At 41.8% G+C, this 247,754-nt stretch overlaps 1 protein-coding gene and 1 long non-coding RNA gene across 8 annotated transcripts; one reads left to right on the top strand and one right to left on the bottom strand.

The window, feature by feature from the left end:
- Positions 1–48,825: 48,825 nt before the first annotated feature.
- LOC124719952 lies at positions 48,826–76,853 on the bottom strand. Its single transcript, XR_007006027.1, has 3 exons — positions 76,617–76,853; positions 65,859–65,929; positions 48,826–48,855 (listed from the first exon to the last, which is right to left on the bottom strand). It is a non-coding gene; the product is annotated as an uncharacterized LOC124719952 (long non-coding RNA).
- On the top strand, positions 76,634–192,562 carry LOC124719951 (zinc finger protein 708-like). 7 transcript variants are annotated; one of them, XM_047245162.1, is made up of 7 exons: positions 76,634–76,796; positions 78,399–78,463; positions 95,871–95,959; positions 114,774–114,836; positions 136,003–136,095; positions 181,477–181,514; positions 190,704–192,562. In XM_047245162.1, exons 3-7 carry the CDS (start codon positions 95,888–95,890, stop codon positions 192,178–192,180), a joined length of 1,743 nt encoding a protein of 580 aa, XP_047101118.1. In that variant the 5' UTR covers positions 76,634–76,796; positions 78,399–78,463; positions 95,871–95,887; the 3' UTR covers positions 192,181–192,562. The 7 variants fall into 7 exon arrangements, with proteins under 7 accessions (XP_047101118.1, XP_047101117.1, XP_047101113.1 ...); XM_047245161.1 differs by having other exon boundaries at positions 78,399–78,487; XM_047245157.1 differs by lacking the exon at positions 76,634–76,796 and adding an exon at positions 95,266–95,344 and having other exon boundaries at positions 78,440–78,487.
- The last annotated feature ends 55,192 nt before the right edge of the window (positions 192,563–247,754 follow it).

The raw sequence follows: 247,754 nt of genomic DNA, 5'->3' as shown, positions 1-247,754 counted from the left end.
AACGGCATTCCATCATTTTACCGTTTTAAGCACATTCATTTTATCAGAGATTAAGTATGTAACTCCTGAGAATGCGGTCAGCACCTTTGTCCCGTCACGTCTGGCATGTATAACGGTGTTGGATGACAAAACCTTGCTCAATCAGCACTGCTCAAGTTATATAAGTTGCAGATACGTCACTGAATGACTTACAAACGTAATGACATTGTTTTGAATTCCAGCACATTTAACTGAACTAGCAGATCGCAGTAACGAAGAAGACGAATTTATTTTTGCGTGAATTCTCCTTGCCCTGCAGCCCACAGAGCTTTGTCGCTGCCTCAAGCGACTGACTGTTGCTGCTAGCGCTCCGGAATGTCGGCAGTTTAACTTCCTCGCGATCAATGGCCGTTTTATGAAGTAAATGAAAATAGGAAAAAATGATGATAAAGATACAAACAGCATTGAGACTTTACATACAGCATGGTAATAAGCAAGTAAACTTGTAAACGATAAATTACGTCTGTGGGGCACACAAAATTGTGATTAGGCTGCGTAAGGTCACATTTAGAGGTATGGCTCCACAGACAAATTCGCAAAAGTTATCTTTCTTCCCAAATGAGGTTACGTATTGTATACTTTACTGTAAAACGACACTGACTTCCACTAACCACTTGTGGCGTCATGTTTGCATAACACTTCCACCTCCCTACAGCAAACAGTTGTGTGCTCTATTACGCAATCTGTCGGCATATAAAAACAGTTCATTAATTTCGCAGTAGTCGTGGACGGGATATAAAAATTTGTCATCTCCTGGCTTCTTAATTATCACGTCAGCATTCAAACGTGTTATTTGAGCGTCGAACAGCGGTTTGTTCACATGCCGTGATAATGATTTATTATTGTGAAACAGCGGCTAGAGCTCGTATGCAGACGTGGAAAGCGTATCGCAAAAGTCGTCGTTCATTCCAGCAGAAACTACCTGCCTTATTCGTCACTAGAAAATTATACTTACTGATGTAAGCGACAATAATTTTTTCTCTCTGCAAAGTTAAATGTTTCCTCAGCTCTTCATTACAATTACATGTTTCCTCAGTTCAAGAGTTTTCAGTTCTTTACCAGTGCATAAACGAACAATTAATAAGACGTGCAATTTATAAAACGCCGTGAAAACAGCAGTGCGCCACAAAATTCCGTTAAACTGCAAAAGGAATATTTCGCAGTGACATTCTTGTGACGCACGCTTTCGGCGTTCTTGCCGCGTTAAACGTGAACAACGAATCAAGATCCGGACGAAACTCTCAGCCGTCTCTTTCTGGACCAGCTGGCTGCAGCCGTGCTGCCAAAGAGGGTGTCGACGTCAGCGACACTGCTTCCACCATGCTTGAAATGTAAACAAGTCTTGGAAATGACCGTAGACTGTTAACGCTAAGACAATAGCCGTCAAACCAACATCGGAGGCGAATTTGCTTACGTAGAAAGCTACTTATGAAAGTGTACATATATTTCAGAACCGACAGAGCTTGGTCTGTTATTGACCTCACTAAGAAAATACATTTAGCACTCGAAAAGTTTCCTCGTTTTAGGAAGTTAAGTAATTTCAAGGGCGCACTTTTTGTTTGGCTCTAGCATTAACACACTATAACAAAACCTCAGTGGTGTATATATAACCGTTTGCAACTCTGCGGCTTACGTACAATTTTTGTCGCCTTATTTGTGTTTTACAAGCTGACTGCTTGGCGTGTTTTCCATATTACGGCTTCTTCCATTGCCAAGTGGTTCTGTCGCCCTTTACATATTCCGTCCACATATTAATAGGCTGTTATAATTGTCGTGCTGATAATGGAAATGAAAAAGTTATTTTATCTCGTATTATGAAGGGCTGAGGGAACATTTCTGCAGTTTCTTTGCGACAGTGCCTGATTAACTAAAGATCACGGCAGGCGTCTCTTGCTGCTACACTATGATTACGTCGTAACATCGACACTCGCATCTCATTCATTGCGAACGGCTCTGCACTGCCGCAAATGCTACCCCTGTAATCGAGAAAGCCTGGCCTTACATTCTTCTTATTAAATAGAATATGTTGTTGTTGTGGTCTTCAGTCCTGAGACTGGTTTGATGCAGCTCTCCATGCCACTCTATCCTGTGCAAGCTTTTTCATCTCCCAGTACCTACTGCAACCTACATCCTTCTGAATCTGCTTAGTGTATTCATCTCTTGGTCTCCCTCTACGATTTTTACCCACCACGCTGCCCTCCAATACTAAATTGGTGATCCCTTGATGCCTCAGAACATGTCCCACCAACCGATCCCTTCTTCTGGTCAAGTTGTGCCACAAACTTCTCTTCTCCCCAATCCTATTCAATACTTCCTCATTAGTTATGTGATCTACCCATCTAATCTTCAGCATTCTTCTGTAGCACCACATTTCGAAAGCTTCTATTCTCTTCTTGTCCAAACTATTTATCGTCCATGTTTCACTTCCATACATGGCTACACTCCATACGAATACTTTCAGAAATGACTTCCTGACACTTAAATCAATACTGGATGTTAACAAATTTCTCTTCTTCAGAAACGCTTTCCTTGCCATTGCCAGCCTACATTTTATATCCTCTCTACTTCGACCATCATTAGTTATTTTGCTCCCCAAATAGCAAAACTCCTTTACTACTTTAAGTGCCTCATTTCCTAATCTAATTCCCTCAGCATCACCCGACTTAATTAGACTACATTCCATTATCCTTGTTTTGCTTTTGTTGATGTTCATCCTCCTTTCAAGACACTGTCCATTCCATTCAACTGCTCTTCCAAGTCCTTTGCTGTCTCTGACAGAATTACAATGTCATCGGCGAACCTCAAAGTTTTTATTTCTTCTCCATAGATTTTAATACCTACTCCAAATTGTTCTTTTGTTTCTTTTACTGCTTGCTCAATATACAGATTGAATAACATCAGGGAGAGGCTACAACCCTGTCTCACTCCCTTCCCAACCACTGCTTCCCTTTCATGTCCCTTGACTCTTATAACTGCCATCTGGTTTCTGTACAAATTGTAAAAAGCTTATCGCTCCCTGTATTTTACCCCTGCCACCTTCAGAATTTGAAAGAGGGTATTCCAGCCAACATTGTCAAACGCTTTCTCTAAGTCTACAAATGCTAGAAACGTAGGTTTGCCTTTCCTTAATCTTTCTTCTAAGATAAGTCGTAAGGTCAGTATTGCCTCATGTGTTCCAGTGTTTTTACGGAATCCAAACTGATCTTCCCCGAGGTTGGCTTCTACTAGTTTTTCCATTCGTCTGTAAAGAATTCGTGTTAGTATTTTGCAGCTGTGACTTATTAAGCTGATAGTTCGGTAATTTTCACATCTGTCAACACCTGCTTTCTTTGGGATTGGAATTATTATATTCTTCTTGAAGTCTGAGGGTATTTCGCCTGTTTCATACATCTTGCTCACCAGATGGTAGAGTTTTGTCAGGACTGGCTCTCCCACGGCCGTCAGTAGTTCCAATGGAATATTGTCTACTCCGGGGGCCTTGTTTCGACTCAGGTCTTTCAGTGCTCTGTCAAACTCTTCACGCAGTATCATATCTCCCATTTCATCTTCATCTACATACTGTTCCAGTTCCATAATATTGTCCTCAAATACATCGCCCTTGTATAGACCCTCTATATACTCCTTCCACCTTTCTGCTTTCCCTTCTTTGCTTAGAACTGGGTTTCCATCTGAGCTCTTGATATTCATACAAGTCGTTCTCTTATCTCCAAAGGTCTCTTTAATTTTCCTGTAGGCGGTATCTATCTTACCCCTAGTGAGATAGGCCTCTACATCCTTACATTTGTCCTCTAGCCATCCCTGCTTAGCCATTTTGCACTTCCTGTCGATCTCATTTTTGAGACGTTTGTATTCCTTTTTGCCTGTTTCACTTACTGCATTTTTATATTTTCTCCTTTCATCAATTAAATTCAATATTTCTTCTGTTACCCAAGGATTTCTACTAGCCCTCGTCTTTTTACCTACTTGATCCTCTGCTGCCTTCACTATTTCATCCCTCAAAGCTACCCATTCTTCTTCTACTGTATTTATTTCCCCCATTCCTGTCAATTGCTCCCTTATACTCTCCCTGAATCTCTGTACAACCTCTGGTTCTTTTAGTTTATCCAGGTCCCCTCTCCTTAAATTCCTACCTTTTTGCAGTTTCTTCAGTTTTAATCTACAGGTCATAACCAATAGATTGTGGTCAGAGTCCACATCTGCCCCTGGAAATGTCTTACAATTTAAAACCTGGTTCCTAAATCTCTGTCTTACCATTATATAATCTATCTGATACCTTTTAGTATCTCCAGGGTTCTTCCATGTATACAACCTTCTTTCATGATTCTTAAACCAAGTGTTAGTTATGATTATGTTGTGCTCTGTGCAAAATTCTACCAGGCGGCTTCCTCTTTCATTTCTGTCCCCCAATCCATATTCACCTACTATGTTTCCTTCTCTCCCTTTTCCTACACTCGAATTCCAGTCACCCATGACTATTAAATTTTCGTCTCCCTTCACAATCTGAATAATTTCTTTTATTTCATCATACATTTCTTCAATTTCTTCGTCATCTGCAGAGCTAGTTGGCATATAAACTTGTACTACTGTAGTAGGCGTAGGCTTCGTATCTATCTTGGCCACAATAATGCGTTCACTATGCTGTTTGTAGTAGCTTACCCGCATTCCTATTTTCCTATTCATTATTAAACCTACTCCTGCATTACCCCTATTTGATTTTGTATTTATAACCCTGTAGTCACCTGACCAGAAGTCTTGTTCCTCCTGCCACCGAACTTCACTAATTCCCACTATATCTAACTTCAACCTATCCATTTCCCTTTTTAAATTTTCTAACCTACCTGCCCGATTAAGGGATCTGACATTCCACGCTCCGATCCGTAGAACGCCAGTTTTCTTCCTCCTGATAACGACATCCTCTTGAGTAGTCCCCGCCCGGAGATCCGAATGGGGGACTATTTTACCTCCGGAATATTTTACCCAAGAGGACGCCATCATCATTTAATCATACAGTAAAGCTGCATGCCCTCGGGAAAAATTACGGCTGTAGTTTCCCCTTGCTTTCAGCCGTTCGCAGTACCAGCACAGCAAGGCCGTTTTGGTTATTGTTACAAGGCCAGATCAGTCAATCATCCAGACTGTTGCCCTTGCAACTACTGAAAAGGCTGCTGCCCCTCTTCAGGAACCACACGTTTGTCTGGCCTCTCAACAGATACCCCTCCGTTGTGGTTGCACCTACGGTACGGCTATCTGTATCGCTGAGGCACGCAAGCCTCCCCACCAACGGCAAGGTCCATGGTTCATGGGGGGGAAATAGAATATAAGTACCCTAAAAAGATCCGTGCTTCTCTGAAGAGAAGAATTTTTTTCCATTTAATACGTCTTATTTTTTCGAGTATAGTTATTCATCCACTTCGAAAGCGTGTAAATGGCCGATATCTGTCCGATCGTGTGTAGCTCACCGGGCATCAGACGAGAAACTTGGAATTTTTATAGCTTTGTTTTCTCCTCGATAAAGGGATCACGTGTCCTCTTTTGACAACATGCTAATAATATTTCTGTAGCGTATTCCATCTCGAAATTCTACAGTAGTGTCTTTCACATTCTTGCTATATAATAAAACAGTCCCGTAATTTGTTTGATGAACACCAAAAACGATAGCAACCATTTTTATTTCATCTTATAAAGTGTGCTATACTTCGCAAAGTTGTTCCACAATTCGGCGCGATAAATGTGTCTACATACTGTTTCGAAACCATTTCTCAGTATGAGTGAAAGACATGTGCGAGAGATCTGCGAGACATTTGCTATGATACAATTGTTCTCTAGTATTCGAATTTTCGATTACAGTGATATACGTACGTAGGGAAGCGTATCTGGTCCTCAGTCAGTTTCTGTGAAGGTTAAGTAGTGGGACTACAGGGGGCAGTCTCTGCAAACCGATCTGCCAGTGGCAATTCTGCACTCAGGTGGGAATGTGTCTTTACTCGATGAGAAGTTTGGTCGCCACCACTAAACGCCTTAAGTTTTTCTGTGAAATATGCTTCCAGCACGTCTTTCCACAACCAGCGTAATCTCGGTCGCTTAATAAAGCGGCTATGAACGCCCAAAGGTCGTGCGCGAGACCTTTGAACGTCCCTCTGCGGCCAGCCTCCTCCCCACACTCCCCCAACTCACGATTTCTCTGGCGTCCGTAAGGAATACGTGCTCTGCAATATCTGTCTGTGTCTCCTCTCCGTGTTACATAAAGACTGGCGAGTTCAGTTCGTCAAGCACAGCTGCACTGCAGAGACTATGCGTGTAAAAATCATGAAGATCGGGACGTCTGTTGACCCTAGTGGAATCGACTAATGTAACAAGGTCACTTAGAGAAAAACGGTTTCCGGAATTTGCGTCACTATTTCATTACAGACAAAAGGTAAATAAGTGGACTATGGTTTGGTTCCGGTCAAGAGAAGAAATGAGGGTTACTTGGTTCCATAGGTTACTGTGTCGTAGGTATATGACGAGATACAAAGAGCAGCTAATATCAGCCTAGCCGTCAGTCTCTCAGACATCACTTCCACATCGCAGACGCTATAAAATTATTTCACATTTACTCCCGATTATAGGGGCGATGTGATCAACCCAATTAAAGTTCCGCTTCATTTTCACTGCTTAGACAGTTGACCAAAGGTGCGCAGTCTTTCCTCTCATTAACACCGATGCTGTAGGCTCTCGGATGTCGCCGCATCGTAGCGGGACCTTCACCCTTGTCACAGCACTCACTTCTTTACTAGAGGACTTTTTGTAACCAAGAAACGTATTTTACATCTTACTTCGTGGCGGCTTGGTTAAATATATCGCATTTCCTTTTACATCGTTACCGTCTACTGAACTTTAACGTTATAAATCTCTACCAACACATTCTGTCATTTTGCTGTTTTCGACACTTTCTACCATAGACGAAGTGTATTACACCTCTGAGAATTCGACAATTAGTCTGTCGTGTCACGTCTGGTAGATACAGGGCGAGGAAAAAGAACTCGACCAAAAGCGCAGGGCAGAAAGAGAGCATCAAGTGAAGGGGTTTCGGCATTGCGAGTCGACGTGGAAGCTGAATATTTACGGCGCTATGCCAACATGAAAACGGTGGTCATACCGAACATTTGCTACGCATACTTATGTTAATTAAGTGTTGGCTCGTTCTTCACTCATTTTGACCTTTCAAAGACATGTTCAAACATGAAACGTGGACATTTGATTCTCCTCGTCTCTAAAGAAGTGCTGGATGTTATGTCAGCTTAGTACGATACACGTGTAAATAATGCCGTAAGTTAATATTGTTGTCATCGTGACGGTTGGTCAGTCCAAACAGCCTGTTTACGCACACATTTTCTGTAAATTACCAATCATTTAGAGCAAAGACGTCCGTGTGTGAGATTTGAAATACGTCCCCGTAGCGCCGAAAATACGCAGTTGCGACCCCACAGTTGCCGTACTCAAATTCCGATGTTTCACGCTGCCTTTTCACGCTACACTTTTGGTCAAATTGCTTTTCCGCAACCTGTATAACGAAGCTGGATTGCAAACCTCGCTCAACTAGCGGTGCTTAAATTACTCATTTTTTACGTACGCTACACAGACAGGGTGAGTCAGGAGGAAAGGTTCATGCTTTGAGGTGTGACGGTATTAGTGATTCTGAATTCTCTCTATTCCGAATGGTTTCCGAGATAGAGCACGTTCAATATCACTTTTGTACGTTTTTCCTGAATAACTCGAAACCCGCACCCTCCAGCGAAAACGTGTAGCAGTACAAAAGTAAGCTATATTGAATTTCCTAAAAAACACGTCCTACTGATTTTTTTGTCTAGAACTAATGGTTTGTGCGAAGAGAGCGCCAGAACGTTGGAAAACTCGCTCGACGCGCATGCGCTGTAGTTTATGTAGTTTTTGTAGACGAATTTGAGGGCGTTTCCCGACTTGATAGGCCACAAGTGTCCCGTACCAAACGGTTCGTCTCAGCTTGCTCCACACTACTGTGGTACATTGTGAACAGTGACAACGTATGGTACTACAGAAAATAAATAACAGTGTGTTCTACCTCGGAAACCATTCGGAGTAGTATTCAGTATCACTGATACTGTCACCCCTCAAAGCAGGTACCTTTGCTCCTGACTCATCCTGTATGTCAGTGAATGGCTCCCAACCCGGTCGGCCGACTATATTCTGCCACGTCACAGGAACGCCAGCACGCGACACTCAGAATCACGAAACCGGCGTCATACTCGCGTAATTGCACTGTACTAATTCTGAGGACATTTAGACGTTGACCACATTTGCACATAGTTGTAGAAGCTGAATTCCTTTCAGTTAATTCTCCTTCTCCTGCAGCCCACAGAGCTTTGTTGCTGCTGTACCCCATCATAAGAATAAACCTGATGTAAACAAACACAAACGGGATGACTGGTCAGAAGCCGTAGCACGCATACACTGGTGTTAAGCTCTTGGAAGTAGCTCCTACTTATCTATCAGGTATCTTATTACCAAGTTACGTTAAATCAAACTTTCAAGATATTCAGATGTATTAACCGGCCATCAGCGTGTTTGTTACTCACGCTTTAGCTGCGTAGTTTTTACTCCACAAGCCGTGTACAGTCACTGCCTCTGTACTGGGGAGCCCTGGTTGCCGCGCTGTTAGTGGCCGAGGCTGCTTTCTGTTCCAATGGTGAAACACGCGTGTGGGACACAGTTAAAAAGTGCCGAGAAATAGGCTGTTCTCAATGATCTTCATAAATTTACAGAAACAATCGGCTTCCAAGTTTTCCAAGGGACTCTGTTAGGCACATACAGTTCAGTTTCAAAGTCACACTCCTTGTCCACGTAGCTCAGTGTGTTGCCAGCACGGTAACTCTGCATGTTCGGTCAAAGGGTTTGCTGCCCCCTGTATTAAAAAAAACTGAGTGAATGGATCACGACGAACTTGAACAAGCGCCGTGGAACGTCCGTCACGAAAAAACATAACAAACAAAATGAGATAAAAAATATCGGTAAGCTAGAAGATTCATAATTCTCTGTATATCATGGTCCACGTGTTCAAGCCTCGTCCAAGCCACTTTTTTTCTTTTTTGCTAGTTCAAGTTGAAATACCTACATCCGGTAATCGTAAAATTCATCGTCATTATTTTATGAATAATGCACGCCTGCTTCTATCTAATGACGTATTACACACGAAATTCCTGTTTTCATTTCAAATACAAATTAATAATTATCGATATTCTATGAAAGACTGTTTGTAAAAGTTGCTTAAAATAAGAAAATATAACAATTTAATTTTTAAGGCAAAAATGGAAAACCGAATACTCTCTATTTGGACTATCTGCATTGTTTTATACCAGAGATGTAGATACGTACCGTAGGAACACGGAAAACAATCACTTTCATAGCATCGAGAACACCATACAGATGTTGCCTTTTAACATTTTCCACTGTACCATTACAGTATGAACCCAACAGAGCTGATCTGGAGCCAAGTTAAGGGATCTGTCCTGAGAAATAACAAAACACTGTTAATCTGCCAGACGTACTGGAACTAACAAACGCAGCTTTTTCACATGTCAGTGCCGAACGCTGGAGGGATCCAGGATGGCAGAAAAGAAGAGGAGAAGTGCGGCGCCTGGTTGGCTTCGTGGATTCTGTTGTTGATCGACTCGTCGTCAGAGTAGTGAATTTCTCGGATACGGGTGGGGAAGGAGCCAAGAGTCTACCTGACGACGGACTGCAATCAACACCTTCATTAGCTTCAGTATTCAACATCACGGTGAAATTGCTGCAGTGCGCTTTTGCATCACACATAGGTGGCTCAGAAAAATTACCCTGTGTTTACGTTATAAGTTGGGAATTTTCATCACACTAGTTTGTAATCGGAATCCTATGTAAGGTAAGAACGAGAGCATTTTATGCTTTGCGTCTCGCCGCCTAAGAAGCGCGCGGCAGTGCCGGACTTTTGCCAAATATTATTTCATTCGTTTTAAAAATTAAGTGACATTTGAAGTTAAATTGTTTCTTTGCCCGTCTCTTTCTGCGTCAGAACTGCATCTGGTCTCAGGATTGCAGGTTAGTTGGACCGCTAGCTGGCCACTGCTGTCAGAGTTAAATGCGCCGGTGAAGCTGTTGTACCGCGTCATAGCTCAGTCTGTATGTATGTGCAACACAGCATAAAACGTACCCTTGTGATCGCACTTGACTGTACTGGACACAGCTTGGCTTCCGCTCCACGTGAAACGAAATCCAATGAGATTCGAGCAAACGCGGAAGAATAGATGGCGCAATGTTTACATCAGGTTTATTCTTATGACGAACAGAGTATAGCGCCGCGGAACGTTGGCAGTTTGAAGTCTCCCGCGAGTCGTGGCGGTTTTCTGAGGTGAATGAAATTTACATCCCAGTGTTCATCATCGCAATGAGAGTGAATTCCCACTTGACGCGACGGCTTAATTTTTAAAATCCACCCACAGCAGAAGGCCGCGTGTCCCGCGAGATGCCAGCCGCGTGTCCCCCCCACGTGTGGATCACACTCCCAGCCGCTGTCCAGTTCCGCCATTTTAATGCATCGGGACAGAGCTGTTCTGCACTCGGCACGTCCCTGCACGGCCTTCTGCCACACAAGCCTCCAGCAGGCGTCACCCTGCACTCCTGAGAAGGGGAGGCCGTGGGAGAAAATCTTCCGGAAAACACGTCAAAACATACGGTCAAAACGTTCAGTCCAAGCCAGTTAACGCAGAGATTCTGTGTAGTTATGTTTACCTGGATGACACGCGTAATGCGTAATATGCGTAGTGGTAAGGCGTGGAATGCATTTACACTCCGTGGCTTTGAAGACGTATAATGGCTAGAAAAATTCCTCTCGACTCAAGGCGATATCTTGATCAAGTACATTGAATGACCACATGTGCTGACACCACCCACCGATTGTTAAAATGTAACAAAAAAGCTGACTGCATCGTGTGTTTTGCGTCGACACGGAGTATCATCGCAGGGTGAGAAACTGTTTTACTTCGTGGCAGTGTGTGCAGCTGTTGTCCTTCGGCTCCTACGGATGGCATTCCTACCTGGTAGCGGATAAGGAAAAACATGTGTCGGTGGCCTTCAGACACTGCACACGTCAGGGGGAGGACCGCATTCAGCTAACAACTAATTTGCTGAAAAGGCGTTAAGAGCAAAAAAAAAAATGCGTCAGTCACTTGCATCTTAAGCAGCGCCGACAATTCACCTCCGTCAACCCAGCCTGGAAACAGGTATCAAGATGTAGACGCGTACTTTTGTAAATTTACGCATATTCCGTACCCATAGCGTCAGGACTCGATCCGACACACACGACCGTGTCATCGCAACATGGAGACCCTCGCCCTGTTTATTACGACCGACTCTGCAGCGCCACACATGCAATGCAGCCCCTACCATCGACACAGCTTGGACTTACTGTCTTCTTACTAAGACGATGCGTTTAGTATTGCAAAAGAGTTCTTCTGTTATAAAGCTTTAGCATTCAAGTGGTGCACTTTTTGTTCTGCTACGCTTTTATGTACTCTCAAAACATATAAAGAGCGTACATTTAATCGACCGTTACGAACACGGCGGGTAACATTTGAGAAACACACAAATTTCCATTGCTTTGTTTTCTGCATCGACAATCGAATCGAGGAACCTTTGTTGTCAAAGAGTTTTCGTTGTAGTTTGCGTCCTCCTCTGCGAAGTAGTGCTGTGATTTCTTACACGTTCAAGCGGCGTATCAAATCAGTATGAAAGTTGCCTTGATGACAACAGAGAAGAAATTTATCATTAGTAGATGCTCGTACGAAGTTTGATGTCCACTCTGCGACTTGTCTGAAAAGTCCATACCAGAAAACTGCTTTATTTGGGAAGTGAGTCGGTAGTTAGTGACGGTAGCAAACTTTTTCCCACAGCTGAATCTCCGTTTCCAAACCAGAGACGCCATGAAATGAGGTCACCATTACTAGTGAGTGATTTGACCGACGCGGGGTAAATCTCCTGTTTTTTACTTTGATTGCTTAGGAGAATAGACTGAAACTGCATGGTGTTTAGTTTTTATAATGTTCATAGAACTGAATATTCTTTCCACTTCTGCATCTGAATGCGGCAGGCATAGAACAGTCATTGCTAGCTGTGAAATCAAAGAAAAAGGATTCTCCCCTGCGGCATTTTTATACTGCAAAACCTCACTCCAAAATCGAACAGTGCTAGTAGTGTTATTCCACCTAATGAAGTTGGTATTATGCCTTTCTTGCAGCATACCGTCTATGAAATCGCCACTAAAACCCAACTCTTTGTCAACATCCGCTACAGTATTGTTTTTATTCACTTTTAGTGTTTCTTCAACATTCAGCATTGACATTTTTTTCAGGATCGTAACGTTATTTGGCAGTCTTTGTTCAATTTCTTTTGAGTTTCAGACTAAACTGAATGCATCTCTTCTTCAAATAAACTTTATTTTCTTTAGACACACTTGACTCAGACAATTTCTGTTTAAACATAAAGCCAAGCTTCGGATTTGAGTACATACATTCGCTTGGAACTGGTGTTGTCAACAAATCAACAGTTGGAAAAACTATGTTTTGTCCGAGTGACTGCATGAGAAATACAAGTGTATCTAGTAACTTAGTGGGGTTTATTGTATCCTTCTTCAAAAGCTTTTATTGCTATTTGTACGTCTTGTAAAGCATGTTTAAGGTAAAACATGTGAAGATGATTTGAGTCGTCACAATACATCTTGTACATAATATCGGCAGTGTAAAAATTGTCTTGAATCATGGCAAGTGAAAAATGTAGCTGTAGTTCTTCCCACTGCTCCAGAATTCTTCGTATTGCTGCTTCAATTGAAAGCCAACTTGTTGCACAGACCTTCAAAATTTTTGGTGGCTGTTTTCCACAATTTATTGTCTCATAAACCTTTTTATATTCCTCTTGCCTTTTGCGTCAAATGGAGAACCAATTGTAGGTTTCCCGTACAAGAAACTCTATGTTTCTAGGTATGGTATTTGCTGAGGCGTGCGAAACTGCAAGCTGATGAGAGTGACAAATGCAACGTGTTATATCCTAGCCAGTAATGCCAACCGAGCCCGCTGCCAAAAGGTTGGCAGCATCAAAGTCCGGACGCCGTCCGCATAAGCAGCGCCAGCGAGACAGCAAATCGCCGCAAGTCTGCGCGCGCCACCGCTGGCTTCTGGCTTCTTAAGCGCTGGAGTCGCGAGCGCTAGGAGATTCGAGGGTTGGATTCCCTCATTTCCTCATCGAGGACTCGCACTGCCTGGGCTACTCTCAGGGTGCATCTTCGACGTGGAAGAACCCCAACCGTGCTTGTCGCGTTGTTGCCCGTCTGCGCGCCGTCACTGCTGTCTGCCGCCGCCGTCGTCTGTTCGCCGCCGCCCGGTGCTTGCCGCCGCCGCCGCCGCCGCCGCCGCCTGGTCGCCATCTGTCGGTGCTCGCCGCTTCCTCTTCTGCCGCCGTCTCTCGGTGCTCGCCGCTGCCGCCGTCTCTCGGTGTTCGCTGCCGCCTGCGATCATGGACGCCCCAACTACCACCATCATCTACACCTCTCCTTCACCTGCCCCCACTGTCACGTCATGGAGTGCTTCCTCTGGGATTCACCCGTCTCATGCACCTCCCCTACTCACAGTCTCCTCCCCATCTATCTCCTCTCCATCGATGTATCCCCACCTGTATGTCACTCCTGCTCCTACCCCTGCTACTGCCCCTGCTGCTTCTCCCGCTCCTGCCTCTGTCCCTGCTCCCAACCCCCCTCCTGCTCCTGTCGCCCGCCGAGACGACTTTCCCCCTCTCCCCCCTGCAACTACTGCTGCTTCCCCTGCCAGAGTCTCCGCCCGCCGCGCCACAGTCGCCGCCACAGAGCGCCCTACCCTCTCATCCGGTGCTACTGCCTCACAGGAGGGCCCTGCCTCCCACCATCTCCCCATCCATCCAGTCCGTCATCCCTCCTCCCAGGCAACACCCGCCAAAAAATCTTCCAAACGGCCCAGTGGCGACCTCTCCTCTACTCCTTCCTCCAAAAAGCCACTGCCCACCCCCCCTCCCACTGACCCCGCTATGGATACCACCCCACCTCCCTCCTCTCCAGCCCCCTCCCTGTATACCTTTGTCCTAGCCGACCCTGATCCGAAATTCCTGGATGCCCGCACCCTCACCCTTGAAATCCGGAAGTACATCCCCAGTGCACCCATCACCCAACTTATCCCTCGCAGAGACTCTGTCCTCATCAAGTCTCCCTCTCCGTCCTTCCATACTGATCTCCTCCGGCGCCTTCCCCGCATCACCTTTGGGCCCCATGCATCCCTCACCCCATTCCTTACATCCTCCTCTCCTCGTCAACCCCAACCGCCTCGTCGTCCGCCGACCCTCACTGCCGTCATCACAAAACTCAGCCCTGTGATCACGGAGGCTGAAGTGTTGGCGGAACTGAATGCCCACCCCTCCCTGGAAGTCCGCTCTGCCCGCCGTATTTACAACTCCTCTGGCCCTACTTTCCTCATGCGTATCTTTACAGAGTCCGCCTCCTCCATCGACCACCTCCTCACGCAGGGAGCCCTGATTTTCAACCGCCGCCACCCTGTTGACCCATCCCGTTCCCCTCCTCAATCCTACCGCTGCCAGCGTTGTCTTCTGTACAATGACCACCTCACCCAAAACTGCAAGAACCCACCCACCTGCCCCCATTGTAAAGCCTCCCACTTCCTCAAACAGTGTCCCAACCTCGCCTCCCCCCCATCCTGCAACACCTGCAATGAACCTCACCCCACCTATTCCTCCAAATGCAAAGCCAAGCCCCCTCCCACCAACCCTGAACTCACTGTCCCCGTTCGCCCCATTGACCCACCTATCCACCCTAACAATTCCCTCCGCCCTCCCCCTACAGCAGAAGACATCATCCGGTTCCTCACCGTCGTCCTGCAGAACATCCACCCCTTCCAGCGCCCCCACACACTCCAGCAGATTTCCCTCGCTGCCCGCTCTATTTTCCACTTAAACACCTACGCCACGTACTCCCACAACCAGGCCCACTTTACCTTCACCCACCTAGACACCCTCGTTTAAGCCCCTCTCTCCCCTTCCCACGCCCTTCCCACACCCAACCCCATGGCTCGTCAACAGTATCGTCTCCTCTACCTCAACATTCGCTCCCTCTCTGCAAACAAATACCTCTTCATGCATACCCTCTCCCAGCACCAGGTTCACTCCTTCATCCTTAATGAAACCTTCCTCCAACCCCACCATGTGGTCCGCATCTCCCCTTATCTCCTTCACCGCACCGACAATCCCCTTCCCCTAGCTCGAGGCGGGGTCGCTATCGGCCACCTCCGGCATCTCCCTGTCCGGCCACAACCTCTCCTCAATGACCCAACCGAACACCTTCTCCTCAGCCTCTTTCTTCCCTCCCTCACCGTCACCTGTGCCACTATCTATATTCGCCCCGCAGCTCCTCTCCCCTTTGACTTCATTTCCCATGTTGACCGTACCTTCTCCACCTATGTGATCGCCGCTGACCTCAACATCCACAGCCGTGACCCTGCCACCCTTCGGCGGTGGCATCAGTTCCTTGCCACCCTCCATGGTGACCTTGTTCCTCTCCCACAGCACACCCGTCTTGAAAGTAACTCTACCCCTGATGTTATCCTCGCTTCCCCCAACCTCCTTGGTCGCATTGCCGTTGATGTCCTCGATCCTGTCGGTAGTGATCATCTCCCTGTCCTTCTCACCATCTCCTCTACCCGTCCTGCCACTGCAGCCACCCGCCCACCTGCCCCTCCAAAATCTGTCCATGACTACCACCGTGCCAATTGGGATGCCTACCGGGAATCCATTGCCTTACAGGTTGAAAGCCACCCCCTCACTTTCCACCACCCTGATGACATCACCCATGCCTCTTCCTTCCTTCAGAAGACCATCACTGACGCTGTGGAGGCTCATGTCCCTACTAAACTCATCCACCCTCACCGCCCTACGCTTCCTCCACAGGCCGTCCTTCTTCTGCGTGAATCCCGCAGGCTCTACCGCTCCTTCCTCCACACTCGTGACCGGGATACTCTCACCCGCCACCGGCAATTACAGCGACATATCCGGAACCTCCTCACAGCAAAGAAACGCCGGGACTGGTGACAGACATGCACACGCCTCAACTCCACCCTCCCTGTCACCTCCTCCAAGTACTGGTCAGCCTTCCACCGCCTTACTGGTAGCCATCCCACCCCACATTACCCCATCCTCCATGACGATCGACCCTTTCCTGACAACCTCAGTAAGGCTAACCATTTTGCTTCCCACCTGTCCGAGGTCTTCTCCATTCCTGACGATCCCCATTTTGATTACTCCCTCTTCCCCACTGTCCTTGACCGCACTGACACCTCTGTACCCCCGCTCGCCCCTAGCTTCCAGTACTTGGATCGGCTACCCCCCTCCGACATCAACACTCCCACCACCATGCAAGACATCACACTCGTCCTCCGCTCCAAACGAAACACCGCCCCTGGTCATGACGGCGTCACCTACCGTCACCTCAAGGAATCCCCTCCATCCTTCCTGTCTATCCTTGCTACGCTGTACAATGTCCTCCTCTCCACTGGATTTTACCCTGACCTGTGGAAGACTTCCCGTGTCCTGCTGTTCCCTAAGCCTAACAAACCCCCCTCTGCTACCTCTTCCTATCATCCCATCTGCCTCACCTCCGTGTTCAGTAAGGTCTTTGAGGCCATCCTCTCTCGCCGTATCCACCGCCACCTTAACCAGCACCGCCTCCTTCCTCTTACCCAATGTGGCTTCCGGCCTTCCTTCTCTGCTGACGACCAGCTCCTTAACCTTACCCATCTTCTTTCCCTCCAACTTAACTCCCGTCGCTCTGCTATCTTTGTTTCCCTTGATCTTCAGAACGCCTATGACCGTGTCTGGCATCCCGGGCTCCTTTTCAAACTCCAGACCTATGCTCTCCCTATCAACTTCGTCCGTCTCGTTGCTTCCTTCCTCTCCCATCGTCCCTCCTATGTGACTATCCACAATTCCAACTCCCGTACTTTCTACCCCTCTGCCGGCGTGCCCCAAGGTTCTGTCCTTTCCACTCTCCTCTATCTCCTGTACACTGCTGATATGCCCAAACCTCCCCCTCCTGTTCATCTTCTCCAGTTCGCTGATGACACCGCCTTCCTAGCCCTTTATCCTACCCTTCAACGGTCCCAACGTACCCTCCAAACCCACCTTGACCAATTCACCGCTTGGTGCAACCAGTGGTTCCCCCGTGTTAATCCCTCCAAGACCCAGGCGATCATCATAGGCCGCACCACCCGCTCCTTCCGCCTCCATGATTTCTACCTCACCATTTACGGCCGTCCTATCCACCTCACTCCTACCCTCAAATATCTTGGCCTCACACTCGACCGCCACCTCACCTGGACTCCCCATCTCCTTACCATCCAAAACAAAGCTCACAACCGCCTCCGCCTCCTGAAACTCCTGTCCGGCCGGACGTGGGGTCTGCATCCTTCCACCATCCTTCACCCCTACAAATCCATGATCCGCCCCATCCTTTGTTATGCCAGCATCGCTTGGATTTCCGCCCCTCCCCGGTTCTATAAAGCCCTCCAAATCCTCGAACGCCATGCACTCCGCCTCGCCTTCCGCATCCGCCTTCCGTCCCCCACGCGTATCCTCTATGACCTCATCCCCTTCCCCCACCTTCTCCTTTTCCTTGAACACATCCGCACACTATATGTTGTCCGCCGCCTTGATCCCCCTCACCCCCTGGTGTCACCCTTCCTCTCCACTCCCAACCAGTTGCCGCGCCTTTACCGTTGTGTCCCTCCCTCTCTCCATCTCCACACCCTCCATCTCCTTTCCCAACACAACTTCCACCGTCTACCGCTCCCGGATGATGAGCTTCGCCCTGCCATCTACCCTTCCTACCAACTCTAACCCCCTCTTCCTGCCTCCTCCTCAGGGCTCCCTCTCCTCCCCCTCCCTCCTTCTGAGCGGATTTCTCCTCCTACTCCCCGTCCATCTCTTGTGCCTTCTTTCAGTGTCTCTGCGCTCCCTCCTGCGCTGTCTTCCCTTTCCCTCTCCCGCCCCATGTGTCTCCTGCCTCTTCGTGCCCCCCCGGTTGCCCCTCCTCTCTTCCTCCCGCCGCTTCCCCAGCTGCCCCATGCTCTCCCCTCCTTTTCCATCCTCTCTGCCCTTTCCCTCGGCAGGCCCCGCCTGGTAGTTTTACTCTTCGTCGTGTGTGCTCCAAGTGGGTTTTAAGTGTGTTGTTTTCGGAGTGTTTTTCATACTGTGGCCAACTTTTAAACTGTGCATGCGCATCCAGTGTCTTCTCTGTGTTTTACGACCGCACACTGTGTTTTTTAAACTTTCTGGTGACTATTTTAACTGTCCCCAATGAACTTCTACATGTCAGTGATTTTTACCTCCATTTTCTCCCCTTACTCTGTTTTATGTTCCCCTTTTTTACCTCCTTATGTATGTATTATTTTATTCTTGTTTTAGTTGTCATGCCACTCGGCTGAAGAGCGGCGGATTGTGCTGCTGACAGCCCTCCCCTGCCCATATGGGGCAGGGGCATGAAACCACAATAAAGAAAAAAAAAAAAAAGAGCGCTAGGACAGTTCTGTAATCGCCGCTCAGTTGTATACTCGCCACCGAATTGTGTACTTGCTAGTCAGTTGTGTATTCATCGCAGTAGAGTTGTTGTTTGTCGTCAGCCGACGCCGACCTAGCCGCTCCGACTCGAACTAGACAGATCTCTGTAGACACGGGTTCACTACTGTGTTTCTGTATCTTCGTTAATAAAGATAAGTACCGACTTTTATTTAATCAGAGTGTTTGGGTTTTCATCTTTCTGTTCACTGTTCCAGCGGACCGGTCGGCCCGCTATTAAAAGTGTGGCGGTGACTTCGTAAGCCGTTTCTACAGCGAATTGTTTGTCGCTACGAACGCCGCCACAAAACTGGCGACGAGGTCTTCCGAACTCGTGTGCAGGGCTGGTTCAACTTGTTCTTGTTATACTAATTATAGAGATAAAATTTTGGGGGCTGGTTTAATTTGTGTTCACTATGTCTGCCGAATTACAACAGTTGATCTTGTTACAGAGTCAGCAAATACAAAGTCTGGTGGACGCAATCGCCAAACAAGCGGCTAATCCTCCAACACAAAAGGAACAAGCACAGGCAGCACCACCTTTCCGTGCTTTTGATGCATCAAGAGAAGAATGGCGAGAATATTTCGCGCAGTTGCAGGCGCACATGACAGTCTACAAAATCACGGGTACTGAGCGGCAGCTTTATTTAATTTCCACTGCAGGCGTGGAAGTCTATCGACTACTTTGTAAGTTGTTCCCGCAATGCCAGCCAGAAGCTTTAGACTATGACGTTGTTGTTCACAAGCTTGCTGAGTATTTCGAGTCGCGAGTTCGTGTGGCAGCAGCCAGATTCAAGTTCTTCAGATTAAAGAAACTGCCACATCAATCTAATAAACAGTGGTTAACAGATTTACGGGGCCTCACCCGTCAGTGCCTATTTAATTGCGTGTGTGGAGCTTCCTACAGTGATGTCATGTTACGAGACGCTATTACTCAAAACATTGCAGATTCTCGTATTCGTGCTGCTATCTTAAAGTTGCCTGACCCGTCATTAGAGACTGTGATGAACATCATTGAAGCCCAAGATACTTTTGACTATGCTGAGTGTGAGTTAGATCAGCCATGTATTTCTCAAATTGCCTGTGCTAAGCAAGTTCTGTCACGCCCGCGGCCCCACCGACAGAGTCAGACTGTAAACACTAGCCGGCCGCGTCATGTTAAACACATTCGTCAGCCGCGTGTGCAAAATGCAAGAGTTAAGTCTTGCCCTAAGTGTGTTCTTGCTCATCCTCGTGAACGTTGCCCGTTAAGAAACGCGGTTTGTCACTTTTGTCAAAGGAAAGGACACATCCAGATTGTTTGTTTGCGTAAACGCAAGAACAATTCTAGTGCTGCCCAGCCCATGGATATTCATGTTCTTCAAAGCCAGCCCGCCCAGAAGGTCGCGTTTAAAGGCTCTTCCACGGTTCGTGTGGGTAATAAACTTGTTCGCAATAAGCCACCCACCCAGCCCTCTGCTATGCTACCCAAGCGTAATTCAAACGCTGTAAAAAGTAATGTACAGACTGCGAGTGAAGCGGGAGTTGTTGTTCCACCCGCCCAACCCACGAGTTGTCGTAAGCAGCGAACATGCGCTAAAAGCGCTGATTTTGTGTCTTCCGCCTCCACTGCACCGATCCAGAGACAGTGTAATAAACTATTTGTGAAGCTACGCATCCAGGATAAGACCTTCAATTTTCAATTAGACACTGGTGCGTCTGTGACTCTCATAAATAGTGCTACGTATGCGGCTATCGGCCGCCCTAAACTTTCAGCGGCAAAACATTCTTTGGCTACTTATAGTGGAGAACAAATTCCTGTGTTAGGTGTATGTAGCGTGCCAGCCACATTCCGTGGCAATACAAAAACAGTTTCATTCACAGTGCTCCGCGCTACAGACAGTGTAAACATTTTCGGATTAGACTGTTTTGACTTGTTTGGCCTGTCTATCCAAGACAATGTGTTGCAAATTAATTCTGTTGTTGTTCCTCAAGACAGCATAACCGCTTTGTGTAAACAATACAGTGACATATTTAAAGACGAACTAGGTTGTGCGGCGAACTTTGCCGCTCATATTACGTTAAAAGATAATGCTCAGCCTCGATTTTTTTCGTGCTCGTCCAGTGCCTCACGCCCTCCGGGCACCGGTAGCAGATGAACTTCGTCGTTGGCAAAACAACGGGGTTATTCAACCCGTTTCAGCGAGCCAGTGGGCTTCTCCCTTAGTTATTATAAAGAAACCGTCTGGCAAGTTACGTTTGTGTGCTGATTTTAAGTCGACAGTTAATCCTCAGACTGTCATTGATTCTTTTCCTTTGCCCAGACCGGACGAGCTGATGGATAAGTTAGGGGAAGCTCGTTTCCTTTCCAAAATTGTTCTCCGTGAAGCATATTTGCAATTGCCCCTCGACGAGCAATCACAACAGTATTTTGTCATAAACACTATAAAATAAATAAAATAAATAAAAAAAATGTTATTTTAAATGTGTTAATTATTCTATCTGTATGATGGTGATTGTGATTGCAATTGTAATTAATATTTTGCTTATCTGGAACGTGGACGTTTAATTATTCGTTATCAGACGCTTGACAATGGCTTTTTCGTAAAGGCAAGGTTACTCGTAGTTGACCGTGAAATAAAACTGAATAATCGGACTTCGTAATTAAATCGTTTCCAAAGACTGCTGCGGTAGGTGCGGACTCATAATCTAAATCTCAATATTACAATAATTTGCCAGTCATGCCAATACGTCGTACAGAGGTGATTGTCTACTAAACATAAAAAAGTTACACAGTTAGTTAAATCAGATATATTCAATGAATAAGCCTACAGTTCATAATCCTACTTACTTTTATAAATATAAATTCTTTACAGAATCGAGTGCCTAGTGTGGTTGCAACTCGCAGTATTCTTCTATAACATGAAATATGGCGGTGTGCCAGACAATAAAAAAAATACGTGCTTCTCGCACCACTTCTACCAGAGCTCTCTCTTTCTTAATCTTACATAAGAGTAACGTAATTGTGCTTTTGTTTTATCAGCGACACAGCGCTGCAGTTGTGTGCCATAGGCTTTATTTATTTGTCACTGATTATTTATTTAATTAATATTTCGCGTTTCCGAGGAAACTCACGCTCGGCATGCAAATGTGCCTTTATAACACGTCGTTGGGGTTGTTCCGTTTTCTGCGTTTGCCTTTTGGTTGTGCGTCAGCTCCAGCTGTTTTTCAGCGTTTTTTGTCACAACTTCTGGCTAATGTGCCATCGTGTTGCAACTATTTAGACGATATTGTTGTGTCCGGTCGGACGCCTGCTGAACATTTCCGTAATTTGGAGTGTTTGTTTACAGTGTTGTCTCAGGCAGGCCTACGTTGCAACATCGATAAATGTTCATTTTTCCTTACGGAGCTGGAGTATCTGGGACATGTTATTAATGCTCAAGGCATTCATCCCTCCCAGTCACATGTAGCAGCTATTCGTGATTTGCCCGCCCCTCGCAATCTGCAGGAACTGCAAGCAGTTCTTGGCAAATTGACATATTATATTAGGTTTATACCTAATGCATCACAGATTGCTGCACCGTTGCATCGTCTCCGCCGTAAGAATGTTCCGTTTGTGTGGTCAGCTGATTGCCAATCAGCCTTTCAGCAGCTTAAAGAGGCTTTATTGAATGATCGTTGTCTGGTCCATTACGACCCTAACAAGCCTCTGGTGTTAGCTTGTGATGCCTCTTCTTTTGGCCTCGGTGCTGTGTTGTCTCACCGAGTCGGTAACACCGAACGTCCTATTGCGTTCGCATCTAAATTGCTAAACAAAGCTCAGTGTAATTATAGCCAATTGGACAAGGAAGCGTTGGCTATTGTGTTCGGTGTCACAAAATTCCATCACTACCTCTATGGTAGACCATTCTATTTAGTAACAGATCACAAGCCCCTGACGTCACTGTTTCATCCGTCTAAACCAGTTCCTCAGCGGACAGCTCAGAGACTACAACGTTGGGCTCTTTTGTTATCACAATACCAGTATGAGATACTGTATCGCCCTACAGCTCAGCATGCAAACGCTGACGCGCTTTCTAGATTGCCGATTGCTGCGGATGATGTCTTCGATTCCTCTGACGACTCTTGCCATCAGATTGACGCCGATGAGCATCAATCCCTCCGGGATTTTCCGATTGATTATCGTCAGGTGGCACGTGAGACAGCTACGGATCCTCATCTGAGTTTACTATTACGTTTTGTTCAACGTGGTTGGCCGTCCAAGGCAAAGGACATATCGGATCCTGTGGTTCATCGCTATTATCCGCAACGTCATCTGTTGTCTGTTTCGCACGGAGTTTTGCTGTTACGCACCGAGAATGACCAGCTTTGTGTAGTGGTTCCCCAAGTGCTCCAATCCAAGGTCCTCGACTTGTTGCATCAAGGTCATTGGGGAGTGGTCCGCACCAAGCAGCTTGCCCGCCGTCATTGTACATGGATCGGCATTGATAAGCAGATTACGCAGATGTCTACGGATTGTTCGACGTGTGCCGAACACCAAGCTGCTCCGCCTCAACGCTATTTTCAGTGGGCACGCCCTGCCGGTCCCTGGCAGCGAGTACATATTGATTTCGCTGGTCCATGTTGGAATTCTCATTGGCTCATCGTGATAGATGCATTTAGTAATTTTCCGTTTGTTGTGCCCATGCAGTCTACAACGTCTGCACAAACTATACAGGCGTTGACTTCAATTTTTTGTATTGAGGGTCTTCCAGAAGTTTTAGTGTCTGATAATGGTCCACAATTTACCTCTGCTGAATTTGAAAGTTTTTGTTCTGCCAATGGCATTCGCCATGTTCTTACTCCGCCGTTCCACCCTCAATCGAATGGTGCAGCGGAACGTTTTGTACGCACATTCAAGGATCACATGGACCGCCTTCGTGCTACGTACTTTCGTCAGCAGGCCCTCATCACGTTCCTGTCGTCGTACCGGACCACGCCACGCGACGGCCCTTCGCCTGCGGAGCTTCTCCACGGCCGTCGTCATCGCACCCTACTACGGTTGTTGCAACCCCCAGATCGACCCGCACGCGTTTTCAGCGCAACGACGCCGTTTTTTTCAGAGTTTATCATGGTCGCCGTCGTTGGGAACGTGGTACCGTGATAAGTGTCCAGGTTCGCGGTTTTTATACTGTTCAAGGTGCTACTGGGGTGCACAGGAGGCAGCAGAACCAGTTGCGCCGCGCTGGCCGCCCGGATTCTGCCGCTCGTTCTTTGTCCACAGATTTGGTCCGCGGCGGGTTCCAGCCGCGCCTTCCGACTTCGCTGCCGCCCCCAGGGCGGCAGCAGCAGCAGCAGCCGTCGCCGCTACCACGCCGACAGCCCGTCCCGTTGATGCCTCCCGCGCAGCTTCATCCGGGAGCTGCCCCAGGTGGTCGCTCCGGCGCCTACGGTCCCTCTTCAGTCGCCACCGCCTTCGGAGCTGATTGACGTCGACCCCTCAGCCGGGCCGCCCTCCCAAGCGGTGGCTGTGCAGCCTGTCCTGCAGCCGCTTTCCTTGGGCACCCCCAAGGAGTCTGACACCCCAGCGCCTTGTCCGGCGCCCACTCAGCAGCCGTCAACGCAGCGTCAGGAGACGCTGCCTCTCTTCGTGGGTCCCGACGCCCCGTCGCGTCCAGTACCAGAAGCTGCGCCCGTGGTCACAGGCATGCACCCTGACCTCGGTTTTCAGTCGGTGTTTCCCGAGGCCCCGCGCAGCCAATGCTGGGGTGCGGACCGGGGACTGCCACCAACAACAGTCTCCACCCCGGTCTCTTCTGCTACGCCTGCGGCCAGACCCCTCCCCCGCCATCGACGCTCGCCACGTCATTATTCAACGACGGTGCGGCGATTTGGGGGGGAGGACTGTTATATCCTAGCCAGTAATGCCACCCGAGCCCGCTGCCAAAAGGTTGGCAGCATCAAAGTCCGGACGCCGTCCGCATAAGCAGCGCCAGCGAGACAGGAAATCGCCGCAAGTCTGCGCGCGCCACTGCTGGCTTCTGGGTTCCTAAGCGCTGGAGTCGCGAGCGCTAGGACAGTTCTGTATTCGCCACTCAGTTGTATACTCGCCACCGAATTGTGTACTTGCTAGTCAGTTGTGTGTTCATCGCAGCAGAGTTGTTGTTTGTCGTCAGCCGACGCTGACCTAGCCGCTCCGACTCGAACTAGACAGATTTCTGTAGACAGCGAGTTCACTATTGTGTTGCTGTATCTTCGTTAATAAAGATAAGTACCGACTTTTATTTAATCAGAGTGTTTGGGTTTTCATCTTTCTGTTCACTGTTCCAGCGGACCGGTCGGCCCGCTATTAAAAGTGTGGCGGTGACTTCGTAAGCCGTTTCTACAGCGAATTGTTTGTCGCTACGAACACCGCCACAAAACTTTATATATATGCCTCAGAATTGTATGAAAAAAACAATATAGCAGATTTTGAAATGGGGGGAAAACATGCACCACCATAATACCAGAGGCAAACCAAAATTAGACATACCTAGGCACAGGCTGACAAGAACAGGGAATTCCCATCGAATCAATAGCCTAAAAATATTTAATAAACTTCCATTTTCTTCTCGGTCAGATCACATAAGTAGCTTCAAGAGCAAGCTACTAAATTGGCTACTAATCAATCCTTTTTACAATGTAACAGAATTTATGAATATAAAATCAATCAACATTAATTTTTAAGGATTTCATTATGTGATGTCACTGAATGTATTTATCTTATGTTATGGTGTATGTTATGATCTATGGGCACTATTTGCAAAGCTCATTTCGCTTTAAGGTACTATTCAAGGAAAATGTTATACGATATCCATTTAAATTGCCTATTCCACCTCAGGTGGTCAATGGTGAACAAAGAATCTGAATCTGTACTGCTAAGGTAAATGTTTTTTGCGTCTTGTCACGTCAAAAAATGTATGGGCCATTCTTCTTTGCCAAGAGCACTGTCACTGGAAATTCCTACTTGCACATGTTGCAGCAATGGCTGATGCCTCAAATGAGATTGGACTCTCTGTTCATCTTTCAGCAGGATGAGGCTCCACCCCATTTTCATCGTGAAGTTCGTGGGTACCTGAACACAGAGCTGTCACATCGATGGCTCGGCCATGCTACAAAAGGGTAAATCTGTTTCATGAGATGGCCCTCCCGATCACCAGATCTCACTCTGTGTGACTCTTTTGTGTATCTACTACCTCTACCATATGATGTAGCAGAGCTCCGGGAGTGAATACGGGAAGTGACTGCCACAGTCGACGATGCCATGCTGGGATGGGTATGGCAGGAATTCGATTACTGTATTGTCATCTACCTGATCACTCATGGTTCGCATATCAAATGTTTGTAGAAAAAAATAAACTTTCAAAAAGTTTCTCTTTGAAATGCAGTACGTATGGCATCTGTACAACGTTTAGTTCTTGTGCAATAAATAATTGAAAGTTCCTCGATTTTATGTACACCCTGTACTACAACATACACTGTATGGCAGCACATTCAAGATAAGAGAATTAGGTGTAAATAATGGTATACAACTGTGAAGAACACAATCTCAAAGAAATAAGTATTATGTTGTGGAAATAATGTCTGTCTGTCTGTCTAACAAACAGTAAGCAGAGACAGGAAAAATCCATTTTATTTTATGGCCAATTTCAGAGTTTTTTTGCCTATTGTTGCTGTTTTCTGTCAACTCTGGTATTACTTTCTGCCAGTTTTGATGGTATTTTTTGAGGAGTTTGGTATTACTTTTCAATAGCTTATTTTTGAAGTATCAAATGGCTTATATCACTGTTCCAGCACTATGAAAACGAAAATATACCTCTTAACTACATTACATATGGCATCACAGAAGAAAAAGGAAATCATTTATATGAAACCCATTAAATGTAATCAATTAAAGAAATCATACACTGTCAAAAGGTTTTCAAATTAAAGCACTATTATAGCTTCAATGGTTTCTTTGAAATCTTTTACCACCAATTGATCAGTACTTCACAACAATGCAAAAATAGCAGCCTAAAGTGTAAATTTTTAACATGGGCAAGGAGAAGGCCACAAATGCAGTTAACCAATTCAGCTCATATTTGGCAGCCTGCTTCTATACAACATAAAATGAAGATCAGTTTTGAGAACACCATCCCTACAGTTCATGATGTGAATTTGATTCAAAACTGACCAGGTCAATATACAATTGAAAATGGAACACTTTTAATCATCGTAGGTGGTGTCCAGAAGCAAACTTTTTTCCTAGGGATTTGCAAAAGAATCTATTACAACTGCCACTTATGTACCCGTAAAGTAAATGCTATTCAATGAAAGTCTGGCTGATGCAATAATCAAGGCATCTGGCTGGGGAGCAGAGAACCTGTGTTCAATTCTGAAATGCATTCTGCTGGATTTTTTTGTCATCTTTCTTTTCCTTGTTGAAATTAGTAACAATAGGAGGGTTAATATGGCAGTTATTAAGGAATAATAACAAGGAGGTAAATAAATTTCTCAAACAACTTGGATTGGTGAAAAATTAAAATTTGAAGCCTCATATGAAAACAAATGTCACGAGGGAGCACAGACAGCTGAATATGCTATGCTAGTTTACAATGAGCTGTGATACAGAACTTTATTTGGAGGTTTCAAAACTGCAATGTACATCTGGAAATCCAGCAGGAATTTCACAACTATCCACATTCCACAACAATTCATGGCGTAGTTCATGATCAATTTTCAGCACCAACTTTTTAGGTGATGTTGCATGCGTGGTGTGCACTAGAATTACACTGGAGAGCCAAAGAAACTGGTACACCTGCCTAATATCATGTAGGGGCCCACAAGCACGCAGAAGTACTGCAACATGACATGGCATGGACTTGACTGATGTCTGAAATAGTGCTAGAGGGAACTGACACCATGAATCCTGCAGGGCTGTCCATAAATCAGTAAGAACACAAGGGTGTGGAGACATCATCTGAACAGCACATTGCAAGGCATCCCAGATACACTCAATAATGTTCATGTCTGGTGAGTTTGGTGACCAGTGAAGTGTTTAAACTCAGAAGAGTGTTTCTGGAGCCACTCTGTAGCAATTCTGGATGTGTGGGGTGTCACATTGTCCTGCTGGAATTGCCCAAGTTCTTCAGAATGCACAATGGCCGTGAATGGATACAGGTAATCTAGAAAGGATGGTTACGTAAGTGTTACCTATCAGAGTCGTATATAGACATATCATGGGTCCTGTATCAGTCCAACTGCACACATCCCACACCATTACAGAGCCTCCACCAGCTTGAACAAGTCCCCTGCTGACAAGCAGTGTCCATGGACTCATGAGGTCAGTTCCATACCCATACACATCTATACACTTGATACAATTTGAAATGAGACTCATCTGACCAGGCAACATGTTTTCAGTCATCAACAGTCCAATGTCGGTGTTGACGGATCCAGATGAGGCATAAAGCTTTGTGTCATGCAGTCATCAAGGGTACACGAGTGGGCCTCAGCTCCAAAAGTCCATATTGATGATGTATCGTTGAGTGATTTGCATGCTGATACTTGTTGATAGCCCAGTACTGAAATATATGGCAATCTGAGGAAAGGTTGCACTTCTGTCACATTGAACAATTCTCTTCAGTCGTCACTGGTCATTTTCTTGCAGAATCTTTTTCCAGCCACAGCAGTGTCAGAGATCTGATGTTTTACCAGATTCCTGATATTCAAGGTACACTTGTGGAATGGTCAAATGGAAAAACCTCGCTTCATCACTACCTCAGAGATACTGTGTCCCATCGCTCATGCACCGACTATAGCAACACGTTCCAACTCATTTAAATCTTGATAATCTGCCGTTGCAGCAGTAGTAACCAAGCTAACAACTGCGGCAGACACTTGTTATCTTATACAGGCATTGATAACCGCAGCGCCATATTCTGTCTGTTTACATCTCTCTGTATTTTAATACACATGCCTATACCAGTTTCCTTGGCACTTCAGTGTAATTCTCAAAAACGAAATATTTTTAAATGTAAGCCAAGCCAGTTTTCTGCCAAATCTTCAGAATGAATGATGTAGTTGTGCAAAGGCTGCTTTCATTACATGTTCTTGGTGCCACAAGCATATTTGCTTCAAATGTTTATACGACAAGTACCACCCATGTAGGTGTTCAAAGGTAAGTGAAGGCATGTAACAGTGAGTGAAAGAGCCTTTGTAGGGCAACCAGGATTAAAATTATAATTCTTTCTAATTCAAGTCATTAAAGAAATTTATTTCCCTACCTTGTTATTATTTTTCACTGATTACCTTTTGACTTTCCTATTCCTACTAGATTCAATACAGCAAAAATACTAATGAAAAAACTGCAGAATGCATTTGGAAATTAAACATATGTTCTCTTCTCCTCAGCCACATGCCTTGATCGCTACATCAGTGGCAGTTCTTTTCAACAGTGTTCACCATAGGCATAATCAGTTTCTTTCTTCGATTTTACGAAATGGGCATATGCAGCATCCCCCCCCCCCCCCATGATGAAAACACCCAATTTTCAATTTCCTATTGATTTCGTCAAATTTGAATCAATCGCATATCATGAACTTTAGGAGTGGTTTCCTCAAATATAAGGATGGGGGAGCTTCTTGAGCCAAAATATCTCAGTCCTGTCTTTTAGGTTTATACAAGCACCCTGCCAAATATGACTCAAATTGGTTGGCCATTCCGAGACCTTCCCCTTGTGAGGACCAAATGTCTTCAGCACAACACCAGACATCCGACAATGTCCACATATCCTGCTTGCATGGGAAGTTGCTTCTCATCAAATTATAAAGGTATTGCTACCCCTTCGGAATATTTCACAATTGAGACCTGCCATCCTATGCACACACAAGCTATTTGCTGTGTCAGCACGGACATAATTCATCATCATCACACTACAAATAAGAGCCCAGGACTGTGAATAAGACTAAATATACAGACCTCTCACCATAAGAGTTGTTAGCCTAATATGAAGGTGCAACATAGTGCCTTTCTCGGTTTTCTTCACCTCGCCTTGAAGCATTCGTTCCTTTCATGTTTAACAAAAGCTGGCTGGCTTTAGCATCAAAAATTTGTATTTCTCATAATAATGAAGCAGTCTTCAATTGTAACTTGGAATATAGGTACTGTTTCATCCACTGACATCAGAGTTCTCAATATTTTTGCGTAACAAACTGTACCAACAATGAGACAGTTTGGTGAGATCTGTAAAGTGGAGCATCAGTTAAATTGGATTTTTTTGCAGGACACAAACACAACATGAAATATAGCACATAGCACTTTAGCTAGCACGTAAGTCAAAATTGCAGCCAATTGGTCAGGTTCTCGCCACCGTACACAGCAGCGAACAGAGGGTGTCATGCTAACTGAAAGTACGAAGACTGCCCGGAAAATAATGTACCACATTTTTTCTCAATCAGCAAAAATTGTATGAATGTGACTGTTAAGATATAAATTATTTGAAGTTTCCAAATTGCACACACAAATTTCCCATTTATTCGGAAAGGTAGCATACCTGTAGCAATGTTTTGAAATGGTGTCTCTATATGATGTAAGCTACAAGCAGCGTGTCATCATTGAACTTCTCACAGAAAAGAATAGAACCTTTGAGAATATTCCCAATTGTTTGCATCCTGTTTATGGAGCGTCTGCAATAGACAGAAGTTCTGTTAGTCACTGGGCAAAGAGAGTGAGGCCATTACGAGACATTGGTTCGGCAGAGCTCCAAGATTTGCTTCATTCAGGGAGGCCATTTGTGGCTTTCAAACTTGACCAGGCACAGCTTGCTGATGTGCTCATTCATGAAGACCAATGCAGAACAACTTGGCACTTGGCAATGAAGCTGTCACTCAGGAAGGAAAGTGTGGATGCAATTGTCCATAATCTTAATTACTCAGAAGTTTGTGCACAATGGGTTACACACTATCTCATGAGGAAACTAAATCTTCTCACTCTTTGATGTGATGCCAAGACACAGTACCAATATTTCTGAAGCAGGTGTGAACAGATTAACCAAACCCAAAAAGGACTTCCAATGATTTTGTCACCATAATAACCCAGGTGATTGACTGATTCTATATGATAACGCTCGGCCTCACACAAGCTTGGGGACTTCAGAACCATCATTAAGCAGGGTTGGACAGTATTATCTCATCCATCCTACAGCCCTGACGTAGCGCTCCTCCAACTTCCATTTGCTTGTCTCATTAAAGCATCACATCTGTAGAAGACATTTTGAGGATGACAAAGATGTGATTCTTACAGTGGAGAAATGGCTTCAGTACCAGAACAAGGAGGGGCACTGACAGGGTACACACACCCTTGTGTCTCGATGGAGGAAGGCCATAGAACAAGGCAGCAATTGTGTGGAAGTATAGGGAATGTCGAATAAACAACATTCTTTCTTTTGTGTATTTATCGTTGTGTTCAATAAATAATTACTGAAGGAAAAAAAATGTAGTGCCTCACTTTTTGGGTAACCCTCACATTTATTTTAATAGTTATTCCATATTATTTTTACTACTTTGTGAATGAAGCTTGTGGTCAAAGCACGAATTGTTGGTAGTGAAATTTAACAGTGAAAAAGAGAGGGATGGCTGTACTGAGCTGAGATGACACATTACATTTCAATGATCTGTCACCCTGATGCTACTCATAAACATTTACCTCAAGTCAGTTACCTTCTTGTAGTTTCTCCATGTTAAGGACCTGCTATGCACTGCCACCATGTCTTGTCATGTGACTTTGTTTCCATTTGCAGAGGATTGAGGGCTGTAAGACAGCTCTCTAGTCTTCAAGCCACAAAATAACATAACTGCCTTTTAAGCAACTCTTTTGTATTTTGTTACTCTTATGTGACATTCATATACATTGAGTAAACAGATCTCATTAACGAGAACAACATTTTCAAATTGAATCTCATAACACCACAGAAGAGAGTGACATTGCTCCTCAGCCTTGTTAAGCTTATTCTGGGTGTTGATATTGCAGACAGTGCCTCTTCCTCTCTGCCTTCCAAAACACTGCCAAGCCACAACCCTAATAAGTAAATAACCCCTTCGTAGCAGGAGAAGATGTTCCATATCTGTCACACTTTGATGATGTCCTAAGCCGACAATTCTTTTGTCATTTCAGCAAATATTACACCACAAAGTACACACAGTGGGGAGTTCTTTATATACTAATTAGCTAAATAATATTTTTAAATTAACATCTTTATCTGATCACGAGGAAGAGATCGGACATATTTTTATGGACAAATAACATGTATCGCCTAACTAGGCTGCGATCTACGTTATGTTAAAAGACACCGGATGCCATGTAAATTTACATATTCGCAAAACTTAAGTGTCACATTCAGTGTTTTTCATATTTATACTTTTGTAATTTGAAAATATATAGTTTAAATGATGCACCATATTAAAGTCTCACAAACACCCATTTTTACACAATAGTTGTGTAAAAGGCTCAGGAAATGTCACATCCATGGCTAAAACTGTTATTGGAAAGTAGTTTGTTTGCAAGGTGCTACTCCAGTCTCCGTAAGCAAGTAATTACTTTTACTTCATTTTACAAATGGGCTCCCATTCAGTATGTCGCCTTGCTGCTGATACAACAATGGGCCAGTTCATGATGGACTAAGATAAATCATCACTGTAAAGACCTACCTATCAACCAAATCACGCCACAGGATCACTTGACTTTAGACACTGACTGCTATCAGAGCTGAAGAGCATCTCTCTCTTATGTTCCAAACCGCCACCTATAGCAAACACTAAATGGCTCAGTTTCTTTACCTTGGCATTTTCCCTTCTGCTCCAAGATCATTCTGGAACTACCTTCTGCTGTCCTCCTGACATTCTCACAATGTAATCCCTATGAGCAAATAAACTGGTATGGTTTCCTTTTCCCAACATGAGTACGTATATTAATTACAAGTCCACATCACTATCCAATCCTGACTAAACCCCCAAGTGGGTGTAAGAACTGCCATCTGAAGTGAGATGCCAAATTTGACCCACTTTCAGCTTTGAGGTGCCCCATACAAATTACTAAGCCGTGAACAGATGTAAGAAACCATCGGACAGGACAGTCCGGCTCCATGCTGCGGTGCAACAGACAAGTGCTTAGCACAGTCAGCCCAAGCTGCCCACCACAGTCTACCTAGGCCTAATGCCACGTTGCCATCACTGCCATTAGGTAAGGAAATTCAACCTCGTCTGCCTCCTCTATCGTGGTCGCACGAGGCCACATCATGATTATGATGTCCCGATGCCACCTCGACACCGGGCATCGCCACTGCATTGCTGCCCAATCTATTGTCAATGAGCAATTTAATTGTAACAATCAAAATAATCGATTTCTGACAATATACTGTTATTGTATAGCTAAAAAATCCATTCACCAAGCAATGGTTGGCGTCTTTGCTTACCATCCCATCTGTTAAGTCTCCCCTGACCTTGCATTCTGGGTGACTTTTCAGAACCCCACCCCTTTCCCTAGAAGTCTCAAGTTCCCTTCCCTTCGCCTCTCTCCCTACCTGTTCAATCTTTATGCTGGAAGGAGGGGCCACTGGCTTCAAAAGCTTGCATAAGTAAAACCTTTCTCCTGCCATCACTTGGTGACTGGATTTTTTTTATCTATCCAATTACTACATATTAAATGTGCAAGCTTCACTTGTAGGGGGAAATGCCTCTGGACCAATGCTGCCACTGACATCATCAAGGTCTGTGATCAAATTTTGTGTGTGTGTGTGTGTGTGTGTGTGTGTGTGTGTGTGTGTCTAGTTTAAAGCAATTCCATCAACTAGAGATGGATCCAACATATTGCAAACACGGGTGGAGCAACTCCGTGTGAAAAATGATGATCTGCAAAGCCACCTTAGTGAGGCATTAGTAAAAGTGATGCTGCGAAACAGCACTGTGCCTGGAGCTAGCCTAACTTCCCTATTTCTGTGTTCCCATAGGCGATTCTAAACCAGGTGTAAACGTTGACACAGTAGTACAAAATGTAATGGATACAGGGAAACCGTCCCCATCGACTGACGAAAAGTTCATAGGAGTACCAGCACGAAGTTGCAAGGAGTGGTTCACACTTATGTAGATTCAAGGAAGGGCTGAGAAATACCAAGGCATCTGACATCCTTTCAGAATGCGTTGAGGATATGTACAGAGATAAATACCGTCAGCTACTATAAGGACAACCTTTCCATCAAATATCAAAATTCTGGAGAGGGTTTCGAGTGATTTTCTGACCGAATACGAGTTGTGTCTTGTCGTACATATGTGCTAACAGAAAGTAATGAAAGGAATGAGATACCACTGAGGAAATCAGAAACTTGCTGTGCAGATTCTCTCATTCGCAGGATTGACCCCACAGGTATGTGAGAAGGTGAAGTACACCGAGTACACTAAGATAGGCTATACAACTCACAAAGGAGGTGCAACAATTCGTCTAATCATCCGCCGGGATAAAGCCCACTTGATGTGCATTCGTTGCCGAAGTGTGTTGCACTCGCAAATAACAAAAAGTTACACGGCTCCTTAGTGTTTGGCACCAGCATGTGCTTGTTTTAGAAAAATCAGACACGAGAGAGAAAACTGTCCATCTCTACAGCACTGGTCAGCTAACCAAGTAGGTCAACGAGGTGCTCGAAGGAATGTGAATACTCGAAATGTGAATGGGAGGAGTTCTGCCACTGCTCCTTGCTCCCCTTCTGCAAAGCCAATCTGGTAAGAGAGATAGGAATTGCTCAAGTGGTAAATGTAAGTTTGCAAGATAAATGAACAGCAGAACTTCTACCTTCCTCATCAATACAGGCATACAAATAAATGTTTTGTTTGTTAGATATACGCACTGTCAACTGTACCCCATTCTAGCTGACTTTGCAACTTCATCTGAAGAAAAGAAACAACTTCTGTCAAACTTCTTTATGTACCACAAGATTCCTACATATGATACCAAGCCAATAGCCTGGAAACCATATTGCATATCCTATCACTTGCAGCCTGCAGTAGACAAAAATGCCTCAGATTTACTAAAAGCTGGAGTAATTAAACCTTCTTTCAGTTCCTGGTTGTCACATACAGGGTGTACATAAAGTCTGGGAATACTTTCAATTATTATTTATTGCAAAAGAACTAAACATTGTACAGGTGTCATACATATTGCACTTTGAAGAGAGACTGTGAAAGTTTTAGTTTTTTACAAAGATTTGATATGTGAACCATGAGAGGCCCAGCACATGTCAGTATGGTAATTGATACCTAGCCATACCCATCCTAGCATGGCATCGTCGACTGTGGCAGTCACTTCCCGTATTCTCTCCCGGACCTCTGCTGTATCACATGGTAGAGGTGGTACATACACCAGATCTTTAATGTGTTCCCACAGAAAAGACTCACATGGAGTGAGGTCTGGTGATCAGGAAGGCCATTTCATGAAACAGCTGTCCCCTTTTGTAGCACAGCCAATCCACCAATGCAGCAGCTTTGTGTTCAGGTACCCACAAACTTCAAGATGGAAATGGGGTGGATCCCCATTCTGCTGAAACATGTCCAAGTAGGAATACCCAGTGACAGTGCTTTTGACAAAGAAGAATGGCCTGTACAGTTTTCGACGTGATAAGGCACAAAAAATATTTACCTTTGGGGAATCACGCTCAAATTCAATGCATTTGTGTGGATGCTTTGTATCCCATATTCGACATTTATGCCTGTTCACTTTCCCATTTGTCAAACTACAACATACCTCAACTCACCATGCTTGTGACTAGCACCGACTATTGGCAAATTACCAAAATACGCTGTGGCAGTTGTAATGCTATTGTAAATATAATACTGCCATTAATCTGTATATTTTAAATTTTTAGTTCCGTAATAATTTTGAAAAATTAAGCAAATACTATAACGAGAGTAAGCTTTTGTTAAGTGTAGTTTATCTGTTAAAAATAACCTCTTTGATGTATGTGGAATAAATGTATTAAAACATATTTTGTAAATAATTATGTAATATTTCAAGTACAACTGTAATTAATTATGTCAATTTTGTATGTATGTGCTGTCATGCAATTGTAGATGGTTCATACTTAGGGTTTTTGTAAGCAGAAGTGTAAAATGAAAATGTGTAGGGATCATAGGTAGAATGGAACTCCGTTCTGTGGTGGAATGGGAAAGGTGGTGGGGCGCGCGAGTGAGAATTGGCGCGCAAGTGACACACACAGCCGGTAGCTGCCCTGAAAGTGGTGAACACGCTCAGACGTGGTCTACATGATTGGCGCAGTACGGCAATAAATTAATAGCTCAGAAATTTGCAATTTTATCGTCGCCACCTAGAGGAACATAGAGCAATGTACACCAAGAGCCGTACCTGTGCAATGTTATTATGCAGCACTGCCTCATGCCACCTTCGACATCAGTAACAGGCAAAGTACTTTATTTAGAAGTGTATCGCAGTATGAACCATCCTTCTTCAATCAGTGGAATATAAGCGTCAAATGTACCTTTGTGTTTAACCATAATTTTCCAATTTCATTTACCTCAGTAGGGTCCTTACCTAAACAAATTTATTCCGAGTATTCTGATGTTTATTGAAGCTTGAATAATAGTAAATTACTGACAATAGTATTGTTTTGGTAGTAAATTCTGAAAATCATTATTAAATATTAAAGTTTGCACATATTGGTTTTGAACCACTGCTTTGCGTGACCATGAGGGTAAGTTTTCAATAGCATTTTTGAAAGTAAGGTAACATAATTGTTTAACTGCAACAATCTTAACAGTATTTGTTCATGTCGCTTCTCCATGTCAAAGAAAGCTAGACAAATATTGGTGTTAGTTAAACGTTAACAAATAAAAGCCCTAAAGAAATGAAATCTAGTCGTGTTAAATAATAGTTTTGGTCATATGAATAATAGCTATAAGTTTAATATTTTTTTGTATTCTTGTTGAAACGTATGTGTGTCTTCTTTAAATAATTACTGAAGTATAGTGATAAATTCCATAAGTAACAGAAAGTGGGATTAATAGTACTTACTGCCAAGTGACCCAAGTAAATGGAAATTAAGTGGTTGTGTTTCAGTTACATAGTAAGTGAAAGTAGTTATTTATTCAGTGTCGAAAATTGACTTCATCTTTTTGTGTGGACACTGTGCCCGATTTGGGCTGGCGGCCGTTTTATTAAGCAAAACAGTTTATTGTTATAACAGGCTTTGTCTGATAAAAGGTTTCCAAAAGTAATTATTCTCACTGCTTTTCCCACAAACTGTATGATTCGGAGAGAAATAATTCGATAATTTACCATTAGGTTGAACACGGTTAAAATCAATCTCCGAGAGTTGATGGTTTGGAGTGTGCCTGTCACTACTTACTACACAGTTCTGACATTCCGAATCGTGGATCTTCCATCTTTACAGTGGTAGAACTTATACGTTCTGGTACCGTATTGACGAGAACGTGAAAGAACCGTTGCACGGTACACATGAAAAAAGAACTTTCAGGGTTTCTCTTCAAAACGACATACATATGATATCTGTACAATGTTTTGTCCTTGTGCAATAAATAATTGAAAGTGTTCCTGGACTTTTATCAGGGTGTATACGCGGACAAGGAAAAAAAATTCCCGGATTTTTCACGGATAAAAATACACTTTCTCCCAGGTGAAAACAAGCTTTCTCCATGTTAAGTGACAGTGTATTTTCCCTTATCAGTTCTTTGAATGGTTATGGTTTTATACATGGGCATAGAATTTCCTGGCACTATAGAAAACGAAACTCAGGGAAAAAGACAAGATTTGGAAATATCTTTCATGTGCAGCAACATGCATGCTGCGTATTTTCGTATTACAAAAGTATACATTAGAATTCCACCAAACACCACATGTTACTTTCCAAATCATTGAAATCAAGATTGCGATGCGCTTTTGTAAGCCAGTCATAGCTCATGTCACGTGATCTCGCCAGCCGATATTCAGAGCATAGGATACGTGATGTAGTCAGCCAGCAGCAACATCACTGTTAAGTAGCACGAACACACAAACAGGGAAAGTTAATAGTTTAAATTAATATATATGGTGTTGCTACAAGAAAAGCAAAGCTGTCACATATAATATTGGTCTCTAAGGTTAATATGCTGCAAGAGAAGCTAAGCTTTCACATATAATGTTGACCTTTTTTGTGTGTGTGTTGCACTTTGAGATACATCACACAAATGTGCCAGTAAAATTTACAATAATGAGATAAATGTCTGATCTTCAGGGTTCAAAATTCTTCTAAATGACTCATCATCAAAGAGCTGATTTTTAAATGAGTCAAACGCTCTTTAATTTAATAAATTCATGGCACATTCTTGCACGTAGTTCAACTTACGTAGAAGGATATTTACTTTGAAAGTAATGCTTTTCAAACCACTAGTTGCAATATTTTCCCGCGACCTGTCAGAAATAGGTTTGTTTCAGCAGTTGCCAGACAGCGCAAATTACAGGCGACACAGCTATCATAACATAGGAAGCCCGTATGCGCATATGTGTTAAACACTGAAAGATCATACATTATGTCATAAAAGAAACAAGACATTAGAAGATACTCCATGAGCATCGGAATTTCGTGAACCATATTAAAATGAGTACATTTAAAGTGCACACTCGTATGTCCAGATTTCCAATGACATAGACCTGAACTTGATATTAAGCTTTTCAGTGTGGTTTTCGCGATGTAAATTTTATTGGAGCACCAGTATTGTATTATATCATGTTTGGTTCTTAATTATGGCATAATGCCATATGTGCTAGGGGGGGGGGGGGGGGGAACCATGCACGTGAAATGCAGCGAACAGTTGAAACTAGCCAGCACTGTGGAATTAAATATTTTGTTTCAAATACATTGACTGCCACTGCAGAAAAGGTTAATAAAAGCCAAATTTCTTTAGCAAACAGACAAAAATAACTTCGTTGTTCCACAAGGCGATTAATGCTTGACTGTCAGAAAGGTAGAAATAAAATAAAATCTGAAACTAATGCCATATTTTAGCCTTCCATAATTATGTGAATGTATTTTAATTCACTTGATACCTCCCGGCCACAGACATCCGTTTTGTTTTGATTTGACGTGAGAGTACATGAAGGGTAAACAGCAAAATCACTAAATGTAGACACGGATCACGTGGAGACTACTCGCTACAACTCTACTCTGACTGCTCTGCGCATCAGCCCCAGATCTACGATATTTGCAGAACAGATCAATACTAAAAAAATCGAATTTTCAAAAATATGTTCATCTTGTAGCGCACATCTTTCTGAAAAGTCTGAAACATAAAACATGTGTGTTCGAGGAAATGTAAGACATATTATTTGGTCTTAAGTACGCCAAAGTGCAGTGCCACGCCTCTTGATAAATCATTCTTCTAACGCATATCACTGTATTTCGCTCCATGGAATTGAAACGTGTATATTTTGTAATGGATGCCATCAAACTATATTTAGGACAGTGGAAATTGAAATGTCCTGTGGGGCCTCGCCTGTTCCCAGTCAACAAGTTTGACAGCCTGCCCCTTTTCAAAAAACAAAATCTCACAATTAATAGCGGATGGGATTTTTTGTAATCAGGAGACCAAGAACTCTTCAGGAAATCTGAACTCTTTATTGCCTATTGGCTAATAACTTGCTGTTTTGTGTGACATAAAATTAAATATAGGATACATAAAACCAATAAAGACAAGAGATAATCAAGAAATTATGCATTTCTTCAATCCTTAGCTCCTAGCATTTTTTTCTCTCTAATCTCACTACAGCTTTACATGGTGTGCTTTCCTTTCTGGTAAAGGATCTATGGTATTACCTCATCAAAGTTCGTGAAATGTTTTTCTACATGAAAAATCAAAATATCATTATCTAATACTGAAAAAGCTGTTAACAGAAATAATACGCAAGACTGGCGTGGTTTCTCGATCTGATTACATCTATTTTGTCGCTGTCTGCTAGATAAAACAAAATAGGCCTTTATAATATGTCAGCAGTTTTGTAACACACACCAAATAAACAAGACTGTTTTGGCACCAATGGCCATTTTTATAACACTACAGAATATAATTCACGATGTACCAATATCAAATGCCTATTAGGCCTACTACAAACAAAAAAACTTAATGTTAGGAAATAGTTTCACTTTCATTCATATGCACCAGTTTCTCAAGCATGAGATCGAAAAGTTGTATTACGAAATTTTTATATAAATTTGGGATCGTCTTATTCTCCCATAATTTGTCCCCGTTTCTTCTCCTTCCTCGTTCCACAAACAATCTTGTCACCACCAATTCTGTAGCTATTCGTGCCATTGTCAAAATTTGTTCGCTGATTAACTTCACTAACCCTGCCAGAATCACAGGTTAGGTTATCCCGCAATTATTTTCCAGTTAGGCGTTTTACGTTTTTGTGCAACACTTTTTCCATGTTACTTCCAGAATAGAACTTAAGTGGCTGCTAGATGAGAACTGTACTACTGGTCCTTACTAGTGTAGCGATATGGCCAAAAATTTTCTGTCAAAATTTCATTTCCTTGGATACACAGAGAAGATAATACATAATCTTTCTCACCTGTTATTCCTGACAGTCGTTTATTTCCGCTCTGGTAGTCTGAATCTATGGATTTCGCTAGTAATTATAACAACACTGATCATTCACAAACCCAATCAACCACATAATCAGACAGCAATTGGCATTCATCCGTTTGGCTTTAGTCCGCTCAGCTCGTATAGCCCTGTCCCATCTACGGGAAGTTTATTTCTAGATGCGATGAGACATCACATACACTATGCATGCATTGAAAAATCAACTTATGATTCAGTCAGAAATCAACTTAAAATGTGTTCAAAAATGTTCAAAATCCAATAGGGATGCGTTTCAAAATCATACGAATAATCAATAGACAAACATGCGCTTCATGCTAGGCACTTTGTGATACAAGTTTTTTTCCTCAAGAATATGAATTTGGCGCCCCCTTTTCCCGGTAGCATCTAGCTGCTTGATGCGACTGCTTGCACAGCCAACATCCACATTCCTGTAGCCAGAATCAGGAGAATCTACTACTCAAAAGCAACTCAACTGCATATGCGCATGAGCCCGCTCGTAACTGCTAAAACGAATCTAATGTAAACAGTTGTGACTTCATGCTCATCGGAGGCAATTTGTTGTTATGAAGCATTGCATAGTCTTCCTAAAGCCTTTGACACATTTTGCATTTGGCAGACACTTGCACGAGCACTGTGTGTCGTCATTGTATATGGCGCATTTCCTTTGCAATTTAAGTAATTTTTGTTCTTTTTCTCTCGTTTATCTTTTATTGTTGAAGTATTATTCTGTAGTAGTGGGGTACAGTAATATCCTTTGTTAGAGTATCGGTTCTTACCAGTCAAAATTACAAAAAATTAACTGAAAACAATGAAAAATACCTGGAATTCTAAAAAAAAAAAAAAAACGGTTGTCCCGGGTCGTATACACATTGTTTATGTACGCTCGTTACAGTGGTAGTCCCCAACAAAACCAGTTACAGAGGAAAAGCTTGCAGCATTTTTTGCAAGGATTGATGATATTTTCAATCATCTTGTCAAATGCAAATTCTTCACCATGCTCCAGCTACTATCAGATTCATGTAGCTATTAAATATGGAGAAAAAGACAGCTTTTGTTGTACCCTGTGGGCATTATGAACATCAAAGAAAGCCCTTCCCCCCCCCCCCCCCCAAACACCTGCCTCTTCCCCTCCACAACATTTTAACATTTTGCTGATTTACTTTTAGGAGGTTTAAAGCCAACCATGTGGCTAGTATACCTGGATAACACAGTTGCCTTTTCAAATTCAGTGAGAGAACATGCAAAGTAGCTAAGAAACGTACTAACCCATTTTAGTGATGCTAATCTAAATTTGAAATTCAAAAACTGCGATTTTGCACTATCCAGGCCATATAATTTTAGCAGATGGTTAAGACCGGAACCACAATTAAAAAATGCAGTGAATGATTTTCCAGCATCGAGGAACATTAAACAATTGCAACTGATTTCTCAGGTTAATAAATTACTATCGCCGTTTCGTGGAGAACTATCCGGTCACCACAAAATGGCTTGCAAAATTACTAACGAAGGTAGTTGCTCCTATCTGGACAATGGATAGCAGGAGGGCCATGTTAAAACTGAAAGACATTCTTAACAAGTGCACCTGTCTTGGGTTATCGGCATTTTGCTCTACCTTTAATCTTGTTGTGTGATGCTAGCAATGTCTCAGCTGGTTGTATTTTGAGTCAGATACAAAATGGTGAAGAAAAACCAATTGGTTATGCTTCACGTCAGCTGTAGCAGCTGTGCAAAATTACACCACCACACAAAATGAACTTCTGATTCTTGTTTTTGGCACCCATTACTGTCAGTGTTACCTATAGGCATGACAGTTCACAGTAATTGCAGATCGTGTTGCTTTACAGTGCCTTTTGAGTTTAAAGGATCCCAGCAGCAGACTTGTTAGATTGGCCTTAAAACTCTGTGAATATGACTACATAACCAGACTTAAGCCTGGAAAGTTAAATCAGAATCCAGGTGCCTTGAGTACAAAAATTAAGATCCTGCAAGTAGCTGATGTGCTTACTGAGGAATTAAAGAAGGCACAAGAATCCCGAGACTACTGGCAAGTATATACTGCAACAAAGTCATGAGTGTATACAGACACATCGTAATGGGGAAAGTGCCATGCAGGCACACAGGGCAGGCCATTATTGGTGGTCAAAATAAAACGAAAATAAATAAATAAATAAATAAATAAATAAATAAATTAGGATATTATGTTCAAAATTGTCTTTTTGCAGAGAGTGCAAGAACAAAAACCAAATGTACCTCTTCAAACTATATCTGAGGTAGTTGGACCTTTCAAAGTCTTAGCACTCTATATTGCAGGACCATTTGCCTTAACAGTAAAAAGTAACATCCATTTTATCTGTCGCTGACCGTTTCTCTCATCATCTTATTGTGTGACCCACTGCAGACATGGCCGCTGAGATGGTTGTGAGAGCACTGGTAACTTATTTTGCACTACAATCTAGAAGTCCAGAGGCCATTATAGCAGACGAGGGACAAACGTTATGGCCAATCTTATCATACAGTTATCTTGACTGTTTAAAATAAAGAAGTTCAGAGCTACGTCATTTCATTCTAAGAGTAATGGCAGGGTTGAACACATTCATAAAACAGTACCTAGAATCTTATCTTATAACATGATTAGCTTCCCCTCAGACTGGGATTGTCTATTACCATATGTGATTTCATCATACAACACCAGAATACATGAAACCACAGTGTCGATTCCCTTTGAGGCTGTTTATCACCACAAAATCCATTCCTGTTTCAAGACTTATAAGCTGTCACCTGAAATGAATTCCAGCAAAGTGAAGTACCTGGCTAAAAGATTAACATTTATTTTGAAGAGAATTCAGAAGAACAATGCAGCTGAACATGGAGACAGCTCCATAGTTGAAAGGATGCTGATATACCCATTAGGAGATCATGGGATGTTATGACAAACTGCCATGAAATTGGGCAGAACTAAGAAATTTACATGACCCTGCACTAGACCATTACAGATTGTTCAGCAGAACAATGCAGCTGAACATTGACACAGCTCCATAGTTGAAAGGATGCTAGGATGCTGTTATACCCTTTAGGAGATCATGGGATGTTACGACAAACTGCCATGAAATTGGGCAGAACTAAGAAATTTACATGACCCTGCACTAGACCATTACAGATACTGAGCTCAGTCTGATCGCTTGACCAAGTATAAAGATATATAGCATCTACTGTAGTGGATCCAGCAAATCTCAGAAATATTTAGAACAGATTTTGGTATAAGTTACATTCTGTTACCCCATCAGTTTACAGTCTAGGGATTAAAAACAATTTTTATCTTACGTGGGAGATGAAACTATCCATTTCAATTAACTGGTGATTCTGCTCTGTGTTTTCACCTCGTGGCCTCTTCAGCCCCGTTTCACTCTTATTTATTCCTCTATATTTCATTACCTGCATCTACAACTAAATGGTTTTGTCACATGTTTGCATTATTTCACTACGTAGAGACACTGTCACTACATAATTGTCTAGGATGTCTGGTGTGGCGAAGTTACATTAAAATTTATGAAATTTGAAAATCTGCATTACCACACAAGTGCAGATTGTAAAAGCCAGTATCATGGATAAGACTAATGTGTTGTTAGGAAAGGTCTGCAGAAATAAGATCCCACTCTCCGTGAACCAAAACACCTATTGTTAAACCACCGCCCAAGAAGCACAATCCAGCACTGCTCCACACACCTGGCCTCCAAGTAGACATTGATGATACAGTGTAGTATCTTTACTTACACTTGAGTGGCACAATTCAGCACCTTATGTAGATTCCATTTCTTCTTGGAACATACTGAAGACAGTTTGTCTCTTATACAACAAACTTGAATGGTCCCAGATTGATAGTTGAATTAACCAAACGTTGGTTTCACTTCATAAGTATCAACTAGATATATGCCAACCCCTATGTCGTTCTGGTTTCACTTGTGTTTTCTAATCGGAATTTCACTCTCCACAAGTACCAGGTAACACTGAATAGTAGTAGACTTCTATTCAAAGCATCCTGTTGCAATACTCTGGGACATGAATTTCTGCTTTCAGCACAAATGAAAGAAATTTGAAATGTCGCTATCGAACCATTCCTGTCATCCATTCCAAAGATTAGCTTATCTCTCAGTACACATCCTGTCTCATCACTTTTTCCAGATACTAGCAACAATGAACTGTTCTAGTCCTTACAATAGTTGATGACACAGGAGCAGCAACAAGTCACTAGATAGAGCTGCCACATGTATTATGGATTCCACCAACCCAATATTTTATTTAACATAACAGGCCCAGTAGTGACTTCCACCCTGCTTGCTATTGTGATACTCAGCATGACTCTATACTGCTGTTTCACACCCGAAGTTATGTAGCAGAACACACACAGCCACTCCAGCTTATCATGTTTCATGGCAAGTTCCAACACATTGTGTGAGGTGGAGTGGAAAAGTTGAGATATAACACATCATTTTAGGGAAAATGGTGAGTTACACTCTCTGTCCTAATGTATGAAATATGATTGAGATATTTCATTAAAAAAATACTTAAGTTTCAGACAGCGAATTGTGGGAGAAATAGTTTATTAATATTTGCAGGTAATACGGGGTATATGGGCGCAGCATATCTGCAAGATGGGATGACAAGTTCAGTGTCTCCACCTGGTGTGGGCCATTACTTCTTGGAAGTCAAACTTTGAGATGTGTTGCGACCATTAAAGAATGGTGCTCACAATTACCATAGAGACAATATACGAGCAAAAACAAATGTGTGTTTAAACTGTCATTCTGATATTATTTCTCAATCTGACATTTTGCTTTGTCAAAATGTATTTTTGTTGTGCAGTCTAATGAGACAAGACACCTATAACTCAAACAAGTGTAATATGATTGTGTTAAACATATCTTAGGGGAGCTATCTTCAATGTATAAAGGAGCTTCAATTTTCTTGGTCACAGATTCCATCTCTCTCTCACCTTCTAGCACTTAAGACACTGCAAAGGAAATGAAGTCCACTAAGAAGGACAGAAGCACATTTATTTGGATCTGATCAGCAGGTCCAAATCATTATTACTTCACATCATAGGCGACCACAAAAACAATAATATCTACCATTTACTGATCAATTCAATAGATGGATACACAATACCTCAAAGCTAATAAGATTTATTTTTCTGCTGCCACAAACTGTCATCTTGTAATTTCAAAATTGCTCTGAGCACTATGGGATTTAACTTCTGAGGTCATCAGTCCCCTAGAATTTAGAACTACTTAAACCTAACTAACCTAGAGGCAGGATTCGAACCTGCGACCATAGCGGTCGCGCGGTTCCAGACTATAGCGCCTAGAACCGCTCGACCAGCCATCTTGTAATTTCACCTAGGATTGTCTTTAATTAAGCTACATGGTGTACACAAAGTCCAGGAACACTTTCAATTATTTATAGCATTAGAACCAAACATTGTACAGATATCATACACGTGTTACTTTGAAGAGAAACCCCGATTTCTTTTTTCTTTTTCTTTTTTTTCATGTATACGGCCACAGCATAGTTTGGTAATTTTGCTGATAGTCAGTGCTAGTCGCAAACATGGCCAGTTCAGGTGCAGAGCGAGCTTTCTGTCTGTCGGAGTTCGATGAAAACAGGTGGGCTACCGCTGTTCAAAGATCTTTAGAACCAAGTACAGTAAGAAGCTACCAATAAGGAAGGCTATTTACCACTGGCACAATAAATTCCACCCCATTTTCATCGTGAAGTTCGTGGGTACCTGAGCACGGAGCTGCCGCATCAATGGATCGGCTGTGCTACAGAAGAGGACAGCAATTTTATGAAATGGCCTCCCCAATCACCAGATCTCGCTCCGTGTGACATTTTCCTGTGGGGACACATCTGGTTTATGTACCACCTCTACCATGTGATGTAGCAAAGCACCGGGAGAGAATACGAGAAGCGACTGCCACAGTCGAAGATGTCATGCTGGGACAGGTATGGCAAGAATTTGATTACCATATTGACTTCTGCCGAGTCACTTATGGTTCGCATATCAAATGTTTGTAAAAAGAAAACTTTCATAATTGAAAGTGTTCCCATACTTTATGTACACCTTGTACTATTATTTGGTATTTGTCTTGTAAAGTGTTTATTTGTGTTACTTTTTCAAACAACAGTCTCTTATTATTGTGCTTATTTGTTCATTTGATATTGTTTTAAGGTATTTTCACAATTTGTTCATTAAATTTAACTGAACTTGATTACCTTGCTGTTGTCGTCATACAATCAAAGGGATCACCCTTTGTTGTTTATTGTAAATGATTTATTATTTGTTCATTAGGTCACAGAAGCATCAGGTTTCCCAGTTGTCTTTTTATACTTATGTTACTTAAGTCATTTTGCATTATGTTACTAAAAAATCAAAGATTTCATGTTATGTTTTTGTTTCATTGTTGACACGCAATTTTCCTGTCTCTATCAATACATAATTTTTCAAACATTTATCAAACAATGGAAAATCCAGGATGGAATGTAACAATATTATGAAAAGGAATGTTGTTACTCGCCATATGTTGAGTCGTGGATGGGCACAACAGAAAGACTGTCACAAATAAGCTTATGGCCAAAAACACACACACACACACACACACACACACACACACACACACACACACACACACACACACACACACACACACACACACACACACACACACACACACACACACACACACACACACACACACACACACACACACACAAAAACTGCAGTCTCTGGCAACTGATTTTGAAAATTTTAGATTGTTTAATAAGTACTTTATTTTAAGATAATTTGCAATGAGTTTTTTCTAGTTAAATAATGTTATTGTTGAATCTGAAATTTCACTCTGAAGAGGCATGTAACAAGAATGAGGAACCACTACACATATTTTGTATTTTTGTTTTTTTATTATTCATTACATTTCACAAATATTTTGCTTCAAAGTACAACAAAATGACAAATTTTACGATTACACACGAGAAGAACTCTTTGTGCTTGCCAGCACCACTATGTTTTTATCCCCTAGGTACACAAAGACATTAAGTTTTAAATGTTCATACTTTTCACTAGAACGTGTTGCTCATTTCACAGTGTGTTTACTACTAAGTAAGTGATTACTGACCATCCTTGTAAAAGCTAGCATCCAGTCATATAAATTGTTTTACGGATGAGATAGATGACTCCACGTCTATGTATGACGTTAATCCAAATCTTGATTAAGAATGATGTATAAATTGGAATGGACAGTTACAGAAAGTAGTCAGCTCACAACCTGTGACTACCATGTATTTTTATAGTCCATAATAGCACTTATACAACCTCTAAATTAAGTAAAAATTGGTGCATGACTTTACACCACACCCATTAACAATGTGATAAACCTGCAATACGATGCACAAGGCAAATAAAAATCATGGATTAAGAAGATCCTTATATTTTCCTTTTACTGGGTTCAGTGGTCCATGAGCAAAGAGGCCAACATACACAATTTATGTTAAACTCTAATAAAATGTTAGAGTACTTGCTAATGACCTAAGCAGATAGTCTAGAAACAGCATTTGATGCTAAGTGTATACTGATACAAATATTTGCTACAAGTTACTAAAGAGTGCAGACCTGAACCAGAATCACATTTTGTAAACAGTGCATTTCCAATTCAGGCATTTGTTGGAAATGAATGGATAGGTCTTTGTAGTAAGCTGACATTTTGAATCAATCCTAAGGCCCTACTTATACGGTACAATTGGAGAAGATCTGTCCATACCAGAGAGGTACCTGGAATGAACTCATAGTCCAGACCAATGTTTTCACTTGTTTGAGAAAAGTTTCATGTTACCCTTTTAATTATAAACTGCACACCTAAATCAGATCTTGCAATGTAGTTCACTATGCACCAAGGACAAATAATACCGCCAAACTTTACAAGGATTAACAACTACATCATTGTTCAATACCATATGCATAAATGTCCTAGCAGTACTTGTAGAATGTTGAAAATAATTCACAAATAAAGAAGGTGTAGTAGCAAAATATGTAACAACCTTCTCTTCTGAGCAATGCTAGTGACATTAATGCCTGGCCACTATGCAGAAATACAGAAATTATTTTTTCTAAATCACAAAATAAAGCTATATACAAAAGCACTTACCTCAATGGCAGTATTTAAATACTCAAGCCATATAGTTTCACCAAACTTCTTTACAGAACTGTGTAATTCAGAGCTCTTGAGTCATTGTATAAAATACCGTTACTTATAACACTTTTGTATAAACTTGCAGCATAGCTACAGTTACTGCATTTAGACTGTTGTGAACAAAGTGATGTTGATGGGGAAGCAGATGCTACAGAAGACTTGAGTCTTGCATTGTAGTGTGTATCTTGTGGGCTAATCTTAGTGGAAACCATTATGGCTTTTTCAAGGTGGCAATCGTTCATCAGGAGCAGGTACTGAAATGAATGAATAAGCATACAGTGCATTGTGTGATACAAGATTTACTTCTAATTACACAGGCAGCATTAAATAAATTGTAATAAATTACATACCAGCATTCCTTTCTAATGCTGAAAATATAATTAATCACAAAACAATGCCCTGAGCAAGAGTGAAGTTTACACGTTTTACTGGCTCATTTTCATTAATGTTTTACACGGGATCCCGGGTTTGATTCCCGGTGGGGTTGGGGATTTTTCTCTTCCCGGGGACTGGGTGTTTGTGGTATCGGTATCATCATCATCATCATCATCATCATCATTTGTGACGGTGGCTACAATGGATTGTGTAAAAAACTGGACTGTGTAAAAATTGGGACTTTGTACGGGCACTGATGACCGCGCAGTTGAACGCCCAACAAACCAAACATCATCATCATTAATCTTTTACAGAATCAAAGTAGTACCAATTTGTTAACATGCATTCTCCTGCAGTGCACAATTCTCAGAACATCAGAGCAGAATTTATCACAAAAGAAAAAACCACAAAAAAGTGAAAATTTCAATAAAGGTTTTAAGAATTGTCTACTAGAAAAATGCGGATAATTCAAAACAACTGATATGATTAATAAACTAATTTTATGGATACATAGGAAATGTACTAAACAAGATTTGGTACCTTAAGAATCACTACTTAATTAAAGAACTGTTGCACACAAATCATGTGCAATCATTGCAGCCCCAAGAGAGTCACATGTGCTTGCATTTTCTACCACCATTTATGTACGCTACTATACACAAATGATTACAATCACAGCACTGAATATTATCTCTGGCTTTGAGGATTGTGAAGACCCTACACACTGAAATCAGAAAATACAAGTGCTGCGGAACACATTCAAGGAGACACTGGACATGTTATGGGGACTCTCTCTCCATACAGTTTCCATGAGAGTCTACAAATAGTTTACAGTGTTCAATCAAGTATCCATGACAAACAAGTTGCTAACCAAAACATATCCAGGACACATTTTCCAGTTAACATGTCATGTGAAAGTGCAGTCAAGTACCCTGTGTATATGACATTATTCGAAGAGGTTTTCTGCATTCCTTGTCACACGTGGCTGCGCATAATCCTACTGAAGTACGCTGGGTGGTGTTGTCAGTAGGAAAATATGTACGTCGGACTCAAAACTATATTGATGCAGGAGTTGCTGTTCACATTTTCAAAACATTTACAATATAAGTCAATATGTCATGTTGTATTGAAGGACCGTCAAATCATTGAACTCTGTGTTAGTCTGCTACATCACTCCACAACAAAATCAGCTGGACATGGATGGTTCAGTATGAAAGATGATAAGATTTCTCAGAGATGTATAAATAACCCACGCAAATTCAATTCCACATCTAGATAGACGGGATGTTCAAATCTATTAAATGTTACTCGTAGATGAAGGTAAATGTGCCACGGCACTCTGACATTCAGTGTCAAGACAGAAGCATAGACAGGCACATGGGCAGCAACTGAAGTCTGAAGTAAACGAACACTTTTATGTTTAACACTAACATTCCCAGCTACAATTTGTAGTGTATCAGAATGTTTTAGCAAGTATCCTGGTCGACTATGAAGAATCAGCCGAGCAAAAGATGATCACAATAGATGAAATAGGCACAAATAATGTGTAATGCGAAATTACAGACTCTCTGCACTGCTCTGTTTTGGCACAGTCATTGGCAGTGAACACACAGCACCTATCAGCTGGGCGCACATGTTATGATGCCTCCAGTTGAAGTTGTCACAGACTACCTGGAACACACACCTTACCGAAAACACAAGTTTCATCATTATGCCAAATGAATTAGTTTTTACTGTACCACTGATTGTCTGTACAGCCTTTTTAAGTCTGAAGTGTTCTAATGACTGATGTCTGTTACCACATATCCTATTTCAGTGGCTGTTAATAAGAAGTAATGCACTTTAAACTATAGAAGAGTTGAAATGAGAGTTCATTTTAAGTCATTTTGTGGCTCAGAGCAGAGATTGCTATCTTCCACTTAGTGTTCCCTGCAAGATGGAACAAAGTCTAAAAGAATTGGATGTTTGAGCATGGCCATGGCCTGAAGGATCCAGACCACTAGAATGAATTAGCAAGACAATAATTCATCAAGAAGAGACGTATGAGGTAACAGACAACAATCTAAAATGGTGTTCAAGGAATACTCAAGCTATGTAATGCATACCCACAGCTTTTACCACAGCCATTTCTCAGATTTTACACTTTACTTGATAACAATGAGGGGAGATGAAACTGTTATGCTGGAAATATTCCAAGTTTCGCAAGAAAGTATACCAATTTTCAAGAAATATTGAGAAGATAACATTTGTTGCCTGTGGCAACTGAGAATTAACAAAGTTACATTACTTGACGCATTACACTGGCTAAATATTTTGACAATTAATGAAGGATACTGAGAAATGATTATTGAAAAGTTCACAATAACATCATTCGTGAACAAAATACTTCAATAGAGGGTAGAAAACTGGCAGCCACGAATAACAACAGGACGGATGCATTACAGATATGCAACACAGATATAACACAACTATGATTTAGAAGAAAATTTGGTGAGTGTGACAGAGAAGACAGCCTGACTTATTTACTGCTGATGGACAAAACATCTACCATCTCAGCACATCCGTCGACTATGAGACTACATGTCGAACATGCCTAGCACAATATTCATTGCACCGGTAGCCACCGAGCTGATGTTGGCACTGTGGTTGCTAGTTATCGGCAACACATCCGACACAACATAACTTCTCGCCTTAATCCTGTGAGAAGTGACCAATTACTTCTCCTATTTGTTGTGTTGCACATGATTACACATCTGTGACTGAGATCACAGGAGGACTGTCATAAATTACAGGAGTAATAATAAAAAAGATTAAGTACAAAATTTCAAAAAGTTACTAGCTGATAACAGTGAAGTATCAAAAGACAAGACCCTTAAAAACTGGGAGACAAAATTAAATCTGACTTTGTGTCTAAATTGTCGAAACAAAATAACAGAATGATTACTTAGAATATAAAGTTAACATACTAGAGGAGAACTTACCATCATGGGTGCACAATATTTCTTGTAATGAGTTTTGTCATTATTTCACAATGGAAATACACGTTTTCATACAGTACAAACTGATATTTCAAATATGAAAGAGCACGTAGAGTCTTGCAACATGAAACAGTCGAGTCCTCAGTCTACGTTAACCGGCTTAGAGGAAAGATTGCAAATGTTTGTTGAATGTGAGGTGTAATCCACTAGAGCAAAACCACTTTTGTGGAAAGCAGTACTGATCACAAAAATGAATCTGAAAAGATTTGGGATGTGTTAGAGGAAACTAAATGAGCTCTAGAAATTAGAAAATTTCATCAAAGTCTGGCAGTACTGAAAGAATTATTTGAAGATTTACAGCTAGGAAATAATATGAATTTGTGAAAACATATTTCCCAAATTTAAACCGCAAACTGGGGGTGATGGTCGGAGGAGGGGGGTTTGTTCAACTAATGTATTTCTTATGTGTATTCTGATGTTCACTACCTAATAAGGGGGATGACTTGAAAAAGGTAGACTTCACACTAGATTACTTAGTGGGAAATTCAGCAGAAGGGGTAACACCCATTCAGAGGACTAAGTCATGGAATGATTTTCAGGAGAGTATTAAATCTAAGTACTGGTCTCCAAGCACTCAAGAGAAATTGATACTAAAATTATTAGACCCAAAACAACACAACAATTCTTGGGGCATGAACAAAAAGGTTTACTGAATGGCACCTTACAGGGTCATTCCATACCAAGCGGTCTAGGAAAAAAATAATTGGTTGCTCGACCATCTCAAAAATTTGATATTTACTGTGTGAGTTCCCTAATGTTCAGTCGGCTCAAAAAAAATTTAATTTCTTTTTATTTTTTATCAATTGGAAACTGTGGCCATTTTTGTTTCACTCTGTAAGTGGCTTTTTGCATTAACATGCCTTATAGGGTTTTTTTAAATTATTTTGTAATGAGTTGCCCCAGACCTTTCAAACAAGAAGCATTTAATTCAGCACACACTGGACTATAAATTAAAACTGTGATCACCTAGCATAATGTATTCCTTAATTTTTAATATCTCAAAGCTACTGGGCACAAATGAAAAACCTCAATTTCTGTAACAGTATTCCTCTAAAGGAGGAATTTCTCAGCCTTAATATTTTTTTTGCTATTACATTACACATTACTGTTACTTTTTATAGAGTATCAATGGTGAGAAGCTTACACATAAAACATACACTATTTAAAAAGAAAAAGGATTTTGAATTTTTTCATTCTTTGGCCAGTAATATCTTTGTTACGGGACCAGATAAAAATCTGTAAATTACACACTTGATAGATCTTCATGATATCAAACTTCAGTACAAATTTCAACTTTGATTGAATGGAAACTTACGGAATGGGGAAAAAAATTGAACATGAAGAGTCAATAATATGTTTCTTAAGATCTGCAATATCAGAACTAATGGAATAAAATAGATCAATTAAATAATTCACACACAAGAATAACACATAAAATTAAAATAAATGATTACTTGTTGAATCAATCCTCTGAAGACAGTTTCACCCAATCCTCTGCAGACAGTTCCACCAGGCTAGGTGACAGCATCTGAAAGTCTGTACAAGCTCACAGATGAGCCTGTACAAGTCTGTGCATTGTCTTCCCCTTCGACCATCATCTGTTTACTCAACTTAGTTAGCAATGAGCTCTTGAAGTGTGGCATTTACCAGTGGAGTCTCAGTGTTCTATTGGTGTTCTTATTAATGAAGCTTGGCATAAAGGTGTGTATGGATTGTTTCCTAAAGACATTGCATTAATTGAAGATTATAGTGATGAAGAAAAAGTGTTGCTTTACTTACGAATTGGCTCAGAGGTTAATTCAACCTGCAAGTAGCATGAAATCACCTTTTTGACCACTCTTGCTTGGACCCTTTTAAGAATCATAACAAAAGGTCTAGAGAAATAACATCTGATAATCATTTTTTTTTTTAATCTGTTTTATCAATATAATACCAGGGAAGTCGTTACGTCCAACATGTTATTCTAAGATATTTGTTATTAACAAAGAAAGGGATGGTGATGGTCTAGATAAAGAATTTTGTGATTTATCAGAGACTACAAAAAAGGATCGAGATTGTGAAATCCTATATGTATTGCTTACTAGTAAAATTAGAAAAAAGACCTTTCGTTTTGAATGTAAAACTGAGAATGTGGCAATTACTGTCACAAAGAATTTGGAAGTTTGATTTCAAAAGAAAAGTTGCATTAAATCGGATTGAAGTTCTAAGAATTCTCTGATCAAATATGATGATTTGACAGAAAAGCTAAAAACTAAGAATTGTATTTCAGACAAAGAGGATAAAGTTAAGATTATCAGTTCACTGCAAAATTCTTGGAGTCGAGCAAAAGTTAGTAATGAATTTAATGTGTCAAAATAATTGGTTAAATTAACACGGCAGTTAATAAAAGAACACAGAATTTTACCAGCATTACAAAATAAAAATGCATCTAATTTCATAGATGAAAACACGACTGAAAACGCTATTACATTTTATGAATGAAGCAACAACAACTGTTTGATGGATGGCAAAAAAGGTTGTTTCTGTGAAAGAAAATGGTACTAAGGTTCAGATATAAAAAAAAGGTTGATATTGTGTAATTTAAATTAACTATTCACTGAACTCAAAAAAGAACATCCTGACATTAAAATTGGAAGATCGAAATATTGAGTTGAGATCAAAATGGTGTATTGTTGGAGGGGCATCTGGCACCCATTGTTGGGAACATTCATAATTTACTCTTTGATGTGTTATATGTATGGTAGTTTATGTTTTCTCCTTTATCTTAGTTATGTACAATGTTGAATAAATGGTCTCTAAAAATGTGTGTTCCTGGCAATATGGTGTTTCACGTATTTGATTAAAAGGTCAACTTTATAATCTCACAGAGGACTAATTAGAGTCAATATCTAATAGGTTATGGGCCCAGGAGAGATTAGTGAACTTTTCATACCAAAGGAATAAACTGATAAATCAAGGTTGCTATCGTATTTTTTTGCTTAGAAACTTTCAAGATTTATTTGTTTAACTATCTCAATGTATTCAAGATGGCTTTGGGTGGACAATCACTGTTTAATTTTGAGAAGTTGACCAGTACGACAAACTACAACGACTGGAAATTCACATTGGACATATACCTGAAACATGAGGGACTATGGGAAACAATTGCTGGCACTGAGGAAGATGAGAAGAATGTACAGAAAGTATTATCAAAATTATGTTTATCTGTAAATTCATCTGTGTATCCAAAACTTCGTGGAGCAACGACTGCTAAAGAAGCATGGTAAAATTTACAATTTGCATTTGAAAATAGGAGTTTATCTAGTTATATTGGGCTATTACAATGCTCAATGAATGTACGATTAGGTTCTGAGAAAAATATGGAGGCGTATTTGTCGAAAATTATGTCACTTTCTCAACAAATTCGAAGCATTGATATTTGGTAAGAAAATGGACGATGATTTCGTAGCTGCAATTACGCTAAGTGGACTCCCAGCAGATTTCCAACCCTTGATTACGGCCATTGAGAATTCGGGTGACAAGATTACTAGTGATTAGTAAGTCAGCGATTAATTCAAGAATCGACGAAACGTCAAATTGCATCCACAAATGAGACCACAGATTCGGTGCTGGTAGCTAGTAAGCAGAATAGTAAACACCAGAAGACGAATATCGAACGTGATGTTCGAAATATCAAGCCTTTTAAGTGTGCTTGTCAGAAACCTGGCCACAAGGCGAATGGGTGTAGAACAAAGAATAAACCAAATAAATTTTCAAATTCTGCGAATGCAGTGAGTACTGAAAACGAAACTGTGTTAATGGCTCTAACTGCATCTTCGTATCATAGTGATGACTAGTATGTGGATTCGGGTATTCACGACACATGACGAATCAAACAAACTCGTTCAACACTTTCCAATGGACCACAGCTGCTGAAGTGACAGTAGCAAATAATAGCAATCTTCAGGCTATTGAAGAAGGCGATGTTCATTTTCGAGTTACTTGTGACGACAAGAATAAACAGATAACTGTTAATGATGTTGCGTATGTTCCAAGCCTTGCATACAACCTACTGTCGGTTAGTCAGATGACAAGACGTGTATTGTGTGTATTGTTTGACAATGCGCAGTGCGGTGTATACAATATAAGTGATGTAATTGTTTCTGGAACACCAGTAGCCACAGCAACTCAAATAAATGGTATGAAGTGCACCATTACGCAAATGTTGTAGAAATTGACAGTTATGAATTGTGGCATGGAAGATTGGGACTTTTCAATCGTGTAAGCATGCATTTATTAAAAAAAAAAAAAAAAATGGCTGATGGACTGAACTGGTCTAACGTCAATTTAGATCCGTATATTCCCTGCATAAAAGGTAACAACCTTTTCCTAAGACATCAGGTAGAAGAGTAAAAGATCTACTTGACATTGTGCACTCTGATGTTTGTGAACCAATGGGCATGGCATAGTGGGGAGGATCACGGTATCTTCTCACTTTTACGGATGATCTGTCAAGAAAATCTTTTGGTTATATGTTAAAATCAACAACAGTGACACATTCATCGAATTCAAAGCACGAGTAGAAAATGAAACTGGTCGAAAAATCAAAATACTTCGAACAGACAATGAAAAAGAGTTTGTCAATCGGCGTATGAAGTTATTTTTAAAGACGAATGGAATTCAACATGAAACAGCAACTCCTTTCACGCCAGAACAGAATGGTGTTGCAGAACGCTTAAATCGGACAATCATTGAAAAAGCAAGATCAATGTTAACAGATGCAGGTCTAAGTAGACAATTTTGGGCTGAACCTGTAAACATAGTAATTTATTTGAAGAATCGATCTCCAACAAAAGCTGTTAAGAACGTCACTCCTGAGGAATTATGGAGTGGTGTCGTCGGATAAATTTGAGTCATTTACGAATCTTTGGACGTCGAGCATTTGTACATATACTAAAAGAAAAAAAGGACGAAATTAGAAGACAAATCTAAGGAACTTATCTCTGTTGGATATTGCAAAGATTCTAAAGCATATCGTCTGACTGATCCAAATTCACCAAAGACAATTGTGAAAGACTGTGATGTGCAATTCATCGAAAACTCAAAGTGCACTTGTAGAAACAGTAATCCAAACAGTAACCCAATTGACGATAATCGTATAGACAGTCATCAACTAGTGCCAGCAACTAACATCACTGAAGGGGCAACTGAACTGACACAAATCTGCTGGAGTTGACAGAAATGCAGTTTATCTTGAATTAACACAAAGTGACACTGAGAAAACAGTAAATAGCAACGTACATAGTCGCACGGAAGTTGCATTACCAGAAATTAGAAAATCATCATGTGAAAGAAAACCCAATACTAAATATTTTAATGATGATTTTGCTTGTCTTCCCTGTATTTCTGAACCAAATTCGTATGAAGAAGCAATGAATTGTGGTGACTGTGGAAAATGGAAGGAAGCCTTAGATAATGAATATAAATCTTTACTTGAAAATGAAACATGGACTTTGACTGATTTACCACCAGGCAGGAAGGAAATTAATTCGAAATGGGTGTTCAAGGTGAAAGAAACGTCAAATGGTGAAATTGAACGATATAAGGCTCGTTTTGTAGCGAAAGGTTATTCCCAAATACAAGGAATAGACTTTGATGAAACGTTCACGCCTGTTGTTCGTCATTCTTCACTTCGCATCCTGTTAGCTTTATCAGCTGAATTTGATCTTGACGTTGAACATATGGATGTTCAAACTGCGTTCCTATATGGTGATCTCGATGAACAAGTTCACATTCGTCAACCTGAAGGCTACGTGAAGAACGGGGAGGAGATGAAGGTTTGCAAGCTGATGAAGGCAATTTATGGTCTAAAACAGGCGTCACGTGTTTGGAATATGAAATTAGATGTGACATTACATAAAATGAACCTAAAGAAGTCAGAATACGATTCTTGCATTTACTTCAGAATTGAGAAACAAAATATACTCATTATAGCTGTTTATGTGAACGACTTGATCATTTTCTCCAATAGAAATAATAGGTGGAAGAAAGACTTGAAGAAAGGACTAATGAATCAGTTTAAGATGAGAGATCTTGGTAAACTTAGTTGGTGTCTTGGCATGAGAATAAAATGTAACAGGAAACACGGGACGATTAGTATTGATCAAAGCAAATACGCAGCAAACATACTCAAGAAATTTGGTATGGAACATTGTAATCCGGTTGCATATCCATTTGAACCTGGCTCAAAGCTGCAAAAATGTGAAACTAAATTGACAGATGAGGAAAACCTTGTGTTACATCGCATTCTTTATCAGCAAGCCGTAGTATCACTACTGTATTTAGATCAAAGCACAAGACTGGACATTGCATATGCTGTGCAGGTTCTAAGTAGATTCAATTCTAATTATTGGAAAATCCACTGGGAAGCGGTCAAACGAATTATGCAATATATTAAAGGCACAGTCAATGTAGGAATAACTTTCCGAAAAAGTGGAACAACTGAAACTGAAGGTTTGTGTGATGCGACAGCAGTTTCCTGGACTTCAAACCGACAACAAACCGTCGCTCTATCACCTACAGAAGCTGAGTATATGGCTCTATCAGCAGCAGCGAAAGAATCGGTATAACTTCAAGGATTGCTTCGTGAATTGTGTGTTTCGCATAGTGAAAAACCAGTTACGTGTATGCTGTGACAATAGAGGTGCCATTGCACTGAGTCACAATGGTGTGCATCACGCTCGAACAAAACACATTGATGTGAGGCACCACTATACTCGTCATTTAATTAAAACAGGAAAATTCAGTTGAAACCTGTAAGTACCGATAACAGAAAGCTGATTTTTTGACAAAGGCACTGCCTAAAGGTAAACTTTCAGAGTTTACAAATTGACATCTCGAGAACTTGTGGGGGTGTTGGGAACATTCATATTTTACTCTTTCATGTGTTATATGTATGGTAGTTTATGTTTTCTCCTTGATCTTTGTTATGTACACCGTTGAATCAATGGTCTCTAAAAATGTGTGTTCCTGGCAATATGGTGTATTGCGTATTTGATTAAAAGGTCAACTTTATAATTCACAGAGGACTAATTAGAGTCAATATCTAATAACCATAATGTTTGAATTTGTTTGTATCATCAGAATGCAAATTTCATGATAGATGGCGCTAATCTTAAATAGTTGACCATAAAGACTTTTTGGAAGTTCTCATTTGCAATATTAACTGTTACAATTGTATGATCATGGGAAAATGTCAAGACTGTCCAGGCAAACAAGCTTTCCTTGACGTGTGTGAAGCATCAGAAGATGATTTGATGCCTGAAAATATACAATACAAACAATGGGTGGTAAAGACAGAATGGAAATGGTGACAATTACAAAACCACACAAAGAGTTTTTTGGAGTGTTAACCAGCAAACCTTGAAAACCTGAATTACACCATTTTATTGCCAAAGTTCAGGACAAATTTCTGAAAGACAAAAAGCAAACCTTGGCAACTGAGTGCTTAGTTCTTGCCGACTTTTCAGAAAACAATTCCTTTATTGGTCAAGATGAAGTACAAGAGTACAACTGGATAAACAAAGAACCCACAATTCATCCATTTGTGTTCTATTATAAAGGTCAAAATAAAATCACAGTTTTTGTGTCATAAGTGACTACACTGAGCACAATGCTACAGCAGTGCATGCTTTTCAACTGCAACTAACAAACTAGATAAAACAGGACAGAACTTCCATAAACAAATTGATCTACTTCTCTGACTGTGCTGCAAGTCAATATAAAAACAAAACAAAAGAATTATTAACATCTCCTTTGCAGGAGAAGGACATGGATTTGATGCAGAATGGCACATTTTTGCATTATGCTTCAGGAAAAATGCATGTGATTGAGTCGGGGGTGCAACAAAACAAGCTGTCACAAAATCTAGTCTTCCGTAGACCTAAGAGAACCAAATCTTGACACCTCAAGAAATGTTTAAATTATGTAAAGCAGAGGCAAAAGATTTACCAATGTTTTTAAAATGTGAGGAAATACAAGAACTCTACACCAATATCTTGGAGGAAAGATTCAAAACTTGTCAGAAGATTAAAGGCACCTGATCGTTTCATTGTTTCATATTTCAGTCAAACAACTTGCTGAAGTGTAAGATCACATCAACATTCCCTGATAGTGAACTTCCCCAGTGTGGAAAAGATGTAATACTGACACTTAAAAATAAGGACATAGTGGCATGGTTTTATGGTGAAAAATGATGGATTGGTGAAGTTGTTAATACTGATTGTAAAAACCAGTATGTGCATGTTTCATTTTACACCTACCAGGACAAAGGATCGTGTTTAATAAAGTTGAAAAGGATCTTGCCTGGACACCTGTTAAAAATGTACTGAAGAACATGTCTCCCTTGGAATTTACGACTGCGACTGGCCGAACTTTTAACCTAATGCCAAAACTGAGTGAGGAAACTTATCTGTTATTCAATGAACAATGTAGTAAAAACAAATAAGGTGAGAACAAGATCAATGTAATTAGCTGGCTCATTTATTTAAAAAAAAGTGATCATAGATATGCTTAAATTATGTAACTGATATACTTTATCTATTAGTCCAGATACTGCCGACAATAAGAAAAGTCTTTCCAAATCATACGGGTAATTTTTTTTAGTAGCTTCCCATTGAGTCCCAAGGTTGAAATTTATACTGAAGTTCTACATCATAAAGGTCTATTAAGTGTGTAATTTTCAGATTTTTAAATGGTCCCCCAATGAAGATACTGCTGGCCAGAGAATGAACAAATTCAATTTTTTTTTTTTTTTTTAGATAGTGAACTTTTTTAAGTGTAAGCTTCTCACAATTGACACTCCATTAAAAGTAACTACACTATGTAGTATAGCACCAAAAATATTAAGACCAACAAATTACTCCTTCTTTGGAGAAATACTGTTCAAAAATTTAGCTTTTTTTAATTTGCAACCAATAAATCTGACCCATTAAAAATATATTAAGAAATACATTTAGTTAGATGACCATGGTTTTAATTTATAATCCAGTGTATGTTGAATTACATGCTTATTTGAAAGGTCTGGGGCAACTGCTTACTGTATAATTTTTTAAAAAACATGATGCTTCTAAATGCAAAAGAATGGTTGCAGCCCGAAACAAAATGAATGCTCTTTCTACATGAAAACAAATTTTTAAAAATTTGTTGTTGTTGTGGTCTTCAGACCTGAGACTGGTTTGATGCAGCTCTCATTGCTACTCTATCCTGTGCAAGCTTCTTCATCTCCCAGTACTTACTGCAACCTACATTCTTCTGAATCTGCTTAGTGTATTCATCTCTTGGTCTCCCTCTATGATTTTTACCCTCCACGCTGCCCTCCAATGCTAAATTTGTGATTCCTTGATGCCTCAAAACATGCCCTACCAACCGATCCCTTCTTCTAGTCAAGTTGTGCCACAAACTTCTCTTCTCCCCAATCCTATTCAATACCTCCTCATTAGTTACGTGATCTACCCACCTTATCTTCAGCATTCTTCTGTAGCACCACATTTCGAAAGCTTCTATTCTCTTCTTGTCCAAACTAGTTATCGTCCATGTTTCACTTCCATACATGGCTACACTCCATACAAATACTTTCAGAAACGACTTCCTGACACTTAAATCTATACTCGATGTTAACAAATTTTTCTTCTTCAGAAACGATTTCCTTGCCATTGCCAGTCTATATTTTATATCCTCTCTACTTCGACCATCATCAGTTATTTTACTCCCTAAATAGCAAAACTCCTTTACTACTTTAAGTGTCTCATTTCCTAATCTAATTCCCTCAGCATCACCCGATTTAATTTGACTACATTCCATTATCCTCGTTTTGCTTTTGTTGATGTTCATCTTGTATCCTCCTTTCAAGACACTGTCCATTCCGTTCAACAGATCTTCCAAGTCCTTTGCTGTCTCTGACAGAATTACAATGTCATTGGCGAACCTCAAAGTTTTTATTTCTTCTCCATGAATTTTAATACCTACCCCGAATTTTTCTTTTGTTTCCTTTACTGCTTGCTCAATACACAGATTGAATAACATCGGGGAGAGGCTACAACCCTGTCTCACTCCTTTCCCAACCACTGCTTCCCTTTCATGCCCCTCGACTCTTATAGCTGCCATCTGGTTTCTGTACAAATTGTAAATAGCCTTTCGCTCCCTGTATTTTACCCCTGCCACCTTCAGAATTTGAAAGAGAGTATTCCAGTTAACATTGTCAAAAGCTTTTTCTAAGTCTACAAATGCTAGAAACGTAGGTTTGCCTTTTCTTAATCTTTCTTCTAAGATAAGTCGTAAGGTTAGTATTGTCTCACGTGTTCCAACATTTCTACGGAATCCAAACTGATCTTCCCCGAGGTCCGCTTCTACCAGTCTTTCCATTCGTCTGTAAAGAATTTGCATTAGTATTTTGCAGCTGTGACTTATTAAACTGATAGTTCTGTAATTTTCACATCTGTCAACACCTGCTTTCTTTGGGATTGGAATTATCATATTCTTCTTGAAGTCTGAGGGTATTTCGCCTGTCTCATACATCTTGCTCAGCAGATGGTAGAGTTTTGTCATGACTGGCTCTCCCAAGGCCATCAGTAGTTCTAATGGAATGTTGTCTACTCCCGGGGCCTTATTTCGACTCAGGTCTTTCAGTGCTCTGTCAAACTCTTCACACAGTATCTTATCTCCCATTTCGTCTTCATCTACATCCTCTTCCATTTCCATAGTATTGTCCTCAAGTACATTGCCCTTGTATAAACCCTCTATATACTCCTTCCACCTTTCTGCCTTCCCTTCTTTGCTTAGAACTGGGTTGCCATCTGAGCTCTTGATATTCATACAAGTGGTTCTCTTTTCTCCAAAGGTCTCTTTAATTTTCCTGTAGGCAGTATCTATCTTACCCCTAGTGAGACAAGCCTCTACATCCTTACATTTATCCTCTGGCCATCCCTGATTAGCCATTTTGCACTTCCTGTCGATCTCATTTTTGAGACGTTTGTATTCCTTTATGCCTGCTTCATTTACTGCATTTTTATATTTTCTCCTTTCATCAATTAAATTCAATATTTCTTCTGTTACCCAAGGATTTCTATTAGCCGTCGTCTTTTTACCTACTTGATCGTCTGCTGCCTTCACTACTTCATCCCTCAGAGCTACCCATTCTTCTTCTACTGTATTTCTTTCCCCCATTCCTGTCAATTGTTCCCTTATGCTCTCCCTGAAACTCTCTACAGTCAGTTTATCCAGGTCCCATCTCCTTAAATTCCCATCTTTTTGCAGTTTCTTCAGTTTCAATCTGCAGTTCATAACCAATAGATTGTGGTCAGAATCCACATCTGCTCCTGGAAATGTCTTACAATTTAAAACCTGGTTCCTAAATCTCTGTCTTACCATTATATAGTCTATCTGATACCTTTTAGTATCTCCAGGATTCTTCCAGGTATACAACCTTCTTTTATGATTCTTGAACCAAGTGTTAGTTATGATTAAGTTATGTTCTGTGCAAAATTCTGCAAGGCGGCTTCCTATTTCATTCCTTCCCCCCAATTCATATTCACCTACTATGTTTCCTTCTCTCCCTTTTCCTACTGACGAATTCCAGTCACCCATGACTATTAAATTTTCGTCTCCCTTCACTACCTGGATAATTTCTTTTATCTCGTCATACATTTCACCTATTTCTTCATCATCTGCAGAGCTAGTTGGCATATAAACTTGTACTACTGTAGTGGTCGTGGGCTTCGTGTCTATCTTGGCCACAATAATGCGTTCACTATGTTGTTTGTAGTAGCTAACCCGGACTCCTATCTTTTTATTCATTATTAAACCTACTCCTGCATTACCCCTATTTGATTTTGTATTTATAACCCTGTATTCACCTGACCAAAAGTCTTGTTCCTCCTGCCACCGAACTTCACTAATTCCCACTATATCTAACTTTAACCTATCCATTTCCCTTTTTAAATTTTGTAACCTACCTGCCCGATTAAGGGATCTGACATTCCACGCTCCGATCCGTAGAACGCCAGTTTTCTTTCTCTGGATAAAAAATTTAGAGTCCACCAAACATGACGGAATTCACCAACTGAATATCAGTTTCTTCTGAGATGGTCAAGCTACCAATGCTGGACCACTTGATATGGATTGACCCAAGAATTAATATCTTTAAGCACAGAGAAAGATTTTTTCCCAATACTACCATTAACTGGAGTATATATTATCAGACTGAAAGGTATAAAGAGTAAATTAATTAAAAGGGAAACAAGAGCAACTACAAAATTGGACCATTTACATTTCCATGAATTTTATTAGTGGACTTAATATAAATATTCAGGTGTTATATGGAGCAGATTGATTGAAGAAGTACGAAGCGATTTTAGATTTCCATGGATCATCAATGAAGTGCAATGTGGACAATCACCATGACAGAATACAATTTACATCACCACCTTAGCAAGTACTAAATATGTGAGGCTAAATCACATCCGTTTAGTAAATAATACAAAAGTAGTGGAGAAAGAAAATGTTAATCAGCTACAATAAACGTCACTTACATTCATAAAAATTGTATACGAGTCTGATTTATTAACTAATATGTAAAAGGAAGCATTGTACCATGTTTTACGTACCCATGAGAAAATGTTTCCAACAAACTAGGGGTCATAGGCAATCATACATGTAATTTTAAATTTAAGAATAAAGGACTATTTTTCTGCAAATCCTAACCGGTACTGATACATTTAAAACTTTAAGCACAAGAAGGTATTAATAAGATGACAGATAATGATATAGAATGTAGCATAAGTGCCTTCAACAATCCTTTACTGATAGTACGAAAGGTTACAGACAGGGTTCACCTCATGCTACATGCATGTACTTTCCATAGACATATAGAGAGTAAGGGAGGTATATCAGTGTATACCAATGAAATATTAGTACATTTTGAAGAAGCGAAGTACTTTAGTTTGATGGATTTGGCAATTGGCAGATGAGATTAAATGACAATTCAAAACCATACTCAGCATTTTTATATGATGGAATAAACTTTCAGTTTAAAGTATTACCATTTGGGCTAAATATATTTGTTTCAGTATTTATACAATCCTTAGGTCAAGCTCTTAGCAGTCAGTTACTGGAAGAACTTTCAATCTACGTTGATCTTTCAGCCGGTCGGTGATGACATAATCGAGGCACATGCCCTGCAATTTTTTAAAATGATTTTACAGCTTGCAGCTTTATATGTCAGGTTCATTATGAGGTGCCCAACATTTCATTACTGGTCATAATTGTTATGATATTTACGTGGAAGTAAGACACAGCACGAAATTCGAAAAAGTTTGCAATGAAAAATTGGTGTCGCTATGACTTTGTGATCGGTGCAGGTTACATAATATGTTGCTGTGCATTGAAATTTAGCTAACATATTGAATTTTTCTTCAAACTTGGTGGAGGTCTGTAATTGTCACCAATCTCGAGAAAATTGATCTGATGTAGCATACTCATTTGTGGTCACACAGTGCCAGCAATAAAGCTAAGGTGATATATCCAGAACATTCCTCATATTTCATAAATGGTTTGAGATATCAAAATGAGAGTTTGACAAAGAAAAAGTACACAAACAGGAGAGTATTTTGCCATACGGTTATTATGTAATTCTTCATTATCTACCATATTGTTACACTAACTACAGACATTTCCAGTGAAGGAATGTTATTTTTAAGAGCCATCAACAGCTGGTGAAGCAAGAAATCGTATGGGCTTTGGAACAACATAAATGAACTCATTACATGTTTATTTCATACTGTGGATGTGCTTTTTCATAAAATGCTCACCTTAGTTTTCACCAGTTCCTCTCTTGATAAATTTAATGAACCACTGTGTAAGGATTCTCTCACAACTGCGTCTGCACAACACGTTAGTGAGGTTAGACTGTGTAAACTCTTTGGCAAAAGAAGCCTATTTTAACATGGCAACAAGAGAAATGTGTAGGTTTTCCTCAAAATTCCCCATTCATGACACTTCTCTGAAAGTTACAAATGGTTAACAAACAAGGAGAAAATTAATCATTGTATTTTCGGTGGAATTCTTTTTGGATACTAACCACAGAAGAGGTGACAAATCTTTTTGAACAGGCACCATGCAAATGTGGGCATGAGGGGCCTCTCTTAATATTTACAAAACATGTGAGTGTAGGCTTCAGTTTAGAATAGCACTTGCCCTCCAGCACTCAGTATTTACCCTACAGTGCCTGCCCAGAGGCCCACCACCACGGATCTCCCCACACTTGCCCCATTGTCTGCGCATCTACCAGCTATGGTACTCTGCCTGCACCAGCCAAAACACAGTTCTTGGGTCACAACTGGCAGAATTTCAATAGTCCTATCTTCAGTCCTGGGTTTTCATCTTTGAATGCCTGATACAGTTAATGCAGGTTTCCCAACACTAGTCATTTTTGTGTATGATCCCTGAAACCATGCTCATTAACAGAAGCAAAATCCTTCTTCCCAGGCAAATAGTGGCTTATTATGTCTGTTGTAGAATATGACACCATTCACAATTGTTCACTTAAGACACATGTAGGTCTTGGCTTGGAATTCTCTAAGATACCACATTTGTTTTGCTTTTCTCACTAAATAGTTAGAGGATCCAAATTCATTTTCAATCCTTCGAAATCTCCAACTTTTCAGAAGATGTGTCAGCATCTGCATCTTCTCACTGTCTGCGGTGCTGGTACTGAATTTCTCTTTCAATTGCTTTACCATTTCCGATTCAACATTTGTTTCATAATCTGCATTTTTTCCACACTAGGTATGTATTTACTTTGCAATAACTCAGAACTTGCTCAATGTTTTTATGCACATATGTTTTCTTTTCCAGTCTGTTCTTTTTCACTGGGGACTTGCCAAGAGATAACAAACTATCATTTAATGCATCTAAAGCAACTTTTGGGGCTACAGATGTGTGATTCATCTGAGGAGCAATACAGGTTTGTGGGTTCCACGTGTTTCAATGTAGCTGGGTCGGCCACCCACCCTTGTCCCTGAGTTAATTTTTTTCTACATTTACCACATATTTTGTAATCTGTCATTATGCCACTAATCATCCGCATTTGCACTTTACATAGATTTTTCTTACATCTGCTGTGTCCATCTTTTCTGAATGGGTTACAGCAATACATGATGATCTCAAACTTCATCTCCAGGTGGATTTGTGTAATTTCAACACACAAGACCTATTGCAGCAACTATCTGTGTACACGTTGCAGGCACACTACCATCCAACATTTGTTAGGTTGTTAATGGCCCGCCTACAATGTTACCTTCCAGTGCATTGTTAGACCACCACCTTTTTAACAATAAACATGTTTTTCAATGCTTTGTGTCATATTGTCAGACTCTGAACACAATTTATTTTGCATGAACAACACATTCCTGTATGTATTAATTAATACCTCATAAACCCATTATCACCCCAACTTGACTTTTTACTGTTGTACAGTGTAACATGAAGAAGAAAATATATTATTTCATCAGTTTCATAGGTGGCATGTTTTTCAATGTTCAAGGTCAAAGGTCAAGGTCACTGATGTTAATTGTGTACATTCTTCAACTATGGCAATCTCACATATCATTGAAAAGCTTGTTTCAAGACCTTTCCAAAATTACCTGGTTCACTCTTGCGTCTTTATTAGAATGGAAATTTCAGCTGTTTTTGTCAGCAGTACTTGTCGAATTATCAGCACATTTTTAGAGCTTCAAGTGGCCATTACTCCTGTCTTACTTGTGCTAAAATTCTGTAATTTGTTATTTTTCATTCTCTTGTCATAAGCAATGAACACACCAAATTTCATGAATATTGAAATAGGTCAGGTTGAAAATTGTACTTTTCTGTGTTTATCTGACATGGAATGACTCGTTTTTATCTTTTCCCCTTTTAATCCTTTCCTTTTCACCTTTTGTATGAAGCAGAAAACTATCACCATAGTGATGATACTAAGGCGTTATAATAGGAGAGCAGGTTATACAGGGTGTTACAAAAAGGTACGGCCAAACTTTCAGGTAACATTCCTCACACACATAAAGAAAAGATGTTACGTGGACATGAGTCCGGAAGCGCTTAATTTCCATGTTTGAGCTCATTTTAGTTTCATCAGTATGTACTGTACTTCCTCAATTCACCGCCATGATTTCATACGGGGTACTCTACCTGTGCTGCTAGAACATGTGCCTTTACAAGTACGACACAACATGTGGTTCATGCACGCTGGAGCTCCTGCACATTTCAGTCGAAGTGGTCGTACGCTTCTTAACAACAGATTCGGTGACCGATGCATTGGTAGAGGCGGACCAATTCCATGGCCTCCACGCTCTCCTGACCTCAACCCTCTTGACTTTCATTTATGGGGGCATTTGACAGCTCTTGTCTACGCAACCCCGGTACCAAATGTAGAGACTCTTTGTGCTCGCATTGTGGATGGCTGTGATAGAATACGCCATTCTCCAGGGCTGCATCAGCGCATCAGGGATTCCATGCGACGGAGGATGGATGCATGTATCCTCGCTAATGGAGGACATTTTGAACATTTCCTGTAACAAAGTGTTTGAAGTCATGCTGGTACGTTCTGCTGCTGTTTGTTTCCATTCCATGATTAATGTGATTTGAAAAGAAGTAATAAAATGAGCTCTAACATGGAAATTAAGCGTTTCCGGACACATGTCCACATAACATATTTTCTTCCTTTGTGTGTGAGGAATATTTCCTGAAAGTTTGACCGTACCTTTTTGTAACACCCTGTATAATAACCATTTTGATTTTTCCAGCATAATTATTCATAGTTTTCTTATCAGGTTGCCTACTAGACTGAAAAACCATCATGACAATGTATCTAATTGACTGCCATTTCATATGAGATGCTATTTCTCAATAATGACATGCCTCGCTACTTCATTTTCATCACTGGCACCATAGAATGCACACAATGCATTAGGGGCAGCATTGATGTGCCTGGTACATATGTCACTCCATATTTTGATCTACATAATATTGCTATCTCCAAAAACAGTATCAATCAATACCTCACAGAGTAAATTTTATACATGAGATATTTCATCTACCTTTTTTCAATTACTGTAGAAGTAACATGGGGTCAAATTTCTGACACTACTCTGTTTGTTTTAGTGTAACTCAAACCATGTACACAAAATATGAATCATTCTGTACAGAAAGTGAACATTTCAGGAGTAATTTTCTGTTAATCAATAATGTAACGAAACAAATCTGTAAGCATGTAAGACTCTGAAACCCTTAACATGGGATTATAAAAGAAAGAAGTTATTTTGAAATAACAAATGAATGGAGAGGTGAAACAATTAGTAATAGGATAAAAGGAACTACTACTATCAATAAGTAAGATATTATGTAACAGACTACTGCACACAATGAAGCAGAGGAGTATATATGTAAAATAAGTTACAAATGTAAGACAGGACACAAGATAAGATAAAAAATACAACATTATAACAAGGTTTATGGTACATTAATAAATAATCTAGAGAAAATTTATAACTGGTAGAAAATAAACTTTTTCTCGCTTGCATTGAAATTTCAATACAAAACTTTCCAAGAAGAGACTTAACTCTGTCAAAATTTTAGGTCTGGTACTAATTTTATATTAACCACAACAGAGCAGAAAGTAAAAAAGAAGTCCATAAATGGAAAAAAAGTCGTTAAGATTTGAGCGAGATGCTATGTCATCACTAAAAGCATGCACAGTATAAGTGCTATCTTACGTCAATTTCGCCTCAACTTTCCAAAGTATCTAAAGAATCAAGAGTTATACTCTTATACAGAATGGCTAATGCTGAATATATAAAATTGTACTTAGGAAACTCGGGCAATAGCCTCAGACCACAGGGTACATACAGCTACTTCTGCATTTGATCACTTGGGCCTTAGAAACACAAATGTCTCTACAACTTCTTAAACAGTGACAATAAACTGCAGAACTCTGGGATCACGATCTAGGTTAGTGGAGTTGCAAGAGGAGTTAATTAAGACCAAATAATACGTAGAAAGGTTATCAGAAGCGTTGAAAAAATCCAGACCAAATGGAATTAAAATCATGCCGTATGTTTTATTACAGATACAAGTGTAGCCTTTGTAGCAAATAAGAAAATTAAAAATACTACAGGTATTAAAGGAAACTCAAATATTATATTAAAACTGGTTTTAAAAATAAAAAAAGAGATATACTGTGGCAATCAGTTGAACCTATGGACCAACACTCAGATGCTGTTGAGGTATAACACCTCTACAAATATTTACAGTTATTTCAAGCAGAATGACCTCCTCCAAACCAACAAGCACGAATTCTGAAAACCTCCATCACACAACACCCCCCTACACTTTTTCTGTATTTATTTATTTGTTTTACTCCACATACCATCCTCAAAGACAAAGATTGAGGGAATAAGGTAGATAGAATATTTCCTGATTTATAAAAACAATTCGACTTAATACTGCACCAATGTTTATTATCAAAAGTATGGTGATATGGGTATCAGACAACATATGTGACTGGGTTGATGTTTTCTATGTAAACAGGGTACAGCACGTTTTATCTTAGATTGAGACTCTTCAACAGAAGTACTTTCTGGTGCACACAACACAACAGCAACACCAGAAATCCTGGAGCAGGTACATAAATACCTCAGCCAACTGTTCTCCTATAGATCTTGCACATCATTCTGACGGACAAAGACAAATTGAACCTGGAAAGAAGTATGGAAAAAGATGATGTCCATACCACCGTTAAATCCAGCACAGCTGGAAAATTGTCAGGATACATGGGATTCCCATTTAATTCTACCATATGTACTGGGATATCGTCAGGGACATCTTCACCAGTCATAAATGATGTGATTGGTGGTCAGAAAATACCAGAAGATTTCAAAAAGTAACACACTATCTTAATGCTGAAGAAAGCAGCATTGTGAAAAATAGAGGATTACAGACATATCACACTGACTACAATATAGCAGCACAATGCACGGCAGACAACTTAAAAGTGCTGATGAAGGAAATGATACACCCTCACCAGACATGCACCGTGCCCAGAAGGGCCACCTATGAGGCTTTAGCCGAATATAGAGAAGTCATAGGCATTGCAGCAGTAAACAAATTCGACGCTGCGATTGTGCCGGTGGACTTTGATAAGGCCTTCACTAGAGTGAACCACGGCTATCTTTACAAGATTCTAGAAAAACTATGCCTGGATACTCTTTCATCTGAATAATAACGAATATACTTAAGAGCACCACCTCCAGGCCATAAATAAACGGCCGTGACACAAAACTGATGGAAGTTCAGAGGTTGGTGAGACAAGGCTGCCCACTCTCAGTGGCATTATTTGCAATGGACCTGGATCCCCTGCAGCGGAAAACCAACACCATTACTGGAATCAAGTTGCCCGGCACTACAGTGAAATGTAAAGCTTACACTGACAACATAGGATCCTTCATAAAGACAAGACAGACTTTCCAAGAATACAAGAGCCCTCCAAAATGTTGAAAAAGTGGCAAGGCCCAAAATAAATCTACACAAAACTCCACTCGTATTTATTGGAAACCACAAACTTAACAAAGGGAGCACATGGTACTTGAGACACACAAATGCCAGTGAAAATGGCAGCCAAAAACTGGCAATCAGCTCTACACAAAATAAGAGAAATTGCAAGATCAAACGGAAACAGACTGATGAACTTATTCCAGAATACAAGTCTCATCAGCGAACAACTACTCTCAAAAGTGTGGTTTCTGGCTACCTACTGGCACTTCCAAGATCAGCGAAACTGTAATGTCCTTCTTCTATGCCGAGGCAGAATTCTTCACTACGTGAAAGTGAGGCGACACAGAACTGTCTGATATTGCAGTCAATATTTGTTGATAATGTCCGCTCTTGGCACTTATGTGAGTCTATATTTGGGGTTACAAAATCAAGTCTCTTTAGCAAGCAAGCTTAGATTCAAATTATTACTATCAGCTAGCTGCACTGTTCAGTGGTTGCCACCAAAGTTACTCATTAACAGATACTAGGTGGTCAATTCACATTTCAAAATGAATTGATATCATTGATTGGCATAGCACATGTACAATGAATTAATTAATTCCTTCGAATGACAAAGGCTTCAGTTAATGCAGCATGATGTTTTGTCTGTTGAAAATTATTTCCTTTAATATTAATGTGGAATACTACATCATCATCATCATCTTTATTGTTATTCTTATTGTCCAGGGATAAGCCATACTTGGTTCACTTCTTGTGATGCTCGGTTCGAAAACGTAGGACACTACAGTTTTTCCTTAACTTGGTTTTTATTAACACAGTTTTTTTTTTAATATGATTCACTACTATGAATGGACACATTTGTTTTTGGACATGACACAGTATGAAACTGACCAACTGAGCTACATACAAAATGACAATTTCAGGGCCTACCCTCCAAATATATTTCTTGGCCAGCCACTGTCTCATCTGTCCTTAGTCCTTTAACTGTTGTTGTTGAGTGCTGTCTTCATGTTCTGCCGGTCACCAGGTGCTTTTGATGAGTTTAAGCACAGCTTGTGGGTTTTCCTTGAACGTTATTGATGAGTTAACTTAAGCCATCCTGCTGCCCCCTGACCACTATTGACAAGTACAAATGTGCAACTTCGCAGGCAGCTGTGTACTGTTCATGTATTTAAGTGCACAATAGAGCTTCTTTGAACCTATTTTTTAGCAGTTTCTCACAGTTCTGGCTACTAAGTTGGTAGTAGTACTGTGTCTACTACGATATTATTTCACTGCATTCAATTTTACTTCATCTTACTGTTCATCAAAATTAGAATAAAAATGTTTGGGATTACGGAAATGTCCGATTCCACCCGTATGCTTTGACCAATGACGTCACCAATATGGCGTACACGACTATTCACAATGTCTCCAATATGGCGCCTATGAGGTCATTATGTAAACACGATTACAAAATCCATAAATATAATCAAACTAACGGGACCAGCACGGGAAATTGGGGTTTTTTGGGTGGGGACAAACTAACACACACACACACACACACACACACACACACACACACACACACACACACACACACGACAACATAAAACCAATAAAAATTTCCCCAATTCCACTACATGCACAATATTCACAGGAATCTGCCACTTCCCTTCATCTACATAGCTCAACCACAATTGCCGATACCACAAAAGAACAATTGACATCTAGAAAAATTGCAACACTGCGACTACACATACCATCAAAAATGGGAATCGGACACTTCACTTGACCTATATAGGTCAACAGCAGCTCACAATACCAAAACACGTAGCTACGACGAGTCATTGGAATCGGACACTTCCCTTGACCTATATAACTCAAATACAACTGACGATACCAAAAAAATTGAAATAAAGTACTTCCCCTAAGATACATAAATCAACCACAAGTGCTGATAACAAAACACCAACCACCAACACATGCAGTAAATAACACTGACCCAACAACACACAAATACCCCACCAATCATCATAACATGCAAACAATAGATCCAAAAAAATGGCTACTTACCACAAAAAAGTTCCAGCGCTACATACTAGGTCAGCAACCACAATCCCCCCACCTCCGGCAAACAAACAAACAAAAACACATCCAAAACAAACCAGCCCCCCCTCTCCCTCAACCTTAACCCAATTAAACTTAGAAGACATATCCATACCAAACAAAAGAAGCCACAAATTAAATTAAATGAATTACCACTCGACAAACAGCAAATGACACCACAATAACATAAACACAACACAAACTTAATTCTTAACTCACTGAAACCAAGTTCTGTTCTTCTATAACAGTCATGACCGATAAATGCACACTTCAAGCAGTGATAACCAAATGAACCCAATACACCACATAATACGCGGACCATACACACGCCACTTGAGGACACCTCCAACTGCAACAAGATGACAGCTACAAACACAACACACTCATAAACTAAACTCCACACCGTCATGACGTCACACATCACAACATCCTCACGTCACGGATCAAAGCCGATGGGTGGGATCGGACGCCTCTGTTGATCCAAATGTTTTTATCTTCAGCCCTTCTATTGAATATGTTGTTGTTGTTGTTGTTCCATTCTATTGAGGAAGAAATTATGAAGATATGAAGCATGACAGTGGGGATGAATTATTCGATGTTGATACAAGTGGTAGCTCCTCCACAGATTCTGACCATGACAGTCTTGAAGTCATGTACCTCAACAAGTGTAACATGTAGTCTTGTGTCTACAAGATGTAATTGATAGTTTGTTCGAGGAAGAAAGGGTGGTGACAAATTTGACTAGAAAAAAAAATCATTTTAGTCCACTTAATCATGCATTTGAAGACTTGTCCTGAGGACACAGCAATCAGCCAGGGAATGATCCAAGCTCTCTGTCATTCTTCATGTTATTTTTCAGAGAAGATACTGTACTGACTAATACACAAACAGGAGGTTTGGAGTCCCTTGATGTCTGTTTTACACGTGTGAAGTGCACAGGAGTGAAAGTACCGCATACACTGCATCAGACAGACAAAAATTATAAATGATCCTCTGTTTATGGTATTGAAATATTCATAAATCAATAAAGATGTTTCATACACTTGGATTTACATTTCTTTGAAGATTTTATTGCACAATTGGGCATAAAACAGATCATTTTCTTTCATTTCGTGAACTGATGGTTTTAAAGTTTCCTTGAGGTGTATGGGTCTCAGCTTTATCTTTAATAATGATAGAAGATGAAGAAATTAATTAAAATTTGTATCACAGCCATGACTTGAACCTTTTTTCAACTTTATTCAACTGACTGTATACATACAAATAGAGCACATTAATAAGAAATGACACATTGTATTTAGTTTCAGATTTTCTTTTTAAAAATTTCTCCTTTATTACATTTTTGTTGACTATCTTTTCAGTGTTGGGAGTTCATTTTGGTTTTACATTTAGGATATTTTTCCATGTGTGTGTTTTTGTAATGCTTTCAGCTATTTTTATTAAGTTTTTGAGTTAGCTTTGTTGACTTCTTTCCTCATTGATGATTAATGGCAGCAAATAAACAGTTTTATGTTACTAGTGTAGGTCGGCTCAGTGACAGAGAGCTGTGACATCTCTCCCCCGCCCCCCCCTCCCCGCACATCTAGTACAGCAAAGGCTGCCCCAGGCACCCTATCCCCACCACACCTCAAGGTGGCACTCTGGAGCCAGTTGACTGTCGCCAACAAAGCTTCCAGCTGCATTTGGACTGTGGCTAACTCCTCCTGCATCCGCACACAACAGACACAGTCCCTATCCATCTAGCTAATATGTGATTTACTATAAGAAACTTAAGGAAACCTACTGCCACACAAGGTTAACAACTACACTCTAGGTGGCAGAAAGGACACTCAACAATGAAAAACAATAAAAATTTATGGTAGAAGCTAGATCTGGTGCTTATTTTGCTGCTAGGGGCTATCAAGTGGATACTACAGGAAAAAACAGTGACCTACAGTATACTGCTAGGGGCTATCTAGTGAATGTTACTTATAAATGTTAAACAGTAACCAGCGGTAAACTGCACCTACTGGTTATCCCTCGCATTTACAGTGTAAACAAACGTTTACGTACACGCGAAAATGACCTAATAAAACTATAAAAACGGCTACATTCAATGTATTGAGTCGAAATGACACAAATAAACGTAAATTCTGAGTATTGTACACTGACAGATGCAGGTACAAAACAAAACCTTTAGATAACAATAAGAGTTCAGAATGAAAAGCACAAATACGAGCTCTTCTTTATAGGAACCCATAGGCTCACAGTACACGATCACTAATGCCCACAACAAACTAAGGAAAATAAGCAGACGGCGAGGAGAGTATTAGCTTTCTGCTGACTAAACCGTATGTAAGAAGGGCTCAGAAGTTTTACTGTAACATTGATTTACTCAGACAGTTTAGTGTAACACTAATTTACCACGTATTTTACGTCTACTTAACCGTTAACGCTCGCAGATTGCGCTAGTCAAACGTATGCAAGTGGCGTTAGAGTTCACCGTCAGTATCACTTCTCCTAATAAAACGTATAAAAACTGCTACCTTCAATGTAACGAGCCTAAATGACACTAATAAGCGTGAATACTGAGCATCCAACACTAACTTAAACTGATTAACCCTCGTATTTATAATTTAACAAACGTTCACGTACACGCGAAAAATGACCTAATAAAATGTATAAAAACTGCTATCTTCAATGTATCGAGTCTAAATGACACTAATAAACGTAAATACTGAGTATTGTGCACTACTTAATTGATGATCCCTCGCATTTAACAATGTAATTTAAATGTAAACAAACGTTTGCGTACACGCGAAGCTGTCCGCTTTTCCTATTCAGACGCAAATAAAAACTGAAACCTTCAATTTATCAAGTCTATTTCACACTAATGCACGCAAATACTATAGAAAATACAGAAAAAAACTATTAATTACATATCTCGTAACACTCACTGAAAAAGACGTAAAATTCTGCTGTTGGCCACACGAGCGACAAGATTCACGCTGGTTTTGAATGCATCTACTGGTTCTGCGATACTGTCACCCTTCGTGTACCTTGTAGTCAGCAGCAACTTCGTGGTGTTGTGGAAATTTGTGTGTGATATTCTCCAGGTTTATAAACTGCAAACAAGAGTAAGTGAAGAAATGTGTTTCGGAAGTAAATTAACATGGTACTTAATTTCTATCACAGTAACAGTTGAGTTTGATGAGCGTAATAGTTCGCGAATATCTTGTGATGACTCTGCTGTTTGAGGCTGCTGTCTTTTTTATGTTTTAATTTTTAATGGGTACATAAGGATGAGATTTTATTCTGTATTTAATTGTGATCACATCACCTATAGTGTGCTTGGTGACGGTGTGTGAATGTTGTAATTTTTCAGGTTATGTTCATAACAACTAAATACCTGAGTTGTTTGTGCTTGTTTTTGGCCTGACCGGTAAAATCGCTACGTGTATCTTCGTAAAAGAAACGGCTGAGTGTGTGACGTGCTGTCAGGAGCAGTTTGTCTACGAAGTAATCTCGTCATATACTTCGTGGCTAACGAGAAAAGGCGGACAGTGAAATTCAAAGGTTGTCAATGTTAGTACGGTTATTTTGACATACTTAGCAGTAATAAAATTGTGATGATAATTTTCTGTGATGTGATGTAGACATTCAGCGGCTCCAGATTTTAGGGCTAACGTAAGCATTTTTTCAAGTGCCCACAGTTACTACATCATTTCATGGTTTGAGTATGTTCGCATGAAAGGAAATGCTGCAATTCTGTTGCATTTTGTTAGTTTTCACTGTGCTTTGATTATTCGTGTCGTTAGTATTCGTGTAATCATATGTAAATACCAGTTTGTCGTAGTGTGTGGGTTTTAATGGAGTTCTGTATAAGAGTACTGTAACATCAATTACGAACTGGCGGAATACAAGGTACAGATTAACTATAATCTGTCTAACATAAAGCATTACATGTCATCAGAACTCAATAGATCATTCATCATATTCACAGTTAGTATGATGTCGTTTCAGTAAATCAGTTTTGTTAGAAAATGCTAACCAATGTTTAATCTTGATGGTAATCAAAAATGAGAACCTCCGCATTGCAATGTGCAGTCTACAGTGCAGGTATTGGTTTCCTTTAATAGCAGGTAAAGATTCTAAAATGATGACGCTTCCTGTAAACTGAGCATACATCCGTGAATGAATACAGATGAAGTAAGTTTCAAGGTAATGCCTATGTTGAAAATGCATATTCACTGATAAACAATCCGTATGTCCGGATTTTCTTCATGTCCCTATCACACTGAAATTAACACAATGAACCAAGTATAGAATGAAATATTTGATGTTATTAAGTAATATCGCTGCAATCAATTGACTGCTGTGATTGTTTGAAATGCTGAAGTTAATGCATGCACAAAAAATTACACATCTTCCATAATTGTCACAACAGGATGGTATCCATGAGCCAGTGTTACAAAGAAGCAGTAGCAACTTTAAATGCTCAGTTTCCATTGCATGTTATTTTATGATTGTTCTCACTCTTCATGACCTGCAAAATGTGAATGAGTTTATATCAGTGAACACACTTTTCCTCAGCCACTTTGAATCTGTTTCCTGTGTAATCACCCGTTTACTGCACGCAATATATGAGTGAAAATACTGCCTTTGAGCTATACCTCATCGTAAAAACGGAAACTGAGTGGGCCAAAAACTTTTCTTATCTGATTGCTTTTTCTTTTCAGACTGTAGAACTGAAGCGATGGACCAGGAGCCAACTAAGTGGATAAAAAAAGATGAAACTGATGAAGTACAAACTGAGTTACACTTCATAGTAAGTAGCTTACTTGTATTTCTTAACAGGGTTTCATTAATTTCTGTGTGCAGTGTGATGTGTGAATACATACAATTGATGTCATACAGCTGGAAACATGAATAATTCGGTTTACTAAAATGATGAACTTACTGTGTTAAATATGACATTTTGCACAGTGCATTGAAATAAGCGTTGTATTAAACCTCACATAGAATTGAGCAAGAGTTTCAATTTAATGTTTAGTAAACATGGAAAACTTTTTTTAATGCACAACCCAATTATACTGATAAACTGGTTGCCATAAAGTGGGTATATTCTGCTCTGATACACTTCTTTTGAATGACAAAATTTTGAAGTGACATTCGGATGGTCACTGATCTGAGAAGTACATTTTGTTTACTTTGAATATGTGAAACATTTGTAAGTAGAACTCTCAGCAGTAAAGTTAAATTTCAGACAAATATCACATGGAAGCATAAATTGTTACACAGCAGAATGAATTTGTATGTTGGCAGCAAAGTTTTGATGAAGCCATGGGGCTACACATCAAATATTGACAGGTTTGTTCATAACCACTTTCTGCATTTGCTGCACATTGTTACGCATATTGTTTGTGAAACTGTCACAATGTTACAGTTACTGGTGTAAATAATCTTACATATACATGTCACTTGAAATTTGAAGTAGTGCAACCGGTTGTAGGGTATTCACCTATCAGCAGCAAACAAATTCACTTGGTGCCACTAGTATTTTTATCCTGCAAATGAGAATTGAGCACACTGATACAATCACGCAAACTACTTGTGAACTATCTGTGCTGAAAAAATCTGTTTCAACATCCATCTTGAGTGCAACTGCAGAAGTACTGGGATAGCATTAATGCAGCATTTGCATTTGAATATATGTGAGTACTTCATTATAGATTATACAAACTATGTGAACAGCTTGCAATTCATTTGACAAGCATTATCACAACAGTAATCCTAAACAATCACTGTGAGGAAATGATAGGAAAATAAATATACTAAATTTTATTAAATACAGTAAAAGAGTGGTTAGACCCAACACAGTTCAGGCTTTGGCTTTGACCCCTGATGTAATGATGGTTTGGCATTCAGGATGATATGTATGCACAACACACATCATGTAAATGAAAAGCAGTTTGAAGATCCATTGACTTTGGACCTAAACTGGAGAACTATTCAAAGGCTACAAGGTTAAAATGTGGTTCTAGACCCACTCCCCCCTTGTAACATTAGTTGTAGAGGGAGTCTGATTCATAGTGCATCTCAAGGCTTAGCCTATGTTCAAAAGTGGCAGTGTGGCTGTGAGCTGACAAAGTCTAGAAATGTGAAAGCCAAGTAAAGGATATGGTAACAAATTGATCAGTATCACAGCCTAATGTTAACCAAAACATCCAAATGGTGCCCATAACGTAACTTTTTACCTACAAGAAGTCTTCTCATACTCTGTGTGCTGTGTTAGTTGATGAACTGAACTTCCCTATGACCTTAACATTGTATCAGTTGAAAGCCACCTTCTTTGCCAAATTAATTAAATGTTAATTTTTAATTGGTGTATATTTTGGGCATGAGCACATGCTGGAAAGTAATGACACAAAATTTCTATTCGGAAATTATTGAAGCATTTTAATTAAAACAAACTTAATATTTAACATATTTATTCTTCGTGTTTGTATATTTATTCTTCGTGTTTGTATATTTATTTCAAACATAGTCACCGTGGCACTGAACACCTTTCTCCCAGTGAGACACCAGGTTGTCGGTGTCGTCACTGTAGAATGCTTGATTTCGTTGGCAGACCCACAGCCTCACCTACGCTCACACTAATTCATCACTATCAAAGTTGAGTCCCTAAAGGTGTTCTTTAAGTTCTGCAAACAGTTACACACACACACACACACACACACACACACACACACACACACACACGTTACACCCTGCAGTTCAGAACTGTTCATCAGGAGGGTGCTGCATACTTTGTCAGCAAAGTGGTAACATCAACAGTGTCATATGCATGACAACTGATATTAAGAACAGAATCAAAATTTTAGAGGCATTATTTTCTGGCACACCCTTGTAATAAATTGATGCATTTTACAATTGCCTCAAATGTTGCAGAATGGTTCCGTTGGCATTGCCCAGAATCCACTTGGAAGTCATAATACTAAATCCATATACACAGCAGCCAAAACATTATGATCACTGATCTACTATCAGTACAAACTCATCCAAGCAATAGCATCTCACCTTGCCTTCTCGTCAGACGCACACACATTGCATGGAGTATCAGTGAGCATCTTGTCTTGTTGTAAAATAGGAAATGCGCACAATCTGAGTTTCACCTAGAGCAGATTTTGATGGCCTGAAGGCTTGGTATGAGCGTTTTGGAAGCTGCACAGCTTGCCGGGTGTTGAAGTAGTACTATGGCAGTTGTCTTCAACACATGGCAAAACAAAGGTGAGACCATGGCCAGACGTTATGGGGTTGGGCAAGTACTCCTCATCACAGACGGTAGACATCATAGGCTGGGCAGACTGGTAAAACAAGACAGGCAACAAACTGTGGTGTAACTAACATCAGACATTAATGCTGGGCAGAGTACAATTGTGTCTGAATGCACAATGCTCCAAACACTTCTAATGATAAGTCTGTGCCGCTGATGACCCACGCCATGACATCGACAACAACTGAAATAGGTATATAACTATTGGCGCTGGATGTTGGCACAATGGCCGAGCACTGCGTGGTCTGATGAATCCTGATACCTTCATCGTGCCTTTGTTGTTGTGGTCTTCAGTCCTGAGACTGGTTTGATGCAGCTCTCCATGCTACTCTATCCTGTGCAAGCTTCTTCATCTCCCAGTACCTACTGCAACCTACATCCTTCTGAATCAGCTTAGTGTATTCATCTCTTGGTCTCCCTCTACGATTTTTACCCTCCACGCTGCCCTCCAATGCTAAATTTGTGATCCCTTGATGCCTCAAAACATGTCCTACCAACCAATCCCTTCTTCTAGTCAAGTTGTGCCACAAACTTCTCTTCTCCCCAATCCTATTCAGTACCTCCTCATTAGTTACGAGATCTACCCACCTTATCTTCAGCATTCTTCTGTAGCACCACATTTCGAAAGCTTCTATTCTCTTCTTGTCCAAACTAGTTATCGTCCATGTTTCACTTCCATACATGGCTACACTCCATACAAATACTTTCAGAAACGACTTCCTGAAACTTAAATCTATACTTGATGTTAACAAATTTCTCTTCTTGAGAAACGCTTTCCTTGCCATTGCCAGTCTACATTTTATATCCTCTCTACTTCGACCATCATCGGTTATTTTACTCCCTAAATAGCAAAACTCCTTTACTACTTTAAGTGTCTCATTTCCTAACCTAATTCCCTCAGCATCACCTGACTTAATTTGACTACTTTTCTTTATCCTCATTTTGCTTTTGTTGATGTTCATCTTATATCCTCCTTTCAAGACACTGTCCATTCCGTTCAACAGATCTTCCAAGTCCTTTGCTGTCTCTGACAGAATTACAATGTCATCGGCGAACCTCAAAGTTTTTATTTCTTCTCCATGGATTTTAATGCCTACTCCGAATTTTTCTTTTGTTTCCTTTACTGCTTGCTTAATATACAGATTGAATAACATCGGGGAGAGGCTACAACCCTATCTTACTCCCTTCCCAACCACTGCTTCCCTTTCATGCCCCTCGACTCTTATAACTGCCATCTGGTTTCTGTACAAATTGTAAATAGCCTTTCGCTCCCTGTATTTTACCCCTGCCACCTTCAGAATTTGAAAGAGAGTATTCCAGTTAACATTGTCAAAAGCTTTTTCTAAGTCTACAAATGCTAGAAACGTAGGTTTGCCTTTTCTTAATCTTTCCTCTAAGATAAGTCGTAAGGTTAGTATTGCCTCACGTGTTCCAACATTTCTACGGAATCCAAACTGATCTTCCCCGAGGTCGGCTTCTACCAGTTTTTCCATTCGTCTGTAAAGAATTCGCGTTAGTATTTTGCAGCTGTGACTTATTAAACAGATAGTTCGGTTATTTTCAGATCTGTCAACACCTGGTTTCTTTGGGATTGGAATTATTATATTCTTCTTGAAGTCTGAGGGTATTTCGCCTGTCTCATACATCGTGCTCACCAGATGGTAGAGTTTTTGTCATGACTGGCTCTCCCGAGGCCATCAGTAGTTCTAATGGAATGTTGTCTACTCCCGGGGCCTTGTTTCGACTCAGGTCTTTCAGTGCTCTGTCAAACTCTTCACGCAGTATCTTATCTCCCATTTCGTCTTCATCTACATCCTCTTCTATTTCCATAATATTGTCCTCAAGTACATCGCCCTTGTATAAACCCTCTATATACTCCTTCCACCTTTCTGCCTTCCCTTCTTTGCTTAGAACTGGGTTGCCATCTGAGCTCTTGATATTCATACAAGTGGTTCTCTTTTCTCCAAAGGTCTCTTTAATTTTCCTGTAGGCAGTATCTATCTTACCCCTAGTGAGACAAGCCTCTACATCCTTACATTTGCCCTCTAGCCATCCCTGCTTAGCCATTTTGCACTTCCTGTCGATATCATTTTTGAGACGTTTGTATTCCTTTTTGCCTGCTTCATTTACTGCATTTTTATATTTTCTCCTTTCATCAATTAAATTCAATATTTCTTCTGTTACCCAGGGATTTCTATTAGCCGTCGTCTTTTTACCTACTTGATCGTCTGCTGCCTTCACTACTTCATCCCTCAGAGCTACCCATTCTTCTTCTACTGTATTTCTTTCCCCCATTCCTGTCAATTGTTCTCTTATGCTCTCCCTGAAACTCTCTACAGTCAGTTTATCCAGGTCCCATCTCCTTAAATTCCCACCTTTTTGCAGTTTCTTCAGTTTCAATCTGCAGTTCATAACCAATAGATTGTGGTCAGAATCCACATCTGCCCCAGGAAATGTCTTACAATTTAAAACCTGGTTCCTAAATCTCTGTCTTACCATTATATAATCTATCTGATACCTTTTAGTATCTCCAGGATTCTTCCAGGTATACAACCTTCTTTTATGATTCTTGAACCAAGTGTTAGCTATGATTAAGTTATGTTCTGTGCAAAATTCTACAAGGCGGCTTCCTCTTTCATTCCTTCCCCCCAATCCATATTCACCTACTATGTTTCCTTCTCTCCCTTTTCCTACTGACGAATTCCAGTCACCCATGACTATTGAATTTTCGTCTCCCTTCACTACCTGAATAATTTCTTTTATCTCGTCATACATTTCACCTATTTCTTCATCATCTGCAGAGCTAGTTGGCATATAAACCTGTACTACCGTAGTAGGCATGGGATTTGTGTCTATCTTGGCCACAATAATGCGTTCACTATGCTGTTTGTAGTAGCTTACCCGCACGCCTATTTTTTTTTATTCATTATTAAACCTACTCCTGCATTACACCTATTTGATTTTGTATTAAAACCCTGTATTCACCTGACCAGAAGTCTTGTTCCTCCTGCCACCGAACTTCACTAATTCCCACTATAGCTAACTTTAACCTATCCATTTCCAATTTTAAATTTTGTAACCTACCTGCCCGATTAAGAGATCTGACATTCCACGCTCCGATCCGTAGAACGCCAGTTTTCTTTCTCCTGATAATGACGTCCTCCTGAGTAGCCCCCACCCGGAGATCTGAATGGGGGACTATTTTACCTCCGGAATATTTTACCGAAGAGGACGCCATCATCATTTAATCATACAGTAGAGCTGCATGTCCTCGGGATAAATTACGGCTGTAGTTTCCCCTTGCTTTCAGCCGTTCGCAGTACCAGCACAGCAAAGCTGTTTTGGTTAATGTTACAAGGCCAGATCAGTCAATCATCCAGACTGTTGCCCCTGCAACTACTGAAAAGGCTGCTGCCCCTCTTCAGGAACCACATGTTTGTCTGGCCTCTCAACAGATACCCCTCCGTTGTGGTTGCACCTACGGTACAGCCATCTGTATCGCTGAGGCACGTTAGCCTCCCCACCAACGGCAAGGTCCATGGTTCATGGGGGGGATCGTGCCTTTGGGAGGGTTCATTTCCGTCACCCACAAAGGGAACAGCCTCTTGACTCCTGTACTGTTGGGGCCTCCATTATACTCTGGGAAACAAACACGTGGGCACCCATGGGTCCAATGGAGCTCGTGTGAGGCACTGTGTCACAAAAGAAGTATTGTAAACTGGTTGCAAAGCACATCCACCCCTTCTGTTGTTGTTGTGCTCTTCAGTGGCAAGACTGGATTGATGCAGCTCTCCATGCTACTCTATCCTGTGCAAGCTTCTTCATCCCCGAGTAACTACTGCAACCCACATCCTCCTGAATCTGTTTAGTGTATTCATGTCTTGGTCTCCCTCTGATTTTCACCCTCCACCCTTCCCTCCAATACTAAATCGATGATCCCTTGATGGCTCAGAACCTGTCCTACCAACCAGTCCCTTCTTCTATAGGGTGGCGCACAAAATGTGTTACCATTTTGTTTTTGAATATAAACTTTATTGTCGATACAATCTGAAAGGAACATACACTATAATGAAGAGCCGTCCATGGAGATTTGTTCGAACTCAGTACATGCTCAATATGCCCACCATTTCGTTTCCTAACTTTCTTCAAAGGAACGCTGAAGTTAGTGAGTAACCTACAGCACATGTCTTCCTTAATTTCACTGAAAGCTTAAAGAATAAGTCTTCTGAGCTCCATTAAATCACGTGGACATTTCAGGAAATTTTTTTCCTTTAGGTACCCCCAAAGAAAAGAGTCACATGGATTGAAGTCTGGACTATTGAGGGGCCAATTTTGTCCATCATTAAAGCAACCTGGAAACCTGAGTGAAATGATCCGCATGTCGAAATGCTCGTGTAAAAACTCCAACACAGTGTTTGCAGTATGTGGCCTTGCTCCATCTTACATGAATCACTGTGTGTTGTTCAGCAAGGCAGTAGCAAGAAACTGTGGAATGAATCTATTGCGAAGCATGCTCAAATAACGTTCACTGTTTAGTTTCTTCAAAGTAAAAGGGTCCAGTAAGTCCGTGACTGGAAATTGCTGCCCACGCTGTAATCCTCAGAGCATAATGTCGTTCATGAACCACTTGTGGGTTTTCAGTGGCCCAAAAGTGTTTGTTAACCACACCATCTAAATGAAAATGCGCCTCATCTGGAAACCAAACGTTGTTGAGAGTTTCTTCCCTATCCTCCACCCACTGAGCAAACAGTAGTCTCTCCGCCCAGGGGGTCCACAACTCTTTTGTGGACACGTGCATAGCGAGCACAGGACCCCGAGCTAATGTGGCCCTCCTTCCTTTCCGGGCTGCATACCTTCCCTTTCCGCATCCTTCCCCGTCCCCCATCTTGCCCCCCCCCCCCCCCCCCCCCCGCTCACCTCTGGCTCTTTCCTTCCCTTTCTCCCCCTCTGGGAGTATGGTTTGTGCCTACGTCCGGAGACGGACGCTCGAAACTGTTACAGATTCCTTGCTTTCTACACTTGCAAGTCTTCGTCTTTCCTCTGTCCTTCTCTTTTACTTCCCTCTTCTCTTTGCCCTTTTCTCCGCTGCGGCGTTTGAGACCCCTCTTCCTTTCCCTTTCCCTTTTTTCCTCCCTGTGCGTGTCTGAAGGCCGACCCACGCACTTCCATGCGTAGCCGGTGATGGGGTAACGCGTAATTCCCCGCCCCGGGTAGACAGGTAGGACACGTACGTACCTCCTGGTAACGGCCAGGCCCAGGGAGGGGTGATTACCCGAGCTGATACCATCCGAAAGTGCCGATTGGTCCCTCCGTCCGTTTGTTGGGAGGTGTGACCTGAGGTGTGAACAAACACCTAAGGCGGGCGTGCCCTCAGTGAGGGCCCCCACAAGGGAGGAGCGCGCCATCGGAGACGCCGGTAATCATGGGGGATTCTTCCGCAATGGTTTCCCCACCTTCCACTCTGTCTGCTCACATACGTAAGTTCACTGAGTCTCAGCAACAGACAGTTCTTCCATCGTTGCCACAGTTCCTTGTTGTTTCTCGGTCTGACGAAGGTCACGACTTCTCCACGGTCAACCCTTTCATTATTCAGAAAGGTGTCGACGCAATTGCAGGTCCTGTAAAGTCTTGTTCCAGATTACGGAATGGCACCCTGTTGTTAGAAACAGTCAGTGCCCTCCAGGCACAAAAATTGCTGCGTACTTCTCTGCTCCACACCTTCCCTGTCCGGGTGGAACCGCACCGTACCTTAAATTCCTCGCGTGGAGTCGTTTATACACGCTCCCTCGATGGATTGTCTGACGAAGAAATTCAGCACTACCTGTCTGACCAGGGCGTAACAGCTGTTCATAGAGTTATGAAAAGGGTTGACACGAACATCATTCCAACCCACACTGTCTTCTTGCCATTTGACAAAGTTCAACTCCCATCGAAAATCAAAGCAGGCTATGAGATAATTTCCGTTCGCCCTTACGTCTCAAACCCTACGCGTTGCTATCGGTGTCAGCGGTTCAATCACACCAGCCAGTCCTGTTCCAATCCGGCCAAATGTGTTACGTGTGGCAAGGATGCCCATGAGGGTGCTTGTCCACCTCCATCCCCTCGCTGCATCAACTGTATGGGTGACCACGCTGCTTCCTCTCGAGATTGCCCCGTTTTTAAGGACGAAAAGCTCACCCAGGAAATAAGAGTGAAGGAAAAGGTGTTGACCTTTGCTGCTCAAAAATTATTCGCCAGTCGACAGCCCACCATGCCTCAGACAGGAAAATACAGCACTGTCCTTGCTTCTCCTCGGCCAATAACGGAGGCTGCCACGCAGACTTGCGACCTCACTTTTAGTGCCACGGTCGTCAGATCGGCCAGCGCAAAGATCGCCCGTTCAACCTCACCACTTTTGCCTGCCCACTCTATGGCTCACCCTTCGTCGGGTTCTGCTAAATCTCGAGCCCAAAAGACAGACACCACGACTTCAAAAAAAGAGCATACTCGTGAAGAGTTTTTACGTACCGCAACTTCCCAACCATCGGTTCCTCCTTCATCTAAACATCATACTTCCAAGAAGGCTACAAAGAAAGCCAGTTCCTCTCCTTCTCCGCCAAGGCATGTCCCATCTACAGCACCACCTGGCAGAAATCGCCCTCGGCCGTCTTCTGTGTCGCCGAGGCACACTGCTGGTGGCCGGTCAACCGGCCGATCGCTGGTGGCAGGAGCTGCTCCTGACCAACCTATGGATCAGGATCTTCTGCCTTCGGCTGAATGCCATTCCATGCTGTCGGTCGCAAGCTCTGAGCAGTCGTTGAGTTGACAGCACCCTTGGTCACATTCTTCCATTTTCGGTTCACCCTATGTCCATTATCCACTGGAATATCCGCGCCATTCGTGCCAACCGGGATGAATTGTCGATCCTCTTACGATCCTACTCGCCGGTCATCTTCTGTCTTCAGGAAACAAAGCTGCGTCCCCATGACCGCTTTGTTCTTCCTCATTTTCAGTCCGTCCGATATGATCTCCCCTCTGTTGAAGGCACTCCAGCACATGGAGGACTCATGATTCTTCTCCATGAAACTCTCCATTATTACCCAATCCATTTAAACACTTCCTTCCAAGCTGTCGCCGTCCGTCTTTCCCTTTCCGGATACACGTTCTCTCTTTGTACTGTATACATTCCATCGTCCACACCAATGGCACGAGCTGATCTCCTTCATCTTCTTGGTCAGCTTCCACCCCCCCTATTTGCTGGTTGGGGACTTCAATGCCCACCACCCGCTTTGGGGATCTCCACATCCTTGTCCACGTGGCTCACTATTGCTAGACGTCTTCCACCAAGCGGGTCTAGTTTGCCTCAACACTGGGGTCCCTACATTTTTATCTGCCTCCACGACAAATTTATCTCATTTGGACCTTGCGGTCGGTACTGTTCCGCTAGCTCGGCGCTTCGAATGGTTCGCCCTTGATGATACATACCCCACGAGACAGATTTTTAAATTCAGTTGTGCACTGGAACTGATATTGTCAGCAAAGAAAACTGCTGCTTGGTTACAGTTAAACTTTCTATATTTAACATGTTATAACATGGAAATAAATGGTCCTTATTAGAGCCACCTTTAACTATCATATCTATAAATATTGAAGGCATATCATCAGCCAAAGAACATCTGTTATCCAACCTATGCCATGACAAAAAATGCAACGTCCTGTGTATACAAGAGACGCATAGAGATGAGCGACAGAGACGACCAAAAATACCGGGCATGAAACTAGCTGCAGAAACACCGCACTCTCAGTATGGAAGTGTTATATTTGTTAAGACCAGGGCTTTAGATAATCAGTGCTCACTGCACCGTAGAAAATAACATCGAAGTCATTTCAGTGGAGCTGAGTAACTGCGTGGCTACCTCTGTGTATAAGCCCCCTTCGGCTGCATTTTCCTTCACACCACCCAGGAACTTCCATAACAGCAAGACGTCTGTAGTATTCGGTGACTTTAACAGCCATAGTCATTTGTGGGGATACTCTGAAGATGACGAAAATGGGGAGGCAGTCCTCTCCTGGGCTGAATCCTGCCAGTTGTCTCTTATACATGACAGCAAGCTACCCCCCTTCCTTCAACAGTGGCAGGTGGCAACGTGGATTTAACCCTGACCACCTCTTTGTGAGTGAAGACATCACACAGCTTTGCTCCAAATCAGTGTGCTCGCCCATACCAAAGACGCAACACAGGCCACTACTGTGTCAAGTTCTTCCAGCAATAAGGCCACAGGAGGTGAATTTCAAACGGAGATACAATTTCAAGAGAGCTGATTGGAAAAAATTTGCTAAGATGCTGGACAAGGAGATTAAGTCTGTGCGGCCTATTCCTGAAGAATATGACAGCTTTGTTCAAACTGTCAAACATTGCTCCCGGGCATCAATTCCAAGAGGGTGTAGGACAATGTATCGGCAGGGTGTGACACCTGAAACAGCTTCTCTGCTGTACGGATACTATCGACTATATGAAGAAAACCCTTATAGCGAGGAGACTTATCTGGCTGCGCAAAATACTCTCTCCTCAATCTCTGAGGTGAAGAGAGAACAGTGGATTAAACTGATGACAGAATGTGAGATGAGTAGAAGTAGTCAAAAGGCCTGGAGATTGTTACGACACCTTAACAATGATCCCTCCCAACCCAATACGCATACAAATGTGAAGGCAGACCAGATCGCATACCAGCTTTTGAAAAATGGTAAACCTGATCATACCAGTAAAATCGGGAGATGAACCCTGGAAAGGGAGCCCGAACAAGAGGGAAACACTCTGTCTCGACCATTCAGTTTGAATGAGCTCGACTCAGCTCTAAATAAGTCCAAAGTCGGAAAAGCAGCAGGGGTAGATGACATAAGAAGTGAACAGATCAAGAACTTTGGTCCAGGCGCAAAGTGCTGGCTACTTGAGCTAATGAATAATTGTGTCAAGAGTGGCAAGATACCAAAATCTTGGCGGAAAGCAAAAATTATAGCTATACATAAACCAGGGAAAGACCGGGATGACCCCGAAAGCTATAGGCCAATCTCCCTCCTATGCCACTTGTATAAGGTATTGGAAAGGTTGATCCTCCAAAGAATTACAGGTATGATAGAACCATTACTGATCCCTCAACAGGCAGGATTCAGACAAGGAAAGAGCTGTACAGCACAGGTGTTGAATTTGACACAGCATATAGAGGACGGCTTCCAAAGGTGGCAGATAACAGGAGCGGTGTTTATAGATCTTTCAGCCGCCTAGGACACTGTCAACCACAGACTCTTGTTGTTGAAGCTATACAACCTCACCGAGGACTATAAACTAACCTGTCTAATTAGAAATCTTCTGCAGAACCGAAGATATTTTGTGGAATATCAAGGACAAAGAAGCAGATGGAGGCAGCAGAAAAATGGGTTTCCACAGGGCAGTGCACTGGCACCCACCCTCTTCAATATATACACTAATGACCAGCTGTTACCAGAAGGAACACAAAGCTTCATATATGCAGATGACCGAGCAATCACAGCACAAGGTCACAGCTTTGAGAGGGTGGAGCGGAAGCTAACTGATGCTCTGAAAGAATTAACTACCTATTACAGGGACAATCAATTGAAACCAAATCCTTCTAAGACCCAGACCTGTGCTTTCCACCACCGAAACAGACAGGCTAGTAGAACCTTGCAGATAGATTGGGAAGGAACCTCTTTAGAACACTGCAAGACTCCAAAATATCTCGGAGTCACTCTGGACTGTGCTCTTACATATAAGGAACACTGCTTAAAAACAAAGCAAAAAGTGGCTGCCAGGAACAATGTGGTTAGGAAGCTGACTGGAACAACATAGGGAGCACAGCCAGACACAGTGCGCACATCCGCATTAGCCCTCTGCTACTCTGCAGCTGAGTACGCTTGCCCAGTATGGTGCAGATCTACACATACAAAGAAAGTTGATGTTGCTCTGAATGAGACATGTCGTATCACTACTGGTTGTCTAAGAGCCACACCTTATCCGGCATAGCCCCCCCGGACATCCGAAGAGATACAGCAGCACGGAGTGAAATGAAGAAGGCATTAACATCCGAAGCCCATCCACTACATGGGCACCAACTGGCACAGCAAAGACTTGTGTCTAGAAAGAGCTTCCTTCACAGTACAGAACCACTCGCTGACACTCCACATCAACACCGGGAGAAGAGATGGCAGGTCAGATGCCAGCATCTGGAGAAGTGGCTGATCCCGCAAGAAGTATTTCCCCCAGGCCACACAGAGAAATGGTCCACTTGGAAATCACTCAACCGCCTGCGTTCTTCTGTCACAAGATCCAAGAGTAATCTGGAGGGGTGGGGCTTCCAGGTGGACTCTCTCCAGCGTGACTGCGGAGCTGCCATGCAGACATCAACACATCTACTACAATGCACATTACCTCCAACTGTGTGCACCATGGAGGACCTCGTAAACGCTACACAAAGTGCACTGGATGTTGCAAATTTTTGGGCATCCACTGTATAGATTAAAATTACCTTACGTTTGACAACACAATCTGTGTCTAATATTTATTTCATTCTTGACTAGTTTAATTTATAAACCATAATGTATGTATGTATGTATGTAGTAATGTATCTAATATTTTTTTTTTTTTTTAGTTTGCTTCTGACACGATAAATAAGTAAAATAACATGGAAACTAATTACCGTACAAGAACATAACTTGGTAGCATTAATGTCAAGGACATGGGGAAGAGAGATAATGCAGAATCAATTCAATTGAAACACTTTTAATGTGCTGCTACAGTACACCATACCATTACATACCAGTACCATTACTGGTGACGGTGATGGAGGCTGTTATGAAAAGCTTGCGATATTATTCGAATCTAATATGGCAAGTTAATAGAACTTTTGATCCATGTCAGTAAAATTATTGTGTAAAATCGATAGTGCAGCTTCTTACAGAAGTCTCTTCAGGGCCTTTGGAGTCTTTCACTTACATGTCAACATATTTACTCCCTAATAGTATTTGTTGTCCATAATAGGGGTAATTTTACTCTGTTCAGTGAAATGAACTTGCAAAATACTGGAAGGAAATGGAATTTCACATTCTGATTGAAAGTCTTTAAGAGGTTGCTGCAAGACATCAGGCAGCAAACTGAAAATCTTAAGATATTAATAAAATACAGAGTAAAAAAATTATTTTATTAGCCTCTCCTTCTATAATTATAATTAAATGTAATGTTCTTACTCAAGGATGCATATGATAGTTAACACTAAGGTTCAAATTAACAGGGTTTTAATGTTACCGTTATATGTAGGGCTGCCAGTACTCATTGTAAAATTCTGAAATGCTTGGTACAAAGTATGAGAGAAACAGCACTTGAATAAAAAAACCATTTCTAGCTTTCAGGGTCATTACTTCCTTCCTTTGGGAAGATGAATATGTTTTGTGACTGGAAATGAGGGGAAGATCACTTAGACCACCCGTATCGAACACTTACGTGACACATTCATGAGTACTGCTCCAAAGTTTGAGATCCATGTCCGATTTAAGCAACACACTGAAGCAACTCAGAGGCTGGATGGTAGATAGGTTACCAGTAGTTTCAAACTATGTGCGAGTATTATTTTGTATAACACTATTGAGAAAATTTAGAAGGCATGAGAAATCAGGGCTCGGATGATAGACAGCCTTTCTTCCCTCTCTCTATTTTCGAGTGGAACGGTACCATTTGGTTGGTTGCTTGTGTAGTATGTATATACATAAAAATATGGAAGAAAATTGTGACTGCCTACTACATTAAGAAGTAATAGTTGAACTAACCTAAAGCTTCAAATGTTTTGTCCCACTGACACACTCTGACAATCAGTGACTTCCATCTATAGCAGTCTTACAATTTGGAGATGTCAGTATTGCTTCGATCTATTAATATTCCCTCACTGAGCTCTTTTTATTTTAAGATCACATAAACTGGATTTTTGAGAAACTACATACAAGAAGATGTGATTGGCATATAGCTGTTTATTTACAGAAAAACAACGACCAAAATTTAAGCATATCGGTAACGCACACAGGGCAAGAGCACATATCTGGGCAAGAGCACTATACTGGATTTCGCCCACTTTTCCCTAGAAACCTTGACTGGAGTAATAACTTTATTTGTAGCATAGTCTGAGGTCTACATTAGGTTGAAAAGCGATAATTTCGTTGACAGTTGTGGAACACAGCGAATGAGAAATAAAGGTTGTGGTAACAGACAGACGTGTGTCTTTGCCTAATATTTGTTTGTGGCATATTTAAATGCACTTTCCCACATTTAACGCATTTCTCATAATACAAAAAAATAAAACTACTAGGTCATCCCCAAAAAACATATATTAGAAAATGAACAAGCATCCGACGTGTTTTGATGCATATTACGTACAGATATCGTACACAAACTGGAAAAATGCAATGGGCGTTCCACTACGCATCCTTTACCATATTTGATTCGTTTTTCCGCATTTGCTACTGCTGGTATGGGTTCAAAGACAAATTCGAGCTGCAAACGTCTCAGTGGTAGTTAGCCTACATTAGTAAGCAGCACTTAATGCGTTAAAAACATTTAGACACATTGTTCGCAATGCGTAATATGTGTTATGCTATAAATCACTCTGCCTTTCGACCAATAATTTGTAATGAGTTGGTTTCAATCAATCACGTACGGCTCTAATGTGTAACCTTGACTACACTGCGGATTTATCATGTCACCATAATACAGATTATTCGCATTTAAACCTTCTTTCTACATTTTATTCTGTTAATGGAAGCTTCATTCAAACAATCTGGATTGATTTGACATTCCAAAACAACAGCTGAAGGCAAGTCTGTATAAACATTGTAGCCAACGTGTGACGTCACTTACGTCAACAGAGTTGTTTACAGGTCTAGTCACCAGGCAGCGCTGTCAAGCTTTCAGCCTTGTTGATGACGTCATGAAGCGATTCCTCGGGGCCTGCGAGACGCACTTTATAGCTTTTGCACAGCATGGCCAGTCTACTAGTATCTATGGTCGAAGTATCCTGTCTAATTTAATTTTCGCGTTTTATCTTTCCGGTTTTTCCGTACTGGTTATCTCACAGCCCACGGCAGAGTGCTTTGTCTTGCTATAAGATCTTTGGTTTAGGTGGTTTCTTTGATTCTTTCAGTGTGTGTGTGTGTGTAGGCAGGTGCAACGTCATAGTTTAGCGGAATTTTCTGTGTGACATTCTCCAGGTAAATTTTAAGCGTTTATAAACTGCAAGCAAGAGTAAGTGAAGAAAACTGTTTCGTAAGTAAGTTAGTGCGCTACTTCATTTTTATCACAATAACAGTTGAGTTTGACGAGTGTAATAGTTCGCGAATATCTTGTGATGACGCTGTGGTAGCTATGTTTGAGGCTGTTGTGTTTTAATTTTTAATGGGTACATAAGGATGAGATTTTATTCTGTATTTATGATCACATCACCTATAGTGTGTTTGGTGAAGGTGTAAGAGTGTTATAAATTTTCAGGTTATGTTCATAACAACTAAATACCAGAGTTATTAGAGCTTGTTTTTGGCCTGTCCGGTAAAATCGCTACGTGTATCTTAGTAAAAGAAATGGCTTAGATTGTGATGTGTTGTCAGGAGCAGTTTGCCCATGCAATGATCTCCGCCATGTACTTCGTGACTGATGAGAAAAGGCGGACAGTGAAATTCAACACATTTGCTATGTTAGTACGGTTATGTTGACTTACCTAGATATAATAATGATTGTGATGTTAATTTGCTGTGATGTAGACATATAGCGGCTCCAGATTTTAGAGCTAACGTAAGCATGTTTACAAGTTCCCACAGTTACATCATTTCATGCTTTGAGTATGTTCGCATGAAAGGAAATGCTGTAATTCTGTTGCATTTTGCTAGTTTTCCCTGTGCTTTGATTACTCATGTCGTTAGTATTCATCTAATCATGTGTAAATACCAGTTTGTTGTAGTGTGTGGGTTTTAATGGAGTTCTGTATAAGAATACTGTAATTTAGGAGCTGGCGAAATACAAAATACAAATTAACTGTAATTCGTCTAACATAAAGCATTACATGCCATCAGAACTTAATAGATCATTCATCATAGTTACAGTTAGTAGGAAGTCGTTTTATTAAATCAGTTTTTTAAGAAAAAACGAACCACTGTTTAATCTTGATGGTAATGAAGAATGAGAACTTTCGCACTGCGGTGAGCAATCTATGGTACATGTATATGGTTTTCTTTAATTGCAGGTAGAGATTCCAAAATGATGATGCTTACTATAAACTGAATACACATCCATGAATGAATACAGATGAAGGAAGTTTCAAGGTAATACCTATGTTGAAAATGCATATTAACTGATAAACAAACAATCTGTACTTCTAGATTCTCATCATGTCCCTATCAGACTGAAATTAACGCAATGAACAAAGTGTAGAATGAAATATTTGATGTTATTCAGAAATTTCGCTGCAATCTCTTGCCCACTTTGATTGTTTGTAATGCTGAAGTTAGTGCATGCACAAAAAATACACATCTTCCATAATTGTCACAATAGAAAAGTATCCATGAGCCAGTGTTAAAAACGAGCAGTTGCATCTGTATATACTCAGTTTCCAGTGCATGTTACTTTATGAGTGTTCTCACTCTTCATGACCTGAGAAATGTAAATGAGTTTGTATCACTGAACCTACTTTTCCTCATCCTTTCTGATTCTGTTTCCTGTGTAATCACCCATTTGCTGCACCCATTAGATGAGTGAAAATACTGCCTTTGAGCTATACCTCATGGTAACAACGGAAACTGAGTACCACTGTTCTTATCTGATTGCTTTTTTTTTTTTTTTTTTTTTCAGACTGTAGTACTAAAGCAATGGACCAGGAGCCAGCTATGTGGATAAAAAAAGAGGGAACGGCCGAAGTGAAAACAGAGTTATACTTCATGGTAAGTGGCTTACTTGTATTTCTTAACAGTGTTTCATTAATGTGTACAGTATGGTGTGTGAATACGTAAAATTAATGTCATACTGCTGGAAACATGGGTAATTCTGTTTACTAAACAACTGATGAACTTTCACTCTTAAATGACATTTTGCACAGTGCATTGAAATAAGCTTGTTATTAAACCTCACATAGAATTCAGCAAGAGTTTCAATTTAATGTTCAGTAAACAACGAAAACTTTTTAATGCACAATTCAATTATACTGATAACGTGGTTGCCATAAAGTGGGTATATGCTGCTCTGATACGCTTCTTTTAAATGACAACCTTAATGTGCAACTTAAGAATGACTATGACCATAGTGAGTCTTAGCAGTGCCATTAAATTTATAAATGGTATGGCTGCAGTTAATGCATTATTGCAGTGTATCGTGGTATTGAATAAGAAATGTAATTTATGGATGATGTTGAAGTGACATTTTCACGTCACTAATCCGAGAAGTAAATTTTGTAGTGCTATTAACATTAGGTGTTGACCTTGAATATGTGAACAAAGTGTAAGAAGAACTGTCAGCAGAGTCATTCCATGTCAAGTGGCCTAAGGATCCTCACTCGACCATCTCCAATTTCCATGAAATTTTTAGAGGTTGTACATAGACCTTACGTGAAACACTACCAAATTAAAGCTTCATAAATAGTATGGTGGGGCTACTAGCCACCTTTTCATAAAGGCTCAATTTTTGACATTGCGATTGACTAGAATAAATTATCAACTTTGTTTTACCATTGTTCAGGATCTGAGAGACCTGTCGTTCTGGAACTTTGTGATTCTGTTCAACTTTTTGGGTACAATTTCGTAGCTGTAAAAGAAAAGGTCAAACTATAGTAAATTCATCATAGTGTGCTATCAATGTGGCTCATAAATCTTTTCAAGCCAAATTTTGACTGTACTTCATTGCCTTGTATCTACTGAAAGAATAACTTTCTGAAGCTGGTACTTTAGTTATCTGCAGCCTGTCAGCATGTCATAAAGCACTGCCAGTGGCATCCAGATTGCTCAAATAATAACTGAGTTATCTGAGCTCACCTTGTCTGATCAGAAAAGTTTTTATTTTAGAGACAGACCAGTTTAGTGTCAACAGTTGAGTTTAATAACATGCTTCAACAATCAGTCTGAACCACATTGTTATGTAGCGAAGAGTGTTCAGATGTTGTGTGTGCCTTTTTAAATGATGTAAAGTGTGTTGCCATCACTGAATAAACATCGTTTATTGGTAAGTAAAAATTATTTCAAGGTATGGGGTGACTTTTTAGAAGTGTTTCAGGTTGTTTAATTTTTCTGTTGTATTCTCAAGGAAGTTCCCATTACCTATGATTGTTTAATATTTTTCAGTTGGAAATATACACCACTTTTACTTTATCTAATAGTGAAACAAACAGCAATTAGAAGCATAAATTTAATTGTAGTGTAATGGATATCAATGAGGTTTCAGTACGGTGTGTCATTGGTCCTGCAGATAATTATGCATATCAGCTGAAAATATACACAATCAGTGAGACTCCATTCCAATCAAAGATTTTTAAGTAGTGATAGGAATTAATAAACCAAAGAAGTGAGGTATGTCTTACTGAAAATGCATAAATATGCTTTCATCACAAAGCAATACTTGTGGAAAAATATGACTTTCTACCATGATATTGTTGTAACCCTTTTGGTGCAAAGAACCATTCCGTTAATAAGGGTTTACAGATTGTCAATGTGGAAACAGCAAAACAATTGCAAGCAGTGACTAAGAGCAATGTGAAACCTGGTCGGAAGATATGTCCAGCTTGCAGAAACAATTTTTAGCAAAGAAAGCAGAAAAATCACAGTCAACTTCAAACCAGTCTGAAGATGAAGCATATTCAGAGGTATCAATTGATTCAATTCTAACTGCTTTTGGGGTCTCCCCACCAAAATTTCAGAGAATATCCAAAAGGGATGTGAAAGGTTACACAAAACAAAAAATAAGCGTAGCTCAACAGGCAATTGTGAATAACATTGCTGCTGCTGGAGGATTCCCCCCAAAAGATCTTCAAACACCTAGTACAAGCAAGACATGTCCAGATTGTGAAGATCATAAGCAGCTGATTAAGGAATTGAAAGAGAAGTTGCAATTGTCAAGGCAGCCTGAAAAATAGCAGATACTGACATTAGTACCACAAAGCTGTACTATAAAAGAGGCAATGCAAGAATTTGGTGTTTCAGAGAGGATGGTAAAAGCAGCTAGGAAGTTACAGGCAGAAAATGGTATACTAACTCTTCCAAAGAACAAGTGTGGCAAGAAGATTCCAGATGCTGTAAAAGAAAGAGTGGTAACATTTTTTCAGAATGAAGAATTAGTCGAATTTGTCCAGGTAAAAAGACTGTATCAATTAGAATAGAAAGAAAGATAGTTTTGATGCAAAAATACCTTCTCCTGAATAATTTGAAAGACATGTTTGCTGCATATCAACTTCGGCATGGGCCTGAAATTGGATTTGTCAAATTTTGTGAATTGAGGCCAAAATGGTGCATCGCTGTGGGTGCTGCAGAACCCACTCAGTTTCTGTCTGCACTTTACACCAAACTGTGAAACTGATGCTTGCAAGCACTCCAATTAAAGAAGATTATAAGATTCTGATTGCTAAAACAGTGTGTAATTTGGAATCCAGACTGCATGCTTCATCGCTGAAATCTGTCCGGGAAAAGAACTACTTGAAAGTTTTTAGAAAGTAGTTTATAAGACAGTGATCCAAATGATACCATTGAGTTCAAACAGTGGGTGCACACTGATAGATACATTAGAAACAAAGCAGATGACTGCTGAGGATTTTATTGAAGATCTGATTTCAAAAATTTACAAACTTTCCACTCATTCTGTTGCAAAGCACCAGAGCAAGCACCTAAAATTATAAAAGAAAACTGTAAGCCACCTGAAATGATCATATTAATGGACTTTGCTGAAAATTATTCCTTCATTGTGCAGGATGCAGTTAAAGGCTTTCACTGGAACAACAGCCAAGCAACTTTACACCCATTTGTTGTGTACTTCAGAAATAACTTGGACATCAGCAGCATCAGCTACTGTATAATAAGCGACAGCCTGAAACATGATGCAATTGCTGTAAATGCTTTTATAGTAAAATTAATAGACGATCTAAAGTGTCTCCTTGGAAAAATGACACACATTTACTACTTCAGTGATGGGTGAGCAGTGCAGTGTAAAAACTTCAAAAATTCTCTGAATCTCTGCCACCATCAAAATGACTGGAATCTCAGCTGAATGGAACTTTTCTGCTACAAGCCATGGAAAATCTCCATGTGATGGGATTGGAGGAACTTTAAAGTGCCTGGCAGCAAGAGCAAGCCTTCAAAGACCAACTGAGGACCAGATTTGACACCAACTGACTTGTTTAAATACCGTACAGAGAATAACAGAGGAATCCAATTCATTTTTTTTAGGAACAAATTGAAACATTAAAAACTGAGCAGGAAGCAAGGTTAAAAAATGGCTGCACAGTATCAGGAACAAGAGAATCGCCATTTTGTGCCATTAAATGAAGAGCAACTTAGAAGAGTATTCAATGATACAAACTTCTTTGTGGCAAATGTTCACCAACATCAAGCGTTTCATTCAGAAATATTAAAGCCTTACAACTGGGCCCATAAATTGCCTGTATATATGATCAGAAATGGTTGATTGGTACTGTGTCTGAAGTTTCAGAAGAAGAAAATGTTTCATTTTCATGCACCCCAATGGACATGCACATTCATTCTATTGGCCAGCTAGGCAGGATGCTTGTTGGATTCCAAACCAACACATTATTTCTGTCATTCCAGCTCCATCAGCAAGAAAGCTTGTTAGAATCAACTGTAATTTCTATTAATAACAAATTTTAGCAAATGAATTAATAAGAACTGAAATATTTGGCTTGGAAACCATAAAGAGTACATGTATTTTTTAATGTAATATAAATGTAAGTTTATTTGATATGACAAGATTTATGAACCACTTTGATAGCACACTATGATGAATTTACCGTAGTTTGACCTTTTGTACTAAAATGAAGCTATTGTACCCAAAAAGTTGAACAGGATCACAAAGTTTGAGCACAACAGGTATCTTAGATCCTGAACAGTGGTAAAACAAAGTTTATCATTTATTCATTTCAGTCGCAATGTCAAAAACGAGCCTTTATGGAGAGGTGGCTGGTGGCCCCACCATACTATTTATGAAGCTGTAATTTGGCAGTGCTTCATGTAAGGTATATATATATAATAGAGGGAAACATTCCACGTGGGAAAAATATATCTAAAAGAAAGATGATGAGACTTACCAAACAAAAGCGCTGGCAGGTCGATAGACACACAAACATACACACAAAATTCAAGCTTTCGCAAAAAACTGTTGCCTCGTCAGGAAAGAGGGAAGGAAAGGGAAAGACTAAAGGATGTGGGTTTTAAGTGAGAGGGTAAGGAGTCATTCCAATCCCGGGGGCGGAAAGACTTACCTTAGGGGGAAAAAAGGACAGGTATACACTCGCGCGCACACACACACACACACACACACACACACACACACACACACACACACACACACATATCCATCCACACATATACAGACACAAGTAGACATATTTAAAGACCTTAAATATGTCTGCTTGTGTCTGTATATATGTGTGTGTGTGTGTGTGCGCGAGTGTATACCTGTCCTTTTTTCCCCCTAAGGTAAGTCTTTCCGCCCCCGGGATTGGAATGACTCCTTACCCTCTCACTTAAAACCCACATCCTTTAGTCTTTCCCTTTCCTTCCCTCTTTCCTGATGAGGCAACAGTTTTTTGCGAAAGCTTGAATTTTGTGTGTATGTGTGTGTGTTTGTTTTTGTTTGTGTGTCTATCGACCTGCCAGCGCTTTCGTTCGGTAAGTCACGTCATCTTATATATATATATATATATATATATATATAATCTCCTGTAAAAATTTCATAAAATTGGAGATGGTCTAGTGGGGAACTTGTCTAAATTTCGGCCAACTTGACATGGAATGACCCAATAGTAATGTTAAATTTCTGACAAATACCATATGAAACATAAATTGTTACACAGCCCGTATCTGCAGAATGAATTTGTATGTTGGCAGCGTAGTTTTCATGAAGCAATGGTGTTACACATTAAATATTAACAGGTTTGTTCATAACCACTTTCTGTCTTTGCTGCACGTTGTTACACATACTTTTGTGAAACTGCCAGAATGTTAGTTACTGGTGTAAATAATCTTACATATACATGTCACTTGAAATCTGATGCAGTGCAGCCATTTGTAGGGTATTCAGCTATTAGCAGGAAAACAAATTCACTTGGTGCCACTAGTATTTTTATTCTGCCAACCAGAATTGAGGTTCCTGACACAATCACAACTACTTGTGTACTATCTGTGCTGAATAAGTCTGCTTCAACGCCTGTCTTGGGTGCAACTGCAGAAGTACTGTGATAGCATTAATGCAGCATTTGCATTTGAATATATGTGAGTACTTCATTATAGTTCGTATGAACTACGTGATCAGCTTGCAATTCATTTGACGAGCAGTATCACAACAGTAATCATAAACCATCACTGTGAGGAAATGATAGGAAAGTAAATATACATTTTATTAAATACAGTAAAAGAGTGGTTAGACCCAACATACTTAAAGCCTTTGCCTTCACCCTTGACGTAATGATGGTTTGACATACAGAATGATATGTATGCACAACACACATCATGTGAATCAAAAGCAATTTGAAGAGTCATTGACCTTGGACCTGAACCTGAGAACTATTCAAAGACTAGGTCAAAATGTTGTGCTAGACACCCCCCCCCCCCCCCCCACTCCCCTCCCTCCTTGAAATATATGTTGTGGCGAGAGACTGTTCCATAGTCCAGCTCAAGGCCTAGCCTATGTTGAAAGGTGGCAGTGTGATTGTGAGCTGACAAAGTCAAGAAATGTGAAAGCCAAGTAAAGGATGTGGTAACAAATTGACCAGTAGCACAGCCTAATGTCTACCAAAAAATCCAAATTGTGCCCAGAATGTAACTTCTACCTCTGACATTGTGTGCTGTGTTAGTGGGACTGAACTTCCCTATGACCTTAAGAGATGCATGTAGAGATTATATTAGTTGAAAGCCACCTTCTTTACCAAATTAATAAAGCTTAGTTTCTAAGTGGTGTATATTTTGGCATGAGCACATGCTGGAAAGTAATGGTACACAATTTTTATTTGAAAATTATCAAAGCATTTTAATTAAAACAAACTTGATTAACATTTTACATCTTTATTCTTAGTGTTTAAATATTTATTTCAAACGTAGTCACCATGGCACTGAACACCTTTCTCCCAATGAGACACCAGGTTGTTGGTGTCATCACTGTAGAATGTTTGACTTTGTTGGCAGACCCACAGCTTCACCTCTGCTCACACCAATTCACCACTATCAAACTGAAGTCGTTGAAGGTGTTCTTTAGGTTTTGGGAATAGTTGAAAATTGGGTCAAACTGGGACAGTATGGAGGATGATCAATAGCAATGAATCAAAGGTGTCAGCCTGTTGCAGGTGCAAAAAAAGTTGTGTGTGGTCTATCATTGTCATGCTGAAGGAGAGGGTGCTCCACATGTGGGTGAACTATTTGAATTTGTGTTCTGTTTTCTGAGGGTTTTCTGACGTGCTGACACTGTTAAATAACACACACACCTTACACACTGCAGTTCAGAACTCTCCAGCAGGAGGACGCTACATATTGTGTCAGCAAAGTTGTAACATCAACAGAGTAATATGTATGACAACTGACATGAAGAACAGAATCAAAGCTTAGGAGGCATTATTTACTGGTACACCCTTGTAGTAATTTGATGCAATTGACAATTGCCTCAAATGTTGCAGAATGGTTCCCTTGGCATTGCCCAGCATCCATTTGGAAGCCATAATACTATATCCATAACATCAGCCAAAACATTATAACCACTGATCTGCTGTCAGTATAAACTTATCCAGGGAATAGCACCTCACCTTGTCTTCTAGTCACACTCACACGGTGCATGGAGTATCAGTGAGCATGCTGTCTGGGTGTAAAATAGGGAATGCACACAATCTGAGTTTGACTGAGAGATTTTGATAGTCTGAAGGCTGCAAATGAGCATTTTGGAAGCTGCACAGCTTGATGAGCGTTTGAGGAGTGCTGTGGAAGTTTTCTTCAACACATGGCAAAACACAGGTGAAACCATGTCCAGACATTATGGGGGTTGGGCAAGTACCGCTCATGAGAGGTGGTACACATCATAGGCTAGGCAGACTGGTAAAAATAGACAGGCAGAAAATTGTGGCATAACTAACATGCAGCATTAATGCTGGGCAGAGTAAAAGTATGTCTGCATGCGCAATGCTCCAAGCACTCCTAATGATGAGTCTGTGCAGCTGATGACCCATGAATGTGCCAGTGTTAACGTCATGACATCGACAACTACAACTGAAATAGGCATGTAACTATTGGCGTTGGATGTTGGTGCAATGGGAGAGCACTGCATGGTCTGATGAATCCTGATACCTTCATCATGCCTTTGGGAGGATGTGTTTCTTGTTGCGATCTTCAGTCCTGAGAATGGATTGATGCAGCTCTCCATGCTACTCTATCCTGTGCAAGCTGCTTCATCTCTGAGTAACTACTGCAACCCACATCCTCCCGAATCTGTTTAGTGTATTCATGCCTTGGTATCCCTCTGATTTTTATGCTCCGCCCTTTCCTCCAGTACTAAATCAATGATCCCCTGATGACTCAGAATGTGTCCTGCCAACCGATTCCTTCTTCTAGTCAAGTTCTGCCACAAATACCTCTTCTCCCCAATTCTATTCAGTATCTCCTTATTAGTTATGTGATACACCCATCTAATCTTCAGCATTCTTCTATAGCACCACATTTCAAAAGCTTCTGTTCTCTTCTCATCTAAGTTATTTATCATCCACGTTTCACTTCCATACATGGGTACACTCCGTACCAATACTTTCAGAAAAGACTTCCTGACACTTAAATGTATACTTTAACAAATATCTCTTATTCAGGAATGCTTTCCTTGCCATTGCCAGTCTACATTTTATATCCTCTCTACTTTGACCATCATCAGTTGTTTTTCTACCCAAATAGCAAAACTCATCTACTACCTTAAGTGTCTTATTTCTTAATCTAATTCCATCATCATCACACGATTTAATTAGACTACATTCCAATATCCTCGTTTTGCTTTTCTTGATGCTCATCTTATATCCCCCTTTGAAGGCACTGTCCATTCTGTTGAACTGCTCTTCCAGGTCCTCTGCTGTCTCTGTCAGAATTACAATGTTGTCGGCAAACCTCAAAGTTTTTATTTGTTCTCTGTGGATTACAATGCCTTCTGAAAATTCTTCTTTTGTTTCATTTATTGCTTGCTCAATATACAGAGTGAACAACACTGGGGTTGGGCTAAAACCTTGTCTCACTCCGTTCCCAACCACTGCTTCCCTTCCATGCTCCTCGACTTTCATAACTGCCATCTGGTTTCTGTACAAATTGTAAATAGCCTTTTGCTCCTTGTATTTGATGACTGCCATCTTCAGAATTTGAAAGAGTATTCCAGTCAACATTGTCGAAAGCTTTCTCTAAGTCTACAAATGCTGGAAATGTAGGTTTGCCTTTCCTTAATCTATCTTCGAAGATAAGTCGTAGGGTCGGTATTGCCTCATGTATACCAGCATTTCTATGGAATCCAAACTAATCTTCCCTGATGTTGGCATCCACCAGCTTTTCCATTCATCTGTAAAGAATGAATGTTAGTATTCTGCAGCTGTGACGTATTAAACTGATAGTTCGGTAATTTTCACACTTTTTTTTTATTGCAATTATATTCTTCTTGAAGTCTGAGGGTATTTCACCTGTCTCATGCATCTTGCTCACCAGATGGCAGAGTTTTGTCAAGGCTGGGTCTACCAAGGCTGTCAGTAGTCTTATTGGATCTTTCTACTCCCAGGGCCCTGTTTCAACTTAGGTCTTTCAGTGCTCTGTCAAACGCAGTATCATATCTCCTATTTCATCCTCATCTACATCCTCTTACATTTCTGTAATATTGCCCACAAGTACATTGCCCTTGCATAGACACTCTGTATACTCCTTTCACCTATGCCTTCCCTTTGCTTGTAACTGGTTTCCCATCTGAGCTCTTGATATTATTACAGGTGGTCCTCTTTTCTCCAAAGGTCTCTTCAGAATGCCAATAGGCAGTATCTATCTTACACCTCGTCATATATGTCTCTACATCCTTAAATTTGTCCTATAGCCATCCCTGCTTAGCCATTATGCACTTCCTGTCGATTTCATTTTTGAGACGTTTGTGTTCCTTCTTGCCCGATTCACTTACTGCATTTTTATATTTTCTCCTTTCATCTATAAAATTCAATATCTCTCCATTATCCAAGGATTTCTACTACCTTCATTTTTTTACCTACTTGATCCTCTGCTGCCATCACTATTTCATGTCTCAAAGCTACCCTTTCATTTTCTACTGTGTCTCTTTCCCATGTTTTTGTCAATGGTTCCATAGTGCTCTCTGAAATTCTCTATAGCCTCTGATTCTTTCAGTTTATCCCGATCACATTCTTAAAATTCCTAAATTTTTGCAGTTCATTCAGGTCTGCATAGATGTCTGCCTATTACACATTAAAACCATCTTCAACTGTCAGTCGTATCTGTCAGTCAAGAGACTAGATTGGCCTGCATGTTTTTGTACTGCTTGTGTCCCTTCACATTTCCACTTCACTATCACATCGAAATCAGTGGACCTAGGGATGCTCAGGACTGAGGAAATCACATACAGATGCGACACAAGTGACACCCAATCACTGACAGCGTTTGATGTCAACGAATTCCGCAGAGCACCCAATTGTGCTCTCTTATGTTGTCTAATGGCTACTCAGGTTGCAGATATGGAGTGTCAGGCAGTATGTAGCAGCATATTGCACCTAATATGAAAAAGTGTGTTTCTGGCGGTAACCGGATACCTTTGAGCACATAGTGTATGATGAAAATATGCCCTGTCCAAAATTCTAACAGATGGCATCCTCTTACATTCCTTGTCCACATTCCATATCCGCCCACTAATTTTCCCCCTCTGCCTTGCCTCTTCCCCCTCTCTGCCTTGCCTCTTCCCCCTCTCTGCCTTGCCTCTTCCCCCTCTCTGCCTTGCCCCTTCCCCCCCTCTGCCTTGCCCCTTCCCCCCCTCTGCCTTGCCCCTTCCCCCCCTCTGCCTTGCCCCTTCCCCCCCTCTGCCTTGCCCCTTCCCCCCCTCTGCCTTGCCCCTTCCCCCCCTCTGCCTTGCCCCTTCCCCCCCTGTGCCTTGCCCCTTCCCCCCCTGTGCCTTGCCCCTTCCCCCCCTGTGCCTTGCCCCTTCCCCCCCTGTGCCTTGCCCCTTCCCCCCCTGTGCCTTGCCCCTTCCCCCCCTCTGCCTTGCCCCTTCCCCCCCTCTGCCTTGCCTCTTCCCCCCCCCCCCCTGTTTTGCCTCTCCCCCCCCCCTCTGTTTTGCCTCTTCCCCCCCCTCTGCCTTGCCTCTTCCCCCCCCCTCTGCCTTGCCTCTTCCCCCCCCCTCTGCCTTGCCTCTTCCCCCCCCCTCTGCCTTGCCTCTTCCCCCCCCCCCCCTCTGCCTTGCCTCTTCCCCCCCCTCTGTTTTGCCTCTTCCCCCCCCCTCTGCCTTGCCTCTTCCCCCCCCCCTCTGCCTTGCCTCTTCCCCCCCTTTTCCTTGCCTCTTCCCCCCCCCCTCTGCCTTGCCTCTTCCCCCCCCCCCCCTGCTGCCTTGCCCTTTACCTTCTCGGCCTTGGCCTGTAAAACTCAACTGAAAACCTGACGTAACACGGGGCACAATGCCTGAACAACAGCATTATTGGAGATAAAGTGTCAGCATGAATCATAAATTTGGTGATCCACAGGATGGATTTCACCTGTTTTTAAATTCTTAATTGAAAGTTCAATTATAGCTTGAAGCAGTAACATATTTGGTAAGGTAATTTCCCAAATGAATTCCCTTCTCATCTTTGAAGGTGTCCTATAGCATTACTACTAATTGCAGCAGTTATCTGTTAGTGGGAGGATCTTGTTCACCACCTATTGCTCCTAATTTGTCTAAATTAATGTGGGTGACCCCTCTTAGCAAGTAATGCGCCTGCCCCTGTAACTGCAGAGCTAATGTATCCTGCTCAGAATAGAGATTACATTGTGGAATATCCCACAAGTGATTATCCCATTGGATCAATTGTGCCTGGATTGTATGTATTTGCTTATGGTGGGGCTGACAACTTTCTAAACACTCTGTTCTGACACAAGGGTCTCATGATCGGAGCTCAGTCAGCTAGTACAACATATACCTCCTCGGTGCAGTTGGTTCTAATCACCAAGGGGTTGTCCACACCGGCATGCAGACAAGCCACAAGTTCGGCAACACTACCCTTACTACATGGAAGCTGACACACTTTCAATTCGTAGATTAACTGTTGCTTCTGCAATAAGTACAAACTGGGTGAGACATGGGACCCCATGTTCAGCAGTGGATACCTACACACACACACACACACACACACACACACACACACACACACACACACACACACAACCTCATGGTGAATTGAACAGTATGAGGATACCTCTCCTTTACTTGCAGGGAAGTAACCATCCTCTGTTACCAGCCAAACATCCAGCGGGAGAAAGGGAAATGAAGTGGAAGCACTGGATGGATTGGGGTTCACATGCGTCACCATTGTTTATTGAAATGTATTTATTTAGGAAAAATAACTAAAATCAGATACATTAGCAGGATTACAAATGACACTCTGAACTTTGATTTTATCCATACTGGATGAGAGGTCATGGTTGTGATTGTCAAAGTTAAAAAAATATATCAGCTCAACTACTTCTTTATAGTGTAAAACACTAAGATTGACAGCTGGAAATTGATACATAGCATGGATAATCAGAACACACTGAATGAACAGCTAACTGATGATACAAATAACTTTTTGAAACATTTCACTGGTTTCTTTTGGTAACTACATTTTTAGCAATTGGCAGGATACCATCATTCATGAGGTCCTTGGAACATGTATACATTATGTTTGTATAGACATCTGTGACTTCCTTGTTTACTTGTGCGTGAGCTCACTCGCATTTGTGTCGTGTTTGGCTACGTGGTGTGTGGTATCAATGAAGATGCATGGGCGATTTAAGACGATAGAGGAGACAGCCATGTGGTTAGATGTTGAACACCATAGGCGACACCATTTTAGAGTATTTTTTATATTTTGACAACTATGTGGAGATGCACCTCGGAAGACACGGCTGCAACTAGGGAAGTAGCCACGATGTTTTAATTTTATTATCAGTTTATTGTGCCTGGTGCATGTTCCATTTTAGCAAGTTTTAACATGTTCCTTTACTTTTTATTATTCTGATGATGGAAGCTTGACTTCCGAAACGCATCAATCTTAGTGTTTTACACTATAAACAAGTGGTTGAGCCGATATATTTTTTAAGATTGACACTCTGAACTTTTGAAATTTATGACGTTACCCACCCTAGTTTAGTGACAATGCAATTGAGGCAATAGTGAAAGAGAAAAGCTGTGTCTGACATCAGTCCTTAGATTTTACATTCAAAATATTCAGCTTCACAAACTGCAGCTCAGAAAATGCTTCAACAAATAAACAAATAATTGTTTGGAAAGAGATGGCTCTTTAAGATGACACAGAAGCATAATTCATCTCAAAGGTTAAAACTGAATAGCTATACTGGAAGACAGAGAAATTTATATCTGCCTCGAGACCACTAGAAAAAGGAAATTATTAAAATACACCTCAAAGTGCATCTAGATAGTTTAATAAAGTAAACAGGTGCACTGATTTCTAGAGCAGCGTTCAGCAGACAGGGCAAGTTGCTTTAAATCTTGCCCCAATGAGCAGTTAAGTAATTGAGAGTTAGTGTGCACAGATTGATATAACTGGCTTCAGACACGGTAAAAATTCTATGAAGTTATACTGTAGCAGATGCGCAAGTGCTTCAGTAAGTGAATGTGCATGCATAGGAGCTCAAGAATGCTATTTAAAAAGGAAAACAAGTAATTAGTACTCAGAACAGACTTTTAGCAGTACATAAATAAAAGATGAGGAAAGGTCACCCCATGACAACTTTAAAATAACAAACAGTTGGACAATTAAATTTCTTTCACTCTTCAATTCACAAATGGCCAGTGAACAAACACACAAAAAACGTTCAGAGCTCAATAAGACTTACAGTTCTACACACTTTTGCTTCTTCCAGCCCGTGAGCCTCTAATGTGCCAGTTACTTACCAACAGGCTATATTTTCACAAGTCTGGATGACATCTAAATATGACGTGAATGATTCACATAGAGCTGATCAGCATGTGGCCATTCTAACAGTGCGCAGTGGTATGTACAAGAAAAGCACTCATCCCATCAAACCCCCAAACATCAAAAGGTACAAAATTTTTGTACACATTTCAAATAGTAATTTACATAATTTGAGTGAAGGCTGCCCATTCGTAACTGGCAGTGGTGCATTCCATGAAGCTGATGTACAGAGGCAATGTTAACAGCCACAGTATGATGAGCACGCCCTAAGAGTCGAGGAGGGTGGTCTAGGGGTAGCGTCTTTGATTCATAATCAAATGTCTTGGGTCCCGTGTTCGATCCCCGCCACTGCCTAAATTTTGATAAATAATCAGCATTGGCGTCCGAAGACTTCCGGCATAATAAGTCAGCCTTATTCTGCCAACGGCCTTGTCAAAGAGGACGGAGGAGCGGATAGAGGTTCAGGGCACTCTCTTGTCCTAGGGGTGGGAAATTGCCCCTAAAGGCGGAAGGATCAGCAATGATCAACGACATGAGGATGCAGAAGGCAATGGAAACCACTGCATTAAAGACATGTAACGTGTATCCACAGGACAAGTGTCCTGTAATTGAAGAAGTGTCATGGTGATCTCTCCATTGGCAAAAGATTCCGGAATAGTCCCCCATTCGGAGATCTGAGAGGGGACTGCCAAGGGGGAGGTTACCATGAGAAAAAGATTGAATAATCAACGAAAGGATAATGTTCTAAGTGTCTGGGCATGGAATGTCAGAAGCTTGAACGTGGTAGGGAAACTAGAAAATCTGAAAAGGGAAATGCAAAGGCTCCATCAAGATACAGTAGGTGTCAGTGAAGTGAAGTGGAAGGAAGACAAGGATTCCTGGTCAGATGAGTATCGGGTAATAGCAACAGCAGCAGAAAATGGTATAACAGATGTAAGATTCATTATGAATAGGACGGCAGGGCAGAGGGTGTGTTACTGTGAACAGTTCAGTGACCGGGTTGTTCTAATCAGAATCGACAGCAGACCAACACCGACAACGATAGTTCAGGTATACATGCCGACGTCGCAAGCTGAAGATGAACAGATAGAGAAAGTGTATGAGAATATTGAAAGGGTAATGCAGTATGTAAAGGGGGACGAAAATCTAATAGTCATGGGCATCTGGAACGCAGTTGTAGGGGAAGGAGTAGAAGAAAAGGTTACAGGAGAATATGGGCTTGGGACAAGGAATGAAAGAGGAGAAAGACTAATTGAGTTCTGTAACAAGTTTCAGCAAGTAATAGCGAATACCCTGTTCAAGAATCACAAGAGGAGGAGGTATACTTGGAAAAGGCCGGGAGATACGGGAAGATTTCAATTAGATTACATCATGGTCAAACAGAGATTCCGAAATCAGATACTGGATTGTAAGGCGTACCCAGGAGCAGGTATAGACTCAGATCACAATATAGTAGTGATGAAGAGTAGGCTGAAGTTCAAAACATTAGTCAGGAAGAATCAATACGCAAAGAAGTGGGATACGGAAGTACTAAGGAATGACGAGATACGTTTGAAGTTCTCTAACGCTATAGATACAGCAATAAGGAATAGCGCAGTAGGCAGTACAGTTGAAGAGGAATGGACATCTCTAAAAAGGGCCATCACAGAAGTTGGGAAGGAAAACATAGGTACAAAGAAGGTAGCTGCAAAGAAACCATGGGTAACAGAAGAAATACTTCAGTTGATTGATGAAAGGAGGAAGTACAAACATGTTCCGGGAAAATCAGGAATACAGAAATACAAGTCGCTGAGGAATGAAATAAATAGGAAGTGCAGGAAAGCTAAGACGAAATGGCTGCAGGAAAAATGTGAAGACATCGAAAAAGATATGATTGTCGGAAGGACAGACTCAGCATACAGGAAAGACAAAACAACCTTTGGTGACATTAAAAGCAACGGTGGTAACATTAAGAGCGCAACAGGAATTCCACTGTTTAAATGCAGAGGAGAGAGCAGATAGGTGGAAAGAATACATTGAAAGCCTCTATGCGGTGAAGTTTTGTCTGATGTGATAGAAGAAGAAACAGGAGTCGATTTAGAAGAGATAGGGGATCCAGTATTAGAATCGGAATTTAAAAGAACTTTGGAGGACTTACGGTCAAATAAGGCAGAAGGGATAGATAACATTCCATAAGAATTTCTAAAATCATTGGGGGAAGTGGCAACAAAACGACTATTCACGTTGGTGTGTAGAATATATGAGTCTGGCGATATAGCATCTGACTATCGGAAAAGCACCATCCACACAATTCCGAAGATGACAAGAGCTGACAAGTGCGAAAATTATCGAAGCTGCTTACAAGAATAATATACAGAAGAATGGAAAAGAAAATTGAGAATGCACTAGGTGATGATCAGTTAGGCTTTTGGAAAAGTAAAGGGACGAGAGAGGCAATTCTGACATTATGGCTAATAATGGAAGCAAGGCTAAAGAAAAATCAAGACACTTTCATAGGATTTGTCGACATGGAAAAAGCGTTCGACAATATAAAATGGTGCAAGCTGTTCGAGATTCTGAAAAAGTAGGGGTAAGCTATAGGGAGAGACGGGTCATATACAATATGTACAACAACCATGAGGGAATAATGAGAGTGGACGATCAAGAACAAAGTGCTCGTATTAAGAAGGGTGTAAGACAAGGCTGTAGCCTTTCGCCCCTACTCTTCAATCTGTACATCGAGGAAGCAATGATGGAAATAAAAGAAAGGTTCTGGAGTGGAATTAAAATACAAGGTGAAAGGATATCAGTGATACGATTCGCTGATGACATTGCTATCCTGAGTGAAAGTGAAGAAGAATTAAATGATCTGCTGAACGGAATGAACAGTCTAATGAGTACACAGTATGGTTTGAGAGTAAATCGGAGAAAGACGAAGGTAATGAGAAGTAGTAGAAATGAGAACAGCGAGAAACTTAACATCAGGATTGATGGTCACGAAGTCAATGAAGTTAAGGAATTCTGCTACCTAGGCAGTAAAATAACCAATGACGGACAGAGCAAGGAGGACATCAAAAGCAGACTCGCTATGGCAAGAAAGGCATTTCTGGCTAAGAGAAGTCTACTAATATCCAATACCGGCCTTAATTTGAGGAAGAAATTTCTGAGGATGTACGTCTGGAGTACAGCATTGTATGGTAGTGAAACATGGACTGTGGGAAAACCGGAACAGAAGAGAATCGAAGCATTTGAGATGTGGTGCTATAGACGAATGTTGAAAATTAGGTGGACTGATCAGGTAAGGAATGAGGAGGTTCTACGCAGAATCGGAGAGGAAAGGAATATGTGGAAAACACTGATAAGGAGAAGGGACAGGATGATAGGACATCTGCTAAGACATGAGGGAATGACTTCCATGGTACTAGAGGGAGCTGTAGAGGGCAAAAACTGTAGAGGAAGACAGAGATTGGAATACGTCAAGCAAATAATTGAGAACGTAGGTTGCAAGTGCTACTCTGAGATGAAGAGGTTAGCACAGGAAAGGAATTCGTGGCGGGCCACTTCAAACCAGTCAGTAGACTGATGACCAAAAAAGAAAAAAAAAAAAAAGAGACGAGGTCCAAAACAGTGGGCCACAATAGTAGAAAACTGTAGCAGACAGGGAGCATCTAAATTCCACTGTCATTCTCACTTAATACAGCCACATGACCACAGTAGTTGTACAGATCAACGGACTTGTCAGATGATTCTCTTCAAAAACTTTGTCTAATGCTAAACATGGTCACTCTTAAAACAGTGTTCAGGTTTACCAAATCATTGAATCCACTGTTGAACATGGGAATTGAATAGCAATAAGAAGCTTGTCTGGTTGCTAGACATTACCCCAACCCCTTCCAAAGCAACGCCACGAAGTATTAAGTCATGCAGCACAATCCAAATCAGGCAGTTGTTTGGATGGGAAAGCTCCTTGCATAATGTGACTTCCACAGAGAAGAACCGACAGCAGATACAGACAGCCAAGACCACACCAATGTTCCGTCTTTTGTTAACAGTTCTGCCTGCAACTATTAAATTGACATAACTTTTAAAGGGCTACCAGTCTCTTCAATCTGTTCATTTCGGCTGAATTGCAAATACTGTTTACGTACCCTGTGCGGCTGTACCGTGCCCCATGGTGCCACAAGCTCCAAGGAAAAGAAATGACATACACCAGGTGTGGGGCATGAATTCAAAGAGGAAGCCTGCCATGGCTCAGATAGTAATAATAATAAAATCATTGTTATCATTATTTGTACTAGTATATTAGTATTACTGTAGGCAGTTAATTAATACAAAGATCAATTAATAACATAATGTTGCTGTATTCTTTCTATCTCCTGCCCAGCATCTCTCTTCAAGCCATCCTCTTTCTGTACACCATGTTGTTTCATTATTGTATTGATATGCTTTTTCTTAAAGTTAAATGGTCTACTATGTGTCAGTAAGGTGATTTCCAATCAAATTCTTTGGCTGCTAATTATCTAACATTCTCAACAGATGTCGATATCAGTTTAATGAATTTCATTCTATTCTATCACTGTTTCATTTGTTCTCATTCCAGCACTTACTTCAACATTACAAGTTTTTCAGTCTTGATATGCTGGTGCTGCTCCATTAATAATCTTTCTAGAATTTTGTCTTCTTTTGAGATCAGCAAGTAAAACCCATATATAAAATCCAAAGAATAGGACTGTTTCAGCCTGTAGCTCATACTCTTTTTGTACTGTTAGAAACATGCTTGCCCCACCAAAAGGCGCTAATGATGTTAGAAAAGTAGTAAGTAGTGTGCCAAGGTAGGGTGTGTGTTTTTTAAATAATTTTATCACAAATAAGCATTTACTGAAGTGAAAGGTTTTGATTTAACTGTTCTAGACATTTTATGATTCTGATCGTAATAGTAGTATGAGTGATGTGCCACTTGACAGTCCAGTTCCTCCTTCCCAACACAGTTGATGTACGCTGTATTGTGTCATTTGATATGAACAACATTGATTTCATTGTTTTAGGTAGTAGCTGTGTCATTTTATTTGATTACACTACCATTATATGCATATGAAGATAATGAAGTTAGAAAATATGACTGAAAACAATAGCATAGGGAGAAGGCTTAAGTTGAAGGTCATAATGGATTTTCAAAGGTGTCGTCATTAATTAGTCTTAAAATTTTTTCTGCCTCCCATTGAAATATACCATGGTGAACTTGTCACTCAGAATTTTGAACTCAAAAGAGAACACTTAACCAGAAATACTATTTAGTTATTAAAAAGTATGACAATTGGGCTTTATATATGTGATACATTTTATATAATATGGGAGGACTGTGACTGCTTAAGTGTATTTATTACAGTTTGTTATTTTTACCACAGGCCCAAGTTTACCCACACAACATGAATATAAAAGAAGAGTTGGAGGAGGGTGTGAATAAAGAGGTAATTATAGAATTTATATGACCACATGGAATTAATCATCGCTGAGTTGTTGTGAAAAAATGAGATGGTTATCAATTGTGTGTGTATTCACTTTAGCAGTCCTGTGTTTACTTTAAATTACAGTATTATAGCATGACACAGGTTGGAAACGAGGAAACAGGTAAAATAGAACATTTTGTTATAGTATACCCATATGGATTTAAACATTGCCTTTGAGCAGGTGTAGTAATTTAGCTTATGAGTTCATAGAATTGCTTCTTTACATTATAAGCACAAATAAGAATTACGTAAGATTGCATTGATGAAGTTATATTAAAATTCGTACCAAGTCCCAAGACTCAAGCTATGATTTCCTGTTGTAATGAGTAGTTCCCTTAATGGTTCCATGTATGTGAACGCCAGCATTGTATGTTTTTATTTGCCATGTGATACTGCTGTGACAATTACATTCAAGGAAAACCTACACAAAGTTGTGCAGAAAAAACAGGTGATCCTAACCTACTGAGTAGAGACACTGCAGGTGTTATGGACAGGCAGTCTTGTGAAGTACTATTGAGCAGTTTTCTGAAAAGTCACAGGAAATATGTGCAAGACTACAGACATATCTAGTTGGTGTAAAAATCTTCTTGAATGATTTTGTGACTCTGTATGATGGCTCTTGAAAAAAATAAATTCATCTGCAAGAATGGAAATGGATCCCAAAATTACTGGCCATGTGAAACATTTTAGTGTGCTTATTCACAGTGCTACTGTAATGTAGTCAGCCTGTAAAATGGGACCATAGTTCTGAAGTAGTATTTGGGGGGAAAGCTAGCTAAGTTGATGAGCCTTTCAATGACTCAGCACTTCTGCCGTGCAGTTAGTCGTTACCTTATGCCTTAAATTACATGCAAGCAGTAAGATACATTAGAACTGAATGGTACAAATGGATAGGTGTGATGTACCTGCCATTACCACATTGTAAACTATACAAGTACCTTTCCTCGTGATGGTGTCAGTCATAGCTAACACACACAACCTGTGGAATGAAAATGAATCTTCCCATAACTGCCTACCTATTTGTCGCAACAAGTATTTTAAGTATAGTTATATGTTGGCAATATAAAAATATTATTGAGTCGAAGAATCCTACTTTCACTACTGTTTGGGGGTTTCATTTATTGCACAAATTTCATCCATATTCATTCTTGCCCTTCGTCTCCCCTCCACTCTTCTGATGCTACCGTCCCAGAGGTGTATCATTTCTCTCTTCAGTCTACATTCCATGGCTTGCTAAATATTTCGAGGGTTTCTGCTCAAGGTTTCAGCCAGCTTTGGTCCAAGAGTATTTTGAACATGACAACTTTCTTGGAGGGCATTACATTCAGGAACTACAAATACATCAAGAATTTACTACTCAACAGTTTGATGGTAGTATGGTCTTTACATTTTATTCAGTCTGATTTCTGTTTCTCCGCAGTGACTCTCCACACAGCGTGCACATGTTATGTCCATTCCAGCACTACTATTCAAGAATTAACTATAAAACACACAGAGAAAGCAATATATCTAACTTGCTATTGTTATGATGTTTCACCAGTGGAGGCTAATGCATTACTGTGCTGTGTAGCTGTTCATTCAAAAGAATTAAGCTGTGTAACAGACCACATATACACTTTAAAGTTACTAAAATATGGGATTGCACCTTTTGACTAGAACAACATGGAAGGAATGTAATCAAGAAATAGAGAGGGGGAGGGGGAGGAGGAGAGCGAGAGGAGTGCTACATATGTAACTTGATTCTGAAAAAGCCCAATTAAATTACGGTATTCTTAGCAGTTGAATAAAATACAGGCTTAATCTTTGTTTCAAGTAACGGAAATGTAATGCGTACATGCTAATTGGTTTTGATTGCTATGGGTGTTGTTTCAGCCAGAATTTGGCTGCTCAATAATGCTACATTCGAGGAGCAGAGATTTTTGACTAAACAAGGTCATGAAAGTTAGCCCGAAGTAAAGTTACATATTTTTGGTTAAAGATAAATGGAAGGAGTAACTATCACTGCAAAATAAATTTTTATTCATATCTAATCTCTACATGTCAAATATGCTTGTGTTGTCCATTGTTTTGGACATGTCCAAGGGGACAGACAGTATTTTGATCCTGCAACCACAATGACTCAGGGGACAAAGTAGAGACATGGGTTATCTGTCGGCATCAATTTACATAAATGGGGAGTGTTGTTAGACACTGTAAAGGACAATACTACTACTTCAATAGCAGCAGGTGAGTTTCTCACACTTGTAACTTCGCAGCTGCGAGAGGCAGTTAGGTTGAGATGACGACTTCGACATGGTGCTACTTGCACGTTGATAGCTTTCTTTTTTATTGTAGTCATAGCTCCTTTCAATTCTGACATCTTAACTGAGCAACTGTCACAGCCTATACCCACACAGTTCTCCAGGGTCAGAGAAAGGCTTTCCATTCTCCTTAGAATTGTAGTACCTATACTTCACCAGTAATGCTACGCTCATCATCTTAACACACTTGAGGTTCATCTTCCACTACAATCCTTGTCTTTATTGATATCAATGAAACTCAAAGAATCTTTCGTGTAATTTGCCATCACCATCAACATATCTTGCAGCTAAATTCAGTTGGGCAGTGTGTGCTATGTCCATAGCCTCACCGAAGAGTATCCTGTTATAATGATAATCTTTGATTTCCTCCAGTAATCTCGATAACATCACTGTTTCACAGCATGAATTAAGTTCCTTACACATTGTTTTACATATGTAAGTGGCATTCGCTTAAGTGGTCTCAAGGTGATGGTTTAGTTGCAAGTCTCCAGTGTCAATTCTAAATCTTACAAGAGCTCTAAAGTTTCCCATGTTACTCACTATACTTTCACGATCATTATCGTTTTCTAATAGACTTCCATCATCTGTATGACCACGCAGGGGAATATTTTGATTTCCATGAAATATGATTGTTTTTATTATAGGTACAAGATGGTCTCTGTTTTCTCTAATTGATTTATGACATCAGGTTTGCATTCCTAGTGTAGTGGTTTAATTTTGCATCTGTTGGTGCTTTAATGTGGTACTTGAGCTGAGAGTGAGTCTCGAGGTCACCATATTTATCAGTAAGTTTGGCAAACTTTGTTTGTGGTTCAGTCACAATTTTCTTGGTGATAATGGATTTCTTTCCTCCAGCCATTTTATTATTCACAAAAAGTGAACAGTTAGTGCAGAGAAGTCCCTTTTTAACTTGTGAGAACACAAGCTGTGGATGGATACTGTTTAAAATAATTATCTTGCACTTGCTTACGTTCAACTCGCCCTTCATTGTTGTGCTCAGAAGTAGGAAAGACAACTTTTTCCAGGTTTCATTGGAGCTGTGAGAAGCTTGTGTTTTATATCATCAGTAATATACGGATTGTAATACATCCTATTAAATGCCAATATCTGTGTGTTTAAAGGAATCGGTTGATGAACTTCGTTGTGGAAGTTTCGACGAAATGCTGGTTTGTGCCTTTACATCTGGTGGTGTTTTTTGTGGCTGAATGGTGACCAGAATCATCAGATGTGTCTTTTTTTTTCTTTATTACATACCAATCCATTTTATTATATTGTTATGATGTAGGTAAATTACATGCAAATTATTCACGAATAAACACTTTATTCGCACTGAAAATTGCAACACTGGTACACTTAGCACTGAAACACACTCAGTCACGCTCCCCATATTTCTAATATCACTAAGCACAATACTGACTGAAGTCCATGGTAATAGCCAATATTGCAGTTGCTCACTTTTAATCACTTCGAAGTTATGGCGAAGATGGTAGCTTTCAAACTGACTACCTGCTTCTCATATGTGGCTCGGTTGTTTTGAGAACATTCACTGCCAGAATGTCAAATGTACTTTTGGCCACTTCTAAGTCACACTGGTGATGTTGCCCTCTGAGCTAGGTTTTCAACAGATGCTTGTCTGTCACATGGTAGTGGCAGCTACAGCAGGGTTAAGATTAATGAAATAATTAGTAAATGAGGGCAAGGCTCTCACATTACCACAAACAAGGAAAAGCTAAATGCAGATAGAGAAAAGCTTACAATATTGGTTTCCACACAGAAAGACAGAGTAAAAGGAAATTAACACAAATATATTTATGCACCTGCTAATATTGCTACTGCAGAAGTGCTGTATTTGTTCTGCACACATTGTACCACTCAGTTAGCTTTTTTCACACACGTGCCATGAGAACCTTTCAGTTGAGTGGCCCAAAAACAAAATTTCTTATGCCACTGCTTTTATAGGGATACATTTGAGATACTGGATATTGTGGATGCAGAGAAAGTCCACCCATCAGATAGGAGATTTCACAAAAATCATGGAAGAACAAATACGGATGTAACAAGAGGGAAATTGCTGTAAACTTCACTTTGGTGGCTTGCATGGATATTCACTGACAGCTGTAATAGTACCAAGAGTGTGACTGCATAATTACACCACTTGACTGAGAAAAGTGGTGGAGAGTAAACCAGCTGTGAATTTGTACTCTACTGCACATAAAACAAGTGGTCACTGCTTTTTACATCAAAGGCTATTCCTTGTGCCTGTTCATTATAGTGGAAAATTTATCATTAGTTTTGAGGTACTAGCACAAATACCATAGGTGTCCAAAGGGCATATATGTGAATTGTTCTCTGTGACTTCTGAAGGATTGTTAGTGGTGCAAGCCAAACGATTATATTCATTTTTATTTGTAAAAATTTAGGACAAATTCACAATTACATTCAATTGTAAGATAATTAAATTTGTAACTGACATAGCATCCATAATTCACATCACTACCGTGACTGTGACACTGGAGAGAAGCAGAAAGTTGTCATGATATATGTTTTATATTTTGTATAATAATATGGCATTGATTTTCAGAAGGAAAGAAGTTTTATTTAAATAAAATTAGTGGACTTCTTGGCTTCAGCTGGGTATGCATTTACTCCAGTTCTAACCTCCTCGACCGCCATTACATTTCACTCCATTCTCTGTCCATGTCCCACCCCTCCGCCCCGGGGGCCTTTTAGGGTGATTCATTGGCTGAAAAGGTCAAGGTGGTGGTACACTGATGTGATGTGAAATCGTAGATCTCTTCCCCCCCCCCCACCCCACCCCCACCCCCCCCACCCCCCCCACCCCCATCCCACCCCTCTCCCTGTGGTGCTTAGTGTCTGGAATTTGGGCACATGTTTGCATTGCAGCACTAACCTCATCTGTAGAGACTGTGGATGAGTGTCGCCTGCAAATGCTCAGTGTGCCTCTCTCCACATCTGTGTTGACTGTGGAGAGCACCACACTCCCTGCTCACCAGATTACACTGTTCTCTAGAGAGTGAAGAAGGTACAAGAGTACAAGACTCAGGACAAACCTACTGACAAAGAGGCCGAAAGGAAGTACAAGCATTTGCCCCCAGCATGTACACAATGTCATATGCTACAGCTACAAAGACATTTCCCCTTTGCTGATGGTACTCTGGCCTGTTACTCTTTCTGTAGTGGGCCCCTCAGGGCCACTGAACCATCCTTGCACCCCTGTTGGTTTGGGGGATCCCCTTTTGCTGCTTTTTCCACACCTGCTTTGGGATCGATAGCTTCCCATACACCAGGGACATTTGTCCCCACCTCCCAGCCTGAGATGAATAAGCTTCTTCTGGCTTCTCTTGCAAGTAAGAGGTCCTTGGGGTCATTTCCTTCGCTGGGTTGTACTGGTCTACAACTGGACACCAGCAAGTGCTAAAGGAACTACAAACTGTTGGTCACACAGCTTCATGATCATCATCTTTACCTGAAACTGATTCAGAGAAGTCCTTGGCATAATCAAAATCCTGTAAGGAGAGAAGACAAGAAAAATGTTTTAAGGAGGAGGATGACCTTCCAGTGGTCCCCCATACTAGCAGATCCACCTGTTCAACTCCTGTGGCCAAGGCAGAGATTCCAGCAACCCCTGAGGCCCTAGTTTGAACCACACAATGGTACCCAGAAAGGAGTTCACACATATGTTCTGGATACTCTGTATATCAAACTTTTGCCTCTTGATACAACTTTGGAGGCTGTGGTTGTTCAGGTAAGTGCATTCGGCATAGTACGATCTGCAGTGTTTACCTCCCTCCTGATGATAAAGTATCTCATGAGATATTGTTTGCATTGATTTCTCAGCCCCCCCCCCCCCCCCCCCGGCCCCCATATTCTCTAATCTTGGGCAATTTCAATACATATAACCCTTTGTGAGCTTTAACCATGATCACTGGCCATCATAAGGACCTCGGAGTCTGACTGGCACAACTTGATTTGCCTCTTAAATACTAATACCCCCTCACGTTTTTGGCATGGCACACCGAGTGTTCTTGGTCATTAACCTTTTCATATACAGCGCTTGGCTTCTCCCATCCATCCACTGGGGAGTTCATGACGACCTGTGTAGGTAGGGACCATTCCACAATCTTCCTGTCCCTCCCCCAGCATAACTGCCCTGGATGCATGACCAGATGGGGTCTCAACATTGCTGACTTAAGTGCTTTTGCCTTTGCTGTCGGCCTTGACTCCCCGCCGCATGGAGGCATCAACAAGGCAGCCCAGAATATAATTACAGCCATTCATTTGGCAAGTGATTTAGCAATCCTCTGTTCTTTGGGCCTGCTCTGACGAGAGATTACCTTGGCGGTCATCAGAGAGTGCAGAGGCCATTAGTGATAGTAGGCAGGCTCTCCAGTACCATAAGTGGCACCAATTGGTGGAGCATCTTATTTACTTTAAGTGGCTTCATGCCCAGTTCTGCCACCTGATGAAATAATAAAAAGAAGAATGCTGGGAGCAGCATGTTTCAACCATCAGACCACGTACCTCCTCTCTTCATGTTATCAAGCAGTGGGTAGAGCAAAAGCAATTATCTTTTACTACATGCCACCTGGAGCTGTATAAAGCTCCATTCATTGAGTGGGGATTCATCAGTGTCCTAGTCCTCTGTGCTGATACAGCACCAGGGCCAGGTCACATCCACAACCAAATGATCAAGCACCTATCAGTGGATTGTCAGCATCATATCCTTGCCATCTGTAACTGGATCTGGAGCGAGGGCCAGTTCCCATCGTAACAATTAGAAAGTATCGTTGTCACAGTGCTGAAATTGGGTAAGCTCCTTTAGAGATGAGCAGTTATCACCCAGTAAGTGTCACCAATGTTCTCCGTAAATTGCTTGAATGCGAAGTGAGCTGGCAGCTGTGTGGCTCCTTGAGTCTCGGGGTCTTCTGGCTGCATCCCAGTGTGGTTTTCACCAAGGCTGTTCCACTACAGACAATCTGGTTTGCCTGCAGTCTGCCAGCCAATCAGCTTTTTCCCAATGTCAAGGCATTATAGCCATCTTCTTTGACTAGCAAAAGATGTATGACAGCTGGAGGTGATGCTATATCCTTGCTGCCTTACACAAGTGGGGTCTGTGGGATCCACACCCAATTTTTATGTAGAATTTCCTGTCACAGTGTATGTTCTGGCTTCTAGTTGGTGCTTCCCGCAGAACTCCACATATCCAAGAGAATGAAGTCCTGCAGGGCTCTGTACTGAGTGTCCTTGTCTTTCTACAAGCCATCAGTGGTCACCTCCAGCTGTGAGGTCATCAGTATCACCAACCTTACATGCTGACTATTTGGGCCTCTTACTATTGCTCCTCTAGTGTGGGTGTCATTGAATGTAGACTGCAAGGCACCATATGAAAGATGCTGTCATGGGCACTGACCCATGGATTTTGGTTTTCAGGTGCCAAGACCTATGTCATGGTTTTCTGTCAACATGGTATGGTTCATCCACAACCAGAACTTTATCTTCCTGACAAACTACTCAATGTGGCAGGAACTTACTGCTTTTTAGGACTGGTCTTTGTTTCTTAGTTGACATGAGTTCCCAGTATTTTTCAGTGTAAGTGAAAGTGCTTGCTGCACCTCAGTACACTTTATCACGCGAGTAACACCAGCAGGGGTGCATAGTGCACTACCCTTCTGCAGCTTTACAAAGCCATGATACAACCCTGTATTGGTTATGGGAGTCTGGTATATGGTTCGGCATCATCCTCAGCATTGTGGATACAGGATCTGATGCACCACTGTGGTGTTTGATTTGCAACAGGAGCCTTTTGAACTAGTCCTGTGGACAGCTTATGTATGGAGGCTGGGGTCCATTCATTGTGTATCAAGAGCCAACAGCAGCTTCTCAGTTATGCTACCTTTCCAAACATGGAAACCCATCTTCCATAATGGCGGCCTGGATAAGGGATTTTGATCACATTCCACACTGTCCCTCACCTCTGAACTCCAGTTACTTCTTCCTCCACCTCTCCTCTGGGCCCACTCATGTACACCTATGTGGGGAACCCATTGGTCACAGCTTTGTTTTCCCCCCAGGGGGTCCACAACTCTTTTGTGGACACGTGCGTAGCGAGCACGGAACCCCGAGCTAATGTGGCCCTCCTTCCTTTCCGGGCTGCATACCTTCCCTTTCCTTTCCGCATCCCTCCCCGTCCCCCATCTTCGCCCCCCCCCCCTCACCTCTGGCTCTTTCCTTCCCTTTCTCCCCCTCTGGGAGTATGGTTTGTGCCTACGTCCGGAGACGGACGCTCGAAACTGTTCCAAATTCCTTGTTTTATAAACTTGCAAGTCCTCGTCCATCCTCTGTCCTTCTCTTTTCCTTCCCTCTTCTCCTTGCCCTTTTCTCCGCTGCGGCGTTTGAGACCCCCTCTTCTTTCCTTTCCCTTTCTCTTTTTTCCTCCCTGTGCGTGTCTGAAGGCCGACCCACGCACTTCCATGTGTAGCTGGTGATGGGGTAACGCGTAATTCCCCGCCCCGGGTAGACAGGTAGGACACGTACGTACCTCCTGGTAACGGCCAGGCCCAGGGAGGGGTGATTACCCGAGCTGATACCTTCCGAAAGTGCCGATTGGTCCCTCCGTCCGTTTGTCGGGAGGTGTGACCTGAGGTGTGAACAATCACCTAAGGCGGGTGTGCCCTCGGTGAGGGCCCCCACAAGGGAGGAGCGCGCCATCGGAGACGCCGGTAATCATGGGGGATTCTTCCGCAATGGTTTCCTCACCTTCCACTATGTCTGCTCACAAACGTAAGTTCACTGAGTCTCAGCCACAGACAGTTCTTCCATCGTTGCCACAGTTCCTTGTTGTTTCTCGGTCTGACGAAGGTCACGACTTTTCCACGGTAAACCCTTTCATTATTCAGAAAGGTGTTGACGCAATTGCGGGTCCTGTAAAGTCTTGTTCCAGATTACGGAATGGCACCCTGTTGTTAGAAACACACAGTGCCCTCCAGGCTCAAAAATTGCTGCGTACTTCTCTGCTCCACACCTTCCCTGTCCGGGTGGAACCGCACCGTACCTTAAATTCCTCGCGTGGAGTCGTTTATACACGCTCCCTCGATGGATTGTCTGACGAAGAAATTCAGCACTACCTGTCTGACCAGGGCGTAACAGCTGTTCATAGAGTTATGAAAAGGGTTGACACGAACATCATTCCAACCCACACTGTCTTCTTGCCATTTGACAAAGTTCAACTCCCATCGAAAATCAAAGCAGGCTATGAGATAATTTCTGTTCGCCCTTACGTCCCAAACTCTACGCGTTGCTATCGGTGTCAGCGGTTCAATCACACCAGCCAGTCCTGTTCCAATCCGGCCAAATGTGTTACGTATGGCAAGGATGCCCATGAGGGTGCTTGTCCACCTCCATCCCCTCGCTGCATCAACTGTATGGGTGACCACGCTGCTTCCTCTCGAGATTGCCCCGTTTTTAAGGATGAAAACCTCATCCAGGAAATAAGAGTGAAGGAAAAGGTGTTGACCTTTGCTGCTCAAAAATTATTCGCCAGTCGACAGCCCACCATGCCTCAGACAGGAAAATACAGCACTGTCCTTGCTTCTCCTCGGCCAATAAAGGAGGCTGCCACGCAGACTTGCGACCTCACCTTTAGTACTACGGTAGTCAGATCGGCCAGCGCAAAGATCGCCCGTTCAACCTCACCACTTTTGCCTGCCCACTCTATGGCTCACCCTTCGTCGGGTTCTGCTAAATCTCGAGCCCAAAAGTCAGACGCCAAGTCTTCAAAAAAAGAGCATTCTCGTGAAGAGTTTTTACGTACCGCAACTTCCCAACCATCGGTTCCTCCTTCATCTAAACATCATACTTCCAAGAAGGCTACAAAGAAAGCCAGTTCCTCTCCTTCTCCGCCAAGGCATGTCCCATCTACAGCACCACCTGGCAGAAATCGCCCTCGGCCGTCTTCTGTGTCTCCGAGGCGCACTGCTGGTGGCCGGTCAACCGGCCGATCGCTGGTGGCAGGAGCTGCTCCTGACCAAACTATGGATCAGGATCTTCTGCCTTCGACTGAATGCCATTCCATGCTGTCGGTCGCAAGCTCTGAGCAGTCGTTGTGTTGACAGCACCCTTGGTCACGTTCCTCCATTTTCTGTTCACCCTATGTCCATTATCCACTGGAATATCCGCGGCATTCGAGCCAATCGGGATGAATTGTCGATCCTCTTACGATCCTACTCGCCGGTCATCTTTTGTCTTCAGGAAACAAAGCTGCGTCCCCATGACCGCTTTGTTCTCCCTCACTTTCAGTCAGTGCGATATGACCTCCCCTCTGTTGAAGGCACTCCAGCCCATGGAGGACTCATGATTCTGCTCCATGATACTCTCCATTATCACCCAATCCCCTTAAACAGTTCCTTCCAAGCTGTCGCCGTCCGTCTTTCCCTTTCCGGATACACGTTCTCTCTTTGTACGGTATACATTCCATCATCCACACCAATGGCACGAGCTGATCTCCTTCATCTTCTTGATCAGCTTCCACCCCCCTATTTGCTGGTTGGGGATTTCAATGCCCATCACCCGCTTTGGGGATCTCCGCATCCTTGTCCACGTGGCTCACTATTGCTAGACTTCTTCCACCAAGCGGATCTAGTCTGCCTCAACACTGGGGTCCCCACATTTTTGTCTGCCTCCACGACAAATTTATCTCATTTGGACCTTGCGGTCGGTACTGTTCCGCTAGCTCGGCGCTTCGAATGGTTCGCCCTTGATGATACCCACTCGAGTGACCACTTTCCATGTGTTCTTAGACTGCAGCCTCAACTGCCATATATGCGCTCGCGACGCTGGAAGTTTGCCCAAGCCGATTGGACACTTTTTTCGTCTCTAGCGACATTCGATGACCGTCGCTTTCCCAGCGTCGACGATGAGGTCACACATTTTACCGACGTTATTCTCACAGCTGCGGAACGTTCAATACCACGCACTTCCGAATTGCCCCGGCGCCCTCCAGTTCCTTGGTGGAACGAGGCATGCCGTGACGCAATACGTGAGCGGCGACGTGCTCTTCGCATTTTCCGTCACCATCCAACTTTGGCCAACTGTATCCGATATAAGCAGCTCCGTGCGCGATGCCGTCGCGTCATCCGCGATAGCAAGAAGGCGAGCTGGAAATTCTTTATTAGCTCATTTAACACCTTCACTCCCTCCTCGGAAGTTTGGAGTCGGCTTCGACGGTTCTCAGGCGCGCCTAGTTTCTCGCCGGTCTCTGGGCTCACTGTCGCGCATGATACCTTAGTGGACCCCGTCGCAATTTCCAACTCATTGGGTCAGCACTTTGCTGAGATTTCGAGCTCTTCAAATTACCCGCCAGCGTTTCTCCTGAAGAAACGTGCAGCGGAAGTGCGACATCTTGCTTTCTCCTCTCAAAATCACGAAAGCTACAATACTGTTTTCTCCATGCGGGAACTCCAACATGCCCTCTCTTCTTCTCGCTCCTCCGCCCCAGGACCGGATGGTATCCATGTCCAAATGTTGCTGCATTTATCAACCCATAGTCTGCGTTACCTCCTTTGCCTTTATAATAGAATTTGGACCGACAGTACCTTTCCCAGGCAATGGCGGGAAGCTATTGTCGTTCCCGTTCCGAAACCTGGAAAGGACAAACATCTCCCCTCTAGCTATCGCCCCATTTCTCTCACGAGTAGTGTCTGTAAGGTTTTGGAGCGTATGGTGAATTACCGTTTAGCTTGGTGGCTGGAATCCCGCAGTCTTTTAACACCAGCCCAATGCGGATTCCGAAAGCATCGTTCTGCAGTTGACCATCTTGTTGCTCTCTCCACGTATATCATGAACAATTTTCTCCGGAAACGCCAAACGGTAGCAATATTTTTTGATCTGGAGAGAGCATACGATACCTGTTGGAGGACAGGCATCCTCCGCACACTGTTCTCTTGGGGCTTTCGAGGCCGGCTGCCCCTTTTTCTTTGCGAATTTATGGCAGAGCGCGCATTTAGGGTGCGGGTGAACACTACTCTCTCCCGTACTTTCTCCCAAGAAAACGGGGTACCCCAGGGCTCCGTGCTGAGTGTTGTACTGTTCGCCGTCGCCATTAATCCAATTATGGATTGTCTCCTTCCTGATGTCTCGGGCTCCCTCTTTGTGGACGATTTTGCGATCTACTACAGCTCTCAACGGACCAGCCTTCTTGAAAGACGTCTTCAAGGATGTCTCGATCGCCTCCACTCGTGGAGCATCGAAACCGGCTTCCGTTTCTCACCTAGTAAGACCGTTTGTGTTAATTTTTGGCGACGTAAGGAGTTTCTTCCGCCCTCCTTACATCTAGGTCCTGTCAACCTTCCGTTTTCCGACGTCGCTAAATTCTTGGGTCTTATGTTTGACAGAAAACTGTGCTGGTCCTCCCACGTTTCCTATCTTTCGGCTCGCTGTCTGCGTTCCCTTAACACCCTTTGTGTCCTGAATGGTACCTCCTGGGGAGCGGACCGAGTGGTCCTTCTCCGCCTCTATCGCGCCTTAGTGCGCTCGAAATTGGATTATGGAAGCATAGTCTACTCCTCTGCTCGGCCGTCTATTCTTCGGCGTCTCGACTCTATCCACCACCGTGGATTACGTTTAGTGTCTGGAGCTTTTTACACCAGCCCTGTGGAAAGCGTTTATGCTGCGACTGCTGAACCTCCGCTGTCCAATCGGCGGGCAGTCCTTCTGAGTCGTTATGCTAGCCATCTGTCTTCCATGCCTGCTAATCCAGCCCATGACCTTTTTTTCGACGCCTCCTTTGATGTAGGGTATGCAGGCCGCTCCTCCTCCCTACTACCCCCGGGAGTCCGCTTCCGTCAACTGCTCCATTCTCTTTCCTTCCGCTTTCCTAAAACCACCTTGACAACCTGGGGTACAGCACCGCCTTGGCTCCGTCCCCGGATCGACTTGCTCCGAGACCTATGTCAATTTCCCAAGGATGGTACGCCTCCACTTGTTTATCGTAGGGCATTTGCTGCTCTATGTGCACAAATGACGGACGTCACATTTATTTACACCGACGGCTCGAAAACATCGTTAGGTGTAGGGAGTGCCTATATTGTTGGCGACACCCCAAATCACTTCCGGCTTCCTGACCAGTGTTCAGTTTATACTGCGGAGCTTTACGCTGTTCTCCAGGCTGTCCACTACATCCGCCGCCATCAGCGGATACAGTACGTAATCTGCTCAGATTCTCTCAGCTCTCTCCTAAGTCTCCAAGCTCTTTACCCTGTGAACCCTCTGGTCCACCGGATTCAGGACTCTGCGCCTGCTCCACCTGGGGGGTGTCTCGGTGGCGTTCGTCTGGCTCCCGGGACACGCTGGTATCTGTGGGAATGAGGCGGCCGATATAGCGGCCAAGGCTGCAGTCTCTCTTCCTCGGCCAGCTATTCAGTCACTTCCCATTACCGATCTACGGAGTGGTTTATGTCGCCAAGTTGCTCATTTATGGCATGCGCATTGGTCAACACTTCCTCATAATAAATTGCGGGAAGTGAAAGCCCTTCCTTGCGCTTGGACCTCTTCCTCCCGAACGCGTCGTCGGGAGGAGGTAATTTTAGCTAGACTCCGGATAGGGCACTGTCTTTTTATCCATCGACATCTTTTAAGTGGCGATCCTCCCTCACTCTGTTCCCACTGCTCTCAGCTGTGGACGGTCAGACACCTTTTAATTGAGTGCCCCTATTTTAATCCATTACGCTCCCGTCTACAGCTATCGCCTGATCTATCGTCGATTGTAGCAGATGACACGCGCTCAGCCGACCGCGTTCTCCAGTTTATTAGTAACAGTGAAATGACGTCAGTCATTTGAAGCTTTTTTTGGGGCAACCAACCCCTTTCTATAGTGGATTTTTAAGCATTCCTTCTGCCTTTAGTTTCTCAAATTTTATGACTTTGTTCCCATTGCTGCTGGTTTTAAATTTCGTTTTTTCCTGTTTCCTACGTCACGGGCTGGGCGCTAATGACCATAGAAGTTTTGCGCCCTAAAACCACAAAAAAAAAAACAGCTTTGTTTTGACCCATCATGAGGTCCAAAAGACATGGACCCTCCTGAGGCCCTCTGCCACCAATTTTTCTCCATCCTTGGTACATCCTGGAGTTCAGCAGTAGTCTATACTGTTTGCTTAATGGTTGCTGATCACATAGGCTTTGCTTACACTGTCATGGGTCCTACTGAATTGTCTTCCCTGCTGGAAGCTGTAGAGTTTGTAGCCATCTCTCATGCTCTTGAGTATATGCTTTCCTCCACTGGTGGGTCCTTCATCTGCAGCAACCCCTTGACCAGTTTTAAAGCTTTCAAGCAGTATTACCCTCAGCATACCTTGGTCATTGCTAACCAGTATTCCCAGTATGCCCTTCAGCACTGTGGATGCTCAGTGATGATTGTTTGGACTCTGGATCACATTGGGATCCCTAGGGACAAAGTTACTGATAGCTTGCCCAAACGGGCTACCGGTAAACTGGCTCTGGTAATCAGTATTCTGGAAACAGACATCTGATCAGTATCACACCGTCAAGTTTTAGGAACCTGAAATGTGGAATGAATCACTGTGACTTCAAACAACCTGTGATAAGGAGACTATGAATCTATGGAGGTCCTCCATGCAGGCCCCTCACAAGCATTCTACCATACTCTGCCAGCTCCACATGAGCTGTATCTGGTGGTCTCACAGTCATCTCCTCCAGTACCACACCACTGTCGTCATTCCGGTTCAACAGTGGTCTACATTTTGCTGTACTGTCCAACCTAGCCTCCCTGTGGCATAATCTTAATCTCCCTGACTTACTACCCCTGATGCCTCAGTGGCTGACTTAGTTTTATATAATAAATTCATGAGGAGGGCTTTTACCACTCTCTTCAAGGGAGGGCAACTTAACCTTATCGGCACATTCAGGGGTTGGCAGAACACTCTGTTGCCCCCTCTGCCCAGACCAGGCTGTGGCTGGCTAGACTTGGTTGACCAGCCCGGTTCTCACCCTACCTGCTCTTTTACTCTTCTTCCCCCCTCTCCCATTAATCTTTCGTCTCTGTACTTCTCTTGCCCTGTCTATGTTGCTAGTCTTTCCGAGGCAGTTTCTGAGTGGAGTACCTCTGGTAAGTGGTGGGGACTGGGGGATATATGTCCCCTCATTGCTTTCTGCTCTCTGGTGCTTCTGGCTGCTCCCTAAATGGGGCACCTTGGCCTGCCTTTCGTCCTCTGTCTCCTGTTTTTCTTTTTGTCCCTTATATCAGTTTCATAGACATCGGGTTTTTCTTCCTCTGGATTGTGTGTGGTAGGCTTTCTCTTACAACAGTCATGTAGACCTGCCTACCTGTTTGAGAAAGAAGGGATGTATCACCCAGTAGTTTGGTGCCTTTAATCGTTCAATCAGCCAACCACCTCTGTCCATCTGCCACCCCTCTCTGTCCATCTGTTTCTGCCACCCCTCTCTCTCTCTGTCTGTTTTTCTTCTGTTCCTTTCTCCACATCATCCTGCCCACCTCCATAGGAGGTTGCTGTTTCTTACCTTCTTAGTATTTTAGTCTAGATCTGATGGATCTGAGCATAATGTAAGTTTTCACACAAGCACTGTATTGTGCAGGAAGTGTAGTAAGAATGTCATGACACAAATATGGGGTATTAAAGCTAAATTTCCATGGATGGTGAACAATTGTAACCTATGATACCAGCAATTTTCAAAAATGTTTGTGGTCTTCCAGTTGACTCTAGTTAGCTGTGTTATTTGTAGTTTATTACCAATAGTATTTTAACAGCACTTGTAACAAGCATATCTTTACAAACCATTACCTTTGCATTAATTTTTTTTAATGATTGTATGTAATGAATGCCTTAAGTACGTATTTGGTGCCAACAGAGCAAGGAGGACTTCCTTCTACATCTACATAACTACTCTACAATTAACATTTAAGTGCTTGGCAGAGGGTTCATCGAACCACAATCATACTATCTCTCTACCATTCCACTCCCGAACAGCGCACAGGAAAAACAAACACCTAAACCTTTCTGTTCGAGCTCTGATTTCTCTTTTTATTTTGATGATCATTCCTCCCTATATAGGTTGGGCTCAACAAAATATTTTCGCATTCGGAAGAGAAAGTTGGTGACAGGAATTTCGTAAATAGAATGACTTCCATCCCAACTCACGTATCATATCTGCCACACTCTCTCCCCTATTATGTGATAATACAAAATGAGCTGCCCTTTTTTGCAGCCTTTCGATGTCCTCCGTCAATCCCACCTGGTAAGGATCCCACACCGTGCAGCAATAGTCTAACAGAGGACGAATGAGTGTAGTGCAAGCTGTCTCTTTAGTGGACTTGTAGCATCTTCTAAGTGCCCTGCCAATGAAACGCAACCTTTGGCTCGTCTTCCCCACAATCTTATCTATGTGGTCTTTCCAACAGAAGTTGTTCGTGATGTTGACACCCAGGTACTTAGTTGAATTGACAGCCTTGAGAATTGTACTGTTTATCGAGTAATCGAATTCCAACGGATTTCTTTTGTAACTCATGTGGATCACCTCACACTTTTCGTTATTTAGCGTCAACTGCCAACTGCCACACCATACAGCAATCTTTCCTAAATCGCTTTACAACTGATACTGGTCTTCGGATGACCTTACTAGATGGTAAATTACAGCATCATCTGCGAACAAGCTAAGAGAACTGCTCAGATTGTCACCCAGGTCATTTATATAGATCAGGAACAGCAGAGGTCCCAGGACGCATCCCTGGGGAACACCTGATATCACTTCAGTTTTACTCGACGATTTGCCGTCTATTACTACGAACTGCGACCTTCCTGACACGAAATCACGATTCCAGTCGCACAACTGAGGTGATACCCCATAGGCCTGCAGCTTGATTAGAAGTCGCTTGTGAGGAACGGTGTCAAAAGCTTTCCGGAAATCCAGAAGTACGGAATCAACCTGAGATCCCCTGTCAATAGCGGCCATTACTTCGTGCGAATAAAGAGCTAGCTACGTTGCAGAAGAACGATGTTTTCTGAAACCATGCTGATCACGTATCAATAGATTGTTCCCTTCGAGGTGATTCATAATGTTTGAATACAGTATATGCTCCAAAACCCTACTGCAAACCGACGTCAATGATGTAGGTCTGTAGTTCGATGGATTACTCCTACTACCCTTCTTAAACACTGGTGTGACCTGTGCAGTTTTCCAATCTGTAGGTACAGAACTATCAGTGAGCGAGCGGTTGTATATGATTGCTAAGTAGGGAGCTATTGTATCAGCGTAATCTGAAAGGAACCCAATCGGTATACAATCTGGACCTGAAGACTTGCCCGAATCAAGCGATTTGAGTTGATTCGCAACCCCTAAGGTATCTACTTATAAGAAACTCATGCTAGCAGCTGTTTGTGTTTCAAATTCTGGAATATTCCATTCGCCTTCCCTGGTGAAGGAATTTCGGAAAACTGTGTTCATTAACTCCGCTTTAGCGGCACAGTCGTCAGTAACAGTACCATCGGCACTGCGCAGCGAAGGTATTGACTGCGTCTTGCCACTTGTGTACTTTACATACGACCAGAATTTCTTCGGATTTTCTACCAAATTTCGAGACAATGTTTCGTTGTGGAACCTATTAAAGGCATCTCACATTGAAGTCAGTGCCAAATTTCGCGCGTCTGTAAATTTTAGCCAATCTTCGGGATTTCGCATTCTTCTGAACTTCGCATGCTTTCTCTGTTGCCTCTGCAACAGCATTCAGACCTGTTTTGTGTACCATGGGGGATCAGTTCCATCTCTTACCAATTTATGAGGTATGAATCTCTGTTGCTGTTGCTACTATATTTTTGAATTTGAGCCACATCTCGTCTACATTTGCGTAGTCAGTTCGGAAGGAATGGAGATTGTCTCTTAGGAAGGCTTCTAGTGACACTTTATCCGCTTTTTTAAATAAAATTATTTTGCGTTTGTTTCTGGTGGATTTGGAAGAAACGGTATTGAGCCTAGCTACAACGACCTTGTGATCACTAATCCCTGTATCAGTCATGATGCTCTCTATTAGCTCTGAATTGTTTGTGGCTAAGAGGCCAAGTGTGTTTTCGCAACCATTTACAATTCGCGTGGGTTCGTGGACTAACTGCTCAAAATAATTTTCAGAGAAAGCATTTAGGACAATCTCAGAAGATGTTTTCTGCCTACCACTGGTTTTGAACAAGTATTTTTGCCAACATATCAAGGGAAGGTTGAAGTCCCCACCAACTATAGCCATATGAGTGGGGTAGTTATTTGTCACGAGACTCAAATTTTCTCTGAACTGTTCAGCAACTATATCATTGGAGTCTGGAGGTTGGTAGAAGGAGCCAATTATTAACTTAGTTCAGCTGTTAAGTATAACCTCCACCCATAGCAATTCACATGGAGTGTCTACTTCGACTTCACTACAAGATAAACCACTACTGACAGACACAAACACTCCACCACCAATTCTGCCTAATCGTATCTTTCCTGAACACCGTCTGAGACTTCGTAAAAATTTCTGCCGAACTTATTTCAGCCTTTAGCCAGCTTTCTGCACCTATAAAGATTTCAGCTTCTGTGCTTTCTATTAGCGCTTGTAGCTCAGGGACTTTCCCAGCACAACAACAACAATTTACAACTACGATTCTGACTGTTCCTTGATCCAAGCATGTCCTGTATTTGCCATGCACCCTTTGAGATTGCAGCCCACCCCGTACTTTCCCCGAGGCCTTCTAACCTAAAAAACCGCCCAGCCACACAGCCTCCACTACCGGTGTAGCTGTCAGCTGAGTGTAGTGAACTCCTGACCTATTCAGCGGAACCCGAAACCCCACCACCCTATGGCGCAAGTCAAGGAATCTGCAGCCAACATGGTCACAAAACCGTCTGAGCCTCTGATTCAGACCCTCCACCCGGCTCTGCACCAAAGGTCCGCAGTCGGTTCTGTCAACGGTGCTGCAGATGGTGAGCTCTGCCTTCATCTCGTAAGCAAGACTGGCAGCCTTCACCAAATAGATAGCCGCTGGAATCCAGAGAGAATTTCCGCAGATCCAAAGCGACACACGTCATTAGTGCCAACATGTGCCACCACCTGCAGCTGGCTGCACCCTGTGCTCTTCATGGCGTCCGGAAGGACCCTTTCCACATCAGGAATGACTCCATCCGGAATGCACACGGAGTGCACACTGGATTTCTTCCCCTCCTTAGCCGCCATATCCCTAAGGGGCCCCATTACGCGCCTAACATTGGAGCTCCCAACTACCAATAAACTCACCCTCTGCGATTGCCTGGACCTTGAAGGCCGAGAATCATCCTCTGAAACAGGGCAGGCAGCTGCATCTGGCTCAGCCAGAGCCAGTGCCTGAAACCTGTTTGTCAGACACACCGGGGAGGCTTTCTGATCAGCCTCCGGGGACATCTTTCGCTGCCTGCCACGCCTTGGAACAACCTCCCAATCAACCACAGGCGAGGGCTCAGTCCCACTGCAGGCAGCAACCGGGGCAACCACAGCGGCAGACCGATCTGGGGACAGACGGGACGAGGTTGACATCCCCGTGATACCTAAGTCCGGCTCCCCACAAGGGTGCCCATTGGCAACAGCCTCAAGCTGCGCGACCGTAGTCAGCGCCGCTTGCAGCAGTGAGTGAAGGGATGCCAACTCAGCCCTCATCCGAACACAGCAATCACAGTCCCTGTCCATTCTAATTGATGTTGAACAACAGTTACTGAAACACGAGTCTGTGCCTAGATAACACGCAAAGACACAACAAAGAAACACGCAAAGAATATATGAACTAACCTGTACAAATGCCTAACGACTGCGCTACAATTTGCCTGAATTTATGATTACAGTAACTAAAACTCGAAATAACACCTCCTACACGAAACTTACATGTAATATAAGTAAGAATCTACGAAGTAAATACTAAACCGCGATACTACAACTCTCAAATACTATAATACGCCCGAAATTTATGAATTAAACAATGCAAGTATCCAAAAACATGCAAAGAAATTAAGAATTAAACTATGTAACAAATAAGTAAGCTAAGAGTATACGACTTGCTGCTGGCAGCTGCTTATCCAACGGCGACAGGGAGAAGAAATTGTTAATCTTGTTACATGCCTCTGTGTCACAGTGCTATAACAGATGATGTGGAACTATGATATGTGATTGGTATTTTGTAGAGTTCCCAGTCATTATTCACTGTTGTATTTACATCATTACTGACATCCTGCTTTCGCTGTATGTAATTCTGTATGATTTTCATCCAGTACAAATGATATAAATTTTAATTGTTTCCTAAAGAGCAGGCACTGAAAATACATGGTGTAAATAGCATTAAATTTGGTAAATTTTGCTGATAATGTGTGGAATGCCATATTCATTTGATTAATGAACAAAAGTCCTCTTGTTTATGGGTTTACAGCTGGAAGATTATTTGCATCTATTTATTACCTGAGCTTAATTTAGAAATGTTGCTGCACTCATATATAAAGTTCGTATGTTGGAGTACGACCACCCGATAAAGCATCCCATAGTGCCTTTGAAATCAGAGTGGATTATGTGACAGGAATAGAAAGAGAAAGTATGCCAAATAAATACTACACAATGGCTGATAGCAAAATTAGAGACAATAGAACTGATTTGGATGCATTCTGACACTCACTCTTCCCAATCGATAAGAATCTCTGTAAAGTTGGATGATACTCATGAGAAAGGAATAGGTAGAGCTGTCATATACACACAGAAGTTAGCAAGCAGTTATAATTCACAGAATGTTTCCTTCTTTCAGTCCATTGAAGATCCATTGGGAATATCGTGGTCCACTGATTTTATCAAGGAGGATCCTGAATTAAATTTGGAAATGAGTGTAACTGAGAATATTGTAAGTATTTACATGTCTGATATATTGCCTGTAGTCAAGTAATAAGTCTTTTGTTAAGTTTGTAGAGTAAAAGATGCATTGCAGTGAAATTGGCAGATTGTCAGTTTTTTGGAACTTGTTGCTGTTCATAATTGTAGAGTATTCTTGTACTTCTGCACTTGACTTTCATTCCACCTGTTATGTGCTAACTCTTTTAAATAGAAATAGAAATGGAAGGGGATTGGTGACTGGTATAATCTTGTTTTATGTAGCCCTTGTTCGTATCAACTATATTGTATAATGGCTGTGTGCGATGGTCGCAAAATTCACATTTAGGTGAAGTGTAAGTTCTAATAGTGTAGGTCATTTGAGAAATATTCCTCCTTTCAATAACTTCTGATAAATGCAATTCAACAGATCATTGGCTGTTATCTTTTGTGTGAATATTATTCTTACATTTGACCTAAAAAAGTTTTGGGTTATGAAAAAGAGAGATAAAATTCGTGTGTTGTAGATCAGCCCTGATACTTTGGCCACAACCTGTATATATTGTGGCAGCTTCTGTGGTGCCTGTTGTATTAGTTATAAAATTTTCAGTAATAGAATAACTCTGTATATGGCTTTTGGTGAATGATAGTACATAGATGAAGCCATGTATGACCTTGTCATTAGAGTCCTTTCAGATCTAAAGAAGAAAGATAAATTTTTTACATATGATTTATGACCTTAGTAAGGTAAAGAGATGCTCAAATTGATAAATATGTCACAGGAATGAAATTAGACAATGATTGGGGAACATTTAACATACAATTGCAGAAGGTTAGGTACTGGCTTGCTCTTGATCTCATTGTTCATAATCAAACTTGTTGCAGTTGCAAAGCATTCTTCAGGCACAAAATGTTGGCTTCTTCAACACAGAAATGTGTGGTGATGATACAAGCATACAGGTCAAGGAACCAAATGATCATGCTAGGGACAGCTCACATTATGTAAAGGAGTGTAGCTGATTCACAGGTAACAGGCCAAGACTTTGACTCATGTTATGCCATTTTAAACAAATTAAAGGGATGCATTGGCATCACAAGTAGACAGGACAGTAAGTGAAACAGTAGTACTGTTGTTCCACAAGAAGGGTTTTACAGAAATGAGAATGCCACACATAGTAGTCAGGGATGTGCAAATGAGGAGCTAGGCCAAAACAATGAACAGTACAGTGTCCTAGGGCATACCTGTAGTTGTCAAAGTGGCTGGATTGTAGTTGGTGACCACTTACCGTGAAAATACAAAAGGCCATACTGGCCTTCGTATGCAGTCAAAGAGATCACAGGTCAAACAAGATGTCTCCATGGCACCAGGGCCAGAGGTTCAGGGATAGTGTCCACTTCATGGAGTGCTGCTCCCATAGCAAGTGTGTAGAACAGTGTGTTTCTGGTTGTGTGGTCTGGAAAACCATGTCATGTGGTTGGCACTGAAATCACTGATGTGTACCTCCCCCCCACCCCACTTGTTGCTTTGAAAATATGTAACTTAGATTAAATAGTGGTAGACACCTGAGCAAATCTACAAATAGGATGTGTGACGATAACAGTGATCCTGAGAAGTACATGAAGTTGTGCAGTGAACATCTTAGCTCTGTCAGCTAGTGACATGCAGTGTTTGTGGTCTCAGGAGCATAAAATGCTAGGGCTTAATGATGCAGATAAATTGGGCTGACCATTTTGATACTGGCACATGGTCAGCAATATTCTGTATTAATTGTGAAATTGTGAACTTTTTTAGGTAAATACATGAGAAGCTAGAGCAAGCTAGCAAGATAGCAAAGTAATACTTTGCTGGAGAAGCAATTAAGTGATAGGCTGCCACATCTGTCATTGGTAGGTTCAAACAGTACATAGGTGTTATGGAGATGCTTCAGAAACTCAAATGAGAACTTCCAGAAGGAAGGTAATGTTCTTTGGAGGAACACTATGGAGATAATTTAGAGAATTGCCATTTGAACCCGATTGCTAAACAATTTCGTTGTTTCCAACATACATTGCACATAAGGACTATGATGATAAAATTTGAGAAATCGGGGCTGATATGGAGGCACATAGACAGTCTTTTTCCCTCATATTTGCGAGTGGAATGGGAATGAAAATGACCAGCAGGGTTATGGTGTACCCTTCCCAGTGCGCCATTAGCTGGATAGCGGAGTATCGATGTATGTGGAGATATTAGGTAAAATAAGTAGCTGACTAATGTAGTAGGAGCAACAGTGATATTTTACATAGTAGTAAATGTACATTTACATACAAAATAATCCATTAGCAGTTTCCATAATTAGCAGTGTCAGTAGATTAGCACTAGTCACAAACAGCTGGTTGTCAGTATACTTCAGAGGTAAATTTCCTGTGGGAGCTTCTGCCTTAAGATTTGCAGACTGGCTCACCCCACTTCCATCCACATCTTCATTTATGGAATGCAATGTGTAAATCAAGGAATGAACAAATGAATAACATTCACATCCCATCTCTAGCCAAAGCAGAGGTTACAGTGTTGAAAGCAAATTTAATTTTATGGAAAAATTTCTGAAACGTTCAATAAGACGCAACCCATCAAGGCAAATTATCATATTTTACTGAAAGAAACTATACCTGTATAAGCAATTCTTCAGGATGTTTAAAATCATCAGATTTCACAAAGCTGTAATATTGTAATAAATAAAGGTACAGAATTGGTGTCGGATTTTTACTTCTATATATGCTTGCAAATCCTTTATTTACAAAGGAACCATATGATCTTCCCATTGCTTACAATTCATGTGTGTGCACATGTGGTTTAAGGTGGTTTTCACAGCTGTGTTTAGGATCAGATTCATCATTTACTGATCACAAAAATCAAAATTCTTTTCAACACATTTAAGCAGCCATGTTATAGACTTGATCCATGCATTTGCAACCGTGTCAGTTTAGGAAACTCACTGCTGTTGGCATGTAGTATCATAGTTCATCCAATGATGTTGGAAGAGGAGGCACATATGTGGAGCCTTTCACAAACTCCTGCCAGTAAAAGAGATCGAGAGATTGGTCGATCTATGTTTTTTTCTAATATTGTCAACTCTCTTCAGTTTGTTACAGAATTCCCTTCTCTTCAGATTCAGTTCAGTGCCAATCCCATAAGTTTGATAATAAATCATGATCACTACCTACAAACTTCCTGTCCCATGTTGCACAGCACATTACCCTTATTAATGTTGCAGCTACCAGTTCAGGTCATCCCTTGAAGACTCATTTTATAACATGTAATGTAATTAGAAACAACCTGCTACTGGAAGAAGTAGACATTACTGTACACACACTAAATGATACATACTGCGTACAATTCCTTGGTGTCTGCTTGGGTTTCAATTGAAATGGGGTCAAGAAAATGGTAAACTTCTCAGGTTGATCCCCTCAGCATTGCTCACCTTGAGGCAATTATGATAGCATCTCTTGGAGTTTTGACTTGTTTTTGGAAATATCTTCTGGGAAATCCAACTGCAAATAAATAAAATTTTTGTTACTTAATGTACAAGCCAATAGGTAGTTCCATAGTGACACGTAGGTGCAAGATCCCCTAGGTCAGTGAAGAGGTTTATGCGAGGTGTTCAGTTGTCAACATCACATCATTCGTACTATAAGCTTGTATAGGATAAATACTAATTTGTTTATAGCTGCCATGTCCTATAAGATTATACTATAGGGTAGTACTGAGTGAAAGCATGCTAGGAAGCATTTCTGCAAGTTGACACTCTGGAAGAACACTCATTAATTGCAAGGCAGAGAGATATGAGCTTTTTGGTTAACTAATTCTCATGCTGGTGCTTCCTTAATTTAATATCCATCCAAATGCCCAAGAACTTAACTCATAAATCCTCATCCAGTGCCTGTAATTGATATCTCCTTGTATCTGTAAGCCATTTGGACTTGTTTGGAGTTGCATCATGTGTGCTTATGTAAGTCTAAAGGTTGAATTTTTATTCTGTTGCCTGTAAACCAGTTGCAAGCATGATCCATTATTCTTCTGGCTGTTTTTAGTATGAGTGTGTTTGCTGATTATCAGTGTACTTATTGGCAAGCATTGCAGATTTTGAAGAAGGCATCTCCAATGGTTTTAGCACAACATATATGTAGGTCAGGATAAATCAAATGCTGAGCCCTGTGGGACATTGTATGTATTGTTTCCCCATTTTGTATTCAGTTTTCCTCCCAAGGCATCATTTATTACTACGACCCAGTTTTTGTTGCTAAGCTAAGATTCCGTTCTTGTAAGTGTAATTCTTTTAACACCATAACACTGTATTTCCTGACTAAAGGGAGATGAAGGTTGTAATGTGATGCCAATAAGGTTTCTCCACTTCTACTGCATATTTCAGTCATGCTGTAAAGTCAGCACAATATTTTAGTTATTAGATTGTTGCAATCTTAACAAGAAGAGTTCCTGCTTCTATCAGCAGATGATTCTTGTGACTGATTTGACCATTCATCTGATGAAACTGATGTCTGGTCAAGTATACACTTCCTGACTGAGTCTGATGTAACTAATTTCAATGGTCACCTCCCCCCTCCCCCCCCCCCCCCCCTAGTTTTTTCAGCTACTGTTAAGAAATTATTGTTTTCATGACCTGATATTATCTCAGTTTTTCCTAAATATTAGGCTGGTGCACAAGTTGATAATCAATTGTCATTTTTTATTTGTAGTTCACTGTTGCTCTTTGAGTCTACATATTGTCATTTTGTCATTTGAATATAGTAAGTGGAACTGTGGCCACTAGATATTGGAGTGCCAAGTGGAGAAAGAGGAGCATTGTTGGGTTCTATATAGGTGTAAAAGCAATGGAGGCAGCCAGAAACATTTGCATCCTGTTTGTATTTAATACCATTGGACAGAGCTAGTCAAGAAAATTGTTTTTTCATTCTAGGGAGAATTTTTTTGCCATTAGTGACTTACCTTCAAGGTTTGATGGAGATCGTTTAAATGCATTAATTCACAATGACCCATGTCACTGTACTTGAGAACTGGCAAATTCGATGAACTGTGGTCATTTCATGACCTTCTGATATTTGTGTGCAGTGGATAAGGCTCAAAAATAGGGTGTGTGGATACCACATGCACTTAACCAAAATCACAAAAATGGAGGCCATATGCACATTCTTGCTTGCCTTTAATCAGTTGTATGTGAACAACACTAATCATTCCTGCCCTGTATCATTATGCTGATCTGAAATGGTAGCTTTGTGCTAAAATAAGGAAAAGAAAGGAATGGTTGAGCCCAAACAAAGCATCAACAAAAAGCATCCACAAAAGATAATGTACATTCTGTGTGGTTTACTATGAATTGCATCCTTGAGATGTAACCACTGATTACTACTGACATTTACTGTCAACAGCTGAGACTGGTTGCAGATGCTGTACATGAACAATGACCAGGAAGACAGTACTCAAGGAAAATGCCTGCCCACAATCTGCTAGACTGAAAAAAAACTGTACACAGGAGTTGGGGGTTGGTCATTGCACACCCACCTTATTCAACTGATATTGCACCCTCAGATTTTCTCCTTTTCTGCTCTCAATCAAACAGCCTTAAAGGAACTTCCTTTCCAGATGAAAATGCGCTCAGTGCCTTGCTTAATGAGTTCTTCGCCTTAAAACCAGGTGACTTCTACAGTTACAGAATGAAAGTCATCTCAGCATTCAGAGACTGTTGTAAATAGTGAAGGAGAATATTTTGTTGATTATTTAAGTTTCTCTTATTTGTATCTGTTATAAATTAAAATTACAGAAAGTGCCATGAACAGTATACCAACCAAATAATTGCTGCAAAAGGGTACATATGCCTTATCTTTTTTCATTTTACTGGTAAACTGTGTTTCCTTTCATCTCTGTCTAACCAGTATGTATAATGTTTAAAATAATACTTGGTCTGTTAAGCCCAGTGTCTCAATAGAGATGTTAGTATTATACATATCTTTTGCAACACAGTTAACTCGATGTGTGCTAAGTCTTCAATGATGAATCATATTGTCTTTAGTTGTCAAGTTTATAAAGAATTTAATATTTTCTCAAAATAATTCTGATCCCCCAGTAAGGTTATGGCTGAGTAAATGACAGAAGATTTTTAATTTCTTGTCACAAAATGATGTGCTCTGTTGAGAGGTTAATGTAACATATGCACGGTGGTTTCTCAGGACATTTGAGTAGTGGTGTCAGGGTCAGCTGTGTTGTGACAGTTATCCAACATCAAAGCTAATTACTCTTGTTCTGCGGTATTAGTTTAAATAATTTTAATGAACAACCCAAAGGGTTCATTGAAATATTATCAAAAAATGAGCATAGCTTCTAATACTAATTACATATGAAAAAATTCAATGAAGAATTGACAGAATCTGTAAATTAGTTATTAAATTTGTTTACTTCAGTGTAGAAATGACTGAAGCACTAAATATCCACCAATTGATGTTGGATGTTGTAAATAATTTGAATTTGTTGTATAATCAGTAGGCCTGGTAATTGCAGTGGATAAAGATACAATTATTTCTTAATGGAGTACAACAGTATACTTACTCATTAATGGTCAGTTGAATCAAAAGTAGAATTCAGCTGAGGAAAGAGTAATTCCAAGTTTCCTCTTGGACAATCACACACATGAAAAATGAGTTTCATTAATTGTTATAGTAACATTTCCTTTTCTAAATGATTGATGTGTTCACACAGTTGGCTGTGTGGAATTAAAGGTAGCTCCTGAAAGAATTTTTTAAAATTATATTTAAATCAGAAATTGTTTGAATTGCACCCTTCCTTTAAAATAAAAATACATACGGAATGGGTTACATTAGGCATGCAGTAATTGTATCTAAAACTTGTAATCTTGAAGATGAAAGTCAAAAACTAATTGCATTTTGGACACCATAGATTCTATACATGGCTCGCACAAATAGCGTCATTCATAGTGCAATTTTGGATACTCTAAGAAACTAAAACTATACATAAATCATATGATTTAAACACACAAGTCTTTCAGTTTTTCATTATATTACATTTTCTTCTTAAAAGATTCATGTTGCAACTCAGTCGTATTTCCCAATTCTAAACACATAAGAAATATCGGTTGCTTTTTAAATAATCATTCGTTGATTTATTAATGTTCAGATTTGTTCAGTTCTAACAAAAAGTGCTGTCACTTTTGTATTGTGTGAAAAAATTTTAGCCTGTGGAATGGGTTTCAAAAACATTTCCATAGCCAGAGATGCCATAGATATTGTTTTATACCTCTTTTATTTAAAATTTCTACAGTGACAAACAATCCAGGATTTATCAGATCAACATGCAGATCTTTGCAAGCATCTGTTGCAATTGTCTTCATCTGCAGCATTTGATCCCCACAAGAACCACTTTCCACCGGAATACCCGGCATCCTTAGATATGAGAAGTAGTTTGGTTTTTTCAACCTTCAGGGTTGTTGGGTCAACAGTATTATGATAGTGTAAGGTAAAAAATAATAATAGTTTTGAATATGAGCAAAAAGTTTGACCTGAATGTAATTTATGCTCACGCAGTTGTCCAGAAACCATCTTCCAGTACCATAAAACGTAGTTTTTCCTTGAATCTGAGTTTGTGCACATTCATAAAAATCAGCCAGCATGCCATTTTCTTTGTTTCATCTGGTTCCACACTCCTCTCCTCATTGTACCACCAATAGCATCTGTCACAACTTCACCATTACATGCAGTAAAGAATAGCAGTCCATTTCCACTTAAAATACTTTCAATCACAAACTGGATATCGTGTACTTGTTTTCAAATAGGTAGGTACAGCCATCTCAAAAAATTATCAAATTTATTGGAGACATGAGATCATCTTTACATCAGCTATTATTTATGTGACAACACAGCAACAGAAACTGTTTCATGTGTTAGATCTCATTGGTGATGGTGGCATGATTAAATATTCCTGCAGCATTCAGGCGCAACCTGTGAAGACTGTACTTGTGCATGTGATGAATGAGCACTTCAACTTTTGTCTTCATTAATCAAAGAAACATTATCTACAAAGTCTGTCTGTAGATTTCCAGATTTGAGAGATCGATTTTGCACATATCCCTAATTCAGCAGATTGTGAGTTTTTCATGAAGCAGTGAAATGTTAAATATAAAATTTATCAATTTCTGATACAACATTAGTGATGGTACCATTAACTTCTTTATATTTTTGTTGCCTGTCAACATCAATCAATTTTTCCATTTTACTTCTTTGTCAGTGAACTTCATTATTTAATGTGAAGTGAAGTTTAGGAGTTACAGCTTTTACACTTTTTACACGAGTTCATAGTATACATGAATTAACAGTAAACCACATGTCCCAGTAACTCCTTACCTCAAGAAAAAACGCTCTTGCCAGTGCATTCACCAGATAGTTGGCATGACACCTACATACATACATACATACATCGAGGTGTATTCAAAACCAACAAAATGTGTAATGAATGAAAGTATTTTTTATTTGCCCCATTTCTTTGTCTGCATAACATTGTTTATAAGCTCCCTGAGGTGAAAATACTATGTAGTGTTTTTGCAGCACTTTGTGCATCTTAGTCTTCGGATCTTTAAATAATTAAGTATGCCATCCGTCAGGTGCTTGACAGATTGTCATCTCTGTTGTAAAAAATTCAGCTGTTAGCTTCTCTCCTTCTTAAACCTTGTTATTCAGTTTGTGTTGTTTATGTTTCCTTAAACATTATGGAAGTTGTTGCACTTTAACAATTAATTTGTTTGTTACCGCATATTTCCATGTTGCGCTCATGGATGTAACTATCTTTTTACTGATTTTCGTGAAGTTTATGCGGATTAGTATGAACCTAAATAGGGTTCTGATTGTTACACTCCAGTGACAAGAGTGGTTTTGCATTTACTTTCTTTGTACATACTCTTCACAACCCCTTCTTCCTCTTTTCCTTTATTTTAAAACTAGACATTTGCTAAGTTGCTCTCTTCCCTTTCTTCTGAAGTCTTGTAACATTTTCTTATATTTTTCTCTGAATTGAATCAGTTGTAATTGATTTGAATATAGTTTTGTAATATATATAGATATATATATATCTCCCTCTCCCTCCCTCTCTCTCTCTCTCAAACTTACTATCCATTATCTTTAACAAAAAGCTAGTATTAATAATGTGTAACAATGCACCAGCCTTCATATACCGATGTATTACTCTGTAACTTATTCAGCAAATGAAACTTTTATTGTTTCATCCACAAAATAATTTCCCCATAAATTCTTTTCTTTACAGTACATTTGTTTAAAAAATTGTTTAGGTTGAATTTAACTAACAAAAAATGTAAACTTTGTTCCTGACCTACCTTCTGTGTAGTAAGAATCATTGACGTTAAATTCTTCTTTGGATATCACAACTTAATCAGTATTTTTAGTTGCAAATCTGGCCGCAAACATGATGAATTTAAACTTAAAATGCCTGTAACACTGTAGCCAAACTAAATGTATTTTGTAACATGGTGTATGCAGTTTAAATCAGCACACAGGAAGTGTCATAATGATCAGTAAGTTAGGTATGGTATGTTATGACAGTCTTCATATCATTGTAACCTCTACTTGTAACTTTCAAAAAATAGATGTGAGAAATTATTTATATTTTTCCTCCCCAGACAGGAAAATAGATACTACAGCTAAACCATGATGCAAAAAACAAAGATAAGGTTCAGAAAATTATATTTTACTCTTGTGCTTACATTTTGGAATGACTCAAAACTACAAATTGGTCAGACAAAATGGCTGGCCATGACTTAACTTCAGGAGGTGGAATAGCTAGTACTGACAATGCACGCACACAAAAGTACAAGCAACTTCCCTAGCTCAGGGAATGATTAGTTCCTTCATCTGGAAAGAGGAAGGTTAGGAAAGAAGGGCAGGTCACTGAGACCCAAAGAGTGTCACTCACAAGGAAACATCGTCAGTTGGGCCTTATATTTTAGAGAGAACAAAAGCACTCCATATTTTATGGAGTAAGACACACTTTTATCTTCAAAAAATTTCGTGCAACATTCAGGTGTGTCTTTTACTCAAAATGTAAAAATGTCCTTTATTTGATGTAAAATTCCTGCCAGGCTTAAAAAACAGGCCATATATTCAATGCTGTTGGGAACCTATCTATCTGGCAACACTGGATTCAACTGGCAGCAGCAGTGCACCGATGCGATGAACATGAGTTGTGGAGCTTCACAAGCTTGCTAACACTGTCCCTCCTGCCCTACCATCACAAACCCAGAACACTGTCTAGCCTATGATGTGTCACTGCAGTCTACAGTGCCAGTGAACTTGAACTGAAAGTCATTTGTATTATCGGTAACAGAAGAGTATTTTCTTTAGTAGTTTCCTAATGGAAAAAAGAGAGGTTTCATATGATGTGAGCTATAAATTGAAGGTAATAGCATATGCAGAACAATATGGAAACAGAGCAGCTGAGTGACATTTAGGTCTTCCTCCACCAGAAAGAGCCATTCGTGATTGGCTTGCTAGTAAGGAAGAACTGAAAATAATGAGGAAGACTCAATGTGCAAATTGAGGACTGAATGCAAAATGGCCAAAACTACACTGTTATCCAAAATTAAAGCAGCAAACAACACCCCTGTCCTGTGCTTAATTCATGATACAGTCCTACATACTGTCAACCAGATGTCTGTATGATCGTGTTCTTCATGGAAGATGGCATTCCGGTCAACTGAGAACTATGCCAATGATGTCAGGGCATGTATGAAATGAGGTAGTGTTTTTTGGGTAACCCCACATCCACAGTAACTGTGTACACAGCTACAGACAGTGCAGTATGACACAGAGAAAATGCCTACCAGACTCGGCAGTGGAGGGCCGTAGGAAGAAAGGAAGCAGGACAGTAAAAAGTTAATGTGGGCTGATGGATTTGTGTGAATTGTTCCAGTGTTTCTTGGATGGGGTGACAGCTCATAGAGACTGAAACTATATCCCAAAGTCCAGGGCAGGGCTGACCATGTGCGACTTCAGAAGAGAGCACCATTATTTTGCTGCAAGGTCACAACAGACTGCCTTAGAACTGCATGGCAACTGGCATATGAGCTTGCATCATCCACGGGACATGTTGTATCAAAGTAAACTGTGTGCATATGGCTTTGGCAGAGTGGCCTTCATTGTTGGAGACTGCTGTATGTCTAGCTCTGACACATCTTCACAGAAGTCAGCATCTAGAGTGAACAGACAGCTTGCTTATGACTCAGGGCAGGCTGCCCTGTCTTGCATTCTTTTTGCTGGACCCATGCTGCATTCCAGGATGTCACTCTGTGTGTCACAGTCATGTGGCATAGGCTGTGATAGTGGGACAAGAATCATGTAGTATACAAACTGCTGAGTACTTCGGCACTCCAGTTTGTTTCTTTAGGGTTTAAGGCATGTGTTATAAATAGTATTCTGGTGGCAAGTGATGAAAAGCTTCTGTCTTTCCACTAGCATGTTGCAGCATTGGCTGTTGCTATACTATGCACAGCTGGCTCTGCTTTGCAAAGCAAGTTGGCCATGTTTTGCTTCACAATGCATAACACCCTCACCCGTCTGCAGCTGGCTCTGTTTCAACTCTCTTCTGCTCTGGCGTATTCTTTTACCATTGATGGTCGATACACTACATTGACCTTTTAATTAAGACTGTCTCTCAGGTTGACCAAACTAAACTACCCATACATCAGTGTTACTGGCGACCATTATTTCCAGCGTTATTTTCCCTCTTAAGAATCGTTCTAACAATTAGTTACCTGAACCTTTTCACTGAATCTTACACATTTCCATAGACCCCCTTGCCCTGAACCTTAACTGGAACACCATGGTACTAATTTCGTTACTGTGCTTCTTGCACAATCATTTCATACTCTCTACTCCTCACTTAAAAGCGAAAATAAATCAGTTATTCTTCATATTATATCACTGTGAATTCTGCTTCATTCTGCTGCTTTTATGATTCAATTATCCAATGAGGTGGAATCTGAACTATGGCTGGGTCTGAACTTGGTGGTGTTCTTTGTTTTTTATGTACCGGAACACCACCAGGCTCAGCAGAACGAGTGCTGCTGTGGTGGTTAGTATGACAATAGTCAGTGTTGTCTCTTTCCAGTGCTGATTTTCACAATATGAATTTACACGCTGCATAAGGTTTCCAGGGAGATTGGTCCCTCCTGCTGATTCAGAAGTGTTTTTATAGATAACATTAGTTCTGGCTCTAGAGTTTGATATAAGCTTCTCAGATTTGTGGCATGTGGCGCTTCCATGGGCTCCTTTGGCCAGTACAAATGTGGCTGGGAAATACTAAAGTGAGTTATCTCTGCAGCCACGGTGGACAGGCAGAAAGTAGGCCCCATTATGTTGAATACTGTTCCATTTAATAAGAAAGCATTCACCTTTCATTCTACCCTCCTTGATGTACCCCTCCATTTCTTGCAACAACTATCTGCTACTACCATGTTCTCAAAGCTAGGGTACAATCCATGTGCCTTGACCTGCTGCAAGTACGATTCTGGCTGGACCACTTTTTAATTGCATTTTCTTTCCTCCTTTGTCCCATTAGCAATTTCACTGCACAGGAATCCTGCCCCACTCATATTACCATACGTGGACAGACTATGATTCTCTCAGTGGCATTTTTGTAACTTTGCTTCCTCCATTTCTACATATCTTCCTTTGTCTTTTGCAGTTAATAAGTCGCTGAGTTTTTACTCTTACAAATTTCTTTAGTATTCCCCATGTGATGAGTTATGCACAAATTATGTAGCACTCATGATGTGCTTGTTTCCCTGCTGCTGTTACAGAAATGGAAATGGAAACTTTTCTTCCATCAGTTCTCACTGATGCTGCAGCTACTCCAAATTAAAGGGCAAGCCTTTGTGCTCAGGTTCTGAAACCAACCTCATCTTCAGTAACAGTTCCTTCTGTACTTTCCTTAGACCCTTTAAATACTGCCCTTCTTGCAACAAATTTACCCCTAGCTGAAACACTATCTTCTATGGACTGCAGCCGTTTTATTAACTACTTCCCTATTCAAGACCTCTACTTGGGTTTCTGGTTCCCTGATATTCTGAGTAATATGAATACTGCTGCTTTTCTACTTCAGCTATCTGCATTTCCATGCATCTTCTCAGTTTTATATATAAGTTCAAAATCTTATTCGCTTAGCCTTACTGTTCATCATGTCAACCTATTGGGAATGATTCTTTAACCCCAACAACCATTTTAATGCCACATGAGCTGTTATTACTCTAAATGTTTTACTGTACAGATAAAATTTGAAATACGTGAGTCCGCAAATAAGGTTAGCATCCCATTCTCCATTGTGGAATTATTTCATTCTTCAAAATTCAGTTCCCTTGAGCATAAGCTACTGAATGTTCTGCACATTCCACCTCTTCTGATGAGACACAGCCTGTTGCATGGTTATCATGCATCACATAATAAAGCAAATTCGCTATTAAAATCAGGAAACGGCACAATTGGACTCAATTTTAAAGCTTCTTTTAACTCCTCGAAAGCATGCTGGCACTGTTCTGACCATACAAACTTGGTACCCTTCTTTTAACAATTGTGTAACCTTCTGGCAATATCGGCATATCCTTTTATCAACCACTGGTAATAGTTCACAAGTCAATAATGATTGCAACTCTTTTACAGATTAAGGTACAGGAAATTCCCATACAGCTCTAATTAATCTTGGGTCTGTCTTAACTCCATCTTGTGGTATGTCCTCGGTATGCTATCTAACCTTAGGAATACTTCCCTTAACCACTGCATATGCTATTTGATATCACTTCCATAGACAATTATTTCACAAAGATACACAGAGCTTTGCCATTGTTTCAGACTTCTGGGTATTGCGTCCAACAATCTCTGAAATGTTACAGGTGCATTTTTAATGAGGATGGCATCTGTCTGATTAGGTAGTCGTCCCAGGGTGCCTGAAATTCTGTTTTGTCAGTCCTGCGGTGCAGGCTCTATCTGGTGATACTCACTCGTCAAATCCTTTGTTAAAAATATTAGCATAGCTCTAAATTATCCATAATTTCTGTGATGTTTGGGAAAGAGTAGGCATCCATTATGGTTTTCACATTTAGGTGTCTGTAATCATACCAAAACCTCTATTTTTTGCAGAACTATTCCTGCCCACTGTTGACATTACATTCTTCAATTATTCCATCTTTCAGCTGTTGATCGATTAATAACTCCAAAAGTGGGTGCAAGTACCTAGCTATTCTGTATGGCTTGTGGTAGACTGAAGATTTATTTCCTATAGGTATGTAGTGTTGTGTAATAAGCGTACCTGATAATAGTCCTTTTGGAGAAAATAAATCACTGAATTCCAGAAGTAGTTCTGTCATCTGTTCCCTATTGCTTCCCTCTAGAGGCTTCACTTTTGGTCCTCATACAGCTTCAGTGATGTCTGGCAGTTCTCCATGGCTGACTCCCCCACATGTCCCATCCTTCTTCCTCCAAGATATTAGCAATTAGCAAATGGTTTGTTAATCATATGCCCTATGTGCTGAAATGGTACATAGAAACAGATATGTGCATGATATGTCTGTTAAATGAACAACCCACCTGATCTAATACTTCATTCTCTTCTAATGGTTCCATCACACACAAAATTCATACAGTGACACAAAGTAATTTCCAGGACCCTTAGATACATAATCATGCGAATAAAGTCTTTCTATGGGTGTTCATGGTTTAATTGATTCACCTTTCGCAGCACTCTCCTTGCCGCCTCTCTACCTTGACTTAACCTAACTGAACCATTTTTCTGCCACTTTCCACCCTGTGTAGCTGGAAGTTGATTATGGCACAATGCTGATAAAAGAAATCTAATCCCAGAATCATGTCATAGGCCTCAATTTAGTGTGCCACAATCTGTAATTATTGTTTCAATTAAGCCGTATCCAGGTGGATGCCTAAGTCCACTGTCCTAATGGTGTGATGTCTTTATTCCCACTCCTCGCAGTCTGTACTGTGGTGGGTCCAATTGCTTACATTCCACCAAATCACTACTGGTGACTGAAACATGTCTCCTGTGTCTCATAATATCATGGAATCCTTTTTCCCTACTATTCTTCTTATCGCATCCACTTCTGCATACAGTTTTGTAGCATCTAGTCTTACTAAGAAGACCATAGGTGGACCAGGGGTCCCAGCTAGTGTTAAATACCTCACTTCTCCCTGCTCCTCTACTTTTAAAACTGTTACTTATTCACATCACCATGAGGCTGGGGACACTTTGTCGTTACATGGCCTGTTTGCCCAAACTTGAAATGTTTTATGTTAGCTGCAAACACTGTCCATTTGCCCTGCATTCCAGTCGACAAATTGATCTCCTCACACTCTGTAGTTAACCGCACTGCTGTGCGCAAATCTTTCGGACACCCTGTCCACACACATTCTGACATTTCCGCATGCAGCCCACATAAAAAAGAATTGGAGACCCTCTGCTCTGCTTCTTGCAAAATATCATTGACCTCAGCATCCTACCCTAATGCATTAATTTTCCTCATCCTATCTGCAAATTCTTTCACAGTTTTTGTATTTTTCTTAATTATTGCCGCTAGTTGTTCCCTATAGTGTTTGGCAATATTTTGCTCCATATATCTTTGAATAACCCTTCTTTAAATTCTTGGAATGTTGTGGCTCCCTTCAGAGCTCCTGTATACGATAAATATGTTTATACTTCCCCTGTTCGTCTCTTTGGAACAGTAAATAATACTTCATTAGACCAACCTTGCATCTGAGCCAGATATCGAAGGTGAAGACCTGCTCATTGTTGGTTTTTTTATCAGGGGTAAGGAGCAATTAAACAGTTGAACTTTTATCTGACAAATTTACACTTTGTTGAATGATTGTGATCGTGTCAGGCGACTAAGTTCTTTACTATCTGCTGGTAATTGTGCTACCTTCTGTAACAAAATGCATTCTGCTTCTAGTTATGGCACACCTTATGTGTCTGGTTCTATTGAAGCTTCGTCCTTGACAACACTCACTTCGAGAACTAACATTCACAAGACAAGAAGACAAAATACATTAATTTTGTTCTTATGTGTAATTATGAGCCGTATTGACTTCCAGCACTGCCTAGTTGTTTGGCCCAAGTGATTACATGTGTAACATTTTCCTAGAAGTGACTTCAAACATTGCACTTAAGTAACCCTTGAGGTTACACTGTGCACATCTAACAGTCTCAAACTAATCATGCCTTCTATTACCTCTAAGCATAGAAATATCCACTTGTTCTCTATTTGCAATAAAATCTACTTCATAATATTCACGACTGTCAGATGCCTTTTCCATGACCAAAATATAAGAATTTTCTTTCTTTTTTTTGGTTTTTGATTCACTGTAACATAAGGTGTAGGTTCTAACATAGGCCTACAAAGAGATGACAAAGTTCTGACATCAGTGTTGCATGACTCTTGGATTGTCGCATGTGGAGAGTGAAATGAGATGTCAGGGCAACTGTAGATATGTTTAATTCCTTTCGTTTTTCCAGCCCTAAGCCATAGTACATCAGGAACAGCTTGGTAGAGGCTTCCAATTGCCTCTCATGTGAAATAGTAGACATCTGTCATTGCTGACAGTGCAAGGAGCATGGTTGAATATGGGGTCACTCAATGCCGCTGTCAGCAGTCTCTGGCTGCGACAGTGATGACCCCACAGTGGTGCAGCTGATGATGGCCGTGAATTTCCTCCAGTGAGCAGACAGCTCCCTCGTGCCTCATAGCAGGCTACCCTGTGTAGTGTTCAAACGGCAGACCCCATACTGCATTCTAGGATGTCACTCTGGGTGTCACAGGCTTGTGGGTGTTGTTCGCTCTGATGTTGAGAGAAAAATCATTTAGTACACGAATGGCTGAATGTGTATACATTTGACTATGTTCATTGAGGGCTTCAGGCAAATATTTTAATATGACTGTTGGCAGGTAAGGAAAGGCTCCCGAACTTCCACTAATGTACTGCAGTGTTGGCTGTTGCTATACCATGCCCAACTGACTCAATCATGTTTTGCTTTGCAGCATGTGATACTCCCACCCACCTGCGGCTGGCTCTGTTGCGGCTCAGTTCTGCTCTTGCGTTTTTTCTGACCAAATTCAGTTGACATGCTACAGACAAAACCCAACAAACACTCGCACCAGAGAGCATTGAAAGGACCTACAGTCAAACTAGTGTGTCAGTGGAAAAGACAGCTATGGTGTAGAGTAAGAGAAGACATTATGGTCAAATCTTTCAAGAAGTACAGTACAAATAGTTCTCTGGCGGGCAGTGAAGACCATCTCTTATATGAAGAAGACAGTGGTCATGAACGAGAAGAAGTTAAATTTTGATATTCAGGGGCGTTTAGGTCAGTTCGGTTTTATACACTAAGAATTTTTTGTTTAGCCTGGCTTTGCAATCTAATATTAAAAATTGTAACAATGTTACTTTTTTAAAAAGTGGTTAAAATGATTATATGCTTTATAGCCTGCAGCATCTTAGTCTGTAAAATATACTGAGGGTCTCACTGAAGCCTTCACTGATCATAATTATCCTTCCAATCTTGTACAAAAACAAATCTCTCATGCCTTATCTTTAGAGTCTCCCATTGTCTGGCCACAGAGGAGCATTCCTCTTGTAACTCAGTACCACCGAGGACTGGGACAACTGAATTACATTCTCCACAAGGGTTTTGACTACCTCTTGTCATGCTCTGAAGTGAGAAATGTTCTGCCCACTATCCTTTCCACACCTCCCACAGTGGTACTCCACTGTCCACCAACCTACAGAATCTACTCATCCATCCCTACACAACGCCTGCTCCCAACCAATTACCTCATGGCTCATACCCCTGTAATAGATGTAGATGCAAGACCTGTGCCATACATTCTTCCACCACCATCACAAGCATCACCTATCCCATCAAAGACAAGTTTACCTGTGAAACCAGTCATGTGATCCACAAGCTAAGCTGCAGCCACTGTGCTGCATTCTATGTGGGCATGACACCCAACAAGCCATCTGTCCGCATGAATGGCCACAAAAAAAGTGGACCACGTGGTTGCTGAGAATGCTGTCAAACATGACCCTACATTTCAATGACTGATTCACAGTCTCTGCCATATGGATCCTTCCCACTAACACTAGCTTCTCTGAATTGTGCTGGTGGGAAATTTTCCTACATTGACGTAACCCTCCTGGCCTCATCCTTCATTAGCCATTGTCCTCACCTATTCAGCCTCCTGTTTTATTCCAGCACCATACAGCCCTCATTCCACCATCATACCCAGTATATTTACTTCTCTTCTTTTCCGTTAGCCCCCTCCCCACCTCTCCCCTGCCCACCATGTAACCCCGATAGCTGCCCTACCTTCTTTGCACCTCATTCTTGCACCCTCCCCAGCAGCACTGCACTGTACATCACCACTACACTACTATCCCTCCCCACCCCAGCCTCCTCGTTACCCCTGCCCCATCACCACTCCCATCATGCAGTAGTGCTGCTGCTGCTGCTCACTGTGTGGTTGTTCCAGTCGTGTGTGTGTGTGTGTGTGTGTGTGTGTGTGTGTGTGTGTGTGATTTTTTTTGGACGAAAGACTTATGGGTCAAGAGTTTTATTTGTGAGACACTCTTTGTTGTGCCTATCTGCCACTTGGCATCTCTGCAATATGAAAAGTGTCAACTTTGCTTTCTCTTGCTAGTCCAGGGATTAGAATATGCTTGAGGTATCCCTGCCTGTCATAAGAGGTGACTAAAAGAAGTCTCTCACTTTTCAGCCCTATAAGTTTTATGGTTTGACCTACCACTTCCAAAATTCTACATAAGCACGGGTCATATGGGGAATGACGCCTTACGTGGTGCGTGAGTTATCCATAGTGCCCCTTGATTTGCTGTCCTGAGCCTCTTGTCATGGCTTTGCATCTCCACCTGCAATTCAACTATTTGGGCGAGGACACTTTCGGGGGTATGTCATCTTCTTACGTTGTCTCCTGTACTCTTTTGCCCCCATGACAATATTAGATTTCTGTGAGCCCAATATCCAGTATGGTAGCCAGTTCGCTGGGGTGGAGCCATCATGTACCCATTTAGTGGTAGTCCCCTGACAACACAGGGCTGATGCTTGAGCTGTAAACTGCCCACATATGCCAAGGAGTAGATGCCTGTCTTCCTGGGGCATCAGGACTCCCGGCAATGGCCATCATGTCAGGTGGTTTTTGCTGTGGCTGGGTGCCGCCCATGGGGGGAGCCCGATTGGCGTGGGTGGTACCAGGGTGGCTGACCCACAATGAAGCGGACTAAGTCATCTCTTGCTGGTGACCGTGGCGCCAGCAGTCTGTAAGAAGGGCAAGATCCAGTAAAATGCTGACAGATATGATCCTAAATCATTTCCCTCCCTTGCTACACAATGGGATGAATGTAGTGCTACAGAAAGAAGAGAGCCATATTCACCTCGGTATTTTGTCTGTAGCAGAATGGTCAGGGACTCCTTTCTACCTATGAAGCTTCAATTTTTTGTTGAACATCTTGAGGATAAGTTTGAGGAAGTGACAGCACTGGCAAAGATGAGAAGTGGTGCAGTCTTGATTCAGACAGCATCCTCAGCCCAATCCCAGACATTACTTGCTTGTGACCAGCTGGGTGATATTCCTGTTTCTGTTACTCCCCATAAAAGCCTCAACATCATCCAGGGGATTATTTTCCATCACGACCTCCTCAGTCCGACAAGCTCCACGCCACTCTAGAATGGTGGTTCATTTTATCTGGCAGGTTTATAGGGGACCCAAAGATAAAAGGGTCGCTACTGGTGCCTTCATCTTGGCCTTGGAGGATGATTCATTGCCTTAGAAGGTCAAGGTGATGGTTTACTGCTGTGATATTAAACCATACGTCCCTCCTCCTATGCGGTGCTTTAAGTGCTGGAAATTTGGGCATATGTCTTCCTGTTGGACTTCCAATGCCACATGTTGAGACTGCGTATGTCCACTGCATCCAAATACTGTCTCTGCATCTCCTCCCACTTGTATCAACTCGGTGAGCAGCACTCCCCCAGCTCACCAGACTGCACAGTACTCTAAAAGGAGTGGAAAGTCATGGGAGTACAAGACCCTGGACCATTTGACTTATCAAGAGGCTAAACAAGCGTATCGAGCAACTTAACCTCTTACCCGTGTTTACATTCCGCGCTGACCAGTTGCAGCTGTAGCGGCGCATCGAAAGCTAAGTACTAATTAATTGTTTGTGTATAGTAGTTTATTTAGGAACTTTAGTAGTCTTCAACCGGTGTTCTTGGTGTTTTCCGGTGAAATAACTTCAGAAGAAATTTTTGCGAACTGCTTTCAGTTTCGTTACTGTCATTAGACGTTTGATTTTCTTTCTGTGTTAGTATTTTGTTATATTCTCATTTGTTGTTGATTAATACTGTCAATAATAGTAGTTACTTCCCTTGTAGAGCAAGTTTGTGATAATTGTAGTCAGTTTTTAACATCTTCTTATTGTAGTATCGGAACTTAGATAAAGTTGTTTTCTTGTTTCAATAATTGTAAAATTTTACCATGAGTGAGAAGTGTGGGCTTTGCCGTAGGTTCGTGAGTAGTGGATTGCGGTGTGAGACTTGTTCGAAGTATTTTCACTGGGGGGAATGCAGTGGGGAAGCCAGTGGGCATTCTGGTGAGATCCTCTCCTGGAACTGCAGGTTATGTAGCAAGAGTAAGTTGATAGAGGAGCAGGAGCATAAGATCTGTGCCCTTCAGGTGCAGTTGAAAAATGCACAGGAGGAGCTAGATAGGATGAGGAGGGAGAAGGGGGATGGGGAATGGGAGCTGGCTGTTGGCAAGAGATCTGCTAGGAGAAGGAGATTTTCAGATAGTTTTACTATTGGTGTTTGCAATAGATATGACCAACTGTCAGAGTCTAGTGGAGAGGAATCTCTAGTAGCTGTAGATGTAGGAAGTATGCAGCAGACCTCAGCAGTTACGGTGGCTAGGACAGTTGCAAAGTCTAAGAGAAAGAAGAAGGTTCTGCTGTTAGGTAGTTCTCATGGTAGAGGTGTAGGCCAGCAGTTGCAGGAAGTTTTGGGGAGTGAGTACCAGGTCACCAGCATTGTGAAGCCTAATGCAGGATTGGCTCAGGTGACTTTTAACGTAGGGGGGTTATGTAGGGATTTTACTAAAGAGGATCAGGTAGTGATTGTGGGTGGGGCTGGTAATAGTATTGATAGGGATGGGGAGTATGACATAGATGGTGACCTGGAAAAGATAGCCACTCAGACTGGCAACACGAATGTGCATTTCGTGGAACTGTTTCAGCGTCACGATCGGCCTCATCTTAATACAGCCGTCAGGCGTAATAACATGAGACTTGGGGGTGCGCTGATGACAGAAGGCATGAGTCACATTTCAGTGGTGTCGGTGGAGTCTATCAGTAGGACGGGTTTCACTAGACATGGCCTGCACCTCAACAGGTATGGGAAGGGGAGGTTGGCAAAACTTGTAGGTGACAGCATAGGTGGGGGTGGTGGGATCACTCATGGGAAAATTCCGGTAGTTGTGGGTGTTAGAGCTGTACCTTTTTTAGATTGAAGTCAGCTGATAGGTATTCCTGCTTAAGGGAAGTCTCTCTAACAAAGAAGCCACTTTCTACAAAGCTTGGGTATCCGATTAATGAGGGAATTAGTATATTTCATCAAAATATACAAGGTATTAGAGATAAAGTTAGTGAACTGCTTATAGATGTTGACTCTGAAATTATTGGTATATCTGAACACTTCTTAAATAAGGAGATAATTCAGAGGCTTCCTTTACCAGGATACAGGTTGGCTGGCAGCTTTTCTAGGAGCTCTTTGCGGTGTGGGGGAGTAGCCATGTATGTGAAAAACGGTATCCCATTTGAGTCAATTGATGTTTCAAAGTACTGCACTGAAAAGGTGTTTGAATGTTGTGCAGGTGTGGTTAAATTTAGTGGAGCTAAACTTCTTACTGTTGTTATTTATAGATCCCCAGACTCCGATTTCACAACTTTTTTGCTAAAGCTAGAGGAGGTTCTTGGTTCACTTTATAGGAAATACAAAAAGTTAGTTATATGTGGTGACTTCAATATTAATTGTATAAGTGATTGTGCAAGGAAAAGGATGCTGGTAGACCTCATTAATTCATATAATCTTATGCAAACCGTATTCTTTCCAACGAGAGTGCAAGGGAACAGTAGAACAACCATAGACAATATTTTTGTTCATTCGTCATTATTAGAAGGGCATTCTGTTAGCAAAAAGGTGAATGGCCTTTCAGATCATGATGCACAAATTTTAAGTCTAAAAGATTTTTGTGCTGCAACACATGTTAAAGATAGTTACCAACTTTTTAGGAAAGCTGATCCAGTTGCTGTACAGACTTTTGTAAACCTTATCAAGGAACAAGAGTGGCAAGATGTTTATAGTGCTGATACAGTAGACGATAAATATAATGCTTTCCTCAAGACTTTTCTCATGCTCTTTGAAAGTTGTTTTCCGTTAGAACGTTCAAAACAGGGTACTAGCACAAACAGGCAGCCTGGGTGGCTGACTAAAGGGATAAGAATATCTTGTAGAACAAAGTGGCAATTATATCAAAACGTTAGAAACAGTCAAAATCTAAATACAGCAGCCCATTACAAACAGTATTGTAAGTCTCAGGATAAAATTAAAACCATATGGTCAGTCGTAAAGGAAGTGGCTGGTCTGCAGAGACAGGTCGAGAATATAGAATCAGTGCGTAGTGGGGATGTCTGTGTTACTGATAAGTCGCATATATGTACAGTACTTAATAATCACTTTCTGAATATAGCAGGTGAACTAAATAGAAACCTAGTCCCAACAGGGAATCATATAGCGCTCTTAGAAAAAAGTGTTCCGAGACTGTTACCTGAAATGCTCCTCCATGATACTGACAAGAGGGAGATTGAGTTAATAATTAAATCACTAAAGACCAAGAACTCTCATGGATATGACGGGGTATCTAGCAGAATACTGAAGTATTGTTCCACGTATGTTAGCTCAGTACTTAGCCATATCTGTAACTATTCCTGTAGGAGTGGTCGGTTTCCTGACCGATTAAAGTACTCGGTAGTGAAGCCACTTTATAAAAAGGGAGACAGGGATAATGTTGACAATTATAGACCTATTTCTATGGCATCGGTGTTTGCTAAAGTTATCGAGAGGGTTGTATATACAAGGTTACTGCAGCATTTAAATTCACATAATTTGCTGTCAAATGTACAGTTTGGTTTTAGAAATGGCTTAACAACTGAAAATGCTATAGTCTCTTTTCTCTGTGAGGTTTTGGATGGATTAAATAACAGGTTGCGAACGTTAGGTGTTTTCTTTGATTTAACGAAGGCTTTTGACTGTGTTGACCACAAAATATTACTGCAGAAGTTGGAACATTATGGAGTAAGGGGAGTAGCTTACAATTGGTTCGCCTCCTACTTTAAGAACAGAAAGCAGAAGGTAATCCTCCGCAATATTGAGAGTGGTAATGATGTTCAGTCCCAATGGGGCACTGTTAAATGGGGCGTTCCCCAAGGGTCAGTGCTGGGGCCACTGCTGTTCCTTATTTATGTAAATGATATGCCTTCTAGTATTACAGGTGATTCAAAAATATTTCTGTTTGCTGATGACACCACCTTGGTAGTGAAGGATCTTGTGTGTAATATTGAAACATTATCAAATAATGTAGTTCATGATATAAGTTCGTGGCTTGTGGAAAATAATTTAATGCTAAATCACAGTAAGACTCAGTTTTTACAGTTTCTAACCCACAATTCAACAAGAACTGACATTTTAATCAGACAGAATGGGCATGTTATAAGCGAGACGGAACAGTTCAAGTTCCTAGGCGTACGGATAGATAGTAAGCTGTTGTGGAAAGCCCATGTTCAGGATCTTGTTCAGAAACTAAATGCCACTTTATTTACCATTAGAACAGTATCTGAAATAAGTGACATTTCAACACGAAAAGTAGTATACTTCGCATATTTTCATACGCTTATGTCATATGGTATTATTTTTTGGGGTAATTCTTCTGATTCAAAAAGGGTATTTTTGGCTCAAAAACGGGCTGTTCGAGCTATGTATGGTGTAAGTTCGAAAACCTCTTGTCGACCCCTATTCAATAGTCTGGGAATTTTGACATTGCCCTCACAGTATGTATTTTCTTTAATGTCGTTTGTTGTTAGCAATATTAGCTTATTCCCAAGAGTTAGCAGCTTTCACTCAGTTAATACTAGGCAGAAATCAAATCTGCATGTGGAATGCACTTCCTTGACTCTTGTGCAGAAAGGAGTGCAGTATTCTGCTGCATCCATTTTCAATAAGCTACCACAAGAACTCAAAAATCTTAGCAGTAGCCCAAACACTTTTAAGTCTGAACTGAAGAGTTTCCTCATGGCTCGCTCCTTCTATTCTGTCGAGGAGCTCCTGGAAGAGATAAAAAATTAAGCAAATTCCAGTGTTACATTCTTGATTTTCTTTATTTAAACTAACGACTTGTCGCCTGAATATGTTTCTTATATTTCATTTTATCTGTTTCTACAATCGTGTTATAATTTCATGTATTGACTCGTTCCATGACCATGGAGACTTCTCCTAAATGTGGTCCCACGGAACAATAAATAAATAAATAAAAGATTACACCCCACTCAGTTGATGTCAACATATGCTGCAGCTACATTACCATTGCCATCACAAGTACCTACTTTGGGAGCAAGGATCACCCAAACACAGGGGACATCGGTCCCCTGCCCCAAGCGGGAGAAGCAACAGCCTCCTCTCGCTCATCTCCTGCAGAAGAGGTCCCTTGCGACCCTCTCTTCCAAGGTATCCACTTATTCCACAGTGGGCACTCGGCAGTGGCTAAAGGAGCCAAAAGCTGCTGGATGAGGAGGTTCACATTCTTCCTCCGTGCCTAAAGCTACTTCCGAGAAGTCCTCCCAGCAAACACCGAAAGAAGAATGAGAGGTCAAACAAACAAAGAAGACTGCTAAGAAGAAGAACCCTCCGGTGGCCTCAACACCAACACTACGTACCAAATCTACACCTGTGGATGAGGTGGAGATCTCAGCATCTCCTGAGGACCTAGATGTCACTGATGCCTCATCTACAATAGGAATGGATACAAATGCTCAATCATTGGCAACAGGTGACCCTGAGGTGTAACCTGCCTTCTTGCATGCTTCATACCTTCCCAGCCTTACGATAATGTTGCTCTCCAGTGGAACGGCTGTGGTTTTTTCCACCACCTGCCTGAGCTACAGCAACTATTTGGCTTTACACTTGCTTTCTGCATTACACTCCAGGAAACCTGGTTCCCAGTAATGCGGACCCCTGTGCTTTGTGGCTGTAGGGGATATTCCAAGAACTGTTGTGACTATAATAGTGTCAGGTAGAGTTCGTGTCTGTCCCAAACTCAGTATGTAGTGAACCTGTGCCCCTACAAACCTACATCTACATCCATACACCGCAAGCCACCTGACGGTGTGTGGCGGAGGGTACCCTGAGTACCTCTATCGGTTCGCCCTTCTATTCCAGTCTCATATTGTTCGTGGAAAGGAGGATTGTCGGTATGCTTCTGTGTGGGCTCTAATCTCTCTGATTTTATCCTCATGGTCTCTTCACGAGATATACATAGGAGGGAGCAATATACTGCTTGACTCTTCGGTGAAGGTACGTTCTCGAAACTTTAACAAAAGCCCGTACCGAGCTACTGAGCGTCTCTCCTGCAGAGTCTTCCACTGGAGCTTATCTATCATCTCCATAATGCTCTTGCGATTACTAAATGATCCTGTAACGAAGCGCGCTGCTCTCCGTTGGATCTTCTCTATCTCTTCTATCAACCCTGTCTGGTACGGACCCCACACTACTGAGCAGTATTCAAGCAGTGGGCGAACAAGTGTACTGTAACCTACTTCCTTTGGATTGCATTTCCTTAGGATTCTTCCAATGAATCTGTCTGGCATCTGCTTTATCGACGATCAACTTTATATGATCATTCCATTTTAAATCACTCCTAATGCGTACTCCCAGATAATTTGTGGAATTAACTGCTTCCAGTTGCTGACCTGCTATTTTGTAGCTAAATGATAAGGGATCTATCTTTCTATGTATTCGCAGCACATTACACTTGTCTACATTGAGATTCAATTGCCATTCCCTGCACCATGCGTCAATTCGCTGCAGATCCTCCTGCGTTTCAGTACAATTTTCCATTGTTACAACCTCTCGATACACCACAGCATCATCTGCAAAAAGCCTCAGTGAACTTCCGATGTCATCCACCAGGTCATTTTGTATATTGTGAATAGCAACGGTCCTATGACACTCCCCTGCGGCACACCTGAAATCACTCTTACTTCGGAAGACGTCTCTCCATTGAGAATGACATGCTGCGTTCTGTTGTCTAGGAACTCCTCAATCCAATCACACAATTGGTCTGATAGTCCATATGCTCTTACTTCGTTCATTAAACGACTGTGGGGAACTGTATCGAACGCCTTGCGGAAGTCAAGAAACATGGCATCCACCTGTGAACCCGTGTCTATGGCCTCTGAGTCTCGTGGACGAATAGTGCGAGCTGGGTTTCACACGACCGTCTTTTTCGAAACCCATGCTGATTCCTACAGAGTAGATTTCTAGTCTCCAGAAAAGTCATTATACTCGAACATAATACGTGTTCCAAAATTCTATAACTGATTGATGGTAGAGATATAGGTCTATAGTTCTGCACATCTGTTCGACGTCCCTTCTTGAAAACGGGGATGACCTGTGCCCTTTTCCAATCCTTTCGAACGCTACGCTCTTCTAGAGACCTACAGTACACTGCTGCAAGAAGGGCGGTGAGTTCCTTCACGTACTCTGTGTAAAATCGAACTGGTATCCCATCAGGTCCAGCGGCCTTTGCTCTTTTAAGCAATTTTTAATTGTTTCCCTATCCCTGTTCGTCTATTTTGCTCTGAAAGCTGTGGCTGTCAGGATAAGGATGACACAGGAAATAACTGTCTGCAACGTGTATCTTCCTCCAGATGGTGCAGTACCCCTGAACACATTGGCTGCACTGATTCATCAACTGCCTAAACGTTTCCTACTTCGGAGATTTTAACGTCCATAACCCCCTTGTGGGGTGGTACTGTGCTTACTGGCCAAGGTAGAGATGTCGAAACTTTCGTGTCTCACCTCGACCTCGACCTCTGCCTCTTAAATACAAGGGCCCCCCACACATTTCAGTGTGGCTCATGGCACTTACTCGGCCACTGATTTATCCCTCTGCATCCCAGGACTTATCCTATTTGTCAACTGGAGAGTCCACGATGACTTGTATGGTAGTGACCACTTTTCCTTCTTCCTGTCACTCCCCCAGCGCCATTCCCACAGACATCTACCAAGATGGTCTTTAAACAAGGCAGACTGGGAAGCTTTCACCTCTGCTGTCACCATTGAAACTCCCCCACATGGTACCATCGATGTGGTAGTTGAGCAGGTCAGTAGAATGATTGTTTCTGTGGCAGAAAACATGACCCCTCGTTCTTTAGGGTGCCCCCAACGAAAGTCAGTACCTTTGTGGTCGCCGGAAATTGCTGAGGCTGTTAAAGAGCATCAGAGAGCTCTACAACGACATAAGCAGCACCCTTCCCTAGAGCAACTAATAGCTTTTAAAGGGGTCCTGCCCACGTTCACCAGCTTATAAAAAGACGGAAGCAGGCATGTTGGGAGAGGTACGTCTCAACCATTGGGTGCCATACATACCTTCCCATGTCTGGACGAATATCAGACGTGTTTGTGGGTACGACACCCCGACAGATGTTACTGGCATTAATGTCAATGGCATGTTTGTACCAATCCAAAGGCAATTGCTGAGCACTTTGCTGAGCACTATGGTTGAGCCTCTGCATCAGAGAACTATCCCCCATCATTTCACACCCTCAAACGGCAAATGGAAAGGAAAGCTCTTTAGTTCAATGAATGTCACATTGAACCTATAAAGCTCCATTTAGAGTGGGAGTTCCTCAGCATCTTTGCACATTGCCCTGACACATCTCCTGGGCCAGATCGGATCCACAGTCAGATCTAACATCTTTGTTCAACTACAGGTGATATCTCCTCATCATCTTGAACTGGATCTGATGCAATGGTGTTTTTCCATCGCAATGGCATTCCAGTGTTCAATCCCAGTAAAAACCCACTTGATGTGGGTAGCTATCGCCCCATCAGCCCCACTAACATTATTTGTAAGCTGTTAGAACATATGGTAAGTCAGCGGTTGTGTTGGGTCCTGGAGTCATGTGGCCTATTGGCTCTATGCGAGAGTGGTTTCTGTCAGGGTCACTGTACCATTGATAATCTAGGTTCCCGCGTCTGCCATCCAAACAGCCTTTTCCAGTCACCAACACCTGGTTGCCATCTTTTTTGATTTATGAAGAGCTTAAGACATGGCCTGGTGACATCATAACCTTGTCACATTATATGAGTGGGGTCTCCGGGCCCCACTCCCGATTTTTATCCAAAATTTCCTATCGCTCCATACTTTTCATGTTCAAGTTGGTGCCTCCCACAGTTTACTTCATATCCAGGAGAATGGTGTCCTGCAGGGCTCTGTATTGTGTGTATCTGTATTTTTAGTGGCCATTAACTGTCTTGCAGCAGCTGTCAGGCCATTGGTCTCAGCTCCTGTGTATGCAGACGACTTCTGCATTTCGTACTGATCTTCCAATACTGGTGTTGCTGAGCAGTGCCTACAGGGAACCATTCACAAGGCATAGTCATGGGCTCTAGCCCCCGGCTTCCAGTTTTCAGCTGCTGCAAAGTCATGTGTCACGCACTTTTGTCTGCATCGTACTGTTCATCCGGAACCAGAAACTTCACCTTAATCATGGTCTACTCACTATAATGGAGACATATCAATTCTTACAACTGGATTTCGATGCCCGATTGATGTGGCTTCCTCATCTTTGTCAGCTGAAGCTGAAGAGCTGTCAGCACCTCAATGCCCTCTGCTGCCTGAGCAACGCCAACTGGGGTGCAGATCACCCTACGCTGCTGCAGCTATACACAGCCCTTTTTCAATCCTGTCTTGACTATGGGAGTCTTGTTTATTGTTTCGCAGCACCCTCAGCATTACGTTTACTCGACCCAGTGTACTACTGTGATGATCGATTGGCAGCAGGAGGTTTCAGGATGAGTCCAGTGACCAGGCCAGAGTTCCTCCATTGAAGGTTAGGTGTGCCTAACTGCTCTCCAGTTACTTTGCACACATTCAGTTCTCCTGAGCATCCGAATTACCATCTCCTTTTCCCATCCATGGCGTTTCTCTCCTGCATTGGGGGCCCATGTCAGGGCTTAAGATTGGCGTTCACATCCGATCTCTTCTGTCTCGAGTTCTTGCTTTTACCAACTATGCTGTAGGTCCATTCACGTACACCACCATGGTGTACACTGAGGCTGAATCTTTGCCTGGTCATTTCACACGGCCCTAAGGACTCAGTTAACCCTGTAGCTCTCTGCTGTCACTTCCTCTCAATTCTTAACATACACCGGAACCATGAAGTGGTTGGCACTGACAGCTCAATGGATGATGGTCAAGTTGGCTTCTCATATGTTCATGGAGGACATATTGAACAGCACTCCTTGTCAGACAGCTGCAGTGTTTGGACTGCAGAGCTGGCGGCCATTTCTTGTGCTCTTGAGCACATCCACTCATGCCCTGGTGAGTTGTTTCTTCTCTTGAGCAGCCTACAACCTATCGACCAGTCGTACCCTCACCATCCTTTGGTAGCGACCATCCAGGAGTCCATCTGTGCCCTGGAACGATCCAGTCGATCCCTGTTGTTTGTGTGGACCTCATGCCGCATTGGAATCCCAGGTAATGAACTTTCCAACAGGCTGGCCAAACAGGCTACATGGAAACCACTTCTGGAGATTGGCATCCGTGTAACTGACCTGCGATGATTATTATGCCACAAGGTTTTTCAGTTTTGGGAGACTAAATGGCATAATCTCAGTACGCACAACAAACTGCGTGCGGCTAACACCTCCTCTGTCTCGATGACCCACGTCGGTGTCACTGTGGCTCACATATTACTTGTCGTGCACATCTTGCTGGACTGCCCACATCTAGCTGCACTGCGGTGGACTTTTAATGTTCCCAGCACCCTACCTTCAGTATTGGGCAACAGTGCTTCAACAGCAGATTTAGTTCTTCTTTTTATTCGTGAGGGGTGTTTTATCGTACCATCTAGGGTGGGTGTCTAGTCATCTCTCTGAGGTCGCCACCCTCCCTCCATTTTTATTTCTGTCGCACTTTCTATGCATTTATTTGTCTTTGTGGTCGTCTTTTCCCTACATGTGTTCATCTCGCCTTGTCTTTTTGGAGTGGAAATTTTAATGTGTTGCAGAGTGGCTGGCTCATCCTCTTTTATTATTGTGATCAGCTGACCCAGACCATATGCTCTGTGGTTTTAATACCTTCTTCTGCTTTTCCTTGTGGTATATGTGTTCCCCATTTTTTTGTTCCATTTGTTTTATTTTTAGGTGTGGTGTTGGGTGTTTTTGTACCTTGAGCCCTTCTTGTCAGGAGAAGGGTCCTGATGACTCTGCAGTTTGGTCCCAACCAACCAATCAACTTTGCTCTTCATAATATTGTTACATTCCATCCAAGGTTTTCCATTACTTGATTCTATACTTGCAGGACATCAGTGCTGTAGGTGATGCGACATTGAAATTTGGGCCATAATTCTAATATTTTGCAGTTATGACCAACTGAAAGGACAGCTTTTAAAGGTAGGCATTCTTAAGTTGTCTGTTACTCCACTCCACTGGAGCCACATAATACCAGAGCAACAAATACTACACTGTTGAGTAGGTAAAGTGTTTGTGAAATACTGTTTTGGTGTTGCTTTTATGTTTAGTTCATTGTGTAAGTGTGTGGTTTCTAACCTGTAACTGGAGACAGAGATCTCCTCCTTCAAATATTCTTATGTTGCAATGCACAAATGCAGTGAAAATGAATGAAGGTCATGTTATAGTAGTAGTATAGGTCTCACTCTGTGTTTTTTTTTTTTTCCTTGAAATTTATAGCTGGCGTTATTAAAGTGAAGCACATTTTGTAGGAGGTTCACTGTTCTTAACATAATTGGCATGATCAAAATGTAAATCAAAAATAGGTAATTTAATTTCATGATAATTCTGAAGTTTGCTAGGTTACTTATTATCATCTTGTGGTGTGTATATGTAGCTCCAGAATATGGATACATTAATATTGTTAAAATACAGGGTGTACATGAAGTCAAAGAACACTTTCAGTTATTTATTGCACAGCAACTAAGCATTGACAGATATACATATTGCAGTTTGAAAAGAAACTCTGAAAGTTTTTTTTTTACAAACACTCAATATGCGAACCATGAGTGACCCAGTGACCCAGCAGACATCAATGCGGTAATCAAATTCTTGCCATATCCATCCCAGCATGTCTCTCATATGCACTCCACTCTTACTGGAATTACACTTTTCTTTGCTGGGCATAAGCAACCTGTCATAACAAATTTGTTGTGTCAGTGGTAAATAGCCTTCCTTGTTGGTGGCTTCTTAGTGTACTTCGTTCTAAACATCTGTTGAAGAGCTGTAGCATACTTGTTTTTGTCAAACTTCAACACACAGAAAGCTTGCTCCACACCTGAACTTGCAGTGTTTGCAAGTAGTGCTATCATTGGCAAATTATCAAACTGCACTGTGCTGGTATACATCAAAAAACATTTTGGGGTTTCTCTTCAGAATGACATATGTATGACATCTGTACAATGTTTGGTTCTTATGCAATAAATAATAGAAAATTTTCCCGGACTCTATGTACTCCATGTAATACACTACTGTTCCTACAAAGTAACACATTCAGAAGCAGTGGTCTGCACCATGCCACGATAAGAGGACTGTAGAATAGTTGAAACATAATATGTGATTTAATTGGCAGAGAGGTTGTGTGCATATAGGCCCAGTATTGCCCTCTTTTGTGTGATAGGACAGGTCAGTGTTACACAGCACTGGATGCAGAGATGTCATATGAAATAGCAACATGTAATCAAGTGCCACTATTTCTTTTCAGTTTCACAAGGTGAAATAGGTGTGTGTGTGTGTGTGTGTGTGTGTGTGTGTGTGTGTGTGTGTGTGTGTGTGTGTTTAAATGGGGCAGAATTATTGGTCATTCTGTCACATTGTGGCTCACATGAGGCAAGCTGCATCAACAGTGAGGCAGATGTGGAATCAGTGGAGACTAGATACTGGAGGACACAATGTGACCACAGTGTGAGATGACCACAATCTTGTCTGCTTGCAAGGTGTTACAAGTATTGCATAGTTTCGGAAGGTAATGCTTACAGTAAGTGGTCCAAAAAGGGCAAATAATGCACAGAAAAGGAAAATTAACTTCGAGTAATTGGCAGGATATTAAGAGAGAAAGACTACATGACGGCAGATTGGAACAGAAATCACAAAATGTAAGGTAGTTCCTGTGAAACAGCCACCAATGCAAGTGAGTGGAATAATGCTGGATTGGTTTCTTTGGTTTTGTAAAAAGACATATGTTTATTGAATAACATGTCCTGAATGACAGCATATGTGCCCTGTAGAGTACATGGCTCTAACAACATACGTTATGTGCATCTTCTGACAATATTATAGTAAAAGTTGAATACACACTGCTGTATTATTAAAAGACAATGTAGGGTATGATACTTCAGTTGAATATTGGGTAGTAATATTGACAGCATGATTCAGGATCATGTACACAATACTGAAGTGTGTACAAAAGGAGGATTCTAGAACATTTAAGTATGAAAATTAAGTTAAAGCCGTACAAAGAATACCATGCCTTGATGCACAATGAAGTCAATTTACTTGATAAACTCCATGTAAATAGGTGTGCCAGGCAGATGAAAGAAAGGTAAGACAGTACTTCATTGAAACAAGCTACTTTCAAATATGAAGTCCAGTCGAAAGAAGTGTGTTAGAAAACATTGTTTGGCATATTCTGTATCACCCGAAATGAAAGCTCTCTTCAACATAAACTGGAAAGTGGAATTAGAACTCCTGAAGGTGGTTGAGGAAAGTATTTGTGTAGGCCACATGCCATAACAAATGAAGACACGTCTCATATTCAGGAACTCAGTTTGAGTTTCTCAAAGTAGGAATAAATCTTCAAAAGAATGTCTGTACCACAGTCTAAATCTGTCCAGAATTTGTCGCTTGTTTACGCTCGCAGCTTCAGGTGAGATACAAATGCACAACATGGAACTTAGGTCAGTTGTCATGCAAAAGCAGACTGAGCATACAGACTGCTAAAAAAACAACCCAGAAATGGCTACAAAAGAACAACAATATGTATGTTACATGTGTTGACGTACAACAGGTGTTACTTTGTCATACATTGGCACATTCCATGGTATTGTGCCAGAGACAGCTGACATCATATAATTTCATGGTTCGTGACTTTGGTACTTAACTAACACAGTAAATTTAGGGGATGGATCTGATGCAAGATTTGGTTCAGCAAAATAGTTTCTGGTCTGATTAAATTTGTTATGCTTGAAGAAGGTATGGAATGCAAACTAATTATATGGCCTGACCACCATGTTGGGCAGAACAATAACTGGAGAATTTTAGCACTTCATTTCTATCTGGTCAACTGCAAGTACTATGTAGAAAAACAAAAGGTTTTTATGTTAGAGGATTAGTTTCCTACATTGTGACAGGAACTTTGCAGTGATTGAGAAAAGAAAGCATCAAAAGTTATGGCTCCTTTAGAATGGAAGCATGTCATAGCTTAGGCCTCTGTAGAACCTTCAAAACTGACCATTCAGGAGATGATGGAAGACTTCAAGGGCATAGGATCTGTGGAGCTGGTTATCAAAACACCACATGCTTTGAAAATTACTGGTGTACTCTGGTTGAAGTTATGCCTTGAGGCATAAGGATGCTTCATCCATGTGGAAGACATTTCATTTTGAAACATGGGTGTGAACATGAAGTAAAAGAAATTCTGTTGTGTTTTGCTTTTTGGTTGCTCTACAATGGGTACTGAAACTTGTAAGGAGCAGAAAAGTGATCTATTGGACGTGACGAAATACATGGAATCAAAATACAGGCATTTTATAAAAACATTGTCTACCATCTGGTAATGTGCCAGCTTTGGGTCTCAACTTGATAACAAACTCATGTTCTATTATTTTAAGACCAAAGTAATCAGTTTACAATAAAAATCTGTTTGATCTGCAGTAATGCTGTATATCAGTTGCTATACACTGTTTTTCTGTTACAATATTTATTTATTTTCTAAAACCGACCCTTAGTGCAATTTTAAAAAGCACAAGCAGGTATTTTCAACAGTCGGCATCTTCAAACAACACATATCTGCTATAACATTATTATTAATGTTTTTTGTTGATTTCCTAAAAACTCCGAAATGTGCCCTACTGCATTATTTGTGCACGTGCTTTATTTTGCTATGATTATGTGCATCTGTCAGGTGACACACAGAGAATGTGATTGATTGGTGCCTTCTTCCAGTAACTAGGACACTTTCATGGGCTCAGAGACTTACGATATGCTGCTGTTAGAGAAGGAACAAGTTCATTTTAATATGAGCGGTATTGTACAGCCATCTCATATGGTCCAGGTGCCTTTTTTCTATTAAGTGGTTACTTAGTAGAAAATCAACAGTTGTTGATCATCTCAAAATCTGTCATTTTGATGTTTATGCTGGTACTGAAAGGAGGAACTCCATTACAATATTCCATGGTAAAATAACATTGGAAGATCAAATTGAATTTTTTGGCCTTGTATCTGTTACCTTCAGTTTGTGTGCCAGTAGGGTCATTGATGATGATTTCAGTCCAGCTACTGAGACTGAGAGCTTACTCCTTAATGAGAAATTTTATTCAAGATATGTAATGTTAATGTTTTGAAATTGGTCCTATGATGCTAAAAGTATGAAGTTAGGCATATATTGCAAAACTTAAGCAAGTTGTTTAAATGGAATTTAAATGCAATGAAAACTAAACAAGGAAATATAAACACAGTGGCAAAGTTAAACTGAATGTTGTATACTGTCAATGTAAGACACAAAAGTAGAAATAGCCATACTTAAAATCATTAAATTGAATTTTATAGGTTCACATAGCAAGGTTGAACTCTTCAGACTGAATATAATGCAATTTAATTATGTGAATAATTAAGAATATTTGACAGATTCTCCAGTACATAGGCTACTTTGAAATCAGAACTAAAATCTAAGTTCCAACTTTGGGTCAATATAAGTTCATCTTTCATGCTGTGTCACTGTCTGATCAAAGTTCAGCACAAAACAGAACTATCAGTTGCACAAAGTGAAAGTTCTTCAGTCACAAAAAGATAAAACAATGAGAAAATGTGAAAATCCTCAAGTTTTGCTCAAAGTCATATTGTCCATACAATTTTAGAGAACTGAAGTGACACAACTGGTTGACTGCCCAGAGGCTTCAGTTCAACTGCTGTCAAAACCTACGCAGACTTAACAGAAACTGTTCACCAGCCCAGACTGTGAGAAACACAAATATATTACCAAAGAAACCATGAGGCACAGCAGCACTGCTTATTTAAAACCTCAAGAAACCATACAATGCTAGTCAGCTTCAAAGCATTTTACAAAAGTAAATTGAAATAACAGTGATTAAAAGTACATTGTTTTTGTTGAAACTAAACAACTTGAAATAAGAACCTTCCCATGCTGTTCACTTTGAGGCTTACCAAACATTCTAAGATTAATTTTGCGTTATATATCAGTGAAAACATGATACACTGCCATCATATGCAACTGTTAAAAATAAGCAAATCCAAGTAAATATTTCTGTACAGACAAGTATGTCATATCAGATGAGATCATAATTTTATGCTCATGTACTTGGTGCTTTAGGTTACTATGTAGCACATACCAAGTTTGAATTACGACCAATTGAACTGGACTCATCTTGATCTCACTGCATAATAGTTAATTTGTCAAAAAAATACCTAAACACAAATTCACGAAGGATGATTGATTTGGTTTGATTTTGACAGGGAAACTATATCAGCTTTGGTGTAACCTGACTCTGCCTGCACTAAAATAGTTTGTGTGGTATTGCTCCCTGTGTATCTAGTAAAGCCAACCAGTGTCCTTAGATAGTGCAAGGAGTCCCTTTACCAGTTCTTTGTTAGACACAATTTCTCCACTTCTAGTTGCCCCAAAATTTCTCTCTCTTGCTGTGCAGTGACATGCATTCGATGATTAGGTGTGATGCAGTTTCTTCACTCCCGTCACAGATGCTACATTTAGGGTCTTCTTCCGTTGTGCCCATGGTATGTAGGTGTTTTTTGAAATTCTCATGGCTGGTCATCAGCCCAATCTTAAGTTTAATCTCTTTCCCATTCAAGCTCTAGGATTATAGAGCTTCTTTTAAAACATGGCTTTGGCAACATTACCTTACCATGTTTTGCTTATAGACCTTGGTCCAGTATTCTATGTACTGTCTTGTAAGCCAGTTCTGTAGTTCTAGTTTGATCATAGTCATGGTGATTGTAAGGACAGGTTAGAGTCCAATGAGTGGAGTCTTTGCCCCCATCCTGGCCAGTCTTTCGGCTTGTTCATTACCACCAGTCCCTGAGTGGCCAGTGACCCACATTAGGTTTACCCTATTGCTTCCCCTAGCTCCACCAGAGCTCTGTGACATACTACAATAATCGTAGATCTACTTGCAAGAGCTGCCAATGATTTCAAGGCTGCCTGGCTGAATAGATATAGTGGCTACAGTCCTTGTAGCTCCTATGTATATTCTCCTCCACACACACCCTGATTTCAGCAATTTCAGCTTGGAATACCAAGGCCAGTTTTCCTAGAGAGATGATGCCCTCCAGTCTTAGCTGAATCCCATACACCACAACCCCAGCACCTTGGTCTGATTTCTATCCATATGGTGTCGAACTGGTTTTTCCCACTGCTCCCTACTTCCATTTACTATATTGTAAGGCTTGTTGAAGCAGTAAGGAGTTGTTATACAGTCGGCCGGCATTTCCCCAGCCATTCCCCTATTTGCCTCACTCACTATTTTAGTGTGTGTTATGGCTAACCAGGCCAGTCTCTGCACCTTAGCAAGATACTTAGCTGCAACCTGATGTTCTACCTTCTTCCATGACAATACGGCCCCGTAGGAGATCCTAAGTCAAACCATCATGATGTATATCCAGTGCATACCTCAGGGTCTTAGGACCCAGTTTTTGCGATAAGCCCTGTTGGTACTCACTAGTGTACAATTCGCCTTGGAGCAGATGATCTTAATGTGAGGGATTCATGTTACTTACCCTTAGATATTTCACTGTCCTCTTCACAGGTAGGGTTTCATTGAAAAGCTTTACATTCCGACTTGAGTATTGGATATGATTCTTTGTGACTGATACAACAGTCTTCTTAGGATTAACCCTTAGGTCCTGTTTAATGCACCAATCTTGCACAATGTCAAGCACTCCTTGTGCCAAGTATTACAATGACAAGGTCATCTGATTATCCTTGGTAAAAACATTGACTGGAATTTAGTTCCTAAATGAGTTCATTCACCACTAGATTCCACAATATAGTGGACAAAAATCCTCCTGGTGGACAACCTCTAGTGGCGTTCATTACCATCATTTCATTCATCATTGTGGCCTCTACCCTCCTTCCACTAAGTGTGGCCCTAGTTCACCCAGATATAGTGGTCAGTAGATCATGTACCTCTGCTGCCCTTACCATGGGATCGAAGGTTGAATTACTAAAAGCCCCCTCGATGTCCTGGAAGATGCAGAGCGCTGTTTCTTGAAAGCAAAGTGCTTTCTCCACCCTCCCAGCAAATTGACGGAGAGTGGTCTCACATGGTTTACCTGGTTGAAATGTGTGTTGGTGTGTATGTAGAGGAGCCCTATTTAGCCTCCTTTCCCCAACATGTACATTAACCAGACCGATTTGTCTCATATCCTTGGCCTTGGTATGATCAGTTCTCCCTGAATTTGGAATAAAGACAACCTTCACTGCCCTCCAGGTATTGGGAATGACTCCCACTACTAGGCTAACCCTGAATAACCTGCTGAGGACTCATAAGATTCTCTTCTGCTTGTTTCAAGAGAGCTGGAAAGATTCCATCTGGGGCAGGTAACTTGACCACTTGGAATGTTCCCACTGCACATTGGATTTTACTGAAATTGACACACTCCTTGGCCGGTTCCCCATCCTGTCTTTGAGTGCCTGAGAACCACTGTCTTTTAGGGATCATGTTCTGATCTACATTATCAGCCAGAGCATATTGAGGAAAGTAAGTTTTGTGGAGCAGTTCCAGTGTCTCATGTGCTGTCTTTGTATATTCTCCTCCTCCTCCTTCCTCAATATACCTTCTGGATTACTTGGTACTCTAGTGAGGATTTTGTGAAGCCTGGCTTGAGATAAGCACCTCCACATGCTGGTCACTTTAGAACCTTACGAAATATTCTGAGATAAATATTACATTAAATATCAGTGAAAACATGATTAACTGCCATCATATGCAACTGTTACAGTAAGTAAATACAAGGAAATATTTCTATACAGACAAATGTGTCATATCAGGTGAGATCGTAATTTCCTGCTCATTTACATGGTGCTTTAGGTTACTATGTAGCACATACCAAGTTTGAATTACAACCAGTTGAAGTGGACATATCTTGATCACACTGCATAATAGTTAATTTGTCAAAAAAGTACTTAAGACACATTCACTAAGGATAAAGAGTGTAAAATATACTGTCTTTTTGTGTATGGAAGTGTGGAGTATATTTAGCTCTGGTCAAATTGAGAAGTTTTAGTCAAATACCCTGGATCCAGTTGAGTTCCAGGCAAAATATGTATTCACTGTACAGTTTGATGTATTTTTTATGCTTGTGGCAGTTATGGCTTACCAGTAGTACAATTTAGCGTTATTGTAATCAGTGTTTATGAAAATTTATTAATGAAAAACTAGTCAGAGCTATATTTAACTCCTGAAGTTGAGATGCATAATTTGATATAGTAGCGTTGAATTCAATTTTAGTGTTTTTTCTATGTAATATTTGTGAATAATATTTTATAGCTGGAAAGTGACAAATTAGCAGTTGGCTATGAATGTGATTTTTTGAGAGAACAGTCAGCAGAGTTAGAATATTTGATTTGTTGAATCCTTTGTTTATTGCTGTTCCTCACTTATTTTGACCACATTCATCTTTTGGTCGTCAGTAAGTTTATGAGTATATTTAAATCTGTGACCAAAATTCTACTTGCTATCATGGCACTGACCTTGGAAAAGTCCTAAAATTCCTAAAAGATAATAGTGCAAAAGTTGTATGAATGTGAATTTAAATACTGCCTTACAGTCATCAGCTTATTCTCACAGAAAAGTATTCCCAATGGATAGCAGGTTATTGGCATTTCTCTTGGTTTGGGAGGAACATAGTTCACAGGAGCAAAATATTAAATGTATATTTGTTTCTGTTTCAATGTTAAATGAGAAACGTTCAGTGTCAATCAGTTGGATTTAGATCCAGGCTATGGCTTAGCACTCAACAAGTTCGTTTTTGGTCTGAAAGGAATTTTTTAGAAAATAATCAGAGGTGTGTTTTGAATCATTGACCTGCTGAAATATGCAATTATGTGACATATTCTTTTTCCTACATGGAATCATATTCTTTTCTAAAATGTGACTACAGGAAATATCCCCACACCATGACACTTCTACTACCAAGCTTAGTGACCTATACCTCATCCTTGTTTTCCCCTTCAGCTTTTTTGTTATGTATATAGGGCAAGTAACTATTGCCACCTAGAATAACTGCGAAAGTATTAAGAGTAGCTGAAAAGTTTGTGGGACAAATGTTACATGGGACAACGGGGGCCATAATATGATGTTGGTGTTTTGTTGCTAGATGGGTTTGCATCAGATATGAAGGTCAACTTAGTTTTTCTTTTTCTTTTTTTTAATGGGATGCTATAGTTTAGTACTCATTTTCTGATAGCGGTCATCAAGAGGAATCAAATCGTGCATTACAGTAAGGTCTGTGAAGGTCAAAGGAGGTCAAGAAGGTGGCACGAACGTCCACTTACAGATGATGTTCGAAGTGATGACCATTCAATGCCATGCTGCAACCATCTTATCATGCATTGAGTGGTATTCCTTATCACATTGGCACTTATCGAAGCACACAATTCTCTCTCATAACTCGTGCAAATAGTAAATATCCGTCAAATAGGCCATATCCATCTAATGTGTCATTGATGTGTAAACGCCATTTGACAAGTTTTGCAATACAACACTAACAGGAACAGAAAGACTAGTCTCATCAAATAAAGTGAATGTGAATGATGTAGTCCTTTGAAGAATGTCGATATGCTTTTCATTTACAGAGAAGACCAACAAAATTCAGTGAGAGCTGGTACTGTTGTACTGCGGTTAGAGATTCTAGCGCTAGTTTGCATCAAATTGCAAGGGAATTTGGGATGAGCCAGAGTACTGTTGTTCATGTTCTGCATGACCATAAATATCATCCATGCAATATCAGGCTTCACCAAGAATTAACTGGTACGTATTGTATGCATCGCATTAAATTCTGCTGATGGCTCAAGCTCAGATTGAGGGAGGAAACATTTATTAATTTATTTAGTGGCGAGGCTTCATTCGTGAGCCATGGAAATACTAATTTGCATAATATGGATTATTTGGCAACTGAAAATCCATGTTCATTGCTGCAAGTTACACACCAAAAACTGTGGTCAGTGATGGTATAGTGTGGGATTCTGGAAGACATAATTAAAGGTTCCTATTTCATCAAAGGCAGTCTTAATAGTAGGAAGTACACCAATTTCCTGCAAGAAACATTAGGCCTGTTATTGGAAGAAATACTTTTAGGAACAAGGAACAGAATGTGGTATCAATACAATGGGTGTCTGGCATATTTTTCGCTGATGGCTAGAAGTGAGTTGCAGAGAGAATTCCCAAATCATTGGACATGGAGGTGATTTCGTGGCTGGCTGGTTTGCCGGATTTGATGCCTTTGGATTATTTCTTGTGGGTATTCATAAAAGACATTGTTTATAAAGACGTTCCAACTACACCTGAAGATTCGCGAGAGATAATTTTCAGCGCATGTGCTTCAATATGTGCCAAGGTGATACGGAATACCACTGAATCCATGATAAGAGAATCGCAGCACTACATTGATACCAATGATCATCACTTTGAACACCTTCTGTAAATGGATGTTAATGCCACCTTCATTGACCTTCAAAGCCCTTACTGTTACTCATCATTGGATTTGTCTCCATAGCCGCTATCAGAAAATGTGTAGCAAACTATAGCATCCCATTAAAAAAAAAAAGTTGACCTTTATATCTCTGAAGCAACAAAAAAACCACCATATTATGGCCCCTGTTCTATCATGCAACTTTTTTCCCACAAACTTTTCAACTCCTACCATACTTCCAGAGTTATTCTTGGTGCCAATTCTTACTGAATCATCCAGTACACTGGACACCATCAGAAAATAAATATGTTAAATTAATTTTTGTTTTTCCATGATATCTTAGACTTATCTTTGGCATTCCAAGTTCGAGGTTTCCTTGCAAACTCTATCCTGTCCTTATTTTTTGAATTTATGAGTGGGTTTATGTCATTTATCATGTAAATCATCTGTTACTTAGTGACTTTTTACAGTAGATGTGCATTGGCTCAATCCATTATGTTGCTTCCTATTATCCCTGACTTGTTGAGATGTTTTTCACTTGGAGCAGCAGCTGATTGCTTACAAATCATTCTGCCCTTCCTCATTGCTCTTCAAGGATGACCTGACCTTGGCTTACTGGTTACTGTTATTTCCTATTCTGGCCGCTGACTGCACACTTCTTAGTAGTTGTGATATGCCATAGTCTCTAGCAGTGCTAAATTGCTACCTCCCAATCTTGAAGTCATGCAAAACAGCTTGTCTCACATCAAGCAAGTGTTTCGTTTTGCTATACTTTTAGTTCTCTACAAGTAAACGACCACTGAATGAATACATGAGTCATAGTAGTTGATGAATACCATACCATCAAGGCAAGCTACATACTTTGAGCTAAAGAAATACATACTTACATTGTTGTATGATCTTGCTCTTTCACTAGATATGTAACCCCAGCAGCATGAAGCTCTTGATGGAGTGACACATACATGTTGCTCTCTTTTGACTGCATGCAAACAGTACTGACAGCATAACACAACTGCAAAACATTTCTGAGCACTGCTGTAGCATAACAAAACACTCCAAATACTGTTCCCTGCATATTTGCAGAGACTCTTTGACCCCCTTGCTGTAATGTGTTTGCAGTACATATACAATTGCTGCGCTTTATTGAGATGGTACTAGAAATGTGGAACAATATTTTTTTTTTCCTTCTCAGCTACAGGCCAGCTAAGGCTTTACATTTCTTTATGCTACTCTTTCATCTGTACGCTTTCTTGTTTCCACTCAATTGACATCCAGTTTCTGTCTTGTCTTTTCGGAACTATTTTGCTGTGGTGAATTTATCAACTCAATTCTGTTTCTGTATTTGGTTTTAAATTTCTTGCTTATTTATACTGGTTTCTGGTAGGTCTTGGTGCAGTTCTGTAAGCCATTGAGTTCTTTTCTTAAGTTTTTAGTACTGTTGCACAGTTTTTCTTTTTAGTATGATAAAATTCATTAGCCTTCTTTGCCAAATTTTGTCTCCAGTTATTTTCCTACATATTTATCTATACTTCTTTGTTGTTCCTGAATTTAAATGATTGTACTGGTGTCCTGTTTCCTAATATCTTTCCGTTTTTCATAATTTTCACTATCGTTTGTTGATTCCAAAATTAGTGTTTGTGATGCAGATGTGTATCCTGGCCAAATGACTGCCTTGCAAGTCTGAGGTTCTGTAATTTTGGAGAAAGAATTTTTACTGTAAACATCTTTTGTTAACAGAAATGCAAAGACCATCTTTCATAGTCTACCTTTTGTGGCTCCATTTTCCCCACCATTTGGCTACATGACTTCTCATAGATCCTTAAATTTGTCTTCCCCTGATACTCCCATACTTACTATTTGATTGGGATATTGCAGTCCTGTTGTTACCCACTACTGCTTCTTACCAGAGTAGACAAGTAGTCACGCTTTTCCTACTGTTTTTCTCTCTCTTTGTTTTGTGCTTTCTCTACTCCATGAGTATTGCTTAATTATGTACAAAAGTTGAACAGACAATTTTGACACCCAGTATTCAACTTCTGGTATTGGATTCTGACAACTGCTCCATCAGTTGAATGTTCACTTTTCTAGTATGGTCTGAAAGAAGAATGGCGTTAGTCCTTTGCCTTGGCTAAAGTCTGTTCTTGTCTCAAATGAGGCTGTAGTTCTTTAAGATGATTTGTGTTGTCTTCTGTATTACAGATTCTGTAAGGATTTTGAATAAAAGCAGTCTTGCTTCATAGTCATAAGCCTTCTAAGGTTTACAGATGTATTCCAATAGTATTTTGCTCCTTCAGTCCTTTATCGATTTGCCCTTCAGAGGACCATCCTGTCCTAAGCTATCTCTGATAAATCTCCTATTTTGTAATTGTTAGTGTTGTTTTCTCCTCGAACTTTTTGTGGAATTTCTTTTAATCTTCTGTGAACATGGCTATCTGTTATTACAGGCCAGGAAAATTACTTTTATGATTCGGTGATAATAGTCAATTTCAACAGGTATCTTTGTCCAACTCTGGAAATCATCACCTTTTTGGAATTGTGCTTTGTTGTTGGAACATAAGCTATCTGATATTCTCAAATCATATTATTGTTGACCTCATATCTTTATACTGGTGTATGTGGGTGGGGTGTTATCTGCCAACAATTTAGCTAAATGTCTTTTTCTTACCATTTTTCCTTTTTTCTTACATCCACAGTCAGGCAGACATAAATGGAAACATTTTCTCCGTGGACGGTTATGGAATGTATGTATTCAAAATTAATTTGGCAGCTGTACAGTTCTCAAGTGGTAGTCCAGTGTGACGTCTGAATCCTTTTGAGGTACTACTTTCCTAGTGTTAACCATGTTCACAAATTCCATATTCATTACAAGATAGGACTCTTCGTAATCTGTATGTCCAGACAATGGTAGTACTTCATGTACTAATTTATTTCAGTCATGTCATACTGCACGTCTTAATATCCACTCCCCAAGCACTAGGTGTGACATTTAATAACTTCGATGTAGCTTGTAGTAAGATGTCACTGGAGAATGGCATAAGTCAAAATTCCAGTTGTGAATAAATACAGTTAATAGCAGTTGAGGCAGAAAATGTTCTCATCTCCATCCTGTGCCAGTCTGAGGATAAAAATTTAATAAAATTTTTATGTATTCCTCTAGCACTTCATCAGATTCTTCTCAACATTGTTCTCAGGACTGTTTTGCTTTCTGCATTGTTCTTGTTACCCTGATTTATTGGTACATGACCATTAATTATTGTGTACTTCTCATCTAAATGTTGAATTATTGCAGGGAGAGAGTCTTTCTGGAGGTAATGAAAAATTTGGTACTGACTGCAAAATAGATTTGCCATTTATGAATGCAGAGCCTAGTTCTGGAGTAGTTTCATGACTTTCTTCCCTGTGTTCTTTGTGAAAAATCTATAGTTCTCTGAATGTGGTATTTTTTCATCTGTGAACATGCTATTTTATAATGCCAATTTTAACTTGTTGTCCATTTACAATGTCTGAAAGTATTTTGAGTCTGCCAATATTTATTAGTGTTTGTATATTTAATGGTCAAAGCGTGTATGTAGTTCTGGGAGTGAACTTATGGTTGGGTTTAGAAGTCACTCCTCATCTCTGCAAGTTGGTCTGGACTGCCCAGTGAACAAAGGCCCAATTGTGTCACTTGCGATGATAGATTCATCTGTCACTTTTCATAATAAAAAAAAAGTGAACGAAAATTTTACACAAGTAGTAGGTGCATGTCAGATTAAAGATGTTTGTGGTCAATTTTCTTTGTGAAGTGTCTAGTAGGAAGTATGGCTACAACCGAATTACTGGCTTGTGTAGATATTTACAGTACTGAAGACAAAGTGAGAAAATGGAGAGTGAATTCTTACTAACATTCTGTTTCATTAACTGCAACTATTTATCATGTCCTCTTTAATGATATTTTCAAGCCTCACTTAAAGCATTTTTTGGACCACTCACATGTTGGTGGGCATTAATAGAATTATATTTACTGTCTCATCAGTTGTAAGTCACAGGCCATTTCTTCAAATATTTCAGGTGGAAACCTCAACAGGATATGCATCTGATAGTACAAGGTACGTTTTCATAATTCACTGCAGAACATTTTGAGAAATATAAATTTTTATTACTTGTGAAAGTACTTAAGGAATAAAATGCACTACTGTAATTATTCAATATTACCGATAAGCAACTTCATTACAATGCAGTATGGTCAGTAATGTTGTTCTCTGCAACAACCATTATGTGACTGTTCCTAGATAAATAGAGCAAATATCTAATATCTGTACAGGAAAATAAAAGTTCAGATGATATGTCAGCAGCTGTGGTGTGCTTAATGCACATCACCACATGAAAATCACTGAAATTCAACCGATTCATCTTGATGGACACAAGCTAATGTCATACTGCAGTAGAACAAGTAAGAAGAAAGGGTGAGTGGCTATATATCCAAAAATTGGAGCTGATTCCCAATCTTTCAGATTAGTGCATATAGTGTTGAACAGCTCTTTCAGTGCTGTACCACAGTGGTGCTCAGGAAACACACAAGCTTTTAGTGGTGACAGTTTATGGGCCACCATCAAGAAGAACCGTAAGTAGCTGGTGCCAGTTTCAGTAAGGTTGTGAAGACTTAACTGGTGAATCCTGATTCTCTTTGTTTCTCCTTTGTCCCGGTGTTCCCTGAAGGCTGACCCATTCATTAAACACATTACAGGTGAGAAGGTAATGATTAATTCCCAGCTCTGCATCAACAGGTAGGGTTCACACATACCCTCTGATACAGGTCAGGCCCAGACAGGGGTGACTGCCTAAGCTGTTACCTTCCCAAATGCCAATTGATCCCTCTGTCAGGAGTTTGGGAGGTGTGACCTGAGGAGTGAAGTCATTTATGGTGGGTGAATCCTCCTTTGAGGGGACCCCCAATTGGAAGGAGCATACCATTGGAGATGTTGGCAATCATGGCTTATTATTTAGCAATGACTCAATCACCATCTTAGTTCGTGTCTACTAAATGTCCTCACAGTATCATGTACCAGAGGTGGTCAGTCCTTTTCTATTGTTAATGCATACATTCTGAAAGTTGCTGTAGCAGTTGCAGACCCTGTGAAATTCTTTTGTCATTTATGTAATACAACTTTGCTTCTGAAGACGTATTGTGATTTCCAAGCCCAACAATTGCTTACAGCATTACTCCTCCAGAGTTATCCTATTTGTGTTGAGGACCATCGTTCACTGAAATCTTCACATGGTGTTCTTTACATTCTGATGCTAGATGGCCTCACTGAGGGAGAAATCCACACTTACCTCTCTAATCATGGCATCACTGTGACCCATTGAGTAATGAAGAAGATGGATGCGAACTTAATGCCCACATGCACTCTTTCTACCGTCTGCTCAAGTAGTGATTGCCTCACAGATTAAGGCAGGCTATGAAGTCATCACGGTCCAACCATGCACTCCAAACCAGATGAGCTCTTACAAGTTTCAACATTATAATAAAACATGTATCCTGTCAAAACATAGCCAAATGCGTTACTCTCAGCAAAGATGTTCATGAGGGCAGCTGTTTGCCTCCTCTCTGCTGTATCAACCGTAATCCCATGAATGTCCAATGGGTCTTAATGATTGAACCATCCATGAGATCTGAGTGAAGGACATCAAACCCCACACTTTAACTTGCAGTTGTTAGCTAGTCAAAATCCATGCATTTTACCATCTGGCATTTACAGTACCAATTTTGCTATGCCATGCATAACGGAGAATATGCCCACCCAGACTTGCAACCTCAAGTTCAGTATTGCAGTAGTGAAATCACCCAGGTCACAGTAGCACCGCCGTCTCCTACAGCTGTGCAACAGGCCTTCAGATCTTTGCCCCTGGTAGCGAAATCACCTGCTACACAACTGTCAGGCTGAAAGGATAAAAGCTGTACTCCTGCAAAGACTTTCTACAGTTAAAACCATAGTCTTCATCTGCCAACTAGAAAGTTCTAAGAAATCAAACAGAAACGAACGGTTTTCTCCTTCCCTGACTTAGAGATCTTCTTCAGTGGTGTTGCCACATATACCCTCACCCGGCTGACCTCCATTTTGCTGGTGCCCACTGCTTACTGGTTTTCTGCCATGGAATTCACAGGCTGACCCAGGGGGGAAGCTAATATGTTTGTAGACCTCATGGAACAGTATTCTGCAGCATCTGCCCCCTGTAGTAGTGGATTTTTGAAGGCTGGCACTCAGCAGCCACCTAGGTGACTAACCATCCTGTGTTCGCTCCTCCCCAATCCCCATTCCCCATTATGACTCTTCTCCAGTGGAACATTCGTGGCATTAGATCTAACAAGGAGGAGTCACAGTTGCTCTTGGAATTGCAGTGTCCACTTGTTTTCTGCTTCCAAGAAAAAAAAATTGTCCTCACAACCCCTTTGATCTCTCATGTTTCCTTCTGGTCCTCTGTGATCTTCCCCCAAGGACAGCATTCCACCTCATGGGGAGCCATGCTGGTCATCCATCTCATTGAACACTCGACTGCTAGCTGTTGCCGTCTACATTTTCCTCCCTCATTTCACCTTTCCTCTTCATAACTTGTACACCCCTCTTTCATTTGCTGTTACTAAGTTGGACGTACTCCAGCTCATTGATCAGCTCCCTCACGCCTTTTTGCTGCTGGGCGACTTTAATGCACACCATCTGCTTTGGTGCTCTGGGAGAACCTGTCCAAGAGGTTCCCTCTTAGCTGACTTCCTGAATCTCTTAGCACTGGAGCACCCACGTTCCTTTCAGATTCCATGCACATTTATTACCATTTGGACCTCTCATTCTGCACTGTCCAGCTCGCTCATCATGTTGAATGACCCATTCCCTCTGATACATACTCAAGTGATCACTTTCTGTGTGCTATCCATTCGCCGACTACTAACTCACCTGAGTGCAAATCCAGTTAGCAGCTTTCCAAGGCCAACTGCAGGCTTTACCCCTCCCTCACTACATTTACACAGCTGTGATGACCACTTAAAGTATCTTCCAAACGTTATCCCTACCGCCGAAGTATGTTCCATACCATGCACTTCATGTTTACTGTAGCATGTTCTGTTCCCTGGTGGACTGAGGCATGCAGCAATGTGGTTTGCTTGCGGAGATGTGCTCTCCACATTTTGAACCATCATTGTGATACATCTGCTGGAGGGCTGGTATCCTCTGTAGTCCATACATCTGGGGCTTCAGCGGCCATCTGCCACATTTACTAGAGGAAATTTTGAAAGACAAAGTTGTCTCAAGGTTTATATGGTTTGGATTTGTCACACACACACACTTATGCAGGAAAACATGATGCCTGAATGCCCGTTGTATCATTGCCTTTGCTGTCCCCATTAACCATGTGGACTCTCCCACCAGGTATCTCATCTCCCTTTTCATCAAGGATTTTACAATCAGTTTCAGTTCTACATCAACCTGTCTCCTAAATTCAGTGACATTAGGTATGCTTTCGTGTGTTTCCAGCCAGTCAACGCTGTACGTCACTGCCCCCTGCTCGTGTATTGGAGGAAAGTAGTTTGCTTTAAATTTAGACCAATTAGGATTAGAGTGAAAGTCAGTACATCAAAGCTTCAAATGATGCAGAGGTTTGCATACTGCTTGTTTTTCAGCAATTTTCAGAAAAAATATCATTCAGAAATATCCTCAGAGGTATGAACTGAAGTCATGGTAGCACCAAACATTGTACAACAGCTGATTCCTTTTGGTGAAGTGACAACACAATTCTTCAGGTGGCCTTAAATCACCAAGAGCTTCATACCCCGAACAACATCTAAATTTACAGTTCCACCTTTTGTGGATTTCCACATTGTCTCATGCAAAGTATCCTACATAAACACACTGTAAAATCTTGTGTTTTAAAATTTTCTGATGAGTTTAAGCAGATCTATGTTTTTAATCCTTCTTTCCAGTACCATTGCTGTGGAAGTTTTTTTTAATGTACAACCCAAGCAATTTTCCGTATTGTAAATACAGGCCTTTACCTATAGTGACGGCCTCCATGGCCATATTACACCTTTTAGTTGCTTGTAATTACTCTTCCCTTTTTTGGGCATTCTGTACTGCTTGAAATATTTCAGCTCTCCTAGCTAATGAAACCAGTGGCTGACAGCCCAGCAAATGTAGGAATCAGAACCTGAATTACTTCACCAGATGTCTTTGGTATTGGTAGGAACCTGGGCGTTTTAACCCATCATTTCCTTCCATGTTTCTGCCTCAAGGCACCTTTTGCTACTGTCACCAATTCTGTAAATATCGCATCGGTTTTTCTTCATCTTTAGCATATAGTGAGTTGTATTCAGTATTGCTTGAAGGTTAGTCCAGTACCCAATTTAAGTTCGAGCAAACATTGCCTTATCAACATCATATGCGGGAATAGGTTGTCCTATATGAATATCCGTCCCTTGACATACCTGCGCAGCCTTATCAATGAGTATTTGGTGTGCAGTATGGTGATCTTTATTTGTAGTGTAGGTGATGATGATGTGCTCTTGCACACATTTTCCAATGTGTTAAAGCCCTTATCGCCATAATCTAGGTGCTATTTCAATTTTGTTCCAGCTCCACAGACATTGTATCCAGAAATACAAAGTTCGCATGGCAGACTCTTGAGAATACCACCTCCAAATTTGTTGACACATTTCCTATCACTCGTGCCACACTACTGCATGGTTTGAGCTTTGATTTTCGTATTGCATAGCAATTTGCGACTGTTCACCCAGCTGTTGAGCTTCGATGAGAAACTAAACCATTTCATCAAAGCCCTGTTCCCTCGACATCTTACGATCTGCTCTATGAGGAACATAACGGGTTTAAAGCTTTCCCATAGTTCATAAGGTTTGTTCTTAATTCTGTGGTGAATAATGCGATTATACTTGTCAATGATCTGTGGCTGTATGTTCAGCCATTTGCACATACGTAGAAGATTACATTGCTTCCACATTCGGTTTTCGATTGTCCAGTTTAACCATTTGGCAGTGCTAGTTTCCAAATGGGAGAATGTTGAGTAGTGATTTATCCAACATCATTCCAATTCTACCTTGATATGCCTATTGTAAAATTTACTTCCATCACATGCTTCAAGGTTGTTGGGAGTCGAGTTAGTCCTGTCTGCAACAATTGTTTAGAAACCTCTCAAACCTCCTTCCCTATCTTTACTTTCAAAGGTGAGGCCCAAGCAAAATTGGAACGTGTGTCTGTGACCATGAGAATGTACTTGAAATCATTATTTCATTTTAAGTAGTCTTGCGTATCTGAGACCAGCCTGCCACGCATAATCCATTCCTTGTATTATCAGAAATATTCTGCATACAGGTCTGTAAAGCTCATGAACAACTCCCTCCACAATTACTCGACGATGCATATTTTTCAAAGCTCAGGTAAGATTGATAATATTTTGCTCATGTGACCAGCATTCTCTTCACCAGCTGAAGTTGTAAACAGTCGTAATCGAGCTATGATTTCATTTAGTTACCATAATTTGTATACTCTAGAGGTAGATTGTTCAGTCTTTCAGGCTAAACTTCGGTTATTTTACCTGCACTATGTGGAGCTGCTACTGCTGGTACAGTTAAAATCCTGTATTTGTCACTATATGAAACTTCCATTCATCCTTTTGGGGTTTTACATGTGTTGGTAATTTGTAATAGTGGACTACATGTTTTTATAGTTTCAGGGTATATTTTTGACATTTGACATTTTCAGAATTGTTAACTGTAAGAGCCTAGGCAATCTTTCAAATTCCTTGTTCCCAATTCTTATGACCTTCTTGGTTAAGCATATTGAGTGCTTACCTACCAAATATGGTTTCGTCCTGATGACCCCATATGTTGTCTTAACTCATCATTGCTACTTCTCCTCCTCCTCCTCCTCCTCCTCCTCCTCCTCCTGTTTCTGCTTATATCTACAGTGCATGACAGTTCTTCCAGCCTGTCAGTTCCTGGCTTAAATGTTACTGAGAGATGCTGGTCTTGTTGCAGTTGACCCAACTTTCACAAAAGTAACTTCTATCACATTGCCTTCCACACCTCTATTTTTAGCATTACACTTTTTCGGCAACATCCTGCTGTATACTAAGGCATTTTTGAGACAATTTACAATCTAAATGTGCTTTGAGACTATGGGTGGTGATGGGAGTAAAGTGCCTTAGCCATCACATTCTTGTTCCACACATACGTTAGTTTTGCATCGACTTCTTTAATTTCTTGCCCGCCGGAGGTTCGAGTCCTCCCTCGGGCATGGGTGTGTGTGTTGTCTTTAGCGTAAGTTAGTTTAAGTAGTTTGTAAGTCTAGGGACCGATGACCCTAGCAGTTTGGTCCCATAGGAATTCACACACACACATCTTTAATTTCTTGTTGACACACAGTTCACATTCCTGTATTAGAGCATTCAACACCTCAACATTCATAGCACCTCCCTTGACAAGACCTTCAGTTCCCTTAATTTAGTGTTGACTGCCTCCATTTTTTTTTTTTTGTCAAATGCATGTGCTTTGCATCCTCTGAATGAATGTACAACACATGTTCAAATTTGTACATAGTGTACAATATACTGACACATGTGCATTTTGGTGCATTGCCTTTTTGAAGGTATTTGTTCAAGTTCCGTTTCTATTGACTCTCATTCAATTTACTAGTTTTATCTGTAACCAGCAAGCTATACTGAGAGTTACTCCAGCAATCCTCACATGTAACAAATTTATTGAGTGGCATGTCATTTCCTACATGTACTTTGAAAATATGCTTTAAATTTAGATAGTCCTGTTCGAAAGTTATAAGATTGATGTATCCCATACAAATAGCTTTGGGAGGCTTAAGTATTTCTCACTGAAATAAAATACGTTGACTTGCATGTGGCGAGCAAATCAGAAATACCTGCAGATATCCTGATTTTCCACTGAGATGTTGCCAAATATGAATATGGTGTTAGTTTTACATTTTCAGGTGGTAGAATGTCGCTGCTTTTGCTGGCTGTTCAGTATGTTACTCCCTTAACGCCATGCAAAATTTCCTGCAGTAGCTGATATTTTGACTGAAACTGAATTTTTGAAAAATACATACATGCTCTAAGTCGTCTCCCACAGGATGTGTCAACAGTGTAAAAACTAGATTATTTTCCGCAGCATGAAGCCCCAATAACCAAAGCATTTCTAATATCAGGAAGTAATGATCCATTTGCCTTGTTCTTCTGGTTTCTACCTTCATCATAGCAGGACCGGTCATTTAAAGACCCTTGTGGTGAGACTGTTTCTTCCACTTGGTTATGGTGGTAACTGTTTATTTACATTGAAATAGAGAGGTTTTATAAACTCTTACTTACAGATGGGTACATAAACAATTGTAATTCAGTGCCCACATCTGGTAATGTTGAATCATACATTTCCACTGCAGTCAATGCACAGAATGCATCAGGGAGTCGAGCTATTATAGTTTCCAATGAATGGAGAGTTTGGCAAGCTATGGACAGTAGATAAGTGCACAATGTGCTGTAGAATTGGAGGATATGTGACTGCCTTCTTTGCCAACACATTAGCTCATCCTGTACTGCATTTCATTAAACTTGAAAGTCTGCTCCTGTAGATCTGTGCTCCTTCTGTGGTGAAATATTTTAACTATATCAACTGACTCCCTACAGAGATGGTATGATCACGTGGTAACAGCAGGGGAGAGCAAACTTTTCTGTGGAACAAGGCCGAAATTAACTTTGACATATTGCGTGGTCAACGTCATTCGTCCAACGAGAATATTATTTTGTCATCACTAAATCAATGGTTTTCAACTGATTCCACTTATTAGAACTCCCTATTCAATATTACACACTCTGACATGCTTACACCCACTGGTATTCAAACAGTAGGTTTGATTGAACAGCATTTTGTTGACACCAGATGCCTGCTGCTGCAATGACTTCACCTTTGCTGCAAGGAAAGCATATAGTGTTCGTTAGAAGCTTATTTGCTCATTTTCTCTGTTCATCAGCATTAATAATTAAACTGGCTCACAACAGGGACTTTGGATGCATGACTTGCATCCTTATCCTTTGATGTTTGTCACAAGTGAGCAAATTATTTATCCATTGCTGTAAGTATATTTTCACGACATCTACTACTATCATAGCTATAATTGTATTATTATTATTATTATTATTTCTCTTTCCTGTCTCAAACGTTATGTCTGGTTAAAAATGGAAAGTGACGTCGACCTTGATCAAGCATGCCTTCCTTTTAACTATACAGTATACATTATATTTCATTTAGGAACTTTCGGGTAATTGAACATATATCAATAATTACAGATTTCTGGATGTAGCTGTTTTCTACATTTGGTTGTAGCTGTATTGCGTTGTACTGGTGGATATTGTTTGGTATGACTCCTGTACTTAATAGTATAATTGCTATGATGTCAACTTTATCCTGATGCCACATGTCTTTGACTTCCTCAGCCAGTTGGATGTATTTTTCAATTTTTTCTCCTGTTTTCTTCTGTATATTTGTTGTATTGGGTATGGATAGTTCGATTAGTTGTGTTAATTTCTTCTTTTTATTGGTGAGTATGATGTTAGGTTTGTTATGTGGTGGTGTTTTATCTGTTATAATGGTTCTGTTCCAGTATAATTTGTATTCATCATTCTGCAGTACATTTTGTGGTGCATACTTGTATGTGGGAATGTGTTGTTTTATTAGTTTATGTGTATGGTAAGTTGTTGATGTATTATTTTTGCTACATTGTCATGTCTTCTGGGGTATTCTGTATTTGCTAGTGTTGTACATCCCCTTGTGATGTGATCTACTGTTTCTATTCGTTGTTCGCAAAGTCTGCATTTATCTGTTGTGGTATCGGGATCTTTAATAATATGCTTGCTGTAATATCTGGTGTTTATTGTTTGATCCTGTATTGCAATCATGAATCCTTCAGTCTCACTGTATATATTACCTTTTCTTAGCCATGTGTTGGATGCGTCTTGATCTTGTAACACTTGCAAGTGAATTATTTTAATTCCCATCTAAAAATTTCAAATCAAATTGGCAGTGACTCAGATTAATCATTATTTTTACCTCATCAGTTCCTTCCTTGTGGTGGAATATTTTAATTTTAAATCACTAACAGTTACTATATATGTAACTTCTTATGCAATTTTATGAATTCTCGCTTATAGTACTGGATTTATGGACACCTAAATATTATTTCTTTGTTGTACGTATATCAATATTTAACATTATCCTCATTACTCTTCAGATTGACTCAGTGTGCTGGTGGGTGCTGTGACATACCATGTGAAGAAACTAGTCGCCATAGAGTGGTCCAGGATGAGTTGGTGATAGACATGAAGTCAACACATGAGTTTGGTACCAATACAAAAGATATGACTGTTGATAAGAACTGCTCAGTTGCCACACAATATAACTGTAGTACGAGGGAAAAGGAATTATATGTATATAGCTGTAATTTCTGCCAACAGAGCTTTCCTTCAAAATACAGATTCATAAAGCATGTGTTTATGCACATTGATGGCATGCAACCACCTTCGTATGTTTGTAAGTGGTGTGGTGAAGTATTTCACAGTAATGTTAGTTTGAAAAAACATTTGAGAATGAGTGAGAATCATCATGTCTTAACTGCTGGAAACCATGAAAAATATGGCTATAGTGAAGAGCATCAAAGCAGTATCTTCTCAGATAGTGAGCCAGAAGTTTCTATCGCAGAATACAATGAGCTGAATTCATACAAGGAAATGTGGAAAGCTGCTAGTGACATAGGTAACACACACATGACAAATGATACAGAGGAAACAAATCATTATGGATCTCTATCTACAACTGTTAATGTCAGATCCCAGGGTGATCTACTTACTGCAAACAGAATCCACAAACGTGATATTTGTGGCAAATCTTTTGCTGGTGCAGGCAATCTTAAGAAACATGGATTAATTCACACTAGAAAAAAACCTCACAAATGTAAGATTTGTGGGAAATCTTTTGCTTTCCCAAGCCATCTCAAGAAACACATGGTTCTTCACACTGGAAAGAAACCTCATAAATGTGAGCTTTGTGGACAATCTTTTCCCAGGAGAAGCTCTCTCAATAGACATAAATTAATACACACTGGAAATAAATCCCACAAATGCCAGATTTGTGGGAAATATTTTGCCAGGACAGACGCTCTCAGAAGTCATTCACTAATTCACACTGGAAAAAAATCCAACAAATGCGAGATTTGTGGGAAATCTTTTGCCAGGACAAGCAATCTCAAGGCACACAAATTAATTCACACTGGGAAGAAACCTCATAAATGTGAGATTTGTGGGAAATCTATTGCTTACTCAAGCAGTCTCAAGAAACATTTGTTACTTCACACTGGAAAGAAACCTCATAAATGTGAGATTTGTGGGAAATCTTTTGCTTTCTCATGGGAACTCAAGACACATGTATTTCCTCACACTGGAAAGAAACCTCATAAATGTGAGATTTGTGGGAAATCTTTTGCTTTCTCAAACGGTCTCAAGAAACATGTATTACTTCACACTGGAAAGAAACCTCATAAATGTGAGATTTGTGACAAATCGTTTGCCCTCACACGTTATCTCAAGAAACATGTATTAATTCACACTGAAAAGAAACCTCACAAATGTGAGATTCGTGGGAGATCTTTTGCTAGAGCAGGCAATCTCAAGACACTGAATCATACATGCCAGGAAGAGACCTCACAAAAGTGATGTTTGTGGCAAATCATTCTTAGATCAGCTTATCTCAAGATACATGCATTAGGACACATTGGAAGGGGACCTCACAAATGTGATACCAGTGACAAAAGTTTCACTCAGTTGGGCACTCTCAAGATACATCAGAAAGAAACTACAAGTAAGTGTTAGTTTTTTGTAAATAGGTTTTCCTGGTTGATGCCCTCAAGGTGTGTAAAATAATGGAAGAAGCAAGGGGAGAATAAATTGTAATGCCCGTGAAATAACATACAAATATGGTATAATTGTGAAACAATGTGTACTATAGAGTGGTAACAGATAATGTGACAATATAAAAATCCATATCTGCTGCTTGAGATGTCAAGAAATTGTATTACTAAATACTCGAGAAACATGACTCAAATGTGTTTTTGTCAATAACACTGCTGTTTTTTCCTATAGCTCTTGAGAAAAGAAAATTGTGTATTGTGATAAATCCCTGTTTGTCAGGAATCATAAGTACCATGCAATATTCAGTATAAGGCCAAGGATAGGTGATGACTTGCTGCTTATTATTCCAAACATAGTCATCATGTAGTACTTGTAACTGTGCATTTTAGAAACAGTGACATCAAAAATATATTCATGGCACTTCCTTCACAAAGGCTAGTAAACTCAACACTGGAGAAACATGATTATGACAATTATTTTAGTCAGGTATGTTTTCGCAAGAGATCTGCTGTATGTGAAATGAATAGAGTTTACATTTATGTTCTGTTAGTACTAATCCTGTATTAGTAAGAGTAACAACAAATATAGCAACCTGCTTAATAGCATGTTTGTCCACCTTTGGAACACAATACTTCGACAGTTCTACACGATATGGACTTGGCATGTCATTTATGTGTTTCTGGATGTATGTTGTACCAGTTGCATTCCACACGTTCAGATCAGCTACATGGTGTGATCAAGATGTTAGGTACCATACTACTAACACAACTGTAGAGTTGTTCTGCATATGTGTCATCGGCAGTTATCCTGCTGTAAGATGCCTTCACCGTGGGAGAGCATATCAGGCATGAAGGAATCTATGCAGTAGCAATAACCCACATAGTCGGCAACTCTCATGATGCCTTCAATTACTACCAGATGTCCCAAAGGAGCCTGAGTGACTGTCCCCATAGCATAATGGGCCCACCACGTAGTGCCATTCGCCTAGATGATAGCATATCTGGATGTTGCAACTGACCTGGTGTAACAGGAAATGTCACATATCCTGACAGTTGGCAGTTGACATTAGCATTGACCTTCATTCCAGCATCAATGATCCCTTGCCCACTGCAGTTGCAATTGAACATTTTTGTGGAGCCCCATGTTCAACAATATACATTGATTTGTGGGTTCAAAAACGTCTATGGCTGCTCAAGCATTGTTTTCTGTAATTAGATATGACATATTGCCACATGTCAAGCTTCACAGAGCAGGCAAGCCTCTGACCTGCATGATTTGTAATGGATAGGTGTATTACATGTTTTCATAAGTTTATCAGTTTATCACCTTTAAGCCACTTTCCACAGATGTTCACAAAAGTAGCATAGATCTAGCCTACCAGCTTCACCACTTTTGAGGTGCTTGTTCCCAACTACAATCCCACTGTAACCAGCCCTTTGCTAAAGTCACTTATGTCATTGGATTTATATGTCTGTGACCCATCTAATTGGTAGAACAATTCAATGTTAATTTCTGGTCTGCTTATATACTTGTAATCTGCTTATTGCATCATGTGCATACAACATGGGGCATTCATACTCCTTGCAGGCAGTATTCATGACAGTTTTGCTCACCAGTGCATCTCTACATAAATGGGTCAGATGTTAAAATGTGTAATCTAATAAATTCATTGTTCGTGGTTGCCATGTACACCAGTGCACAATAGCTATATTTTTTTGCGAATTTTTTTGTTTTACTAAGCTCTGTACGTGATAGAGATAATGTAGATAGGTGTTATGCACCAAAGCTCTTAATTATTTTTTCAGCATTCAATACCATGTAAGTTATACACAAAATGAAATAGGTAAACAAACATTAGGTCTTACAATTTGATTCCAGTTATTCGTATACACAAGAACAACACTTGGGAGAGCTCAGAACATGAGTACTAAATATTTCTTGCATTTCATTCAAAGTTGTTTTCAATGTGGATAGTTTCCTTAATTTGTGTAAATAAACATGACGTCTTTGGAAATCTGTATTCATGCTTTATTTTTAGTTTCAGAACGATTGTTTTTATTTTTGATTTCCGACCTGTTTGTTATTGGTGAAAGTGGGTTAGTATGTCAACTACACGTGTAACAACTGGAGATAGTTAAAAGTAAGTGATTGGCACTGTTCCGTTTTGCTACACTTCAGCTGTGACAATTTGTAGTGATGTGATTACATTTTATTCTATCTTTCTCATGATGGGACATCCACAACTGCTGTATAGATTACTCATAATAGGCAACATCCACATACCATTGTATTAAATATTATTTTCCAATGAAAGGAAAGAAAAGCCATGTTTCTGGACAATAGGCTTATATTCTGATGAATCTGAAAATACACTACTAAGTGTGGCGAGTATACATATCATTAATGTCTAAGAAAAACAGTAAAATTTGTAGTAACGTGTTTCAAAAGGTACACAATATGGACTGAATATCTATTTGTGTGAGCTAAAGATGGTTCATGTAGCATTTGTCTGGTACACGAGATGTAAGCAGAAAATGAACATCTTCAGTGGTTGTGTGGAAAACTAGGCAAAGAACTGAGTCTACATAAACACAATAGATACCCATAAATTAAGAGTGTAACAGCACCTAATAAAATCATAACCTAAGCTTATCATCACAGAATAAACTATTGTACTAGAATGGTCAAGGATAAGTCAATTTTAGGATGTGGATTCAATACAAAAGGAGGTTTAGCTCAATAATATTTAGAAGATTCATTATTTTTCCTATAATCTGCAGTTTGTAGTACAAAAGTTAAAATTGCAAAGTTATTGAAGGATACATTAAAACTGATAATATACTCATAATAAACTAATATCCTTAAGAAACTGTAACATTATCGTTGTTTTATTAAATGTTATTTCATGTACTTAATTGATATTGATTCTTAAGTAATGTCATTGGTTCGGTCCTTAGCTAAGTGGAATGTAATGCTCTCACATGTTGCAAAATGACAAAATTACACAATAGAAACAAACTAATACATATCAGCATCTCATCTCCTAATGTTTAGTTGTAAATGAGTCATGACTGAATTTTGCCAGGATCCAAAATCCACTTAAATATTAAATTACCCAACGGCTGCTGCTCGTGCACCACGTGATCTGAATGGTTCACAATATCTTTGATTACATATGATCCATACAACCATTCTGAGGACAAGTACAGTGACTGGAAGAGAGATGACACTGGGTCAACCACTCTGTATAGGTATTCCAGCTTACTCCTCTGTGATGTGTGCAGTGCCGTGGTCAATGGTAACTTGCAATTTTCCAAAGCTAGTATTCATGAGTGGTTTGTAGAAAGTGTGTGTGTGTGTGTGTGTGTGTGTGTGTGTGTGTGTGTGTGTGTGTGTGTGTGGGCAGGCTGTTGGTTGGGTGCCACCACGAAAGGTGTTTCAGGCAAATTAGCAGAAAAGTTCAAAGCTGTAGCATGTGTAAGTTAAATGATCAGATAACCTAATGGTGGGTGTGATGCATATGTAATAAGAATGTTGAATAAAAGTCTACCATCAGAGAAACTCAATAAGTCTGAAGTGTTAATGCATGGTCACAGCAGAGAACTGCTACTATAGTTGACTGTGCTATCAAATATGGTAATCTGTTCCCAATGGGCCTAAACAAAAATTTGTACATTACCTCAACAGTGTGAGAGCAAGGGAATTCTTTAGTTTCCTCTAAAATCAATTCAGTTTCACATTTAATGACACTAGTGCAGAGTAATAAGGTAGGATGCTTGTAATATTGTTAAAGCACAGATGAATCTCTAAGTACATGACAGTGTGATGGGACACCCCTTGCAAACAATCAGAATGTCAGTTTGCCAAACATGGCATTCATAATTAGGTACACAGGTGACAGGGAAAGAGGTGATAACACTCAAATCGGCAACTGGTGTAAGTTACAGACAAGGATATCTGTATATTTAACACATCTATAGACGATGACAGTTGTACAATAGCAGCAGTGCAATAATACGGCAAGGGTGACACATGGAGTACATCATTTGCATGTGTACTGATGCATGAAATGAAGTACTAGTTATGGTTTGCTGGAAGGTTTCAGTGGGCACTAAGTTAGGGCTGAGTCTCTGTTGCAGTCTTGGCTGAATGGTAGTGTGCAGGGTATTAACATGCAACTGTTTTGTGGGTGTTACACAACAAGATCTGTAAGGCTTTGGTTACTTCCAAAGTAGCAGTCAGTTTGCACAGTTCCGTATGTATTAAGTCACGCAGGGTCGCGTTTTTAAGTTCTTTATATTGCAGTATTAGCACAGTGGCTGTATTATGAATTTGTCAGTTGGTAGCCAAAATGTTGGCTTCAGTGTGATTGAGCTGCACATGCCAGCATACTAGGATTTCGTGATACAGCATAACAAAGAATGAAGCTCGCAGGAGCTTTATCACAGCGATAAGCATTAGTCCGAGCAGGGATACCAAATTTGTTTTCAGCACAGCTGCACTTCCATTAAAACCAAACTCGCATAGCATTGTGGAGTGGTACTGTGACTGGTTGTTCACAGAATGAACAGTGTGTGTAATTCAGTGAAGGAGCATTAAATCGGAGTGAAAATACAGAGATGGTAGTACATATTGTCTGGTTGTTTCTGCTTACATACTGCAAGAGTTAGCACTCATGTAGAGGCAATTGCAACAGAGTACAAAGGTTCAATGGATTTGCAGTCAAAATGATTGATCAGCAGTATTTATAGCCTGGCACAGGTGCTAGTTATCTTGAAACTTTGCATAAGTTGGTCGTTTATTATTCTTTCGAAAAAATAGTGATGGTTTATGTTAAGTGGGGCTGAATGTTGAGAGGACTGAATACACAGCCAGTTGTTTTTGGCATGGTGTTAGAAAGAACACAAGACGTTATAGCCTGGTATATTTCAGAATTAGGTCAACATTTGGCCAAAGTGTGTGATTTACTGTAGTTGTGCTAATTCTATACTTTGTTAGGAAACCAAATGTGAGTTTCTATCCCCACTTTCCTGAAAATCTAGAGAGAATGAAACCATATTCTGGAAGTGTCCATTATGTAAACTGGCATGAATATGGAGATGTTAGATTTAGGACAAGAATATCACAATAGGAGGCAGTAGACCTACCCAGTAGTGATAACTTCCTTGGTGAGCTATGGGAAAGAATAGAGGGCTTAGCTATTAGGGAAATGGCCAAACCAGCTTCAATTGTCTGTAACGAAATTAAAGTTGAGACTATTCGTTACATTTATAATTATAATGAATTAAAATATAACGGATGGTGCAATAAGTATAGGAGGTGAACTAGGAAGGGAATCACAATCAACTGTCTAGGCTCATGATGTTTCAAGCAAACTGGCATGTTGTGCGCCACACAGGATAGCCTATGTAATGAACTGAAAACAGGTGTTCACAATAGTCAATTTTTGAAAAGGACTGTAGTCTTGTGACTGTTGAGGGAGCTAACTGGTCCATACCAGTCCTAATTAAATTAGGTGGTAAATACAGATGGCAGAACATGACAATATGAATTGGAAAACAGAAATACATTAACAGGAAAAGAGGTGACATCATGCACTACAATTACTGAAACTTACATTTAATCATAAAGAGAAGCAAAAGGAAGGGCAGGAGCTTGTTAGTAGATGAATCGGACGTTTTTCGTCATCTCGTCAGCCTATCAAGGTGTAATGAACCTACGAGTGGTAGGAATCGAAGTGAGTGTGCCCCTGGCATACACGATTTGTGTCATGAAGCCATAGAAGATTATTCTGCTGCTATAAAAGTATGTCAAAGCTAAAGGTGGTAAAGGAAGGTGAAATGAGCAGAAACGCCTATAGATACGCGAGATAAGTGAGTTTAAAGAGGGTAAGCATTTAAAGTTTTTCTCAGTGATGCAGTGCTGGCAAATAGTACATTAACTTTTTAGGTGTGTAAGGCACTGGGGTGGGTCCAACGGTATAGCTATTTAGAGTGTACTATGTGTGAATGCAAAATGTGGTACGTATCAGTGGAAATGAAAGGATCACAAAATTAACCTGTATCAGTAATGTATCCAGATACACAGATATTTTGGTTAGTGACACATGGCGAAGCACAGAGCAGTTGAACAGTTTGCATGAAGCATTCAAAATCTTTCCATAAACGGAATTGTGATCATCAGATGAGTTTGCATTTACGTCATCAAAATAGCAGAGCCTAACTGGCAGGTAAAACACTTTACTGGAGGGACAAATGCACAAAATTGTGGGTTAGTGTGTATTTAATTAGAGTATGAGCGTAATTTATAACATTGGTGGTGACCACATTGGTAAAAGACTTCATTATTCATATTTCTTCTTGAAGCAGTGAGCAAGGCTGAAATTGGTGTGATGCTAGGTGCATCGGCTAGGAACTGCTTGGGAAATGTGGTTCTGTTCTGCTGAATGCCTCATTTTATTCGGTGGAGGAAGTAGATAATGTCTGAGATCCCTTCTCGCACAATGGCGTCCAGTAATGTAGGAGAAGTGTTCATAAGCATCAAATGGAGGTTCCATTATTATAAAAATATAGATCAGTGTTCAAACTGCAAACAATATGAAACATTATTGCCTGTGTATACATAGTATTCAAAGCAGTGTAATGGTAGGTGAAACACTGAGTCAAAATAACACAGTAGTGTAGCAATTGAAGATAGTTATGCACTCAGGGAACACACTGCTAATTGTCTAAGAGCGAACGTTGTGTTTCATAGATGTTTGAGTTGGGTGCGAGTGATTGGAGCCACTACAACCCTAGTTGAGGTACTGTAGTTCTCAGTGTGCAAGTAGGTTACGCATGTTTTTGTGTGACATCAAGATGACAGATGGTAGAATGGACCATAGTACAAAGACGAATCAGAAATAAGGGACATGACTAGACAAGGGTCTCTTTGATCGCTAATCGCTCCATGTTATGCCCCTGGAGGAACCAGAAGGCCCAACAACATCCTCCTGTCTCATCTGCGTGGGGTAGATGTTAAAAGACACTAACTGCCTGTCTAGCGAGTCCCATTGGTTCCTGTCAAATACAAATTGTTGAGCAGTTAATAATATGGAATAAACAGGAGGGCTGTACATCGAGCAAGGCATGTCACATTTCTCACACTATATCGTTGTTTAATGGGCTTACATCCTTACGTTAAATGTAAGTGGTTGTAAGAGAGAGCAGTGCTATTATCTTTCAGATTATGATGCACACAGGATGCAGTTCTAAACTAGATGGAATTACCTTTGTGGGTGTTGCAATTGAAACATGCCATATGAATATCTTAAAAGAATGATCAAGGTTCCAGATAGTTCTCTTTGGGAGTGGTAAGTCCATAATTAACAGAGCATACATATTCCAATTGCCAAGATGATGTCAATAAATCATATATAGAATTAGTGGGGGCCAAGACGAAGTGCTTAGCGGTATTCCTGTCACTGCTCAAACACTTACTGTGCCAAATCATTCCTCTAGAAAATAACACTGGCTCCTTGCTTAACTAACCAATTGAGACGGCACATACCAGGCAGTAAATCTCTGGGGAATAGCTAAAGCGGACACTGTACCAAGGTAGCAGTGAAAACTCTGTACTATTGGCTGGAATAGTGAAACGGAACTATGAATGCTATGGTACTAAGAGAGTGACATGGGCAAGATTTTTTCAGACATGTCCTTTCTTAATGGAAGAAGGATAACAGAACAGATTCAGGGACATGGTAGCAGGGACAGGAATAACAGGGAAGGTTAAGAAGCTAACTGCAATGATGTGTGACTACAGAATTTCTCCAGAAGTAGAGGATGACTGTTCGTCACGCATTAGCAGTAGTGTAAGAAACCATGTCATTGAAAAGTTGTCCCTATTCCTCCTTGTTTACTGAGAATGAGAACCAATGGCTCTACATGGATTTTTTAACAGATAACCAGGTTAAAAGAGGCTAGCATAATCCTCAGTATGATGTGCCAGCACTATTGGACTAACGGCAAAATGGTACAAGCATGGATCCATGCATAAATTTATTCATATCTGCGGGGTTGTATCAAAATTATGTCCACTTGGACGTTAACCATTTGTAATACAGGCAGATACCACCAGGTCTTGTGGGAACAACTTGTTTTAACTTTGACTAGACATCTGAATAGTGGTAGATGCAGTAGAAGCGCAACTACAATTAAGAAATACTACTATATTACTTGGCCAGAGTTCATGCAGTGTAGTTCACGATACCAAAAGTGGATGGAGAGATAACATATATCACTGCAGTGCGCGTAATAAATAAGTTTTCCCTGGAGTTACCCATAGAAGAAAGAAATAAAATCATTATTGCATAAGAATGATGCACATTGACTGATCAAGAGTATTTCAAATGAAATACTGTGTTGAAGCTTAAAGGAAGATAATCTACCACATACTAGTACCAACCATAGATTCCCTATATTTTTAACATGCTGGATTTAGGGTCTCGACATGTAACAGTATCTTCTGACAATGGACTTACCTATTACGTTAAGGACTTCACATTTGAAGTCTATTGTAAATTAGGTGGAAAATCGAGGAAAGTGTAGTTTTTAAAGGAGTAATACATTTCCTATAATGACATATGGCCAAATTCGTAACCATAAATCGCTTGTTTCACCAGATCAATCCACGTGAGTTATGATACATTTCACCGCTTATTACGAAGACGAGAACTTATTCTTGTAGTGTTATACATTACATACAAAGAATATAGATTATGTGATGTGCAAAGATGCTGCCAAACAGCAACGTATGCCACACTATATGCATGCATTGGCCTGACTACCAGTAAAATGTTGCAGAGCAAGTTATTCTTTGTCTACAAGTGGTTAACACAACTTCCAGATAATAATGTTTTATACAACATAACTTCCCAGTACTGTATACTACGAGAGTCTTGGGTAATTTCAAATAGCTGTGGTTCGCATATTTTAGGCGAGTTTGTCAAGTACATGATATCTGTAGGTTACTCATTGCATGAATTAGTCTTTAGTGTTAACTCCAAACACTTGATATAGAGGTCCTCTGGTTGTTGCAAATTTGGTTACTATTGTTGTTGTGGTCTTCAGTCCTGAGACTGGTTTGATGCAGCTCTCCATGCTACCCTATCATGTGCAAGTTTCTTCATCTCCCAGTACCTACTGCAACCTACATCCTTCTGAATCTGCTTAGTGTATTCATCTCTTGGTCTCTCTATACGATTTTTACCCTCCACGCTACCCTCCAATACTAAATTTGTGATCCCTTGATGCCTCAGAACATGTCCTACCAACCTGTCCCTTCTTCTCGTCAAGTTGTGCCACAAACTCCTCTTCTCCCCAATTCTATTCAATACCTCCTCATTAGTTATGTGATCTACCCATCTCATTTTCAGCATTCTTCTGTAGCACCACATTTATCGTCCATGTTTCACTTCCATATGGCTGCACTCCATTCGAATACTTTCAAAAACGGCTTCCTGACACTTAAATCTGTACTCGATGTTAACAAATTTCTCTTCTTGAGAAACGATTTCCTTGCCATTGCCAGTCTACATTTTATATCTTCTCTACTTCGACCATCATCAGTTATTTTGCTCCCCAAATAGCAAAACTCCTTTACTACTTTAAGTGTCTCATTTCCTAATCTAATTCCCTCAGCATCGCCCGACTAAATTCGGCTACATTTCATTATCCTCGTTTTACTTTTGTTGATGTTCATCTTATATCCTCCTTTCAAGACACTGTCTATTCCGTTCAACTGCTCTTCCAAGTCCTTTGCTGTCTCTGACAGAATTACAATGTCAGCGGCGAACCTCAACGTTTTTATTTCTTCTCCATGGATTTTAATACCTACTCCGAATTTTTCTTTTATTTCCTTTACTGCTTGCTCAATATCCAGATTGAATAACATTGGGGAGAGGTTACAACCCTGTCTCACTCCCTTCCCAACCACTGCTTCCCTTTCATGTCCCTCCACTCTTATAACTGCCATCATGTTTCTGTACAAATTGTAAATAGGCTTTCGCTCCCTGTATTTTACCCTTGCCACCTTTAGAATTTAAAAGAGTATTCCAGTCAACATTGTCAAAAGCTTTCTCTAAGTCTACAAATGCTAGAAACGTAGGTTTTCCTTTCCTTAATCTTTCTTCTAAGATAAGTCGTAAGGTCAGTATTGCCTCATGTGTTCCAATATTTCTATGGAATCCAAACCGATCTTCCCTGAGCTCGGCTTCTACCAGTTTTTCCATTCGTCTGTAAAGAATTCGTGTTAGTATTTTGCAGGTGTGACTTATTAAACTGATAGTTCTGTAATTTTCACATCTGTCGACACCTGCTTTCTATGGGATTGGAGTTATTATATTCTTCTTGAAGTCTGAGGGTATTTCGCCTGTCTCATACATCTTGCTCACCAGATGGTAGAGTTTTGTCAGGACTGGCTCTCCCAAGACCGTCAGTTGTTCTAATGGAATGTTGTCTACTCCTGAGGCCTTGTTTCAACTTAGGTCTTTCAGTGCTCTGTCAAACTCTTGACACCGTATCGTATCTCCCATTTCATCTTCATCTACATTCTCTTCCATTTCCATAATATTGTCCTCAAGTACATCGCCCTTGCATAGACCCTCTATATACTCCTTCCACCTTTCTGCTTTCCCTTCTTTGGTTAGACCTTGGTTTCCATCAAAGTTCTTGATATTCATGCAAGTGGTTCTCCTTTCTCCAAAGGTCTCTTTAATTTTCCTGTACGTAGTATCTATCTTACCCCTAGTGAGATAAGCCTCTACATCCTTACATTTGTCCTCTAGCCATCCCTGCTTAGCCATTTTCCGCTTCCTGTCACTCATTTTTGAGACGTTTGTATTCCTTTTTGCCTGCTTCATTTACTGCATTTTTATATTTTCTCCTTTCATCAATTGAATTCAAAATTTCTTCTGTTACCCAGGGAGTTTTACTAGCCCTCGTCTTTTTACCTACTTGATCCTCTGCTGCCTTCACTATTTCATCCCTAAAGCTACTACTGTACTTCTTTCCCCCATTCCTGTCAATTGTTCCCTTATGCTCTCCCTGAAACTCTGTACAACCTCTGGTTTAGTCAGTTTCTCCAGGTCCCATCTCCTTAAATTCCCACCTTTTTGAAGTTTCTTCTGTTTTAATCTACAGTTCTTAACCAATAGATTGTGGCCAGAATCCACATCTTCCCCTGGAAATGTCTTACATTTTAAAACCTGGTTCCTAAATCTCTGTCTTACCATTATATAATCAATCTGATACCTTTTATTATCTCCGGGATTCTCCATGTATACAACCCTCTTTTATGATTCTTGAACCAAGTGTTAGCTATGATGAAGTTGTGGTCTGTGCAAAATTCTACCAGATGGCTTCCTCTTTCATTTCTTACCCCCAACCCACACTCACCTACTACGTTTCCTTCTCTCCCTTTTCCTACTCTCTTATTCCAGTCACCCATCACTATTAAATTTTCGTCCCCCTTCACTACCTGAATAATTTCTTTTATCTCATCATACATTTCTTCAATTTCTTCATCATCTGCAGAGCTAGTTGGCTTATAAACTTGTACTATTGTAGTAGGTGTGGGCTTCGTGTCTATCTTGGCCACAATAATGCGTTCACTGTGCTGTTTGTTGTAGCTTACCCACACTCCTATTTTTTTATTCATTATTAAACCTACTCCTGGATTACCCCTATTTGATTTTGTATTTATAACCCTGTATTCACCTGACCTAAAGTCTTGTTCCTCCTGCCACCGAACTTCACTAATTCCCACTATATCTAACTTCAACCTATCCATTTCCCTTTTTAAATTTTCTAACCTACCTGCTCGATTAAGGGATCCGACATTCCACGCTCTGATCCGTAGAACGCCAGTTTTCTTTCTCCTGATAACGACGTCCTCATGATTAGTCCCCGCCCAGAGATCGAAATTGGGGACTATTTTACCTCTGGAATATTTTACCCAACAGGACGGCATCATCATTTAACCATACAGTAAAGCTGCATGCCCTCGGGAAGAATAACGGCTGTAGTTTCCCCTTGCTTTCAGCCGTTCGCAGTACCAGCACAGCATGGCCGTTTTGGTTATTGTTACAGGGTCAGATCAGTCAATCATCCAGACTGCTGCCCCTGCAGTTACTGAAAAGGCTGCTGCCCATCTTCAGGAACCACACGTTTGTCTGGCCTCTCAACAGATACCCCTCCGTTGTGGTTGCACCTACGGTACGGCCATCCGTATCGCTGAGGCACGCAAGCCTCCTCATCAATGGCAAGGTCCATGGTTCATGGGGGGAGATTGGTTCCTAACTGTTATATAAATGAATGCACTTATCTGTTGTCTGTTCATGTATTTAATTAAGACGTTTACGTGAAACTTCCTGGCAGATTAAAACTGTGTGCCCGACCGAGACTCGAACTCGGGACCTTTGCCTTTCGCGGGCAAGTGCTCTACCAACTGAGATACCGAAGCACGACTCACGCCCGGTACCCACTGCTTTACTTCTGTCAGTATCTCGTCTCCTACCTTCCAAACTTTACAGAAGCTCTCCCGCGAACCTTGCAGATCTAGCACTCCTGAAAGAAAGGATATAGCGGAGACTTGGCTTAGCCACAGCCTGGGGGATGTTTCCAGAATGAGGTTTTCACTCTGCAGCGGAGTGTGCGCTGATATGAAACTTCCTGGCAGATTAAAACTGTGTGCTCGACTGAGACTCGAACTCGGGACATTTGTTGGTAGAGCACTTGCCCGTGAAAGGCAAAGGTCCCGAGTTCGAGTCTCTGTCGGGCACACAGTTTTAATCTGCCAGAAAGTTTCATATCAGCGCACACTCCACTGCAGAGTGAAAATCTCATTCAAGAAGTTTACTTGCCTGTTGTGGACAAGAGAACTATGAATTCTAAATAAAATTTTGATAGTAAAGTGGAAATATGATAATAAGTGAAAATTTGGTGTATGTTTTTTTTCGTACGAAGCTCGGCAAAAGAAAAATATTTATTGCTGTAAAGAAAACATTCGAAGAAAATGGCTCTGAGCACTATGGGACTTAACTTCTGAGGTCATCAGTCCCCTAGAACTTAGAACTACTTAAATCTAACTAATCTAAGGACATCACACACATCCATGTGTGAGGCAGGATTCGAACCTGCGACCGTAGCGGTCGCACAGTTCCAGACTGTAGCGCATAGAACCGCTTGGTGTATATGACTATTTTACGCAGAAGTTACATAGGCGACCTACCTGTCCCAGTCACTGAGTGGTTTATGTAGTAAGACAAAATCCTAACTGTTGTTTGATGTACACATTGGAGGTGGGTATTACCTGTTGGATGGAAAGGAGTGTTTCTCAGTTGTTTGGTTCGTAGTAATTTGTACACTTGTAAAAACAGGATGTACATAAAATTAATCCTCTGTTCAGTCAAAATATGATCAGAACTTCTGAATGATAGAACTTAACTATTGACAAAGGCACTTGTTGCTGTTTCTGTAGTCATATTTGCAACTTGTACTATAATTACATATTTAGGAAAAGATCAGTGATAGGTAGGATATATTTATTATTTTATGTGGTCTGTGACAACGGTCTGACAAAGTCTAAGACAACATTCAGAAATGGTGTTGTAATGTCTGTAGCGCCTAGACGTGTTTGCAAGGCAATTTAAGTTCATGGTAGGGCCACAAGGCAAGTAGTTTATTATGTCCTTCTGAACATCAGTCTGTCTATCTTCCCATCAATACCGTGTGTCTTTTCTGGCATTCATGGCTTTTTGTCCATTAAGACACACCTGCAAACTGTCATGATACTGAGCTATTATACATGCTTGCAACTCTTTCTGCAATGATGACTCTGTTGCTCAGGGGGATTTATGTGGCATAGGATATAATGAACTGTGACAAAATGTGGAAGATAATTGTACCAGTGACACTGTACGTCTCTCAGTTCTTCTATTAAAACATTGTCAGTCTGAATCATTTTGACCTTATGGCTCAGTGCATCAGCATTCGGGTGTGAGCAGCCTGGTTTGTGGCATACGTCATAATCCTATTTCAATACTTTTAATGCCCAACGAGTCAAATGACTGTTGGGGTCCTTTAAACTGAGCGTCTACAAAATAGCAGTATAATCAGAGACCACAGAGAATTTTCTTCTATGGAAATAACATCTGAAATAATTGACTCCGAATTTAAGTGCTAGCAACTATTCTTGACAAAGAACAGCACTGATAGCATATTTGAGGTGTCTGTTAAAAGGATAAAAGGCTTTTCATAATCAGTATATTACTACTGTGAACCTCTCAAATCATATTTAAGTTTCCTCATAGCCATTTCAAATCCCTCTGTCCACTTAAGCACTATACCTTACTTTAACAACTCCGTCGGCTGTCATAGCATAATCCTTTACCAAAGATGGTAATAACTAGTGAGGCCAAGAAAGGTTGCATCTCTTTAATGACAGTGAGCCTGGAAGAGTCTTAACTGCTTTGGTTAGCAGTGGATCTGTCTTAACCTCATCTCAACTGATAATATGTCCCAAGTTAACCTTTGACTGTGCAGAACAAAAGCTTTAAATTCAAATGTGTGTACTGTAACCTTGATACAATGTACCTCCATCTCACCAAACGTTCCTCAGTACTCCTTGAAAATATGATACCAGCAAAATACACAAAAGACGTTGTAGGCTTTAATCATCTTAATAACAAGTCAGCGAACCTTTGGAAAGTGACAGGCGCATTTATAAGGCTGAAAGGCATGTGTAAAAACTCATACAACCTTCATGGAACCACAAATGCGTTTTTTTTAGGTATTCTGGTGCAATCGGAATTTGGTGGTAATTAGAATATGTGTAAAAGGTAGTAAAACACCTATAGTTTCCCAGTCTGTCCAATGTTTCTTCGATGTGTGATAGAGGGTAAGTATCAATGGTAGTTACCTTGTTTTCTTCTTGTACGTTAATGCATATGCGATAGGGTTTTTGGGTACCACAGTGGTAGGGACCAAGCAGGGGTTCACAGAGGATTGATCTATCCCTGCAGCCAACTGTTGTTGTGCAATATCCTGAACAACAGATTGTAGATAAAATAGGAATCCGTCCAGTTCCGAGCCAGTCTAGTTTCTAAGCAATTGACCTAATGTCTTCGGTTTGAATTTCGTGTTGTACAATGTCAGTGTTTCTCTGCCTCATGATGACTGGGTGTTGTGTGTTGTCCTTAGGTTAGTTAGGTTTAAGTAGTTCTCAGTTCTAGGGGACTGATGACCATAGATGTTAAGTCCCATTGTGCTCAGAGCCATTTGAACCATTCGAACAACGTCAGTGACTGGCATATACTGCGGTTTCTCGAATAACCAAGCATGTTCCTTTAATACCGAGTACAAAAGATTTCACTGACACTGGCAAATGTGCTAACTTTTCATAAGCCTGATTTTTAAGTAAGGTCGTTACTGTGCAAACTCTTCTTCTGTCAGTTGCTTCCTGCTCTAACACTTTCTTATTTTCACTCTGAAATTCTTCCTCTACAACTTCCTGAGCACCAGTAAATATTGTTCCGTGTGTCATCTCTATATCTCCTTACCGAAAGTCATCAGTAAGTACTGGAGCACAAAACTTTTTTACCAGTATCTCTATTTTATTTACACTTCTCACATGAATCAATGACCTGTAGAGAACATTGTTTAGACAGAGTGTATCAACGAGAAAGTCCACTCTAGGCAGCATTTGGTAGTCTGTCCTGTGCCACCGCTGATTGTTACCAGTTGTTTAAATTTCAAATGCCCATGTATGTGGTTCTGTTGCAGGTTGTGGAAGAGGCCTCATTCCACAAATTCCTAGCGATTGAGGGTCGCGAGTTCCACCGAAATACTTGCCTCGCTGATTCGAACAATATGCGTCCCATAATCTACCAACACTGAAATGACACTGAATGACACTGAAATCCCTTCTGCGTCTTCTCCCAACTTTCCTAACAAAACCATAGTTCTTACCATGCATCTGCAGGTTTACAAAACATATTCCTGTGGCAGTGTTACTTCTTCTCTTAATCCACTAATGTAACAGTGCAACGATTTAACTGCACTCTTATCATTAAGAGAAACAAATAATGCTCTAATTTGTGTCCCTGTATCTACTGACACTTCGACATCTCTTCCTCTGATATTGGCCTCTAAAATTATGCTACCCACCTCATTTACACTTTAGTCTTGGGCTGGATACATTACCCACGTTACGTGGACGATGGGTGGTGGGGCCTGATTCCTGACCATTTCCCCTGCGTGTACTCACATTTTGTCTGTGATCACGTGGAGAATTCCGCTATTGTAGATTCTGTCTCTGATGTTTTTGGCAGGCAGTACTTGTATATCAGTGGTTGGAATTCGTGTCATTTACAAAAATGTGGCGCAGCTTATTGCTTTGCGACAGAGAAGAGACGAGCTTCGCAGCCACCTTGCAAAAAAGAGTCAATCTTACTGCTTCATGTCGTGAAGTAGGTGAGGCCACCTTCACTTCACTACATATCTGCAGATTTATTCCACATATGAAAACACCAATTGTTCTTGCTCTAGCTACCTCAATTAACATGTCATTACATGTGGCATCCCACCCTAACACATATGTGCCACCCAAGACAGCTCGTATTTGATCAGCAAAATCTTCATTTAGCTTGTGCCTTAAAGTGGATAAATGGTCTCTGTAGTAGCTGACTTCTCATTTGTCAGAATAGTGCTCTGCCAGGTCGTAGGCCTGGGCTTCACAGAAAGGTAATTAAAAAGATTACCAAGGGCTGTCCTGAAAGTTCCGTAAGTGGTCTACTGGTTTGGGATCTTAGTATTGAACTCCGTTACATCTGGGGCAGATGCTATTGAAGGTGTTGTCGCATACGCAGGTGACATCCTAGTAGGTGTGTCTGCAGACTCCAGGGCAAGACTTAAAGCAAAGGCTAGCGATGTGCTTGCTCAGATGCAACGTCAGTGCAAGAGCAACAACTGACTATAGCTGTTCATAAAATCACATACATATTTCTGAAACGAAGGCTTTCTCCTAACAGGAATCCTTCCCTGAGGCTTGACGGAATACCTGCAAAATGCATCACTGCTAGTAGATATTTACGCTTTCTTCTAGTCGAGGAAAGAAACTGTTTAGATCACTAAAAATCTGTTACTCAGATTGCGGCTAAAATTATGCATATTATTGCCTATGCTTGGAGTGCGGACTATAAATTATCATGTCATGTGGTGTGGTCATATCACGAAGCTAACTTCGGCACTATTATGGACTTCACTGCCAGCATCTTGACAAATCATCTTAGACTAGAGAGCAACAAAACAATACTGCGACGAATTCAGTACAGCATACTTCTGCAGCTCGCTGTGTCTTTCGCACTACACCTGTAGAGGGTTTATTGGCGATAATCGGATACGTCTGATGGGTGTCGTGATACGTTACAGGGCAGCGCTGTTTTGGTTAGGGTGTGAGCAATATGATCATGTGTGTGAGATCGCAGGAATGCACATTACTGATAAAAGACATTTATGAGCCTGAGTGTTAGATGAATAGCAGTCTGATTCGGACACTAGGAGCACTACAAGGAGTGTTTAACGCATATTGTCAAGCATCATGAACATATTCAAATTGCACGAGGAGGTATGGGGCACGAGGTCGAGGTTGAGGGCACGGTCTGTATCCCAAACGTCTGCACTGTGTGGGATGTAGAAACACACGAATCTGTGAATGTAGAAAGGAAGATTATGGTGATCATGTCGTTCTCAGATGTCCCCTATTTCAGGTAAAGAGAGATTGCAGAAAATTAGACTGCAATCTGCAAACAATTGCATGCGACCAAAATTTTTAGGTCTAAAGTCAGTATGATAGCGCATCAGATATAGAAAAGGCAACTGCTTAACTTTCAGTCTACAAGATCAAGTGGACGTTCTGAGTATCAAAATAATGTCAACAGTTGACAAAAAGCATTTTCTCAATTATAGATAATAATAGGCACATACAAATGTAATTAAGGGACCACCCACACGGCTATGCATTGACATGAGGATTGTTGAGTCATGCACATACCAATGCGGGTGATGTAGAATAGTGTAGCAACGATAGATTCAGAAGTAGGTGTAGCTGTAGTTAGTTGGCAAACCTGACGTTCTTAAGACAGAAGTCATTCGCTTGGATCTTGTGTTAATTCCCATTAATTTCATTTTTTTAAAAAAAATTCTTATTTTTCAACTGTTCTGTTTCAGTTCTACGTTAATATTACCAATGGTTGCTGGTTACATTATTTACTACTACATACATAATATGAAACAATGTGTGTCACCATTATTAACGAATATGTACGACCTGTGTAGAGTTTCCAGAAAACAGATCTAAAATTCGTAGTAATGAACTGAATTGAAATGAATTGTTTGAAATTTTATTTCATCTTATAATGCATCAACATATTCCATGTACTTATGTCTGTCATATGACAATTTTAACCTCACTATGTTTAGCAAAATTTCATTCGGCCAAGTCCAAAGATGCCACAGATCGTGAACATTCTTTAAGAAAGCAGTAACACTTCCATTCTGCTTTTCCGAAAATGTAGGCGTAAAAGAGACTGCAGGGAAGCTGCTTGCAATGGTTCCTACAGATGCTGCAGAACTAGCTGTAGGGGTTCCTGAAAAACTTGCAGCTGTCCGACAGGCATTGTGCTCAGTTTCATCCCTTTGCGCCAGTTCTTCACATTATTTCTGTAACACTAACTTCTGCCAGGTAAGTATATTGATATGTTCAGCTGGCGTATGGAAAGGGTCCGTGTTGGCATTCCCAGCAGCGGCTTCTTGCACTCGAATCCCTCCAGAAGGAAAAACAGTTACTTGAAAACCACGTAACTTTGACAAGAATGATGTCACAACATTCGAATGAAAATTAGGTCGTAACTACAACGATTTACAACGACGGCAACTCACAGAGAAGCAGCAACTGAGTATAAGTAAGCATCGCTAGCGGGACTTACTTTGATTTCTCGGCAGGGAAAGGTGCGCCAACGACGGCATCGACATCAATAACGGCAAGTCAACAGCAGGACGACGACTGAGACCCTCGAAAATGTGGCACCGACCCGCGGTGCTCACTGGAACTCTCGCTGAATGAAGGCATAGCGACGGATGCGGTGGCTCGGGCGGGACTGGCACCCACAACGATGTATTCGAATCCTGCAGATGACATCTGCGTACAGGAATTGGTGAGATCAAGGCAATTTTAGGATGTGGGCGTTGGGGAGTGCATGTAAACCGAGGGAATTTTTCAAAAATGACAAGTGGATTGTGATTCAAAACTACTGTCTGATTTTTATTTCTGAAATCAACATCTAACGGATGCAAGTGGCGCTTGGGAGGCGACTAACAAACTGAGGAGCATATTACTCAAGAGATGGACAGATGATCCTGTCGAAGGCTAGCCGCCAAGAGCGAGTTAGGTCAGACCGCACATTACCATTTGCAGTTCTCTGATTCGCTGCTGGAGGATTTTCTAGAAGAGTTCCATTGTCAGCAACGCTTCACCTAAGCATCATCCTCTCAGAATTCTCGCTGTCAGAATGATATGAATGTGACCAAAGTGTGGACTGGTGACGATATCCAGTGGTAACTGGTACCAAACCAGCAATCCCTGCCTAAGCATGGCTCTGCAGCGAAACACAGTTTGGTTGTATAAAGAACGAAACTTTAAAAAAATTTAAATATTATCACACCCCATTGTGGAAGAGAGAACTAGTGTGAGCTCCAGGGAATTGACAGATGGCAGAAGCAAGAGTAAAAATATGTTGATATAAATCTAAAAACCGCATACTGACACCCCCTATGTTTTATAGAGAGTATTGGTTTCTCTATTTGAAATCAATACTCTGAAAACAGTTTATACAGTTATTAAACACGCCATACTGCCTTAATTTCGGCCGTCTAGGGTGGCCGAGTGGTTCTAGGCGCTAGAGTCTGGAACCGCGCGACCGCTACGCTCGTAGGTTCGAATCTTGCATTGGGCAGGGATGTGTGTGATGTCCTTAGGTTAGTTAGGTTTAAGTAGTTCTAAGTTATAGGGGACTGATGACCTCAGTAGTTAAGTCCCATAGTGCTCAGTGCCGTAATTTAGATTGCTCCATAAGAGCACTCTTTGGATACATAGTTTTGCATTTTATGGTTTCAGTTTCTTTCAAGAAGCTAAGCATCAGACCTCTAGGTTGTATATGAGAGTTTTCTTCCCTAATGTCATGTAAGCTATGGTTGTTAAATCCTAGGTACAGAGAAAGGGCTTGCAATATTATACACCACAGTGTGCTCTTTATATTTGGTATGCAACCTTCTTCCCATTTGTCTACATATTTGCAATCATGCTGTAGGCACTTAATCTGATAAACACGTATGTTACCATAGGCTGAACCGGCCAGTCTTTATGTATAAACTGTTGTCCATTTTTGTTGTGGATAAAATGTGCAGGTATGAATTTTAAGGCACTCATTCACCTATCTGCTTTACCCTGATTTGGTCTACAATACGTTAGTCTACAATATCTTTTCTTATCATCGTACTAACGATAACCAACATCTTGCTAAAATTATAAACGAGAAGTTAGGTGAGAACGTGGCCCTCGGTATTCGGTCAGACGGGGGTATAACCACTGTTGTACTGTCTCAAGCTGAGTATAAACAGAAGCCAGAGCCGTTTATTGTGGCTAACGATGTATAACTGGTTAAATGTGGTCTTATTGGCAAAGACATGGAGCATGAAATGTATCCAATTAGTGTGCAATCAGTGCAACCACATTAATGGGTATATCACGAGACGTCACCTCTCAAGACCTATTGTTAAGACCACCGATAGTCTGGGATGTCAGCTGGCTAGGTACCTCAATGATATCCTTAAATGAGGATTTTTTTTCTTTTGGAAAAGAATATAGTTAAAAATCAGAAGGAAGTTATTGAGCATCTGGAGGCACTGAACATATTTAAAGGAGCGGTACTACAGTCCTATGATACAGAAAGTATTTACTGAAACATCTGAACTTAGGAAGTTCTTGATCGTAGGCAATAATCTGCAACAATCTCTGGACTTAGAGTAATCTCGTGTATCACTAAAAGGTTGTGCTGAAGAGTATTGTCTCAGAATAATTTATGTGAAAATTCTTAAAGCTTTTTAAATAAAACATACTTTGTTAACATTATGCATCTTTATCCTTCATGTTTCTCAACATAGACACCCTGGTGATGAACACATTTCTCTCACGAGAGACCAGTTTATTGATTGTATCACTATAGAATGTTATACTTTGTTGACAGGGCCACAAACCCACTCTGCTTGCAGCAATTCATCACTAGCAAATTGGTGCCCTCGAAGGTGTGTAATACTCTCTGTATTTTTACTTTTGAAACAAATGAAAATCAGATGGGGCCAAGTCGGGACTGTATGGAGGATGATTGATGATAGTGATCCCAAGGCGTCGGATTATTCCAGATGCCACAGCCCTCGTGTGTGGTCTGGGAGTGTCATGCTGAAGAAGAGAATGGTCCATGTGAGGATGCTCCATATGTGGGCACACTCTTGGAATTCGTGCTTCCTGTTTTTTAGGGATCTTCACGCATTGACATAGTTGTGTTACATGGTGTCATGCTACACGCTACAATTAGGAACCCTCTACTAGCAGAGGGTTGCAGCTTGTGTGAGGAAAGCGGGAAGATTGACTGAGTACTATGCATGACACATAAAATATCAACCGATATTGATACAGAATAAAAAAATTGGAGGCACTACTTTTCAAGATGTCTGCAAACTTTACTGATCTTATGAAACTATAATTGGTAGTCCTATTTATAATTAGGGGAACAAGCTTACGAATGAAATATGGGGTTGGCTGAGGGCTCCCCCGCAGCCACTGCCTCACATGGTACGTTTTGAACAAAGATTCTTTATTGCACATCCACGTCTAAGGACAAGACAATGGGCTACAAGGGGTATACTAATGATATAATTACGATTTTTATGGTAATAGTGATCAGGTAGATGAAATGTATAAGGCGGTTAATAGCCAATATCCTTATATTAAATTTACTGTCGAATTATCACAGGAAGATAAGCCACCCTATTTGGATTTAAGCATCTCTCTGAATGAATGAAAAATTCGGTTCAGTATTTATCATATGACCACCACAACATAATTTGACACAAAGTTCTTCTGGACATCCCATGTCCCTTAAACATGTTGCCTTTAGAGGAATCCTCTATAGAATGCAGGAAATTCCGTTGAGGGATAGAGAGATAAAGAGAGAACTAGATACCATTAGATATGTGACCCAGGTGAAAGATTATCATTGGGAGATGGTTGACAAATATAACAGGGGGTACGAAAAAGGGATCAGAAGGTAGTTCCTCCTTAAGCAGGAAGTGGACGATAAGAAGAAGAGATGTTGCAGAGTATCTTCACGTCGACCAGTCTCAGATTAGGTGGGTAAGTGGCTGAGAGTCTTAAATGTCATAGCTGCATATTTAATATCCAAGTAAAATGGTCAACATTTTATACATCATGAAGAACGATAGGTTAACCTTATGACAATACAGGTGTTCATAAGATTAAGAGACCTCAGTGTGACTGCAGATTCTCAGACAAAATGAGTCAAGCTTCCATATCAGATATAAGGAGCATGATGCAGTGAATAATCCTGTCAGTCGTTTCCTTCCACCTAGCGCTCAATAACCAAAACTTACAGGATGTTAGCGAAGATTCAGATATCTACCACGAGTGCCCCATAGGCCGAATACTGGCATCTTGGAAGAAACTGAAATCATGAAATGTAAAATCAACCGTCCATAGAGTGATGTTAACAAACTGCGTTAAGGCGTTACGGAATGCTTCATATCTATATGTATTAATTTTGAGGTAGTGTATCCCAGTAGACATACCCTATTTTCTGTAAAAGGTAAAGAATGGTTCAAATGGCTCTGAGCACTATGGGACTCAACTGCTGAGGTCATTAGTCCTCTAGAACTTAGAACTAGTTAAACCTAACTAACCTAAAGACATCACAAACATCCATGCCCGAGGCAGGATTCGAACCTGCGACCGTAGCGGTCTTGAGGTTCCAGACCGCAGCGCCGGGTAAAGAATCTTAGCGTTTTGCGTTTAGATTTACATTATCATATATTTTTCATTTTCTTCCGCCACGACTTTTTTCTCTGGAGCTCGCACTAAGGCACTCATGTATGTTGATGTGAAATTATATTGACATGAGAAAGCCACTGGCTTTTTAAGCTGTGCAAATGATGTAGAGTTCACGTGCTTTCCTTAGCATGAATTAAACAAGTGTAGTAAGTATTACAGTGGGTTGGGGACTTGTTCACATTAGCACAGTTATTCACTTGTTGCTTACAGGCTTCCTTCTTGAAGGTTCTCCTTTGTTAATATGTTCTTATTCATACATTGATTCTAATATGTGGTTGTCAACTGCATTTTTATTGATGTTGCCATTGTAGCAGTGATCTTTATAGATTGGTGGTTTTAAAAACTTCATTTAAGGTTTGTGTCCTAGAGGTATTAGCTTTCTGAAAGCTCAGACTGGGTACAGCTCAGTGACAATCTTTTGTCTGTGATGATACATTGTGGTATCTGACCTTATTAGTGGTGTTACATGGTGGTATCTGCCCTTACTACTGGTGTTATGTGGTGGTATCAAATCCTATTATTGGCGTTGTAGGAGACATGTCCACTTACTTACTTTTTATCACATCTGTTAGTAGTGCAATTGGCTTACTGCAGGTGTTGCTATATGTAATAATAGTGCATTTCTTGTTCATGGGCTGTTTTAGTGTGTTAGTGATAGTGCTTTTCCATAACGTTTTAGATATGATGATAGCAGGGATACAAGATTACAGCTTTCTCAAGAGATGCCAGCCATTGTGAACTCGGCCCAGTATGTTGACCATCATATGACATTTTAATTTTGATGTTCGGCTGGTATGGTGTTCCGTATGCACATGAATGCAGTATTGGTAAGTCAGAATCCTTACATCTTTATCATGTATGAAATGATACCTGCACGTGCAGGCACATTGTACTGTCTCTGTTTATAATGTTAGTGTGTGGAAGTCTGGTTACCTCACTGTGTGTGAGCACATATTACTGACAAGGCTAACCCACGAGCATGTAAGTTTGTATTGGTTTTATGGGTTGTTTGACCGTAATTAGTTCATGTTATGATATCAGTGGGCGTGATTACAATCTTTTATTTATGGGGCTCTGTTGTGCGTTATATTGACCTAGTTCGCTTAACGGTTTTCTGTGCAACCACGAAATGAATGAGATTTATTTTCTGTTTACATGACATATAAAAGAGAATCACTATATTTCCCCGTTTTAGATGACCTCTTTGTATATTATGTATGTATTGAGGTATCCTTTTCAATGTATTACTACAATTCTTTTGGTTTTTCTTAGAGTTTCATAGTACACTGCCTGAAAAATGATCGCAATACCAAGAAGGAGTTGTACGACATAAACGAAATTTGGTAAGCGTGTTTCTACATCTGGAAGATGATGTGTATTCACCTTTCACGCCACTCACAAAAGAGTGGCGTTAGTAGCGCCACTACGAGAATCAAAATCAAATTTGTTTTTAATACACGCTGTAATGGTCTTGAGCGTTACGTACTTTTGAGGATGGATGTGGTGAGCTGATGTTAGTCAAGAATGCCTTTAAGGCGACAAAGACACCGTTACCAACACCTCACTGAGTTTAAACAAGGTCATGTGACAGGGCTATGAGTAGCCGGATGTTCCTTCTGTGATATTGCTGAAAGACTTGACAGGAATGTTGCCACTGGACATGATTGCTGATATCAGTGGTCATGGGAATGTATGGTCATAAGAAGACTGGGCTCCAGATTACCATGTGGCACTAATGAGAGAAAAGACTATCATGTTTGGCGTATGATTCTGGGCCATCGTACTTCATCTGCAGTAGAAATATGAGCACCATTCAGCACTACATTGACACAATGAACATTTACAAATCGGTTACTTCATTGATAGCTTCGAGCCAGCTGCCCTGTATTATGCATTTCACTGACCCTAGACCACCACCATTTGCAACCTCAGTGGTATTTAGAGAATAATACTATTACGAATCTCATTATGAGTAGCTGTTCATTACTAACATCATCATCATGTTATGTTCTTGCCCTTTTTTGGATGTTTTTCTTTCAGAATATATATAGCAGGTGTCATAAGTGGAGGAATATCGTTCACATTTTCAAAAACTCTTATCTTGCACTTCATGGCATAATCCATCTTTGGAATGTTAAATGAGCCTTAAGAGTGTGGAGAGTGAAATGAGATATCAGGATGACAGTAGATTTGTTATATTATGTCCTTTATTCTGGCCCTGGGCCATAATACATCAGCAAAAGCTTGGTGGAGGCGTCTAGGTGCTCTGATGCAAAAGAATTGACATCTGTCAACTCTGACGTGATGAAGAACGGGGCCAAGATTGGTGTCACTCCAAAGCCACTGTCAGCGACATCTCTGGCTGTGATAATGAAGACAGCGTGACAGCGCAGCTGATAATGGCGGTGAACTTCCTCCAGTCACTGGGCGGTTTTCTCATGACTCAGGTTGTGCTGCCCTGTCTTGTGGTTAAACAGTGGAGTCCATACTGCATTCCAGGATGTCGCTCCAGATGTCACAGGCTCGTGGTTTAGGCTGTGATTCTAAGACAAGAATGGCTGAGTACTTACATACTGTAGACTATGTTAATTAAAGACTTAAGGCATGTACTCCAAACATTTTCGTGGTGGCAAGTGAGGAAAGGCTTCCATCCTTCCGCTAGAGTACTGCAGAGTCGCATGTTGCTATACTGTGCACAGTGGCACTTGGCCGTGTTTTGCTTTGCAACTGTTACCACTTCTGCACCACTTGTTAGCAGCAGACACGGAGGCTGCGCCAAAGACTGAGACAGCCTGAAGTTTTGCAATTATTTATTGAACTTTCTTTACAATTTCTCCCTCGTCATCGCTGCCCAGCCCTGCGGATCCCTCTGCCTGGCTGCTGCTGTGTAGATTCTCCGACAATGCACGCAACGCACGCCGTTGATCGCACTCGGGAGCCACAGGCCACCAGTGCCCCACAGAAGCCAGGATGCCCTGTGGTTGAGATGAACTCGGCGCCCCAATACGGGCACGCCCATGGAGCCACGTCGCTGTGAGGTCAGCTGCCGACGCCTGCTGCACTGGCGGCGGGGAAGCTGTCAGTCGCGATGTCCGCGAGGTTCCGTCATGGACGGACCATGCGCCGTGGGGCCAGGTTGCTGTGAAGTCCGGGCGTCAGTCCCCGCCAGCGCCTGTGACGAAGACCAGGCTGCGGCCGGCCCTGCCTTGCTGTAGTTAGTCAGCCATGGTGCCGACCAAACTCGGGCCGACCTCCAGAGCTGAAATTGACATCTGGCGGCGAACGGATGACTCCTGCGTGCTGGAACAGACTTCCAGAATCGTCACATTCGAAGATTGAACATTTGGACATGGACCACGTCCGTCCTCAGATCCAAACTGCTTCCTAATGGCTTCTGTCTGTTTCTGCCTGCGCTCCACTATTTATATCCAGTAGGAGGACGTTTTTTACCCTCGGTGGTAGCTTTTTGTTATTACTCCCACAGTATATTGCAGTGTAACTTAGCGTGCTGGTCTCACTTCCCTTACTCAGCACTCTCCAGGCTTCACTCGGCGCTCAGTCTGCGTGCGTCCTTGCGTCAGCCTGTTGGTAGACTGCTGCTGTCAGTAAGGCTATCTGTGCATGCTTACTTTGCAACGCCTTGGTCGCCGGCGTGCCTCTGTTTTGCCATTCTCCACTGCGTGAAGCAATGCTTACTACTTGTGGCTGCAACACTGCCTCCTGCTAAAAATTAAATTCGTCCCCGAATTTACCCTATACCTTAACTGTAGTTCTATCCTATATTCCACTTCTTTTCTATATACATCCAGGTTGCCCTGGCTCATGCCCTACTGGTAATCCATTCTACAGGAATCCCATGGAGCAGTCTTGCATTAACATGCTGAATCCTCCATTTTAATAAGACATATACCACACCGATAAATACAATCAACACGGTACTGATTGAAATACCAATGGTCACTATGCTACGTTTCCACCTGGTATCGTACTCCTCCACATGCCTTAATAATTGCTGCATTGAAATTTGACCTTTCTCCATATCTACTAGTTTATCTATCGTTTGCAACAGTGTAGCATCCAAGGTGTTGTTAATATCTGTCAAATTTTCTCCTGGAGCGATGCTGAATGACGCATCTGGCCAGTACAACGTCACATGAGTATCAGTAACCTTGTTGACTCCCGTGACTGTCGCTGGTAAGCTGAAACGACCCCCTACTATTTCACAATTTGTCCCGTTGATTAGCAAAACACTGTCCCGTAATTCCATCTCTGTGGTTGCTGTCCAATTCCCATTGTCATAACACTTGGCTTATATCCTCTCCGTAGCGAATACTGAATACAACCTATGCCTCCCAACTTACTGGAAATGTCGTGTAGTCTTCACTATTATTCTCCGAAGCTTCTACTTCTGCCCTAAATACACTCCTGGAAATGGAAAAAAGAACACATTGACACCGGTGTGTCAGACCCACCATACTTGCTCCGGACACTGCGAGAGGGCTGTAGAAGCAATGATCACACGCACGGCACAGCGGACACACCAGGAACCGCGGTGTTGGCCGTCGAATGGCGCTAGCTGCGCAGCATTTGTGCACCGCCGCCGTCAGTGTCAGCCAGTTTGCCGTGGCATACGGAGCTCCATCGCAGTCTTTAACACTGGTAGCATGCCGCGACAGCGTGGACGTGAACCGTATGTGCAGTTGACGGACTTTGAGCAAGGGCGTATAGTGGGCATGCGGGAGGCCGGGTGGACGTACCGCCGAATTGCTCAACACGTGGGGCGTCAGGTCTCCACAGTACATCGATGTTGTCGCCAGTGGTCGGCGGAAGGTGCACGTGCCCGTCGACCTGGGACCGGACCGCAGCGACGCACGGATGCACGCCAAGACCGTAGGATCCTACGCAGTGCCGTAGGGGACCGCACCGCCACTTCCCAGCAAATTATGGACACTGTTGCTCCTGGGGTATCGGCGAGGACCATTCGCAACCGTGTCCATGAATCTGGGCTACGGTCCCGCACACCGTTAGGCCGTCTTCCGCTCACGCCCCAACATCGTGCAGCCCGCCTCCAGTGGTGTCGCGACAGGCGTGAATGGAGGGACGAATGGAGACGTGTCGTCTTCAGCGATGAGAGTCGCTTCTGCCTTGGTGCCAATGATGGTCGTATGCGTGTTTGGCGCCATGCAGGTGAGCGCCACAATCAGGACTGCATACGACCGAGGCACACAGGGCCAGCACCCGGCATCATGGTGTGGGGAGCGATCTCCTACACTGGCCGTACACCACTGGTGATAGTCGAGAGGACACTGAATAGTGCACGGTACATCCAAACCGTCATCGAACCCATCGTTCTACCATTCCTAGACCGGCAAGGGAACTTGCTGTTCCAACAGGACAATGCACGTCCGCATGTATCCCGTGCCACCCAACGTGCTCTAGAAGGTGTAAGTCAACTACCCTGGCCAGCAAGATCTCCGGATCTGTCCCCCATTGAGCATGTTTGGGACTGGATGAAGCGTCGTCTCACGCGGTCTGCACGTCCAGCACGAACGCTGGTCCAACTGAGGCGCCAGGTGGAAATGGCATGGCAAGCTGTTCCACAGGACTACATCCAGCATCTCTACGATCGTCTCCATGGGAGAATAGGAGCCTGCATTGCTGCGAAAGGTGGATATACACTGTACTAGTGCCGACATTGTGCATGCTCTGTTGCCTGTGTCTATGTGCCAGTGGTTCTGTCAGTTTGATCATGTGATGTATCTGACCCCAGGAATGTGTCAATAAAGTTTCCCCTTCCTGGGACAATGAATTCACGGTGTTCTTATTTCAATTTCCAGGCGTGTAACTGGATCTCACACGACCCCTTGCCTGTGAAAACAACCCGTGATGGAGAAATGGAAACTGACTCTGTTAGACATCTACTCAACTCTAAACTCGACATAGTAGCATGAGTGTCTCCCTCCTTAGAAATTAATAAAACCTCCTGTGTCCTGAACTGTACACCCTTCCCCATGCGCTCCCATCTGACCGCATAAGGATGCACTGTGTAACTGTGATACTGTCTCCCCACACTAGTTACTGGAAATCTAATCTCTATATACATCTTAACTAGATCCGTTGTTACCTTAATTCTAGACATGTGATAAAAAAGAGACATACTCGCTTCAATTATCGGCACTACGTGCTCTACCTCCTCTGGAAACTCTCCCTCTTGCTGCTTCAGACTCCATCATGCGTGTCACGTTAAACAACTCTGTATCTAATCCCCGTATCTCTGTTGTGTGTATATCCACTAACTTCCCTATGCTTTCCTCCCTGTCGCGAATAACTGTTAAAGAATTGTTCAAACCCTCAATATCGTCTCTATCTGCTGTTCCAAAAATTGTTTTCAGCAACTTCCCACCTGCATTCAACCAAGCCTTCTTTACTCCCTTTCTGCTCCCTGGAATCATGCTCACGACTTGGCGCAGTTATTCCCTTATTTCCTTACATGACCTGTTCAAAGCCTCGTACTCTTCTTGCACGTCCCGTAATATTCCGTTCTTAGATGCAACCGTTTCCACAGTCGATACACAGTAGCTGCAGCATATTGTTCCTTACCTGTAAGTTGTTGAGTTCCAGCCGAAGTGTCCACTTGTGACTCGTGAGGACCACATCCGGTTGTTTCCCGAACAGCACCCCACTTCGCAGCGGCATATCCTGTACCTGGCCAGCTTGTGTCAGCTGCCAGAGGACTACGCCCCATACTTTCCACTTGTATCCTATCCTGTGTCACCTACAGAATGGAGAGAGAAGGAAAAAACTTCCATCACTACCCCCTTAATACCAATAAAATAGCTCTAGTCCGTGCACAAAAATAATACACACATAATAATTACTGCAAACTACACATCCCTCGAACGCAACTTATACTTAATACCCGGTTTACTGACGGCTTCTGGCGCTTCTTTTCGCTTTCTACCAGAAGGAGAAGTACATATACACGGATCTACTGCCCCCTGGAACGGCTTAACTCTACTAACGTGAACCACCGTTGTCTTGGTAGGCAATTGTAATTTTACATTGACAGGTGATGTCATTTCCACTACCTGGTATGGTCCCTGGAACTTGTTTGTGAACTTCTTGGTTCTCCTTTTTGGAACATACGGATTACCTAATAGCACCCGTTGGCCTACTCTGTACTGTGCCAACTTCCTCGTTGTACCTCCCATCCGTTCTTGTCGTTCCAACACTTTCGTGTTGGCTCGACTAACTCTCTGCCATACTTCCTTAATGGTTTTCGCAAACTGCCTTACATGCTCGCCCTCCGCTCCCAGCCTTAGACGAATCATGTCAAAAGGTTATGGTATCTTCTGCCCATACACCACTTCGCACGGCGACAATCCTGTCGACGTATGTACCTTACTATTATATGCACTGGTTACGAATTGCAAGTACACATCGCAGTCGGTGTGTTGACTATTTACATAGTGACTCAACTTCTTAGCTATAGTGCGATGCACTCTCTCTGTTCATCTGTTTGCTTGGGGATGGAATGGATTTGTCTGTAGTTTCTTTACCTTTAGTAACTTACACAGTTGCTTCATCAGGTCAGATGTGAAATTAGTACCTTCATCCTAGATTAAGGACTGAGGTATCCCATACCTGAGTAGCCAATTATTAACTAAAGCTTGTGCCACCATACTTGCTTTCTGATCTGGTAATGCAACCATGACTAAATACCTATAAAAGTGGTCAATCACTGTTAACACATGCTTATTCCCTGCTGCACTCCTATGAAATGGGCCTAATACTTCAATTCCGAATTGATGGAAAGGTCTGTCTGCCTCTGGTAATCTTTGAAGCTGAATCTTTTGATGGCTCAAGTCCACATGCTGTGCGCATGGCACACAATTCCTGACGTACTTGTCCATGTCTTGACGTCGAGTCCTCCACCAAAATTTCTCCGCTATCCGCCTATCCGTAGCTCTTCTCCCGTCACGTCCTGAAAGAAAATGGTCAAGCGCCTGTTGCAAAACTTCAGATCTTAACGCTGCTGGTCCGACGCCGCGCAGGTCGCATTTCGTAGACCTGCAAAGTAACCCGTCCTGTACTAGGAACTGCGGTTGCTTTCTGAACAATTGGCAATCACTATCCATGGCTTGTGCCCTTTTCCACTCATCTTCAGTCACCCCTGTTACTTATAATACTGCCATTTTCCTGCTCAATGCGTCAGCATTGACATGTTTCGCCCCTGGCTTGTGTATCACCTCGTATTCGAACTCACTGAGTTTCAGCGCCCATCTCACTAGCCTACTCGCTGGGTCTTTCAGACCTAATACCCATTTCACAGCTGAATGATCCGTCACAACCTTAAACCTTCTACCATACAGATAGCATCGAAAGTACGAAATCCCGTATATTAACGCTAACAATTCCTTCTCCATCGTGGAGTAATTTTGTTCCGCCTTGTTAAGTTGATGAGACACGAACGCAATCAGATGTTCTTTGCCATCAATTTCTTGCCCAAGTACAACCCCAAGAGCGTGATTAGACGCGTGACATTGTAGTATGACCTCCTTCGAAAAGTCTGGAAACTTCAAAACTTGATCTGATGTCGGTATCAGTTTCAACTCTTGAAATGCTTTCTCGCATTCTGACGTCCACTGGAAGGTAACATCTTTTCTTAGCAACTTAGTAAGTGGCCTCGCTATTTCTGCAAACCCCTGTACGAATTTTCGATAGTAGCTCGCAAGACCAATATACGATTGCAGTTGTTTAACCATTTGTGGAACTGGAAAATCCTGTACTGCAGAAGTGAGATTAGGATCTGTCCATACCCTGTCCTGACTGATAACATGCCCGAGATAATTTACTTGTGCTTGCACAAAATGGCATTTGTCCAAACTTAATGTTAGCCGTGCTGCCTCTAATCTTTTAAACACCTCCTCTAACCGTTCCACATGCTGCTCTATATCTCTTGAAAAAACTATAATGTCATCCAGATACACGATGCATTTTTTCGGTTTCAACGCGCGGACTCCATCCAACAACCTCTGAAATGTTGCTGGAGCGTTTTTTAGTCCAAACAACATTCTTTTATACTCGAAGTGACAACAACGCGTCGTAAATGCTGTTTTTGGCCTGTCCTCTGGACATATTTCAATCAGGTGATAACGACTTCGCAAATCCATAGTGGAGAAAAATTTACACTGCCCTACGTTGTCTAACGTTTCTGTGATATTCGGATATACGGCCGCCACTGTACATTCATTCAAATGTCTGTAATCGCAACAAAAGTGAAATTTTTTCGCCCCGTCCAGTGTCTTCTTCGGAACTAGGACCACGCTACTAGACCAAGGACTAATACTGTGCTGGATTATCCCATCTTCTAGTTGTTGCTCTATTAATTGCTCTACTACTGGTTGTAATTGTTTCGGTAGTCTGCATGGCTTACGATACACCGGAGCGTGATTCCCTGTTGGAATACAATGATGTGTTATCGGTGTAGCAAGTAACTTATGCTGTGCTTCAAACAATGCTTTATACTTTAGTAGTAACGCTTCCATACCCGAACGATCGTTTCCTCTCAAATCTTTGCTTCCCACAATGGTAACACTCTTTGGAAGACGAAAAAATTATCTTGTCATTGCGACTTCTGGTGGCGCTATCCACTTCCTGCCAATGTCTAGCTACACACAATGCTGCTGCTAACTCACTTGGATTTTCCATCTGTATCCGGCATGAAAAATCCCGCGAGACCCCTCGCAAAAATGCGTCTAAAGCTCTGTTCTGTGCTTCTTTCAATAGAACTTAATTTGCACTCCCATCTTGCGTTAACTCATACGTGTGCGCATTCGTTTTCCTAATTCTGTCTGAAAATTCGTCTACCGTTTACCCGTGTTTTGCATCATCGCCCCAATTTTTCTCTAAAAAATCTGGCACTGTTTTGTTTCCTAAACCTTTGCAATAATCCCTCAGCCAACTCTGTGAACGTAGTAGCATCCTTTAACCCTTCGTGGTATGCCACGTAAGTCTTCGCGTCACCTACTAACCGTAACCTCGCCATTTGCAAACACATTTCATCCGAACAGCCACACAGTCTAGCCGTAGCACATACGTCACCAATGAAAACATTCACATCCTCTGATGTTTCACCCGAGAAGGAAGGTATCAAATTAGCCGCTGAACAATCTGCACACCGGAAAAGACCCCTTGCATTCTACATTATTGCTTCCCGAGCCTGACTGAGTATTTTGCAACAGTTGTTGCTCCATCCCCTGCATGTGCTGCTTTTGCAACTTATTTTCTTCAATCGGTTTCTTAACTTGCTCTGTCAATGCGACTATGGCGTCACTTGTCCCAGTTGCACGTGTCTCTAGCATTTTCCGTGTGGTATACCTCACAAAAAAAAATTGTATTACCCAGAAGCAAGTTAATTCGTAGCACATCTAATGGCAAGCCATCTAGACTTACCACATTGCCCCGTTACATTACCATAGAAGCCACACACATCATAAGTGCTTGGTACAAATTCATTGCAAGGAGTGACATGACCTGTTAATCCACATACTACACATTCAGATGGTACTAAGTTAACGTGACTATCATTCCCACGAAACTGCGGTAAGTCTACAGGGCTGCTAGGCCTTTAAAATGACACTCTCACATCCCGTAACGTTACCCTCGACGTGTCTAGCTACACAGAAAACAGAGAGAGAAGGCAGTTGCTGGACTCACCCTATTCGGTGTTTCTCAGTTGCTCCGCACAGTGCTGTCAAAGTCGTGGCGTGGGTGTGCCTGACACCACTTGTTACGACTTCTGCACCACTTCTTAGCAGCAGACACAGTGGCTGCGCCAAAGACTGAGACGGCGTGGAGTCATACAATTATTTCTTGAACTTTCTTTACAATTTCTCCCTCGTCGTCGCTGCTCAGCCTTGCGAATCCCTCCGCCTGGCTGCTTCTGTGTAGATTCTCCGACAATGCACGCAACGTGCGCCACTGATCGCACTCGGGAGCCTCAGGCCACCAGTGCTCCGCTGAAGCCAGGACGCCCTGTGGTTGAGATGAACTTGTCGCCGCTTGGCGTCCCAGTATGGGCACGCACACGGAACCGCATCGTCGTGAGGTCAGCTGCCGACGCCTGTTGCACCGGCGGCAGGGAAGCCATCAGTCGCGATGTCTGCAAGGTCCCGTCCTGGATGGACCACGCACCATGGGCCGGGTTGCTGTGAAGTCTGGGCGTCAGTCCCCGGCGGCGCCTGTGACCAAGACCACGCTGAGGTCGGTCCTGCTGGAAGTTCTCACTGTAGTTAGTCAGCCATGGTGCCGACCAAACTCGGACCGACCTCCAGAGCTGAAATTGACATCTGGCGGTGAACAGATGACTCCTGCAATCTGGAACAGACTTCCGGAATCGTCACCTACAGAGATTGAACATTCGGACATGGACCACGTCCGTCCTCAGATCCAATCTGCTTCCTAATGGCTTCTGTCTGTTTCTGCCTGCGCTCCACTATTTATACACTCCTGGAAATGGAAAAAAGAACACATTGACACCGGTGTGTCAGACCCACCATACTTGCTCCGGACACTGCGAGAGGGCTGTACAAGCAATGATCACACGCACGGCACAGCGGACACACCAGGAACCGCGGTGTTGGCCGTCGAATGGCGCTAGCTGCGCAGCATTTGTGCACCGCCGCCGTCAGTGTCAGCCAGTTTGCCGTGCCATACGGAGCTCCATCGCAGTCTTTAACACTGGTAGCATGCCGCGACAGCGTGGACATGAACCGTACGTGCAGTTGACGGACTTTGATCGAGGGCGTATAGTGGGCATGCGGGAGGCCGGGTGGACGTACCGCCGAATTGCTCAACACGTGGGGCGTCAGGTCTCCACAGTACATCGATGTTGTCGCCAGTGGTCGGCGGAAGGTGCACGTGCCCGTCGACCTGGGACTGGACCGCAGCGACGCACGGATGCACGTCAAGACCGTAGGATCCTACGCAGTGCCGTAGGGGACCGCACCGCCACTTCCCAGCAAATTAGGGACACTGTTGCTCCTGGGGTATCGGCGAGGACCATTCGCAACCGTCTCCATGAAGCTGGGCTACGGTCCCGCACACCGTTAGGCCGTCTTCCGCTCACGCCCCAACATCGTGCAGCCCGCCTCCAGTGGTGTCGCGACAGGCGTGAATGGAGGGACGAATGGAGACGTGTCGTCTTCAGCGATGAGAGTCGCTTCTGCCTTGGTGCCAATGATGTCCGTATGCGTGTTTGGCGCCGTGCAGGTGAGCGCCACAATCAGGACTGCATACGACCGAGGCACACAGGGCCAACACCCGGCATCATGGTGTGGGGAGCGATCTCCTACACTGGCCGTACAGCACTGGTGATCGTCGAGGGGACACTGAATAGTGCACGGTACATCCAAACCGTCATCGAACCCATCGTTCTACCATTCCTAGACCGGCAAGGGAACTTGCTGTTCCAACAGGACAATGCACGTCCGCATGTATCCCGTGCAACCCAACGTGCTCTAGAAGGTGTAAGTCAACTACCCTGGCCAGCAAGATCTCCGGACCTGTCCCCCATTGAGCATGTTTAAGACTGGATGAAGCGTCGTCTCACGCGGTCTGCACGTCCAGCACGAATGTTGGTCCAACTGAGGCGCCAGGTGGAAATGGCATGGCAAGCCGTTCCACAGGACTACATCCAGCATCTCTACGATCGTCTCCATGGGAGAATAGCAGCCTGCATTGCTGCGAAAGGTGGATATACACTGTACTTGTGCCGACATTGTGCATGCTCTGTTGCCTGTGTCTATGTGCCTGTGGTTCTGTCAGTGTGATCATGTGATGTATCTGACCCCAGGAATGTGTCAATAAAGTTTCCCCTTCCTGGGACAATGAATTCACGGTGTTCTTATTTCTATTTCCAGGAGTGTATCTGGCAGGAGGACGTTTTTTACCCTCGGTGGTAGCTTTTTGTTATTACTCCCACAGTATATTGCAGTGTAACTTAGCGTGCTGCTCTCACTTCCCTTACTCAGCACTCTCCAGGCTTCACTCGGCACTCAGTCTGTGTGCGTCCTTGCGCCAGCCTGTTGGTAGACTGCTGCTGTCAGCAAGGCTATCTTTGTGTGATTACTTCGCAACACCTCAGTCGCCAGCGTGCCTCTGTTTTGCCATTCTCCACTGCGTGAAGCAATGCTTACTACATGTGGCCACAACACAACGCATAACACTCTCGCCTACCTGCGGCTGTCTCTGTTGCAGATGACTTCCGCTCTAGATTATTTCTTGACCAAATTCGGGTGATACACTAGACTGCCCTCCTTTTTATCAAATCCCGTCCCGCAAGCCAACCAAGCTAGGTTATCCTTTACACAAGAGTTCCTGGCGCCTTATTCTGTCAGCCCTGTATTGTCTCTTAAAAATTATTCTAACAGTTGTTTCCTTTATTCCGATCACTTAATCGTACACATTGCCACAGGGTTTCTTGTCCTGCCTATTAACTCAAATACCTCGGAACTTGTTTCATTATATGCTTTTTGTCCGCCCCCGGTAGCTGAGTGGTCAGCGTGACAGACTGTCAATCCTAAGGGCCCGGGTTCGATTCCCGGCTGGGTCGGAGATTTTCTCCGCTCAGGGACTGGGTGTTGTGTTGTCCTAATCATCATCATTTCATCCCCATCGACGCGCAGGTCGCCTGAGTGGCGTCAAATCGAAAGACCTGCACCAGGCAAACGGTCTACCCGATGGGAGGACCTAGCCACACGACATTTCCATATGCTTTTTGCACAATTACTTCTAATGCTCTATGCCAAACTTAAAAGTTTAACTAAACCAATTATTCTTAATACTATCCTCCTGTGTGTTCAGCTCCATTCTGTTGTTTTTATGCTCTGGGTATCTAAGCCACTGGGTCCAACCTCAGTGTTGTGCTTCGTCTTACGTGTACCAAAACAAGGACTACACAGCAGAACAAGAGCTGCTGTAGTTGATGGTAGAACAATAGTAAATATTGTCTCTTTCCTGTACTAATTTTCCCGATATGAATTTACATGCTGCAATAAGGTTTCCAGGGAGACTCGTTCCTCCTGCTGGTTTATACACGTGTTTATAGTCTGCGTTAATTCCGACCCTAGAGTTTGATTTGAACTGCTAAGATTTCCGGCTGGTAGCAGTTCCTTGAGCTCCTCTGGCCAATACATGTGAGGCTCCGAAATATTCAGCTGAGTTACCCCTGAAATGGTGTCAGGCAGACAGAAAGTAGGCCCCATTATCTCGCACGCTGTTCAATTTAATGACACATCACTCCCACCAGAATTCTAGCCTCTTCGCTGGTGTAAGCTTCCCCTGATCGAAACAACTAGCTGTTACTACCATCTTGTTAAAGGTAGGGTACAACCAATGCGCCTCAACCTGCTAAAAGTGCAATTGTGACTCGAGTCGTTCTTTATTGCATTCTCTTTCTTCCTTTTGTCCCATTAGCAATTTCACTGTGCAGGAATCCTGCCCCTCTCTTATTACCATATTTGGACAGATTGTGATTTCCTGTCAGTGGCATTTTTGTAATTTTCCTTCCTGCATTTGTTCATATCTTTCCTTGTCTTCTGTAATTAACAGCAGTTGGTGCGTTTTTACTCATACAAATTTCTTCAATGTCCCCCACATTACTGGACTTGCATGAACTATGTAGCACTTATAATGTGCTTGTTTCGTGGTAACTGGTATAGAAACGGAAATATAAACTTTCCCTTCATCAGTTCTCACTGATGCTGTGGCTACCTTGAAATAAAAGGGTGACATTTTGCGCTTGGATTCTAAAACTAACCTCAACTCCGGTGGTAGTTCCTTCTGTACATTAATTACACCCTTTAAATACTGCTCTGCCGATAGCAAATTTACTCCTAGCTCACCCTTTACAGCCTGCTACATAGCCTCCTATAGTTCTGTCTCTTTCCCTTATGCTTCCCAAACACTGAAATCTACGAACTGCAACCACTTTATCGTCACTACTTCCGTATCTAAGAGTTCTACTTCAGTTTGTAGTTCCCTGGTATTCTGATTAAGTGCCTCTTCTGCAGCTCCGGCATACTGATATACTTCTCAGGTGAGCTGTAGTAGTTGTGTGTTATTCAATACGTCCTTCTCTAAACCTCACCTATGAGCAGGAGTACCTATTACTACCCTTCTCCTTTAATTCTTTACTGTTCCACGGCTGCTTATATTAAATGCATTAAATGTAAACATAACCGCAAAAATGTTAATGTCTGTTTCCTAGGCGTTAATCAATATGGGTTCCTCATTACTGTTTCTTTCACAACTTCTTTTTTCCTCTTCTGATACATTTTGCCCCACTCTTCCTTTCTGGTTCACATTCGTATCCCTGGAATAACTTCCGTACTCAGTCGAAACGCTTTCAACCGCCCTACACACACAATTATTGGTCTCATCAACAACTGAATCTAGATATTTCCTGGTGACGTAGTATGTACCCTGTAATTTCTTAGACTTTCCCGGCGATTTGATGACATCTCGTGGAAATCGGGTTTTCTGCCGGATATCAGCGTCTTCCAAACACGATATTTCGACGTCATTACTTGACGTCTTCATAAGGTGTTCCCTGAGACTGTCTGCTTGCTGGACCGGGTCGCATATTTATGCCTACACAGTGCCTGGTGTTCTGTTTGCCGTTCCCTAGTCGGTCCGCGCCTGCGAGTCGCGCTATCCTGCCGCTCTAGGTGTTCCCTATTCCGTTCGCACCCCCTCTGGCCGCCTGCAACTGCGGTCGTGGCCTCCTGGTGTTGCCTTCTCGGTCCGCGCCCGTGAGTGGCGCTCCCCTGCCATTTTGGACGTTCCCTATTCCGTCCGCGCCGGCTCTGGCCGCCTCCATCTGGGGTGGTGGCCTCCTGGTGTTCCCTTTTCGGTCCGCACCCGCGAGTGGCGCTCCCTTGCCGCTCTGGACGTTCCCTATTCCGTCCGCGCCCGCTCTGGCCGCCTCCGACTGCGGCTGAGGCTTCAGGCAAGGGAGCGCCACTCTCGGGTGCGGACTGAGAAGGGAACACCAGGAGGCCACGACCACAGTTGGAGGCAGCCAGAGCGGGCGCGAACGGAATAGGGAACGTCCATTCTTTTTTTTTTTTGTCACGTGGTGTTTACAGTTCCTTCGGCTTCACCGAATCTACGTTTACTTGTGTGTGGTATCTGTTGTTGTTCTCTGGGATTATATTTTTATTTGACAAAAACAAATCGTGCGCTTTGGAGGGCATGGTCGGCAACAATAAGGCCTTGTGGCCCCCGACCATCCTCGATTTATGGGGCGTGGGTTTATGGTTGTTGGGTTCTGTGCAGTGGGTGCAGTGGGTGCTGCTTCCCCACTGCTTTCTTTTGTACAGTTGCGCCAGTCGGCCGCTCAGCGAGATGTTGTCGTCGTTTCGTGGCGGTCGCTGTGCTGGTTGTTGCGTGATGATGGTCTCCCTACCTTGGTGTGGACGGTGTTTCCCGCTGCTTGCCCACTGAGGATGGCCGTCATGCAGTCGTAGGTCTGCAGCTGGTCTGCGTCTACACTTTAACATATACTCTATATCATCTAGTCTAGTGTGGTTTACTCTAGTTTAATCTATGATGCTAAAGGTGATCGCACAGCCAACAGAGAGTGGGGGGGGGGGGGGGAGTGGGCTTAGTCACTATGTCTTACTTTAATTTGGGTTCCTATGCTAGTAATTACTTGGGAGCAAAGCGGTAAACAAGGTACATCAATTTAAACATTTATCTAAACACTATTGGATCTCAACAAGGGAGCAAAAATCGGCTAGACAAAGTAACTACAAACCAAAGCAAAACCAATTTAAACATTTATCTGTTTCCTATTCGTTCCAAAAAGGGAGCAAGGATTAGCAAGGACAAAATAAACAAGGGTATATTATATCAAAGGGGAATACTAATGGACTAAACTAGAACAAAAAACATATTAACCAATTAAGCTATTCACTATTTCTTACTAATATACTCATCTAATCTACCGGGTCTTGTACAATTAGGCATGGCACTCTCTGCCTGTGCCATGTTTGGGGTATCACAGTACCTGTGTCCCTGAGTTGTCTACAGTTTTCTCTTAGTGTTTCTAATTTGTCAAATAGTGTGTTTACTAATCTTTTAACAGTATCCTGTATCATTTCGATTTCAACTGTTTCATGGAGCTCGCGTAAGGGTGTCCATAGTGGGGCGTCCAGAATCCACGTTAGTACCTTGTTTTGCACCATTTGCAATTTCTTGTGGTTGGTCTGGCACGTGATTACCCATGCAGAACACCCGTATGTTAGTGCCGGGAGGACTGTTGTCTTGTATAGTGTTCTCTTTGTTTCCATCCACATCTCCCTGCTGAGGAAGAAGAGCAGGAGGGCTTTTGCAAGGTATATACCTCTCTTCCTCTTTTCCCCGATGTGGAGGTGAAACAGCATTTTTTTGTCTAATGTTACACCCATGTATTTCACGGAGTCTCTCCACGGTAATTCCTGGGCGTTTAGAGATAGCTGGTTTCTGAGTACTGGCCGCTTTCTTGTCAAGTAGACACCTGTAGTTTTGTCTGCGTTTAATGACATTTTTTCCCCTACACCAGTCTTCTACCACGTCTAGCTGCTTTTGGAGGCGTGCTATGTTTGAGTGGTGCTGCCTGCCACTCGTGTAGAAGGCTGTGTCATCCGCGAATTGGGCTATCCTGGCATGTGGTGACAGGGGGATGTCGTTTGCATATATGTTAAAGAGTGTGGGTGATAAAACCAACTCCTGGCGGATGCCGGCCCTCAGGGTCTTTCTTGAGGAGCGTTTTCCGTCTACCTTAACAAGGAGTTTCCGGTCTGTCAGAAAGCTGTCTATCAATTTTGTGTACACATCGGGGATTGTTGTGTTGTGATGTATCTTGAAGGTCAGGTTGTCATGCCAAACCTTGTCGTAAGCCTTTTCCCAGTCGAGGAATACTGCTGCTGTGGAATTTGTGTAGTTGAAATGGTGTGTGATGTGTTCTGTTAGTCGAAGGACTTGTAGCTCTGCAGAGACCTTTTTCTGGAACCCGAATTGTTCCGGTCTGATGGTTTCATCGTCTATGAGACATTTGTTGATCCTGTCCAACACTACTCTTTCAAGCGTTTTCCCCATTGTGGAGAGTAAGCTGATTGAGCGATGGTTCGCTGGTAGTTTTGGGTCTTTCCCTGCCTTCGGGATAGTCATAACTTTTGCTGCCTGTAGCAGCATGCAGCTATTTATTATGCGTGTTAGCAGGACTAGTGGTTTCCTAGAGAGGTTCTTTAAGTTTATGTTTGAAGTTTTGTCTAGTCCTGGTGCGGATCTGCCCTTTCTGCAGGCTAATATTTTCTTTATTTGTGTCGGTGTTGTGAGTTCTGGTGCTGTTTGTGTCGGTGTATCTCGCAGATTTTGTGTGGTATTCTCTTCCTCAAGCTGCTCAGCGGCTGTGAGGTCGATCTGTGGTGTTTTGCTCCTTGTACGTGTCCGCAAGCAGTTCGGCTTTCGACAAGGCATCAAATACGATTCCCTGGGGTCCTAGCATTGCCCTTTTGGCTGGTGGCTGCTGTCGAATGTTTTTGATCAGTTCCCACTCGTTCTGGGTTTGCAGGCAGAAGGTCTTCATCCTGTCTTCCCAGGTTTCTGCGCGCCATTCTTTCAGACGCTTTCCGAGTTCACGAGACAGTCTGTTCATTTCTCTCTGCTCCCGCGGGTCCCTGCTTCTTTGCCACTGTTTTATGTGTCTGTTTTTCTGGCATCAGAGCTCCCACAGTAGTGGGGGGAGTTCTGTCTCGTGTCCTTTCGCTAGTATTGCAGTTATCCTGGTCTGCCTTATGGCTGCCTGTATTTTGGATGTCAGGTAGTCGACAGCATCGTCCAGCCAGCTTTTCCTCTGACGACTGGTCAGCGTTGGGTTTATTGTGTCTATGAGGACCCTGCGATACTGTTCCCAGTTCATCTGTATCACTTTTATCGGGACGTCCGGGAGAGAGTTTATCCTGAGGAGCCTCACTAGTACCGGATTGTGGTCAGACGTTAGGTCCTGGATCGCATCTAGCGTGACGTCGTCTCCGATGTTTTTCGTCAGCAGTACATCCAGGACGTCCGGTCTGCGTCCGGCTATAACTGGGAAGTATGTCGTGTCATCTGGGCCGCGGATGATGTAGTGGTACGCATCCTCCAGTTGCAGGAGTTTTGTTCCTTTCGGGTTCGTTGTGCGGGAGTTCCACGCTGGATTTTTGGCGTTTAGGTCCCCTCCCAACGCCACCCTTTGGTGCCTGTCGAAGATCACTCTGAGGTCTTCTTCCAGCATCTGGCTGTTTGGGGCTAGATATACTACCCCCACCGTCAATTTCCCTCTTTCCATGTTTATTGTAACCAGAGTGACCTCGATGTCCTGCACTGGAGGTGCGATCACCACATCGTGCGGAATTGTCCATTTTAGGAACACGGCCGTACCGCTTCCTCGTTGATTTTGTCTGTCGGTGCGGTAACCTGTCATGTTCCACGGTTTAAATGTATAGCAGGGCCGGAGGTGTGTTTCGGAGACTAACAGGACGTCCACATTGTGATCCTATATGAACGTCTGTAGTTCTGTTTTCTTGTTTCTGATGCCGTTTACATTCCAGATGCAAAGTGTTGTGTCAGTGTTTTCTCTGCCTCGTTGCGCCATCTTTACATGAACGCACTAAGCAGACCCTGTAGGATTATGTGTGTTTTTTCCGTCCTGTCCAATGTTTGACGGAGCGTGTTTGCTGTGTTAAATATTGTTGTGATGATGTTTGAGTCCTGCTCGAGGGTACGAATCGTGTTTCTGATCTCCCAGAGGGCGTCCACGAGCAGTACTTTTTCATTTGTGAGTGGTGTGGCAGTTTGTTTGTTTTGTGTGGTCTCTTTTTGCATCTGAGTTGGTTTTGTAGTGTTAGTTGGGCTGTTGTTTGATTTTGTAGCGGTCGTTGGTGATGTTAATGCCTCTCTGAAGGAGCGGCGGCGAGGTGTTGGTGTGTTCGTGTCTATGCCTGCCGCTTCCGCCTGTGCGGCTGCGGCAATGTCCGGATGGACTTGTCGTCGTGCAGGGAGGGGTGGAAACTGTGGTCTTGACTGTGGTTGTGTTTGTTGGGAGCGTGGTGAGCGTGCGCCCTCTGTTGGGTGTGTCTGGTCTGTCTGTTGCACATGACGTTCTTCCTGTTTCGTCATTCGTCGCCTTTTGTATTGTTTTCCCAGGAGTGGGGCCTCTTTTTGGGGGTTCACCCTGTTTGTTTGGTCGTGTTCTGTCTGTGGTGTGTATTGTAACTCTTGGATGGGGTCTGTCCTCGTCTGTCTTTCGCCCTTAATTGTGTTTTGTTGGGGTTTTCTGTTTCCCGAGGGCGCGCGCTGTTTGTGCTGTCCCTCTGTCATTGTCTGTGGCGGTGCATGTACTTTTGGTGTTCTGGGCAGCCTTTCCAAGATGCTGGGTGGACTCCGGAGCACAGCACACACTTTGCCGGCTCGTTCTCTGGTTTTTGGCAGTCTTTTGTGGCGTGGAGGCCCGCACACTTTACGCACCTCGCCGGCATGTTACAATAGTTTGCCGTGTGCGTTAGGCACTGGCAGTGGTGACACTGCAGGTGACCTTCCTTGGGACAGTAGGTTTCTACCGTCACCTTTGTGTGCAGGATGTACCGCACTTCGTATATCCTCTCACCGTCCAAGCCCCTGGGAAGGGTGACTTTGTACGTTAGCTCTCTGATGGGCATCGTGACATTCGGGCTCGTTTTTTAAATTGGTGGATGTATGAAGGTCTGAAACCTTCTTCTACAAGGGCCTCTCTTAGTTCCTCCTCTAGGACTTCGGCTGGGAGGCCCTGGATGACCACATTTAGTTCCTTTTTCTCAGGCGGTTGGTGGTTAAAATGCGGTACATCCCTTTGTCTTAGAAAGGATGCTGTGGCATAGTAGTCACTTAAGGACTCCAAATTGTATTTAACCGAGTCACCACGGAAGATGGCCTTTAAGGGGCCTGATATTCTACTTTTTATCTCTCTGTTGAGTTTTGTTTGCCCCTCTAATTGGCAGACCGCTATTGGTGGTACATTTCTGGGGTTTGTCTCGTCCTCTCCACTGTCGGTGGGCTGTTGTTGACCCTCGACGGCGGGAGTCGAGTTGTCGTCGTGTGACGTAGCGGTGTCCTCGGTGAGGACTGCTGGTGTATCCCCTGGTGGTGTTCGTTGTGGTGGCGGGTTGTCATCTAGTGGGGCGGTAGTCTCGCCTTCCTCATCCGAGTCCCCTAAGGCGTCGAATCTGTTGGGATTCTAGAAAGCTGTGTGGTATCCTTGTGGGGATCTGAGACTTCCATTTCCCTGCCCCTTGCTGGTGTCGTGGGGTGATGTTTTCTGGTGTGTTCGTCGTCGGTCTGCTCGCAGTTGCGGAGGTCGACGCGACGCGGTTGGTCGGGCTTTTTTGTGTGACTTTCGAGGTGCTGGCGCGGGTGCCGCGAGTGTTTTTTTGTGGTGCGGACAGAGCGCGGTTTTGGCGGCTCTGTCGAGCTGTGCTGTATTTGGCTATCATCAGTTTGGCGCTTTTCTTTTTCGCCATTTCATTTTCTAGTATTTCACTCTCCTTTTCTCGTCCCCGCCGCTCAGCGGGGAAGAGGAGTCGTGGTGGTGTGTAGTTTGGCACGGTAGTGCCTTCTGTTTGTCATTTTTCCGCGTCTGGTGTGGTGGTGTTGTTTGCCAGTTTTGTGTGGGATCCTATTTTCCCCATTTTCCTGGCTAGTAGAGGTGGTGATACCTTACGGGGAGGGCATTTTTCCTATCGTTGTGGTTAGTGTGGGAGAATTACTTTCCCTGTTCGCGAGACTCACTTCTGCCCTACTTTTCTGAGCCTGGCCTGGCAAAGCGCGGGCTTGTCCTGCCACAGCAGGGGCCCTGACCTTGCAGCGTTCCCTATGCTGTCCAGTCCCTAATAATTCTGGCTCTCCAGAATATCTCGCCTGTCTTCTATTGCGACCTGACTGGACATGACAATTTTGCCTCTTGTTTCGGCGTTCCTGGCAGTGTAGGCGGCGGCCGAAACGCCTGCAGCTGCTGCGTGGCGGAGCGGCGCGGCTTGCAGACTACCTCACGCTACGGCGGCGTCCGACTCCGACTCTGATACTGTCGTGCCTTCCTGAAGCACGTGTGAGGGCAGGATAAGCACTTGAATGCTGTGCCTGCAGATCCTGAAAAAAAAGTTTAGAACGACGTCCTGTCTGGTTGTGGGGTCCATGCTAAGGTATAGTGTATGTCCTGATGCTGTTGGGGGAATAGATTATTCACGGATAAGTCTGTTGGTGGACGTTCCCTGTTCTGCTCGGACGTGGAAGGATCTGCCAGAGAGGTAGGAACTGAGAAGGACTGCATGCGACGTTGGTACCCCGAGTACAAACAGCCTGTAGACGAGGCCGTCATGCCACACTGAGTCGAAGGCGCGTGAGACGTCCAGGAATAACGCCCCAAGGTATTCCCTCGTCTCCAGCGCCCTCATCGCGGGTTCCACGAGACAGAGCAGCTGGTGGGTCGTGGAGTGACCTCCGCGAAAACCAAACTGCTCGTCTGGCAGTATTTGATCCTGGTCCATGTGCTGTAGGAGTCGCCTCACGTAAAGTCTCTCGAAAACCGTCGAGAGACATGGAAGGAGGCTGATGGGCCTGTAGCTGGATGGCGACCAGAGGTCCTTATCCTGCTTCGGGATGGCCACCACTTCGGCATGTTTCCACACCGAGGGATAGACACCCGAAGCAAGGATTTGGTTGAAGACTGTGGCTAGGTATGGCTGATACTCCAGAGGGAGGTTCCTAAGAAGTGAGTTTGGGATGCTGTCGATGCTGCCTGTCCTCTGGGAGTTAAGTGATCTGAGTTGCAGTGCGATTTCTTCGGCGGTGATGGGATCTATGCTGTCTCCCTCCTCTCATGCTCCGAGGAAGGCTGGGAGACGTTCTTCCACGAGCCGGACGTGGGCCTCGTCAATGTCGTCTTGTACGGGCTGGAAGTTTGCCTCGAAAGTGTCCGCTAGGGCACTTGCCTTGGCATCCGGCTCACAGACGTGGTCCTGTCCGAGTTGCAGGGGAGGAATGCACTGCCTGCGGCGCAGGAAGCCCCTCATGACGCACGATGCACTGCCATCATCTGGGTCGAGGGACTCGACAAGGTCGGCCCATACTTTGTTGCGGTGTTCGCGGACGGCCGCAGTGATGGCTCGACGCATGCTGTTATTGCTCGTTATTTGCCACTTGCGGAAAAGACTGGTTTTCGCCACTATAAGCTCCCATATTTCTTGTGGGAGGCGACGTGACCTGTCTTGTGGCTGACGAGTGCGACCAGGTGTGGCAGCCTCTGCAGCTCGCAGGAGCGCCTGAGTTAGGGAGGTGATGACGGCTTCCGCTCCCGCCTCCTCCGGATCAGGGGCATCTGTGAGGTACGCCTGTACCTCGTCTTGGAATTGCTCGACGTTGACTTTCCTGAAGGATGGACGACCAGCCCGCACCGCCGCACCGACGACGTCTATGTCAAAGATTACTGGCAAGTTGTCTGATGACAAAGCTGTCCTCGTCTCGGCAGTCGTAAACCGATCGACCCCCCTCAGTATAGCAATGTCGAGCACGTCAGGTTGTCCGCGCACTGGGATGTGGGTCGGGTCGTTGGGCCCTAGAATGATGGCGCCGTGTCTGAGGGCGGCGCCCGCTGACGTTGGTAAGGCGGGAGTTCCAGCTAGCGGACTTTGCGTTAAAGTCCCCCACGATGAACAGCCGCCCCTCCATGGACAGTAGGTCGTTGAAATCAGCTTCTGGCAGAACACCCCACGGCGGCCGGTATGCCGCCACGAAAGTGATCTTGTCGACGGACGTGTTAACGGTCACACCAGTGACTTCAAGGTGATCGAGTTGTGGCAGTTGCACGGGATAGTGCTGCAGGGACGACCTGACGTATGCCGCCGTACCGCCGCCGTGGGTCGGCCGGTCGGAGCGGTAGCAGCTGTAGTTTGCGACCTGGACGTGTACACCAGGTTTTAGGAAGATTTCACAGATGAGGCAGATGTCCACTGCCTCGCTGTGTAGAAATTCCCTAAATTCGCCCTGCTGGGGTACAAGACTGTTTGCGTTGAAAACGCAAATAGTCAGGCCATGGGTATGGTCGTTATCCATGACTGGGGGGCTGGGCGATGGCCTGGAGGGCCGTTGCAGCTGCGGAGACTAGAATTGGGGAGTTGGGTCATGATTTTGTTTAGTGTTTGCAGTAGAATCTGCAGATCGTCGGTGATAGCGCTTGCGGCCGCGGGGGCGGGGGGCGCTGGGTCAGTACTAGGCTGGCACTGTTTTGCAACGGGACTCTGCGCAGTGGGGGCAGCCTGTCCATTTTTGGTGCGAGTCGGGGAGGGCGGTGGGGGTAGCCCAGCGGCACTGGGTTCCGGCTGTGGGTTGGTAGGCAGTTGCAGGTTGCGGGTGGGTGGGCGACATTCACTGCGAGGCAGGGCCTGCTGTTCAGCAGCCCGTCCCCTGGCAATGGACGCAAAACTAACTCCAGGCTGCACTATCTTGGCAGCCTTGCCACGTCTGCGGGATTTGAATGCGCTACAGCCCCTGTAGCTGGCAACGTGGAGCTCACTGCAGTTGCAGCATTTGGATTGTTCGTCACGCTTATTTGCACATTCACAGCTTTGATGTGCACCTGCACACTTCATGCATCATGCGGGCATGGTGCAGTTGTGTGCAACATGGTCTAGGCCTTGGCAAGAGTAGCATTGAGGTCTCTTGCCCTTGGCCTTGAGCAGTTCGACTGAAACGTCGATGTCCGCAATTTTATCGAGTTGGAAGATTTTTTCTGTTGTCCTCGTTGTCCACTAGGACGACGAGGAACAGCGGCATCTTTTTGTGTATTCGAGGCGATGTCATAAGTTCTACCATGCGTGCGGTATAACCCGACTCCGCGAGTTCGTGTTTAAAGTGGGCGGGGTCCGTCTTGATTGGTAGGTGACGTATAACCACCTTTAGTTGCTTCAGGGACTCGGTGTTGTGGGTGTAACAGTGGAGTCGCTGATCCATAACAAATTCCATGAGCTTTTTGTGCCCGTCTATGGATGATGGGAAGACCTTATAGAGGTCATTCCTGGTAACTTTGAACAACTTTATATCCGCTAATTCCATAATCATGCAGCGGAAGTTCATGTAGTCGTTGTACCACTTCATGACTACCGGTGGCGGGCGTGTTTGTTTATGCGCTGGGGGGGGGGGGGGGGGCGGGTTCCGCTTCCATGACCTCTTCAGTTGCCACTGCGAATCGATTTGACATGGCTGGAGGTGGAGGAAGCACATTTTCAAGCCTTTTGGGCTTGGTGGTGTGCCGCCAGTTCGGTACGGTAAAACCGTCTTCCTCGACTGCTGGAGGTGCCGTGGGGGCGTCTGTTGTTTGTTCGTTGGAGTCGGAGGTGGCCAGCCATTTACGTGATGCCTGTTGCACTTCCATTGGCACTTCTGTCGATAGAAGCGTCTCCAGGTTGGCTTCCGGAATTTCCAGAGAAACGGGAGTTGTTGAGGGCCCTGTTGGGTTTGGGTAGTCACTGTCAGTCAGTCCCTGCGCGGCGAGAACTGGCGCACTAGCGGCTTCTTGATTGGAATTGTCCGTTGGGGCGATCAGCGGCGCACCGGCTTCTTGGGTAGCCAGGTCTGGTGACGCAACACCATCTTGAGTTGCTACACCCGGCAGGACTCCCGGCGGAACAAACTCCTCTTCTGTGGCCGAGCGCAGCAGTTCACTCGGCAACATGGGCGACTCAGTTTGCGGCTGTTGTGCCTTGACGGCGGCTTGCTCGTAGCGCACGAACATTTCGTACGCTTTTTCTGCGGCCTCTCGTTCTGGAACTGTGGTTGCTTTTGTCAGGCGATTCATAATCGCAAACAGTTCGATGTCAGAGAGGGGGCGGTAGCCTGGGGGGGGCGCAAGAAGTTTCGACTAAGGACGTAGTCTCGCCAGAGGCGGTTTGTGTGGCAGATGTTACCGCCGTCAGAGCGCGCTCTGTTGGGACAGAATCCTCCATGGCGGTTAGGCCGCTATTTTTCGGGTCCATGAGGCACCTGTAATAGAGAGAGAATAGAAGGAGGTTTCTAACTCTAGTGATCGCGGACTGGTCCCACGTGAAGGGGGTCCTGGATCACGGCGTGCCCTAACGTTCCCTAGGCATGACGCAAATCGATTCCTGAATCGATTTGTGCCACAGCTGGTAGCAGTTTACATGACAATTCTGCCGCTAACAAACTCGCTTGCGAGTGGTCAGCAGGAGAGACATGCCTTTGCTTCTGCCATGCAAACGCCGTTGACCAACGCACATTAATAAAGGCGAGCAGATAAAGACGCGCGAGAACAATAGCGCGAGCGATACAATAGCAGCTGCGATGAGCCAGAGCGTCCTCTCGCTACGGCGGGCGGCTCAGCGCAGACTGGAGGTGCACGGCGGCGTCCAGAGCGGCAGGGGAGCGCCACTCACGGGCGCGGACCGAAAAGGGAACACCAGGAGGCCACCACCGCAGATAGAGACGGCCAGAGCGGGCGCGGACGGAATAGAGAACGTCCAAAGTGGCAGGGGAGCGCCACTCACGGGCGCGTACCGAAAAGGCAACACCAGGAGGCCACGACCGCAGTTGGAGGCGGCTAGAGGGGGCGCGGACGGAATAGGGAACACCTAGAGCGGCAGGATAGCACGACTCGCAGGCGCGGACTGACTAGGGAACGGCAAACAGAACACCAGGCACCGGGCAGGCATAAATATGCGACCCGGTCCAGCAAGCAGCCAGTCTCAGGGAACACCTGATGAAGATGTCAAGTAATGACATCGAAGTATTGTGTTTGGAAGACGCTGATATCCGGCAGAAAACCCGATTTCCAAGAGGTAGTATGTAGCACTTCGTGCAGCCCCTGATACTTTGCAAAAAAACTTCTTTATCTTTCCCTTTGGCGTATACGAAGTTGACAGCATCACCCACTGATCAACCTTATACTGTGGTATTCTTCCTGTATGGTCCACAGCTTCTTCCTGGTTTTCCAGTGCTCGTGTATTTGCCCTCTGTACTGTATTCCAAATTTCCCTAATCGCTCTGACAAATTTCTTAACAGACACTCTAGACTTCCTTTTTTCACTTCCAGTATGTAAAATGGTGATGTAGTTTTACGACCATATGCTATTTCATATAACCATAATCCTGGATTTGTATGCTGCTTTAAGTCGTAGGTGGAGACGATGTACTTCAAATAGGAATCCTAGCTGGTTTCATGTGAGTCAGTGTAGAATCCAGGCATCTTCCTAATCATCCTGTGCATTGTTTCACTTCCATTGGCTTGTTGATGGAGAGAGCTCATTCTTAACTTCTTCACATTCAGTAACTTACACAAATCCTTGAATAGGTCTGACATGGAGTTCGCTCCCTGGTCTGTTGTTATTGTTTCAGGCAATCCAAAATTCAATATCCCATTATTCAAAAGAGTTTGTGCCACTGTTTCTGCCTGCTAGTTTGGCATTGTGAACATTTCTAAGTATCGTGAAAAATGATGTATGATTGTGAGTACGTACTTATCCTCTGATGGTGTTTTATTGAAGGGACCTAAAACATCAATCCCCAGAAATACGAATAGTGCTAATGCTTCAGGTAACCCCTGCAATGGTACTCTCATTGGACACAAATCCGCTCTCTGTGTGCCCTGTATGCAATTCCGTGCGTACTGGTTTGCTTCTATTTGCCTGTTCCTCCATCAATACTTCTCCACTACTCTTCTGTTGGTAGATTTGCAACCTCCATGTCCTGCTAATATGTGATTATGAGCTTCTTGTAGCACTCTGTTCCTCAGCTTCTCATGCAGCCCCAAGTTGGTTTCTCTGCATAGCAACCCATCCTCCATACAAAACTATGATTGCTTAAAATACTGCTTAATTCTTCATTCGCTTTTTGTGCAGATTCCCATCCTTATGATTATGACCCCCAACATGAAATACTGCTACTTTTCTACATTTCTGTGGTTCTTCCCACATTTATGCACAACTTCAAAATCAAATTCACTTAGTCTTACTGCCCATTGTGAAAATCTACTGGAAGTATCCTTTAATTCCAACAACCATTTCAACCATTTTAATGCCGCATTATCAGTTATTACTGGAAACTTTTTATGGTACAGATAACATTTGAAATATGTTGTTCCTTAAGTAAGGCTTAACATCTCTTTCTACTTTGTGGAATAATTTCTTTGCACAGAATTTAGTTGCCCTGATTCATAGGCTACCAGATGTTCTACGCCTTCTACCTCTTGTGACACCACACTGTTTAGTGTATGGTTTCATGCATCACATGATAAAAGAAACTTTCTATTAAAATCCGGAAATATCAACATCGGATTCGTTGTTACAGCTTCTTTTATCTCCTTCAAAGTTCACTGGCACTCTTCCTACCACATAAATTTAGTTACCATTTTTAACAATTTAACTCTGTCAATGGTATGGTAGTATCCACAAATCCTTTTATGAACCACCGATAATAGTTCGCTAGTCGCAAGAACGACTGCAGCTCCTTTACAGATTCTGGTGCAGGAAATTCACATACAGTCGTAATTAATGTTGGGTATGTCTGAAACTCATTTTTATTTATGATGTGACCTAAGTATGCCAGCTGTTCAAGCACAAAATTGCACATTGCTGTACCCAATGTTAAGTACGCTGCATTTAACCTTAGGAAGACTTCCCTTAGTTGCTGAATATGCTGTTCCATATTACTCCCACACACGATTGTGTCATCAAGATACACTAAGCACCGCCATGGTTTGAAACCTCTGAGTGCTCTGTCCAACAATCCCTGAAATGTTGCAGGCGCATTTTTTAATCTGTATGGCATTTGTCTCAATTCGTATTGTCCACACTATGCTGAATATGCTGATTTGTGTCGATCCTTGGATGAAGCCTATACCTGGTGATAATCACTCTTCAAATACATTGTTGAAGAAATTTTCATTACGCTAAATGATCAAAGATTTCTTAAATGCTTGGTAAAGGGTAGGCGTCCATTATGGTTTTCGCATTTAGGTGTCTGTAATCAAAGGAAAACCTGTATTTCTGCGACCCATTCAATGACTTTTTTGACATGACAACTATTCATGACCCCATGGACTATTAGTTTCTTCAATTATTCCATCTTTCAGCTGTTGGTCGATAAATTCCTCCAAAATTGGCTGCAAGCAGCTATTACCCTGAATGATTTTCACTAGAATGGTGATTTATTTCCCATTTGTATGCAGTGCTGTGTAATATGCGTAAGTGCTAATGACTCTTTTGAAAAAAATAAACCCTTAAATTCCAAAAGAAATTTTTCCATTCATTCTGCATAGCTGCTCTCTAGGTGCTTCACTTTTTCTCATAGTGCAGTTTCAGTGGTGCACGACGTGGAAGACACCCCTCGTGTCCCATTCTTCTTGCTTCAGGACATCCATGTTAGCGATTAGCAACCCCTTTGTTAATCCTATGTCCTATGCGCTGAAATTATCTGTAGAAACAGGTTCTTCTCTTCACGCTTTATTTCTTGAGTGCGTACAATACCTCTTTTGACTAAGCACCACACCTGACCTAATACTTCATTCTCTTCTAACAGTTGCACCACACACAAAAGTCCTACTGGCAAGCTAGTTTCAGTAATCAACCAAAGCGGTTTCGCAGTACCATTAGGTAAACAATCGTCTTAATCAAGCTTCAGTGTGATCGTCTGTGGTTTAGTCGGTTTGTCTTTCATGACAGAATTCTGTCGTGACATCGCTACGCTGACAATGACTTCATGTAACTGAAAATTTTTTCGATCAAGTTCCACCCTATGTAGCTGGAGATCGGGTATGGCGCGATGCTGAAATAAGAAATCTAATCCAAGAATCCTGTCATAGCCCTCACTCATGTGTGGCACAGTCTCTAGACATTGCTTAAACTATACTGTATCTAGGCAGAAGTCTGTGTCCACCGATTCTAATAGTGTCACTTCTTTTCACGCCAATTCCACTCAGTCTGTACTGTGTCGCTTACATTTCACCAGATCACTACTGGCGACCAACACATGAGCCCCTGTGTCCAACAATATATCCTGCGACCTGTCTTTCCTACTATTACCCCTCTGCATACGATTTCGTAGCATTCAATCTTACTGGGATGCATCGTAGGTGCGCTTGGGGCTATGCCTTGAAGCATCCCCAACTCTCTTGTGTTTCCCTTTTTAGGTACTCCACCGCGACGTCTGCTCGTAGATACGTATCGCTGGTAGGTTTTCCGGCTTTACTTCCCGACGTGACAGCGAAGACTCTTCGATGAGGCGTGGGCCTTGTGTTTCGCTATTACTGCGAGTCTTGTAAATATCGCTTTTACTTAGTAATTTGCCTGGCTAAAACTCTCCCCTTTTATGATTAAGACAGCCTGCGCCACCTTTCGGAGGGAGTGGGGACATCAAAGAGTCACAAAAGTTCATATTAAGCAGTCTGTAAAACACGTAAACGTTCACTTCAGTTAGCGTGTCAGTTAATGCTTACGCTTTCCGGTAGATGGTGCTGACTTACTGCTGAATAGCTTTGGTTCCGCAAAACCTTCACTGATTAGTACTAGGTAAATGAAATAAGTACAACACTCTTGTATTTCACTTTCACTCTATATTCAAGGATTAAGATGGTGATGGATGATGACCTATTTAAAAGGTTCCTAGCCTGGAGGAATCTAAATAGTCCGTAAATGCCGATATGCACGCGCTCTACGTCCAGATTCGCAATTAACGGCACACGACACTTTCAAACGTCCACACGTTAATATCTGAATAATGGTACCTCTGAATTCACTCGTATCAGCAGATAATTTGTTTCTGTCGTCTATATGTCCGGAAAGTTCCAATCTGGCACTGAAGTCCTAAAATCCCCTTAATACTCTGTTGCTACCAACAGTCAGAGATCGTACACTACAACACTTTTAATCTCCATAACATTCTAACAGTTTATCGTGAATCTTAACACAATAAAGTCCAATCTAATTATTGTCCCGCTGACTGACACGGGTTCCCCATCCATTAACGAAACAATCAAGGGAAAAAAAGGCGGCAATAATGACGATCAGGCCTTTTTATAGGTTTTGCATCACAAGGATTTAACGTCACTGCCTTCTCCATGACGGAGCGTCCATGGCTTTGCTGTACTTAGACGTTAAACTACTTGCTGATACACTATAATTTTCATCTGCAATTACCGAACTATGATTCTACACTATTTTCCCCTATAGAAACTCTATTCTTAATTTTAAATTATTCTTTCTATGGCTTTTGTCACTGTAAACTGAACCGAGGTGTTGCATGCTGCCTCGTTTTCTACTTCTAAAACTATTACTTTCTCTTACTTTATTCACATCATCTGGAGGCTGGCAACATTGCCTCCTTACATGCCCCATTTGTCCACACCTGAAACATTTCATATTTGCTGCCAACACTGTCCGTTTACCAAGCATTCCAATCACCAAATCTATCTCTTCACATTCTATAGCTAACTGAACTGCTGTGAACAAATCCGTCTTACTCCTGTCTACACATGTCTTGATATATCTGCATGCAACTTTCGTGAAAAAGTGTCGAGCGCCGTCTGCTCAGTTTCTTGGAAAACAATTTCATTAAGTGCAGCATCCTGTCCCAGTTCATAGGTACATCCATTAATTTTTCGTATCCCATATGCAAATTGTTCCACAATTTGCATATTCTTCTTAATTGCCAGCCCTAATTGTTCTCTATAGTGTCTGGCACTATTTCGTTTCGTATATCTTTGAACTGACCCTTATTGAAATCCTTCGAATGTTGTGGCTGCCTTAAGTGCTTCTGTATACCCTACATAAGATTTTGCTTCCCCTGTTAGTCTCAGTTTTGCAACACTCTATCATTCCTGATCAGGCCAACCTTCCATCTGAGCCAGATTTCGAAAGTTTCCCACAAAGTCCTGCACATCCTTGGTGTCTTACACTTGCAGTAATATCTACTTTACAAAATGCATGAACATCAAACTTCTTCTTCATTTTTTTTGAATCACTATACAAAATATTGCAGGTTCATACATTGCCTGAGAAGGTGACATCAGTGTTCTGACACCAGTGCTTAATGACCCTTAA

The sequence above is a fragment of the Schistocerca piceifrons genome, chromosome 11 (assembly GCF_021461385.2).
Source record: "Schistocerca piceifrons isolate TAMUIC-IGC-003096 chromosome 11, iqSchPice1.1, whole genome shotgun sequence".
Classification (NCBI taxonomy): domain Eukaryota; kingdom Metazoa; phylum Arthropoda; class Insecta; order Orthoptera; family Acrididae; genus Schistocerca; species Schistocerca piceifrons.
This window is presented reverse-complemented; position numbering and strand designations above follow the sequence as displayed.

What these genes read in the sequence shown, in the direction of transcription:
- LOC124719951 (XM_047245162.1), top strand. Translation starts at nt 95,888, where the DNA reads ATGGACCAGGAGCCAGCTATGTGGATAAAAAAAGAGGGAACGGCCGAA. An exon ending in AAACAGAGTTATACTTCATG is followed by an intron (nt 95,960 to 114,773) that starts GTAAGTGGCTTA and finishes TTTTTACCACAG; the next exon opens with GCCCAAGTTTACCCACACAA. An exon ending in TGAGTGTAACTGAGAATATT is followed by an intron (nt 136,096 to 181,476) that starts GTAAGTATTTAC and finishes CAAATATTTCAG; the next exon opens with GTGGAAACCTCAACAGGATA.